This window comes from Diabrotica undecimpunctata, chromosome 8, assembly GCF_040954645.1.
Source record: "Diabrotica undecimpunctata isolate CICGRU chromosome 8, icDiaUnde3, whole genome shotgun sequence".
NCBI classification, from domain to species: Eukaryota; Metazoa; Arthropoda; class Insecta; order Coleoptera; family Chrysomelidae; genus Diabrotica; species Diabrotica undecimpunctata.
Window position 1 is genome coordinate 54,898,987 of NC_092810.1, and position 288,358 is coordinate 55,187,344.

Sequence of the window (288,358 nt, forward strand, 5' to 3'; positions counted from 1 at the left end):
AGGTAGATACTTATTCGAATTCGTATTTAACAACCTATTTAAACTGACTTAGGTTTATGTATAAAGAAATCCATTAAGAAACCAATTTATTCACATATATATTTATGGGATATTAATGTCATCAATTATTGTTGTAAAATTAAATTTACAATATAATGAACTCCTTTATTTTTATTCAATTAGTGTAATTTAATCCTTATACAGCATACCCGTATCCTATTTTTTCTTAAACAACTGCAGACGATTCTATCTGAAATTGGTGCAAATAATTGATTATTATATATCTACCTTAACATTAAAATAATAACAGTGCTTTCATCGATTTCACAATAAATTATGGTTTTCGACAATGGTAATTTTCGTAGAAACTCAACCGTTCACTTACTAACCTTGGCAACGTCGCTTTAGATACTTAAAAGTAGTTTCTCCTGTCTTCGTAGAAACGTCAGGTGCGATTTTGTTATGATTTCATTTGTTTGAAATATTTTTAGTAAATATTGAAATTAAGTGAAGTATGTGACTGTGTATTTACGAAATCAATTGTTGTTACACAATATATGAAGAATAATCCTAGTTTGTGAGTGAAATATCGTTCAGTTTGGTTAATCTGCAATTTTTTACCTGTTTATTTCACAAGGTAAGTTGTTATTTGTATGTTCATAAACATATCTATGGGTATTTACCTAATTTATTCATTTAATAATATTTGAACCTGCCTTCTCTAACAATTTGCAAGTCTAAATTTGTGTATTTTGCTGTATCTAAGGAGAATTCTATTCTATGTGCTGATACAGATACTGCTTTGCAGAATTCTATGTTCTGGTTAATGGTTTTGAAAGGCTTTCACAACGTTTTTATTAATTGATCACAATTAATTTACGATAATGTAAATACGAAAAAGTAAAAGTGAATCATTCGTGCCTCAACGTTGTTAATCTTAAAGTATTAAAAATACAGAAGGAATCCTTACGAAACTTGGATTATACTTAAAATAGGCAGGTAACATACTTTAGTATCAGTTTTATTTTTTCTTAAGTAAATAGACGATAAATATAGTCTACAAGGTTTTATAATTAATTTATTATGTTTTATTATAAACCAAAAATAAAAGATTTTGAATATATAATTGTTAAATTATGAATTTGGGAAGGAAACCACTGAAGAATAAATACTATTTTTTTTAAATTTTCACGGAACAAACACGGCAGATTTTCGGTGTCAATACGTATTTTCCAAAATTATGTTTTTAATTTTCTGTACTATTTTTTGATGTTAATGATACAGAACTTTAGGAGGAAAAATAATTCTAATAAGTTCTTTTCTAAAAATTGTATCTGTTTTCATTTGTTTGTTAACTTTCCATTTCGAGTTAGTTTAATACTTTTTTTAGCATATCTAATCTTGGTGTGTAATGTATGTAAGGATGTAATTCCATATTTATACATGGTATCTAGTTTTAATCAACTTTTTTTAATAACAATTTGCGATATTTTCAAAAATAGGTACTTATTCTTCAGCCAAATTTAAATATTTTTTGAAATACATACTAAGTATATGGCTATCTGTGGCTGTATTTTAGGTTTTAGGCTATGTAGAACTTTATCTGAAGAGTGATTTTTTCCCTATTAGTAATTGATAACAAAAAGTTTTCCATATTTTCCATTTTTTTTTCTTTTAAGATAAAGAGAATAAATTTTTGTTAAAATAATTTTATCAACTGTCTCTTTTATTTTATAACAGAACTGAACAGGTAGTTTATATTGAATGTAAAATTTTTGGAATCCATTTTCATTGTATTTATTATTTCTGGGTAATTTGTTTTGGTACCTGTCTAGTACCTATTGTGCTATGCACATAACCGTTCCAAGAAGTCAAGTTGGAGAGAGGGAGAGTTAAGTTTCTAAATTTGCAATAATTTTGTTTGTAAAGTTTGAATTGATAGATTTTGAAATATGAAACAGATAAGAAAAATTCACAATTATAGTGCCTAGACTTATGCCTGATTTTGCCATAAGCCATAAACCAAGCAATAAACACAGCAGGAGTTTAAGAAAGGCTTTAGCTTTGAACTTTTAAAAAGGGTTCTGCTCTTATAGCCCAAGGCACCCACAAATTTTATATGAGATATCCCGATTTACATAGAAAATCAGAGCTATAGAATCATTACCAATTTTTATAAAAAAGTTATAGTCCAGGACATGATGGTAAAGATAGTAGAAAACCTCTGAATTTTTTTATATGATTTGCTTGAAATTTTGACAGTGAGTAGTCAAAAATAGCTCATTAATACTCTCTATAGCAATATGTACTTTTTCTCTGGGGGTGGTAACCACCTGAACCCGGGAGTGGAAAAAGTTTATATAAAAAAAAACTACGATAGTCGCTAGAATGTTTAGAGCTTTTCGAAAAGTCAATATTTTGAAGTTATTCGTGACTGAAAGTTCACAAATTACACATCAAAAAAAGCATGTTTTTAAACGGTTTTTCGCGAATAAATCCAAAAATTTAGGTTTTATCGGGAAAACTGTTTGAATATATAATGAAGCTTCTAAAACAAATAGAGATTCGATTTTTATTATTACCGTAAATTTAATATTAACAAAGTTATGGCTGTTCAAAAGTAGAATTTTATTAATTGAATACAAAAATCCAAACATATTATGATGTTGAATAAAACCGGAAAACGTTAAAATTTTCATGGAAAACTTATAGTAACTTTTTTAAAGATCTTAAAAAAACTTTTAATGTAATAGTAACAGTGATTTGCATGAAAATTATGGTAAGTTATAACTAAAATAAAGTCCGCTTATATTTTTTGTGATGCAGAAACTCCCACCAAAACCACCCTGGTTGAAACTATTTATTGTTCATTTACAATTTACTTCATTTGTATACAGACATTACATTGTGGAAATTTAACTGGTTTAGGAAGTTTAGTTTTGAACAAATCCGAGTTTAAAAAAACTATTTTCGGGATTTCTCAAAAATCCCCCGTTTTTAATAGAAAACAAAAAAAAACAGCGTTTTTATTATTTTTTTATTTCTATAGACCTAAAATTAAAGGTCGTGGCATATTATCGTGCACGTTGCGTTTCCAGCACATAGCGTTTAGTTTCCGAAAAATATAATTTAAATGGTTTTAAATATGAACAACGCACACTGTCCGGAACATAGCGTTTTAGACACTTAACGTTTCCGTTCAGTATATTCGAAAACAATATTTTACTGATGCCGACGGCTACGTAACGAGTCGTAACCGGTTTGTAAGGATAATGTTAATTAGATGTCCGTCGTTTTCCCCTTGTTGTTTATTTAGGTCTTTGTTTGATTTTGATACAGAGTATTTAAAAAAATAATTTTCGAGGCTATTTTGTCATTTATGCTTGTGTTTTTATTGCTTTGTGACAATTAATCACGGAAGTGATAAACAATATTGAGTAATTTCTGGAATATCCTCAGATCCCTGGTTTTAAACCTTTTATCTACCGTCTTCATTTACGTTGTTGTTAATTTGGTTTGTGTAGAAGTGTAGAATTTTTCGACTATTTCAAGTATTTTCTGTCTGTCTGTTGTTACTTCACCCTCTTTATTCCTAAGCTGGAAAATTTCTTTTCTACTTGTCGCCATTTTTCGTCTCATTACCTTCATGCTCCTGTTTTGCCCTATTGTCACCGACATCGTTTAGTATTATGCTGTGATCAAGAGTGTTGTTAATGCAGTCTCCAAATGCTGTTTCGTCTTGTGGGCGTGTCCAGTGAGAGTATTTCTTTTTTATTATATGACTTCTATCTAAGTGAGTAGATATCTTAATTGTAGCTCTAACCACCCTATGGTCAGAGTTTGTCGAGAATCTATTAAGCACGGTCACATCTTTGACTGGGTATAGAACGTTGATAATTTAAAATATTCTTCAACTCAAGTTGTTGGATGATTATCTTTACAAGTATGTCTCTTATTAATTATTCAAATACTTTACATAATTTAGAAGCAGCAACAAAGAGTTTTTCAAATTAAAATCTTCTAGAATAGAGAATATCTTTGGTTTAATAGTACTAACGAAATCATAAGAAACGCTTTGAAGAAATATGAATAATATAAGCTTGACGTTTAATATATTTTTACAAACCAAGAAGGAAATTAAGAAACTACTTTTTCTATCGCTGAAGATAACGCACTAGCTGTTCTCGAGCTTTCGTGACCAGATTGAGAAAGAGTTAGTTATAAAAGTGCTCAATGCTCATATAAAATACAATTAGAAAAGTTATCCCAATACTGTCGAAAACCAGTATCTGGATACTATTTAAAATATTTTAAAGTTCGTTACTTATAGAACAAATATTATTCGATTGGCATCTTCACAATAATCGTCAGAAAGATCAAAATATTTTTAAATTTAAAATAAAATTGGAAGATCAAAATATTTTTTAAATTTAAAATAAAATTGTCCAATTTAATATTGTTTACGTATTTATTGATAAAATCAATGTTTGATAATATTTAGTAGGGTGTTCGGACCCCTGGACACCTCCCTGGCTACGTTACTGGTTGCTGCTTTAAAGAATGCTTTGGCCAAATACTAGAGCTTATTCCAAAAGATTTCCTAATTGTTTTGGACAATGCCCCGTACGCGTAAACTATTCAAAATCTGAAAATTTGCCTGCAATTGTTGGAAAAAAGTACAAAGAATTCAGGGACAGTTAAGGAAATACTCTGAAGACAAAATGGCGAAATGTGAAAAAGACGAATAGTGAAAAAAGGTAATTCTGAAATTACGGGTAATTGAGAATTTTTGATGAATGAGAATGAATTTTACAAACGTTGGTTTGGAAAACACGTGACTGGAGAAAAAAACCGAAATATTCTATTACTTTGACTTTCTCCGTACTCCTGTCCCTATTGAGCTTGTAGGGACTAAGTGAAAGTGCTTGTCATGGCAAGAAAAAATTCTACCTATAAAATGGGAGATATCCAAATTATTTTGAACAGGTATTTAAAGAAATCAATGAAGAAAAAAGTAGAAATGTATAAAGTGTTATTAAGCAAAAGATGCGAGAATTTGACAGTTTTACAACAAAAACCTTCCAACCAATTAATATTAACTAGGGGAAGACTGCAGTTCATCAGAACTTTTTACAGTCTGAGGAACACGAATAAAGAAACCTTGGGTCACAATGCAAATGTTTATAGAAAATGCGTTTTGCGTACTTATTGGAGTTTATAACACTCTTTTATCATTTCTCTCCCTCTCTTTCTATATACTTATAGAAGATAGAAAATTAAGTCTACGGCATCATCCTCGTCACCGAAATTACATGAATCATCGGAAGAGTTTGGTTCTATAGTCTCGATAAGGTTATCCAAAACACAAATTTTCTCTTTTTTATTATTGACACGATTTACAGCATCTCTACAGCTTTCGACAGTTATTATCTTATACTTTCTTTGGCTTACAGTTTCCTGTAAAACGAGATATATAAGGTGATCGATTCTGTAGCAACGAAGCCACAGTATTTTAATACTGCGATTCAGACATTTTTCACTGAGATTTGTGCAAATATGTTATTTCGATTTTTAGAATTGAACTAGAACTGAATTAAACAAATGATTAGAATGCTGTGATTAGATTTACATTTTATTTGATTAGAAAGAGAGATTTCTTACGATTATAGAGATTTAAAAGATTAAAAAGAATTAAACACAAGTATATAAATAAAATATAAGATTAATTTTTCAAATCTCTAATACCTACAATTATTTATTACACTGTCTTATTATGTACAGAGGGTTTATCTGTAATTTGTAGTATTAGAAAGACAACATCTGTGTAATACATTCCCCATCAAAATCCTTGTGGTTCCTACAAGAAAGAGATGATACTGTTTATCTAAGACTAAATACTATCCGTCTCTGGTACTTGGTGGTAAGGCCGTTGTATCAAATTCTGCCATGGTATTACACTCCACCATGAAACCCTGAATGTTCCTTCCACCTGCCTTCCACCTATGGAACACATGCAGAGAAACACAACCCGTGATAGTCCACAAGACCGCCGCAAATACAGTCCTGTAGGCGCATGCTACTCGCACCAGACAACGCAGACGCATTTTTTAGGCAAATGGATAGAACATAAAATTAAATGAGAATTATGTGATTTCCCGAAGTTTTTCATCCGATACACAAAGGCACGTTTCACTTCTTTATTGCTGTGTAATTATTCGGCTGGCAATGTTGCCAAACCTTATTTAAGCGTTCTTTCTAAAAATATTAAAGCACCATAATAATTATTAATTATTATGTATTTATACAATACTTATTGTATTCTACGTATTTAAAGTGGTAATTTAATTATTAAATTAGCGTTTTGGATTTTTTGTATTATGTGTAAAAGACAAGTTACATTTTTCTACTGTTATTTATATATTTTTTAATTTATATGCCCTTGGGGCAGGTTTTAACGCCCAAACCCCTCTCCTCCTGGGTGGGTCACTGATCGAACTAGCCTTGTCTAGCAAGGACATCGTAGCAGCAGTTAAAGCCGTCTTCTTGTTCAACTATCTTAGTGCAAACTCTGGGTGCTAGCAGAGTCTATTACCCTACCTGATTCAGAAGATAATACAGTAGACTCCCTCTATAACGAGAACTGAAATGACAGACTAATTACCTCGTTATAAGCGGATCTCGTTATATCCAACAACAATAATACTGTGCATACATATGAATATGTAGTTTTCTAAAACATTAACTTTCTATAGTGAAGCCATTCGGAGCAATATAAGATGCTAATAAATATTGTTTGAATGGCGTTTTTAAAACAAAGTTGTTTACTTTTATTGTCAATGAAATGCATTAAAACAAAAAAGAGTTGTTTACTTTTACTGTCAATGATATACGTTAAAACAAAAAATCTGTATTCTGTAAATATGTATAAAGCGTATAAAGTTATTTTGTCATTTTTGACTGCTTTAAATTGTCCAGTATTCTATCTATCATATTTTCTAAAGATGTGAAACAGTTTTATGCTTCTTCATTTGCGTTTTGTCCTTGGATAAAGTTTCTGACAACCTTTAAAACACGTGTGAATGGTCAACCCAATACAATGACACTTGTGAATCATAAATTTTACATTTCCGACTAACAATCATAAATTGTAAGAAGTTTATTGCGGGCGGCCATCAGTTAAAAAGGGTATTTATTTATAGCTACGACCGGGCCAAAACGTCAAAAACACGTTTTGCAATCTTATCTTCTCTCGTTATAAGCAAATTTACCTCGCTATAAAGGGTTATAGTTCAATAGAAATTTCACGGGACATCTAATGTACCTCGTTATAAGCGAAACCTCGTAATAACCGTGTTCGTTATAAAGGGAGTATACTGTAGTAATACGCAGAATAAATAACGATCCAGTTATAGTTAAGTTACACTAAATATAAAAAAGAGAAAACTTGAATATTTAGGCCACCTGATAAGAGGACAAAAGTACACATTCCTACAAAATATAATGCAAGGAAAAATCCAAGGACGCAGAAACCCAGGCCGTAGAAGAATGTCCTGGATGAGAAATTTAAGAGAGTGGTTTGGCTGTACCACTAACGAATTATTCAAAACAGCAGTAAATAAAATTAGAATCGCCCTAATGATATCCAATCTCCGATAGGAGAGGCACTCAAAGAAGAGGAAGATTCAGAAGATAGTGGTAGTCCTGCTAAAAAAGCTATATCCGATGCTTCCTGAGCACAGACTAAGATCGCAAATCTAGTTATATTGGTTAGAGGTAGGTATTATTGCTGATAGCATGCAAGCTGCCTCAAACCTAGGAACTACCGGCTGTTCCACCTGTTGGTGTTTTGCGGTGGTGATGTTAGAGGTGTATTAGTTTTTACGGCATGAAAGATAGAACACACAGTTGAAATATGTAAATTTAAAGCTGCAGCTACACGTTAAAACAAGAATATATATTTTAAGTATCTACACAAACATATAAAAAATACATTATGTACTTCCCTAACATTACTCAACGATAGAATTGGGCCGTTATTATCTCGTTCTTGTTCCAAATAATGAATTAAAGAAGCTACCATCTCTTTACAACGACTTTTTATCTTCTTATGTAACATTTTAGAATTCAGTCGCACTAATTTTGTTTTAAAAAGAACAGAATTTAATTAATAGTAAATAATAAAAACAAATCTGAAGTTTCAACATCGCAACTGTCAAATAAGTGTTACCAATTTATGCCAAAATGCTTTATAAAAACGCTTTTTAATCTACTTAAACAAATTAAATGAAACAACTTATGGTGTATTTCTTTAAATTTACAATAATAGAAATCTTCAAATATTATTTCTACGCGTATATAATAAAGTATGTCTTATAGTGGCTGTAATTCCAGTGTAGTTTGCTAAAAGATTCTCAAAAGAACAGACCTATAACTTAAATATTTTGTGTTGGTATCATGTTACGTCACTTACTATGACGCGGATTACGTGCATCGGGATTTACACTATACTAATTGTAGGTGGCCCTTACTCTACTATAAGACGTTTAAATCTAATCTACGCAAATTAGGATGTAGTTTTCTGTTACTTTTGTTTGGCAGGTGTTAGTTGTAATTATTCATAGATTTATTTTGTTTCTTCGTTTGTTGTCAGTCATGCAGCGAGTTATAATTATCCTTTGGGTTGCATGCATATAGCTCGTTCTTATGTTTTTCCATTTATTATAATTGCAACCAATGTATGTATAGTCTTAAATACAGTCGCCTGAACATGAAGTTTTTTGCTGTTAAATTGCGTTGGAAGCATTAGTAAACAAAAAAATTCTTAAATAAAACATGAGTTAACTATACTTATTTATACATTTTAAAAAAAGTAGATATTGCTAACGTCTTGCCTAATTTACAACTTTTATCACGACATCCATTAAATTGTTTTTCAAGGAATATGGAAAAACTTTTCCATGAATTGTAGATACGAAATAATCTTACCTAATCGCTTTTTTCATCAATATGTTAATTAAAATGGTAAAATTAATCATTAGCAAGTTACATTTTGCGTCTAATATTCGATTTGAAATAAGTTTAGGATTTAAGAATTTGTTTGTACAACTATCATTTAGTTTGTTTTACTACACCGGATATTTTTTTTTGTGATCTTGTAACGATTATTTTGCCTACCACATAGGGTATTACTATGTGGTAGGCAAAAGTAGGGTTGAAAATTATGGACAGAAATTACGGGGCTAGAGATAGGGCAAGCAAAATAAACAGAAACTTTGGCGAACGGCTACTTAGGGTTTATTTGAGAGCTGGGTCGTGGATAAGTGAATGACAGTGAGGTTGGATTGGGGTAACTACAAAAACTAAACAAAAGGGGTACTTACATGAATCTCCTGGACAAACAAAACACAAGAGGGTTCTCAAGCTATTTAAAATAAGGACGCCACTTTGAAGAATCTTCCTGCTGGATGAAATAAAAGGCTCTTCCTTCCTAAAAACACAAACAGGGTTTAGAAACTTTTTTTAAAGAAATAAACAAATTGGTTTAGGGAAAAATTAAATATTTATTGTTGTCTCACCACAAACAGTTACAAAGATAAATAATGACAATAAAATACAAAATATCAAAAACAAACTTACTATGTTCTATCAGTTTACAAACTCTTGAAGTTGGAGAAGCTACAAGAACTTATAATTATTACTGGGCGATAACTTGTAGCAGAAATAAATTATTACAAATAAAAAAATATCTTTTTAAGCGAAACTATGCATAGAGGTTAATCTTTTTCTAAAAAAAAACAAAGCAAAACAAGGTCTGTTATGATTAGGTATTTACTAAATGTCAAAAAAATAAAGCTAGCTGTCAGATGTCAATATTAAATTTTAAAACTGAGAACAATTAATATGACAGCTAAGCCACACCCTAACATCTACAATTTTATTTGCAATTTCTTAAACTGTTATGAAAGCAATTATTATTAGAAAATGTTTATTTTTACTTTAAAAATCAACACAAGAGTTACCTGGATTTCACTAAAATTTCTGGGGTTAGGAACTGCACTTACACTTTCTCCACACGAACAAATTCATCTTCAAACTACAAAAAATGAGGTTGGAAGTTGGGTACTGGACGCAAACTTTGAAACTCTGCTTCTTTAAAAACTGGAACACATATGGGTACCTTTCAGATTTGCTGGAAACGCCGCAAATCTCTTAGGTGAGAGACGACATAAAACAAAAACAGTGATTACTCGTTTTTGTCAGCTTTTTAACGCCGACGCTCGGAGCATCTTGACTGTTCAAAGATTCTTCCAAACCTTATTTTAACTTCACATAAAACTTAACACTGCTACTACAGTACATATTTTCCCATGATAGAAGACAAAAAAACACAAAACATTACAAATTTGAAGAAAAATTTGGAGCAACACTGAAACCAACTACCCCTCACAGCGGCCTCAGCGAGAGTCCTGCATTTATCTTCCCCGCTAAACCTTCTCAGCGATCTAAGTGGATGTTTATTTTAGGCGCAATATTAATCTGAAACGATAAAAGAAAATACCAAAGAAATACGTGTCTGTGATATATAAACAAACTTTAAAATATGTTTATTATCAACTCTTTGACGTAAAAAGTGTTGAAAATACTTTTTCGGTGTTTTAACATATACAGGGTGATTTCGATACATTCGACAGATTATAAAAATGCTACAGTCTTACATTATTAAGTACATTTTGACAGATATAATCATTTTTCGGTAGTTATATGTACAGGTATAAAGGCTGTGACATTCAGAGAATACAGTGTATCATGTAAAGACCCATTCTTCCAACGCAAAATCTTGAAGTAAATTTCAACAATGTTCATATTTTGTTGAAAACTGGAGACTACAAATAAATGAGACAAGGTGAGCTCAAGTTTGTCTTCCAGTATAATCAAAATGGGCATTACCTGCCACAGTAAAAAGGAATACAATTAGACCAGTGACCACTATTTAACAACTGCTTTTGATAAATTTGGTAATAACATTATGTAATAAATAAAATACGCAAAAGATTAAACGTCATTTTTTACTTATAAACAATTTAAGATCGCTAATTGATTTTAAATTTTGAAAATCAAATCTATAGGGGAAGGCGGGGAGGAACGGAATACTTAGCCATTTTTTTAGAATACTGAAATAAATAAAGGACATAAAAATTAAAAAAATCAGTGTAGAACTATTATATTTGTCCCGTTCCGGCCCGTTAGTGGGGCGGGACGGGATAGGGCTATTACTATAATATCCAATCTTTACATATTTTACAAATCAGAACGGCTTCATCGTCCTCACTATCTATTTCAGTGCAAGAATTATCGGCCCACTTTGATCCATCCTTCGTTTGATTTGGAATAGAGATGATCAAAATATAACACTCAGCTTCATATTCACTAGAATCGTTCTACATCTTTGTGTTAACTAGATTCGGCTGTCGTTGACTTTTTTTTACCAGCTTTTACAGTTATATACTATATATTATATATATATATATATATATATATATATATATATATATATATATATATATATATATATTATAAAGTATAACATAAACTGTAATCTCACGACTAGTAAGTAAGACAATTAATAATAATTATAACTAGATAATTTGTATATCGATTTATTCACAGATGTCTTGAAAAAGAATTAAAATAAATTCGAAAGCTTGACAGAAAGTCAAAGAGTTTTTCTTTGTCTTGTGGGCCAAATAGACTGACTGCATCCTCAAGAATCACCACTTGATTGATATTTAAATCAACAGTCAATAATACCACCATCTTATATATATATATATATATATATATATATATATATATATATATATATATATATATATATATATATATATATATATGCTATTCTCTACTATGTACAGCGTATAAAGTCCTCACGTATATTATAAACCAGCGACTCCAACCACTAGCAGAAAATATTATTGGAGAATATCAGACGGGCTTCAGACGGGGAAGATCGACAATGGATCAAATATTTACAGTCAAGCAGGTCTTGAGCAAATCGTGGGAACACGACATTGTTGTTCACAACGTGTTTGTAGACTTCAAACAGGCATACGATTCAGTCAAAAGGGACAGACTATACTATATATTGGCAGAATTAGCAATACCACATAAGCTGATTAGACTCATTAAAGCCACAATGGATGAAACTCAGGCATGTGTACGAATACAAAACAACCGGACAGACTTTTTCAAAATCTCGCAGGGACTAAAGCAGGGAGATGGGCTGGCACCAACATTGTTTAACCTGGCACTGGAGTATGCGGTTAGGCAAATGCAAACTGGACGAGAAAACCTACTGACCAATAAAACGGTTCAACTGGCTGCCTACGCCGATGATATTAATATTATGAGTAGAACATCAACAGGAGCACAGGAAGCATACGCAGAGTTAAAAACACAAACGAAAAGGCTAGGTCTGGAAATTAACACAGAAAAAACAAAAATAATGGTACAGACGAGAAGAAATATAATCCCACAAAACATTATGCATGAAGATGACATTGAAACGGTTGGAAAGTTTACATACCTGGGAGTAGAAATATATGCCGATGGAGCAGAGGATGGAGAAATACGAAAAAGGATAACGCAGGCAAACAAAGCTTATTTTGCCATCTCCCATATATTTCGGTCTAAAAGTGTCCACCGAAATACAAAGATGAGAATCTATAAAACTTTAATTCGGCCAATAGCATGTTATGGCAGCGAAGCATGGGTCCTGAAAGAAACATCCAAAAACAAACTCGACACATTGGAAAGAAAAGTACTGAGGAGAATACTAGGACCTGTGAGGGAAAACGGAATCTTCAGAATTCGATATAACAACGAGCTCTATCAACTGTATAAGGAAACACCCCTGTCAGACTTCATTAGAATACAAAGATTGCAATGGGCCGGACATGTGATACGAATGGGAGAGGATAGGCTACCAAAACGAGCACTGAACGCCAGAATGCAGGGAAAGAGACCAGTTGGAAAGCCAAGAAAGCGCTGGGAAGACACAGTAAGCAGCGACGCACAAGCACTTTTAGGAGTCCGTGTATGGAGAAGAGCAGCCACAGACAGACAAGGGTGGAGGCAAAAAATAAAGGAGGCCAAGGCTCATTTTGGGCTGTAGTGCCGTAGAAGAAGAAGATGCTGGTTGAAGTAGCTTAGATTTTTATTTGAGTTTTATCCAGTTGACAAAGTTGTCAAAAGTCACAGGCTGGGCTTGGACATTAACTTTTCCAAAACCAAAATTCTAACAAAAATACATTCCAAAATATTCCACAAAAACCCCCATGAACAAGTTACACCTAACATACAAATAAATGGTATCACCCTTTAGAGTTCCCATAGCTTCATATACCTGGGCAGAGAACTAAATAGTCAACTAGACCACTCAAAATAAATTAGAAGACGCATTGAAATAGCAAGACCTGGACATTAAAACAGTATGACGTCAACAAATTAAATTCATGTGAAATGTGGATGTACCGCCGAATGCTAAGAATAAGCTGGACCAGCAGAACTACGAATGAAGAAGTACTGAGAGCAATGAACACACGCCCTCATCTGGCCAATACTATCAAAATTAGAAAGACGTCATATCTAGGACACATAATGCGCCATAAGGAATTTGAGCAGCTCCAGGTAATATTAGAAGGCAAGATTGAAGGTATCCGACACCCTGTTAGGGTAAAAGGAAGGGGAGACAGAAAGAAAAGATTGAAGGTAAAAGGGGCATAGGGCGAAAGAAAAAATTTTGGCTACGAAACATCAAAGATTGGACCCACACAAAAGGAAATGAATTAATTCATCAAGACCAGAATAGAGAGAAATTTGCCATATTGATAGCCAACCTCAACAGAGAAGGCACTTAGAAGGAGGAAAAAGAACGTCCAGGAAAAATTTTAGAACCAAAAATCGTCGTTATACCTATCACTGAATATCTCAGAAAGTAATAGAAAGGTGTACGATAAAAATGTATACAAGTAAATCTTTAGATATTTTGAAACTTTGATACGTAAAATTTGAAGATATACTTGGATTAAGACGTATCTCAATACACGTCATAAATTTGATGACGTCACGATCAATATGGTGCCAAAAGAAAACGACACTTTTCTCGTCTAAATTTAGTTACTTTAAATTCCTAAAGTTCTGCAAGAAAGCGATGTTGCTAAATATAAGATATTTTTATATACACTTAGCAAAACAATTATCAGCACTGCCGTTTTCCTTCTTTCCGAGTGTGCGACGAAGAATACTATTAGGTACCTAATTTTAAAAATATCTCATAAACCTTATCTATCTCATAAATCTCATACCTTTGTAAATAGGTTATTTCATTCAGCTATTTACAAATAGCTTTTTATATTTTTTAAAATTTAATTTCATTATATTGTAATTTAATAATATATTTAATTAAATTAAATTCTATAAATACATAAAACCAAATACACGGCTGTTTGGAATATATAGTGTTTACTTAAATATTTTGTGTTTTATTATTCTTATTATTTTTAACATGATCACCTTATTTTAATTACCTAGCCGTTTCATTGTATGTTAATATTTTTAAATTTCTCGCATTAAAATTGGCATCCCTACATATTTTATAAAAGCTGCAATCTAAGAACCACACGTGTGACGAAAAAATCATTAATTTTAACCCCGAATCGAATATTTGGCCTTGTCAATAAACTCGCAAATGTTTTTGATTTTTTCTTTTTCGATAAGGTTGCGAACCGAGATTTCGACTGTTTACCACACATTTTCTTCACTTGGAACCTTTACCTCTTGCGTAGGGGTGGCGAAAAGAAGCGTCCCTCCATAAATAGAACGGTAGTCCGGACGTTCATTTTCTACTGCTTTAATTTATTAACCAGCTTATTCTATATTTCTTACGGGAACAATTGAAACAAATATGCTAAAACATTTAAACAGCCTAAACAGCAACATTTAATCAGTTAATAGTAAATTTAATCGAATATTTTGAAATTAAGACTCATTTTTCAACAGTGTGATTACATTACCTGTATTTCTATGAAAGATTATAATTTTAAGATAATCCCAAAATCGTTTGCTATTATCCAAATCCAAAATATATTCAAACGTTGACGGATGTCTTTATGTATCAATATGTCGTTAGTACCATGATCCAATAAAATTTAGATTTTTAATAATTTCTTAAACAATTTATACCAATTTGAAAAATTTATATATATTATGTTATACAAGTCAGCAATTTAAATAACAAATAATTCGTGGCCAAGTTTTGAAAATTCAAAATTTTAAAAAATGTTCCAGTCAGAGCTGCATTCCATAATTATTTTGCAAAAACAGAAAAAAAGATATACGCATATTTCTTTACATTATTGTTTTAGAGATGACTTTAAATTTTTTATACCAATTTTTACAAGTTTTTTCCGATTTCCCATATACTCCAGTCGTCAGAGACGAAAATGCCTCTGAACCTCTAAAAATCATACGAACAAGCTGAATTTGGCTGAGAAAGCCAATTTTAGGATTCCAAAAAAGATGCAAACAAGTTTACCACTTTTACCCTTGGGCTTTCTCCTAAAACCCCCCTCATAGAGGGGAAAACGGAAAAGAATCGATTTACCAAGAGCCTGTACGTCATAAAAAAAAGATTTCAAATAAAAAATGTGACTAAGATAATTTTGAACAAAAATGTTCATTAGCATTTTTGTGTAGAATAAACCGTTCTCTCCGAAACAACTCTTGAAGCGATCAGCAATTTTTAAACTCAGTTACGCGCCCGAAATTATTGTTCAATAAAATTTGTATCAGCTCGACGGTAAAATTCGATATCTTTTGATCCGAGTATCCTATCGACAAAAATCAAGATGCGTTTTAAAGGTAAAGAGTGCAGATTTTGTAAGCAATTTTTGTATTTTGCGCAAATAAACTGAGTTTTTATAAAGGCTGTAAATAAATATACGTGGCGCGATTTTTGCCAATTTTTGTGATTCTCATGAGATCATTAGAATTTATCCCTTTTATTAATCAGCCACTGTGGAGTTTCGATAACTAGAGCCTAATTTTTAAAACTCATAACATGAAATTTTAGTTTTGAGTTTTGGCAACAAATGTGAGGCCTTAGAAATATGCATAAAAAACGCTGAATTTAAACTTTCACATTACAAACGATCTAAAACATTTAAAACTGTTCTTTTTCAAATATGCTAGTATGTTTTTTAAAACTACCCATCTTCTGCTACGAACTACACTCAAAACCATCTTTATGGAGATATTTCCCGTGATGTGCGATTGTTTGTAATGTAAAAGTTTAAATTCTGCGTTTTTTAGTCATATTTTACATGCCTCATATTTGCTGCCACAACTCAAAATTTACATTTTATGTTAGGTTTTGAAGACTGGTTTCTTAAAACCGAAATTTTACTATGAGCGGTCAATTAAAGTGATAAATTTTATTGATCTCACGAGAATTGTAAACAAAGGCAAAAATCGCGCAAAGTTTATTTGTTGACCAGATTTATAGAAACTGTGTCCATTTGCGGCAAAATACAAAAATTGCACAAGAAAGATGCACTCTTTACCTTTAAAACGCCTCTTGATTTTTATCGATAGGACACTCTGATCAAAAGATATCGAGTTTTTATCTTCGACGATTAATTTCGTGCGCGCTTCTGACATTCAAACCGCCGGTCGTTTCAAGCGTTATTTCTAAGAGAACTGTCATCCTGGTGCCTTAGTCGTGGACTAATACGCATCCTGATGCGCATCGCCCCGCCTTTGAACATCTTTATATTTTTCTATTGGCCGATAGATCTGAAAATGCCATATAAATAATATGCTATTAAATATGCGACATTTTTCAGCTCTCGGATCAGTGTAGTCTCGGCTCCCAAATAGGGTCTCTGCACCCTGGGAGTCCGATGTCGGGGCGCTGTTCCAGTTCTACGAACATTTTAGACTCTGTGGACACCTCCTAAACTGAGTTTCATTTATTTCCTGTGTAAGAAATACCTAAGATGGAAGATACGCAGAGGGTACTTCGAATAGACTGGAAGGCCCTCTGTAAGGCACCGTGGGAGTGTATAAGTGGCCATATTTTGACAAACCCTTACATCCCATATGATGATAGAACCGTTCATTCTACAGAAAAAGTGCTTATTAACATTTGTGTTCAAAATCATCTCAGCTACATTTTTTATTTGAAACATTTTTTTCTACGGCGTACAGGTTCTTGGTAAATCGATTTTTTTGAGTTTTTACCCCTATACGAGAGGGTTTTTAGGGGAAAGCCCGGGGGTAAAAGTGGTAAACTTTTTTGCAACTTTTTTGGGGTCCCAAAATTGATATTCTCGGCAAAATTCAGATTATTCGTATGATTTTTAGGGGTCAAATCTCTGAAGACTGGACTATATTTTTTTTACTGGAATTTTTTTCATGACTTTTTAAGTACTTCAACAGGGTGGATTTTTTACTAATTGCACAAGAAACTTTTGATTGAAATTTTAATTGCAAACAATATTACTTCTACTCATTTTTGTCGCAGATATGATACTCTCCGATATATTCCAGATAAAACGTTGAAAAATAAGGGCCTAGATTCTGAAATGTTAGATTTTTCGTTCTAAAACTGTTTGCTGAATTTTTCACAACTTTTTTTATATCGAGCATACTCATATTCTAGTTATAGACCACCTTCGGGAGGTTGTCTGTAACTATATTTCTACTAAATTTAAAATTAAATTTCTACAAAAATCTAAGGTCCAACTAACTTCAAATAACGTTAAGCAGATCCCGACTGGTTATTTGGAATTTTTTCTTGGCTCTACTATATAATGAGAATTGATGAGATTTCAAATAATGAAAAAAAAATCTCTATGTGCGTTGTGGTAGAACGCGCCTTTAAATTTTTGATATATCACAAGATTATTATAGATTCCATGAACTCAACTTCAAACATTATTACTTTTACGATCACATACCACTTTTTGCATTTTTATGATTGATTTTTTCCAAGTATTTTTTAGTTTCTTCTTTCGATTTCACTCTAACAATGGGACAATAAAGCACGCCATGCAGTCTGCCGAAGATTTAAACCTCAAATATGCGTAATACTGCGAACGCAGTCGATTAGTGAGATTACTGAGATCAGTCCCGTAACGTAAACCACCGCAATGGATGCAATAAGTTGCGATTTGTCGTGAGTCACGTTCACGCCCGAAAAGGTTATTCACGCTCACGACGGGTCATGTCGTGAGCGTGAGTTCTACTAAACACTATTTCCTAGTTAAAAACCTGCGAAGTAATTCAACACCTGTCAACTTTCGAATCGAAAACGGTGAAAACAGAAGAATCTATGTAGAAGTCACCTTATTTAATGTAACTGGTTAAAATGTTATACCATGGTTTAGAAGTACCATTTAATTAAATAAATTTTTCCAATTACTTGCTGGATAACGATCATACGTATTTGTTCTACTTTTAAATGTTTATAACGATTTCTAAATACATTTATGATAGCAATTTTAATTGACTTTAATTTTATGTCAATTAATTTAAAACTGGGTATACTAATTATCCAAGGTATTTTTAAAACATAAGTTCCTGGTAATTATGAAGGTGATTCTACTAAAAATAATATTGTTACGGTATTTACGTTTAGACACGGATTATATACGAGTACTCTAAATGATTTCATTCAACATTTTTACTCAAATTCTAGTCGTAATTTGTTACTATATAATCATTTCACTTTTTGTTTTAATATTCTATCTTCTATCAGACTCCGTGAAGGGTATTATAACTTCTTATTTGGATTGGCCTTGTTGAATTGTCATAACATCTGTAATTTTATTGGTATGATTTTTCCTTAATTGTTCTACACTCTTTAGTATTCTGTATTTATCTCTTTTTTTTCTCTAATCCCTATTTCTCTTTATAGTTTATTTTTATGAACGAGAGAGTAATTAGCATAATTTTAACTGGTAGCTCCGACCACTCCATGGGCGTGCTCAAGATTAATTGAAAAATTACTTTGAATAATTGTAAAAAATAAATGAATTATTTCAGTGTTATAAAGTGTTATGTGTATGTAAACAAAAGTGACCTCTTTTATCACACACTATATTAGAACTGACTGGCCTACATTAAAAAGGGTTTTAAAAAATTCACATTTTTTTTAATTTTTAAAAATTACAAAAGAGAAAAAGAGTTTTTAAAACCGTCTAAGGTATGTTAAATAGATGAATAAAAATATTAATATAAAACTTACAGCTACTTGTTACAAATCCAAATCAGATTCAGAAGATGAACTTTCAGAACCAAGATTTATAATAACTGGCTCGATCATTTTATCAGTAATATTCTCCAGCTTCCACATTTTTTCCTCTTCTTTAATAGTGTGATTTACTGCCTTTTCCCAGTTTTCAGGTTTTACATTATTTACGGCCTCCAAAAACAACTGTTTAACATCATGAATTTTAAAAGTGGTATTTTTTCTTGAAACTTCACTCTTTATTTGTGCCCATACCAGTTCAATCGGGTTTAATTCACAATGATATGGTGGGGATCTAAGTACTGTCATTCCACGATTTTTGGCAATTTCATCAATTTCGTATTTTTTAAATTTTTCTTTATGAAGGGCACACAACGAATAAAGTTCCTTTCTTATAGATCCGGGATGGTACGTAATATTTTTTGAACTCAGCCAATTCTGCAAGTCTTTTTTTAACCACTTGGTTGTGGGCAGTCCTTCTATAAGTCTGGAGTGATAACTTGCATTATCCATTACTATTACACAGTTCTTAGGAAGAAGATCTATCATTTGTTCGAACCATTCTTGAAAGACATCAGCGTTCATGTCTTCATGGTAGTCACCGGTACGAGTTGATTCAAAAGTTAATAAACCACCTTCAACCAAACCGTCTGAACTGCCAATGTGTACTATTATCAGCCTGCGTCCCTTTCCTGATGGTGGGTTTAAACCAGTAGATAAGTTATTTACAAAAGCGTGCCTTTGACTTGTAACAGTTTCATCCTGCCAAAATTTATTTGGTGTATGACCCTCGTTGATCCATGTTTCATCAAGATAAAATATTTTTCTTTTTTGGTTTCTCATTTCCTTTATGGTTCTTAGAAAATGTCTTCTCCATATGACAATATCGCTTCTTTCTAATAAAATAGACTTTCTGGGATTCTTTTTCCAGCGGAAGCCTATTTCTTTTAAAAGTTTCCATAACGTACTTCGACTCATTTCTGGGTAATCCTTATCATCTCGAACTGAGACAAGAACTTTATCCAATGTTGGAAATTCTTGTCTAAAGAAGAATTCATGCACTTTCCGTCGAAGTCCTTCTTTAAAATGATATTCTATTTGAAATTTTGGTTTCCCTGGAGCATTACGTGGCATTTGAAAACTACCACATTTCTCTTCTTTAATAACTCTGTAAATCGTAGATTTCCCAACACCAAGTGTACTGCTAACTAACTCAACGGTCTCATCAACACTTTCACATAAACGTTTGTCTGTAAATGATTTAAAACAATTAAATATTAATGTTTTTTCATTAACTGTTAGAGGACCAATTTTTCGGCGTTTACACGGCACTTCCAAATTTTCCATAACACTAGTATACACAATAAACTGCACCTTGCAACTGAAGTACCTACTTTTAGTGAACTGTTAAGAATTTTGAATACGCCACTTGGACCTTCCTATAAACAAAATGGAAAAACCCACTATCACATTTTCTGTGGAATAAGTTTAGAAGGTAATTATCTAGTCAATTACTGTCGTAGATTCCTGGAATTAAAGAATTAAATGTTTGATTGTTGAAACCCTAACTTCGTGGAATGCACTCATTTCAGATAAAATAAAACGTTTTATTTTATCTAAAGAATTAAACTTTATTTTGCAAATAGGCAAAGAATTAAACTTTATTTTTCAAATAGATAAAATAAAACGTTTTATTTTATCTAAAGAATTAAACTTTATTTTGCAAATAGGTAGGTACTTATTAAACTTTTATTGGTTATATATAACCAATAAAATAAACATCTTACATTTCTTGCAAATTCATTAGTACCTGTTAACCTCCATCACTCCGACACTGGCAACCTTATTTAGGGATTACTAACCCTCACAACTATTGTATTCTATTCTGCTCCAACCTTTATACCTGGTGGTCATACTCAATTTAAAATTGTTTTCCTATATACTTCTGTAAACTTGTTGACAAATATCTGTTTTTCATTGAGTCACCCGTATCAACAGTTTAGGGATTTGCATACATAATTTATTGTTTTATTACTCCCTCATACATAAAAATACACTATAGTCGGTTTCTCCGAGACAAGGTAAATTCAAGCATGTTTGTAGTTTTCCGTCCTTCTCGTCTTTGCTGTTCAAACGTCGATACGTTCAAAGATCTGATTTTCAAAGAGTGTTTCTTGTTCCTCACTTCCTATAGAATACTTAGTAACTAACATGCACTTGTACATGTCTGTGTCCATCCATTATCTCAAAAGTTCTAGAATTCTCTCCCTGTATCCTAACAATGGCTTGTAAGTTAGACATTGTCATTCTCGTTAATCGGATAAGTTTTTTGGTATACCAAACTCACACATTGATTGGTATTATAGTACTGTTCTTTTGACACTGTCGTACGATACTAAGTCGACGAATAGGTGATGGGTTTCAATAATAAATTCTAATGTTTCCTCGAGGAGTTGTCTTATTGAATCAATCTGGTCAATTGTTGATTGTAGCATGCCCTAGAGAATATTGGCTATTTTGAAATCAGTTTTAAACAGAGTTATACCTCTGTAGTTGTTACACAAGCAGCTGGTCTCCTTGTTTATATAATGGGCATATCACGCCTTGAAACCATTCACAGGGCATGGTCCTATTTTGTCAGACAAGAAATAAAAGTGTATGCAGTGTCTGTAGCAGGACGCCGTCACCATTATTGTAGAACTCCCTGATAGGCAACATCCCTGTTTAAGATTCTGTGTTACTCGAAATGGTTCTGAAAAGGAATTTTTCGTCTTAACAACACTCAGTGTATTATTATAGACGATGTGTAATGCTCTGTTATACGTTTTTTAGGTCCATTCTTGTCAAACTTTAAATAGACATTTTAAAGGTACTGTGTCGTAGGCCTGTATCATAGGCCTTTTATGGATCTATGAAGACAAGAAGGGTAGCAATATTTCTAGCAACGCGTTTGTCTTTAAATTGTAGAGTAAAAATATTGTCCCTACAGGACCGTTCTACCCGGAAGCTGCAGTGTTCTTCTACTTCTGGGTCATCATCATCCAGCCTTCATTTATCACGTCCACTGCTGGACATAGGCCTCCCTTAAACTGCTCCATTCCTTGCCATTTTGTGCGCTTTGTTGCCAGTGTTTCGTGATACACCTGATGTCGTCAGCCCAACGTGTAGGTGGTCTTCCTCTACTACGTTTGTCTGCTCTTGGTCTCCAATGTGTAATTTTGCTCGTCCATTGTGAGTCATGCATTCTCGCTACATGGCCTGCAAAATTACACTTCCGAGTACTCCGGATCTATTCATTTCCTAACGATATATTCGGTCATACAACATTTCTACCGAGCTAGTGAGGCTAATACCTCTATAATTATCGCATACTTTTCTGTCTCCCTTTTTGTAGATGGATCTTATATTTTGGTTTTCAATTACTTATTAACCCTTTATCGGCACATGTAACCATACGATAATATTATATTTACCGTATGGTACAAAGCTTTGCAGTCTATTTTGTACAACAACCAAGTATTCGTCACACATAGATTAATAGAAATTATGATATCAAAGTACAACTTTGAGATGGAATTAAATATTATTAAGCAAATAGCAGTAAACAATGGGTACAACGAACAAACAATTTTAAATTTTAAAAGAAAAACTACATAAGAAAGCCCCGAAATTAGTATTTCCACCACCAGAGAAAAAACCCAGTACCTTCAGCTCCATTACATATACAGGCAAGATATCAATAAAAATAGTCAAAAACATAAAAAATAAATTAATTACTATTTAAATGGGAATAAGCCACAATTAAAGGTTAAAACACGTTTATTGACGTTTCAATTTCCACTTCGGAAATCGTTCTCAAAATACAAACATTAGTAAATTAAAAATAAAGGAATAACACCAGCTATTAGAACAAACAACAACTTGGGCAAATATATTAAAAAAACAAGACCCAAAATAAAAAGCACTTACACAGTGGTGTATACAAACCTAAATGTGGCGACTGCCCAAAAACTTACATCGGTCAAACTGGTAGAACTTTTAACAAACGTATAGCAGAACATAAAAGGGCTTTCAATAATAGAAAAACAGATTCTAAATACGCACTTCACCTTCTAGATCATAATCATTCTTTTAATGATGAATTTCAAATTCCTTACATCCAAAATAAAGACATTAAGCTGTCTTTATGAGAATCTATGGAAATTAACAAATTAAAAAATACAGACATAATTCTGATTGAACAACTTGAGACAAACAGTTCTCTCTTCCTTAACCTATTCAGTTAAAGAGTATAAAGTGTAAACACATACCAAAAATAGATCACTTGAGGAAGGCACTCTGCTGAAACAGCTGTTGTGATAGATATTCTAATAAATTTTGTGGAAGTTTTGAAAAAGTTTTCAGTATTTTATTGTTAAATAAAATTAATTTCCATCAAAAGTAATGGTCGAATCCATCACTTATTAATAAACAGGATCTCTAGGACTTATAATTTCGTCGTATTCTTATACTTATGTTTACTAGAAATAATACTGAATTGTTTTGTATAACGTCAACGTTTACCGTCAAGTTTATGAATATTTAATGGTAATGATACCGGTAATACTTGAAGCAGCAGCGCAAAATTACATCTATAGTAATAAGCGTGGATGACCTATATATCAAAACTAAAACATTTATGCATTAATTGATAAGGACTTCCGTTTTACGGAACATATAAACTTTCTCTCTTTTATTGCCTTGACCCTTATAGTACGTACCAGCTTGTGCATTTTCATATTCCAATAAATAATTAAAATCCTCAGTGTTTGCTACAGAGTGACAATTTTTTAAAGAGAAACATTAGTTCCCGCATAATTAAAATAACTATTAGATTATCGGGACCCATATATACAGAGGGATTACCTAAAGTTGAACTGATATGGAATGTTTTTTGATTCAAATCCGGAACCGGAGCCCCCAATAAATCTAATAAAAATTTAATAATATTGTCCATTTTACATCGCCAAAACACTTTAAAAGTATTGCAAAATAGTCTCTTATTTCTTGGGTGTTACTTGTTTAATTGTTTTTGGAATTATTATTCACTTTTATTTTCTCTGTTGCTTCTATTCGTCATTTACTTCTATTATAATTTGGGTTTTTTCTCTCAATGCACTCTACATTCTTAGGAACGAATTTTTTTCCCTTAACTTTTTTGTATTGGTTTCTTGGGATTCCAGTGGTTTTGAATTATATTCTCATATATTGGATTGTTTTTAAGTTAAGCTAAGCATTAACCCTTTCATTACTGTGGGGACATATATGTCCCAGCGGATTTCAAAAAATCTGCTGACATCTGTTCGTCCCCAAAGCATATGTTATTTGAACGCATCCGTATTTTTAGATATTCCTTACTCATTACCTTCTTAACATGCCATACACCAAAGTGCGTAGGCGACTATCTCATTACTAGAATTCTGTTCTTGGCGGCGTGACACAGCTCGCCTGTATCGTGTATTCCTGTCCATTCTTTAATATTTCTTAACCAGGATAATTGTTTGCGGCCGGCTCCTCTCCTACCTTCGATCTTCCCTTGTAGGATTAACTGTGGTATTTCATATTTTGCTCCTCTCAATATGTGCCCAAGGTAACCAATCTTGCGTTTTTTAATTAATTTAAAGAGTTCTCTTTCCACGCCGGCTCTCTTAACGACGTCATCGTTTCGAACTCTATCCACCCAAGGTATGCGCATCATTCTTCTTAATGACCACATTTCAAATGCTTTAAGTTTGTTGATAGATGTTTTTTTCAAAGTCCACGTTTCCATGCCATAAAGCAAGATGGACCATATGTAGCACTTGACCATTCTGTAGCGTATTTCGAAATTTAGGTTTTGATTACATAGGAGCGGTCTGAATTTCACAAAAGCTTGTCTTGCCATTTGTATTCGGGTTTTTATCTCTTGTTGTGGATCCGATTGGTCATTGATTGTGGTGCCAAGGTATTTAAAAGTTTTCACGCGTTTTATGCCATCGTCACCTATGCATATTATCGGGTTTTCTGGAGGGTTTCTGCTAATGACCATATATTTCGTTTTCAAAATGTTGAAACTCATTAAATGTTGATTCTCAAATGTTGATACTCATTACCTAGTAGTATGCAACCTACATATCACGTCTGTAACCTATAAATTGATGTTAACTAAACACGTGCATCAACAACTCGTAAATAATACAATTTTATTAAAGAAAAAGTGGCTGCTCTGTTTTTTTAACCGACTCGATCTAATTTAGTTGCTGATATTGTTTATTTTTGAAATTGTTTTTATCGATTTTACCATAATTTTTAAACGGGACTCTAGTGTCCCAGTAGTAGTTTATACCGGTTCGTATTTATCCCATTCGTATTGTTTGGTTGCATACTTACTATGGCACGTAGACGTTTACTAACACAAAAACAGCTTCAAGAAGAAATTGAAAATCTCTCAAATATTTCTGAAAATGAATCGGAGGAAGAACCTTATGCTGCCTCTTGTAAAAATTCTGCCTCAGATTCTGATAAAGTACCTGAGAATACTGCTGACCATGTGGATGTAAACATCACTGCTTCCGACAAAAGAAATAGTACGTCATTTTTTTGTATATTTCAAACCACTTTACTTCAATATTTTTAAATAAAACATTTTGTATTTTAGTGATCAAAATAAGATTACAAAGCAAACAACAATAAACATATGACTAATAGCAATAAAAGTTTAACAGTTTACAGTTGCGTATTTTTTGTTGTTACATTCCTTATTTCTATTGTTCAACTTTACATCAAACGTATTAAATTTAGCTATACTTAAACTTTACCTAATACTATTTGAAAGAAATGTGATTTTTACACAGTCATCTATAGTCATAAAATTTTTGCGTTTTATTTAAAATTATTGGCTTACTGTGATATGGAAATAAAAAAAAAACAGTTATAAACACACTGTATTTAAATCTTAAGTTGTTTGGCAGGTTTCAGGTATTTTATGTATATTCCAACTAAAATAGATAACATTCTTCTTCTCATGGCGCCGTCTTCTTTCGAAGGTTGGCGATCCAAATGGCAATTGTAGTTTTGGAAACTGCTTCGAGAAAGATTGATAACATGTAGCATTCGAAATATAACATAAAACTTCGATATCGTAGAAGTTATATTCTATTAAGTCTTTTTTGTGTCATTTTACACAAAAAAGGTCTCTTGTCATTTTTCTCTAAAATTGGCAGTTTTCTGGCTAAAAGCGATTTAAAATCTGAAATATGCGAAAGTAAGCATTTTCGAGGTTTGAAAACTAATACGAACCCAACAATTAAAGGTTAAAGTACGTTTATTGACGTTTCAATTTGCACTTCGGAAATCATTCTCAAAATACAAACATTAGTAAATTAAACAAATTTTGCTTTTTTGTTACTTAGTGAAAAATCCTTCTAATAATTTAATTTTATCTGACTCATTTATATTAACAATTCAGACATACATTATACATTTTAAAGAAGACGACTTTAAAATGATGTTGCCAATATTGTTGAGTTGCGCTCCTGGGACGACTTTACTTATAAGATAGTTCATTCGATTACATGAAATCAACTTTAACTTGAGAATATCCATCAGAAAAGATCATAGCATGTAATTCGTCTTTATAAAGGCAAATACATGCCATGATGTCAGTAAAATTCTCCTGTTAGTGATTCCATAGTAAATTATGAGGGAAAAACCAGGAAAAAAAACCTCATAATACTATCCAGACATGCTAAATATTTGGTCGTGCATTTAGTTTACCTTCAATAAACACCAAATCCTGATTTTATATGTTTGTTATTTAAAAAACATAAATGATGTATGCTCTATATGTTACCGACTTACTAATACTGGTATTTTCCTTGTAATAACTTCCTCTTTCAATATGGGTAACCAGATCCTACTACATTCTGCCGAGGAATTTGCGACACAATTGGTCTTATTTAGCATAATTAGAGCCGCTTCTTTGATTTTTCCCTTTTTACCATACGTTTCTTTTACCATTTGTAGTACCATGAATTTTCCTTGTAGTGAACTATCAAAATTTTTATTAAATATTTTAAAACCAATTGCAAATAAAAATGACACATTTATAAAAAATACACAACATTTTTTAAATAAATTATCAAATATTGAATTTAATTCAAATAATACTTTGGTAAGTTTTGACATAAATAGTTTATTTACGAATGTGCCATTAGATAAGACTTTAAATATAGTCAAGACAAAATTAGACAATGATGATACATTGGCAACTAGAACAAGACTAAACATATGAGCTATAATGGAGTTATTAACATTATGTACTGATAATACATATTTTCAACTAAATAATGAATTCTATAAACAAAATTTTGGTCTAGCAATGGGCTCTAGTTTACCTCCACTATTAGCCGATATATTTATGGAATATTTTGAAACAAATATTATTTCTAAACAAAATTTAAAACCCACAGTATGGTGGAGATATGTAGATGATGTATTCTCAATATGGCCTCATGGATCAGAGTTGTGTCCAACACATTCCTAAATGATATAAACGATAAAGAAGAGACAATAACATTTACCATGGAAAAGGAATATAATAACACACTACCTTTCCTGGATGTTTTAATCTCTAAGAACGATACTATGTATGAGACTCAGGTGTATAGAAAACCAACACACACCAACAGATATTTAAATTTCAAATCAAATCACAATATTAATATTAAAAAGGTAATCAATAAATCCTTATACAATAGAGCCAAAATTACTTGTTCTAACGAACATTCGTTTTTGGAGGAAAAACATTTGTTAACATCTGTTTTATAAAAAAAGGATTATCCTTTATCGTTTATAAATAAGGAGTTTTCAACAATCGATCGAATAGAACAGAACAACTTAGAACGATATCCTACAGCATACACAAGGAATAATTCGAGGAAAATAACAATACCATACATAAAAGGATTATCAGAAAAACTTAAAAGGATAGGAAATAAATTCAACATTTCAACAACATTCAAAACAACAAACACGTTGAGATCTATTTTGTCCAAAACCAAACCTAACAATGAACAAGAAATGACAAAGAATTGCATTTATAAAATACCTTGTGAATACGATCAGTTTTATTTAGGTGAAACATCAAGGCCATTAAATGTTAGAATAAGTGAACATCAATCTTATATTAAAAATAGAGAATTTGATAGATCTCAAATATGTAAACACGCATGGGATAATGAACATAGGATTCAATGGAATGATTCAAATATAGTCCTAAAAGAAACGTATAGTAAAAAGAGAAAAATCAAAGAAGCGGCTCTAATTATGCTAAATGTGACCAATTGTGTCGCAAATTCCTCGGCAGAATGTAGGTTGTGGTTACCCATATTAAAAGAGGAAGTTATTAAAAGGAAAATATTAGTATTAGTAATAGTAAGTCAGTAACATATAGAACATACATCATTTATGTTTTTTAAATAACAAACATATAAAATCAGAGTTTGGTGGAATATTGAAGGTAAACTAACTGCACGACCAAATACTTACCATGTCGGGATAGTATTATGAGGTTTTTTTTCGTGGTTTTTGCCCTCATAATTTACTATGGAATCACTAACAGGAGAATTTCATTGTCATTTTGGCATGTATTTGCCTTTTTAAAGACGAATTACATGCTATGATCTTTTCTGTTGGATATTCTCAAGTTAAAGTTGATTTCTAATGAACTATCTTATAAGTAAAGTCGTCCCAGGAGCGCAACTCAACAATATTGGCAATATCATATTAAAGTCGTCTATTTTAAAATGTATAATGTATGTCTAAATTGTCAATATAAATGAGTCAGATAAAATTAAATTATTAGAAGGATTTTTCACTAAGTAACAAAAAAAACAAAATTTGTTAAATTTAGTAATGTTTGTATTTTGAGAACGATTTCCGAAGTGGAAATTGAAACGTTAATTTTGTATCTACAATATTTACAACATTGGAAATTTGGGAATCACTAATAATATGAGCATTACATTGATTCCCTAAAAGGAGATAAAGTTTAAAAAAAAATCCTCTGTGGAAACAGAGACAGGGAATACGAAGAATTTGTTGTTATATTTATTTAGTTCCTTAGAACGAAGCCATATGTTAAAACATTTTACTATATTTTAGATTTAAAAGTAATAATAAAACAACAATTTTGTTGCCCACGAATATATTTCAGATTACACGGAAATTATGTGACGCAATCACTTCAGAGCTATTACTTCACGGTGAATCCACAGTTGTTGCATTTTATAGCGAATTGCATAATACGGTCACGTCTTAGCAACTTTGAAATTTCAAAATTGTGTATGTACAATAAAACCTTGCAGTAAAACATGAAACAGATAAATAAATACTGGATGTAAGGGGGAACTACCCATATATTTTTTAATAAGCACCTTTCTTTTATACATTACGCACATTATCCGTTAGCAGTTATACATAATATGCATACCTGCTAATTAAATCTCATAATCGTGAATAACAAAGTTATTTTAAACTATGTAAATTTGTTTTAAGATTATTACTCAAAAAAATTTTCAATTAAATTTGATGATATATAATAAAAGAAGTATCTTGGCAACGTTTAACGAACCACATGGCAACTAATGTATAGGGAGCACAGAGAAAAGTATGAAAAATGTTACGAAATAAAAAGAAAGCGAGTTTATACAGACAAATTCAATTTGGTGAACGACTTATTTTAGAGAGATTACTTTAGATATATATACAGTAGACTCCCTCTATAACGAGAACTGAAATGGCAGACTAATTACCTCGTTATAAGCGGATCTCGTTATATCCAACAACAATAATATTGTGCATACATATGAATATGTAGTTTTCTAAAACATTAACTTTCTATAGTGAAGCCATTCGGAGCAATATAAGATGCTAATAAATATTGTTTGAATGGCGTTTTTAAAACAAAGTTGTTTACTTTTATTGTCAATGAAATGCATTAAAACAAAAAAGAGTTGTTTACTTTTACTGTCAATGATATAATGTTAAAACAAAAAATCTGTATTCTGTAAATATGTATAAAGCGTATAAAGTTATTTTGTCATTTTTGACTGCTTTAAATTGTCCAGTATTCTATCTATCATATTTTCTAAAGATGTGAAACAGTTTTATGCTTCTTCATTTGCGTTTTGTCCTTGGATAAAGTTTCTGACAACCTTTAAAACACTTTCCACATCTTGTCTATTAGGACCCATATTATTAGGTGTGAATGGTCAACCCAATACAATGACACTTGTGAATCATAAATTTTACATTTCCGACTAAGAATCATAAATTGTAAGAAGTTTATTGCGGGCGGTCCGCAGTTAAAAAGGGTATTTATTTATAGCTACGGCCGGGCCAAAACGTAAAAAACACGTTTTGCAATCTTATTTTCTCTCGTCATAAGCAAATTTACCTCGCTATAAAGGGTTATAGTTCAATAGAAATTTCACGGGACATCTAATGTACCTCGTTATAAGCGAAACCTCGTAATAACCGTGTTCGTTATAAAGGGAGTATACTGTATATATATATATATATATATATATATATATATATATATATATATATATATATATATATATATATATATATACACTCCGCGTCATAGAAAACGGGCCACCCCAAGTATTTAAAATATTTTCGAAATTATTATTTATTGCTACAAAATTAAGCATTTATTTTTTTGTATATTGAATTAATATTATTTTATTTTTAATGTGTCTTGGGTTATTTAAGTTAAATGGGTTGTTGCGAAAGCAAACCGACCATGTAACTGGATTAAGGATATTCATAGAATCTATAAAACAAAACAATTTTGAAAAAAAGTTGTTTACCACTTGATCAATTTTCGAGAAAGCGATTGTTTTGAGAAATGTATGATATTGTAAAGGGTTCTAATGAGTTTTAAACTCATCTCAGATTACAGTAGCCGACTTAGTGTGAAGTAGTCTTGAGTTAAAACGTGAAGAATTTTCAAAAATCGGTTGAAATTGTAACGTTACTGGGAAGTGGATTAAGTCAAAGACAAGTTGCAAGACAATTGAATGTTAGTCGTTCGACTGCACAAAGGACCCAGCAACGATTTATTGTGACAGGATCTCACCAACGACGATCTGGTACAGGTCCAAAAAGGAAAACAACCGCTAGGGAAGATCGCGTCGTCATACTTGCTGCATTACGGAATCAGACCCAAACGCTAGAATACTTCAAGGCCATTTACAGAAAGCTCAAGGACCAGCAATCAGACTTTCTACTATTCGGCGAAGATAAGGGAGCAAGGTTTGACAGCTTGCAGTCCAGCAACAGGGCCTTTACTTTCCCCAGCTCACAAAAGACAAAGACTCGATTTTACCTGTGAGCACATCAATAGGACAGCAGACAATTGGAAAAAAGTATTGTTTACGGATGAGTGTAGAATGTCTATTTATGGTAAAGATGGACGCAGGAAGGTGTACAGACGGGCTGGAGAACGTTTTGCTGGTTGCACTTGGCACCACGGGTTGCTTTTGGTGGTAGTTCAGTAATGTTTTGGGCAGGGATTTCTTTTGATGTGCATACGAATTTCGTCGTGATCGACAGAGGTGCATTAACAGCAGTAAGGTACATAACGGAAATCTTACAACATCACGTGATGCCCTATGCTGGATTTATTAGCAACGAATTCCTGCTAATGCAGAATAATGCGAGACCATACACGGCAAGGATAGTAACGGAGTACCTTGACGAGGCTGGTATTCCAAAAATAGACTGGCCTGCTCAAAGCCCCGATTTCAATCCTATTGAGCATATATGGAGCCTGCTAAAAAGTTGCGTTAGGCGTCGCATACCTGCTCCAACAACACCTGTAGAGCTTCAGATGGCACTCATTGATGAATGGGCCACTTTTCCCCAAAGAGATATCCAAAACGTTATAAATTCCATGCCAAATTGAATGAGGAGTGTCATCCAGAATAGAGGTGGCGATACCCATTACTGAAAATGGATACTGCTTTTCTTTTAAATATATAGTTCATTTTTGTTTTAAAAACTGTAAGTTGATTTTTTCAATAAATTCCTATTTTTCTTAAATTTTTTATTTTCTATGGATGTTTTACGATAATGATGAAATTTTATATTAAACGAGTTATTGATTCAATATACAAAAAAATAAATGCTTAATTTTGTAGCAATAAATAATAATTTCGAAAATATTTTAAATATTTGGAGTGGCCCGTTTTCTATGACGCAGAGGGTATATATATATATATATATATATATATATATATATATATATATATATATATATATATATATATATATATATATACATATATATATATATATATACATATATATATATATATATATATATATACATATATATATATATATATATATATATATATATATATATATATATATATATATATATATATATATATATATAGGGTGTTTCAAAAAAAGGTAACCACGTCTCTAGGGTAGGTAAAAAACTGAAAAATAATTGGGGTTTGCTTAGTAAAAAATTTCTGTAACGCCATACGTTTTCAAGATACACTGCGTTGAAGAAAAAAAATTTTACGCATTTTTTACGATTTTGCCGAAACTACTGGCAACATTGTAATGAAATTTTATACGAATATGTTTTGGAAGCTGATACATCCCATGAATTTGGTAGATCATCCCGGTAGATCATCTAGCAAGAGCTCTGGGACTTGTCTGTAATGATAAGGCTGTAATTGCTGTTCTTTCAGTATCCGCCAAGTACTTGAAGAAGAAGTATTTGTTTGTCTTGCTATATTCCTTACGCTAACTGTTGGATCTTGATCAAGTAAATTTAAAATATTATTTTCTTTATTAATTGTTCTTGTTGTTCTTGGTCTATCAGAATTTATTTTATTTGGTCTCACATTCCCAGTTTCTCGACAACGTCATTCAACGGCTCTAAATGTTTTTTTACTTGGTAAGTTTCTTCTAGGAAACTTTTCTGCATAACGTGGCACAGCTGCACTAGAACATCCTAAACATTCGCCTAATGTTAATAACATGTCAGTGTATTCAACATTTGAGTACATTTTGATTTGATTTTACAAATAACAAGGTTTCAAAACTCTAATTATTGTTGATTTATCGTCATAACAATCAATAAATGTCACATTTCCATGGCACACTTGGAGAAAATAGAGGTATACCTATTAGAACTTTATCATTACTACCAGCATCAATTATTACTTCATAATTTTCAAATCAAAATATTCCGAAAACGGTACACAGTATCGAGTTTTACCAAGAGTACCTTTTTCGTGTAAAATTGAATGATGTTTAAGTTGATTGTTGATTAATAATTATACTCTTAAAAAAGTTATATTGACTAATACTTAGTACGAAGATGAAATATCTAAGAAGAACGATAGAGGCAAGGAGAAACGGACTCAAAAATAAAGAAATAAGAAACAGACTCAAAATTAAATCGTTACTTGACACAGTAAAGGAGAAAAAATTAGCATGGTTCGGTCATGTAACACAAATAGACAATAGCAGACAAGTGAAAAGAGTGTGGGAAGCTAAACTAATAGCGAAAACCGAAGAGGCAGACCAATAAAAGAGTGAAACAGCGGCATAGCACACATATTATAAAATAAGGGAAAGTACGAAATCTTGGCAAGAAGCAACAAAATTTATTGGCGAAAAACATGGAGACAATTCATCAAAAGCTAGAATCACCTCCCTCGACACCTAAAGGTAGAAGAGAAACAATTATGTGTGTATGTATTTTTAAAAGGGTTGTGTTTTAAAGAGCTTGAACTAGTCACTACTCACGAGTGTATGCAAACTTTGAACAGCAATAACTTAATCAATTTTTGTCTTACAGAAAAACCAGAATGTTTAGAAAAGCAAATCCTATATTTTCTACAGTTCAAGCCTCGTCGTAGCACTAATAGGTATTTATTTATTTTGAAGTTATTGTGAAAAATAGGTATTTTTTTATTTTTCAAAAATTTTTCTTTTACTTTAAAACCAATTTTTTTTTTAAATAAGCACTTTGAACCAGTTAAACTTACATATTATCATATAAACAATACATAAGTAAAGTAAATTGTAAAGCGGTAACGATTAATTTTATTTAGGGTGCTAATTAGGAGATAATTTTCACGATGTTTTTACCAAAAAAAGGTACCAACTTTATTTTGAGCGTAGGTCGCTTAGTTTTGATGCTAGAAACTAAAAACAACAAACAAAAATAAAGCTTCTTTTAAACGCTTCACGTTAAAATATTCGATTTGGGATTTAACAAATAAGAACCTACTTTTCATGAGTTACAACTCTGCTTCTACTGGGTCTACAGACTTCATAAGTACACCATTTTTTTGTTGTTTTTTGTAAGCTACATTTTTTCGATAAATACTCATTTTTTGAGTTATTTGTGAAAAACTGTCAAACAACGTAGTTTTTATTTTGAAAAATGAATATTTTCATTAAATCAAAAAGTATTGACCTAGTGAAACAACTCTATACAATAAAAGTTGCTTAGAATTAGTCCAACCAGTTCGGGTTTACAAATGACTTTGGTACTGGAGAGGCTTTGTTCTCAGTACAAGTCTTATTCCAGAGATGCAGAGACGTCAACTGCGACGTATACGCATATCTGGTCGATTACGAGAAAGCGTTTGATCGAGTACAGCACGCCAACATGATGCAAACAATAAAAGAAGTAGGATTTAACAACCAAAATCTGAAAATAATTAGAAATATTTACTGGAATCAGACAGCAAATCTCAGAGTTGAAGGTGAACACACTGACTGTGTGAAAATCATGCATGGAGTAAGGCAAGGCTGTATTTTGTCTCCTCTAATCTTCAATCTACACTCTGAAATAATATTTATCAAAGCTTTGCATGAAACTGAAAAAGGTATTCTACTAAATGGTTACCGGCTAAATAACATCAGATATGCAGATGACACCATAGTATTTGCGGACAACTTAGAAGATCTACAAGTTCTTATGAACAAAATCACGTATTACAGTCAACAATATGGACTCAATATAAACGTTAAGAAGACAAAGCTTATGATAATTAGCAAGAAAAGGATAACAGAAGATCAACTCTACGTCAACCAATCCCCTGTAGAAAGAGTGACGCATTACAACTACCTCGGCACCATAATAAATGAAGAATGGACCAACAACCAGGAGATTTCAGGAGAAAAGCTAGATCCACCTTCAATCGGATGGGGGCCTTCTTCAAGAGTCACAACCTCTCTCTTGATACAAAAGTAAGAATGCTGCGATGCTACGTCTTCTCTGTCCTTTTTTATGGTGTTGAATCGTGTACCTTGAACCAAGATATGTGCAGAAAACTGGAAGCATTTGAGATGTGGCTATATCGGAGAATGCTTAAGATCTCGTGGACTGACCGAGTCACAAATGAGGAGGTCCTCAGAAGAATGAATAAGAACCGAGAGGTACTGACCACCATCAAATCTCGAAAGTTACAGTTCTTCGGACATATTATGCGAAATGAATCCAGATATGCTCTCCTTCAAGCCATCCTGTAAGGAAAAATATTAGGAAAACGAGGTCCAGGAAGAAGAAGAACATCTTGGTTAAAGAAGCTCAAAATCTGGTTCAATACAACATCTGTACAGCTTTTCCGCGCTGTTGCAGATAAGATAAAGATTGCCATGATGATCGCCAACATTCTTAACGGATAGGCACATCAAGAAGAAGAAGAATTAGTCGATTTATCCATTTTCGGACTTATTTTGAACGTATGTTTTTTCACCTCCGAGAAGGGGTGGCTTTCATCCCCCAAGTAAAAGCGACCCTGGGATCAAGTCCAAAAGCAAAGTAGAGAGTAAGAGGAACCTAAATAAAAATTTTCAAGCAAATCCGTCGTGGCTAGGAAAATTACACTAAAAAACGGTCATTTACTGGAGTATAAACCGAAGAGAACGACATGTTTAAGTATGCAATATTGACATTTTTCTATTTCTCTATAGTAAAGTGAACTCATGTTCTACGCCACTGGCGTACAATTCTGGCATTTATTTATTTTTCATGCATTTCTAAATCGGATATTCAGGGTTAAATAAACCATTTACGATCATTCACTCCCCATCTTTGATTTGCCGATAAGGCTTAAGAAAAATTTCTAGATATAAACATAATAAGCATACTATGACATTGAAATTATTCTTTAAATTGTAAAAATATACATAATTCTAAAGAATATGATTCATCAATTAAGTTTTTTAAATCAGATGTCCCGTTATATGAAAAATGATTCAGTCGAGGTCAGAATTTTAATGTGGAATACATAGTAGTAAAACTGTACCATATTTTGTACCTCTTATAGAACTATTTTCAATGCATGTTTGCATATTTTAAATACCAATTGAGTTTAGATATTTTATGAATGCGTAGGATGACTGTTACTACAACTAATAATTTGAACATGAATTTGTTCATCAAAAATCAATATTGTGTCTTTTACAAGGCTTAATAATTTAATTGAATTGAATACTTTTAATTATTGCCACCTTTTTGTTCTTCTGGTTATATTCATGTATTATTTCATGACAAATCAAATTAGACGAGGTCTGTTCATATATCTGTATCAAGCAAGATACCATTTACAAGAAACCTAACTGTTGTAATTTGGTTATGAATTAAAAACACAGCTTCCTATGAAATTTTCCATTTATTAGACACTCGGAAAGCAAGTCATTACTTGGCAAGTGCTAAAAATCAACGGAAACTCTTCTTTTGCTTACAAATATGCTCTTTTTTGTCTCTTTTGTCCCATGTGTGCCTTGATCTTCCTTTTTTTTCTTCTATCCTCGATTGCCATACCTGTTTTACTTGCCTGGAGTCATTTATTCTCTATAGATATCTCCACGAATTTAGTTATCTTTTTTTTTCTTAATTTAAGAGTTGACTCTAGTTCTAGCTCGTCTCTTATCACTGTATTTCTTATTTTATATATTCGTGTGACACCTTTAAATCTCCGGAGATAGTTCATGTCTAAATGCCTGAATTTTATTTTTTTGTTTTTTTGGAAAGGTCCACGATTCACATCCAAACATCCATATTCTATTATTTATTTCTAGTTTTTGTTTACAATCATTTTCTACCAAATCTACTAGGTATTTAGAATTATTTACTTGTTCTATATTTGTATATTTATCTCTTGCATTTCTTCACTTACTATCATTAGTTTTGTTTTATTTTTGTATAGATACATTCCATAATATTATCTTAATGTCGAATTCCAGATCTTCTGTCATTCTGCAAATGCTTCTTCTGAGATTTCTGTTGTTTGAAAATGTCTGTGTCCGATGAATTGTTTTTTCACTTGTTTTAATCAATGCTTTATTATTTCATCCATAAAAAATATTATAAATAACGCAGAGCCACCTTTCCTTAATCCGTTTTGAGTTGTGAATGATCGTGATATACATAGTCTAACAAGGTATCTAAAATACTCATCTCAGCATGGTGATCTTGTAATAGGTGTGAAATTACATAAACAAGGCATCATTTCATAAAACAGATAGATCCCTTGTTTATGGAATTTCACACCTCGGACCAATATCACCCCGCTGAGCTGAATATTCATGACTCTCTTAGATAGTTTGTTAGACTATACTCTATTCTTGTTTATAACATAATTTCTGTTATTTTTGTATATATCCTTATTTTATTCTACCTTCTGTTTCGTCTGTGGATTATAACCCAGATATTTTTTTCTTGATAACTTGTAGAAAGCTTTCTCTAGATCTAATAATACCAAAGGTACATTAGTGATTGAACAAATAAATTGGGTGGTGGTGCCACAAAATCAGGTGTAACGGAAGTTTGTAACCGTTATCACGACACTGTAACGACAAAATCAGTAAAACAAACAGAGTTAGTCAATACCACGAACGCAGAATATCCCGCGTACCTTTAAAAGATCGTTGCAGATCCGCAAAAGACAATGCTATTGTCAAGTCAACTGGCTTACAACTATCGGACCGTACTATTAGAAAAAAGTTGTTGAAAATAGACTGCGAGCGAGAACCCTTAGAAAGAAGCTATTTCTGGACAAAAAACAGAAAACAGAAAACAAAAAACACATTAATGGGGCGTTGGCACACCGATAGCGGTCATAAGAACAGTGGAGTAAGGTAATTTGGCATGATGAAACCAGAATCTCGATCTTTGGGAGTGATGGAGTGAAGTTTGTTTGTCGCAGATCGGGGAAGGCCTTTTGCCCCAGTGTACTGCGGTCACTGTGAAGCACCCTAGGAGTGTCATGGTATGAGCTTGTATGACCACTAATGGCGATGGACGTTTGGCATTAATTGAGAGCAATATTAATGCAAAAAATATTAGGAAGAAATACTGCTACCGACATACTGCTAAGACTTCCATGGAATGGTTGAGAAACCACGATGTTACTGTCCTGCCTTAGCCTGGAAACGATATAAATCTTATTCATCTACTTTATTTATATAAGCAATTTTGATAGTTCATTGACTGCTTGTTGCTTCTATGGAAGATTGTCACTACATCTCTTGCGCGGTCGGTCGATACTTCTTCTATCACTTAATGATTTGTCTCTTGCTATTTTAACGACTCTTGTTGCAGCTATTCTACTGATGTAATTATTTCATTCAACTACTACTACTACTAAGGATTTCCACAGTTTTCAATGTCTTCCTTCACTCAACCGTTTTCTCCAATTTTCCCTGTCATTCCAGTCTCCATCTCGCAGGGTTCTTTTCTCCATAGCCTCGTCGATTTCATCTCTGAATGACCTTCGGGGTCTTCCTCTCTTTCTTCTTCCAATCGGGCTCCATTCTGTGATTTTGTTTATCCAGCGTCCTCTGTCCGCTCTTCTGACGTGGCCGTACCAGGATAGTCTCTTCTCCTCTATATAGTCGATTATGTCTGATTGCACTCCCATTCTCCGCTTAATCTCTGCGTTTTTAATTCTGTCTCTTTTTGTAAGTCTACAGCTTCTCCTCAGGAACTCCATTTCTACTGCTCTTATTCTACCTCTATTTCTCTTGTTTATTGTCCAGTTTTCGGACCCATATGTCAGGATACTTCTTGTCAGGGTATTATATATTCTCTTTTTTGTCTTTATCGTAATGTTCTTATCCCACAACACTGAGTTTAGTTGTCTTATACAGTTTCTTGTTTGTCTCAGTCTGTTGTTTATATCTTCTTCTGTTGTTCCCTGGTTCGATATTATGGTTCCTAAATACTTGAATTTATCTGTTCCATTTATTTGTCTTCCCTCGTCTATCTCTAGGTTTCTCATATCCTTGTTTTCTGTTGTTAGGTATTCGGTTTTCTCTAAGTTTATTTCCATTCCGTTGTTTTTATATTCTTCTTCTAGTTTTCTGAGCATAAAGCTGAGATCTTCTTCATCTTGTGCGATGACTACTTGATCGTCGGCAAAACTTAAGGTGTATAGGTATTCGTCTCTTACTGGTATGCCCATTCCTTCGCACTTTCTCCTCCATGGTTTGAGTGTCTTTTCCAAGAATATTTTAAACAGAGTAGGGGACGTAGCACAGCCTTGTAGTAGTCCTTTTGTCGTCTTAAATGGATTGCAGGCTTTATTTCCACATTTAATAGCTACTTTGTTTTCTTTGTATAGTGCTTTAACTGCTTTTATTAGTGTTTGTCCGATTCCGAGATCATTCATTGCTTCCCATAATTTGACTCTAGGTATTGAGTCATATGCTTTCTTTAGATCAACAAAGGCCAGATGGACCGGTCTACCTTTTGCCATTTTCTTCTCTCTCAGTTGTTCTAATGTGTACGTATGATCTAGGCATAGATTTTTGTATGATCTAGGCCTATTTCATTCTTTGGATCAAAATCCAACAGAAAATTTGTGGTCAAGGCTTAAAGTGTTGATATCACGCCGAAACCCAAGTAACAAAAGAGAACTGATAGAAGCCATTATTCAAATGTTAGGTTTGGAGTTATTACACCAGAAGATTTGGCTCGTCTAATCAACTTTATGCCTCGCAGAATTGAGTCTGTGATAAAAAACAAAGGTTTTCTTACAAATTATAATTTTAGTTTAAATTTTCTAATTTATACGCATTTAACGTTTATTGTGATGTTATGTCTCCAGCATTCTACTATATTGAATGGAAGCATGGACTCTCACTGAAACAATGTATAAAATAATTTAGGTTTTCGAGATGTGACCTTTCATCAATTATGGCAGAGGAGGATATTGTGGTTGGCTAGAGTGGCAAATGAAGCAGTTTTACAGCGTCCAAACAAAGAAATAGAAGTTTTGAAATCCATAAAAATGAGAAAATTGGAGGACTTTGCTCACGTGAGACATCCTAAATATCAATTATTATATGTAATTATTCAGGGAAAAATAGAAGAGAAACGTGGTCCTGGACGACGAGAGTAGTTCTTTTTTTTTCATGTTTTAAGAGGTAGTGGGAAACCTTTATAAGATGCCATGTTCTGTCACTGGTTATGTAGGATTCTCTTTCCGCCGCTGAGATGGCAATCGAGCTCGCCATATTTCCTTTCAACCACAATCCCCGCCGGTCGAGAGCCTACCCACCAAAACCCTTCATACTCTTAACCACAATGTGCTCAGCGACTTTGGTGGTAACATATCTTCAGCGCTGTACCCACTTCACGTCTCATCTGTTCTTCTTTACTCCGCTAACTCTGAGCGCTTACCGGAGTAGACCCGACAACTCCCACACAGGACGACTCAATGCCACACCTTTATCCTATACTTATCTAGGCTTAGTCGCCACCCAGTGGCTACACCTGAACAGCTTAGGCTGTTTTAGGTGTATCCAAGGCACTGTTCAATCCTCTTGGACTTAAACGTCTTTCTCACAAAAGCGTGGTTTCTAGCCCACGTACTTTTATCCGCACTCATCCTGTCAATCATATCTCTCACAGACTCAAAACGAACCCCATTTCTTCTCTGTAAGTCTTTCCTTTTCATGCAACAATCTTGCAACCCATACTGCCTGGGGGATAAATCTCCTAACCTCTCAATCGTCTCGTCAAATCTCTCACGCAATATTCTCTCTTAAATTTAATACCCTTCTCTCCTCCCCTTTAGGCAAGAGTACCCATGTCTTTCAAGTATCGGGAAAGGTCTGACCGGTGAGACCAGCGTGTATATGACACAGAAGCCACGCCTGCTTTAGTAGGATCAACGAAGAACATCCTGGCTTAAGAACCTTCGCTAGTGGTATGGTTCGTAAAAATCATTAGAATCGTTGCTAATGTTCTTGGAAAACAAGGCACTTAAAGAAGAAGAACCTGGAGAAGTCCAAGATATATATTTATAGAAATGATGCTACTGGTTGCTTCTTATACACCATGAAAATCTACGTTATTGCTTCTTATACGCCTGCTCATAAAAGGCCCCGTACACCTTTATTAAAATCTTTTCCTCCTACGTTAAATATACGTTGTTGATCTTCCGTGTTTAGCAGGCCACTTTTAAATATTTTATTTAGTGCAAAGAAACATATATGCCCAACTGACTTTATTTGGAACTGGAACATTGTTCGTACTCAGTACCGTCCAGTGTCATTTCTGCATGGCTTTTATACTTATCTTATTATTACTTTATTTGGTAAATCGAATTCCCTTAACGCCTCCATAAGCCTCCATTTCTTGAGTGTGCCATATGCCATTCTGAAGGCTATATATATAGTACAATTTAATATCAGATAATGTTAGGGACGCCCAAATTAAAACCATTTTAAACATTTAAACAACATTTTAAGCTATGTGTCACACACACATACACATTTAAGATGTTTGTCCCACTAAACGCTTGTCACTCGCTAGGCAAACCACCAAGGGGGTTTTAAAAAACTAAAAGTGAAATAAAGTGTAAAATACTATATTTTTAATTGTTTTTATTTGTATTTGATTAATACTAGCAAATAGTAATCATCATTGATCATTGCTATGATGGTCGCCAATATTCTGAATATACATGCTCCCTACGAAGAGGAATAGCAGCAGCAAAAACGGGATGTGGCACACCGGAAGTGATGCTTTTTAGTTGAATTTAATTTATTTTTTATTTAATTTTATTTCAATAAGAAACACGCATGGGACTGCGTTTACTACTCCCAGTACTGTGTGGTCGTGCGATCTTTCGTTACAGTAGTTTAATTGTATTTCAGTCGTTTTTATTTTATAATAGGTACCTCTATGCGATTTACCGCACCGTCCGTAGCCCGCGATAAGAAAGCTATGCTTCCCATAAGTTCGAGGTAATAGAAAATAATAAAAAAGAGTGCAAAGAGCTGATACTAAAGCACGGGAGGTGAAGACATTAAAATTAATTTTATCAGCAAATATGGATCATTTATGGACCAAGTAGACATAATTATTCTAAATATAAGAACAAAACACTGTTTTTTAATTTTCACAAAATACCGTCAATTTGAGATGTCTTGTTTCTTGTTATACAACAGCTTGTTCAAAAGAGAAATTTTAAACCGTCCGTCCATACCAAACGAAAATATAACCCACTCAAAATAACGTTTAAATTTGTTCTTAAAGAAAACTCTATATACTAATTACAAAACATGTAAATATTACCCTTAACCTCAATAAATATTAAACAATGATTCATTATTAAGACGTTCTCTGGTCTCGACAACAGATTCTCTTAAAAACGATTTTGTAATATTGTAATGACTTAGCACGTTAATTTTTTTGTCCATATTCGGAATACCTCCTTAACGAATCATCACACCTACATTAAAAATTTATTGTGTTTCAGAGAGTATGATGTCACCCACAACAAAAGAATCAACAGTGCTAGTGAATGGTACGTCTAGCGGGACACCCAGTTTCGTTTTGACACCGGAGCACGTATCGCAGAATTCCGAGCCCAACAAGAGTCAATGTTCCTCGTTATCGGACGTCGAAAATTTGGAATGGTCTGCTGAAACGCTGGAAGTTGATCCCGAATCTAATGGCAACGGAAATAATGTGTATGTGCTTTTTAGTTTTATTAGTGTTTTAGTTTATTATATAGTGTCTATCAAAGGATATGTTTTATGACATTTGGTACACCTAGTATCACTTGTTGGTCAACTGTAAGATGCCGTTACAAGGGTAATATAAAAAGTTGATTTTTTAATCATTATATATATCTACATACATTTGGCTGTTACAAAATTGGTTATAATAAAAAAATATATGTTGAATTAAATATGTTTGGGCGAATAATATTTCTTAAGTTCTTCAAGCAATTTTTTTTCTGTTAGTTTAATCTTCGTTTATATTTTATATTCTTCTTTGTACGATTTGTTTACATTACGAATTTCTTATCGATAAAACTGATTTAGGATTGGTTTCTTTCTGCCAAAGTATTAACATTTTTTTAAAACGACCAAATGTGGTTTGGTTTAAATTTGACATCTAAAAATCATACGAACAAGCTGAATTTTGCATAGAACGTCAATTTTGGAACAATATGCAAAAAATATTCCCACTTTTACCCTCCGGCTTTCCCCTAAAGCCACCCTCGTATCGATATACCGGAAAACCGAAAAAATCGATTTACCAATAATCGGTGCGACGTAGAAAATAATATTTCAAACAAAAAATGTAGCTGAGTTAATTTTGAATGCAACTGTTGAAGAAACAACACTTGAAGCGACCGGCAATTTTGAATGTCAGTTACGCGCGCGAAATAAAGTTTTAAATAAAATTTGTATCAACTTGACGGTAAAAATTCGATGTCTTTTGATCAAAGTGTCCTATGGACAAAAATCAAAATGCGCGATAAAGGTGAAGAGTGCGACGCCATGTTGTCATATCCACTGGTAACTCTAAGATCTTAAAATATATTACCAAATAATGTAAACCAAATTTTAACAGATAAATTTTAACGGGTTTTTACCCTAAAATTTTTTTGGAAGCTTTAAAAGATCAAAAAGAAATTATCATAGGAGGAGAAATAATTAACAATATACGGTACGCCGACGATACTGTGATTCTAGCTGAAAACATCGACGATCTGCAGGAGCTAATCAATAGAGTTGACATGGAATGCACAAATTGGGGACTGTCGATAAATATCGATACAACTAAATACATGGTGACCAGTAAAGTGGATATCGGCGCAACCCAACTGATATTAAACCAACAACCGCTGCAGAGAGTTCAGAGATTCAAATACCTTGGATGTTGGATTACTCAAAATCTAGATCCATCCTTCGAAATTCGATGTAGAATTGAACAGGCAAGAAACTCATTTCAAAAATTCAAGCCTCTATTATCCAATAACTCATTAAATTTGGAAATCCGTGAAAAGTTTACAAGATGTTACGTGTAGTCTGTACTTTTGTATGGATGTGAAACTTGGACTTTAAACGCCGATATCATGAATAAAATCGAGGCGTTTGAGATGTGGTTGTATCGAAGGATACTAAAAATTCCATGGACTAGCAGAACTAGAAACGAAGAAGTTCTTCGAAGAACGGGACATTACGAACTCTATTAAATATTATTAAGAGGCGTAAACTAGAATATCTTGGACATATAATCAGAGGACCAAGATATGAGTTCCTCCGGCCAATTCTCAACGGTAAAATCGAAGGAAAGAAATGGATAGGACGGAAGAAACTCTCTTGGTTGAGGAATTTGCGGCAGTGGACAGGTCTGACAGCGGACCAATTGCTACACGTAGCGCAAGACCTAGATCAGTATAAAAATATTATAAGCATGGTAGTCGCCGACGTTCCGTAGGGATATGGCACTCTAAGAAGAAGACCCTAATATTTAGTGGCTCAAAACATGTACACCTAGACACTGATGATGGAACATGGTTTCCGAAAACGTTTTGTCTACATAACATAGCCCGTTTGGGTTTTATTACCTTTATTTATATACCTTTTATAAAGGATTTTTACTTAAACTTTTTAGGAAGGATTTTAAAATAATGGAAATTTTAAATAATGGAAATGTTTAAGTAAAAAGGATTTTTACTTAAACATTTCCATTATTTAATTTTTTACATTTCAATTGGTTTTACTGTTGCTTATAGTTTTCGATTGACTTATTATTCCTTAACTAAAAATTTTAATTATTTATTTAATTAAACATACTAGCCCAGGGAAATAAGCTTTTTTTCGTGACACTCGTCCGGCCAGGAAACCGACAGTTGTTTTAAGTATGGACCTCTATAACAAGAACCTATATGTTTACTGCAGTGGATTTTTTGGACCTAATTAATTATTAACAAATTAATGTCAAAAAACGGTAAATTTTCGCTTTTTTCGTCTATCAGCAAAAAGTAAACCGTTTGAAACAAATTTGAGAAGAGAAGAAACTTATAAGTCATATAAAAACCTTCAAAATGGCATTTTCTAAACTCTCCAATCCTTATAAATGTTAATAATTTTTTTTTAAATAAACTTGCCTTTATATTTCATACAATGTTGGGTCTTGTATTGTTGAGTCTAAATATTGCATTCTTTTTCGAATTTTTCACGTTAAAACCTTATAAGTATGTTCTTTCAGATGACCGTAATTAGGGTTTTAAATTGTTATAAACAAAGCTGCTATCAATTTATTAAAAAAAGGCACTAACTTCGTCCCAAAGTGTCCTAGGTCAACTTTTTTCCTTATAAATTTGTAAAAAAATCAGGCCGCCGAAATACGAAAAAATCAGTTTTTTGCAGCCAATGGGTAAAAAGTTATTCTAATTGTTTATAAACAAAAAATTGACATGTTTTTTCTAAATTATTTTCCAATATTTAAAATTGTTTTTCCTCATTTTTTTAAAATAATAATAGAATAAATCTTCTTTTAGAATCTATCCGTATATTTAATATGCCTATTTAATTTTCTGACTTATATTGTTGCAAAAAAAAATTCATTTGGGGTAAACAAATTAAATAACTTTTAAACTCTTTGAACGATCAACCTGAAGTTTTGATATTGTTTTAAGCACCGCAAGACCCAATATTGTGTGTAATATAAAGGTTATAAGTTTATTTTGAAAAAAGGTATTAGCATTTATAAAAAAATGAAATTTTTGACTTATTTTGCAACTTTCGAAGCAACAAATAAGGATAGGAACGTTTAGAAAACGCCATTTTGAAGGTTTTTATATGACTTATAAGTTTTTTCTCTTCTCTTCAAACTTATAATATGAAATTTCGATTTTGGCGAAATATGCCAAAAAACGCAGAATTTAAACTTTCACATTAACAATCGCCCGCCACAGAAAATGCCTCTACGAAGAAGGTATTAGGTGAAATTTGGAGCTAAAGTTGTGTAGTTTCGAAAAACGTACTCGTGTAATCGAAAAGAAGCAGATTTAAACGTTTTAGATAGTTTGAATGTGAAAGTTTAAATTCAATAATGACCGGTTAATGGAAAAGTGATAAATTTTATTGATCTCATACCTCATGAAAAATGTTAAAAACTGGCAAAACTCACACAAAGTTTATTTATTGAACAAATTTATAGAAATGAGTCTATTTGCGGCAAAATACAAAAATTGTTTACAAAAGCTGCACTTTTTACCTTTAAAACACATTTCGATTTTTGTTGATATTCACTTCTATCACAGGATATCGAATTTTTACCATCGAGTTGATACAAATATTTAAAATGGATTTTGCGCGCGTAACTGTCATTCAAAATCGCCGATCGCTTCAACCGCTGTTTCTGAGAGGACGGTTCATTCTAAACAAAAAGTGCTAGTTAACATTTTTGTTCAAAATGATCTCGCCTACATTTTTTATTTAAAACATTTTTTCTGCAGCGTGAAGATTGTTGGTAAATCGATTTTTTCCGTTTTCTCTCACCAACGACGGCGGCTTATAGGGGAAAGTCAGGGGTAAAGTGGTAAACTTTTTTACAAATTTTTTGGGGTCCCTAAATTGACATCGGTTCGTATGATTTATAGAGGTTCAGTGGCATTTACGTCTCTGTTGGCACTTGTATGATTAGTACGAAAAATATATGCGGTGCTTATGTCAGGTTCTCGGTTTGTTAAACCATGAATATATTATGCTGTCATGTCCATTTCTCACAAGTATTTTCTCCTGAGCCGTTAGTTGAAATATCTGTCATAGTGCGTTCTGCGTTGCTTCTCAGTATGTGGAAACTATACCGTGTGAGTGTTATTTTAATTTTTTAACATGTTTTTTTTATATTATATATAAAATGTTTAGGTTCTTTTCGCTCCTTTTGTTGTCCATTTTTTTTGCAACATTTTTCTGTTCTCTTCTGTTTCATGTTATCTTTACTTCATTTCATATTAACTTCTTTTCTTTTAGTTCCTTCCTATTTTTGTTTTCCATAGGTGTGTTGGTTTATGTTTTCTTAAGTTATGTTTTCTTATTTTTCATGAATGCTTATAATGCAGGATTCCTATGTCTAGTAATAGTTGATGTTGGTTTTCATAATGTAGTACATTGTAATTTTTGTTGCCATTGTCATTTACATTTCCGAATCGTAATTTCTCTTTTTTCTTCATGAGTTGACCTCCATTCGTCCAGAATATTTGGCTTATAAAGGGTACACATTGGGTTATAAAGACTTGTAATCTCAGAAACAGTTTCTTGGGATATTTCCATGTTTCCACTCCTTACAGTAAATTTTTGGTTTGGAAAAACGAAAAAGTTTTAGAAAACCAGATCTTTCACAGTGAGTTAAAACAATTTTGTGAAAGGCCTATTCTCTTTTACCGTTCTTCTCGGTTCGGCACAGTCGATTAACCGCGCATTAGCTCAGTACGTTTACGGCAGTAGAATATTGCGGAATCAATGACGTCCTTAAAAATGGATTCTTTACCAGATTCTGAAGAAGATGTCATGCTGGCTTGGTATGTAATAAAATAGAAAAAAGAAAACCAAGGTTCTGAGTTCATGAAATAAATGTAAAAAGGGAAACATATGGAGAATTTTACCATTTGTTTTCAGATTTACGCACAGTTTCAATTAACAATTTAGATATTAGGCACACCACTAAAAAAAACTAAAACTCAATTCCACACTCAAATTCTCGATGCAGACTGTCAGCTATCGGTAATTTTTGCCTCTTTCAGTATGAATGTAACTTGATTTGCACTTCGAATGTGCCGCTGGTAAATAGTCAAACTCCGTGTGAAAAAAGACTATTTGAATTAACACAATATATGAATATATGACCGCTAATAAGTATTGTTCCGCTCGCTATCCGCCGGCCTCGAATTCTCCTATCTTGTGTTGTCGCCTGGAGATTCTTTGAGTGACTTCACTTATCTTCACATTCACATATGGCATAATATAGCTGCATACGCTGCTACGTTGCTGCATCGGAAAAAATTATGAAATCGACTTAGAACATATGATGGCGTAAACACAGTATATCGTGCCATTACCGGCCTAAGCCAACCGATCATATCTTAGCCGAATCGAAGCAGTGCGCGGATGCCTATTTCAATGCTTGTAGAGCAATACCATCAGCACAGTCGTGTGCTTTACACGCCCTGTTTGGCCTGAATCATACATATCTGGTTGGTGCTAGATTCAAAGTTCAGATTCAGATTTACAAAGCAAACAGACAATGAATAAACCGACATGGGGAATCTCAAATTGCATTCCACATCATATCGATTCATCTAAGTAAGAACCTTTCATGACTTGGCTCCAATACTCAAAATACGAGAAAATAAAGATATATAAAAGACAGTTAAGATTTGATTTTACGTATAGTGCTTCTGTATAATTCTCTTATATGTATTTCGTCCTTTCGGGACTTATCAGAGCGCCTCAGTAGGAAGCCCCAAACGTGAAATTAATTATTTTCAGTCAAAGAAAGGAATAATGAAATAACTTACTTAAGACGTATACGTATTCTCACCTAAATATATGCCTTCTATTATTTACAAATAGGAAGTTATTTCATTATTACTTCCTGTTACTTCTGAAGCGCTCTGATGAGTCCTGAAAGGACGAAATACTTATAAGCGAATTGTAGAAAGAAGCACTTATACGTGAAATCAAATCATAACGGTAGTTTCTATGTGATTTTATTAATTTATGTTATATTTATATTAAACATTATGTTTATATTTTCGATCTATGTCATCCGCTTTGTCGTTTTTTAGATAGTTTATTCCATATAATTTCAGCTTTCGTAATGTACGAAAAAAAAATCTTTAAACACTGTATAAATCTATCTACAAATCTTCTTTGCGTATATGTATTTCTCTCTCATTTCCTTTTATTTTCCACCTTTGTTTATTCCAGCATCCCTCAAGCCTTTTTGTTATTGTCTACAGTATCTTTGTACTCTATGCTCTAGCTCCATCTTCTGCTAGCTGTATTCATTTCTTTATTTGTATCTATGTACTCTTTTGTGTTTGTTTTCTTTCTATTTGAATCATTGTTTCTTAATATGTGTTCTTTAACTCTTGAGTAATCGGGTACAGGCAAATTAAATGAATAGTCGGGTGGGGTCTGTAAGGCCCAGTTTTAATTTTACAAAATAAATTAAAAAAGATTAAAATAAAACTATTTGATATAATGTACAATCTTTTTTTATTTCATTTTTATTACATCTTAACCATTTTAAACCCAATGATAAAATAAACAGCATCTTTAAGAAAATGCAAGAAAAAGTTAACAAAATCCTAATCCTAATTTCAATCTTCATTGCAGTCTTTGCAAATCGGTTTAACATGCTCTAAGCATAGCCATTTTTGGCATTTGACGCAAAAATATCGTGTTTTACGATTTGGACAATAGGCGCAACGACCTGGTGTATTTGGACGCGGATCTGGATCTGCATGTACTCCGCGTAATTTGTGGGCAATATTTCTGATATCCTTTTGTAAATGAGGGTCTCTTGCTCTGGTTAGCATTTTCTCTCTTGTCAAGGCTAAGCCAATTGATTTCAGAAACAATGTTCGTTCCGAAATTGGGTCGTTTTCATTTGCATTACATTTATATATGACGTGAGAGTTTATGCCTGCAATGTTGAGTAAATTATAAAAAATGACCATTGGCCATCTTCGGGTGTTTCTGCCTACGTTATAAGCCGCACATTTCTGATCGACTGAGTCAACGCCCGATTTTGTAATGTTATAAAAAGTGATAATATTGGGCTTACAGGCATCTTCAGAATCTTCATCAATCGAGTCATCATAGTGAAAATATGATAACAGCGTCACGACTTTTTTTTTTGGGGATATACGACACCAAAGTAAAGAATTTGGAAAATTTAAACATAGACGAGTACTGTGGTCTGCTGGAATCAAGAAGTTCCTCTAGAATCTCCCTTTTATTTTTTCGAATTGTTCCAAAAATTGTAATTTTGAGCTGATCCAGCATGCGTTTTACAATTTCGTAACTTGTAAACCAATTATCCGTAGTTACATTTCTAGACGATCCAAACACAGGCTCACATATTCTTTCCACTAAATTGCTGGTTTTAGTACTAACGCGATATGGCCCTGGAAGCTGAGCTTCAACGTATACTTCCATATTTACCGTGTAAAAACATTTGGCGTCCACTAAGGAAAATACTTTTATGCCATGTTTAGCTGGCCTATTCGAGATGTACATGCGGAATCCACAACGTTGACGGCAGTAGCGCACCTAGAATTTGCCTCTGGGGGGGTTTTGGTTGTTCACCGAATTTTTTTTATGATTCTACCTCCATTTTGAGTCCTTAAAATATATGAATAACAGTGTCGGAATGGGGCCCTGGGGGGGTGGGTTTAACCCCCAAACCCCCTCTTGGTGCCCCACTGGCTTGACGGAATGCAAAAAGCATCTCGTCTAATGTCAAGTAAGATCCAGGAACGTAATAAGTTTGCATGTCTGATTAAATTAGTCAAAAACGTTTCTTATTGGTGCAAGTTTGTCTATGGTTCTTGTTTCCTCTCTAGTACTTACGTCATCAAAACGCAAGCAACATAGCAAGAATAGGCGGCTTGCTTTGAAAACCCGAGGTAGGTATAATAGACCAATTAACACCTTTATTTCCACAGTATCTGTAGGTCTCTCTTCATTCGGATCTGCCTAATTGTTTCTTAGATTAGAAATAAATATGTTTGCGTTCTGTACAATGGTTTCGAGAATATTATCATCAATAAACCATTTCCAACACTCTAACGGATTAACTGCTTGACGAGTATTTCCTTTTGAACCTGGTAAGTATAAAATTAAATTAGAACTTCTTGTCCGAACTTTTTTTGGAGGCGCATGTTGAGCCGCCGGTTTTCCGTATTTGTTTCAAAATATTTTGAAGTTGCAGGTTCACCCCCAAATCCTTTCTCCCATTCTGTTTCCAATTCTTCTTCTGTGTATGTGTTGTGGTTACTTTCTTCACACTTGTCTGATTCTGGCTCGCTTCCCAAATCAAAATTTTCTTCTTCTACTTCATCATTAAGCTGTTGTAATCTTTGAATTTCTTTCAGATAAGGATCCATCACTGAAATTTGAAATACAAGAGAAAAAAAATTAAAGGCTGGAACATTACTATATTTATATATCTTCTTCTTCTTCTTCTTCTATATATAATCATAGAAATTAAAATACTTATTCTATGTAGTTTATACTTCACAAAAAAATATGAAAATAAATTTACTTGCCGAACTCACAAAAGTTACTCTAATAGTCGGGTAGAGTCTGATAGACCAAAAGTGCAAATCACTAGCGCACTATTATACACTAATGCAAACCCCGTTGTTTACTGTTGTTCGACATGTGAACGGAAAGGTACTGACGAACGCAGCGCACTCCGACATAAAATAAGCAGTGAGGCATTAGAAATAATTTGTCGTTGGTCTCACAGGCTCCACCCGACTACTCAAGGGTTAATTTTGTGACTAAATATTATCTCCAAGTAAAACCACAAATTGTAAAATACAATATTTATTTACTAAAATCTAGAACGCGTTTCGATATCACTGTCATCATCAGCTTTATAAGACACGAGAAGCTAAATCTGAAATGCGCAATATTATTGCTACTTATTTCTTTATAATAAACCAGTCAGTAAATTGGTGCTTGGGTATATAATCTCCTTATTTTGATATTTAATCTATGGTTCCCATCTTTCACTTCTATGCCCCAGTTTCCTACTACGACATATTTTGTATCAGTTCATAAATCTAAAATAATTAGTTATAAATTTAGATATAGTATTTTTCAAGTTGCGGTAATTTATTTATAAAATGAATATTCATTGTATGCGCCGAGTACATCAAACCTTTATATTTACTTATTATATTAATCAGTAATGTATTTAAAAACAAAAGATTTATTATAATGCATCAATGCTTCCTGCAAAAACCATACTTTAAATCCAACGAGATAAAATTTAACCTTGGAAACATGCTAACAAGTATTTTAATGTCTAAACCACTAGTCCATCACATTGAAAATATCATTATTTATTTAACCGATGAGGAAGTAGTATCTGTTTGTGGGAATTGTTACTATAATATGTGCATTTATATTGTTTTCCCTTTGGTGTAATTGAGAATTTCAGTTTAAAGCATAAACTACGTGTTAACAATACCGAACAGGAATAAACACACCAAAATGTTATTTTTTCTTAAACAAAACATTGAAAAACACTTTTTGTATTTATAAAATTAACATTTACAAGCATTTTATTGAAATTTTTAGAAACAAATGTTACAATGGGATTGCAGTTTTGTTAAACTACATGTGACTTAAGTACGGTATCACATTGACAATAAAATATTTATTTAAATAACTAACCACTGGAATACAAGAACGTTTTCGACATCGTAGTCCGTTTTAAACATTTTTTTCTCTTGTCACGTGTTTGTTATATAATATGTTCATAATAACTACACAATATTTTATATAACAGATTCTCACTAGTAAATATAGAATCCGTTTATGATGTGGTCTAAGACGATCTATAAGTATGTAAGACATACTTAGAGATACTATTTATTTATCTCTCCCTCTCTCTTTCTCTCTCTCTCTGCCTCCCTGTATGTTCACATTGTGGGTCTTCACTGCCTATAAGTACGACTTGCCTCCACCCACTTCGGTCAACCATATCGTGTCGTCATTTGTGTATTCCCATTGCATGCAAATCTTTTAGAATGTTATCCCTCCATCCGAGTCTAGGTCTGCTTATCGGATTTTCTCCCATATCTGTTTAATGAACTGTTCTTAATTGACTATATCCACATGCCCTGCCCACCTCAATCTCTGGGCTTTTATCTTGCTGGTGGAGTTTGTTTGGTTATATAAGGCTTTCTTCATTTATTCTAATTCGGTTGGGCCCGGATATTCTATCAACTATGGGGCCATATAAATGTTACTAGTATTTTACATTCAAAATTGTTATGGTCCAGGTTTCGTATTTTACGACTCGTCTAATCACTGTTCTTTATATTTGGATCCGATAATCTTGACAGTATGTCTTGTAATGCGTAGAAGTCTCCGTTACCTTTCTGTATTCGTGCCCGTATTTCGCTGTCCATGTCGTAGTAGTGAGTTATAGTGGCCTACATACTGTGGTTGTTTGACACTTTCGAAATTGTATGTGTCCACTTATAATTTGCCCTATTCTATCTCTACCTGTTATGCGGTTGATGTAAATATATTTGGTTTTTTCTGCATTGATGTCACAAAGACGCTACACTGGAGACGCGCTCTGGCCGAAACCCATAACAGGGAAGGAGAAGAGTCGTACTACTCAACGCTCTGTGGAAAATCTGGGTGGACACATTCACGTACACTCATATACACATACAAAACTTACATCAGGAACATGATTGCATACAGGGCTAACATATATGCCCTGTTCAATCACGACCTAACACAACAATTGCTAGGACTGGAGAGGAAAACACCAAAAGAAAACTACCCTTCCTTCCCACCAAACTGCTGGCGTTAGCTAGCAACGAATTCCCTGATGAATACATGGACATCCTGGTGGCAACTCTACTTTACTATCGCAACTAGGGGTTAATCGGTTTTCTGTGGTTTCCCGATCCCATTGCACAATTATAGCTGTCCTTTGGGAGGATACAGCCACAGCTGCTCTCAACGCGACATCAATTCATATCTTTCATAACCATTAACAAAAAATATTTCTGAAAAGAATCGTTTTAGCACCAACCCTTTCACCTCTGACTACCATGGAAAGAAACCAACAAAGTAGCTAGGTCCTTTTTTGTTTGCTCTTCTGTTTATGACACTTCTATTTTTATAAACATTTCTTGTGTTTTGGAGGTGTCTCTTGCTACCTTGCCGATGTCGTCAGCATACGTCAAAATCATTTGGGGTCCCTGGTCAGAAAACTTTATCTTTATTTATTAAAGAATTTAGGTCTGACCTAATAGCCGAGATTTTGTTGTGATTTTAAGAAATTTTCGAACTGACTACATACATTTTTGTGTTATAAAATGTAAATATTACTAAGGTCTATAGAAATAATTTTAAAATTCCTGGATTGGGCTGTATACTATAATTCACAAAAGTTTTATTTCATCCTCTATAGAAGTTATATAATTAAAAAGACCTTTCGGGTACATCACAGCACGTTTTCGGACGTACTAGTCCATCATCAGTCCATTTACCAGATGTACATGTGAGTCAAGCCACTTAAAATGGTACAAAATTTGCTTTTTATTACATCTTTGTTAAAAAGTTGGTGTGATGTAAAAGTTTTTACCAGATACCCTGCATGGCAACGTAAGACTCCCAATGGGGTTGCTGACCTGAGACAATGTCTCTGTATGGGCTCTAAATGTAACATTTTCGAGAAAGTTGCTATGTAAACAAATTCAAGTAATTGTAACATTTATTGTAGCTATGTGTTGTAGCTATATGTGTAGTCACATTTATTGTAGCTATGAACAAATTCTTTATTAAGTGATAGATTCGAGAGTTACTTGATGGAAGCTCATTTTATCTGACAACTGAAAACTTTTGTTTTTAAAATTTCCACAAAATTTATTATAATTTATTATCGTTACAACTGTTTTTACCGTATGTTTTGATTATATGAGTAATACCAATCACACGGCTTCTTCCTCTTATGATGTTACATAACAGGACTATTACATATGTTTTTCAACTTTCACGCCTTCAGCCAACTGAAGATATGTAATAACTAAGAAGAATACTCGATATTGAATCAATGTATATTATGCAAATGAAATCGTAGGCTTCCACGGCCAGAGTCAGAATTATAGTTTATTCGTCTTCCGGGTTTGGACCGTGTCATTTGTGAGTGACCCAAAAGTGGGTTCATCTCGACGTTTCGCTACAATTGTATGTAGCTTCTTCAGGAGAACAAAAAAGAAAAAGAAAAACAAGAGACAGGAAGATGGGTAGTTAGCAACGGTAACTCAGCGAATACTAACTACCAAGATGGGCATTTGGTCACAGTAACTCAACTACTCAACGCAGCCAGAGGTGAAAACCAAATGCCAGGACAGGGATTCACGTCCAACAGCTCAGAACACTAACGCGTCGAGAGGCAGGGAGTGAATCCGACGATTACTCCGCTACCGCTCTATTTATAGTCGCGGTGACCTGTCGTGTCGGGACGTATCGGCACACTCCATGGCGCGAACGTCAAGAAGCGCGCGCTGGCCAATCATGTGGCTGCATCGTGGTAGCGGGACCGGACGGCGGCTCTAGACTGAGATTCCAGATGGGAGACAAGTAGTATCCTTCCTCTCGATTGATATTATGTGGATTTTTTCGGATCTCTAGAGATTCGCGGATTTTCCTGGAATAAAAGAAGGGGCTCTTAGAAATAATATGGGTTTTTTCGAATAATATGGAATGACCGGTTTCTTGGCAGTGTTCTGCAACTGCAGAATGGGAGAAAAGACCTGATCGAATGCATCTTTGATGCTCTTGAATACGAGTTTTGACGGAACGACCAGTTTCGCCAATATACACTTGTCCACAGGAACAAGGAATAGAATAGACACCACAGGAAGATAGGGGCGGTAATGGGTCCTTAGGAGAGGGTAGATATTGTGAGATTTTCTTGGGTGGTCGAAAAGTAGTCCTGATACCTTCTTTGCGAAGAAGGTATTCAAGAGCATCAAGTATTCAAGAGCATCAAAGATGCATTCGATCAGGTCTTTTCTCCCATTCTGCAGTTGCAGAACACTGCCAAGAAACCGGTCATTCCATATTATTCGAAAAAACCCATATTATTTCTAAGAGCCCCTTCTTTTATTCCAGGAAAATCCGCGAATCTCTAGAGATCCGAAAAAATCCACATAATATCAATCGAGAGGAAGGATACTACTTGTCTCCCATCTGGAATCTCAGTCTAGAGCCGCCGTCCGGTCCCGCTACCACGATGCAGCCACATGATTGGCCAGCGCGCGCTTCTTGACGTTCGCGCCATGGAGTGTGCCGATACGTCCCGACACGACAGGTCACCGCGACTATAAATAGAGCGGTAGCGGAGTAATCGTCGGATTCACTCCCTGCCTCTCGACGCGTTAGTGTTCTGAGCTGTTGGACGTGAATCCCTGTCCTGGCATTTGGTTTTCACCTCTGGCTGCGTTGAGTAGTTGAGTTACTGTGACCAAATGCCCATCTTGGTAGTTAGTATTCGCCTCTGGTTGCGTTGAGTAACTGAGTTACCGTTGCTAACTACCCATCTTCCTGTCTCTTGTTTTTCTTTTTCTTCTTTTTTGTTCTCCTGAAGAAGCTACATACAATTGTAGCGAAACGTCGAGATGAACCCACTTTTGGGTCACTCACAAATGACACGGTCCAAACCCGGAAGACGAATAAACTATAATTCTGACTCTGGCCGTGGAAGCCTACGATTTCATTTGACCAACCTCTACGGGGAGGTTATATTCCGCAAAACCTCAGAGTTCTCCAATCTTCGCTCTAAAGTTTCATCTCTACTTTCTTCGCTCACCTTCCTCTCTAGATGTCGTGATAATAACTTGGTTCCCAATTTTCTTGTTCTAAAACATCACATTTCCTCTTCATCTTCTTCCCGAATTCTACATCGAGCCAGCCTATCTCTACTTCGTGAACGGATTCAACATATTCGAAAAACCCTTAATTTTCAATCCCAAAAACTTTTTAAGCTGCATCTTGAACTCTCCAGTATTCTTAGTGTCGACGATTGGTCACTTTTAGACCGCATTTCCTATCATCAAGCCGATAAAATCCTTCTTCTAAGCAACGAAACTCACAAAAAGAAATTCCAATCCCTTGTATCTAAGAAAAAATCACATTCCATCACTTCTACTTCTCATTCACCTCTTACTAACACCGTCGTTAATCTTTCTTCTCACCAATTAACAAGTGCAGAAAGCAGTCTTCTATCTAAAGGTCTTAATTTTGCTATCACTCCTTCCAGAATTCCTACCGAAGAAATAGTTTCAAATGTGGAAGCGGCACTTCGCACAATTCCCAAAATTCCAGCCGACCGTATCCGCTTTGACGTCGCTAAATGTCTTGATAAAGCCAAAATCCCTACTTCCAATATATCTCGTGAGGAATTCATAGCTCTCAAAAATCTCCGTTCTCTTTCTGAGATAATAATCCTTCCTGCAGACAAAGGTAATGCCACAGTCATCCTGGATACTCCTTCCTACATAGAGAAAGTAAACGACTTACTTAGGGATACATCCTGTTATAATACAATTTCTCGAGACCCCACTCCTAGAGTCGAACGCGAAATTTCCCATGCCATCAAACAATCCGATCTTTCCGATGATGTTAAGAAGTCCATAGTTCCGAAAAACTCCATCTGCCCCAGAATTTACGGTCTTCCCAAAATCCATAAAGACAACGTACCTCTTCGTCCCATTGTGACTACGATTAACTCTCCTACCTACAAACTCGCAAAGTACTTGTCGAATCAGTTTAAGACCTATACTGGTCGTACCTCTTCTTATGTCCGAAATTCCACACATTTCATCACCTTAATCTCCTCCCTCACGGTCGATCCCCAAGACATTCTCGTCAGTTTCGATGTATCATCCCTATTTACCAATATCCCCATACATGACTCTCTAGTTGTTCTGCGAGATCACTTGACCAATGATAACAAGTCTTTGGTTTTGGCAGATCTTGCGGAAAAATGCCTCCTTTCAACATATTTTTCTTTTAGAGGCAATTTCTACAAACAAATATCTGGAACACCAATGGGTTCTCCCCTTTCCCCTGTCATTGCTGACATGTTCATGGAAGCCTTTGAGTCTTTAGCCCTAGAATCTTACCCCTTAAAACCAAAAGTCTGGTTCCGCTACGTTGATGATACATTTATCATCTGGCCCCATGGTCAACATACCCTTTCTCCCTTCCTAGATCATCTTAACTCACAACACCCGAGTATAAAATTCACAATGGAAGTAGAAAATAATCGGTCCCTTCCCTTTCTCGATGTGTTAGTCACCTCCAAACCCCAATGGCCGATTGGGTCACTCTGTTTATAGAAAAAAGACTCACACGAATCGTTACCTACATGCTTCATCACACCACCATCCTGCCCAAAAGAATTCTGTGATCAACTCTCTCATCCATCGGGCCATTTCGATTTCTGAACCTGACAACCTTAGAGAAGAACTTGGCCATCTGCAAAAAACCCTTGTCGCCAACGGTTACTCCAAGTCCACAATTCAAAATATTACACACCGACATCTACATCCCCCTTTACACCCTAGGACGACAAATTCAGAATCTTCGGGTAATACTCCTGTGGCTTTTCTTCCGTATATTCGAAGTGTCACTGATAGGATTGGCAAAATTCTTCGCAAAGAAGGTATCAGGACTACTTTTCGACCACCCAAGAAAATCTCACAATATCTACCCTCTCCTAAGGACCCATTACCGCCCCTATCTTCCTGTGGTGTCTATTCTATTCCTTGTTCCTGTGGACAAGTGTATATTGGCGAAACTGGTCGTTCCGTCAAAACTCGTATTCAAGAGCATCAAAGATGCATTCGATCAGGTCTTTTCTCCCATTCTGCAGTTGCAGAACACTGCCAAGAAACCGGTCATTCCATATTATTCGAAAAAACCCATATTATTTCTAAGAGCCCCTTCTTTTATTCCAGGAAAATCCGCGAATCTCTAGAGATTCGAAAAAATCCACATAATATCAATCGAGAGGAAGGATACTACTTGTCTCCCATCTGGAATCTCAGTCTAGAGCCGCCGTCCGGTCCCGCTACCACGATGCAGCCACATGATTGGCCAGCGCGCGCCTCTTGACGTTCGCGCCATGGAGTGTGCCGATACGTCCCGACACGACAGGTCACCGCGACTATAAATAGAGCGGTAGCGGAGTAATCGTCGGATTCACTCCCTGCCTCTCGACGCGTTAGTGTTCTGAGCTGTTGGACGTGAATCCCTGTCCTGGCATTTGGTTTTCACCTCTGGCTGCGTTGAGTAGTTGAGTTACTGTGACCAAATGCCCATCTTGGTAGTTAGTATTCACCTCTGGTTGCGTTGAGTAACTGAGTTACCGTTGCTAACTACCCATCTTCCTGTCTCTTGTTTTTCTTTTTCTTTTTTGTTCTCCTGAAGAAGCTACATACAATTGTAGCGAAACGTCGAGATGAACCCACTTTTGGGTCACTCACAAATGACACGGTCCAAACCCGGAAGACGAATAAACTATATTATGCAAGTTTGTGCATTAATTCATAAATGTAAACTTTCTCAGATATTTACAAATATTGCTTTAACCCCGACGGAAAATGTATACAAGTATCATACCAGCCAAAATTTACATTTCGTACAGAAAAAATGCGAAATGAGCATATGCTCCAATACCTGATCTTTTATAATAAACTACCCACTAATATCAAGGAAAGTCAACGAGGAAGATCTAAATTCGAATAAAACAATTTAGGCGAGGAAACGAAGCACTAAACCTAACAACTTTATGCAGCAAGATGAATCGCTGTGAAACTTTTTGCATTCGATTCGGGAAAGTGTGAGGAAAATTTGTGAAGAAAATTCATGGTGGTAAAATGAAAATTACATTTTTTGCATGAGAAAAATACCTTTCCAAAGTGCATAGAAAATGAAAAATTTGCAACTAATACAATATCGATAGGAATGTAATTTTGATACTCGAGGGTTTGCAAGGTCGCTGAACACGAATATGATAACGACGATCGACTATTGTCATCAAGCTACCTGGTGCCCAGGGTGGACCTCATCTCCTGGGTTTTTATGTAATTTATACCCGAGCCACCTGGTGTCCAGGGTGAATCTCATCTTCTAAAGTTTTATGTTTATTTTTATTAGTAAATTAGTCAAAAGTCATTACTCAGGGGTTTTTGAGGTCGATAAACACGAATATGAAGACAGCAATTATCCTTAAGCTACCTGTAGCCCAGTGTGAACTTGGAGTTTTATGTTATTTTTATTCGAAATAAGTCAAAAGTCATTACACAAGTGTTTTTGGAGTTGCTGCACATGATTATTACGACGGCAATGATCGCCAAGGTATCTGATACCCAGGAGGACCTCGTCTCCTGAAGTTTTTTTCTAATTTGTTATTTGAGAACTAGAACTAGAATAGGAGGAAACTGAGCTACCAACGTTACCAATTTTGGAAGAAATGAATAAAGCAATTCAGTCTCTAACCAGAAACAAGTCTCCCGGACCAGATAACCCATCTGCAGAAATATTTAAATGTGGCGATAAAATCTTTGTAACCCTCTTTCACAAACTATTAATAACAGGCATGGCAAGAACGTAAGAATGGCAAGATGTGTTCCAATCTTCACCAGAAGATTGGAATACTGGAATTATATGCCCTATACACAAAAAAGGAAACGTGCTTGACTGTTCTAACTTTCGAGCGATTTTCCTTCTTATTACAGCATAAAATTTTTTGTCCCTGATACTTAACGAACGATTATCACAGTATACTGACAATATAATAGGATCATACCGAAGAGGCTTTTTGAAAAACAGATCTACCATTGATCACATATCACATCAGACAAATATTAGAAAAAACGACGGAGTACGACATATAATGCCATTACGTAGATTTTAAGGCAGCGTACCATACTGTTGATGACTCCAATTATATTCGGCTATGCTCGAATTTGGAATACCAAAAGGATTGGTAGAATTAATTTAAATGACAATGGAAAAGTTATATGTAAAGGGCGAGTACAAGGGGATCTTTTAGAACCATTTACAACTAACAGACAACTGCGCCAGGGAGATGTGCTATCATGCACGCTGTACAAGACAGTTTGGGAATAAACTTAACGGGTACGATATATACCCGTAGTATAGAAATAATGGCATATGCTAATGATATCGTGATCATTGGAAGACCCTGAAATAAAGCAGTTGAAGCTTTCACACCCCATTAAAAACTCGCAGAAAACATCGGACTTCTGATTAACTTCGACAAAAATAATTATATGCCGGCTATATCAAGAATGCAACAAAAACTTAAGAGGTGCAACACGAAACTATAGAAACAGTGGAATAGTTCTGCCAATTGGGGTCACTGGTTGACTGCGAAAACAACACATCCAAATAAATAAGAAAATTAATATGCGTGGCTAACCGCTGTTATTTTGGCCTAGGTCCGCAACTAAGAATGGAAAATATGTCAATACAAACACAGTGCAAACTTTATAAAACAATAATACCTCCAGTGCTCACCTACGGCAATGGAAACATGGGCAATGACGACCCGAGATGAAGAGCTACTACGAATCTTTGAAAGGAAAGTATTGAAGACCATATATGGCGGAGTTAACGACTTTTTGGCGAAACAGATATCGTAAAAACCATCAAAATGCTAAGTAGGCCGGTTGGAAGAATAAAGATGTAAACTCAGGTATCGGGCCGATTTAAGGGAGATTGGAGTAAGGGGATGGAGAAGACAGACATTCGACTGGGAAAAATGTTTTAAGGCAGGCCAGGGCTCACGAAGGACTGTAGCGCTAACTGATGATGATTTAAGATTTTTATGAAAGTGTAGTATCAAACAAGAGTTAAAATATGATTTCTTGAATATAGATACAAAAATTTTTTACTAAGTAAAAAAAGATGATTAACAAATAATCGTATAATTCAAATGTATTTAAAAAAATTTATGGGAAAATCCCAGTAGTTGGCTGTATACCATCGTTTAAAAAAACATACAGAAGTTAAAACAATTCACCATTGTATTTAGGTATATAAAAAATAAACATATAGTTAAAACTTTTACAAGTGTCGTCAAAATTTCTACAGTAGCAGCATAATGTTTTCGATCTAATCAGATCATCTTCAGTGCCTTATGTACTTGAAGCTAACAATGAAATTTGTGGCTATGACATCCATATATGGGTTTACATCTTTCCAAACTTAAATTATATGTTGACTCTAGGTCGATGACAATGGATAAATTTAATACTTGAAGAGCTACATGTCTCTCTGCTCGGTTTTTAACACGTGGTTCTTGTCAGTTAAGACGACACAGACCACAGTTGGTCTCAAGTATTAAATTTATCCATTGACATCGACCTAGAGTCAACATATAATTTAATAAAAGTATAAGTTTTAACTATATGTTTATTTTTTATATACCTAAAACAATGGTGAAGTGTTTTAACATCTGTATGTTATTTCAAATGTATTTCTTCCTCATCTTCTTCTGTACCAGATAATTAATTTTCTTCATAGTTCTCTATATTCGTGCAATTTTTACCTAGCACAATTTTACGTGCCAAATTGTAAACCAACATTCCTTCTACATCATCATTTCTATATAAAAAAACAGTAATTTTCATAATAATTTGAAAAAGAGCGAGGAGAAAAATGCACTTTAACTATGTAACTTGAAGGTTGTAACCTCGGAAACCTTTTCTGGATGGTGCTAGAAAGTTCATTAATAGAGACACTGCGAACGGCAGCTAGATGGTTGATAGAGAGCGAGTCGGGGGTTCGAAACTAGCTTTTGGAACCGGGAATGGATCCAACAGAAGAAATAATGAAGATAAGACAAGATAAGATGGATTAGAAAAGACAGAGAAATAGATAACAAGAGGGATAGGTAAAACGACCAAAGATAAGAGAAGATAAGGAAAAGGGCGCCACTTAACTTTTTGGGGTTTGGGGTAAGGAGAAAATTAAGAAACCTTAAAAACGAAAAGAGATAAGGAGAGATAATTAGGTTCTGGGGCCAAATAGAAGAAAAGATATTAACAGTTAATTCTTAAATAAAGGTGGTCAGCCCACTACATAAACAAATAAAAAATAATATGTTCGGTGGAATTCGTCCACCTACTTACCTACAAATATATACAGCCTGATCTCTCTCCTGATCGAAGATATCGTGATAGTTAAATATTTTTACTAGCAAGTATTCAGAGATACTCTATTATCAGGAAACTTATTAGGAGTAGATAAATAAAATGCAGTAGCTAAACAAAACAAAATATATTCAATAACTGAATCACCATTAATTTATAGCAAGTACAAAATAATACTAAATTAAAAAGGAAAAAGACAGTTAAGATTTGATTTCACTTACAGGGCGCTTGCGCATCCGCTTATACGTATTTCGGCCCAATAGGCCTCATCAGAACGGCTTTCGCAATCGCTCTGAACGTGAAATAAATCTTTTCTGTCTTATGAAGCAACTCTAACATGGCTAACTCAATTCTTCTAAGAATTGCAAGGCAAAACAGACGTTGATAAAGATTTTATGAGAGACATGGGGAATCTAAAAATTGCATTCCACAACATAATATCTCCTCAACTAAGCAAAATTCTTAGCAAATTGGTTTCTAGTACTCGTACAGAGTATATCGAAATAAAAAGGAATAAAAAGGAATTCTAAAATTAGTCTACGATTTTAATACTAAATTTATTTACAATAAAGTTGCAGAATTACAGAGATAAAATTATAAAAATCGTTTTTACCAAAAAATAAAATAAGGACCAACCCGCACTTAGTTTACAATTTACAAGTAATCTGCATGTTTCGGTACTACTTTTAAGAAATAAAAAAGCTGAAAGATATCGAAGAATTAGGTCTATAAAGATACAAATTCTAAAGTACCGTTACCTTCTCTTAAAAGACTATATTGGCACCTATCATTCGTTTCGCCGAGGTGCAAAAGGGAGATTTTTGGATACGCCCATTAGCGTAGCTGCGGTAGTTGCAAAAGGTTTTTAAAATTAATCTTAAAGTAATATATAATAATTAGTTACTAATCTAATTATAAAAAAAATATTACAAGGTGATCTGTGTACTGAGATGTGAGAGAAATGGAGCTGCTACAGGGGAAATTATAATATATATCACCTTGCACTTCACCAGTGCTACCAACTGCTTAAAAGCGCCAAATTTAAAAAATAATGTTTTGGATAATTTTTTGAAGTTTTATATAAAGTTGCATGAAGTATTCTGCGGTCATTTATCAACGAAATATTCGTATTCAGCGGCCTCGAAAACCCCTTATAATGATTGTCGACTGATGTAGAATGAAATTAACATGAAACTCCAGGAAGCTAGGTCATCCTGGGCACCAGAAACCTTGACCAGAAACCATCGCCGTCATAATATTCATGTTCAAAAACCCCAAACTCCCCCTAGTAATGACTTTTGACTGATTTTGAATGAAAATAACATAAAACTTTAAAGACGAGGTCAACCCTCCACCAGGTAGCTGGAGAACCATCGCCGTCATAGTGTTAGTACTCAGTGACCTCAAAAACCACCCGAGTACTGACTTTCGACTGATTAAGAATAATAATATCATAAAACTCCACGAGCGAGGTCCACCCTGGGCACTAGGTAGCTCGAGGACTATAGTCCTTATCATATTTGTGTTCAGTGACTTCGAAAACCCCCGAGTAATGACTGTCGATTAATTTATAATTAAATTAAGATACTACAGAAGACGAGGTCCATCCTGAAGCACCAGGTAGCTCGAGGACCATCGTCGTTATCATATTCATATTGAGCCACCTCGAATTTTTTCATTTTTTATGTACTTTGGAAATGCATTTTCCTTATGCGCAAAATGCAATTTCCATTTTACCACCATCAATTTTGTTCACAAACTTTCCCGACACTTACCTAATCGAATGCAAAAAGTTTCACAGCGATTCATCTTGCTGCGCAAAATTGGTATTAATTACCACTACAATTAATTTAAAACCAATCAGATTTTAATCGTTTTAAATATCTTCCTGTGGTTTGTTATTTTGAAATAATAGAAAAAACCTGTCTGTAACCACCAACATAGATAACGTAATCAAATGCGATAGCTGAAACCATTGATTGAATGCAATACTTATAAAACCAACATAGCTACAGGTCTTGGTTTATTAATGCATACTTAAATTAAACTTAAATATTCTTAATTTAATAAAGTAGAATATAAAAAATATAAATTGTTTTCGCTAGTTGTATGTCCTGTCCTCTTGTCCTCTTAGAATATTGTCGACTAATTGCTTGTTCTGTTGCTGTTCGGGATAGTGATATCTGGTGAAATTCTATATCAATGACGTAAATTTTTTATCCGAGATGTTTTTTGCCAACTCGACTATATTTGCCTTCGATTATTAGCTGCAGTAGTTCATATTTTTATTGTATTGCTTACATTGAAATTTTCGAAAAATAAAATAAATTTTATTATTTTACTTAAAAGTTTGAAAAAAGTGTAGAAGCAATTTATATTTAAGTACTTATTATAATCGTCCACGCTGTATAAAAAATATTTTTATTCGAATATGCCTGACGTCAAAATTGCAGGATTCTCTATAGAAACCTTATAAGTTCTACTTGAGCTCAGTGTCAACGGAAACAGTGTGTCTGCACTGGTTTTCAATTCGCGTTCGCTGTAGTATCGTGTCAATTAAATGTTGAATAATAATAGTTACCTAATAATCTATGTGAATAAATTGACTTTCATAACCGAAATTCAGTGAAACCATGTTGTTTTAGTAGTGAGTCAGAAGTACTTGTTGTCGTTTTGTAATTGTATTCCCAAGTAAGTCGTTTCTAATGCAACAAAAAGTGGGTGTAATTAAAGAATTAGGAATGGTCGTCAAAATTACCGTGTTAAAGAAGACATTTTTTCGGTAAATAAGTGACCACATTACATAAAAATATTGTATCAGGTAGGAATTCGACCATAAATATGATGTAATTTTTTTTATACATATTTATATATGTATTTAATTCAGCATGCAACCGTTAATGACCCATATTAACTTTTTCTTTCATATGTTTATGCTTCTGGTTTTTTATTAGAAAAGTTAACCAAAGATTTATGTTTTTCTATTTATCTAAATAATTATTCAACATCAGCCACCCATAGTTATTAATAATCAGCACACACACAAATATTACAATTGCCATAAAAACATCAAGGTATATTAATACTTTTTAAATGATGTCAATAGTCATTATAATTTTGAGATCACTTGTGTCCATAAGCTATTCTGTCTGTGTTTAATTTTGGACACTCAAGCAGAATCAAAATGTGAGCGCACTACTCATCCATCGACCGTTTCCATTAATTCTTTGCCTTCCTCTCATAGCACTACAACCGAAGGTGAGTCCCGACTGACTGCATAACTTGCTTCCATCTCACACGGTTGTCAGTGTTGGGTAGGTGGGTAAGCCCCATTGTTCTTAAAACTAACCATATGTTATCTCTCCACCGCATTTATGGGCGTCCTAAGGGCTCGTTCCTATCGGGACCTCCTCCCAGATTAATTTGGCAAGGCGATTATTCATTCGCAGATCCACTTAAGATATTACATATAAGTACTCGAGTATGGGCCGAATCAAGTTCTCACCAAACCACTAACAATGGAAAATCCGCCAACATGCTTGGCTATTCAGCTATTCTTGCTTATTTAAAAATCTGTGAGCAATATCTATCCAAACAGACTAATAAACTGTTACTTTAATAATGTTTCATAATTTTTGTATTGCATTCTAATTCAATTTGACTTATTATATTTTCCTACGTCGATTTTTTTATTTCTCGTCTCCTATGTTTGAATATGTTCAATTAAAACTCTGTTACTTATTTTAGAATTGAATTATTTGCACATACATCATATATAACTACATGCCATCGAACTATTGGCTTACAAGTTCTTGTTTAGTTTTTTCAGTCATTTCGGTCTTTCATTTGTTCTTTCTAGTCTGCTATTTCTTCGATGTTCAATGGACTGCGTTTACCATCTCTATCTTGGTTTCCTATTTTCTTTTTATTCCCTGATTCTTCCAAAGTGGAAATCGAAACGTGAAATAAACTGATTTTAAACTATAATTATGACTTACTCCTAATAAAAATAGTAAATTGCATTAAAATATTATTTTCAGTTTACTATATTTTTGGAAAGATGTCATTTGTGATGGTAGAATTATTGTAATTCATGACCAAATAAACGGCCCAGCAGTTATTTTGAGTAATATTTCGATAGAGGTCTAAAAGTATTTGTTGTTGGTCTTTTTTTGGATGCGTTGTGATATTTGTTTCGCAACGTTTAATAAATCTTTTGAATACAAGCATTTGTAAAACTCTCGGTCTCTACTATTTCCAGCTGTTTATCCAATTGACGATTGTTCTTTTTTATTCGTACATTCATATCTACCATACGTAATACATAGGGCGCACTTGCAGCCTCCATAAAAAAATTATCTCTTTATAATTTCTGGTTTCCCAATACCTTAAGACCCAATACCAATTAGCTTTGTCTTCTATTATAGTTGTTTGAACATGTCTTACTGAATATAGCTGTTATGTTCGTTCCTTTGTGTTCATCACGTGTTCTCCATTTTAACACCTTTGTTACCCATTATATATATATATATATATATATATATATATATATATATATATATATATATATATATATATATATATATATATATATATATATATATATATATATATATATATAGATTTTCTTGGGCTTAGGTTCATAAAAAAGATTGTCATGACACTAAGACATTTTTATTTACGTTTTTCCACGTTTCGGCAGGACATCCATGCCTTTTTCGAGAAATAATATTGACTAAAAAACATCGTATCAAAGACATATTATAAGGTTTAAAAGAGAAACTTTTGACTTACTAAGCATTTAAAAGTTCGTTGTAACAAGTACATTAAACGTCACAATTAAAATAATAATAAAAGCATAGGACAGACCCACTAAGTCACTACATGTAAAATGTATTTTAAAATTTAATATATTGTTTATTGATGTTGGTTTATCATTTAAACAATCAGTTATTTTAACATCATAGGCGTTCTGAGATTATCTTTTTGTGTGTTTTTAAATTAAATTAAAATATATCTTGTTTAAATTTTTGACATCTTTTTTATCATTTATTGCATTATTATTCTTTTTGATTTGTATAGACTCTAGGAGCTCCCTCTTCTTCCTGTTATGTTCACTTTTCAAAATCAAATTTACACTGTCACTTTTTTTTAATAATGTCTTTCGCTAAAGCTATTGGAATATTGGTGTATAAAGATACCACATTCTTCAAATATTTTAAAAAGTTTTCAAAAATACTGAATGCATGAGACAATAGGTCGAAGAGGCATACCCTCTTTATGTGTTTTGGGCAGACCGTATATTTTTGGAGTTACAGCATTATGTATCTTGAGGGAATTAGCAGTGTTTGGTGAGATATAGCACATTTTTTCCCATCTACCGACTAATTCGTTTTTTCTTTTTTGGAAAATATTCGTAGGGTCATTTTTCATTTCACGGTATGTTGTATTGTCATTCAATAAAGAATCCATTTTACTGTCATAGTCATCGGACTCCATAATAACAGTCTTGTTAGTTTTGTCAGGTTTCAGAACAACTAAATTGGGGTTCTCATTTAAAAAAGCTTTTGTCTTTTTAATTTTCTTTTGTAGTGTTTTGTTTTAAAAAGGGTATTTGTTTTTGTTTTTAAAATTGGTCAAAATGTTACAACATTTAGTTCTAATATCATCCTGTACATTGGTACTTAAGTTAGAAATTGAACTCTCAATTGAACAAAAATAATTTCTGATGTTGGAATGTTCACAAAATGTGAAGAAAAGAAGAAAGCCTTTTTACAATACAGAACCACAATAAACACTACAGGCATACAACCACTATAAACGAATCAGAAATGAAACGAATACTTTAGTTAGACAAATAAAAAGGGAACACTGGGAGAGCTTCTCAAAACAGATGGAACACGACTTCTACAGAACACAGAAAGAAATATGGAGAATGATTAGAGGACAAAGAAAAGAGATGAACGAACTCATAAAAACGAAACATTCAGAAGGAAACATGGGTAGACTACTTTCGATCCCTATTTGCTAAAGATGACGATAATGAACCACCAACATTAAGGAAATTAAAAAATAGAAAATCACCAGGAGAGGACAGAATACCGAACGAATTCCTAAAGTACGGAGTATCAGATCTGACCAAACAATTATTTATTAAAACTAATCCAAAAAATAATAAAACAAAACAGAATTCCTCAAAAAAGGGGATCAAGCATCCTAATACCTCTCTTCAAAAAGGGAGACAAATCGGACCCGGAAAATTACAGAGGAATTAATTTATTAAACACAACACTCAAATTAACAACCAAAGTGATAACAAATAAACTGAATGAAATTATAACACTAGCAGACGAACAACAAGGTTTTGGGTCGGGAAGATCATGCAGCGACGGTATCTTTATAATGAGGCAAGTGCAAGAGAAATCATTAGAATACAACAAACCGGCATATCTATATTTCGTGGACCTTAAAAGGGCATTTAACCGGGTCAAATTAAAAGACGTTATCCACTTACTGTACGCAAGAGAAATACCTCTAGGAATAATCAAAACGATCGAAAATATCTACCAAAACAACACAATAAAAGTAAGTGTAGAAGAAGAACTAACCGATCGTATTGAAGCTGGCAATGGGATACGACAGGGAGATTCCCTGAGTACTCTATTGTTCAACCTGATTATGGAGGAAATAAAAAAAGTAAGAACTAAAAAAGGGTACCAAATGTTAGAAAAACAACTTAAAATAATCTGCCATGCAGACGACACAATACTACTCTGTCAAAGTGAAGACGATTTACATCGTATGCTGCACCAATTTAATATAACCGCCACAAAATTGAACATGTTAATTTCCCCAAAAAAGACAAAATGCATGGTTACAACAGCAAATTTACTAAGATGTAAATTATAGCTGGAAGGTCAGATAATAGAACAAGTGATGGAGTTTAAATATCTAGGCATCACATTATCTAGCTACGAAAAGCTCGAAACGGAAGTGGAAGATCAAGTGAATAGAGCAAACATAGCCGCAGGCTGCCTGAATGAAACAATATGGAGAAATAAAAATATCGAGAAAGAAACGAAAGGCAGAATTTACAAAACAGAAATCAGACCAATAATGACATACGCGGCAGAAACAAGACCTGCCACAGAGAGGACAAAAAGGATGTTAGAAACAGCAGAGATGAAAACACTTATGGGACAGAGCTAGAAGTATAGATATACGACGTAGATGCAAGGTGGAGAACATCAAGAACTGGGTAAGAAATAGAAGACTAGAATAGAACGATCATATAAGCCGAATGACAACAAATAGAGTAGTAAAGACGGCAAGAGACGGTTACCAAATAGGAAGACGATCAGTAGGAAGACCACGAAAACGATGGAACGACAACTTACTGAAGGTACATTGAGAAACAGACAGTCATATCTATATAAAAAGAAGAAGAAGAAGAAGAACTTAACTCCAGCCTGATTCAACCACTTTGCTTGCGGCGGCTAAGCGCTGAGGAACGTGATTAAGGTTTAGATAGTTGTGAGACAGGTTAGTTTTACCCTACTGTTGACTCGTCGTTGCAATAGTAATCTTGCTCAGCCCGAGAGGAATCGCAGATTCTGACATTTGATGCTCTAACTCGAGCGGGTAATGTGTTACGAAGCTACTATCCGTGGAATTATCCCTGAACGCCTCTAAGGCCGTATATTTTCTAGTCGAAGTATAAGTGGCAACTATTGTTCTCTTGTAGTTCCGAGAGTTAAAAGGTTTTAATCAATGTGACTTTACTAAGCAATCGTAGATCGCTCAGCCCTTATTTCCGCTGATATTATCTTGATTCCGTTGATCGTTTGTAGACGACTTACGTACCTGGTATAGCAGTTTTCACGTTGCGATCTATTGAGACTCGGCCTTCGACTTGGGGATTTGTCTTTTCGTTTAGACTAGGCTCCTGGTATATATTAAAAAATATTGGATCCACTTTGTCTCGATTCCCTTCATGGTAAAAGAACTATGTCATTGTTTGATTGATATTAATTTTATATAAAATTTGCTCCAGATGCACCACATCTAACACTGATATTCTGTGAAATCTTGCTACTCTATAAACCTATCTCATATACATAGAATATATTGTTATATCAATCTCGTGCTTCTGTATAATGTAGTATTATTCAGCAGAATATGTCTAATCACATAATCAAGTCATTAATTACTTAATAATAAAATTTCTGTAACAAATTGAATCTTCTTAATAGGTTCTAACGAACCGCCCCAATTATCCGAAATTAGTCATTTAATAAATCTATTAAAGAAACAGATAGTCCACGTACAATAAAATTAGACAATAGAATATTTTTTTCTAGAAAAAAGTTTTTATCAAGAACGTGTATTTATGTAAAAATATGCCGTACAATGGGTATTTTTGCAAAACAATGTTTTTATTTCAGTAATAAAATATTCATAATTCATAAGTAAATTGAATATTATTATTCGGCGATAAAAATAATGAAATCTTATATACTAAAACGCTAAGCCCTTTTCTTGTCCACCACTTTACTCAAAAACCATATTAGATAATTAAAATATTTTTTCGGAATATTATTAGTATTACGTATGAGATTGTCAAGATATACTTTTGGTACAAAAATTCACTTCCGGTTTTGAGATGACCGGAAGTTAAAATTTACTTTAAGTTTTAGACCCCACAATGTATATATGGATCGAAAGGTCTCGTCGAGACACATCTAAATATGTACTTCCGGTTGCGATCCGACACCGGAAGTGACCCGAAACGCGCATAAAACGTCAAGATAGAGCAAATCTGACAACGGATTCGTGATCAGCATGCAAAATTAACTGCTAAATGATATCCATGTCGACATTTGATGAACTAAAAATTGCATTCCGGTTTTGAGGTCGACTTCCATAATCACTTTTTTTTTACTTGCATTATTATTGATGAATGTTATGTATATTCTTGCTTATATTGTTTGTATTGATCTCTTAATTTTTCTCGCAAAATAAAAATTTCATTTAAAAAACTCGATGTCGAGTTGGTCCGCTAGTTTTAATTAAAACAACATAACTAGTAATACTCATTTGGTTTGACCACTTAAAATTTTCTTCGAGTTTATTTTATGTCCTGATCTTTGGCTGAAAGAATTGGTTTGCATTCTTGTATGCCACCATTTCTCTTGTTCAATCTTGTGTAAATAGTTTCTTCGCCAAACATTATTTCCTGTTTGTCTATCTATTCTACGACAATACACAGTCGTAGTCCTGGAGAAGTTTAGGGATATCAATGGCTTATAGATTACATGATCATCAATCAGCCCTGATTCGTATATTGTTGAACATATACCTCTAGATATTTCCATCTATTTCCAATTGATCGGAATTATTTTTGTTGTCGTCAGTCCGTCGTGTTGGGAGTCTTTCCCGTCTTCGCTTGTCTGCCCATCGTTTACACACAAGACATTTTTTTGACCGCCTGTCATCTTTCATTCTGGCAACATCTCCATATTTGCCTTGTAACATGTTTGATAATGTCTTCCTCTTTAATTCGTTTACAACCTCCTCGTTTCTTAGTATATTTCTCAAGCTTACATCAAGCATTGATATCTCTATTTTACGTTGTGGCCTTCTCAATTTTTCGGCCAATGTTCTTGTGAGATTTATGGATTCTGCTCCAAATGAGAAGACTGCTAGAACACACTAGTTGAAAGCTTTTCTTTTTAAATAGAATAGGACATTTTTTTAAACACGTCCCTCATTTTTCCAAATGCATCCCAACCTAAACTTACTCATCCGAGTAGCTGACATCTCTGGTTGTCTCAAGTTAATCTTATTTTGTGACCTAAATACTTTCTTTCCGCAACTTCTATGGGCGATTTCTCGATTTCTATTATATTTAATTTTTTTGCAAGCAGCAGCTCATTACAAATGTAAATATTCAGTACTCTGCAAACAGCAGGTAAAGTGGTCAAACTTAAATCACTTAAAATACTACTCCTCTTAAAATGTAGTTTTAAATATTATTTTTCAAAGAGTCCACTCTGTTCACATATAAATAACAAGACAAACCCATGGACTATATACCTAACAGGTATGAAAAATATGAGTCAGTGTTGGAGAATCAAAAAGGGACAGATTTCTTTTTTAAATAAAATTAATGTTAATGTCTTTGTTTCATACTGCTGTCCAATAGTTATCACTGTAGTGTTCGCTTCCTTTATCAGAAATGGTTATCTCTTAATACAATCTACATACAAAAGTGTAATAATAAAAAACAATGTTTATTCTTTGATTCCCATTGTAAATATACAAAAAACAATGGAATATACCCCATCCCAAAAACATCGAAGATTTTAAACACTTCACTGGCACTGGGTACATGATATGTTGAAAACAAAAATAATAACAAATTTTTCTTGCATTTATCTCCATAGAAAATGTTCAGCTAAAATTAAATTTGCTGTGGCAGAACATAAAAAGGATAAAAAACTTACAGCGAATTATGCTTTCACCACAACTATAAGTTCCAACCATACTTCAAATATTTATTATTTATTTATTTTTTATTTCTTCTTTATGTCTACTGCATACTTTTATTTAAAAATTTCACTACATAGACATTTTGGTTTTCAGGATATATCGCCGGAGTAAAACGCAAAACGCCTCTCTGGGCTGGCCTCCCCCTCACTTAAAAGTTACTTAAAATATTTTTCCTCCGCGTTACTAACTTTCTGCCTTGCGATCTTTGCGGGGGACCTCAGACTCGGAGTTATTTATTTAGCGTGTAAAAAGATCTGCGGCATTCTCTGGCCTATATTGATTGAAAACTTGATTATTGTGTAAAAATTACTATGGGCGAAATAGAGAAAAACGAATTGAAAAACGATAGCAATTGCTATTGCTTTAATCCGAGGAAATTTGGCTGTGTAAATAAACATTTAGATTATGCTTTCTCGTTCGAAATTCTAAACACAATTATTTAAGTGTTTATATTAGGAACTTTATAAGATTTTTTATAATATACATATGGGATTAAAAAAATTCTGCGAGCTTATAGTGTCAGGTCTAGCGTAATCCACAGTAGAAATATCATTTTGAGACGCGCAAGTAAAGAGGGAGATCACTCTATGACTATAAGCAATAACTACTGTAACTGTTCCCACTAGCCAATACATACCAGGCAATCAGACTCAAAATGAAGTTTCCCAAACTTTACCGTGTGGTAGTGTCAATTTTCTTAGTGTAGCCATTTGTGTTCTGTATCCAATTGGTTTATTATGCATTCCAGCAACGTATACTTCGTTTTCCAGGTTTTGTGAGCTATTTATTTCTTTAATATGTCTAGTATTTATAATAAAGTTTTTCTGTTTTAACAAATACACTCATGGACAAAAATATCGAATATTTTGGAATTTTCAAATTTTTGTTTTTTCAAAATAAATTCTGGTCAATCAAGTCATTTATTGTAAAATAGAGTTTATTTTAACAATGTTTACTTAACAATTTTAAGTTTTTATGCGGAGAAAATTGTGAAAACAATAAATGTTTAATATTAGGTAAATAAGGTTATTTTACTCTAAACTTAAATGATAATTTAAATTTCTTAAACAAGCCGTTTTAACTGAAAGAAGTGCATGATCAGTAACGAGTATTCACCCCTCTAGCTCTTATTACTGCTTACATCTTTCTCAGCATGCTTGCAAGTAAATTTTGGACATATCCTTGTGAAATTGCATTCCATTCATCCTGTGCAGCAAGCCTAAGCTGCTCTATCGTATTTGGAACGGGATTTTTTTTGTCGTATGCTGCGTTTTAGGTGATCCCACATGTGCTCTATTGGATTTAAATCCGGGCTAAACGGTGGCCAATCCAATCATCGAATTTGGACCTCATCAAGATAATTACTCACTATGGCAGCGACATGTGGTCGAGCATTATCGTGCATTAACGTGTATCTTTTATATCCAATGTAACCAACATATGACAAAACATGATCTTGCAGGATGTTTTAAACGTAAGAATCACCAGTCATCGGTCCAATCACTTCCACAAGTGCGGTACGTACCTCCCAACTAATACCTTCCCAAAGAATTATGACATCAACTCCAAAACTAACGGTCTTAGCGAGACTGCAGCTGGCGAATCGTTCTCCAACTCTTCTGTAGACGTAGTTTTGACCATTTGGCTTCCATAATAGGATTCTGGTCTCATCAGTAAAAAGAACGTTTTTCCAGTTGTCGATATTCTATTAAATATGTGTTCTTGCAAATTCCAAACGACGAGCTTTATGATTTTAGAGAAGACGTGGAACTTTGGCGGGGCGTCTGGGCTTTAAGTTTGCTTCTTTTGATTTTCGTCTAACTGTTTATGAACTCACATTAACTTGTCTAATATTTAATAGCTCATTTCTGAGATGCATCGATGTCAATGAACGATTTCGTGTAGAATCAAGAACCAAAAAACGGTCATCAATTGCGGTTGTGCACCTTGGGCGTCCTTCACCAGGCCTTCGTATAAAATTTCCTGTTTCGCGGTACCTTTTTAGAGTATTCGAAACTATAGATTCAGTTCTGCTGAGACGTCGTGCGATACCTTTCTGTGCATATCCTTTCTTGTACAAAATTACAATATTATGTGCTACTTGGACTTCATCGCAGTGTCAAATTGGTGGGATACTTGTTTTAAACTTAGTTAAATCAAAACAATATTTAATTAAACTAAATAAATTAAACTAAAAATAGCCGAATTAGTATGATTTTTCCTTTACATGAAGAAGGATTTTTATGATAAAATGTACGAATGACACTAACCACTGAATAAACGTCAAAATAAACATTAAAATAGTTCAAACCAATTAAGTACATCAGCCTACTATATGAGTATTATCAGTAATCTAAAATTATTTTGAAATAATAGTGACTACAAAAAAATTGGAAAATTCCAAAATATTCGATATTTCTATCCATGAGTGTATTAAGAGCAATGTTGAAAAAATCGTAAATGAATTATTCAAATAACTTGGGAGATTCACTGGTTTTAAATTTAATTTTAATGTGGTATAGACAGGAAGTACGGAGTGCGTAAATACACCATAAAACTTGTATAATACGTAAACAATTACTATTATTTTACAGTAACAAGAAAATTATCTTCTTAGACAAGATACCGTGCAAATTCTGTACGGTTTGTTTATAAATGCGATTATATTTAAAATAAAGTATCCAAGACTGTTTTTTTTTTGTAGTTAGGTAGATAATCGATTTTCCAATCAGATCACCAATATCATAAACCAGGGAAATAATGTTTAGGTTGGAGACTTCCACTCCCACGATAAGGCTTAGGTACGTCCGCTACTATAGACTTAACCAGATCTAATTCTTCAGCGATTTTTCGTATTTTTTTACCCTGAAAATATTTTTTAATTACCAATTGACCAAATATAGTAGATATGTGTCGCACTTCCTCTAGCCATTTTTGAATAAATATTTTATCAAAGGTTTTCGTTAGAGTTTTTTTTTACAACTAGCTGTTAAGAAACTTACTACTTATGATAAGTTAATGTCAAAATTATTTATTCTATAAACGGTAACTAGATAATTCCGAACATTTCTGAATATTTCCGAACATTTAGTTTTCACGATATTATGCAATATTTTCATTTATTTTATCGCCAACGCTGCCATTCAAAGTTTATAGAAACCAAGCCATTTTATTACGAATGATGAGTTTAATAATGTATTGTTGATCTCGTTCTTTAATTCAATAAGTAAGGTTGTGAAGATGAACGTTTTCAATAAATTTTTGTTTGTCCAACATTTAGTTGTTAGGGCTCGTAAAATCATGAAGTATATTTATTCGTTTTCTATATTTGACCATTTACATTTGATAAATGCTAGAAATTTATAACATAAACAGTTACTTATATATTTAATGATTATTTGCAAATCATGTTTTTATTTTTATTCTCGTTGTAAAAAACAAACGAGATATGAATAAATAATGATGCACATATCATTTCCGTTACGAGAAGGTATTTTTCAAAATTATTAAACGTAAATATATAAAAATAGTCTCCCGTGGGTGGCAACAATTATATATTTTTAACATCATCCAAAAATGTGTGGCATTTTATAAGAGAAAATATACAACGTAGTGATAGATAAGAAAAATTAGCGATGTAAAAGCCTTTTTCGTGACACTCTTTGATATAGGTATTTTAAAACTACTTTTGATAAATTTGGTGATAATAGTAGGTATGTAATAAACAAAATACGCAAAAGATTAAGCCATTTTTTACTTATAAACAATATATATATATATATATATATATATATATATATATATATATATATATATATATATATATATATATATATATATATATATATAAACAATGTAAGATCGCTATTTCATTTTAAATACTAAAGATAGAGACCGGTAAATGATAAGGAAAAGTGAAACAATTTTATTTTTTTACAAACATTTTTGAAATTTTTTAAATTTTGTGTGCGATTGGGGACAATATCACAAACTAATCTAATGTAACGATTAAAAAGTTTATGTTAAATATTGTAAAATAGGTTTGCAAAAGTACCGCGATTTTAAGCTTATAAACATTTAATATAACTCAGACGCGTCAACATCTGGGAAGTTAATTTTTTTTTTTCTATTAAAAATCTTGGTACTTTTGCACGAGTTTAAAAAAATACCTTGTCCTACGACACTTAAAACCCAACTTGGTCCTTTTAAAAATAATTCGCCGGTGCTTTGTTTATAAACAGTAAGAAATTTCAAAAAATCCATATGAAAGGTTAAAAGTACAAGTTCTGTCAAACGCATTTCAAAACTATTCCTTTAAAAATGAGCGGTCCATGATGTGCCAAAGATGAAGGGTTTAAAACCAAAGCTATTTTACTATTTCAAAAACTGAATTCATAACTTCAAATGTATCAAAGTCTCAATATCTCCTGTTCTATTCAACGAAAATTGAAGTTTTTTTAATTGGAGTATCTCGTTGTATAGATTATAAAAATGCATTTTTAGTTAATTTGTAACTTGTTTATTTAATCCGGTAATTTGTTTAAACAATTTAAAATAAATATTTCCTTTGCGAAACTTCACTTTTCTCTTAAATAAATTTTACAAAAAAATTAATTTTGATTTGAAAATCAAATCTATACGAGTTAATTTTTCTTAAATTATGCTTATTATTTTTACAATTCAGGGTCGGGAAGATCATGCACCGACGCTATATTTATAATGAGGCAAGAGCAAGAGAAATCATTATCACGGATCGCGCAGGGGTGTGAAAAGATAAAAACAAAAGAAACGCATTGTAACGACAGATCGCGCAACCAAACACTACGTGGAGTAGCAAACGCAGTCCCATGCGTGTTTCTTAATAAAATAAACTAAAACTGAATTAAATTAAAATAATCGAATTGAATTAAATTAAAGTAAAAACCATTGCCCTATGCTTAGACGATAAGAAAGCTATGTTTTCTCTCCTCTGTCACTCCTGGAGTGCCACATCCCTTTTTTATTTATAGAAATTCAAGGTACTATTTTGAAGTTCTTCAGTGACAGTTTTTTTCTCTGGAAGCCGTATTTTCTACAACTGTCGTACTGCAGCTAATTTGCGTACTGTACACAAATGCCTTTGGCTATTATACAATTTATACCTGCTATCTCTTTCTCCGCCAACACCCGATAAACCTTTTATGTGTCCCTGGTGTACCCAGAGCTCTTATATCAAGGCCACACCGAACCTTCCCATATCATCAGTAAGTCCTGCGGAAGCTGTCTACTTGTTGCCTTAACATTTTTATTTGTGGGTTCAGAGAACTCACTCGTTTCTGTTTGTTATTTTATGCCATCTCTTTTGTCTCATGTTCATTTTATTCTCGCAAAATGCTGTCAGGCATGGTAGTGCGTTCATATCTTGGCAATGCAATAATCTTCTACCAGCTTAAGCTAAACTTTTCCCCCTGTACTAAGTATACCATAGCTTGGTGTTATAGTTCAGTATTGAGGAGCGCATTAGTTGTAGAACCAATCTCATCTTATACTGAGTCAGTTATCGTGTGGATGTCTGTTGATTGACTGTTTGAGCATGGTGTAGATGTACATACATGTGGGTATGTGTATTTTCTGTTTGGATGTGTATGTGCTCGTTTGTTTATGCATGAGTGTGTGTCATGTTCAGTAAAGAAATCTGCAGTTAATGACATAACTACAGCCCCTATTTTATATTCTCAGTTGATTCACGGGTGTTTATTTGGTTATACTTTATTTACGCCTAACCTATGATTCTATATACCCGTAGGACGTTCCATATTAAATATTGTGACCCGCCGTGTTGGAGATGAGAACCTACCCACCCAGTTTGACCTGTGTGGTGTACTTTTGAGCTCAGATTCACAATCTTAGACGGGCACTACTTGAGTGCCTTTCAATATTTCAAAAAAGTGCAATCTGATAAATTGACACTCCCAGAATTATTTCTGACATTTTTTAACATTCTGCTATGTAAATTAATATCGTTTGAGGTCATTTCAAATACTTAATTTTTTTTCAATATTTAGTGGCCACAGTATAAAGGATCAAAATGTATGTTTTTTTCTTTGGTCCATTATATAGACCACACATTATGGTGAGATGAGTTATTTTTATCTATTGATCACTGTTGAAATCCATCGACCAGGTTACAAACATTGTTTGTTAACATTCCAATACCGTCTGAATCGAAGAACACTTTTTTGTTAAGGAGTAGCCTTCTGAGCATCTATATTCCTTGATAAAACGAAGAACTGCATTTTCTATTTGTTGATATTAAGAAAATCATACGACTGCGTGCCTCTGAATAAGATGTGGAAATACTAGAAACATCTAATATTACCATTGAATTAATAAACGCCTTAGAACGCTGAGCGTTAACTCGGAGGCTGAGATAAAGAACACTGGGATTGCCGCTCAAAAAAATTACTAAACATTGCAGACGTCCATTAATTGTATAGTAAGCAAGCAAAACTCCTGTAATTTGATTGACCAATGTAACAAATGGTGACAAGTGACAAAACACTGAAGATAAAGCTTGTGGATTTTCTAAATGGCTATGACCGTGAAAATATAGATTTAGATAATCCACTACATGTACAACAAAGCTCTCTGACCCAACAGTAAGAACAGAACGACAGATAGAATTCAATTCAAAATTGGATAGCATTCACAAAATAAAAAATAAAAAAAGTAGTGAAGATTCGTCCATAGTTCAAAAAGTCCGTTGTGGAGGTTAGTGAAAGTAAGTTAAAACGAGATAATACCGCACATAAAGGCTGAATAATCATTTACGAATTAAAACTAACGTTCTTAGACTATAGAAAAGTAAAAATCTCACCAGGTACAAAGAGGTACAAAAAGAAGTCAGGTCTAAGAACAGATAATCGAAGGAAGAATGGTTAACGGGGCAATGCAGAGTATGTAGACAGTGCACAACTTGTTAAATATGTATAAGCAAATAAGGCAGACACGTTAAATATAAAAAGAGCAGGAATAACATTCTTATGAATTAATAACAGCAAATTCTTAATAGCACAGAAGAACAATAAATAAAGGAAAACATTGAAAATCTTTTGAGATAACAAGGGTACCTCACACAAGCAACTTGTAGGAACCTAAGGAAAACTTGTAGCCGTGCCGTAGCAAGTATTAAAAATGCAACAGGGCCAGAACCAGATGAGCTAGAGTTAAAGGTTTTGAAACGATTGAAGAAGACGCACCTACCTTATTCCTATTAAGCTTAAGAAGGCTGATACCAAGTATTGCAAAGAGTACAAGACAATAATTAGTCCTCCCAGAATCCAGAGCAACTACTCCCGAATATATACCAAGTGAAAAGAAAATATTGTCAAATATCAGTTTGTGCTTAAAAGTGATTGCGGTACAAAGGAAGCGTTATTTATCTTACAGGTTCTTATACAGAGATGTAGGGACAAATGTAAATATATATGTCTGCTTTGTAGATTACGAGAAAGCATTTGATACTGTTCTATATGAAAAGTTAATTGTTATTTTGATTAATACATGTTATCTGCTAAAAGACAGATCATCAACAACTTTAAAATATGCTAATGGCACAGTTGTGTTAGTAACGGATCAATATGAATTACAGACATTTTCATTATGAGTTTTGTGAGAAAAACAAAAATCTAGCCAACAACTTAATTCTCATCGGGATATATGTAGAAACATTGGAGAGAGTACAATAATTATACAAATATTTAGGTTGTTGGGTGAATGAAAAGTGGGACTTATTTTAGGAAATCAAAATCAGAATAGAGCATGCAAAAACAAGATCCGAGGACTTCTTCTTCTTTTGGTGCCTATTCGTTTCGAATATTGGCGATCATTCTGGCTATAATTATTTTATTAACTGATGCTTTTAATAGATTAGTTGTTGTTGTGGAGAACCATTTCCTCAGGTTTTTTTAACCATGATATTCTTCTTCTCCCAATTCCTCGCTTTCCGAATACTTTGCCTGGAAGGATTATTTTCAGTAATTTGTATTTAGTGTCGTTTCTAATTATGTTTCCGAGATATTCTAACTTTCTCCTTTTAATCGTATACATCACTTCTCTTTCCTTCCCCATTCTTCGTAGTACAAAGTACAGTATCGTTTGTTATCTTCCATATCATCCATTATCCATTTTTCCGTTCCATTATCGTCCGTCCATGATATCCTTAGGATTCTTCTACAGGGTGTTTCAAAAAAAGGTAACCCCGTCTCTAGGGTAGGTAAAAAACTGAAAAATAATTGGGGTTTGCTTAGTAAAAAATTTTTGTAACGCCATTTGTTTTCAAGATACAGGGCGTTGAAGAAAAAAAATTTTACGCATTTTTTGCGATTTTGCCGAAACTACTGGCAACATTGTAATGAAATTTTATACGAATATGTTTTGGAAGCTGATACATCCCATGAATTTGTTTTTATATCTGATTTTCATAGAGGGCGCTAGTTACACGGATCGTACTAAGTATTAGGTAATATAACTTTTTTAAGAGTATAATTATTAATCAAAATTTCAAGTAAACTTAAACATCATTCAACTTTACATGAAAAAGGTACTCTTGGTAAAACTCGATACTGTGTACCGTTTTCGGAATATTTTGATTTGAAAATTATGAAGTAATAATTGATGTTGGTAGTAATGATACGGTTCTAATAGGTATACCTCTAGAGGTTACCTACCCTAGAGACGGGGTTACCTTTTTTTGAAACACCCTGTACATAGCCATATCTCGAAGGCTTTACGTTTTTTCTCCATCGCTTCAGTGAGTGTCCAGGATTCAACTCCGTAGTATAATATCGAGAAGATATAACATCGTAGGAGCCTTACTTTATCTCCAGATTAAGGTTGTAGCTTTTAAAGAGTTTGTCCATGTTGTTGAATGCACTCCTAGCCTTCTTATCCGAGGACTGGGTCCGAGAAAGTCATGAGCGATATTGGGAGAGGATGCCAAAACTAGGAACAAACTGAGAACAGTAACAGGAATGTTGGCCGAGCATGCACCAGTAATTTTTGAATAAAATAGGTATTTAAAATGGAGACCTTAACTGCAGACTCTGCGATAAGGGACCATAAACTGTAAAACATGTATTATACGATTGTGAGGCGCTGGATTACAAAAGACAAAAACTAAATAGGCAGCCAACAGGAGACCCTGGTATATTTAGGACACATCAAGCAAAAGACCTATAAGAACTTCGACCGGGTACAAAAATTCTAGACTGGGTGTAGGAAACAACTATGAGCAGCAAACACAATAAGCATAACGGAGATCTCTTGGATCAGACGGGCCAAGGAAAAATAAGCCAAAATATCATTTAAGCATATGTAAAATGCATTAACTACCAGAGTGTTAAGAATACCCATAAGAATACGTTTATTACGCTGTTATGTTTTCAGCATTATATTCTGTAATGGAAGCATGTACTCTGACTGAAATAACTTCATAAGGTACGTTTTTTTATAGTCTTCGCCTACTTCATTATATAAGTTGTACCACCAACTTTTATCAAAATCACAAGATTTGTCGTTCCATCATTTGTCTCGAGTGATTCGTACTCATATATCTCTTTTAAGAGAAAAAATAATAAAGTATAAAATTTCAACCCCAATTAATTTGATCAAGAAATTTATTTCAAATGTTGATATTCTTGTCTTTGTATTCGCCATACGTTCAACGGGAACGTTCACAAACATTTATATATTTAGCTTCTTACGGCATAGTAAGTTACCGCAAACAAAGTGTATTTCAACTTAACAACATGTTTAAAGTTGTATGTTATGAAAGGACTCGTTATGTTTCGAAAGTATAATGATCGTTTCGTTTTTCTGTTTCAGGGGAAATGAATTAAGGACTGTTAATGGTATTAATCGAAATACATGGTTGCGTACAAGTTTAAGAAGGTCTTCTCCAAGGTAAGTAATTATAAGGAAACATTGAATTGCTGCTAAAAAAGTCAAATAAGAATGCGACAAAAAGTTCGTTTCTTCAAGGGAATTATATACTTTTATATGATTAGATATATTTGGTAAACATTAAATATAATGATTCTTGACAAGATTGCAAGTAAGACATCTGATACTAGTATTAGTTTTTAACAACTGTGTGTTCTACAAATTACTCGTGGCGGTATTTTAACAATGTTACTATAATTTTAGAAAATACTGTTAGACCAGGGGCCTGATTCTAATTGAGATTTCGACTTAAAACATGACGAAATTAATATGGCGACGTCGAAATGCGACTTTGCCAGCCTTGTGGATTTCAGCTGAACTAACCAAACGACGTCACTAATTTTCGATTTATCGAAATTAATTTCAACTTCAAGAAAGTGGTTGAAATTTCATTTCGAGTCGAAATTAATCTGACATGACTGGCTGGACTGGGAGAAGTGAACTTAGGTTCAGTTTAGGTAGGCGGTGTTGTGTTTTGATTCTTGCAAGGAAAACTGAGGCAAAAAGTATTATGTATTAAAAGTATTAAAATATGGCTGCATTTTACGGACATTTGCTGGTTTTGGAGGAATTAGAGAGGATAGATATCCGACGTTCACAACGAAGGATAAGAAGAATGTTACGGGATACCCAAAATCCTTTTTCGCCAAGTGATGCTCAGTTTAGGCAGTAATTCCGTCTTAATAAACAAGCTGCAAATTATTTGATAAGGGTATTAGAAACATATTTGGAGGAGGGTGTTTATGCCTCTAGGATGTCCAAAATGGTTAGGGTAAGTATTACTAAGCTGCAGTAAATTTAAAAATATATTAGAATATAACCACTAAGTCAAATCTTAGTGGTTATATTAACCTTAGTGGTTATAACTTAAGGATCTACCACATCGCCTTTTTTCTTTCCTTGCCATCTTTTCTTTCAATTTAAAATATAATTGAGAATGGCCACTATTTATGATTTAACAACTCAAACAAGAAAAAAAAAAGACGTTCACGGTAACGTTAACAAAACAAACATTCAACAAGCGTAGTGCAGCCAGAAAACTACGAACACAAGTTCTCTGGTGCAGCGTGCAGCCAATAAACAAGAGGGCCAACCCAAATTTTCAGCAGTGTCAAAATGATAAAGTAAATATCCCCAGTTTTAACTACAATCGAAATGAATGAAAATCGCTAGCGATTGCGACTGTCATGGCGTAGTCGCTTTTAAATTTCGACATCAAAATGAAATAGAATCAGGGCCCAGGCGGTCTCAGTTCTAAAACATTCTCATGTAATAGGTAAATCGTATATGATCTTTTTCCTTTAAAGGCTTCAAAATATTATCAGAAATTATAATTTTACTACGGAGACACTTCAAAAGGTGGGCTAAATTTTTTATTAAACAGTTTGTGAACAAAAAATTGAAAACTTCATTTTTCTCCATTTCGTTGCTATATGTCGACAGCTATGCATTTTAGAAAAATTTTGTCAAAAAAGTTTTGCAATTAAATTTCTTACAAGACAAAATTGATTGCAAATTGAAAACATAATTGCTATTGCACAATTCTCAAAAACCATTAAAAAAAGGGTCAAAAATCAATGTTTTCACAAAATAATTTTAATTTTGTAGTTTTCCTTTATAGTTCCTTCTTTCTTCCATCTGTAGTAGTATTTCTTCTGTCATCCATTGTTTTTTAGCCTTTGACCTATGTTGTGTCAAACTTTCTTGAGCTGTTTTCATTAGTATGTTTTTTATATTATTCCACTTTTTATTTATATCCATAATTTTTTTGTTGTCAGTTAGTGTTTTTTGCATATTAACATTCACATTATTTTTCAATTCCTTTTTATTTCAGCGTTTTTTAGCATTCTTATATTAATTTTTGATTCTTATCTTCTGAGTTTAATTCTTTTTAATTCTATTTTCACAACAGCAACTAACGGATTGTGGTCGAGTTAACATCTGCACCAGGATAAGTTATAACTCAGGTTATAGAGTTTTTATATCTGCTGTTTAAAGTATAAAATCTATCTGATTTCTGACAAAGTTTTTCTGGTTTTCTGTATGTGAAGGAAACGCAGGTAGAGGAACTAGACCTCGCACGTAGACAGGTGGCCGCCGAGGAGTTCTCCTCTCCCTCTCTTACATCTCCAATAGTAGGTACGTGCCTCAATCCTACGCCCTTAATGGGGAAAGGACGTATAAGGGTCGCAGCTCGTTCAACCTCACTTTGGTTCTGTGACGGCGTATAAAAGGGGCAAAGTCCACAGAGTAAGAGAGTAACTCATAGATTCTCCGAAAATACAGAGGAAACGGCCAAACATATTGTCTGTAATTCATCTAACAGATCTTTTTAGAACTATACCAGGCAAGAAATATCTCCCCTAAACGGGTAAGAGGCTTTCTTAGAAGCCTAGATTTATTAGACTAAACATGGACGTACGATATACAGAAAATACCTGACAGGTCGCAGTGTCAGGAAACTGATCAACTTCACCCATAGTATTGGCATTCTAGAGATTAACCAGATTAGGACTATGTTTAATAGATATCGGACTATTGACTGTCAATGCTATGTCGAACTGCAGTGCTAACTTGCAGAATATACAAATCTACTTATTTTTTTTAACTAAGCAACTAAACGAATTCAATTTTTTTATTTTTTTGGATTTTGAGAACGATTTACGGACTGGAAGTGATACATGTCATTTTGTGTGTGAACCTGCGGTTAATAACAATTTTAGGATAGTTTATCTGTCATTTTTAATTTAATATTTCCTCTCAGCTTAATTGATATCACTGAATGGTAATTAAATGTATTCATTCAAAAGCATAATATAGAATAACAAAAAAGTGAATGTATACAAGTTTTAGAAAGTTTTGGATCATCTATGTTTTTTATTTATGAGTAGTAAAACATATTTAATCTTATTTTACTATAAAAGTATATTTAATAAGATTTTTAATTTGGTTTACCATGCTTCCAGCCATACAGTAGTCGTCCGCGTTTAATTTGTATTAATCTAATTTTTTATTTAAAGAAAATATAATTTGATTACTTTTTTTTAATACACTAGGCCCTAGGGTGACGAATCTCTAAAAATTAAAATTTATCTATGTAGCTTGACATTTTATTGTGAGTGTTCTTAATTGGATGTTTGCTGGTACGATGACCAATAAATTAATTTAATAATATAAGAGAGAGCAAACGACATGAGCGCACTGCCACATTTGCTAGTGCGCTTCTATAAGAAAAAGTGTAATATTAAAAAATTGGGCACGACACCATCTTTGTGATTTATTTGTTCTTCTCTTATATTGTATTCATTCTAATCATTTTGGGGGTCATAACATGTTATGTTTTTTAATTTCCATATAGAGATATGAGCCCTTTCGTCATTTCAGTCATTTCTATTTTAATTATCAAGTTAGCTAATTTCTTCATCTTTCATCAAGTTCTCGCAAGATTTCTTATATCTCGCAACTATAAAGTTTGCTTTCTCCCTTAGCCTTAGCATATTTAAATTGTTCTCTATTTTAGTTTTAAGTTATTTCTTCTTGATATTTTCTTCCAAAGCCTTGATATCATATCTTTTTATTTTTTCTTCGATCGTATTAGTTTCACCCTAACGTTAAAGTTTCCTGTTAGAGTATTGTGAGCTGAGTAATATTTAAATCAAGGCCTTGTCTCAACAGGTACTTAAAAAACTGGTTATTTGCTTTGTGACTGAAAAATCCCATCCATCATTCAGCCTCAAAAGTCCACTGCTGAATATAGGCCTCTTCCTCGTGTTTCCAACCCCGTTTATCTTGCGGCACTCTCATTAAGTTTTTATGTTGTCTTCTTAAATCGTCATCCCATCGTGTAGGTGGTCGACCGACGCTTCTTTTGTCGTCCCTTGGTCTCCATTCCAATAACCTTTTTTTGTCCATCTCCCATTCGTGATTCTATGTGTCCTGCCCATCTCCATTTTAGTCTGACTCTTAGTTTGGTAGCCGAGGCTTTTGTTAAATTAAGGGTTTCTGCTCCGTAAGCCAATACTGGGACGACGCATTGATCATATACTTTTCTCTTCAGGTATGTAAGCAGCTCAATTTTAAAAGTTTCTCTCAGTTTTCCATATGCTGCGCACCCAAGACCGATTCTTCTCTTCAGTTCATAGGTCTGATTATTCCTACCAATCATAATTGCATGTCCTAGGTATTTATATTTATCTACGAGTTCTACTTCTTGCCCAACAAAACTGATGTTCTGGTTGGGTACCAAATTTGTCATTATTTTTGTTTTCGAAATGTATATACAGTATACTCCCTCTATAACGAACACGGTTATTACGAGGTTTCGCTTATAACGAGGTACATTAGATGTCCCGTGAAATTTCTGTGGAACTATAACCCTCTATAGCGAGGTAAATTTGCTTATAACGAGAGAAAATAAGATTGAAAAACGTGTTTTTTTACGTTTTGGCCCGACCGTAGCTATAAATATATACCCTTTTTAAGTGCCGTCCGCAATAAACTTCTTACAATTTATGATTCTTAGTCGGAAATATACAATTTATGATTCACAAGTGTCATTGTAGGGGGTTGACCATTCACACCTTATAATATAGGTCCTAATAGACAAGATGTGGAAAGTGTTTTAAAGGTTGTCAGAAACGTTATCCAAAGAAAAAACGCAAATGAAGAAGCATAAAACTGTTTCACATCTTTGGAAAATATGATAGATAGAATACTGGACAATTTCAAGCAGTTAAAAATGACAGACTTCTTCCAATTGCAGATGCAGTAGTTTATGTTATTCTTGAAAATACGCTTTATACAGATTTACAGAATACAGATTTTTTGTTTTAATGTATATAATTGACAATAAAAGTAAGCAACTCTTATTTATTTTAATGTATTTCATTGACAATAAAAGTAAACAACTTTTTTTCAAAAGCGCCATTCAAACAATATTTATTAGCATCTTATATTGCTCCGAATGGCTTCACTATAGAAAGTTAATGTTTTAGAAAACTACATATTCATATGTATGCACAGTATTATTGTTGTTGGATATAACGAGATCCGCTTATAACGAGGTAATTAGTCTGCCATTTCAGTTCTCGTTATAGAGGGAGTCTACTGTATTTAAACCTACATTTTCTGTAGCCATAACGAGTTCCTGTACCATCTCCCCTGACTTAATTATTATGACTATATCATTGGCGAAACGTAAGTTGCTTAGATATTTTCTACCTATTTTTATTCCCTTTGTCAGCCAATCCAAATTCTTAAAAGCATGGTCCACCACAGAGTTAAAAAGTGTAAGTGACATAGAGTCTACTTGTCCAACCTCCGTCAACTGTGTTAAAGGCTTTTTGAAAATCGTCATTTCCTCTGAAAATAGTGACCGTGCATTATATGTGGCGATGTAGAGGTTTATCTTTTCGACTCACTTTGAGTAGGGTTGGTTTACAGTGGTCGGGTTTTTGGCATTTAAACACCGTGCTTGCGTTGCATGTTGGTAAGTATTCATATTTATTCGCAAATCGCAAAGGAGTATCTACCCGCTACCCAACTGAAAAATACTTTTCAGTATTTCCTCTTTGTTATCGGCACAAGAACATAGCCTATGGTCTGAAACAGGATTCTTTTCCATAATTTCTTGGTTTTTGTGAATGAGGCTACGCTGTTCTTGTAAACACTTTAACCTTAACAGTCAGTTCTACTACAGTTCCACTCGGTCGTGCTCTCCTAACAGATTCAGCGACCTCGACGAGCATGAAGAGCACCGCTCCTATGACAAACGGTGGAGAGGTCATCAGAATGCTTTTGAGGTAATTGTTTGGTAATGAAATCCGGGAATCATCTTTGAGCAGTCCTTGGCTTGCCCGTCGTTCTTGTTGTTACCCGTTGTTGCCTTACAACAACTCAAGGTCTCACTGCTTCTTGAAGGATTATTAAGATTCTCATATCCGCTCTTTGCCCTCTTATGAGTCTGCACATGTGTTTCTATAATCTGTAAAAATCAGGCTCTATTTTTTCGCGAATTTTTCTTGTTTTTGTGCTTGTATCTTTCAATAATGGATATATGTTATTGCGGATCTTCTTATACTTTTCTTAAGTACCGATGTTCTTTTCGATTTATATTATATTTTTTTCTGGGCAGCATTCTTCTCTTCTGGGTATTTTAATTATATGATTTGATTGTAAAATATATTATTGTTTAATATTGCTTTTTTAACTCTGTATATATGGATAGAATACGGATAGCTCACCAATTGTCTCAAGCTTGTCATTTATTTATAAAAATAATATCACCTTATATATTTTTTACTAAAAATTTTACTAACCAGTTTATTTCTCTTTTAGTAATCCAGATAATCTCGCCAATAGGAGATGTGGTTCTTTTCGACAGTAAGTGTAACACAAAATTATACTAATGATAGAACAGACTCATACTGTAGAGATATATTAATTATGTATTTAATAGCATACTTAAACCTTCTCCTTAAAAACGTCATTTTTTACAAGGAAAAAACTATTAGCATATGTTTATCAGCCAATTATGAATTTAAAATAAAATAATTAAACTAATTAAAAGTTAATAAAGACGTTGGTACTTATTTAGTGTTAATTATTCTGTATGTATATAATACAGTACAAAAAAACACATTCTCTTGTGTTCAGGGATTCGATGTTAGAAGTGGCTATCCTTAATATATTCTTTTTTTTTTCACTGGTGCGTTGTGCGGTTACTTACATTGGTCATCTTCAATAGATCTTTCTGTTTATCGGAGGCCCATTCTTGATTCTATGAGCACTGCTGTATTTATAGTCTGTAGATAGGGTGCTAACCTGGTCCTTTATTCGGACTTGGAACTGGTAGTTACAGCTGATGATCTACTCAATCCGCCCATAACTGCTGCAGGTGGGGTTTTGGGAGTTGAATTAATAATGCAGATGATAGTTGACTTAAAAAGGTGCCCTTTTTTATTGATTATGTTACATCTCTGTCTTCTATATTTTCTTAAGATTTTTCATTGAGTAGATGATTGTTTGTTATTGGCGTAAATTTCTGTTATTTAACTGTTTACTTAATCTAAATGTTAACACGTGTTCACTAGTAATATCCTTCCTTTTATTTCCTTTGTTTTGAGGTTATCATTGGTCATAAGAAAACCTAGATATATGACTTTGTTTTAAGTCGTAGTTCATCACGCTAACGTTTTGGTAAATGTTTGTATCTTAAGCTCTGTTATTTGGTAAGGATTTGTAGCATTTTATTTTCCTGGAAATAATAAAAATCGCAAATATTTCATATCTTTTTGCGTTTCAAAATGTTAGCCTAAACAATCCTCAAGAGTCTCTTTTTAAATGTTGGGGACTGCTTTCAAGGAGATTTATGCTGTCGTGCTCTTCAATTCGTTTTTTCTCTGTTCCGCTTATAGAAATTTTAAAATATCCGCAGAGTTCTGAATAAGTATAGGCAAATGATTGGTTGTTCTTTCTACTACGCAGAGAATAAACGATCCACTTGGGAGATTTCCATTCGATTTTCGTTGAGAATGAAATTGTTACATCGCGTCACTTTTGATCTGAAGCCCGAACCGAGAGAAAGGTTCGTAGATCGCGGCAATATGTACTTGGCCTGTACAAGATCCGAACAATATTAATAGAGTTCCTATAATACCAGTCATTTAAGTACACAGTTTAATAGGCTTATTTAAAGAGATGTAATTAGAAGCTAAACAGAAATCAAATTAAGCGGTTAAAGAAGTCGTCAGTTTTTAACTTTTATTTATAACCTGACTAAGCAGATTGAAACACCTAAGCAGGTTTTATTTTCAAACTTGGAAACATAGCTTTTATATCGCGGACTACGGACTTAGCGGTTGATCGCACAGAGATGTGAAAAAACCAAACCTACAGTAAAGACTGTAAGGACTGTAATGACACATCGCGCGACCACACACTTCGCGTGACCACACACTATGATGGAGTAGTAAACGCAGTCCCATGCGTGTTTATTAATAAAAGAAAATAAAAATAAAATAAAATAAATAATTTAACTAATTAAATGAAAAACCATCGCTCCGTGCTTAGACGATAATAAAGCTGTGCTCGTTTTTTTTCATTTTTTTCATCTGTATTTAGTGCAGTTCAGTGCTTCATTTTTTGTATTGGGTATGTCCCTAATTGTTTTTTACTGTTTCTGAATAACCTTCGTTTTTTATGTACAACATAAAACTTGAAACTTTTTTAAAAGATTATCGTTATTATAAATATTTTTACTAGTTTTATGAGGTCATTGAGGAAAATTAATTTTTAACATTAGATAAAGATGTAATCAGGTATTAATTTGGAATGGACATTTATTTGTAAGATATAAGCGATTATGTCCAGTTAAATTTATGTTACATCCATTTCAGTCTACTTCCATTTCTCAACGACGCTCAGTGACGTCCAACTATGGGCCATGATCTTCTTTAGTTACACTAATTTAGCGCTGATCAACCTGCGGCCCAATATTTTTCTCTTTGTCAAAGTTGGGCTGTTTATCGTCAATAATTTTGACATCCAATTTGTCGAGCTCGGCTAGCTCAGTCGGTGGAGCATGAGACTCTTAATCTAAGGATGGTGGGTTCGAGCCCCACGTTGTGCGCCAATAAGTGTAACATAATTTGGAGTGTAAGAGATATTGGGGATTAAAAGAGAAATGAAGAAATTCAGGTTTAAGTATGTTCACTATGCAAATCGGCACTCAGCTGTTTTGAAGGACACAACGGCGAGCTTTGGGACGTGGGTCTATAAATCTACCATGGGGATATGTATTTAGATCAAAAATAATTGAGAATTGAAAAGTTCAAACTGAAATGGAAGTATACAGAATTTGGTACTAAAAGAAAGGGAAAATATAGTTAATATATACAATTGTATAAATACAATTAATGTTATCATTAATTTCTCTCAATGACCTAGTAAAATTCGTAAAAATATTTGTAGTAAGGATAATATTATAAAAAACTATTAAAAAAATATATAATTAAAATTTACCTTGCTCATTATCATATCACGATATGCAGTGATGATAATTTACACTTCTTATAATTTGCATACAAGTTATATGTATATATTACAAAATATTCAGGATTGTGTTTTAATCTGCTTGGGCAGGTTATAAATAAAAATAAAACTTCTTCTCTTCTGCTCTTAACGCTATTAAAGATGAATCCATTCCGCACTACTATGTGTATTATGAGTATTATGGTATGGATAGTATCAAGTTTTTTCTCTTGGTTTATAACGGAATTGTTAACGGGCAGATTGTGATTTTAGCATTGGATATGATAAAATGTATGACATTTTCCAAGAATAATCAGATATGATCACTTGTCCGATAGAGACTCTTGAGTAACAGTTGATTTCATGTAATGAAAAAAGCCTTCTCAAAAAAAGCCTCAGATAGTACCTTAAAAATACTGATTCACATCAGTAATTTCACATCAGTAATCAGTGATTTGTGAAAACACAATTCTAAATTTATAAGAAAATGATCAATGCAGATATAGCAAATGCGATTAAATTATGAGAATTAATTTCTTTTGTTAATGTAACAACACAGAACATTCCATTCGTTATGAATAGAGCAACTTCTCCCACTTACAAACTTCAATGGCAAATTGAGAGTTTATAATATTGGTTTTATTATCTAAGATGTATTTATCAAAAATTGAAATGTTACAGGGAAACTATGTCAGATAAATGGTTTAATTATAAAAAAAATTGTAAGGTATATGACTACCTTGGCAATCAAATACCTTATAAAAGGTAATCAAGAACCATTCTAGTACATTATTTACTTAAAAAATTGTTATTCTATTCGTCTTTATATTGTCGATAATATTAACTGTAACCTTCTTTGTTTCAGCAATGGACGTCGACAACAACTAGGTTCAAACGCATTAGCCAGGTAAAATAAAATAGATGATATCTACAATAGACTATAAATATATCAGAAGTCCCTAATACTAACATTTTATTTGCATTTTATTGCTTTTTTATGAATATTTCAAATATTTTTCGTTCCTTAACCATTCTCGGTACGCGGCCAGACTAACTGTTTTGCTTTAATATCTTATCTTGCTGTATGTTTTATATCCACTTGATTTGCTGTCCATATTCTAGCTGCAATGCCTGTTTTTTTCCTTCGATGCACATGTATTTAGTTTTTACCATATTTATTTGTAAACCCTATTTTTTATACTTTTTCTATGACGTTTTGTTGATTCATTAATCAACTGATTATCCAAGAAAAAATAGACAGCAGAATCGGGCCAGGTAGGAGAAGGCACTCGTGGCTCCAAATTCTGCGGACATGGCACTATACAGAAGTGCCGTATATCAGAATTGCAAATTTCGCAGCGGACAAGGCTCCTAAAGAACAAGATGAATTTTTCTTTCATATACTCGAGATACTTTTGTAAAAATGAGGAACGTACTTTGCAGCCACACGTCACATGACATATTGCTATATTTTTCAAGTGCTAATGTATGGAGTGGAAGCGTGGACCCTAAGTGAGGCGATGCTTAAACGCTTGGAAGCCTTTGAGTTGTGATTATATATAGGACTACTATGAATAAGCTGGGTCGACAGAGTTAAAAATGAGAGGTCCTTAGACGCCTGAACCAAACTACATAACTAGTCAATAAACTAATTCTCATAAGCGACCTGGACGTTGTCATATTTCTGATTTTGTCACAAACTATCTGCTAATTATCCTATTTCTGTGGTGTAAGAAGTGTTATTATTTCCTTTTTATTGTTACATCGTAGTGCTTTGCTCAGTTTCTAGCATTCTCTGCTACTTACATTCTCTAATGCATGAATTTATTCAATAGTTTCTCCCCCATGTTTCTTTTTTTGCATACTTTTTTCCATACTCTAACGCTTCTCTGTATGCTATTTTATCTTTATTGTTTTGAGAACTTAGGAATTGTTGGTATTTTTCTATATTCTTTAATATCCTTTTCTATTTCTTCGTTCCTATCCTCCTTTTTTGACGTGTCTCAAAATGTTCTAAATGGATGCATAATTTGATCCATTTCTTTCCAGTCATCATCATTTTATCCAGGATCCGCATTTCTTTGAATCTTTGGGTATAATGGTCGCTTTCACACGTGCATCCTGTTGCAACTGATTTCAAAAAATGGTTCAGGCACCATGAACATTTTCACTTCTCTCCTCCTAGCAGATTTATTGCCTCTATAAGATGTTAGGGCAATATGTCTCCGATATACCCAGTTTAGCCGAAGTAACACGGGAAGGCAGGTAAGAGCTGTACAACCAGCTCCAGCAGACAAATGAGCTGCCAATAAGGTTAATGGAAATGTGGAATCAGATTGACCAGAATTAATGTTAAGTAATGCCAACTAGGTGTCAGAACAATTATAAGGATGGTGTCCGAAGTAGCCTTGGGGCTAAATCTAGCGAATAAGGTAGGGATTCAAACTGTAAGTCATGAATTTTGGACATTGCAATAACAGATCTGTGAGCTGGTGCATTGCTTTGATGAAACAACACTTTCTTCTTAGCCATATGCTACAGTTTTTGCTTGATTTCTTGGCTCTAATGTTAGTGTAAGTTTGCATAATACTCACCGTTGATAGTTTTTCCTTTTTCAATATAGTCAATGAAAGTTATTCGACGTGCATCTGAAAAAAGCGTTGCCATAATCTTGTATGCAGATGAAACGGTCTTGGCCATCTATGTCGTTTCTAGCCTTCTTTTTGTTCTCTTTGTGTTAGTCGTTTTTCTGCGGCGTATGTCATTATTCTTCTGATGACTGTGTTGTACATTCAGCTTTACATCTCTTTACCTCTCTCTGCTTAATGTTTATTTTTTTTGCAATTACTTCTGGTGTTGGTGGTTTATTATCGTCACCTGTATCAAATAGGGAACGAACATAGTAGGCCCATGGTTCCATTTTAATTCATACGTTCTAAATAGCACAAATCCGCATTTGTACATTGTTACTAAACGCTTACACCTGTGTCTTGTCTAACAGCTTTTTTCGTAAGCCTGGTTTATTTTCATTTTTCTAGTCAATTGTATCGCAGTTCCAGTTTCAATTCGTCAGGAAGAAGTAGCACTTGCGACACCACTGATGATATGTACTCAGATGCCTCATTGGAAGAAGATGTGTTGGACCTGCATCAAAAGGTAAGCTAATTGTTTTTAATTATATATTTTTTCTCAACAATCATTTTTAATACTAGTACCACCCATAAGTAAAATTACTCAGCAATTTTATTACTATTTATTTATACTTTAAACATTCATTCTTAATTTGTAGTTCTGGGTCAATGAAACTATTCGTAATGTTTTATGGAATATCAAAACGATTTCGTAGTATTTCATTTTGAAGTTAGTTCCCCAGTTCTAACGTACACCCCCAGTTCTATTGTACACCCCACATGTAGGTACATCCCGAGAGGTGAACTTTTTAAGTTTATTCTGTATCTTATAATGATAATTCCATAGGAAATTTGAGATTTCTGCTAATTGTCTAATATAAGTTTTAAAATAAATTTATTAGAATTCTTGTCTTCTTCTTTCTCTCCTTCTTAATATTTTCACAAAAAAAGTTTTGTAGTTTATAATAGTCCCAATTTCTGGTGAGTCACACGTCTTGTTATAATCTTTAAAACTTAAAGGTGGTCCCAGGTCCCATATTATATTCTGTTGTCATCCCAACGATGTTCCTGATGATTTCAATATTATCTATAATACTGTAATTTTTCCGAAAACTTGCTTATTCTGGTGATTGGTACATATCGAATTTATTTGTTAATTTGTTGTTTCTGATCTTAGTTCAAGTTTTATAATATATTTTAACTGTTTTAGTAGTTTATAATCACCAAGTTTCAGTAGCTTAAAAGAAAATTGTCTACACCAGATGATTTATTTTTTTAAGATCTTGCATTGCTGTATTTTAATTCATTGATTTCGATATTTACTCTTATCTGATCTCACATTCTGGTTTTTTTTAGTAATCTCTGGTGTGGGTGGTCTTCTTTTTGTGGATTTGTATATCTCCTAGTATTTGCCATTGGTTCCGTAGTTAGTTTTTCTTTAAGGTATATAATTGATGCGTAGGATTTTATAGGTCGTAAAATTGAAAAGGTATTTTGCTCAGGATTTTTGGTTAAATTTCCCTGTTATTTTAATTTCCAGAATCTACTTAAAGTGTAATATCTCACTAATGTGATTATTTGATTGGGAATTTTTTGTTTTTGTTAATTAAGTGTTGATATAATTTTTATAATTTACGATTTAACTAATTCTTACCCAATAACTAGAAGTTATATAGAAGAAAGATATGCTTGAGAAATTGATACATAATATGTATCATAACGATGTATTGTGTACGTACGAATTCTACATAACTTTAAAAAATAATTTTAGTGTATTATGTGTTGCCTATAATATCTGCGGCGTTGAGTGAAAAGAACCTAATTCCAAGATGTGAACCACAGTATAGACAACGTGAACTTTTCATCAGAGCAAAAACGATCTTCCCACATTTTAATCTCTTTTGTCGATTACAATTATAAATAAATATCTGATTAGTTCTATTGTATGGATCTTTATGTACATACTGATATATTTTTAAATAGTTAACTAAACGGTTGTGTTAGTAACCAAAGCGTCGTGGAATTAAGCAGTTTTAACCTAGCATGTCCTACTTAGTCGATTTGAGCCCAAAACTTTTTTGGTATTTCAACCACTAAGTTAACTTATATGATTTGGATACAACGCTTTATTGGAAATCTTTCTATGAAAACCACTTTACATAGGTTTAATTAGCTATTTTGGGTTCTAGACTTTTATAAAAAAATACACGTTTAAAATTTTGAACTTTTTTTAATATGCATAGAGTAAAACATACAACAGGATTTTGTTTGAAATAGAATAAAAAACTTGTTTTTTTTTGATACATGTTAAAAATACAAAAACCATTAAAAAATAGCAATGGTTTTTTAATCTTTAAACAAAAAAAAAGGAAAATTACGAGTATGCAGTACATACTCGTAATTGAGAGATTGTACATAAATAAATCAGGTTTCTGTGTAAAATAAAATAAAAAAAATACATGGATAATAAATAACTAACTGACCTATTCATAATCGTCTTCTAAACCAGGATCAATATCCCTACATCACTCGTAATTAAATTTTCATAGAATTGTCTGCACACTGGTGGAGTTAGAACTAAGAGATCTAATAGATCCTCTTTTTCTTTCGCCATTGGAGTGGGTTGATCATACATTTTTGTCAACTGAGTGATTGTCATAATGTCCGGGGAATTATATTTCTCAAAAAATTGCTTGTTTAAAAGGTTGTTCTTCCTTAAAATTGTTTTTAAAATACATAATGCCACTTTATGCCACTCAATCATTTTAGAGTCGTTTAACCTTTTGGTTGTTATATACTGCCTTTTTATAGTCCACAAGGAATCTACGTTCCTGTATTTGGCTGTATACCATATATTAAAAAATTAATTAAAATCCTTTGTAAAAGGTATATATTTAAAAACCCAAACGGCTGTGTTAGACAAAACGTTTTCGGAATACATCATTCCATCATCGGTGTCCTAGAAAATATGTAACCACTTAATTAAAAAGAACATGAAGTTTAAATTTTTACCAAGGTTAAAGAAAAGTGTGGTTAATACTTACTAGGAGTACATGGATGTGGCCACTAAATATATGGGTAAAAACCCGTTAACAAATAATTAGTTACATTTGTTCGACATTATATCTTATAAATACTTAGGATGTTAAAGTTACCGTTGGATTAGGTAACATGGCGACATATGACTCCACGTTGAAGTTGCAAGTCCTGAGACGGTGTGTCTACGAGGACTTTATGGAAGCAACTGATTGAAATGACAATGTTGACAAGTTAGGACGGAAGTCGTAACAGAGCAGTCAATATAACTGTATGTGTCTACTTAAGACAAAAGCCAACGTTATTTAAAATTGTTAGAGTAAAAAATTTTAAATTAATATAACAGTATCAACCATCAATGTTGTTATTTTCAAATTATGTATATGAGATGAAATGTGGAGAAAAGATTGTGTGGTTATAGTTAGGCAACCAACTATACATGTGTGTGGTAGTGTAGTGAAATAGAGATTTTAATATAAGGCCCTTTATGTTTTTTCAACATTTGGTACCTGGAAAATAGAAACTAGACACATGTAGAAGGTTGAGTTATTGAAATTTTGTTGATATTGGTGGAATAAGAATGAATGTATTTAAAATATGAAAGTGTACTTGCGTGAATGGAATAAAACTTTTGTAGTGTAATGGTCATGTGAAATTTAACTTATAACTCGATTATAGAAGGCCCTGTATGTCAAAAAACAACATTTGGTACCTGGTAAATGTAAAACTTATATATATTCCGAACAGTATTCCGAAAACGTTTTGTCTAACACAGCCCGTTTGGGTTTTTAAATATATACCTTTTACAAAGGATTTTAATTAATTTTTTAAGCCTTTTAAGCCTTTTTATAGGTTTTTTTGTTGGTGTCGCTTTGTATTTATTAGTTTGTACTTTTCTTTTTTTGTACTTTATGAGAAAACCGACGAAAGGCAAGATCAGCCCCTGTTTAAAATCACAAACCAGGAATCAGAATTCATGCCAGAAATTAATACCCTGGCGATGACGGATTAGTGATCGAAGCGATTAAACTAGGTGGAAAAAATTTCCAGGCTTTGTGGCCAAGCTTTTCACCGAATGCATCTACCAAGGAAAAACTCCTTCTCAATGGAACAATGTGGTCATTATTTTATTACACAAGCAAGGAGACATAACAGATCTAAAAAACTACCGTGTCCTATCAGTTTGCTTTCACACATATGTAAACTTTTAACAAAAATTATCAAAAAAAGACTGGACGCTAAGTTAGACTTCTATCAGCCTATAGAACAAGCTGGATTTAGATCGGGATACAGCACTAATGACCGCTTACGAGTGATAAAGAATCTGGCAGAAAAGTCTGCAGAATACAACATCATTGGCACTGATATTTGTGGGCTACGACAAGAAAGCATTCAATACCATAAGCCATAGGAGATACCGTCCCTTCAAAGCTATTCATGACGCTTTTAGAACATACTTGTAAGAAGGCACATCTGAACGAGCATGGTACCAACATAAATGGAGAGAAGCTCAGTCATTTGAGATTTGCAGATGACATCGTTCTTATAGCCGATCTTATGGATGATGCAATAATAATGTTTGAAAAATTATATCACTCTTCCTTGGAGGTCGGACTAAATAATTAATATGAATAAGACGCAAAAAATGACTAACCTGGTGCTGAATCGAGATTTTGCTGTAGATGGATGGGATATTGTGCAGGCTGCATCGTATCAGTACTTAGGACATTAAATTCGGTTGGGCAGAGATAACCAGACATGTGAGCTCCCATGTCGCATAGGATTAGCCTGGGCAGCGTTTAGTAAATTAAACTATGTATTTAAATCGGACCTATTCTGGTATAGTTTTTAGAGATATTTATATATAAGCATAATGCGATTTCATTCTCACCTCTGCGAGCAATACCTTCGTGCCACATTATGTTTGTAGACCAGCCATTCGAAATATTTTGTACTGTCAGATTAAAGGTCCACAGTAGAATACAACATTGGCAGGTACTGTTGCAGGTCAAAAGTTAAAACTTTATTTAATCGGTTAGGCGGCTGATGTATCAGCCGCCTTTTTCTCATATGCCATGTCAGACATAGTTTGGTGTTCAATTAGTTGATTCTCTGTGACTGGTTCAGAAGACCTGATCTTCATTTTTAAAATATCTCATTTCTGCCATGTCTGTTTGCCGTTGCATAAATCGTAAATTCATTGAATCGAACATCTGTTAAAAGTGAAAAGTAAAAGCGTAAAAGTAAAAATTTTAGGCCAGTTTTTCTCCTTTTCCAATGTAAAGCGAATGCATTATCTAAATATTCAAGAGACGTTGGAGATAATGCTTGTCGTTGGTTTTTCCGATGTAATGGCTTTCATCCTTTGGAAAGGAGTCGATGTATGCCCTCACATTGTGTAGTTTACTTTCTGGTGTCTTAATTACTGAACCATCATTAACTATTCCTGGAGTACTTTCAACTTTCTTCGATATTATTGTTTTAAAAAAACCCTCCTTTTCATCGAAAATGTTTAGAAAACAACCTTTGCGTAGAGTACACCTTCTCTCTTTAATATTTACAGCAAAGTATCAACATTAGATCTGCTTTTTTTCTACTAATATTAGGTGTTTTGTTAAAACTTACGTTGGAACCTATGTACGCGACTCTTTTATTGTAGGTACCCTGACTCCAGTACTTTTCAAAAAAGATAGCCTACCTTTTTAAGGCTTACAAAATTTTTACATGGATACCTAGTTTGTCAACGGTGTGTTTGCCCTTGTTTCTTTCTTTACTAATTGCTCTATTATACTTTCTTGGAACAAAAGCTGTTGTTGTTTTTGTAGGTTATAATGACACATGAAAACACAACCTTCTTCTGCATATTCCCCCTCACCCACACAGTCTAAATATCAAACTACAATCATGTGCCATTCAATTAATTTGTAAGTTAATTAATTTCTAAAATATTTTTACTATCTGTAAATCGCCTTCAATACGGTTGTGGTCAAAATAGATCAATTACACTTGGGTTATTTAGACCACTGAAAGAAATTGCAGATTCATGTGATGAAGCTGACAAAACACTTAAGACGACTTAAGGAGTAGTATAGAACATAAAAATAGTGTAGATCTGTGGTCAATTGAACCCAAACCAAACTGTTTTACCTCGCAGTTACGAAATGTAACTGAAGTTGATATCAGTCCTATTTTTTTCACAATTAGACTTATATGTTTAATATCGATCGAAAGAGAAAAATATAGAACTAAACGATTCATTCATTTCAATTCATCATTTCATTATATATTCAATATGCGTTGCTGTGAGATAAGTTCCATATATTTTTATTGTATAGCTGGCAAAGTTGTTGATAACCAATTGTTTGATAGCATAAAAGTCCAAAGTATTTAGGGTAAATTATGGGTCTTAAGTGTATGCCTGTTATTTTTAAGTTATCTGTCATCGTCATTATCTTTGACTTTATCAGTAAACCTAACCTAATTACTTTTCTCGACATATTTCTAGGTTGCTTCACACTAATATTAATCCCGTCATCATAGACGTATAATATAAGATAGACTTATCGTTGCAATACCAGCCCGTTCTCCCAGTGCGACAGAGACAACTGACGCAAAGCAGTCCCTGCATGTCTTTCTAATTTGCTCGGTTCTAGGTTTATCAACCACGTGACCTAAATGGCCAATGAGAAACTCACGTGGTCGATAAACCCGGCCCATTAGACAGAAATTCAGGGACTGCTTTGCGTCAGTTTTCTCTTTCGCACTGGGGGAACGCGACTGTATTGCAGCAGTGAGTCTAGCCCGTCATAGATGTCTTGTCTAACCGTATGTCACTATCTCCAACTCTCCTACTTCTCCTACTCCCATCATCAATATTCTGAGTTTACAACCCTTGGTGAGTCTTAGCTTTTTCAAGAATTTTCCTCCAATCTTCCCTATCTATCACCTTCCCCCATCAAGCAGGTATGTACTCCCTTAATAACTTGATGTTTAGCGATTTTTTATGGTGAGGATGATATCATATATGTATGTTTTATACTCAAGTTGTTATGTCATCAGAACTCTTAAAAGAGCCATGTTCTTCACGACGTTACAACAAGATCACATTTGTCATATTCAGGTGGATATGTTACTCCTTAATGTATGAAGTATACTTAAATTTTGCTTGATTTCTAGTTTCTTTTATATGGTCGTATGTTTCTTCGGTATTATTATATCTGAATTATATTGGTCTTTGTCGTGACGCTGCTTGTAGGATTATATTATTCATTATTCGTGGAGTAGTTTTACGCTTTGTTGTTTTTTCTTTTTTACTATTTTACTTGTAGCATTAAGATTTCTTTTTTCTTCTTGATGTTCCATCCAACTCTTCTTGATTCACTCTATCATACAAAGCTCTCAAAATTTTTATATGTTCACTGAAAACTTTTTTCTCATTCAATGCCAATCGCAGAATACTTTTAAGGTACTTTTTTCATGTGCCTTTTCAATATAAATAAGTGCCATATGACTATATGTTTCTTTATATCCATTTTTATCCATTAGAAAAAAAATACCTGCCTTTAATAAAAAACATCTTTTGATCTTACAAAAATCCAAACTTATTCTCGTAAATTTGGTACTAAACATGGTTCTTCATGTATCCTGCTTTCAATTACTTCCTCTCGTATTGTCATGATTAACATTAATCATCTCTTAAAATTATATGAGTTATTAAAAAATAAGTAGTGCAATCTTGATATACAACAATTGAGCGAGAAGTAAATGATAAAAAGTGCATAAAACCATTTCGATGTGATGTGTGTTGCATCTATCTGGCGTAGCGTTCCACAATAAAATTTAAAACTTCAATGGTCGTGTTTGGTTTCCATAGAAACTGCATTGAAAACAATACTTTTATTAATAGGATTTCAATAAAGAATTTCACTGTGTGAAAGTGTTAAATGATTACGCAGGTATTTTTACTTATTACCTTACTTGGGGGACATTGGAAATCTTTAAGAATTTAAATAATTAGATATTGACATTTTGTACTTTACTGCAAACTTGTAGAAAGTAAATTAGTAAATTATGGGATTTGTCGGCATACAAATACAGAAAATGTTACATTACGTTTTTTTTGTTTTTAATTTAATATGTTAAAAAATATATCTATTAATATACTTTAGATCTTTGTTATTACTAAATGTAATCTACGGAAAAAAAGTTCATATATTGTTCGAAGTAAATGTTTATGTTAATGCACGAAAGAAACAATATTTTATTTTAAATATCGTCAGTAAATGTTGATATTATATACAGTGCTCACAGTTTAAATGATGCAGTCGCTACTCAATAAAAGTACCTTGTATCAGTGGCTCAATATTAATTAGAAAAAGTTACATACTCAAATTAAATTACTGTAAGTCTTCTAAAACAACATAAGCAATTTTTTGGGCTTCAAATATACCATACTTAAATAACAATAAATATTTAATTATTTTATGTATGATTTTGAAGTCACAGCTGAAATGATGCAGACAAGATGAAGCATTACACAACTTATCAATTTAAAATTTGCGAAGTAGGCGTTGCATTAAATTCATATTATTGCAGTTCATTTTATGTTTAATTTGACATTTCAAAGTATTTAATCGGCGAATAACAAAATTATTTAAGAATGGGTCGCTGAACTTCGATTATTGTAAGAAATTTAATTATTACTCACCGTATAAATGGATATAGCCAAAGTAGCCCAGTCTGGTTATGCAAAAATCACCGATTTCGCGGCAAAATGTTTCGCAGATATCTGAAGCTTTTAAGACATAGGTGGGGGTTACTAGATGACGAATAGATGAAAAGGTACTCGTATTTTTACCTTGTATTTATTTTAAATGATAATTTATGGTCACAATTTGATTTTTTTTCCTATAAGTTTTTTCCCTTATATTTTCAATATATATTTATATCATTTTTTTATATCAAGAATATCTTTATTTCCCGTTTTTTTCAATTAAAATTGATAAATAATTTACGGAGATATTTGCAAAAAAGCAGTTTTTTTGCACTAATTTATAAGTTTTATTAATTTTTTTGTTAACAAAATAAAATTTTATTAATACATTTGAACATCGAGGAATTACCGTCTTTTAAATTTGTTCGAAATTTCCCTCCGATCGGTCAAATAGTTTAAAAGTTATTTAATTTATTTATCCCTGAGGCTAATTATTTAAACTATTGAGCTTGCCCTATGAATGATGCTAGACACATTTAGCAAATTTTATAGGATTCTTTAAGACTCAAACTATCTCAGAAGTTAAATGCATATTGCGTTTTCATCGAAATAATTTACAAAATAAACGTTTGAAAAAGGGGTATGTTTTTCACTTATAAACAATTGTAATAACTTATATATTTTTTAAGCTACAGACTTGTACGTACAACCATTGGATAGCTGGTAAAAATACTCACATTTAAAAAACCTTTCTATGACCAAGAGGAACGAAGTTAGCGACTATTTTTAAAAAAATCATATCTCCATTATTTATAAACATCAAGAAGTAAAATTTGCACAAATTTTGAATGAAAATCTAAACTTCATATTAAAACTTAAATTCATCTATTCATCTATTAAATTCATACAATTTTTCGAAATTTACAGCCTTTCGAAACGAAGGTACTTTCGAAAGATCGACATAGGAAAGTGGAGGGAAACTGTTTCAGCACCACGCTCCAAAATTTCGTCAGTCTCAGTGTAGTGGCTTTAGAAAGCAATATACTTATACTTCCTTGAGTAAAATATTTTGTGTATTTTGAACAAAAAAGTTTTAACTAAACGTATTTAATACCTTTTTGATTGAAAATTGTAGGTAATATTTAAAACTATTGAATGAATAATTAATTATAATAAATAATTATAAAAGAACGATACACTTTCTTTAAATTATTTAAGATACTTACAATTCAACAGAAATATCGGTAAATCATCTTTTAAACTAGAAACCCTGCCACCAACTGAAGGTGCAGCCAAACAGCATGTTTTTCGGGTTTACTATCAATTACAAATGTGGTTAAGTAATAAGTTAGATGCTTGTGCCTATGGTTGGAGACAAAGTACCACTGGTTTTGAACCAATTTATACTCTAGATAATTTACTTCCCGAAGAGACATTAGAGCACATTACATGCAAATGCACCACAGGTTGCAAAACTACTAGATGTTGGAGCAGAATACGTGGTTTGAATTGTACGAACTTGTGCATAAATTGTACTGAGGAAGAAGTAGAGGAGAAAATTTGCTGCAACCTCGGTACAATTACGTTTGACGACGAGAGTGATTCTGAAGATGTATATTTAGAGACTGATTTAATAAGTGAAGACAAACAACCTGCAACAAAAAGGTTCAGAGCTGACAGTGAAGTCGAATGAATGAACCAAATTTTAACTTTTAAACCAATGTATGTAAAGAAAATAAAAAAAGTAAAGTTCAATAAACATTGCAAAATTTAATAAGACAAATGATGAAAAAATTGACTTATTTTATCAAAGCAGTAACGCAGATTAGATTAATATTGTATATCATATTTGTACGAAAAATAGAATAAAAATCAATATTGTTAATTATAAAAATACAATTATAATTAATATAAGGAATATAATAATATAATGTGTAAAAAATTACCTGAAATTTAATTTATAAAATATATGAGTATTATTACATCATTGATATAAAATATATGTTGATATTCCGAGATTTAGGGGGGGTAGAGTGAAAATTATGTCATCATTATTAATACTGCGACAGACTATTTCAGCCAAATTTAAAAGTTTTTACGGTGAATTTCAAATGGACTCAATTATTCCGAAATTTCCGGCCAGTGAAAACTATGTAGTTATTCATATTTCGACGAGCTACCCCAGAATAAAAAAAAGAAGCTTCCAGCTGCAATGGAAGCCGAGATAATGTAAATTTTTCTTATGTGTTTCAATTTGAAGTTTCGATGTCGAAAAAAAAAAACGGAACTGAAACAGTTATCCTCTCCACTTTCCTATGTCGATCTTTCGAAAGTACCTTCGTTTCGAAGGGCTGTAAGTTTCCAAAAATTGGATGAATTTTATAGCTATAAGTTTCAATATAAAGTTTAGATTTTCATTCAAAATTTGTGCAAATTTTACTTCTTAATGTTTATAAACAATGGAGATATGATTTTAAAAAAATAGTCCTTAACTTCGTTTCTATTGGTCATAGAAGGTTTTGTTTTAATGTGAGTTTTTTTACCAGCTATCCAATGGTTGTACGTACAAGTCTGAAGCTTGAAAAATATAAAAGTTATTACAATTGTTTATAAGTAAAAAAACATACCCCTTTTTCAAACGTTTATTTTGTAAATAATTTCGATGAAAACGCAATATGCACTTAACTTCTTAGATAGTTTAAGTCTTAAAGAATCGTATGAAATTTGCTAAATGTGTCTAGCTTCATTCATAGGGCAAGCTCAATAGTTTAAGTAATTAGCCTCAAGGATAAATAAATTAAATAACTTTTAAACTATTTGACCGATCGGGTGGAAATTTCGCAAAAATTTAAAAGACGGTAATTCCTCGATGTTCAAATGTATTATTTTGTTAATAAAAAAATTAATAAAATTTATAAATTAGTGCAAAAAAAACTCCTTTTTTGCAAATATCTCCGTAAATTATTTATCAATTTTAATTGAAAAAACTAAAATAAAAATATTCTTGATATAAAAAAATGATATAAATATTGTTTATTTAAAATATAAGATGAAACCAAAATAGACTTAATTAAGTCCGATGAAAAAGTATCGGTGTGGAGAAAGCCGAATGAAGAACTAAAATTAAAAAATTTGAACGCTACGGCAAAGCACGGTTCTTTATTAATTTTCTAGTTTTAAAGTTTGCATTATTTTAGCTGTGACATCAAAATTATACATAAAGTAATTAAATATTTATTGTTGTTTAAGTACGGTATATTTGAAACTCAAAAAATAGAACTTATGCTATTTTAGAAGACTTATAGGGGAGAGTTGGACAAAACGGGATAGCTAACCTTATTTGACTCATAACTATTTGACTATGCTATTGATATCTACTTCTTCTTAACTGTAACTTCTTCATTGATCACTTCCTATGTTTAAGTAAAGTTATGCCTAAATAGTTTGACGATAACATTGAAAAAGACAATTTTTTTAAAAATGGCATCCCGTTTTGTCCACCTGGTCGGGTAAAACGGGATGGTTTTTGAATGTGCATAAAGACGATATTGAAGTTAAATATACTGACTTGAAAAATAAAACATTATTCATATAACATTAATATTATATAAATGTATAGTTTAAACACGACAAAAATCGCATGAGTATGGCTCACCATCATTATCTACCCCGGCACAAGCTTCGTGAGCCTAAAGTCGATATTGCTCACACATTACCCAACTATCATCTGATTTTGGTTTGGAATACAGTTCCGAGCAATAAATGCAAACTTCGTCTTTGTCTTCATCATCTGAACTGCTATCCCTTTTGTTTCTTTCTCTTTTTCCTTTTCTTGGTTTTGGAACATATTTCTTATTTTTTCCTTTGCATTTCCAATTTTATTTTTCTTTCAAATTTAGTTTTGGTTTCTTGATGGGATTTTTATGTATAGACCTTTCCAGTTCTTTTTTATAAGGTGTTGAGGTTAACACAGCTGTTTTTCCTCTCCTTTTATCATTAGGGTTAATTTTTCTTTCTGCGTGAGGAAAGGCAACTAGTTCTTTGGGATTGACTTGGAATTTATTGACATACGAGCAAGAGTGTATCGCATTAGCATAGAACTTATTGCAAGAAAGAGGAGGAGGAGTAATATGACAATTTTCCTTATTTTCAAGCACCTTAGGAGATGTTTGTGGTGTAAAAGTATCTGAAAGCAATGTATTTGGAGAATTCTCATTTTCTGCATCATCATCAACTTGGTTTTGTGATAATGGTGGTGTACGAGGTGGAGAGCGCCGATTATTTTCTAAGACGGGACCAATCATCGGATCGTTCATCGGTGTTTCTGTAGTTTCAGCTGGTTTAAACATCCAGTCTTCAAAAATTTCCGGATTAAGAGGTTTAATGCCAGTCTTTCTAAACTCATTCACAGCGGTTTGGACGCTAGCAGCTTTCATATATGCGCTTCAGAAAAGTTTTCCTATTTGGGAGACTGTGATTGGTCGACCTGGATGTTGCTGCATCCATTTTTGAAATTCTTACGTATAATTAGTGCTGAGTGGTGACATCAAACTGATGTCTAGAGGCTGCAATCGATGCGTGGTATGCGGAGGGAAGCACAGCATGACAAGACCAATATCTCTAGCTTTCTTTATGACGCCAATATTTTTTGTGTGGGTAGTATTTCCGTCCAAAAGTAAAAGAACAGAATGTTCTTTGGAGGGTTTTGAAAATTCAATAAAATGACTAAACCAATTAAAAAAAATGTCTTTTTGCTTCCATCCTGACGAATGATAGAAAACTTTACTACCAGGTGGAGCATTATCTAGCAGCTCAGGTTTTGCTCTGGACGTGGGAAAAATGAAGGTAGGCGGCATAAATACACGAGAAGCACTCATGCAAATTTCTACAATAACAATAACACCACGTTCAGCCGAAGATATACACCCAACTTGCCTTTTCCCACGCAATGATAAACATTTCGATATTTTCTTTGGCACAGTCATTATACCCGTTTCGCCAACGTTGTAAATCCGTTCGGGTGGTATTTTATATTTTTCAAGCACGCCAGCAAGCAAGGAAAAATAATTTTTTACGGCAGGCCTATTAAAACATATGGCTCTAGCTAGGGATGTTGGCTCAGAGGTACGAAGTTTAAACGGTTGGATGTCTTTTTAGAAAGCTTTACCGGCCATTTTTTGTCTCTATTAAATGGATTATCTAATCCAATTTTAGCAGGTTTACATATTTGAGATCTATCAAATTCTCTATTTTTAATATAAGATTGATGTTCACTTATTCCAACATTTAATGGTCTTGATATTTCACCTAAATAAAAATGATCGCGTTTACAAGATATTTTATAAATACAATTATTTGTCCTTTCTTGTTCATTGTTAGGTTTAGTTTTAGATAAAATAGATCTCAATGTGTTTGTTGTTTTGAATGTTGTTGAAATGTTGAATTTATTTCCTATCCTTTTAAGTTTTTCTGATAATCCTTTTATGTATGGTATTGTTATTTTCCTAGTATTATTCCTTTTGGATACTATAGGATCTCGTTCTAAGTTGTTGTGTTCCTTTAGGTCGATTGTGGAAAATTCCTTAGTTATAAACGATAAAGGATAATCACTTTTTATTAAAATAGATGTTAACAAATATTTCTCCTCTAAGAACGAATTTTCGTTAGAATAAGTAATTTTGGCTCTATCGTATAAGGATTTAATGATTCCCTTTTTAATATTGATATTAAGTTTTCTATACACCTGAGTCTCATATCCAGTATCGTTCTTTGAGGTTAAAACATCCAGGAAAGGTAGAATGTTATTATATTCCTTTTCCATGGTAAGTGTTATTGTCTCTTCTTTATCGTTTATATGATTCAGGAATGGGTCCAGCAACTCTGATTCATGAGGTCATATCGAGAATACATCATCTACATATCTCCACCATACTGTTGGTTTTAAATTTTGTTTAGAAATTTTTTTTTTTTTCAAAATCTTCCATAAATATATTGGCTAATAATGGAGATAAATCAGAGCCCATTGTTTGACCAAAATTTTGTTTCTAGAATTCATTATTTAGTTGAAAATAAATATTATCAGTACGTAATGTCAATAACTCTATTATAGTTGATACGTTTAGTTTTGTTCTAGTTGCCAATGTATCATCATTTTCTAATTTTGTTTTGATTATATTAGTCATCTAATGGCACATTTGTAAAAAAAGTTATAATGAGTAATTTAAAAAATAGCCGCAAAAATCGTTAAAAGTAGAAAACAAGAGCCGTAGGTATATTGCTTACAATTAGTCCTAAAACCTGTTACTGTAGACCACTTTAAAAGTAATTGATTTTTCTTTCCATTAAATATACCACCGCATATACCTAAAACTGCGTAGAAAAAAGTTATAGAACAATGTTTGCAAAAAATCGGGAAATGGCCAAAAAATGGTGTTAGTGGCGAATTTTGAAAAATGGTATCTGGGATACTGTAAATCCCAAATACCAAACGTTATTTTGAAGACGAAGGACAAAAGTTTTTTTTTCTATAAACTTATGTCTATATCTATACACCCGTGAAAAAAAGTTATATATATTTTTGTCAAAAAAAATATTTTTGACTTTAAAAGGTGACATTTTGATAGAAAATTTAATTTTTATTAACTTTTCTGTAGATTTATGTCTACCAAAACTGCATATATTTCACCCAGTTGCACCCTAGTCCTAGTGCATAGGTACAAAGTCACTCCTTACTCAAAAACGTACCCCTTTAAATGGTAGCACTCCGTGGTTTTTTTTTTTCATATTTGGGGGTCCATTGACCATATAAAACAATAAAACCCTTTTAACGTTGTATTTCCTTTTAGCCCTATTTTTTGAACATAATAGCCTATTAAATACATACATACATACATAGTACCATTTTTCTCAATAAAAATGTAAATAATTCGAATTTTTTTTACTTTAGATCTGTATAACCTCATGTAATCTCATGATATTCAAAAATGGTTGAGTATACAGTTTGTTCCATTAAGAAAAACACAACTTTGGTTCATGCTGTCGTTCTGACTTACCGTGTATAATCGAAAATAATTTTAAATCATAGACGTCTTTGATATACATCAGTTTTGTTATAAACATTTTTTACATACCTACTCCATAGTTTAGCCGTAACAAAAGAAAACCAAAGGTTTGGCGCACCCTGTATACATTTATACTGGTATTTTTGTTACTGCCTCGTATCTACAAAACTAACAGCATTTTCTAATTCTATTTTATACGTATCTATAAATAAATCTGTAGATTTTCTCAGATTATTTTTCCATTTAATAGCTGTTGTCGATCAGATTGGTAAACTATGTTCATTTTTATTAGAGGTGTTAAAACATTTAGTAACCAGATTGTTTGTAATCACTATATCTTTTATTATAATACAATATTTTGTTAAGCTTCAATAATGGTGTAATCTTTAACAAGGCAAGTAGCGTCGAGTTAATATGTTTAACACGTAGCGTGCCATGGTGGATATAACGTAAAAAAAATATCCCCAGTGGCCGTGGTGGACATGCGTGATGCACCAGCTTAGAATTTATGTTTAGCCACGGTGGGTAACGGAAATGCACCAAACCACTGAATAATGCCTATGAAGAGGTTTATAAAGCATATACAAAAAGGTAGTAAAGTTGGTTTCTATGTTGCACACATGACAAGTCCCTACAAATGGTCAAACTTTTTTTCAGCATAACAAATAGGTATTCATATTTTTTATTTAGAAAGAAAAAATTATATGGCAATAAGAGCTAATGTTCTAAAACTAGTTTTTAGAAACAAAATTATGTTTTAGAAAAAAACAGTCAAAGCAAAAATATGTTTCGCAGGACTGGCGACTGATATTTAGTTTTTTTTTGTTTTATTCTTCGCTGACTTCCTATTCATAAATGCAACATTTTATTTGTAACAATTTGCACAAATTAGCCATTTCTCCACGTCACTCAAAGAATGATTTTTAGTTGAAACTTCTTGTGGGTCAGTTCCTTCTTGTTTTGTCAAAGCTAAAAAGTCATAACATATAGAGAGTAAAAAATTGGTAGTGAAATATGTCTTTTTACCTTTTATGATGTTTTCCCTGAATTTCGTTATTGTCATTTTGTCTTTCGTTATTTCTTGATGTAATACGAAAGCATTCACAAGAGCAGCATCAACAATAAGTTCCACAGCCAACTTTCTATACCATTTCATGCTTTTTCGAAGAGAGGAATTACACGACTTTTTTGATTTGAAAAATAAAAGTAGTTGTATAGGTACTTCTAATACCAAAACTAATGTTACATAGTTCAAACAATTCGAGTAATACAAACCTGAAAGATCGATATAACTTTAATGTTTGTTGTATTCTATTACTGTTTTGGGTTTTTGGACTGCTCCTCTTCGTCTTTCAATTGTAATCATATCCGGAATGTACTTAGTATTCATAATTAGGACATCTCTCTTATCCTTTCACTTCTCCACAAATATTCCTGTATTGCTCTCTTGCATTATTAGTTGGCCTTTCTGTATTTTGGTTGTTATATCAGGATTATTTTTTCTGTTTTTGCGTAATGTACCCAAGAGAAATGTTTGTTTCTCTAGAAGAGTTCTAAAATTGTTCGTCCAGGATTCAGTAAATCTGCACGTAGTGTTAGAACTGTTTGTGAAGGTACTGTAAGATCATGACCCCTATCTTCTTTGCCACTATATATTTTAGTGTTATATAGGTAGTCACCATCAAGGCTTATTTTGAACAATTTGATGCCAAATTTGTGACGCTTGTTTTTTATGTATTGTTTGAATTTCAAGCGCCCCTTGAATGGCACCAAAGTTTCGTCTATGCAGATAAATTCTCCAGGGACAACTTGAGCTTGAAACGATTGGTTGAGTTTAATATTGCTCACTGATTTTGAAAAGTTTATCATTTTGGTCTGCAGCTTCATTATTTGCGAAATGCCACATTTTCAATAGTATTTGGAACCGATTACGTGACATAACCGAAGATACAGCATTTGTATAGAGAAAATTTCTTGACCAATACAATGAAATCGCAGGTAAATGCATAATACCCATCCACATAATGGTTCCTATAAATTTTTCCATGTCTTCATTCGTTTGTATCGACCCACCGATGAATTCTAGCTTTTATTTTCTGTGCTTTTTCTTGTTGCTGTAAAGTATAACGATTGGTTTCATTTACAAAAAAATTAACTAGCTCATCCGAAATGAAAAGTTTATAGAAATAATACGGCGACTTATCATAGTTGTCATACAATGACATTGCAAAACCAGAATTAGCAGTAAACGTAAAATTTCGTAAATGCTCACTAGTCACATGACCCAATCTAAAATTGCTGGTTTCATCACATACATTTTCAGTAATCATTGAATGTTTTCTAGTGTTATCGAAACTATCAGAAGCAGATGCATATTTGGTAATCACATACTCGCTAGTTTCATTCAATGTATTACGTGGACGAGAAACTGACGGTGCAGTAGAAGTGGTCGATACTTTAGAAGTAGAAGGTGTATTATTACTGGCCTCGTTTATTTTAATTTCAACGTCCGGATCTTCCAAGGATAATTCATCTTCGCTACTGGGTTTATAATCGGAACAACTCGCCGAAAAATCTGATTCTTCTGAAAGAAACTCATTCCACATATCATGAAGACGCTTCTGTCCTTTTTCATAAGACATCGTCAATACTTTCATACTTCACAACTAAAAGTTAACTGAAAACTAATGAAACGCATTCCCAAGGCCAAACAGCTCTTCGTCACGTGATAGCGGTGTTGTCACACACTCGAATAGTCTGAAATCATTGGTGAATACCGCTTGTCCACCATGGCCCACAATAAATATTTATTAGTTTTGGCCATGGTGGATACCCGTTATCCACCAACAAAAAAAATTAATATTATCAAGGAGACATATTTTTTCCAACAAAGGTTGCTTATACATGTTCGTAGACATTATAAAAAACAATATTTACGTAAAAAAATGTTGGCCCTGGGGACTGATTTTTTTTTATACATGGTGGCATACATGCATGTATTAAAGTGCATGAAGCCTATCTACCTTCCACTCCATTTTGAACTCCAAACTGGTGGTTGTTGATATATTAATCTATTTTTTTTACATACAGTTAATATAATAATTTGTAGAAATAATTTGTATTTAAATGATAAAAAGATTGTTGATGTGAGCACATATTCATGAATGTTAGGGAAAAAGGTCTTATACTCACAATTCGTATTAAATTGTTGTAGGTATTTATTGAGAGAAAGATTGGGCGACCGGTTTTGCACAGGTTATTCAGCATCATCAGGTCCTCAAGAAACTAAAGGCTGAAATAGATGATATATATAAGCTAATACGTATACAACCAAAAAATTAATTTAAATTGGTACTAAGAATATATAGGACTTAGTTAATAGTCAGTTATATAAAAATATAAAAGTTGGTCAGCAATTTACAATATTAATTGACACAAAATTAGTATAACAGTCTAAGAATAGTATAAAACTCATACAACAGCAGTTAGCTATATAACATGAAGTGTGTGAAGAACTAGCTTCAGTCTGATGTTAACATGTTGCATAATTGATATATATATATATATATATATATATATATATATATATATATATATATATATATATATATATATTCTGCAATATATACACCAGTTAACATCAGACTGAAGCTAGAATTGATATTGTATATTGCTGACCACCTTTTACATTTTTATATAACTGACTATTAACTAAGTCCTATATATTTTTAGTACCACTTTAAATCTTTTTTTGGTTGTATACATATCGGCTTACGTATATCATCTACTTCAGCCATTAGTATCTTGTGTCCAAAAGAAACCGGTCGCCCAATCTTTCAATAAAAATCTCCAACAGCTTAACACGAATTGTGGGTATAAGACTTTTTTCCCTAACATTCATAGTTTGTATTTATTCTTGTATGATCTACGTTGTTCTTAATATCTATGGATGGTGGGAATAAACACATAAGTCAAAAAATGGCAATTTTTATGCCATATCCTTTGAATCATGCCTAGCTGTGGTAGGCATGGTTCAAAGTTGTGTAAAATGCTGGTGATGTAACATTGATTTTTCGTAAAGCTGCTGCATTGCTTTAATTAATGCAGCCTCTGTTTGCGTCCATTGTCGGATATAGTCCTCCTCAAGATTTTTCCAATTATTTCTGTACTGTTGTAACCCAATTCGTCGAGATTCTCTTGTCATCTGATCGAGTGGGCGATTTGCAAGGCCTGCGTTTATCACTTCCATTTAAGAATCTTCGTGGTCCATCATCCGTTTCGCAATCGTGCTACATGTCCCGCCCATCTCCATTTAAGTGTTGCAATGCGTTCGAGAACATCATTCACGTATGACCTACGTATCTTCTCGTTTCTCGCCCTATCTATCAGCGTTATGCCAAGCATTTAAAGGCCATTTTCCTTTTGGTTAATTTATAACTGTCTGGTTTTTTAGTAAGGGTAAGAATTTCGGCTTCATTTGTTAGGACTGGCAAGACACACTAGTTGTTGAACGCCCATGTTTCGATACTGATGGGCACATCCTGTTTGAAGACGATCTTAATTTCCTATCATTATTTTTGTTTTTCCGGTGTTGACCTGGAGTCCGCATTCTTTGCTTATCCGACATAGACGTTCAGTGATGGTAATCATTTCGACTTCATTCGCTTGTAGTATACGTGTGTCATCTTCGTATCACAGGTTCCTGATTTTTCTAGCTCCTATAGTGATTCCACCATCCCATTCATCTAGTACTTTCCTCATTATATATTCAGAATATATGTTGTATAATAATGGTGATAGTATGCAGCCTTGTCTAAATCCTTTCTTTATTTTGAACGCATTTGAAGATATTCCGTGTACTTTAACTGTGGCTGAGTTTTTATTATACAGATTTCTTATTAGATTGACTAGATGGTTAGGTTAAGTTAGGTTCACTAGGTGGTTAGGTACTGCTATATTTCCCATTATACTCCAGAGGAAATCCCATTTTACTGAATCGAAAGCCTTTGTGTAATCTAAGAAACAGCAGCATTGGTATATTGTGTTCTCTAGCTTTTTCTCTTATCCGTTTGGTATTCAATATTTGCGTGTACTGCTCACGCGTTTCTTTTCCTGGAAAATGAAAAATTAATATTTAAACCAAATTTGCATAAGTATTTTATCTTGAGATTTTTAATCGACAAAAACTTCATAGTACACTCTAAGACAACAATTAGTTTGAAGCATATATATATTCTCTCTTTCTAAAACTGCCTGTATATTGATCTTATAGAATAATATACATAGATATATAGTTTATTTATTGTGTTGAATACCTATATACAGAATGCATAATTTACAACGATAACTCCTGATAGCATTTTATCTAATCCTAACCTTCCCATGACGTAGCCGCGCGTCTGATATACACACAAGCGAATGCGTCTCGAATTTTAAGTACTACAGCACAGCATTAGTTAGTGTGGAAAATGATCGGGTATGTGAAAGTGGTCTCTAGAAATAAAAAAACAGCGACTGGTTAGTTACATGACGGGTTTCAATTCAAGTGCTGTGTGTTTATTGACTTCTTTCTTTAAATACATACAACAACAACGGTGATAATTCCTGTAATTATTGTTCAAGTGTATTTATAATTGTGACCGATCAAAAGTGTAAAAATAAAACTTCGGTAGTGGATTGCGTCTAATAGAAGCATCGTTTTTCGGTAATAATTTCTATATTTTTCGCATTTTAAATGCGAATTTATTTAAAAATAAATGAAACAAGGACGCATTTGAGTGGTGCTGATTATGTCTGTCGTAAAATATAAAATAGGAAATATTTAATTACTAAATAGCAACAACAGTGGAATATAAATAAACTAGTCCTGATAACTTAAATAACTAGATATATATCTTGACATATAATTATGAATATAATAAAGATAGTATAGATATTGTTTGTGTATTTACAAATAATGTAATTCGCATTAAATGTACGAGTACAAATTCTTAAAATCATTAGTAGGCCAGTAAATGAACGTGAAATACAGTGATACCGTGTAATTTTCCGTGTCGCCACCGAATTGCATGAAAATTTTGATTTAGGTTCTACTTACCCTCCACTTCACTTTTGGACTTGTGCCGTTAGTTGCTTTTTATTTTTTAGGGCTGAAAACTACCCCTATTAGAAAATAATCGTATAATTGTTAATTAAAGCGAGTAAAAAATGTCATTGAACACTTTGTCTCGACTCATTTGCATGGAAATTTGGATTTAGGTTATAATTACCCTTCACTTCAAAATTGGACTTGTGCCGTTGGTTGCTTTTTATTTTTAGGGGTGAAAACGACCTCTATTAGAAAAAAATCATATAACTGTAAATTCAAGCAATTTGGAATAATTTAATTATACAGTGACATTAAATTTAGATTTCTTGTTTTAATTTTTTACCACATAATTTCTACCCTTATAAAAAACAACCCTTGCGAAGAAATTCGAATAGTTGTAGTATTTTTTTTATTAAAACTATAAACATAATATGTTTTTGAATCAAAATGTTATGAATTTATTTTATTTCAACTTCAAAAAAACTCTTAGTTGGTAAGAATGGGTAAAAGTATGAATGTGCCTTAATAGCACTTTATGTGTGTGTATCTTACAATACTTCAGTATACGCGTTCTGATATCTCCTAAAATATATGATTGGTTTTTTACTCATAACTCAGTTAGCTTTTAAGCTATGAATATATATTTTTTTAAACCCTTATTTTTGAAAGCGTTGTAGTTGATAGGGATTGGACGAGTCACTAATCACGAGTATAAACAAACTTTGAACAGCCATATCTTACCAATGTTTGTCCTAAAAAAATCAAAATATTCAAATAAGCAAAGCCTATATTTTATTTACTTTTTACTCTTCAGTCTTTTTCGTATCACTAATACTATTTAAGTTATTTTGGAAAATAGGCATTTTCCCAAAAATTCAAAAAATTTCTTTTACTTTAAATAAAACCAAACTTTTTCAAAAATAAGCCCCCTTCAAACTTACAGATCATATGAACAATACATAAATAAAGTAAACTAAAGCAGTGATGATTAATTTTATTTAGGGTGCTAATCAGGGGATGATATTTACGATGTTTTCACCATAAAAAGGGACCAACTTTATTTTAAGCGTAACTCACTTAGTTTTAATGTTAGAAACTTAAAAAAACAAAATAAATCTTTTTTAAACAATTTCAAAAAGTTTTGATGAATTTTCCCAAAAAAGTGCTTAATTTTTTGGTTATTTCTCGTTGAAATATTCGATTTGGAATTTGACAAAGTCTACAGACCTTATAAGTACACCATTTTTTTTGTTTTTTTTTTTGTAAGCTACATTTTTGCTAAGAATATTTTTTTCGATAAATACTTACTATTTGAGTTATTTGTGAAAACCAGTCTGAAAACGTGGTTTTTATTTTGAAAAATGAACATCTTCACTCTCAAAAAAATTACAAAAAGTATTGACTTAGTGAAAACACTATTGAATAAAAGTTGCTTAGAATTAATCAATTTATCCATTTCCGGACTTACTTTGAACGTATGTTTTTCACCCCCATGAAGGAGTGGCTTTCACCCCCAAGTAAAAGCAACCCTGGGCTTAAGTCCAAAAGTGAAGTAGATGGTAAGAGGAACCTAAATCCAAATTTTCAAGCTAATCCAAAAATTACACTTTAAAACGGTTATTTACTTACTGGAGTACTATACAAAACTGCCCCTAAGCAAATTTTATTAAATCATCATCATCATAAGTGGCTCATCTATCCGTTGTGGATCTTGACCTGCTCACAAAAAAGTCGCCACTCCTGTCGATTCTTGGTAACTTCCCTCCATCTTCTGACGCTTAGAATCTGTAGGTCTTCTTCCACATCATCAATCCGTCTCCTTCGTGGTCGTCCTTCGCTTCCTGTGCCCTCTGGTTTTGAACATGTTAATCTCTTCGTGTATTCGTGATCTGACATCCTAGCAATGTGTCCAGCCCAGCTGTCACTGCACTTTAACGAATTTCACAATATCTGGATCGGTGTATAACTGATATAGTTCAAAGTTGTATCTTCGACGCCATAGCCCATTTTCATTTACGGCTCCAAAAATCTTTCTAAGAATGTTTCTCTCAAAAATACCAAGTAGTCTTTCATCATTTTGAGATAAGGCTTACGTTTCATCCCCATATATCAAAACCGGTCATATTAATGTCTGGTATATATTGAGTTTTACTGCACGTTTTATATTTTTATTTTTTAAATATTTCTGGAGATCGTGAACAGTTCTGTTTGCTATTACTATGCGTCTTTTTATTTCGTGGCTTGTCGTGTTTGTTGCATTTACTAGCGATCCAAGATATGTGAATTCTTTGACTTACTCAAAGATATGGTTGTTAATTTGAATTCTCTGTTGGATATTTCGGGGGTTTTTAGAAACCAACATATATTTGGTTTTTTCCTCGTTTACCACTAATTCTAAGTCCTAATTCAGTTGCCGCGTCAGCAAGCCTTTTAAAACACTGCACCATGTCTCTCATACTTCTGCCCACTATAACTATATCGTCAGCGAATGCGAGAATTTGCGTCGATCTATTAAAAAACTGTCTGATTGCCTTTTCCAAGGCAACATTAAAAAAGAGGAGACACGCCAGCGCGTCCCCCTGTCTTAGACCATTATTAATGTCAAAGAACGTAGAGTTTTCTCCTTCAATTCTAACGCATGAGCTTACGTTTTGCATTGTTAGTTGGGTCAACATAACTAACTTAGGTGGGATCCCAAAGTCTATCATTGCATTATATAATGCAGTTCTTTTCACACTGTCATAGGCTGTTTTGAAGTCGACGAAGAGATGGTGTGTATCTATGTTATATTCAAGTGACTTTTCTAGAATCTGCCTATTTGCTTGAATTTGATGTGTATTTGATTTTCCAGCAGTAAATCCGCATTGATATTGACCAACAATATCGTTTGTAAAATGTTTAAGTCTTTCAAACAATACATTGTCGAAAATATAATGCCTCTATAGTTCTTACACTCCAGTTGATCACCCTTTTTATGCAACGGACATATTATTCCCTTTAGCCACTCTTCTGGTACCAATTCATTCTGCCATATAAGTACTATTAGTTTATGGATTGCTGCAAAAAGTTGATCACCACCTTTTTTATACATTTCGGAACAGATTTCATCGATTTAGGATGGCATTTGACACTTCTTCTCTTGTTGGGTCTTCACTGTGTAGTTGACGCCGTAGATTTTGTTAATTTATTTTATTAAATAATGTTAAGAATGTTTGTTAATAAAATGAAGGGCAATAATAAATCAAATATTATATGTTAAAAAAATCCACACATTTTCCTCTTGTTTTTTGAGCTTTTGACAATTTTATGCAAGCCTTCGACAGGGGACAATTGTAGCCATCCAGAGGAATGTTTTTATGGACAAAAACAATTCTTTTTCTTAAATATAATTTGGCAGTATTTTTAAGACTCCAATTTTATTACACTAAAGTCAGTCATAATAAAATATAAAAGAAACATTACTATTGCTAATTATCACAACCGATATTTTAGGTTGACATGATACTTACTTTGAAAAATTGGTACTTTTCAAATAACTAAAGTAATTAATATTAGTTATACGATTCATGACAAAAAAATCAGTGTTAACATTGTACTTCAGGAAAAAGCTTTAAATTAACTTATTTCTCAAAAACCGGTACATGTGTAAATAATAAAATAATCTTCCAATACTAACTTCCTATACTAACTAACTAACTTTTGCAATATTTGGTAACAACTGACAGAAATCTGTTGTGGAGCTAAGTGGGCAACCGCTATTTTGTTTAGTGCTACTGCTGCGTCTGCTAGTGAACCCCGCGTCTCAGTCGTTGGTGAAAACAGTCCCCTGGTAAGCTTTTTTCCACTATTTTCGGAGTTGTAATAACGAAAATTTGTTTAAAATAATTGATTATCTAGTTTGTAGCGGCAGTTGTGATATGTTTTATTTTATTAAGTATTAATGTAAAAATAAGTCCAGTCCCCTATGCTTTAAAACGGCAAAGGACTGTTGGCCAGAGGCTGTTATTTTTACATGGATACTTAATAAAACAAAATTATTTAAACATATTAGATTAAAGAAACAGCTGTGGCTACATACTAGATAATTAATTATTTTTAAACAAATTGTCGTTATTAAAACTTTTGAAATAGTAAAAAAAACTTACCAGGGGACTGTTTTCACTAACGGCTGAGACGCAGGGTTCACCAGCAGACGCAGTAGTAGCACTAAACAAAATAGCGGATAGTTAATTGCTTAGTTCTATAATAGAACAAACTTCACACCTATAGCGTTTCGTTTCACGATCTAAATGTCCAGCACCTAAACAAAATTTGCCACATCGCGTATACCATGCACTGAAATTAGTGTTACCCTCCTATTAACTTATTTATTTTTAGCACGTAAGCAAAACTCTTGGACAGGTCGATTTTTAAAATAATCGTATATTATAGCATCAATGTTTCGAACTTTACGCGATCCCTCTTCAGATGACAGTCATAACTTTGATTCTTTTAAGAGGGAAAGAACATCATGTGAGATCTCATCTAAAAGCTTTTGAAATACTGATTTCAAAAGTGTATAATACTTTGGTCCGAAAATTTACAGAATCTAAATTTTGTGAGAAAGAGTTTCAATGTACCTACGTACCTCCAGATCGGGTCAAAAAATTTACCTAATGATCTTGTTTCGTTGCATAGCAACTAAATTGTTTTTGAACAGCTATCATAAATAAGTAGTATTAATAACTTAAGTTTTGTTGCTATTTAAAAGAAATTTGTTTGTTGTGAATTTTAAAAATCGTACAACCTCGTAATTTACAAGAAAAATGCAAAATGATCACAGTTTATGGTGTAGCTCGACGAAATTACCGTGAGTCGGTAAGTATTTTTAATGGACGCTATCCTGACCGTCCAATAGACAGGCACTATTTTAAGCCAGTTATAAGCAAATTTTTTGAGGCTAGTAGTATTCAAAATAAGAAACGGACAGGAAGAAAACTTCTATCCGAAGATAAACAGATTTCTGTGTTAAGTGAGTTTGTGGTTAATCTGTCTACTTCTACTAAAACTGTTGCTCACGTTTGTGAACTGGATGGAAAAACAATTTTAAAGATTCTGAAGAGAAATAAATTTCATCCTTAATAAAATAAAAATCGTCCAAGAATTAACAGAGGATGGAATATTGCAAAACCATGACAAATAATATTGCACAGAATCCTAATTATTATAACACATTTGTTTTAGTGACGAAGCAACATTTATTTTGAATGGTCACGTTCATCGTCAAAATGTTAGATACTGGTCTGATGAAAATCCCAGATTATTTCGAGAAGGTCACACGCAATTTCCACAAGAACTAAATGTTTGGGCAGGCACATTAGGTAACTATATTGTAGGCCCAATATTTATTAATGGTAATTCAAATGGTGAAATTTACCTAAATATGTTGGAGACCGAGATAACGCTGGCAATATAATTACAAATCATCCGCAAGAGTTCTTTCAAAACGTCATCTTTCAGCAAGACGGAGCTACGCCTCACTATGCCGGCAGGGTGCGAAATTATTATTTTTCCGGCAAGATGGATTGGCCGACGGGGACATATAGAGTGGCCACCAAGATCTCCTGACTTAACTCTATTAGATTTTTTTCTATAGGATTCCTTCAAATCCAAAGTATATCAGACACAACCAGATACAATTGATCAAAGTATGTTGCAAAAAGTTGGAGAAGAAACAAGAAATAGATTGTGTTACTGCCAAGAGGTAAATGGGAAACATTTTGAACACCTTTTAAATTAAAATAATTTTTAGTTTCTAATTACTGCGCAATTTACCATCTAAAAAAGATTAACTCAAACGAACAAAAATTTATTAAATTATTGCAAGGTACATATTAAAATTCTTTCTCGCATTATTTAAATTCTGTAAATTTTCGAACCAAATTACTGTACATTTTTGTAATCGGTATTCAAAAAGCTTTTAAATGAGGTGTCGTATGATGTACTTTCCCATTAAAAAAAATCAAAGTTATGACTGTCACCTGAAGAGAAATCACGTAAAGTTCGAAACATTGATTCATTGAAAAACATAGCTAACGAATTTAACTCGTAAGACGCTCACTGTATACAAGAAGCCCAAAATATATTTTGACATAATACACTGCGCTCCAAAATTAACGCATAATTTTAAAAACCCTGGTAAATCAAATAATTTTAATGTTTCGATTTTTGTACTAATATATTATTGTTACCCCCGTAATATTGTAAAATTTATCAAAAGAACGGTAAAAAACGCTGATATTTTTACAATTTTTTGCAACAAAATTAAAAACATGCTAATTGTGCTTCATTTTATTTCGAATTTAGTTGGGTTGGATTACGTTGTGCTGAACGTTTAAAGGGGTTTTTCAAGTTTATTAAGTGTTTTTTCTTTGAAATGAACCACCAGCAGCAAGAAAATCGAAATTTGTCAGAAAGTGACTGTTTTAGAATCGTTACTCTTCGCGAAGAAGGATACAATCAAATAGAACTCGCTGAACGTTTTAACGTCACCCAGTCAACCATTTCAAGAGTATTAACACGTTTTTCTGTTACTGGAAGTAACTCGAGAAGACCCGGTCAAGGCCGTAGAAGGGTTACAACTCCTAATCAAGACCGGTTTTTGACACTTCGTACACTGAGACAAAGGTTTGTTATCAGTACTTCTATACAAAATTAATTTTTGGATTGTTATAACTTTAGAATCAGCCAAAATATGATTAGAAGAGGACTTACCGAATACGACCCACACCCTGGAAGGGCACCGATTGGCCCATTATTGACCAGAGACCATAGAAAGCAAATATTGCATTTTGCTCGTGAACATGTTGATTGGAATAATGGCGATTGGGGAAGAATATTGTTCACCGATGAATCCAGGCACTGTCTTTTTTCTGATGACAGGAGAAACCGAGTGTATAGAAGGCCCGGGGAACGCTACGCACAGTGTAACACCGTAGGGACTGTACAGTATTGCAGCGGCTCGGTAATGGTGTGGGGTGGGATTAATTTAGAGGCTCGTACGGACTTAGTTAGAATAGATCGCGGTCGTCTTACATCACAGAGGTATATAACAGACATTTTAGAAGAGCATGTCGTACCATTTGCACCATTTATTGGGGATCATTCCATGCTTATGCAAGATAATGCCAGGCCACACACGGCAAGAATTGTGTAGCAGTATCGTCAGGAGGTTGGAATTTCTGCCATGAATTGGCCTGCGAGAAGTCCTGACCTCAACCCAATAGAATATGTTTGGGACATCATAGGCAGACGACTACGACAACTACCTGATGCACCAAACACATTAGATGAACTGTTTTTGCGGTTGGTTGAAATTCGGGATCAAATTGATCAAGAAGAAATCAGAACGATTATTCTCAGAATAAGAGATCGTTGGCAAGCAGTAATAAATGCCAGAGGAGGCAATACTCGATACTAGTACACGGTACTAGTATTTTCTTCAACTTTAAAAATTTCAATTTCGTGAATAATTTATAATGTTAGTTTGTTTAGATCAGTTGTTTGTTTAGATGTTTAGATTTATGATGTTATATTGTTAATTTCAATATATTTTATGTAAAAAAAGAAAAGTTTTTTATTTAAGATGTTCTAAAACAACCATAAAGCAGAAAAGAACAAACAAAAATTTTTTCATTACAACTCAAAATAAGAATTTTAAAATTATGCGTTAATTTTGGAACGCAGTGTAATTTGCGTGAAGATTTGAATTATGTAAATAATAATTAGGTTGTTTGCCAAAAGCAATTCAATTACTTGAAACAAAAGGAGTAAGTTCAAGGCTTCAACCAAACATTATTACAGAAAAACTGAACAGTATTCTAAAAAAATAAAGGCTACCTATCTTCGATAATGAAAAGTTTCGTTTTAAATAGTGAACAGTGTACAAAAAAAATATTGCAATATGCGCTAATTGTATTTTGTGATGTTAATAGAATATTTTCTGAATTTAAATGTATGCTTTCGGATAATAGGAGGAAATTTGAATTTAAACGTTTAATTCATCACACGGTGATTAAATGCAAGCAAAACCTATTAACCACTTTTTAGACTAGTTTCATTTTTGGAACAATTTTTCTTATCTTGATTTTAAAATATATTCTTTTTTATTATGCTACTAATATATTTCTAAAACAATGTGCATTTTTATATTTTTAATAGTAATATAGTAGATCTGTTATAATGTGTACATATGTGCATCATTTCAGGCTTTTTAGTGCCCATATTTTACCAATCTTAAATGCATAATTATCCGAAACCTTTTCTAATAATCTGAGCTCGCTCCTTTGCAAAATATAAATTTTTATGGTAGATATTTTTACTCTAATGTTGTACCCCATGCAGAATTTCCGTTAAATATTTTAAACACTTGAGATTAGGCGACAGTCTTGTTCATTTACACCGAAAAATAATAAAAAATATCATATCTTGCTCCATATGGTACCAACATGATCTCGTAAACATTTTGATTACATAAGGTCATCAGAGGCCAAAGCAGTGTTATACAGGATGTTTATCACAAGGAAACTGCCTCTTCTTAATATTATTAATAGCTTACATTCCTACAGTACGTGTCATTTAAAATCTCTTTTGACGACGAATGAAAAGATAGTCCTATCAATCTGCGCAACAATATTATTTTGGTTCGATTTACATGAAAATAATTGAATATTAGATGCATGGAAAAACTATTGCTGTTTTCTATTTGATCATTTGGCGATATGTTAGTTACCCATTTTAGTTATATTTTCTATCATTCTTCATACCTATTACGTTGATTCGGACCATATTCCTTTTATGGGTTTACAGATTTATCTATTCTCACGCACATCTACGCTGGGATCGCATCTCGCATATTGGTATTTTTTTTAATATTGCTCTTAATTTTTCCAAGCAGTTCATCAAATTTATCAGGAAGCATTCCTAAATGGTTTCTGTAACCTTCAACATCTTTAAGTCTCATCTCTCTAAGTAACCAAGCACTTGCTCCAAGATTTTCTCGTTTACTAATCCAATTTCTCACCCACTTTTTTCGCTTTTTTGAGTTCGGCTTTGGGTTCATTATTAAATTTCTAACAATATTCGTGGTCATCAGCAGTATTTGCTTGTTTAATTCATTCCGAATACCTTCCAGGGATCTCCTTTTTTTGTTGGAAACTCAAAAACTTTTAATTACAAAACAAGTACTTTAGTTTCAGATGGAAATCACTCGATTGTTTACTAGCACTGGCATGTGTATAAATCTACCCTGCTCTTTCGCCTTGCCAATATAGGCAAGCGAGCTACTGGCATGCCAATTACTAGCAAATGTGTTTTGTGCTTGCCAGTTACTGGCCTATGCCAGCAACTGGCATGCCAGCTACCTTCACAATTTACATTAGACTGTATCTGTATTTTTATTTCCACTGTCTCGAATCATATTTTTTATATCTACAGTTACATCTGCAATACCTGTCATCATTGATGTTTTGAATGTTTTAAATATTCTAGTTTAATTCAGATGTGATAGTCGCTTATTTATGTATCGACAAGTCAGTTTTGCTCTTCATTCGACTTATTCTTGTACACTTGTTTATGGTTCAGTAAGTGAACTCAGAAGCCATCTCAGAATTAGTGTTGGCCGAAGTCAATAAGGGACTAATAATAAACGGTGAGCTACGTAATAACATAAAATAGGCTGACGATACCGTCCTCCTGGCGGGAACATTAGAAGAACTGCAAAATCTTGCAATTAAATATACACTGCAACGATTATGGATAAAAATAAATTTGAAGAAAATCAAGTTCATAGTGTTTACAAACATCAGCTAGAAGCGAAAGAGAGATGATAGAAGCATTTAATGCTATAGAAAGAGCGCCACAAAACAGTGTTTTGTGCCGCTACAATCTGACAATAGGAGACTATAACATCGAAAGCGTGAAAAATTTTACATACCTAGGTTCACTAGTTACCGCAGATAACAATGTAAGTGAAGAAGTTAAGAGAAGAATACATATCGCTAATAAAACATATAATGGACTAATTAAACATCTAAGATCTAACAACATCACAAGAAAAATCAAATGCAAAATATACAAGACCCTGATAAAACCGGTCCTTGTATATGGATCAGAGACATGGACACTGTCGAAAAGCGATGAAAACCTATTAGGCACATTTGAACGAAAAATCCTTAGACACATATATAAGCAAAATGATGGCGCAGAAGATATAACTTTGAACTATACACAGCATAAAATGAACCCGAGATCATAACATCCATAAAGATCGGACGTCTGCGGTGGATGGGCCATGTTGAACGAATGTTGGAGACTGAAACACCAAAACATATTATGAGGCAAACACCAGTAGGAAGAAGGTCAAAGGGAAGACCCAAACTTAGATACATGGAACAAGATCTGAAAACACTTAAGATTACCAACTGGAAAAACAAAGCAAGGAACAAAACAGAATGGCGGAAAATCCTAGAACAAGCCAGGACCCAGAAAGGGTTGTCGAGCTACTGATGATGATGATGAGTGTTTACAAAAGCACACCACGTCAAAGTTAAGCTAGTACTAGAAAATACAGAAATTGAGCAAATATCTTCGTACAAATACCTTGGAGCATGGATCACAGAAGATACTGATTAGACAAAAGAAATAAGATGCTGCACTGAAATTGCACTGTCAACTTTTAATAGAATGTGAAAACTTTTCTGTAATCCCAATATCAATATAACGCTTCGGATAAGAATGCTTCGATGTTATATTTTCTGCACCCTTTTGTATAAGGGTGAGGCCTGGACACTAAAACAGTCCAACATTAAAAACCTGGAAGCATTCGGAATGTGGTGTTACCGACGTATATCAAAATATCATGAGTGGATTGCAAAATAAACGCACAAGTCCTCGAACCACTAGGAAAACAATGCGAAGTTTTAAATTCCATAAAAGTCAGGAATTTGTAGTACTTGGGGCACATCATCAGAAGTGAAAAATACGAACTATTAATGCAGTTCAATTGAACTATTCAGGCGCGTAACCGACAAAATTATAATTGCCAGAATGATTTCCAATCTCCGGTAGGAGCGGAACGTGAAAAAGAAGAAGTTAACCGTCATGTATTCAAATGTCATCCCTTATTCTGTTTAGTTGGTTCATCCCACTCTATTTTGTTTTAATTTTTTTTTAAGATTTTTGGTAGATATATTTTATTATGTTAGTGTAGCGACGGTTAACACGGTCGGCATTCTGTCAATGCTTTTAACATTTCCTGATGCCTTATGGTATCGAATACTTTCTTGTAGTCCACAAATATCAGTGTCAATGGTTTGTTGCATTCTGTAGACTTCTCTATCAGGTTCTTTATCACTAGTAAGTTGTCGTTAGTGCCGTATCCCGATCTAAATTCAGCTAGTTCTCTAGGCTGATAGAAGTCTAACTTAGCTAGAAGTCTAAATGTGTAAAAGCAAACTGATAGGATGGCAGTTTTTTAGATCTGTTATGTCTCCGTGCTTGTGTAATAAAGTAATGACTGTATTGTTCCACTGAGAAGGAGTTTTTCCTTGGTAGATGCATTCTTGCAGGTGGATATCTTTATTTAATTTCTTCATTGTTGTGAAGTCTTATTTTTTCGTCAGCTGTCTTCTTTTACCTATTAGCTCTTTGGCATTTAAGCTTAGTTTTTCTTTATGGGTTAGAACGGTCGGGCAGCACTCCCTTTCCGTTTCTTTCAGAGCCTTCGTTATGCCATCATTTGTTTGATCTACATCTTCTATTTTATCTTGCAAGTCTTGTATATGTCTGGTTAGTGTATCTTCATACAGGTCGTTGTTTTCTGGGGGGAATCCATTTCTTTTTTCTTGTGTTTAGGATCATCTTTGTTCTTTCCAATTTGACATTTAATAGTATCTTATATAACTCGGATTAATCTGTGGTCGCTTCCTATTGAAAATTTGTTAAGTACTTCGATGTCTTTGATTCTTTTTTTTTTGTTTGTTATGATATAATCTATTTCGTTTTTGACACTACCATCTGGACCGATCCACATCCATTTACACTGAGGATTTTTATCGAAAAAAAGAGTTCATCATGGATAAATTTTTCTGGTGCATGAAGTTTAGCAATCTTTGACCTCGTTCATTTCTTTCGCCATAGCCATACTTACTCATTGCTACTTCTGCATCACCTTGTTTAACCCGCATTTTCGCATTAAAGTCGCCCATAAGTATTGTGTAATATGCTGGTGTGGCATGTAACGCTGTTTCTAGGTCCTCATTCTTCAATTTCTTCATCCGAGTGGGTAGTCGTTGGAGCATATGTCTGGAGTACCTTAAGGTTATATCTTGCATTAAGTTTGAAGATGAGATATACAATCCTCGGGCTTATGCTGATACTTTCAACTATAAGAGTTCTAACATTTTATGAAGTAATATGCATTTGTCGCTCTTTGTAGTAGCCTGATTTTTTCCGGGGATTCTTAGCACCCTCTGCTCCAAACAAACCTGTTCCAACCGCTACCTTGGTTGGGGGTGTTGGAGCCCCCGGAGACTGAGGGCCGTTCAGTAGTTCCGTCTTTCATGGAAAATAACTTTTGGAGTTTTAAGCCATTCAAACTCCACGCTTGGCTAGTGCGTATTGGCGAGTTGGTTTGGAAGTGAAGGGAGAAAAGGGTGGAGATGGGAATGTTTTGCTGGGGAACTCCATGAGCTTGCGTGGTCAGGTGTTACCATATTAACGAAGAATAATTTATTAAAAGTGTCCGTATAAAGTTGCATTTCCGCTCAATGAAATTTGAAAAAAAAAGATGTGGACTGAAATTGTGAAAATTGAAAAATTGGACTATTGGGCTATCAAGTACTTATATTTTAATTAATAGGTAAACAGATTCACGAAGATATGCTTAATACACTTAGTGATTAAAGTCCTTCGTATACGACTGGGAAAAATTGGATTGCATGCTTCAAAAGACAGAAAAGAAGAAAGAAGAAAGTGAAGAAGGAAAAGAGAAGAAAGAAAAAGAGAAAATTATCCATTACAACTGAATAACGATCGGGAAGGTCAGTTTTTGTGCCCCCAAATATCGATTCAGGGTATGACATAATTTTATCAGACCGTCAATTGGGCTAAAAACAATATCTGCATCGCTGAATATTTCACATGGTCGCGTCTATGATATAATTCTTGTCAATGCCAACATTTAAGAAAAATTAAGTTCCGGAAAATGGATCCTTAAATGTCTAAATGTTGACCAGAAGCTTGCAAGGTAAAAGCATTGCGTTCTGTCTTTCATCATCGAATTGAAAAAGATGCAAAAGTCTTGTCACTATGGATTAAACTACTACATTTCTACTACCGAAAACAATGTAGCAATCGGAATGGAAACATTCGGGTTCTCTATGGCATAAGAAATTTCGTGTCCAAAAATTCGTGTTCTCGATAAGAGTACCACAAAAAAAATTACTGAGAGAAGACGCGAAAAGTGGTCCAAAGGTATTTTGTTTTTACCCTATAATGCCCTTGCACACAAATCACATATTGCCATGCAAACAATTCGTGATTTAGGGTTCAAATTATTGAAAGACCTCCGTTTTTCCTCAGATTTGACTCCATCCGACTATTATGTCAACTTCAACTAAAAAATAGTGTTCAATTCGTAAGTTTTCTTCCAGCGAAGAGGTGATAAAAACTGTAGAGTCCTAATTTGCAGAACAAGATTTAAAAGTAGGCGTGGTAGGTTCGTTGTAACAAATATATTAAATTATGGGGGGAGTATGTTGAATAGTAAGATACTTTGAAATTAAATTTTGGTTTGATTCACAGTAGGCTCAGTATTTTTAAATTCATCGGCGAAGATGTGTTCTATGACCTTGGTCTATTGCAGAATGCGTATTTCTGAACCCAAATGAATAGGTTTTAGATTTTTTCTTTCTATTTTCGATTTAAAAATAATTTTTTAAACAATTTGGACAATCAGATGTTACAGTAATAGAATTATTACGTTTATATAATTTGATTAGTGCATTTCTACTTTTATAAAGTTATAAAAAAAATGTATTAGCAAAAAATTGGCTGGAAAATGTCCTTGTCCCGTGTCATCTAGGCCACACAAGTTTGCATAAACATCTAATATAAATTTATGAAATTTCTTATCAGTTTAACCTTGTAGGAGTAGTAGTTTGTTTAAAAATGAATTTTAATCTTTTTTGTTTTTTGCATGTTTAATAATGTTCATACTACATTACCAATGAAAGTATGGAAAATATACTATATTTAAAAATATCTATATTTAGATTTCGGTACAATTTCGATTGAAGACCGATGTCAAAAGCAATTGACATATAAAAAAGTCAATAAAAAAGTATTCATTTAGCTATTTTTTTAAGATTTATAGAATAAAAAGAAACACACTATTAGTAAAAGAGGTGTTTGATTGAAATCTATTGCAAACTTTTTAAAAAATATTCTTCTTCTTCTTCTTCTTCCTCTTTATAAGCAATTCTGCTTGTTCATTGGCGGATTAATACCTCTATGAAAAGTTGTCACTCAATCTATTGCGCGGTATCTCTTTAGCATCGGTTCTCACTTTGTCTATCCACCTCTTCCTTGGTCTTCCTACTGGCCGACGTACCACCATAGTTCCTTCCACTAAGCATTCTACTACGTGTTCTGTTATTAATCATTCTTATAAGATGACCTGCTCAGCGCAATCTTTGTATTTTTACATAATTTGCTATAGTATAGAGGGTTCTTTGTAATATTGATATAACTCGTAGTTGAACCTTATTCTCCACATACCATTATCGCAGGTGGATCCCAATATTCTTCTCAATATCTTTCTTTTAAACATTTTTGACTGTACTTACCTATGGATGTCTTTGGATCCAAACACCTGAGACAGAGGGAAGTTTGCTTTGTTAGCAAGCATTATCCTTTTCCGTATTTCCTCCTCCTCGCTGCCGTTCCTAGTTATCTGTACGTGAGCTGCTTTACGACTTCAATATTTGCGTCTTATATTGTCAAATTTTGCAATTTTCGTTGTTTCCTTGCTTGTATTAGAGCTTTAGTTTTATCTACGTTGGCGACTAGCCCTATTTCTGTCCCAATTTGTTCAAGCGCAACATAAAGTTCTGTGATGTCTCTTACGGTTCGGCCTGTCAAGTTTAGATTGTCTGCGTACTTCACAAACTGTTTAAATTTATTAAACAACTAACTGACCTACCAAACTTCGTATCGCCTTAAAATTAAATAATGTATCAAAGTTCAATAAGCTAATCTTTGGAAACTGTTAAGTAACAGAAATCTTTGGATAAATGAATCCTGTCGAGGTGTCAATAGCGACTTTACCATTTCCAATATCTAACAACTGCTTCGAAAATTAAAGCGTCTTTATATGCCGTCACAAATTGGATGATGTTAGGCATGCGTTTAGTTCATCCGCAGCAGTTAATTGGGGAATAATTATTAAATAAGGAACAGTCTGAAAATAGAATTATGGCTCAACCAAAAATATTTTTGATTGTCACGAATATCTTTCAAAATTTTGTCCGTCTAATGACCTCCTGTGGGCCAGTGTATCCCAAACGATTAATTTGCATACCTATAAAATCTTCGCCATTGCTGTATTTTTGGCGATGTTCCAATCATTAATCTTTATGTTTAATGGTAATTTCAAGGCAAAATTTGCAATTCGTTCGCCTTCCAATAAAGTTGCAGATATTCCAGATGAAGCCAACGCTAGGGCTACTGCGATCTGATCCTTGCCAATAACAATAAAATTAGTACTAACACTAGGAATTCTAAGATTTGCTACTTTGCGAAACTAAATTCAAATCTTTACCACTGTATCTTCTTCAACTTGCAAAGCAGACAGATTGATGAATTAATCGACAAGAGAATCTCTAATTTGCATTCCTCATGCCGTTCATCACGGTAAAAATTCTTAGTGAATTTAGTTTCTGGTACTCGAAACCGAGTAAAGAACTAAAACAGAAAGACAGTATTAGATTTAATTTCGATGTAGGGCGTCTGCAAGCCGCAGATAACAATGATTAACAATGGTTATAAATATTATGAACATTATATTTTTGGTTAGTTGGTTATTAACAAGTGAAAAATGTTATCGGACAAAAATGTTGGGGCATTAAACGGGTTGGACAGGCATATGTTAATTTCAAATTATCATCAACAATTTGAATTTCTCAGGATTATTAATATAAAGATTTAAAAAGTGATAGAATGTTTTACGATCGTAACCACAAAGATTCTAACAGCACAAACCGTGGGAATGAGAAGACGGGGTAGACCAAAGCTGAGCTGGATGGACGGGGTCACACAAGATGCCGAGAAGATCGGAGTCGGCAACTGGAAAATGCAAGCAAGGGACAGAACAGAATGACGTAGAAAGCTTGAGAAGGTCGAGGACTCTAAGGGCTGTAGCACCAAGATGATGATGATGTTTGACGGGCAAAATACAAGTGACACTTAAAAGTCCAACGCTACCAAATAGTAGGTTTACCTAGGAAATAATCACAAATTAATAATTGACTGAGGAAATACATTTGTAGGTCGATTATATTGTTGTTCGTTACCAAAGGAGTGTCAAAAAATTAGTAATTCAAAGAGCTGCGTTTAAAAACGCCATTAAACATTATTTTCTACGCATCTGTAATAGCGTGTGCTTTCTATACTCATTAATAAAAATATTAAATGCATATATTTAATAGTTCATTACCTCTATTTTTTTACCATCTAAGATTTCTATTGCTGAGTATTTAAATAATTATTTAACATACCTTGACAATAGGTTCTAAAGAATTTAATATTTTTACATCAGTTAATATGTTAACATTCGAAAGCTACTAATAAAACAGTTTTTATACTTACAAATGAAAATTTAAAATGTACGTTTCCTTTTATAAATTTAATTTTTTTATTGTTTAACTGCTTATGGATTTGCACAAGAAATTTTGTGAATTATTTGATTTGCAATAAAATATTAGGAAATTAAAAAACAATTGAAAATAATAGTTAAAACCGTGTTCCGAGTTATTTAGCGATACCACACTAACTCTCTGTCGCTTGGGTTGTGTCTTGTGTTTTTTTTTTCGGTTGGTTTGTGTCTGTGAGTCTTGTTTTAGGTCGTCTTCAGAGGGTGATCAGGGTTGAAAGGGTTTGATGCTAAAAATCTTCTTTTAAGAAGTTCTTTTTTTAATTATGAATGTGGCTGAATTTATATGCGTTATTCGCATATTATTTATATACTCCATTCGGTTAGCTCGGGCATATTTTGACAGATTCATTGTCGGTAACCTACAACACAACAATTCCTACTTCTCAGTATTAATAGCTTAAGTATACTACAATTACAGACTTCTTTCTGTAAAAAAAGAAGATTTATTCTAAATAGTGGAAGTGTATACCAAACCCATCAAATTTTGGGTAGTATATATTTAAAAAATATATTTTAGTTGTTATAATTTAACATAACTAACTAACTAACATAACTATTTATTATATGGTGCAGATAAATAAATATTGATTGTCGGTAATTCGCAAAGTTTGATTTTATTTAGTTTGTTTACTATTAATATTGGCTATGAGTACGTGTGCTTGGTTGTATAGTAATTTCCAGCCACTTTTAGTCTGTCAAAAAGTAACTAACTTCGCAAAAAAATAATTACTAAATTCACTAGACAGTTCGGGCTGGGAATAGCGAACCGAGTATATAAGTTATTCGCGTTGAGTTCAACTGTGGCTGTATCCTCCCTATGAACAGGTATAATTGTGCAATGGGATCGGAGAACCACAGAAAGACCTGATATGTATTTTGTATGTGTTTATTAGTGTGCGTGAATGTGTCCGTCCAAATTTTCCACATAGAGCATTAAGCAGTCCAAGTAGTGTTTTAAACAACGTATCTAGGTACTCGATGTGATCTCGGAGTTGGAGTCGTTTTACCCAAAGTCTCAGACAAATTCTTTCTTCGACATTGTGTATAACATGGCCGCTAATGTTGGGGTGTCTGAAAAGTATAAGTTGTGTTTTGTTTGGTATTGGTGTTACTCTCCATCTCCCGCACCACCTATCGACATGGTTTCGGTGATTTTGAGCACACCTTGTGAAGACATCTGCATCTCGGGATGTTATTAGGAGAGCGGTCTCATCTGCGTAAAGTAGTGTCAGCGTGTTAGTATTTTTGAGGTTTTAGGGAAAAAATATAGACATCTATGTTTTCTGGTGCATAATACATGGCCGTCAATAAATTGAATTACAAAAATTTGTTTCTAGAAGATAGAGGTATTTTCAAATATATGTCCGGTTTGATATCTGTTTCTATGATCCTTATCTTACTGGAATTATATCTACCTGTAGTCGGCATTACTGCTATTCCTGAGTAATATTTCGGATCGGATTTTGTATCTATCTTATGCATTGAAGACATTTAGGATTGTCTTCATTCTTCTCGAATCAGTTGTAGCTTCAAGCTCCTTGCAAATAATTTACGCTATATTTTAAGTAACTTCTGCGTTCTTGTCAAACAAATTACCTATTGGCATAGCTCATCGTAATTCGCACAATGCAAAGTTCTCAGATTTTGAAGCCAGGAATTTGAAGAAAACGAAAAAGTGGACCTAGTAACCAGGGAGGGGGAAAACATTCAATAGACCCACAACCTTCCGTTGGAATAACAAGAAGCACAGCCAAAAAACTATATAGAACTAGGTGGAATGGATGAAACTTAACCACTCAACTGGTGCGATCAAGTGGGTCTTAAGCATTCGAAGGCTTTTATACATCAACTTTCATCAATCTACAATCAACCAAAGATCTACTAAATAGCAATAGGAATGATCTGCGATTTATCGTAAGTCTCCCAACAAGACACTGTCAAGGGGCACATGAATAAAATCGGACTGACAGAAAGTGCGGATTGTAGATTTTGTTAGGCTGAAGACGAGACAGCGGGACATTTGAGTATTTTCGACTCGAGCCCTACGACTGTCACCAAATACCATAATAGACTGTTAAAAAGTTTAGGCTGAAAGGGCAATTTTAAGCTGGATGTGAGCCACAATAAACCTCTTACGTCGAGTAGAAAAACCGCCCACTCATATTAAAGTTAACCAAACCTAATATGTCCCCCGATCTTAAAAGAATACATAGAGATGTCTATGATCGCATCAATATTTATGTCAAGTTTTACTATTAGTGTACTTTATTACAATCAGTGTTTATTGAAATGATCTTAGGATAAAATAATAACCACAAGAAACTGGTAATTTCTCACAATACTTTTTGCACCAATTTTTTTGTTGTATATTTGTTAGTAGTTTATTTTGTTTTGATACTTTAGCTTTAGGTAGTTTACACAAAGTAAATAATATCCAAAAATTTATTTTTAACTAAAAAAATTAATTTTAGATGACGATCAGATTTTTTTTGTAACTAATTTTTCAATAATTGGAAAAAAATGTATTTTGAAATATATTTACTTTTTTTATATCCATATACATCAAAAATAAAGTAATATTTTAATTTTAAATAAGCGTAGGTTTATTTTTCGGAAAAGATTTTAACTCATTGAAAGCTCTACTAACAGTGACTCACTGACAGATTACTCGCACTCGGCAGTGCTCCAATGCAACCTTGTTTCAATTATTTATCATTTTAACTTAGTAATGCGGTTAATTTACTATCAAGGGAGCGTCCAGCGATGAATGGAACCATTATCAGTCGAAAATTAGCGTGATACGGTACACATCTATTTTTCCCGCGTGACAAATGAAATTTTCGAGGTTTTTCTCTAAAATGACGGACACTGACAACGAGGAAAAAGAAAATGGACTCGAGACCGAGGACGATTTGGATTTCGACATGTGGTACGGGCAGTTTGAGTTTGTTGGACCGAATGTGAAAGACTTTAAATCCAACGATTTCAAAAGTAACGGAGTTATGGGAATGCATCATCATAATTCGGATAGTGACTCTGATGACTCGGTAGGTATCTTTTTTAGTTTGTGTTGTCTTGTTGGTTGATACAATTGCTTACAAAATTGTTAAGCGGAAGTTTTGAATATTACACATAGTCTTAGAAATTTAGTCGCATTGAACCGCTCAGATTCAGGTGACAATGTAAAAAAGTATGGACAACCCCAAATAATTTAGTGGTATTCATCTTTTATAAAAAACTGAAACAGGTAAATTTACTTTTTTAATATTCCTTGTTTTGATAGAATTTATTTATTTTTTTATTGACATTTTTGTTAAATGTAAATATATGGCATGTGATACGTTATTTGAAAGCTCATGTGCTACTTAGTGTGCTCCGTTATAAATCACATCGTACCGTTTCAAAATAGTGACTGCCGAAATGTGAAAATTATGTCAAATGAGCCCCCAGTAAAAGAAAATCCCTTTTCTATTTTTAGAAGCATAGTAAATGAATGACACGAGAGCTTTCGAAGGATGTATCATATAACATATATTTTCATTTTACCAAAAATTACGATGAAGTCATACTGTTCAGTCAATAAAAATAATAAATTCAAAAACAAAAACTCAGAAAGTGCAATAGTGGAAAAATAAATTGAACTGTTTTTTCTAGTGAGCGTTTTCTATAAAAGCTGAAGATTACCTTTGTGCGGTACTTACATTGAATTACATTAATTGAAATAATATATAATTATATATATAGTAGTAGTTTTTGATTATCTCTGCGCTCCTGTCGTTTAAGCTGTCTATTGTTACATCTAGATACTTAACTCTCTCAACTTTTTGGAATATTCATTATTCAATCATTATATTATTATGTTAGAATTTTTCCTTAAGATTAACATGTTATACTTCGTCTTTTCTTCATTTACTTTTAGACCTGTAAGTGTCGCTTCTTTTATCAGAGTCATCAGTGACTATTATAAGCTTTTTTGTATCTTGTAGCTATTACCATATCGTCAGCGTATTCTATAATTTGTGCAGAACTTTGTATAATCATCTTGTTGATTCCAGTTTTTTTAATTGCACCGTCCACTGCTATATTAAAAAGTGTTGTAGACAGGCTATCACCTGGTTGAACTCCTACTTCTATATTGATAGTTTCTGTATTTTCTCGTCTGTTAGACGAGCACGTTCGTAGCACTTTTCAATCAATTGTGTTAGCGGGTAAATGGGTCTACAGTCGATTTTCCTTTTCTAAAGCCTTGTTGGTATTATCCTAGTATATTTGTGGTGCATTTATCTATTCTGTTTTTTAAGAGCCATATAATTAGAGTCAGCTAGCTATATTCATCTATAATTAGAGTCAGCTAGCTATATTCATCAGAGAAATATTAGCTATAATTGGGATATCTATTTTTAAGAATTTGTTGATTTGTACAAACATGACGTGTCATATGGAGGTATAAAACGAATTTTAGTATACAGGAATTTTACGTACACTAATTGTTATTGTTTGTTCGATTATGGAATTAACCTATGAGCAAATTTGTATTGAATCATTAAAGAAATTTAGGATCATTGACAAATTTTCTAATTAGAAATTATTTTATATTTAGATTATTCATTATAAGAAATTTATTTAACAATAAAACACTGAAAACTTTTCTTTTCAACACTTCCACATTTATTTTAAATTATCATCACTACAGCTGTTTCGGCCAGAGTGCCCTTCTCAAGTGATCTATTTTTGGTATTCTACACTTTATAGTCGTTAACTGAATAAGTTGAGAAGGGAAGAACTGTTTGTCTCAAGTTGGTCATTCAGAATTATGACTGTGTTTTTTAATTTGTTAATTTTCATAGATTCTAATAAACATAGCTTAAGGCCTTTATTTTGATTGTGAAGAATTTGAAATTCGTCATTAAAAGAATGATTGTGGTCTAGAAGGTAAAGTGCGTACGAAGAGTATGTTTTTCTATTATTAAAAGCCCTTTTATGTTCTGCTATACGTTTGATAAAAGTTATACCAGTTTGACCGGTGTAAGTTTTTGGGCAGTTGTCACATTGTTTGTATACACCGCTGTGTAATTGCTTTTTCTTTTCGCTCTTGTTGTTCTTAATATATTTGCCTAAGTTGTTTGTTCTAAACGCTGGTGTTATTCCTTTCTTTTTGGTAAATCCTGGAAAGCCCTGAAATACTAATTTCAGGGCTTTCTTATGTAGTTTTTGATTTAAAATTTTATTTATTATGTGTTCGTTGTACCCATTGTTTACTGCTATTTGCTTAATGATATATTCAGTTCTATCTCAAAGTAATTTTTTAACATGGGAATTTCTATTAATCTATGTAACATGCTAAGGTAGGCAGCCAATTTTTGTTATGTCAACAGCAGCAGCCAATATCAGTATGAGTAGGTTTATGAAATAAGGAGAACCCATGTTTGTTTTTAAATCTGATAATTTTCAAATCTAGAAATTTTATGGATTGATTTTGTTCTGTTTCTATTGTGAATTCAATATGACTATGGAGTGAATTAATATACGATAAGAATTGGTCAAGTTGTCTGTTAGTTTCTGTAAAACATACCTGTACATCGTCTACGTATCTTCACCAATATGAATACTGTTTGAATATGGGGTATTTTGAAATCTTTCTTTCTAGGTGGTCCATAAAAATATCTGATAGCAATGGGCTTAGAGGATTGCCCATTATAAGTCCTGCACTGTTATTTATATATATATATATATATTTGATTATTAAATTCAAAGTAGTCCTGGCTTATGCAAATTTCAAGAAGATTTAAAATTTCAGATGTAGTGATTGGATTTGTAATATTATGGTCTAAAAGGTCTTTTACTAGAACAAAAGTTTCTGTAGGAGGGATACTAGGAAATCCCTCCTTAGTCCATCTCTTTCCTAGTATCTCACCTACAGAAGCTTTTGTTTTAGTAAAAGACCTTTCAGACCATAAAATTACAAATCTTATCATTACGTCTGAAATTTTACACACAATAAAAATTGGCTGCCTACCATAGCATGTTACATAGATTAATAGAATTCCTAAAGAGAGTACCTTCTGCTCGATTACATATAAAGGCAAGATGTCAACAAAAATAGCCAAACACATAAAAAAGAAAGGAATAACACCAACTTTTCAAACAAACAACAACTTAGGCAAATATATTAAGAATAACAAGAGCCAAAAGAAAAAGCAATTACACAGCGGTGTATACAAACTTAAATGTGGCGACGGCCCAAAAACTTACATCGGTCAAACTAGTAGAACTTATCAAACGTATAGCAGAACATAAAAGAATAATAGGAAAACAGACTCTACGTACGCCCTTCACCTTCTAGCTAGACCATAATCATTCTTTTAATGACGAATTTCAAATTCTTTACATTCAAAATAAAGGCATCAGGCTATCTCTATTGGAATCTATGGAAATCAACAAATTAAAAAATACAGACATAATTCTGAATGACCAACTTGAGACAAACAGTTCTCCCCTCCTCAACTTATTCAGTTAAAGACTATAAAGTGTAAACACATACCAAAAATAGATCACTTGAGAAAGGCACTCTGGCCGAAACAGCTGTAGTGATAATAATTTAAAATAAATTTTGTGGAAGTGTTTAAAAGAAAAGTTTTCAGTGTTTTATTGTTAAATAAAACGAATTTCCATCAAGTAATGGTCGAATCCTCCATCCCTTAAGAAATTTATTCTTTGGATTTGTAATTTAAGATTTCACCATGTTAATAGTTAAACAGATTGAGTCAGATCTTTTTTTATCGCGGAGAGAAAAGTCTTTATACAACGGCCTATACACGTCCCGAAATACCACCCAACTGTCGTGACCGACAACGTTGGGCCCGACGGCTGGTGTGTGTGTGTAGGATTTGTTGACCGACAAAAATAGTTGTACCCGACTTCTATCCAATTTGGTTATAGAAAACATCGACATTTTTTGTGTATTTGTAAGATAAAAGATATGAATAAGTAGAATGTATTATGACGAAAATATTTCGGTACGTAATTGTTGTATAACAATAAAATACAGATCGTTTAAATATGTAATGTAATATTATATAAAAACGTGTGGTTTAATTATGTTTCTTTTAAATAAAAATTCTTTTGGTAAAATATAATTTGACTAGACCACAAAATAGAGATAATTTCATTTTTAACATACCGCAAAAGACGAGATTAAGGTTACAGATCAAAAGGTTCGTGTTCTGTCTCGGAGCTGCTATTTTCCAGAGAATCTACGCTATCATTTATGTCAATTCATCTACAATTAAATCTAGACCTAGTCCTTTTTCTATAAAATAACGCTTAAAAGGAGGCGTGTTCGCAATACTATTTCCACTCATCTTGGGAAAATTTTCAGAAAAATTTGTCTTCACAGAATTTTTTGTGGTTTCGGTTTTTCCGTGACAAAAATTTATTATTATACGACGAAGTAAACCTCTGTTAAAATCGTCCAAGTTGGATTTTGCGGCAGATTGCATTCTTCTGTTTTTAATCGTCGGAAATGATGTAGAAACACCTTCTTCTATAATTGTCATTCCACGATAGATTTCTTTTAAACTTACTCCCGTTGCTAAGGCAGGCTCCTGTAATTTTTCATTTATCCAGACTTTGCCTTATAATATTGATTAACAATCCATGTTAATAATTTAAAAATTCAAATCAATCACAATAACAATTTTTTCCAACACAGACAAAAGAAAGAACAATATTTTTTGTCTCAATGTGTACAAGTGCCTTACTTTCAGCGATCTTCTTCTTCTTATTGCGCCTTCTCCTTTCGAAGGTTGGCGATCCAAAGGGCAATTGTAGCTTTGAAAACTGCTGCACGAAAGCACGAAATTCTGCCATGAATTCTGGCGTTTTCCAACTGATCTTTTGCCCTGCACTTTACCTTCCAATATGATCTGGAGTAATTCATATCTTTCACCTCTCAACACATGACCCAAGTATTGTATTTTCCTCTCTTTGATTTTGCTGAGTAATTCTTTTTGTTTACTCATGCGCCGAAGTACCTCACCAATGGTAACTTTTTTTACCCATGGAATTCTCAGCATCCGTCTTTATATATACGTTTGAAAGGCATGTATTCTTTTTTCTGTTTCAGAGTTCATTGTCCAACTTTCACAGCCATACAGCAAAACAGAGAAAACTTAACATCTGATCATTGGAATTCTGAGCTCTAGACTAAGGTCTGATCTTGTAAAAAATGTTTTCATGTTAATGATTGTTTTTTTTTTCTATTCTTGATAGAATTTCTTTTTTTTTGGGTTACAGTGGCTGTTGATATTTGCTCAAAAATATTTTATGTATGTTACCTGTATTAATTGTCCTTTGGCATACAAGTGTACGTTTGTTGGTATCTTTGAAAATACTAGAATTTTAGTTTTGGAAACATTTAGATGTAAACCGAACATTTCGCTATGACGAACTCCTCATTTATTATATTTTGTAGTTCTTGTGTTGCTTGCTATTTTGACGGTATCATCAGCGTGCCTAATGTTGTCTATGCTGGTTCCGTTAATCTTGATTCCACCTTGAACCTCGTCTAATCAGTCAGTCTAATGAGTCAGCGATCAGAAAGTAATATTGATGGATATTCTTGCTGTCCACTGCGCATCGGAGGTGGAGCCTAAATATCAAAAAGACCTAGTTTTAAGCTGTATTAAGCCATTATTGCCACATTGCAATTAAAATTACATTTTTAACTAACCAAAGTTTGACTTTTCGATTTCCACTCCGTAAATCTTTCTCAAAAAAGATTATTTTTAAATATTCTGGGAAATATAATGCTATAACCAACCGAGTAGTTGATAGGTTATGCCATTCAAAATTGACATAGTTGGTCTTGATCTTGTAGACAACCGCATGCTTATGGTTAAACGCATGCTATTGTCTACAAGGTCGAGGACAAGTATGTCAATTTTAAAAGACATAACCTATCAACAATCCGTTAGTTGTATTATTATATTTAAATTTTTCTATTTTTCTTCTATATTTATCATAGAAATAAAATAATTGTTTTTCAAAATCTCCATGAAGAACTTCTGCAAACGTTTGAACCAATTGTGTAAGCAGTTATAACATTTCAATAGAGCTAATTAGAAAAAGTCATTTTATACCGTCAACCTCTTCTAAACCTTCTTCATAAACGGATATAAGAAGAAATCATTGGTGTTAAATTAACATGGTCATGTCAGACATAGAGATTATCTACCGTCATACGTGGGACGAAGGATAGAGCTGTTAGAAGTTGATCGAAGGAGAGGTAGAGGACAAGAGTGAAAGGTTTAGTTGAAGAAAATTCGATGGATAGAAATGAGTGGCGACGAAGGGTAAAAAACAGCGAGCACTGAAAAGGGAAAAGCTGAGAAAGAAGAAGATTGGACTCTGATTGGAGTCATGGAGACCTATTGGGAGCTATGGCAGAAACACAGTTGGGGACTGGGATCGACCCTCGGCTTGTTTCGTATATATTTTTATTTGAAGACTCAGAATAGTTATCCATTTTGTAGTCCTCCTCTGGACTTTTTATTTTTGTGTCCTCTTACAGCATCAAGACATAATCCTCGTGAATTCACCAGTTCTCGAGAGTATCGCTAATTCAGTAATTTTCCCTCGTACCATGGACTCCCTGGATGCAATGATCTTACACCTCGGAATTGGGGAGCGCTGTAATAGTAGCACAAATCTCATGGTGTGATGGGCGAGTTGCGTTACGGCTGTCTGGTGATTTACCGATTGCATGATATATGTTGCATGCGTCCATGTATATTTTGCGTTTTACGTACGTGTACACGTATGTGTGTGTTCAATCAACAATTTATAGTTAATGGTATAACTACAGAGCCCCTATTTTATGTTCTCCATGTCGTAATATGCGTGTCTGTCATGCACGGACGTTTTGAGTTTTTTTAAAATTTACTTGTTTAAGCTCGAATTTTCCTGATAGAAAATGATCCGTCTTTGCTGGTAGATTTTCTTCAATTATCTCAGCACTTCTGATCAATAATTTCAGAATTTATTTTTTTACATTACTTTAATGATATGTTGATGATAAATCCGGTCCCAAAAAACAAATGACCACATACTTCAAAGTGGTTCATTTTAGAGCAACTTTTCTTATAAATTTCGTCTTTAACGACCCATACAATCGACTGCTCTTTCGTTTCAATCTCCTTTAGATTTATTTTGAAGCGAGGCGATGAATTTTTTTCGACATTTCTTTACGCCAATCAAAAAAATGACAAGTCATTTTTAGGTCAATATCTAATTATAATGTATCAAATCGGAAGAAATATTTTTGATATTTAAATATCCGCAATATTTGAATATCAGTTCACTTACGCATTTTTGTTTCATAGTACGTCTCAATTTTCCAGAAATTCTACAGAAAAAGGTTCTACACAATCTGCTATATCTCAAAACCTATGTAGGAACGATGAACTTTGCCTGGAGGTCTGTGGTGATTATGATCAGCCGTCTAGTTGTAGAATCCGTATGTTTGATTAAGTTATTCTTTTGGGCATTTCTAAACAAAAGTGAGCAGTTTTTGCAATATTTTAATATCTTGTGTTTCCATTCATGTAACCATCTGGGTTAACATCAAAATTAGATAACTATCGCGCAAAGGGGCAAACTGGATTCAAAGAGGGATTTAACAGATCATCTTTTAACTAAGAAATTATTAATTATGTTTCGCTGATAACCAAATACTGATTGCTCAGGATTATGACGACTTGAGTTACATGACTCGGAAGCTAATAGAAGAATATAACAAATGGGGTCTCGAAGCCAACATTAAGAAAACTAAAACCATGTGTATTGGAGGGACAAAGCAGTCCATTATATTAGACGATGGGGTAGAAATTAGATACTGTGATGAATACAAGTACCTGGGTATGAAGATAACTCAAGATGGAACACTCGATGCTGCTATAAACGACAGAAACATACAGGGTAGAAAAGCCATATCCATGATGAATGGCATTCTGTGGGACCAAACAATATCTAAAGCGAACAAACAACTCATATACAACACCATACTTAAAAGTGTAATCACATATGGCAGTGAAGTTTGTCTAATGAAACAAAGAACAGAGAAACTGTTACTAGCAACAGAAATGGACTTCTGGAGAAGAGCAGCAGGCAAATCAAGAAGAGATCGGATACCAAATGAGAGAATACGAGAAATGATGGGAGTCAAGCGTACAATAGTTGATGACATAAAAACAAAACAGTTAATATGGTACGGCCATGTACAGAGAATGCCAGATGACAGGATTCCGAAACAGATTTTGACGTAGACACCACAAGGAAGAAGAAAAAGAGGAAGGTCGAGAAGAAGCTGGAGAGAGGGAATTGAAAAAGAACTAGAGGAAAGATAAATCCCTCCAGGCCTATGGTTAAATAGAGAAGAATGGCGGTTAGGAGTCGGAAGGCGTCGGAGAACGCTGTAAACCTATAGTAGTAGTAGTAAATGTAGCACAACTTTTTATCTGGCATTCGCGGACTTTACAAAAGCGTTCGATATTTTAGAACATTACACACTAATAAATACTTAGGAAACGGAAGAATCATGGAAAGAGAAATGCTGAGTATCCTAGTGTCATAGAAAAAAAAAATTAACTGGATTCGTAAGCAAATGAAAATAAAATATGTATCAATTCAAGTAGCAAAACTTTAAAACCACAGATAAATGCTAAGAGCAGATTGCTAATTTACTTTTAAATTTTTGTTTAACATTGTATTAGAATTCAAATAGTAACGGATTTGACATATAACTGATCCGACTAAGCCTTTTCTACGGTTTCTTCCTTAAATAACATTACATATCAAATTTTATTCCCTACTCAAGCTTGAGTTGTTTTTTTTTTTTTTTAATTTAAAATTAAGTCATTGATATTTCTACTGACTAAACTTACAATTCTATGTAAACAGATAAAAAATTTGTAAATATGTATTGGAAAGTACGATAACACGATAATTTTACTACGGATCTACTTCCTGTGTAAATGTCTTCATACCCACACAAAAATATTTTTTGAGTCATAAAATCTGTATTTCCCTTTTTTACTTCCTTATCATTATAAATGTTATTCTATGTATGTATGACTAAAATAAACTGGTATAAACAAATACATTTATACCTGAGTCTTATAATAAATAGATTTGTAAGTTTATCGAGTATTATACATTGATAAAATAAATTTTTGACTATTTGTGGTATATGAATTGTCTAAAGGGCCTTAACCATTATGAATACAATTAATAAAATACCTATGGTCTTCTTATAATTTGATATTGTATTCAGGAAAACTTTGTTGTTCCGTACTCATTTTAATAACAATCCAAGCGTAATCATGCTATCTTTCCTGATTGGTTTTTAGTGACCTATATATTTTTTTAGAGAGTTCGTTGTCTTATTTGTAATATTTGCATACTGCTCACACGTGACAGTTAAAATATATGATGTACACCTCAAGATTTCATTTTAATTTTTCTAACCAAATATTTCTTTAGTTTCAGGTATTACAACAACAGGTAGGATATCTTCAAGACACAGCCAACCAAAACGATGAGAGGTATACAAGAGCCAAAGCAGACAATGCAGCTCTCCAAGCCAGGGTTATTATGTTAGAAGAACAACTTAGGGAAACTGAAATGAGAAGCGAAGAGAAATTACAGGTAAGATCAGCTCCTTTCCGTTTCTCTTATTTAATGTTTGTCGTTTTGTTTTGTTTCCTGGAATTGTAGTCGTTGTTATTCGATATTCTGTCAATTTTCCACTGCTCACATCACCTTTAGAACGCATGAAGCTGGACTGGTATATTTCTTTTTAAATAACCCCATATGGAGAACATATACAATTCATATGGGGTTATTTAAAAAGCAAGATTTTTAATACCATTCTAGCATAATTCGAAGCACTAAGACAACGAATAGTGCATGAATGTAGTCTAGTAGCCCCTAAAATGCTCCAAAATGTTCTTCGTACTTTCGAACAGCGACTATATAATTGTATGGACAAAAATAAACTGTTATGAATTATGAATTTATTAATTTAAAATTTAGTTCATTTTATTAACGTTACATTTAATAAAGTTTCCTATTAATGTTGCAAATTTCGTTTTAATGTAGTTTTTTGACCTGACCCGAAATTGACACTAGCCAAAACTGTAGGCGTTACGTTTAGTTTTTAAGAGATGTAACACTTTCAATAAACTGATACTTTTTCACGAGAATAGAGTTAATATGGAAAAAATTATGGATGTCTGAATTCTGAAGCAAAATACATATCTAACAATGTGCCACACATGGTATGTTCCCCATTTAATATTAAGGTTTGGGATACTGTAGGCGAGGGGCTTGGCAATTGACATTTATCTGTATCGTTAAAAGATGACCCCTTTAGAAGAAAAATCGACGACTTGTTTTAGCATTTTCACAAAACCCAATGGATTTTGCCAAATATCAGGTACTTTGTGTGGCGAACCCAATCTTGTATACCCAATAAGCTAAAATGACGGTATTAATCAATAGCGATAAAAAAACTAATCCAATTGAAATAAATCTTGGCGTAAGCAGGACGATACAGTATCCCCAAAACTATTTACAGCACCACTGGAGACTGTTTTCAAGTGGTTGGAATAGACAAGACGAGGAATTTCTTGAATCATATTAGATTCGTCTATGATTTAGTTATAGTAACGCTCAACTGGAACGATTGGCAGAGGATGATGGAGAATTACATATAAAATCCCAATAAAAAGGACCAAAAATCAACCTTAACAAAACGAAACTTATGTCAAATAAACATAGCAAACCGGTAATAACAATGCAGGGAACCGCGTGGATCATGTAGATGAGTACGTCTATCTGGGTCAAAATGTAAAATTTAATTAAGAAAACCAGAAAACGGAAATGCGTAGAAAAGTAAGAATGGGATGGACTGTCTTTGAAAAGCGGTCTCATGTACTGAAAAATAAAAAATACCTCAGAAACTTCGAACCATAGCATTTAATTCTTGTATTCTCCCTGTCCTAATATGGAACTCAGACATCCACATTCACTTCAATATTCAATATCAACTTGAATATGGCACAACTAAATTTACAGTATCTTATATACCTGTCAGCGATCAGATATCCCCTAGGGACAACATACAATTTTTTACTTTTTTACGCGCATCTGAATATCGAAATAAAATTAGTAGAGAATAGATTATTCTAAATATTTTTAAAATATAGACTATTCCTTAATGAAAAAGGAAGGAAATATGATAATAAATCATTTTAAAGATGTCCTCTTCTTCTTCTTCTTTTTCTTCTTCTTCTTTTTATATAGACATGACTCTGTCTGTTTTTCAATGTGCCTCCAGTAAATTGTCGTTCCATCGTTTTCGTGGTCTTCCTATTGGGGAACCGTTTCTTGCCGTCTTTACTACTCTATTTGTTATCATTCGGCTTATATGATCGTTCCATTCTACTCTTCTATTTCTTACCCAGTTCTTGATTTTCTCCACCTTGCATCTACGTCGTATATCTGTACTTCTAGCTATGTCCCATAGTGTCTTACCATCAATTTTTCTAAGTGTTTTCATCTCTGCTGTTTCTAACATCCTTTTTGTCCTCTCTGTGTCAGGTCTTGTTTCTGCCGCGTATGTCATTACTGGTCTGATGACTGTTATAAATTCTGCCTTTTATTTCTTTCCCGTTATTTTTATTTCTCCATATTGTTTCATTCTGGCAACCTGCTATTCACTTGAGCGTCCACTTCAGTTTCGAGCTTTCCGTATCTAGATTATGTGATGCCTAGATATTTAAACTCCATCACTTGTTTTATTATCTGACCTTCCAGCTCCAATTTACATTTTAGTAAATTTGCTGTTGTAACTATGCATTTTGTCTTTTTTGGGGAAATTAACATGTTAAATTTTTTCTGGCGGTTATATTAAATTGGTGCAGCATACGATGTAAATCATCTTCACTTTGACAGAGTAGTATTGCGTCGTCTGCATAGCAGATTAATAAAAGTTGTTTTTCTAACATTTGGTATCCTTTTTTAGTTCTTACTTTTTTTATTATTTCATCCATAATCAGGTTGAACAATAGAGGACTCAGGGAATCTCCCTCTCGTAAAACATTGCCAGCTTCAATACGATCGGTTAGTTCTTCTTCTACACTTACTTTTATTGTGTTGTTTTGGTAGATATTTTCGATCGTTTTGATTATTCCTAGAGGTATCTCTCTTGCTTAGGTACATTAAGTGGATAACGTCTTTTAATTTGACCCGGTCAAATGCCTTCTTAAGGTTCACGAAACATAGATATGCCGGTTTGTTGTATTCTAATGATTTCTCTTGCACTTGCCTCATTATAAATATACCGTCGGTGCGTGATCTTCCCGACCTAAAACCTTGTTGTTCTTCTGCTAGTGTTATAATGTCATTCAGTTTATTTGTTATCACTTTGGTTGTTAATTTTAGTTTTGTGTTTAATAAATTAATTCCTCCTTATTAGGTATTTAGAGGTATTAGGATGCTAGATCCCCATTCTTAAGAAATTCTGTTTTGTTCTATTATTTTTTGGATTAGTTTTAATAGTTGTTTGGTCCTATATAGTCCTCCGTACTTTAGGAGTTCGTTCGGTATTCTGTCTTCTCCTGGTAATTTTTTAATTTTTTAATTTCCGTAATGCTTCCTTTACTTCTTCCTCCTCACTGTTTATTTCTTCGTTTGTCGTCACCTCTGGTGTTAGTGGTTCATTATCGTCACCTTATTTATTATAAAGATGTACCAATGGAAATTCTAAAATGGCTTCATATAATTATTTTAAAATGTATTCACCGAGCCCAATTAAGATGGAATCCAAAATAAAAAACCAAAAACAATAAAAATTAAAAAAAAAACCCATAAATAAACGCCAACTGAACTAAACTTCTTGAAAAAAAAAACTAAACTATATCTCCCTATTTCACATCATTTCGGACCTTCCGGTGTCTTCTCACGTGGAAGATTCGACCAGAAGTGAATCAATTCACATCGCTTTGATGCAGCTTTTAGAATCTTACCGGTTGGGGTCGCTGTTTAATACCAAATTACCAACTTAGAAGTTAAAAGTAACAACTATGGAGATATTTAATGAATTTTATTGATTTAAAGATCTAAAGATCTTCAAATCAATAATAAATAATTAGGAATTAGTTAAGCGACGAACTCGTTACACGAGTCAGAATTGACACGTACACGATAATAATAAACACTTTTGACGTGAATAAATAGAAATCTCGTAGTAAAAACAATTGAAAGGGCGCAGAATGCTTGTAACACTGAAGTAAGAGTAAGATGATAACTTCAATGTTGAGATTTTCTAATAAATCTAGAAAATTTCAATTTAAAAGACATTTCTTGTTAAAAACTATCTTTGGGGTTTTCTGCTAAACCGTGTTCATTGTTTGACAAAATAAAAAAAAAATCAGGGCAATTTCGTCAGAAATCATAAAGGTGACCGTTTTTTGTACACTCAACATTATCTTAGTGACGTTTTAGTTTGCTACGGATGTTTTAAAATCTTCAACCTAAAGATATATACAGAAATATTTACTTTTTCGGTTAATCTAACGTTAAGCGGATGTGTTTCTGTTTATGTTGATTTTAAATCAGATTAGATAATAATTTATTATTTGAGTTAATCGAACTGACCAACACTTTAATCATGTGTTATTTTTGTGAAAGTATCAAGACACTAGTAATAGATTCTATATACACACCCAATGTACCTAATTATATTTTTCTATGCAATTATTACACTTCTCATTTTTTTCTATTATTTTCAGGATGAACGTAGGGGGTTTAAGGACCAAAAAGCTAGATTAGAAAGAGAAAAACAACTATTGTTGGATAATGTGAATCTAAGACTGCAGGCATCAGAAACAGAATGTGCAAATTTAAAGAAAGAGATTAACAGACAGAAAGACGAAATTGATAAATATAAGAATGAAAGACAGAATCTAATGGATCAGGTTTCCGATCTCACAAGTGAAGTGACTAGTGTTAAGGAAGAAATGAAAATGATGAAAAACCAAGAAATTAGGTAAGGACATAAAAACATATAATTCTTTTTTATATATACAGTCCTCTAGTTAGTTTTCTTTTTTTTTTTCACTAGATTTTTGTACGTCTTATTAACTTATTCGTTTATTTAGACTTAGAATCATGTAAGGAAATCAGTAATCATTGCTTCTTATCTTGATAAACTCCTTGTAAATTTTAACTAATAAAGCAGATTTTAAAAAGGTCCATTTTAGTGACATTGGTTAAATAAATAGTATCAATTAAACAGTGGATAGTAAAGCACGAAAAGATAATTGAAGTTCTCCATAAGATCGGAGTCGACTACAGAGACATTCGAACAATAGCGAGTCTCTATTGGGGTCAAACAGCTAAAGTGAAAGTAGGATCTACATTGACCAATAAAATTGAGATCAAGAAAGGGGTACGACAGGGCTGTATCTTGTCTCCTATTCTCTTTAATATATACTCAGAAGAAGTATTTAAGACAGCGCTGGAGGAAAGCACAGAAGGCATAAAGATAAATGGAGAAATAATTAATAACATAAGGTATGCTGATGCCACTGTGATTCTAGCAAGTAGCATGAAAGAACTGAGTTGCCTAATGAGAAAGATACAAAAAACAAGTGCACAATACGGACTTAGACCAAATATCACAAAAACCAAATGGATGTTAGTAAGCAAAACCCAACAACCACCACAGCAACTGATATTAGACAATGAAAGAATTGAACACGTGGATTCGTACATCTACTTTGGAACAACAGTTAACTCAAATTGGGATTAAGCGAAGGAAATACGTATAAGAGTAGAAAAGGTAAGAGCATCGTTCACTAGCATGAAGCAAATTTTCACCTCTAAAAGCCTCACCCTACCTCTCAAAATTCGACTTCTGAAATGTTATGTATTCCCGGTTTTGTTATATGGAATGGAGGCGTGAACAATGACCTCATCATTGATGAAAAAAGTAGAGGAATTCGAAATGTGGGCTTACCGACGTATATTACGTATATCCTGGACTGAGCACGTGACCAACGAAGAGGTACTACGCCGGATAGGTAAAGAGAGAGAGAGAGGTAGGAATAAGTATAAAGAAAAGAAAGTTGGAATACTTGGGTCACGTTATGAGACATAATAAATATAGAGTACTACAGCTGTCGTTCAAGGGAAAATAGACAGCAGAAGGGGTCCAGGGAGGAGAAGACACTCGTGGCTCCAAAACTTGCGGCAATGGTTCGGATTGTCATCTGCTGAACTATTCAGATCTGCCGTAAACAAAGTCAGAATAGCCATGTTGATTGCCAACGTTCGGAACGGACAAGGCACATGAAGAAGAAGATAGTAAATCTGTCTGATTAACAGGTAAAACTATCGCTTCATTTTCGCGTTTCAAAGGGGGGGTGGAGTCCGGTAACTCGATGCGAAAATGAAAATCGAAAAATGTTGCTGCAAGTACAGTCCCCTCCTCATTCCTTGAGCTTTTATAAGGGCGTGGTGACACTATAAATATTGTTAGCTTGCTGTCTGCATTGGCTGCAATCTTGTGCCAGATGGACGGCTTCATGTAGGGATTTTCCCCTTAGTCTTCATTTGGTTTACCATCTTGGAGATCTTCTTCTTGGTCTTCGACTTTATACCTTTCTTTCCTCTAGAAATAGTTTCCTAGTCCCCGTTCTTCTGGCTATGTGTAGCCGAAGTAATTTAGGTTTGCTTGTTTCTCTCTTTTTTAATAGCCTCTCTTTTATATTAAGCTCTTCCAGAATTGACAGGTTGGTTCTGTGTTCTGTCCAGTACATGCCTAGCTTCTGTAGACCCACATTTCGTAAGCTTCTATCGATTTTTTTGAGAGTCCATGTTTCAGCTGCGTATGTGATTGGAAAAATAAAGGAATTGACCAAACTGAGCTTAGTAGTCCTTGTTATTGTTCGGCCTTTTCATATTTTAATCCATTTAGCTATTGCGGTTCGGATCATTGCTAGTCTACGCTTGATTTCGCTACGCTATTTCACTATTTCGAAATTCGCCACGTGGCATATTATTATTTGCCCTGTCTACGATCATTATTTTTGTTTTTTCGTTGTTAATATCCGAAAAGTCCGAATTATTTGCTTATCTGGCTTATCTCAGACTTCGTTTGCTGCTAGCATAGTGTTTCATCTGCGTATGGCAGGTTACTGATTTTTCTGCCTCCTAGTGATTCCTCCATCCAATTCGTCTAGTAGTTTTCTCATTATATATTCAGAATATATTTTGTAGAATATTGGTTAGTATAATAATGGTGATAATATGCAGTCCTGTCTAGTTCCTTTGTTTGTTTTGAACGCATTCGAATATATTCAGTATATTGTAACTTCGGCTGAGTTTTTATCATACAGATTTCTTATTAAGTTAACTATAGGTGCATAGGCACTCCCATATTTACCATTATAATCAGAGTTTCCGCTGATATGCCATCTATCACTGGTGTTTTTCTTTTTTGTTTCTTAGTTGGTTGAAAGCCTTCTCTACTTCTTACAAATAAAAGCCTGATATCGAGCACAGTTCTTTTATTAAATATTGACCAAGTACTGTTGCTCTCATTATGATAAAAAAGATTCTAACAGCGCAACCCGTGGGAATGAGAAGACGGGGTAGACCAAAGCTGAGGTGGACGGACGGGGTAACACAAGATGCCGAGAAGATCGGAGTCGGCAACTGGAAAATGCAAGCGAGGGACAGAATAGAATGGCGTAGAAAGCTTAAGAAGGTCGAGGCCCTCTAAGGGCTGTAGCACCAAGATGACTGTTGCTCTCATAGAATTTTAGGGCCATCTGAAATAAACCAAGAAACGTTTTTTCAAGTGAAATAAAAGTAGCAACCTTTTTCTATGACATATAATTTTCATTAAGTTTCTGTCTTTCAAGCCTATACCTAACATTCGCCTTTCCTCCGCTCTCTGACTATTCCCTAATTAATCCTTGTTTAACCTTGTCATTGTCAATCTTTGGCATCCGTATGTCATCACTGGTAGGACGCATTGGTCAAACAGTTTTGTTTTAAAGTATTGCGGATATTTATTTTATGATTCGTTAATATGAAAGGTATCTTTACAAATGCTGTTCAAGTAATATTTTATTTAGCAGCGAGTGGAGTGTATTGACAACGGCCTTTCCTCCATTCTTTAACATTTTTTCTTCTGTAGTGACTCCATCTTTTCGTGGCGGTTTGTTGTTTTCATTTGCTTAAGCGCTTTTCTTATTTCTGCTTTACTAATTTCGGGCTGCAGCTCGGAATTTACATCCTTAATTTTAGAGTTTATATATATATATATATATATATATATATATATATATATATATATATATATATATATATATATATATAAGCGGGGATCCTACAGCTTCTGCCGCTTCCCGCATTTCGATCGCCATCTTTTTCTATCTCTCCAGGTGTCTTCATCAATGGCTCTGTCTTTCATGGTTTCCATAACACCTTGTATCCAAGACTTGGCTGGTCTTCCTCGTTTCCTTTTATTACTTGGATTGTATTCCATAGCTCTTTTTGGCCATCTGTTGTCGTCCATCCTCTGTACGTGTCCATACCATATTAACTGTCTAGTTTCTATTCTTTCAGAAGTTGTATGTACTCTATCTGTTTTTCTTCTAATTTCAGAATTAGGTATACGTTCTACTCTTGATATACGGCAAGCTCTCCTTAGGTAGTCCATTTCAACCGTGTCAACTTTTTTCTTTCCTTTTACTGTCATTTGCAATTTTTTTTTTTTTTAGAGTTTAATAACCTATTTAGTTCTGCAGGTAGTTTTTCTGTACTATTGTAAAGTCGCTGATAATATTCTTGTGACACCGTAAGGATCTCACTCCTACTACTTGTCATTTTTCCATTATTCTTCTTTATATTATTTATTTGTTTTGACTAATATAAGTTTCAGCCATTTTAAGTTTCTATTTCTTTCTATTATTGTTTCGATTTGGTCCTTCTGCTTCTTTATTTTTTGCTTTTTTAATAATTTTTTGGTTTTGAGCTTAAACATGGATGTACAGTAATGAGACGTGATTTCACTACCGGTGATTCAGCCACGGTGATTTATAAATCACCGATTACTATAAACTATAAACTTTTAGCGTTCCTTACTAACTTCGATAACCGTGCTCGGTGACCAGATATATCAGATATTAATTCACGGTTACCGTCTCACAAAACTTGTTTATATAATAAATATTATGATATTCTCGGTGAAACTGATTTGGGGAACGGTGACTAACATCTGGAGAATTAACAATGGTGAATATTAGGAACTGAAATACAAGATATTTTATGTTATTATCTACTGATATTTTTGTCTTTTTAAAATAATAATTTTTTTCTTTCATAAAAATATTCTTAAAAGATTATAAAAAAAATTAAGTGAAATTCTAGAGTTATTTTTAGTTTTTAAAGAGTAAGCGTTGTCAAGACAGTATTATATTGCTTTAAATTGATTACGTTATTGTTAGTATTATAAATTTATTATTATAAGTCAAGCCATCTAGTTGCGTTAGTTAAACATATCACGGTCACCGTTATTTAAAAATCACGGTCACTGATCACGGCGTGATTTAACAATCACCACCACAGTATGTAATGGTAAACATTTTATCGTTGGCATTAATCCATGGCATTAATCCACGATTTTTTTTTACCTGTTTTTTATGGTGACTCTCATCATACATACTAGGTGAAAAAATACTAGCAAGCTTTTTTTTAAAACTTAGTGAACTACTTCTAGTGTTATACATATCCTGATATTAATGTTTTAGGTTAAAACGTGAATATGAAGCTCAAGTACAACTCTCAGAAGACTTGTCGAAAGAAATAGAAAGATTAAGACTGGAAGCTAGAACCCCGGCTCTTCCTACCACTTCTCCCGAAACGTTGAGGTTAGAAGAGTTGCATGAAGAAATGTCGAATTTACGGTCAGAAAATTCAGAGTTAAGAGAAGTTAACGAGGAACTCCAAGCCAGTTTATTGCATGCAGGTTTAGAAACCGGTAGGATTCTTTCGATAGGTGAAAATAGTTTGGCAGCTGAATTAGATGTTATGTCGCAAGACGAGGTGAGTTTATTATTAAGGACGTAGCAAATAAGGTAATTTTAATTTTCATTATCGTCCATTCTTAATTCGATTTTCTTCAGTATCCTAGTAAAATTGGTTACAAAAGCTGATATACATAAAGCGAAACTTCTTTGTCATGAAAATAAACGTTTATGATTTACTGATAATATAAGAGTTTTGACAAGGTGTGAAGACGAGATCAAGTTATTAATGAAAATCATGATAAAACAAATTAAAAAGAGAAGAGGCTGAGAGATTTAACCACCGAAAAAGTCTTCCCAAGTTATTTCCACCATTTATTAACGATGGTTGCATCCACAGTCCTCTCCCTTAACAACGGTTACCAATTTATCACGAAAAAGGTATCAAGCATGGATACAGCTTATTATTATTTATAATATACAGTGTGTAAAAGCCAAATGGAATAAATTCATTATTTAGGTTACTGTACATATTTATAAAAAATCCCGAAACCAGTCAAATTTAAATTATAACTTGACATTCTTTAACGTGAAAATGCAACCCCTACCTTCAACCCCCTTAGAATGACAGGTACAACCCCCAATTTTTAAAATAGGAAGTATAGGCTTGTGATATATCGTTTGAAAGGTCTTTTCATTCTCCATTCAAAAATGTTATCGCTTTCAAGTTTATTAAGATTACTTAAAATAAAATAAATTAAAATCATGTGGTTATCCAAATTCGCTTAAATATACTCAAAACTTATTTCCCGTTTAGGTCTTGATAATGAGAAAGTGAACAAAAACCATAACAATGTGGTTTTTAGATGGTAACCATTAAAAAACTTTAAAGAATATCCATGACAACGTTATTTTAACACGCATTAGTAAATTGTTTTATTTAAGTTGTCAGTATTTTAATTTAAGTAAAAAGTTCGTTCAATTCAATTCTGAAAAATGGTTAGATTAACGGAAATGCATAAAATAACAGTTTTACAAATGATTGGTTACGGAGATAACACCCGAACACAACAGGAAGTAACTCGCCTATTTCATGAGAAATTTCCTAATTTACTGCCTATATCCCAAGGAACAATAAGTAAAATAGAGAAGCAGTTTCGCGAGTTTGGTCATGTAAGGCAGATAAAAAAAGCAGCTGCCAATGCACTGAGTGATGAACTCAAATTAGATGTGTTGCTTGAGTTTCAGGAAAATCCACATACATCGAGTAGACAGGCATCCACTACATTCAATGCTAGCCATACATCGATAGTAAACATATTAAAAGATAATAAATTGCATCCCTATAAGATGATACCTACTCAGGAGCTCATGGAAGACGATTTTGATAGGAGAACTTTTTTTTGTGAGCAAATGATGGACATGTTGGATAACAATATTATCCAATTAGAAGACGTTATGTTTTCTAAAGAGTGTACTTTTTCACTTAACGGTCATGCTAATCGGCAAAATTGCCGCTACTGGGCCACGGAAAATCCTCACTGGATGAGAGAAGAACACACTCAGTACCCTCAAAAGGTTAATGTTTGGGCAGGAATTGTAGGAAACAATATCATTGCTCCCTTTTTCATTGAGGGCAACTTGAATGGCAACAATTATTTGGCACTACTTCAAAATGATGTCATTCCAACGTTGACAAATTTATATCCTGATCCAGGAAACCCTCAAGTTCCAGCGAATACGATATGGTTTCAGCAGGATGGAGCACCACCACATTACCAACTTAATGTTCGGCAGTACCTCGATACAATATTTCCCAATCGGTGGATAGGGAGGCGAGGATCGATTGAATGGCCAGCGCGATCACCTGATCTTACATTATTAGATTTCTTTTTATGGGGATATGTGAAGAGCCATGTGTACAAAACTAAACCTTCTGATTTAAATGACTTAAAAGAACGAATAACGCTTGCGATTAGGTCGATCACGCCTGTTATGTTAAATAATGTTAGAAGACAGTTTTATTTGAGATTAGGATGTTGCCAAGACGTTCGCGGTAAATATTTTGAACATCTACTTCATTAACATTTATAGTTCTTTTTCGTGTTCTACATTTTATTACGTTTTGCATTACATTTTAGTTTTTGATTGTATTGTAGCGAATTTCGGTAACCACATGATTTTAATTTATTTTATCTTAATAATTCTTAATAAACTTGAAAGCGACAACATTTTTGAATATAGAATGAAAAGACCTTTCAAACGATATATCACAAGCCTATACTTCCTATTTTAAAAATTTTGGGTTGTACCTGTCATTCTAAGGGGGTTGAAGGTAGAGGTTGCATTTTCACGTTAAAGAATGTCAAGTTATAATTTAAATTTGACGTGTTTCGGAATTTTTTATAAATATGTACAGTAACCTAAATAATAAATTTATTCCATTTGGCTTTTACACACTGTATAATAATAATGGACAGAATATTAAATACCACATGAGTAAACGAATAAAAAATTTATAAATAATCATAGGATATACAAAAAGGGATGTGTCACTCCAGGAGTGACCTAGAAGGGAAGTATAGCTTTCTTATCGTCTACGCACAGAGCGATGGTTTTTAATTTAATACACATGATTTGATCCGATTCCAGTCGATTTGATTCGATTTACTATGATCTACCAGTTCCCATCTAGAGCCCATTCAGAGACATCGTCTCAGAGTCACCCCCAAATTGGGAGTCTTACGTTGCCACGCAGGGTATCTGTTAAAAACTTTAACATCATACCAACTTGTTAACAAAGATGTAATAAATAACAAATTTTGTACCATTTTAAGGGTTTTTACCCACGTATTTAGTAACTTGACTCATGTCACCTGGTAAATGCACTGATGATGGACTTGTTAGTCCGAAAACGTTCTGTGGTGTAGCCCGAGAGGGTCTTTTTAGTTATATATTAACAATATTTGCGGCCACTTTTTGACTGGCAACCTGCTATCAATGTATTCTCCTATTCTTAAATGTGTGAACAACTGTTAGTTTGATTAACTACGTTATGAACTTAGTGATCTTGCGGATTTTAGACTAACAGAGTTCTATTAAATAACTTTAACGTCGAACTCTCGAAGAATGTTCTTATTAAGACAAAATTGAAGCCGGCTAGAGGGCGCTATTTTTCGACGATAAAAATTAAGGAGGCAAGAATTTTTGAAAATTAAACTGGACTGAATATAAGAAAATGTTGGAAGATCTTGCTTATGTTAGTTTTATGTATGATTTTTATCATGGCATAATGAAGTTTGGAACTTGCTTTATTAAATTGAACTTGTAAGCAAGCAAAAATTGAACTTTCATTTCATTTTTCATTCAACTTTCGTTTTATCCCAAAACAATTACAAAAAGATTCCTATCGCGTGGGTTTAATACTATACTTAGCTCTAGATGGGTTGAATGCCTTTTTGGAACTTTTTTTCTCTATTTTCTCCTTACATCAACAAGCAATGACTATTACTACATCCATCCATCTATTCTTTCTCTTTTCATACTCATGATTGACACCTGAATTCAAAACTCAGCAATGACAAAAACTTTGTCATTGGACAGACATACCACGGCAGCACTATTTCAAGCTTCTAAGATTTCATCAAACAACTTTTTTATTTTACAACACAGTTTAGTAAGAAGATGAAAAAAGAATTGTTGATTGTTGAATTTGCATATTTATTATTTGTGTTATATATTACAATCATGTAAACAAAACAATTTACATTTTTGATACTAAGTTCAAGAATAATGACTGACTGAATGTTTATGTCTTTTTGAATTATCTCTATTTACTTTTTTAATCCTCTGTTTTCCCATTACATAATCTTACCCTAAGGTATTCGTGGCTAACAATCTTAATGAGCTCGGTACTGTGACAACTGAAGTCTACTACTTCAGTACATAAAGAGAAAACATTGCCTGATGAAAGGCTATTTACTAAATATAGAACCATGCCATTGACTATCTTAGCATTCACATACGAAACATTTTTGAAGTCACCAGTTACCAAGAACAAGACTTTTTCTATGTTTTCTATAACTTGAAAAGTGTTATTTAATAGGGATCACTAACCCACCATTATTTTTTAAATTTACTAACGTTCTAAATTATCCAACAGAATGATAAGAGTGATCGGATTGTAGTTTAAATAAACATTGAATACAATATAAACACTTCAGTTTGGGAACAATTTCCCCAAATAAATATAAAAAAAGGATATAACCCTCATTTTAGATTTATATCTTCTACCACCACAATGTTTAACTCTTCCGGAAGCAGATCTATGTCAGTTTCTATGTCATTATCTTCAAAGAATATTCTTTTCCTTCTTCACTTCCTTCCATAATATTGAAGGCAGTAGGTAGAATTTAAATTAATAGACTTTGATACTTACTTAAATGACTTGGGACTCCAAAAGAATGTATGTATGTTCACATGTAGAAATAAGGAAAACATTTCAAAAAACTGCAAAAGATAATAATTCTAAAAGGTCCTCAAGCTATTTTTATTTTTTAAAAGTTAATGAAAAAAATACCCGTATGCAAAAACATGTATCTCAGCACATTTGGATTAAAATCATCTGAAGTTGCCACTTGGCTGTCTTAGTATCGTGATAACAACATGCCTACCAATAAAAAACCATCATTATATCAAAGCAAAAATATTCCAACGAGCTTGGAGGAAAGACACGAAACTCTAAATAAGTATTTACTCTACCATCTTATTACTGTCGAAAATACACCAAGAAGTTCTATATTGACGCTAACGTTGCTTTTCTTCAAAAAGACATAAGGTCATGGAGGCAGTTATACGATATGTATAACTAAGTTGAAATGTATGAAAGTAGGATAAGTTCACTTTCAAGAAACACTTTCGATATTTTTAGACCTAAAAAACATTGACATCTGTCAATCTAAAAAGGGTAAATGTGATACTTGTACTTTCTGGCAATATCAAAAATACATTGAGCTTAAAGAAGCATCATGTTTACAAAACGACAAAGACAAAACGGATGCAATTGATGGAAAGTGTCACACATTGTGTTGTGCTTTAATGGCAGTACAACTACTTCCTCTTTTAACTAATGCATCGGCCTACTACAAATTAAAATTATCAATTTATAACTTTACGATTTATAACATGGCTTCTCGACGCTTTTACTGCTAGAAAATCCCCAATGCTGTACAGGGTAAAGCAGTGTGGTTACAGCTTTTTTAAACACTATTCAAAAGAAGAAACAATGATCTATTCCTCGATTAGACCTGGGAAACGGCCTGGCGAGCCCACAGTGGTGAATCTGAGGCGTCTTGTATACGAAACAAACGACAAAATATTGTTCAGCTTGGATTACAGATCTCCACTTAAAGAACTTCGAAACGGGTCTAAAAGAAAAAATGCAAATAATTCTATAAAATTTCTTCTATTATAATAAACTCACTACCAAATAAGACAAGTACGATATTATGCCGAGCGACACACATAAAGCATAAGAGAGATGAAACGAAAAAAGAAGAAGGAAAATTAATATCAGAAAACACTTAATGATTTTAATATTTTATTTAAATATTTTCATTTCATCGTTTAGTGTTTTAACAAAAATAAAAAAGAAGAGAATCCTACTTAATGTTTTTGTTATTTTATTTTAACTGTTTGCGTTACCTCTCTACTGTTTTAAATAAAACTAAAAAAAAGGAAAACGAATACCCACTTAATGATCCATTATGTTATTTTAATTAATAGGTAGCACTAAAGTACCTAACCAATTTTGCGTTTTTGTTGCGTTTTTTCCAAAGGCAATGAGGAGAGGGTTTGGAGAGGCACTATAAAACCATAACAATTGAATTTTTTATTAAATTTCACTGTAAACTAAAAATAAAATTATTTTCTGTTTTTAATAACAATATTAAAAAAATTATATCGCATTATAATGCACGGCCAACACTTGATGTTTCATAATCTAGTTCAACTGCAAATGGAAACCCCGAATATCTCAATCGCTCAACTCTAGCTATCTCCAACTTTTGAACAACAGTACTGAATATCTCATTCAATGTTTTAATGGTATATTTATTTTGTTTGTTAATCATTTCATAACTTAAGAGTAATATTGTTAATAAATAAAATCTAAAAACTGAAATTGAAAAGTTTTTGGGGTTAGAGCGCCACAGTTAAAATTATCTCCTCAAAAGTTGCGAAAAATGAAATATTCACTGTTAGAACTTAGGCACCGAAATATTATTTACCTTTTTTGCCATCTTATTTATTTCACCTAGCCGGCAACACGCGCTCTAAACTTTAAAAAGGCAGCTTCACTTATTTTCGCCGAGTTCTATATCTCTATTTATTATTACTACATCATTAGATCAAAGTAGGCAACTCGTTATACTTAAATATGATACAGATTTGAAATTCTGTGTATAAATTTGTTAAAATTTGAGTTTTACACCACGAAATTCTTTTACATAGATTATACATAATAAGGGTCATTGGTGAGATAAATTCTAATAGCTATCAAATTTAAACAAACAAATAACCGACGAAGGTGATCAAATTGGGTATTCAGTTCAAACAACACACAACAATCATGTATGTAATCAGAATTTTTAATCATTTGATGTTTCTTTAGGTTCAAAAAGCATTGAAAGAGCAACAAGAAGTAAACCGGCAACTAAGAACTTACATCGAAGGAATACTCTTGAACATTGTCGAGAATCATCCTCAGCTTCTTGAAGTCAAGCATAGGCCTGTATAGATATAAAAAATGTGATTGATAGTTAAGATTATAAACTTTTATCGTGATATTAAATGTTGGACAGTAAATGTTGATGCACTTGTTATACATTCAACGTATATGTTTCCAAAAATGATTTTTAGGCGCAGATCGTGTGTTTTGGTTCTTATAAAGTTTTATTTGTTTTTATTTTATCATTCATACGACTTTATTAACTTTATGATACCTGGTCTGTTCGGGTAGAATTTTGTAATCGATTTTAAACTTCTCGATAGTCTAGAGACTTGAACTTTTAAATACAGTTAAGGACTGTTAAGTCTTTCTTTATTTTCAAGCAAAAAATAATTTTGTTATTATTTTTTTTAAGGAGGAATTTTTAAATAATTCGAAGTCTCCGAAAGTTCTATAAAATACTTTGAAATATTATCCAAAACACAGGATCTGTGCTAACTTATCTGCGAATATAATGTAGAAATAGTGATTATTGTATATATTAATATTGTAAAAAGTTTTATATATACATTGTTGGTATTGCTGTATTTAATAATACTGATGTTGTTATTTGAAACGATTTTAAATACAAATTTCATTAAAATATTTTGAAATATTTATTTTATATATTGTTGAAAATTTGTTATATTCGAAAGTTAAAGTAATTTGCTCATTTTTAAAAATTTTTCGTTGGCTAACCACATAACTAATGTATATTATCATTAATGAGGGCGGTGAAATGTACTGTAAGTCACATAATTGTTGTGACAAGACAATCTGCTGATTAAAATTTACAAGGAACCTGGGTACATGGGTAGTGCTATCTTGTGTGATGTCGAAACTAGCTTGTTGGTATATTTGGACCAGCGTGAAAGTGTTTTATTTCGGTTTCACCTATATTCTAATATATAGAGACTATTGAATTAAGTTAGCTGATTGATTCGACGGATCTAAATATATTCGTCCTGAGTGAACACAAATGTTCAATTTATACCTATTTCTGAGTTAGGGTCTTCCACGTATGTTTTTCTAACGTTTGATTATGTAAACTGTGTTTTATAGTAAGTGGGTTAACAAACAATTTACACAAGCAATTATTTCTACAAGAGAATTATGTGAGATTCCTTGTTCCCGATAAGGGAGAGGCGCGTGCATACTTCCCACTTGAAATCCATTAGAATATAGCGGCTGCCTCAAGTAGAAATGCTGTAAGCGACAATTCGAAAAATATTCACCAGATCAGAAAACGTAAAGGACTAAACTTTTCAAATTTCCATTTTGTTTGAAATAAACGTTTGAAATAAAATAAATTCTCTGGTTTTTTAGTTTATATAGTACGTTAAGTTTTGGATTAGATACTGCAAACTACATAAAGCGCTAAAATCGGCAACATTACCTAGTACGAAATAATTGTAATTATCCGAATCCCTCCGACACCTTAGCCTTAAACTCCTAGACAGAAAACGAGAAAACAAAACCATTTGAGTGACATAACAACGCAAGGGATATGCATCTACGTCCGTCGATTTTTCTTTTGCTTACGTATACCCGGTTCATTTCTTATAATATAAACTCGATAAAATACACTGACCATTATAAGGCAGTGCATTTGTATTGGTTTTTAATAATGTGAACAATTTTTTGTGGTTGAATTAAAAATTAGAAATAATTCTTTATACCCTACAAAAATTATTCAAATATATGACATTCTACGGCTGAACAGTATCCCAATCTGTCATAAAAAATTCTGCGGACAGCTGTAAGAGTTTCTGCTGTAATAGAATTGGAGACTTCTCTTATTCGGCTTCTTAATTCATCCAAATTTTGGTCTCTAGCCTCAGGATGATCGTAGATGATGCTTCTTAAATTTCCCCAAAAAAAGAAGTCCATGAGTGTAAGATCTGGAAATCGCGCAGGCCACTTAATATCGCCTGTTCCACTGATAACTCGATTCGGGAAAGTATTGATTAATAACTCAATAATTATTCGAGCGTTGTGAACTGAACAGCCGTCTTGATGGAATCAAACATTCTCCAGATTTACATCAGGAAGATTGAGAATAGCGGGAAAAACATGATTCTGTAACAAATCGAGGTATACTCTACTATACAAGTTGTCCTCGATAAAAAATGGACCTATTATGTGGTCTTCTAAAATGCCAGTCCAGACGTTAACTTTTTGAGGACTTTGAGTTCGGTAAACAACACTTCTGTGGTGATTGATAGGGATTGACAAGGATTGTGTCTCCCTACTAACGAAACAGAAGATACGTCAGTAAATAAAATATTTTTATGAAAATTGAGTTATTCATTAGCCTTCGTTATTAAAGTTTCACAAAACTCCATTATTCGAAAGTAGTTGTCTGAATAAAGCTGCTGTGTTTTCGAATATTTTAAATTCTTGTAACCGTGCTTTTTTCATACTTTCGTTACAGTAACATTGCTAACATCTAACTCTCTAGCAACGCTTCTACTTAAACGCGTTGAATCTGCGTCGATTCTTCACAAATTTGTGTATTCCGGTATTCTCTTTCTTCTACTTTTTCTGGTGACACTTCTTGAGCATGACATTTTCTGCAATTTTTGAGGGAATAACAACTCTCAAAATGTTTAACAATATTATGAACTGACTGTACGTAAGGAATTGGTCTCTCCTTAAAAAACACAGAAAATAAATCTACACACTATTGTCCAGAATTATCACCATAAAACCATTTTATTATTTGAACCTTTTCTGCGGGCGTATAGACAGATATGTTGTTTACAAAAATAAATTTGAAATCTACGCTCTTATTGCTTTAAACAACCACTGTATAATGACAAATTATTGGCGACGGGGCAACGTGTATATCTAATTTAAAATTTAACGTACTGTATCTGCATTTTATTTTCTGACTAGGTGTTGAACACATACCGTGTGTTTATTTGGGAAATGTATGAATATAAAATAAAATCCCAATTTTTAAACACATTATATACTACAAATTATACTTTATTCACGTTCATTTAACAAATAAATTGTAAAAAAAAGTAAATAAAACATTGGAGCATATTAATGGTCATTGTGTAAGACATGCAATTGCTTCAATTACTGCTTCTTCATTTTTTTCTCTAAAACAGAGATTAAGCCAAAACGATCTTCTGTTGTCAGTCATTAAAGTATTAAGTTCTTTTATTATTTCATTTTTTTTTTACTTTTACTAATACCTGTAGGTAGGTCTTCTGCGAAAAATGTAACGCCGTGAACCTTGCTTGCAGGAGTTCAAGGTCCTGATAGTGTTCATCTTTGAAGTTGATTTTTAATTTAAATTTTCTAGAATCTCGTGAAAAATTAGCTTCTACTATGGGATTTATTGAAAATGTTGCCAAAGGATCATTTTCATCTCCCTTTCGAGGTTGCCGTTTTTTTTTTTCATTGAAATTTGTAATTGTCTTAAAACAGACAATCAATCTTGGAAGTCAAATACATCTCGTGTTTTTTTCATCAATTATTTTTGTTTACAAACAATTATTTTCTAACCAGAGAATTATTTAAAATTCCTTGTTCTCGATAAGGGAGAGGAACGTGCACAATATGATCATTTATTGATAAACGAATCACTGGTACAACTGAATGTTTTTAGTAAAAATAGTTGGCACACTGGCAGAAATTCGGTGTTGTCGCCAACCTCCGAGGACGGGGCACACGAAGAAGAAGAAATTTATAAACGACAAGTCTTAACTTCGCTTAACACAATTAAGTTACAAACAACTAAAAAATGTTTTGATGTTATCAACGGTCTTGACGAATTTAAATACTGTGATTCCACAGTAAATCACCGTAAATCTTTAAACTTACTAAAAACACTGTATATCCAGTATATCTATGTATAATATAATGTTTATACTTGTGATATGAACATAATGTAATTTACATTGGTAAATTTAAGATGGAATTTGATATAATGTGTTTCATGACATTCTTAAATTGTTGTTCTACTCATTTTTATTTGTTTTTCCTTGATAAATGGTAGGTAGTACTATACATCCAAAAATGCTATAAAAGTCGTTTTAAAAAGTTAGTTATACAGTGTTTCTACTAGGGACAACTGCTAAGATCTTGTGCGAAATGGTGAAAACTCCATTTTCTGTATTTCTATATATCTTATCTTTAATAATACCTTGTAAAATCCAGTAACTTCATTATTTTAAATTAACCAAGTTTAACAATCCCGAACAGTTATATATTTTTTTCTCTTTTATGATATAGATTATTTATAAACGGGTACTGCGTTTTATATTTAAATCTGGAAATTTTTTTATCCGTTTGAAGTCCATGTTATGACGTCACTCCTATATAGTGCCACAGTACGAAAAATTAAAAACTTGTGACAACAATAATACAACAAACCATGCATTAGGTGTCTATAACCTAATACTTCGAAAATTAAGTATTCTATAAAATCATATTTTGTAGAATACGATTAGAATGGACATGATATTAATTGTAAATAGAATGAAAAGTGAATACTCATATAAAAATGAAATAAGTATATCAATATTTATAGTGATAAATATAAATCATTTTTTGAGTTAATTGAAATTAATTGAGTATAAATTTATTTTACCCTTTTATCAGATTCCAATGCAGGAAGATTTTGGATTATAACTTTAATGAATCTCGTTTTAACTTTATTTATTTTAATTACAAGATTGTACATTTTTCGCTCTTTTAGGATATACTTTAGGATACTTTAATATGTTCAGTTTATTGAAATAAAGAACATTATTTGACCTTAAGTATTAGTTTGACATACTTAATTTGGAAATCCATGATAGCGCAGTTTTTATAGCAGAAGATTACAAAGGTAATATACAGAACTGTTGGCAGTGGACAGTGGCGGAGAAGATGGGTTTACCTTACTCTAGAAAAGTAAAAAAAAAATTCAATTAGCACATACATTTATTCCATCATCATCATTATCCAGCCTTCATTTATCACGTCCACTGCTGGACATAAGCCTCCCTTAAACTCCTCCATTCGTCACGATTTTGTGCTCTTTGTTGCCAATTTTTGGTGATACATACGCCTGATGTCAGCCCAACGTGTAGGTGGTCTTCGTCTACTACGTTTGTCTGCTCTTGGCCTCCAATTTGTAATTTTGCTCGTCCATCGTGAGTCGTGCATTCTCGCTACATGGCCTGCCCAGTTCTATTTCAGTTCCGCTATGTGTTCCACAACATCAGCAACACTCGTCCTTGTTCGCAGATCTTCGTTTCTTATTCGGTCCCGCAACGTCCCTAGCAGGATAGACCGTTCCATTCATCTCTGTGTCACTCTCAATTTCGAAGCCGTAATCTTGGTTAGAATCATAGTTTCTGCCCCATAGGTCATGACCGGTAATACGCATTGGTCAAATACTTTTCTTTTGAGGCTTATTGGTATATTGGTCCTAAGTGTCTTGCAGTTTTCCAAAGGCTGCCCACGGTAAAGTAATTCGTCTTTGGACTTCGCAGGTTTGGTTATCTCTGCTGATTCTCATTTCATCACCCAAATACGTATATTTCTCCACCAGTTCTACCACTTTGTCTTGAATAGTTAAATGGTTATTGGGGACCATATTTGCCAAAACTTAGTTTTGGTCAAGTTCATTCTGAGGCCCACCTTCGAACATGCAAAATCTATGCATGCAACATACCTAAATAAATATGTCGCTCTTCGGATTAGATAGAATCATCATCACTGCATTCGTTATTTTGCTAAGGAATTATAATTGACTCTATCGTTTCTTCTATTTTCATATCGAGTTTAAAAGATTTTTTTTTCCAAATTATTGAATGTCTAACAGCTTTTTGCCAATTGTCAGATGAAATTTTTGATACTGATTTATACATTTGGGCTTATCATTAGTTCTATGGAGTTAAATTCGCGATGATAAAGTGGTAATCGCAACACCATAACTCCACGTTCTTTTGCTAGTTCATACACAGGATACTTTTGGTGAAATAAAATTTCTCTCTCCAATGGCACTACAGCCCAAATCAAGCCTTCTTCAAACTATGCCTTCAACATTGCCGCTCTTCACCAAGTTCTCATGTCTAGCAAATTTTGCGCGTCTGCTGTAACTTCATGTTACAGCGGGCCCACCTTTTCCGTGGCCTTCCTTTTGATCTTGCACCCTGCATTTTACTATCTAACGCTCTTTTCGGAAGTCTATCTGCCTCTATTCTTACTACATAACCAGCCCATCGAAGTCTTTCTGCGATCGGTACCTCTTTGAACAGTTGCTAGAGTTCATGGTTATATTTGGATCTCCATACTCCGTTTTCGTTAATAGGTCCAAATATCCTTCTTATGATTTTTCTTTCGAAGACTTCCAGCATTTTTTTGTATTTTCTGTCGTCACCAATATCTTGCATCCATAAGATACTATTGGTCTAATAATAGTTTTGTAGACCCAGATTTTTTTTTATTTCGAATAATTATTTCAATTCCGGTCTCTTTTGTCCTGTTTTTAACTGTGAATATATTTCTGATGCATCTTTCGTTCTGCGAGACATACTGCTGATGTTATCAGCACAGTCGGCAATCTGTATTAATTTATTTTTTTAGGAGATTAGCTCTTCCTATATTCAACTGACTAATCACATATTCGAGAGACTGGTTGAACACTGTCGGTGCCAACCCGTCTCCTTGTATTAATCCTTTGACTATTTAAAATTTTCAGTGAGCTTATTTTGTATTCTGAAAATTGCCATTCTCGAGTGGATTGTTGCATTTACCAATCGGCTGTATTCTTGAGGAGTGTTAAAGCTGTGCAATATTTGATATAACTTCTATTAATTAAGGTCATAGGCCTGTTTAAAATATATGAATATGTTGTGGGTGTTAATATCGTATTCCCACGATTTGTTTAGAATTTGTTTCACTGTCAATAGCTGGTCAATTATAGATCTTCATTGTCCAAAACCGGTTTGGTATTCTCGAAATATAATTTACATAATAGTAAAAGCTTTTTTAAACTATTCCTTTTGCCTTTTTTCTTTGCTTATTAACCAATCTAAGAGCTTTCTCTTTTTCCAGTTCCTGTTAGGTAATGGTTCCTTTAATTTTGAATGTTAACTGGCATTTCCCATAACTACGACAGAATTGACCGATATGAAATGTATAATTTGACCAAATTATAAATAATCTTCGAAAATATCAATTGAAATTTCAAATAAATTTGGAAATTTTTCGCCACTGGTTTATGACATTCCGTTGGGGATTATCAGGTGTGTGATAAAAACTGTGCTTCAAACGGAGTATACTCGTAGTAGTTTGACTTTAAACTAATATTAAACTCTACGTGTACAAAATTGTGACTTTAAAATATGACGTATTTGAACTTTCTAATTAACTTTTGATTTTGTATTTTCAAAAAATGGATTATCTATTCCCTAAGTTCCCTATTGCTAAACATATTTCTATTGCCGTCCATGAGACAAACTCATGGTCACTTTTCCTTTAATATAATGGAATATAGAGATTACATGTCTAACCTTATCTAAGGAACAATATAACTTAAAAGTACATTTTTATCGAGGTGGTATAAACCATGGTCTGAAATTATTTATTCTTAACGCTTCGTCTCCAATTGGGACATATGTCGATTGGTCCATATCGGTACTGAAATTTTCATTTTGCGTGTTGAGTGCCACATCCCGTTTAATTGAAGATTATGTCCTTTACGATTAAAATTAATCAGATCTCTGAATAAAATTAAATGGTTCTTTGTGTGATGCTGTGTTCCGCAACATCTGATTTTTCGCTGTGAGCCAGCCATTTTTCCTCTTGTGTACATTATTTACACTATTTTGGTGTCCCAATATACACTAAACCATAACTACAAAGAATGCTGCAAATTCCTGAAATGTGTAACGGTTGTCGTAGATCTTTGACCGATTTTATTTATTTTGCCATATTTAATCTCATCGTTGGTCGATATTGCGGTTTCACTTTTTTAGGCGTATGATCGCTTGATATTTCTTGGATCATAATTGTTCTATTCCAACATTTTTGGGATGTTTCAATTCTTCACCCTCATATTCAAGTTCACATATTCGGGTAGCACGATCCGTAAGATTTTTATAAGCTTACACTGCTTGATAATGTGACTTAAATTTGTTTCTGCTTTCACCGCCTTAATTATGAATTTAACAAAAAACTTATTTTATTTGTACAAGTATAAATTGAGTGATTAGGCATATTTGACTTCTATATAAATAATTTCTTTAACACAGATATTAAAAACAATTTCGATGTTGAGATGGGGCGATACGGCTCTGGAGCCTATACCATACATACTCGATGGGATTAAGGTATGGCAACTATACTGGCCATCACAAAAGGGTAATACTCTCAATACCAAACAAATTCTTACTGTAACCGTAGTATGTGGCCTTGTATCCAACATGTTAAATCAGGAACTACCGCAGAAAAAAAAAGGAAGAACACTTTGATGGTGAGAAATTATGCCAGCCTACATTATAATTTGTGGACCACTTTATGGATGAAAATCCTGTGCATATCCGAGTTTCTCTTATCGGCCAGGTTCACTTCAGACTCTCACTTTCTTTGAATCACGATAGGGACAAAACCACGAGTTCTACAACGTAACATGGGAACCTTCAAGGAACATCAATAATATGTATGACCAAACTGTGCAAAACCTTCTGCACAGTGTGGTCACATTAATACTTCAGCTTGCGAAAACTATCCTCAATCATATTCACAGCACGTACTACTTGAAGTAGTATCTTTAAAATATTTTAAGTACTTTGTATTTACTATAACTGACGAAACTAACGACTTGCAGTTTCAATCTCTTTTACTTTAATAAAACAGTGCAATTGACTGATCAATTTCCATGGCATATGTTGATCTATAGAAACTGTTGAGCAAGTTTATGAATGATATATATATTTACAAAAAAAGTGATTTTTTGAACAAAAAAAAACTAATAATAGTAGTGTTCCTTAGGCATTTTTGATGTGTTTATTTTATGTATAGGGTTGTTTATTTCGTTATTGTTAATACATCCTCAAAATAATATTTCCTCTACATGATTTAAAACAAAATGCCAAATTGTTTTAAGATTATGCGAAAAAAGCAAAATGACTGTTTAAATTATGCCTAATCAATCAATTAATGTAGTGTAACGATTATCTGTCTTATTGCTTAATTAATATAAGCAATGAACTTGTCCTGTTAGATGTTATTTGTTATTAAAGGAGACTGGAAGATTAAAATGTTGTCCAATGATAATTTTTAATAACAGTGCCTAAAAAAGTGATAGGTAATGTATGTTTCATATATTGAAATTACGGTGTAACGGATATACTTAAAATGTTCTTACAAACAGAGTACCAATGTTTTTTAATTAAAGCTTTATTTGGTTTGGCTGTTTCTAAAACCGTCCTTGGAATGTTCCAAAATTGTATAGTTTTTAATAACTTTATTAAATGTTTATTACCATAATCCTACCATAATGAATTAGAAATGGTGCAAGTAAATCATAATGTAGTCCATTATGGTACGATGGAACAATACATAATTTCGCACACCTCACCATAATTGACGTTTGCTCTAGAACAAGTGTTCGAAAGTAATTGTTTTTAAATTAACTACTACGGGAAAATGTGTATGTTCTGTAAATCAGGACGAACTTAACTAGGCAAACTCAAGATGGTTATGGAATCGTTTTATTTAAAACTAAACCCAAATAAATAATACGAAATTTTTGATACAGCCTATATAAATAGCAATAATAAAACTTATATTTTAATGATATGTGTCATAACTGTGTATTTAGTAAAAAGCAAATCTAGTATTTTTGTTAATAAATACTGTTTTAGTAATTTCCATTTTTGAAGTTACCAAATATATTTTACAGCGACCTTTTATATTTAAAACAATTATTCTTGGTACTGTTTGATCATAAGGTTTTATTGTTATATAGGTAACTTAATCTTAAAATATTTAACAGATTCTCACAATAATTTTACATTTTCTTTGTACAAATCGATCACGTATTTTAAGGTATTATTTTATCATCCTAATTCATTGACTTTGCACTAGTTATACTACGTATAAGGCTAGCAATGTAAATATAATCGTCATTCAAGATCGTAGTATCTGTCAAATGAAATACCTCAGTTAGAGACCAATATAGACTTACAGTCCAATTTTGCTAGTGAGCGGTTTCTGAGATAATTAAAAAACTAATTTTTCCAACAACATAAAGATATAATAAAATGTAGACTGAGTACTTTTATACAGTGGCGTTCCCTCAGTGCGATAGAGAAAAATGACGCAAAGCAGTTCCTGCATCTCTAATGGGACGGGTTTATCGACCACGTGACCTTCTTATTGTTCAACCTGACTGGAACATAAACATTTAGACAGAAAGGAGAATGATAATCTGGTTTTAAATCTGTAAAAAGTGTGACAATAACTTTATCCACGTGACTGTCTTTTGAGATCTCTTGTAGGGTAAATATTTGACTATATTTGTACATTTCTCGTATTTTTTTGTATGTTTTTAAATCTTGTTTCATATATATTCTGAATAATATACCTTTGGTGTCAAACATTTTTACTTACAGATATTATATTATAAAATGAGTCATGAATTCCACATAAAATACTTAATCGATTTGTAAAAGATAATTATTAATAAACATTTTGAAGTCTTCTATTCTGAATATTTTCCTATTTATAAGTTGAAATGGAATTCTTTTTAACATAAATAAATAAATGTATATTTTTATATTACTGTTTTATTGCGTGGGCTTTACATTGAAATGAATGCCCTAAAACTAAACCTATTTAAGCAAATATTTATTCGTTTTAACTTTTTCAGGTAATTTTAAGGAATCAGTTATATAAAACATTTGTTGTGTTCACTAGTTGGGTTCAAACATATATCTATGTTTAAAAAACAATTATCTGGGACTTATCAATTACTATTTTTAACTATTTCGACCACTTTTTTTAATTATTATGTGGTTTTAATTTTTATTTGTTTTCTTACACATTTCACTTTCATATCGTTTTGTTCCAAAAGTGGCAAACTTTAATTTTATAAAATAACTATTACCTTTATTGTATGTTAGATTGGAAGAAGATTAATATAGTAAAAGCAAAATTTATTATAATTTAGAAAATAAAATTTTCTGATGTCTTTTTATAACATTTAATAAATACAAAAAATTTAAAAAATAATAAAAAATAATTTGCATCGGCCGGGAATCGAACCCGGGCCGCCCGCGTGGCAGGCGAGCATTCTACCACTGAACCACCGATGCGGTTGATACATAATATTGGAAAGAGGGTTATGAAGATAAACATCAGAATGTATTTTGATTTTTTTTTTGTTTCATCACAGAATATACTACCCAACAAGAAGCGAAAGCTTTGTCGGTACCTTTGATGTTCATAGGACAGAATTTTCGGAGGGAGAATGACAGTTAAACTACTTAGTGCACTAAGAAAAGCAATGAGGAAGTCGTTCAAAACAGTAATAAAGTTAGGGTTACACTGAGAAACAACGTGATTATTAAAATTAATGTTTAAATAGATCTGTTTTGTATGAATTGTATTTTTTTCTGTAAAATTTATTATAACCCATATATATCAATTCTGTACTGATAAGTAATAAGGTCTTAAGTCAAAATATTTTTCGTTAATTTGTTTTTTGCTAATATAAAAAAGGTTGCTTCAATAATATTTGGATGGAGATAGAGTTTTATTTTACATTTTCCAATATTTAGCCAATGTTTGGAAAAAATTTGCGCCGATAGATCATTTTGCACTTGTATTCGTATGTTAATGGTCAATCGAATTGTTTCGACCTTTCGCCATAAAAATGATTGTTTTAAATATGGATTAATCTCATCCGCACATGTAAACAGAGGAAACACCGCTAATGTCTGTCGGAAGTCATCAGACAGTAGCAAGACAGCACCACCGAATAGTTTGTCGTTGTCATATAAATCTTGCTTACTTCTATGTAATGCATCGAGTGGATGTTTGTGAATTATAGTACATTCTTCCCAGATAATAACTGAACTCGTTTGTATCACTGCAATTATTTCACTTCTTTTTTTTAATGTTACACATTTCATTTGGTTTGCTATGAATGTCTAATGGCCGCTTAAGTACTGAATGTGTTGTTCGACCACCATCTAACAATTTTCTGATTCACCAGCAATAAGTAATTTTAAAGGTTCTGGTGGAGTGGTAAAAGATGGTGACACAACTTTTCCTGATGCGTAACAGATGAAAAGTGCTTCATTATGAAACTTCAATGCTTGACAAAACTGGCATACTGTGTCCATTGCACCAATAGCAATTTTAAAATGCGCAGAATATGTCTGGGACATATTCAAATGCTGCTCACGTACAGCTCTCGTTCTTAAATATATTCTGTCGTATACGTTGGTCACGATGTGCATGAGATTCTTGTGCACGATTCTCTTGTGACCTAATTATCTAATCTTCATTTATTTGAGTAGTTGGTTCGCCTGATCTATCAGCCCTTGCAATTCGTTTACGTCTTGTGGCTTGGCTACATCCATTGTTGAGGTTTGATTTTCTTCGAGGCATTTTATTAAAAATGATAATTGATATGCTTTAAAACAGTTTAAATAAATAATTGAATACAATAAAGATTAATATAGAAATGAACTAAGTAAAACCCACCTGTTTTTTATTTTATTCAAATATTTTATAGAATTTTATGACAATAAACGTAACCTAAAAATAACGACTGAAAATAATTTGAAGTAACAGTTTAACACATGGTATAATGATAACAAAATCAAAATAGTATGTATACTCGGTTCACTAATCCCAGTCTAACTCTTGTAAATTTAGCAATTATTTTTTTGTAAAGTTTGTTACATTTTGACAGACTGGAAGTGTCTGTAAACTAACAATTATTCACTACTAACACATGCAAAATAAAACTGCGTGAAACAATAAATCAACGGTTTAATAATTACTGTTATAATGGTAATAAGCCACAATTAAAGTTTAAAATAAGTTTATTTCAAAGCTTTTTTATAACACTTCATATACAACTAATAAAAGTTTATGCGTGGGAAAAATGAAAAAATGTATAGTTTATCCGTATACTATTTGTATGGGAAAATAAAACTGCTTTTACTATTTTCCTTACAATTTCATCGTAATATTTTCTCGAGTTTAAGCGAAACAAAACAAGTAAACAGACGTGAAGTTTGTTGTTAAACGTCACTTTATGTTAAAATGAACTAACACTGTAACAGTAGATCTTATAAAACCTTTTTCATGCGAGTATAATGTAACTGTTTGCATGGAAAAATAAAGCCGTTAATTCTACTATTTTCCTTGCGATTTTATCATATTTTCTCACCTATTAGACCTTCCTAGCGTTTCAAATAAATATTTCAAAACCATAATTAGCCAAATCCATTCAGTCGTTCTCATTTATTATAAAAACAAGTTGTAAAAACATAAAATGACGTTTGTTAAACGTCATTTTATGATATTTTATAGCTAAATGGATCAAATGAACTAAAACTGAAGAGGTGAAGTCGTATAAAACATTTTGAATCATCGAGTTATGTTTTGAATTTACAATTAAAAAAAATAAGGGCCATTCATCGAGATAAAAAATATCCTATCTCCAAAGTTGGACCAATAAACACACTTTTACAAAATTTTTATTGCAATCGGTTCAGTGGTTTTTGGATATTAGCTTGGACAAACACCGTGACACGAGATTTTTAAATATAAAGAATATATATATATATATATATATATATATATATATATATATATATATATATATAAATATATATATATATATATATATATATATATATATATATATATATATATATATATATATATATATGTATTTTACAAACTTTTACAAATATTGAATAATATTTACAGTTGTAACGAATTAATAAAAGTACCTGAAAAATGCAAATGCGACGTTTTATTTGGTAAAGTTATATAAGTATAGTTTGTTTCACGAAAAATGGTTGAGTGTTTAATGGTTACCTGAGTTGATCCTATTGTGTATACAAGAGTCTCTCAATAAACTACCGAAGTACACAGGGTCGCACTTCAGAAAGTTTGTTATTTAATATATTTCATTGGTAGCTGTGTAATACACGATTATAAAAATTTATTAAATTATTTCATATGGTATTTTCAGGTTGTTCAAGTGAATATAGTTGATAATTGAACAATTTTTAACATGAAGAAAGTAATTTAAAAATGTACAGTAATAATAGTTCTATTTACAGTATATACATACAAACGAATACATAATGTACTATAATTGAAAAAAAAATATAGAAAAATATATATAAGTTAATATTTACAAAAAAAAAATACCCAAAATAACCAAAATATATTTATGAATTCCTAAATACCTAATTCTGTTTCGCTGTCGCTATCCTCTTCAAGATTAATAACAATTAATTATGTGATTCAAAGTAACATATGAATTTTCTACGTTCATTACATGGCATAAGTCGGAAAACATTTTGTGACCTAACATTTGACTTTAGTTGGTGCCACATATGCTCTATGGGATTAAATAAACAATAGTAGGGCGGAAGCCGTAACACTGTATGTCCCATGCCCCGGCCAATGCGTCACAAACATATACTTTTTTAATAGAAAATGATTTTAACACTTCTAACAGTTCATTTTTTAAATAACTTTCTTCAAAATATATATCGTTTTCTAACAGGTAGTTTTGAATTTCGATTTTCGTGTTATTTGCACTTGGAGACTTATGTAATTGACAACTGTGGTAACTTGCATTGTCCATTACTATCACACTATTTTGAGGAAGGTTAGGTATAAGACAATTCTTAAACCATTGCTCAAAAAGCTCTGCCGTTTTATCCTTATGGTAGTCCACGCAGGAGTCTTTAATGTTCTTTGCAGAAAGCCATAAGACATTTGGGACCCAACCATTTTCTGATCCTGTATGTAAAATTGTTATTCTTTTCCCTTTGTTTGATGGAGCTTTTGTTTGACACCTGTTGGAAGAATCGGACCATCCTTTGGATGGTGTTTCATGAGTGTCAAACCATGTCTCGTCCAGATAAATTACTGGTCGATCTTCTGTACGGTACTTTCTTATGGAAGTTATATATTCAGTACGCCACTTCGATGGGACTCCATAAGCACTTGCCTTTTGTCAATTGTACGATATCTGAAGCCCACTTTAGACAAAATCCTCCAAAGACTAATGCGGCTACAGTTTATTTGTGTATCATCATTAGTAAGCCGTTGTTTTAAAGCATCTAATGTAGGTATCCGTTGCTCTTCGTACATTGTGTAAATTTTTCTTATTAAGTCCTTATCACTTTCGTCAATACATTTGGTAGAACCGGCATCCTTACGCTTCCTTCTTGACTTAATGGGATTTGATGTAATTCTTTTCCCTGTGCCTAGAGGTATTTTTGTTAAATCAGATATTTCACTGGCAGCAGTAAGTCCTCTTGTAAGTAAAGAACTATATATTGTTTTTACGATTTCTCTAGCGTCAGCAGATAAATGCTTTTTCTTTGCTGGAACACTGGAAGAAGCACCATCAATGTTTTTCCACGGACGCCACATAATGCTGTTTTATAGGTATAAATAGGTATAACACTGGTAACACTTGTAACACTTTCAACTAAATGAAACAAAATGTATATTTAAAAATTTCTCATCGGTTTTATATACTTTTACAAATTATACAAAATAGAGGGAACCTGTATAATTATTCCAGGAAATACTTAACGATCAACAAATTTATTGTGGTCATTAAAAGATCAATCATTGATAGTGAAACTCACTGTTAAAATGTTTACAACTTTATGAAATAAAATGTATTCTAATCGTTTTTATAATTTTATATGATTTTTTAATCGTTTTTATATTACCAGGAATTTATTATACAAACAAGATAACGACACTCCACAGTAGCTTCAATTTTACCTGAATACTTACCTGCTCAACTAATGTTGAGTAAGCTGGGGTACTTGCGGTCGGGTTTTATCGCAATCATTAAGCACTCAACCATTTTTCGTGAACTAAACTATATATAAAATTTTTTTAGAGATGTTTACCAAAGATCTCTTTGTTGGGTTTTGTTATGAAACAAAAATAGCAATAATTAAGTTCAATTATAATTTTAAGTTTTATAATACATATGCAATATTTATAAAACATTTTCATGTAATTCAATAATTTTTTTTATACTTCAACAATTCTCAGAGGTAACAATTATTAGTACATTGTTTTATTATAAAATTTTTATAAATTTTGTAAGCTTCTCCCTCTGATCAATTTTTAATAATATACGGCCGTCCCTTTTGTGTGATTAGATTCTGTGATTGGTGGTGTTGCAAAAGCAAAAAGTTGTATATGTACAATAGATATAATTGTACTTAATTGGACAGGATGGTTACCTTTTGGATAAACTTGATTTTATCATTAAGTAGGATATTTTAAGCATACATATATAGGTGCATAATTAGTATGCTTATGTTTGGCTGTTTGTCATTCAACGTTATTGAGCAATTTATCTAATAAAGAGTTTAACGCTTTTACGCTTTAACGGGTTTTATCTTCCTTTATATATTTTTTATTATATAACCTACACCATATCTATGTAGGGGAGACCGGAGGAATTCTGCGCACCTAAGGGAAAATACTTTTCCCTTAGGTGCGCAGGGAAATAGTTTCCCTGGGAATAAAAAGTTTCCTACGTGCACAAACATTTCCTTAATTTAACTACAGAAACTTGTATCTATTGGAAACGTTATTCCCATAAAAAAGGTTTAAAGTTTTACGGATTTTGAAGAAAAAAAATTACTTTGAAAAAAAAAAGAGATTGAAGTTGAGTTTTTAGAGTCGTGGAAGTGAAAATTTCTTAATTTTGTTTTGCGCGTGATTTGGAACTTTTCTTTTGCAATTTTGGCATTTTGGAATCTAAAACAATACAAACACTATATCAACAAAAATTCTCACACGGGGTAATACCGCGCAGCATGAAATTACCCCGACCCAGCTGCGCGTTATTCCCCCAAGGTGAGTAACCTAACTTAACTTATCACTGTTCGGTTATGACTAAATCAATGCATTGGTTTTATGCGTGAAATTATCTATACATATAAAATTAATAACAAAAGTACTTACCACTTAAAGAATTACAAACATGTATTCGACTAGCAAATATGAGACTGCGCGCTCTGTTGAATATTCAAATACTTCTGCTGTGTTGCAAAGATACTGATGCGCAGAATTCCCCCGTGCGCGGAATTCCTCGGTCTCCCCTACGTCTCGGCTTTTGAAAAATATTGTATCTTTAATTTATATGACTTTTGTTTCTAGTTGTTTTTTTGCAATACTAGTATGTCAAATTTTTATTCTTGAATTTCTCCTATCTGTAGTTTCTTTGTCAGTTATGCTCCTCTTGATTATAATTTTATATTTCTTCTCAATTGTATATTTATTTTCAGTTTTTTTAACCTACTTTTACTACTCTTCTTCCTTGTCTTTCTTGTTTAGCCTTTCTTTCTTCTTAGCATAGTATATGTATATCTTTACTATTCAGTTTTCGTTTATTTCTTGATCCCAATAGATCATTTTGGAACATCGCTCTTAGAGTGGATGAAATTTTGTTGTTTATATTACATATATGTGACATACTCCTACCTGTAAAACATGAAAATAAAAACAAACAAAAAATCAACCAATAAAAATCCCGTAAAAAATTCTTCAAGTAAATCGAAAGACAGTTACTAACCTGCTTATTAAATGTTTTACAATTTTGAGATGAAAATTGTGCACTAGAATAGAGCTAAGAAAAAATACATATAATTTGTTGTGAAAATTAATAATTGTATCTAGTAAATGATTTAAATTGTGTGTTTGTGTGAGTGGAAGATTTTACATTAATGTTTAAACTGTCTAAACAAGAAATAAAAATAAAAACATTGAACTTTGAAAAGTGTAGTCATCCTGAACAAATTTCTCATTAAACGTATGTACAAATGAGAAAACAGACTGATTCTTTTTTAAATTGTTAATTTGTTTTCTTCTCACTTTTATTCTTTTGCTTCTATTTCTTCTAAAAAAAGTATTAAAGTAATTAGATTTAAAAAACATTCAGTTTTTTAATTAACTATATAATGAATATGTACTATAAAGCCGTTTTTGCAGAGCAGTAGAAGTGATTTGTTGAATATGCAATTCTTGTGTGATTATAACTTTATAAACAGTTTTTAAATGTTAGAACAACTATTGTATATATTGTAAATCATTATAAAACGAATATAACATGTTAATAACGAAACAATACCTACTAGAAAGGGCATGTTAGATTTTATAATATTTTTTGTAAAAATTGTTTACTATTATTGGATATTAGGAAAATAAATAGAAAATATTTAAAGGTTTTTTATTCAACGTTATATGGCTAAACTAGTATATGGCTAGATGGGTCGTTGACGACTGAACATCATCTGACTGATTTCGATGGAAGACAAGATCCAGTTTACGAAATTGTTACGACCCGAATCTCATACTATCTGAAATGAGATCTGAAGACTGAGTTTGTCCTTTCTTCTTCTTTAAAAGAATAGTAATTTAAAAAAATATGTTTGTGTGCGTTCCATTTGTGTATCTAAAAACTTGTATTTTAATTACTCGTTTTAATTTCATCAATACATATTGATCATCATCAATGCTATTATAGCTCATTATGACATATACAATCCTGCATTCTAGACTGTCTCTAGCAACTCTTCTCCACCCCTTAATCCCGATAGATTTTATGTTATCTAGGTATCTAAGTTTTTGATCTTCTGGTTCGTCGTCCCAACGATTTTTTTCGATCAAAAACTTTTCTGACTGCTGCATTGTAACGTACCAGCGACCTATTTTAAGCATCAATTATAACAAATTAAGGGTAATGAAGAAATTCCTAACGAATTGAATGGTTGTCACAACTGTTGAATGTTCTTTATTGATAGGTAATATCGGTTCGGATTAAAAAAGTTAAAAAAATAAACCAGTTACATAAATGAGAATTACCTCTGGAAGCTCAAGGAAGGATTTGACCAATCTGCATGCCTGTAAAAGGCATATAAATGTATAAATGATGACTAAGTAATTCAAATATAACGGAATTAGGATTAGGATCAAATATAACGGACTAAAGCAGATCAGGATAAAGACACCTAAACCAATGATTTGGGTGCCAGGAAAGTGTATATACTCTTCACCAAGTTGTTACTTATATTATTGTACACTAATAAATAAGGGGCATAAAAGGAGCTTGACGTACATCCCGTGGAAACGAGTATTATACAGTATGTTAAGTTTTAAATTGGATATACACACTATAAATGGCAACACTGCGCGCCCTTTCCTTGAACTTCCGTTGATCCGTCGCCAATAATGTGTCATTATACAGTGGTTGTTTAAAGCAATAACAGCATCATCATCATCCGGCCTTCATTTATCACGTCCACTGCTGGATATAGGCCTCCCTTAAACTCCGCCATTCTTTACGATTTTTAGTTAAAGCAATAACAGCGTAGATTTTTAATTTATTTTTGTAAACATGTCTGTTTATACGCCCGCAAAAAAGGTTCAAATAATAAAATGGTTTTATGGTGGTAATTCTGAACAATAGTGTTTAGATTTATTTTCTGTACAGTCAATTCATAATATTGTTAAACATTTTGAGAGTTGTTATTGCCTCAAAAATTGCAGAAAATGTTACGTTCAAGAAGTGTCAGCAGAAGGAGTTGAGGAAAGGGAATACCAAGATACACAAGTTTGTGCAACAATCGTTTAAGTAGAATCGTTGCTAGAGAATTAGATTTTAGCAATGTTACTGTAACGAAAGTATGGAAAAAACACGGCTACAAAACATTTTAAATATTCGAAAACGCAGCAGCTTTATCCAGACGACCCCTTTCGAAGAATGAAATTTTGTGAAACTCTAATAACGAAGGCTAATGATGAACCAAATTTTATTCAAAAACATTTTATTCACTAATGAATCTTCTGTTTCGTTAGTAGGGAGACACAATCCTTCCATTACAAGGTAATGGACGCGAGAAAACCAGCACAGAAGTGTTGTTTATTAAACTCAACTTTCTCAAAAAGTTAACGTCTGGACTGGCATTTTAGGAGAGCACATATTAGGTCCATTTTTTATTGAGAGCAACTTGAATAGTGAGGCATACCTCAATTTGTTACAGAATCATGTTCTTCCCGCTATTCTCAATCTTCCTGATGTACAACTTCCTGAACGGCTGTTCAGTTCACAACGCTCGAATAATTAGAGAGTACTTAAACAATACTTTCCCGAGTCGAGTTATTAGTGGAACAGGCTATATTAAGTGGCCTGCGCTATCTTGAGATCTTACACGAATGGATTTCTTTTTTGGAGGCATTTAAAATCATCTACGATCATCCTGAGGCTAAAGCCCAAAATTTGGATGAACGTAAAACCGAATAAGAAAAGTGTCTAATTATGTTATAGCAGAAACTCTTACATCTGTCAGCAGAAGTTTTTATGACAGATTGGGATACTGTTCAGCCGTAGAAGGTCAAATCTTTGAATCATTTCTGTAGGGCATAAAGAATTATTTCTTATTTTATTAGGAATTATTTTTTATTTTCAATAAGAGTATATTTTTTGTTTTATCTTTTTTAAAGAAATGCGTTTTTATTTTGAATTCAACTACAAAAAATTGTTCACATTATTAAAAACCGATACAAATGCACAGCCTTATATAGGTCAGTGTATTTTTATCGAGTTTATGTTAAAAGAAATGAACCGGGTATGTGTAATGAAAACAAAAGAGATGCATACACATGCGTTATGTATTACTGAATGCTTTTCTCGTTTTATGTCTAGATGTCGCACTGTTAGAGGGGATCGAAGAATTACAATTACCTTGTACGAGGCAATGTTGCCGATTTTATCGCTTTATGTAGTGTGCAATATTTAATCCAAAACTTAACGTACTGTATTACAATGTAAATATTGTATATGTAATATATACAATATGTAATATTTATACATATCTTGTAGAGAAAGAAATTGATCTAGGATTAGATTGGTATGGAACGGAGAATAATAGGATGTCAAAAATTTGTTAGATATCCAAGATATACAATAAGCCAATTACAACGGGTGTAGAAAAACGAGAGTAAGGGGTGAATGGGATACAAAGTTAGGAGTTGTCTAGTTAGTAAGATTGCTAAAATGGTTTGATGACACATTGAGGTTGTTAAGGGACATTAGAACCTATCCCAGAGGTCTGTAGAACGAGATGTGTTTAGAATTTGTCTAAGACCACATATACCCATCCTATGGCTCTACAGCCCAATTCTAGCTTTGGCCTTCATCGACAAATCTCTCCATTCATTACGGTCTCCAACCATTCTCCTTCACGATCGATTGCTAAGGAGATTTCTTACGTCCAGCCTTCATTTATCACGTCCACTGCTGGACATAGGCCTTCCTTAAACTCCTCGATTCTTTACGATTTTGTGTTCTTTGTTGCCAATTTTTGGTGATAAGTCTGATGTCGTCAGCCCAACGTGTAGGTGGTCGTCCATCGTGAGTAGTGCATTCTCGCTACATGGCCTGTTCAGTTCCATTTTAGTTCCGTTATGCATTCAAAAACATCAGCAATACTTGTCCTTCTTCGCAGATCTTCGTTTCTTATTCGGTCCCGCAACGTTACTTCCAGCATGGACCGTTCCATTCGTCTCTGTGCCACTGTTAATTTTGAAACCATAGTCTTGGTTATAGTCATAGTTTCCGCCCCACAAGTTATGACCGGTAATACGCATTGCATACGAACATGCAAAGTCCAATTCATTTAACATATCTGTGGCTTTTCATAAGTTATCTGTGATAAGAACAATGTCATCTGCGAAACGGAGGTGGTTAAGCTTTTCGCCGTCTAGTGTTACTCCTCTGTGGTCCAATTGACCATCTTAAAGGCATACTCTTCTTCTTCAAGTGCCGTCTCCATCAATGGAGGTTAGCGGTTATGGTGGCAAACGTTTGTCTATCTTCAGCTGTTCTTAAGAGTTCCTCAAATCCAAGTCCTGTCCAGTTTCTGATATTACGTAACCAGGACAATTTTTTTCTTCCAATTCCTCGCTTTCCTTCTATTTTGCCTTTTATTATCAACTGAGGGATGTAGTATTTCTCGTTGCGCAACAAATGCCCTAAATAACTGGTTTTTCTTCTTTTGACTGTTCTCAATAGTTCTTTTTCTAAATTGAGTCTCGCTAGTACTTCTTCATTTGTTTTTCGTGCTGTCCAAGGAATTTTTAAAATTCTACGGTACACCCACATTTCAAATGCCTCGATTCTATTCAGGCTCTTTATTTTTAAAGTCCATGTTTCGACTCCGTAGAGAAGAACAGACCAGATAAAACATTTTACAAGTTTTAATCTCAATTTAATATTTATATGTGTATCGCAGAATAGAACGCGCATCTTAAAGAAACTATCCCTAGCTTGAGCAATTCTCGCTTTAATTTCTTGCTCTGGGTCCAGCTTGCAATTAATCCAACAGCCAAGGTATTTGTATTGGTTTACCTGTTCTAAAATATTCCCATTTATTTTTATAGGTAAGGGGATATTCTGTTTTCTTTGGATCACCATTACTTTTGTTTTTTTTTCGTTGATCTTCATTCCAAACTCTCGACAAGCATCCTTAAGGTGGTCTATAACCCTCTGTAAGTTTGTGTCTGTATCAGCCAGTAGGACAGTGTCATCTGCATATCTTATGCTAGATATTGGTTCTCCATTAATTTTTATTCCTGTGGAAAGGTTTTCCAAGGCTTGCTTGAATAGTAGTTCCGAGTAAAGATTGAACAGCATAGGGGATAGTATGCATCCTTGCCTTACTCCTTTATTTATACTAATATTTCTAGATGTATGATCGTCGATCCTAATCTTGGCACTCTGCCTCCAATATAAGTTCTTAATTAATCGGAGATCTTTGCTATCCAAGTTGATGCTCTGCAAGGAATTTAACATTTTATTATGGTTTACGCGATCAAATGCCTTTTCAAAGTCTACAAAACATAGAAAGACATCCTTTTGTTGGTCGTAACACTTCTGCAGCAGTACTTGTAATGAAAACAAGGCCTCTCTGGTCCCCATTCCGGCTCTGAATCCAAATTGATCGTATCCAACTTCTTTTTCACACCTTTTGTATACCCTATTGTGAAGTATTTTTAATAGAATTTTAAGCATTTGGCTCATAAGACTTATTAATCTAAAATCTGCGCATCGCCTGGAGTTAGCTTGTTTTGGAATGGGAATAAAAATAGATTCTAACCATTCCTCTGGTATTTCCCCAGTATCGTAGATTGTATTAAACAAAATTACTAACAAATCAATGTTATTACTTTCGATCAATTTAAGTATTTCAGGATAAACTTCATCAGGTCCAGGGCTTTTATTGGTCTTTAATTGTTTAATGGCATATTCCACTTCGACTTTTAGAATTGGTGGGCTTTCAGTGACATTATTTATTGTAATGTCTATTCTTTCATCTCGGAACAGCTGTTGTATAAATTTTTCCCATTCTTCTATTTTATCTTTGGTGTTATGAATTAACTCTCCGTTGTTATTTACCAGTGGGCAATGTTGTTTTTTGTGGATGAATGAAAATTCTTTCACCTTCTTGTACATATTAAAGTAATCATGTCTATGTTCTAATTCTTCTATTTATTTACATTTTTCTTCGAGCCATTTCTCTTTTGATTCTTTTATTTTCCTTCTTATTTCTGTGTTTAATCGTTTGTAATCGCTTGTGTTCTTATTTTTGTATTTCCTCCTTTCGTCTATCATCTTTAGAATAGCTGGTGTCATCCAGTCTTTTTTTGCCATTAATCGTGTATTTGGAATTTCTTCCCTTGCAGAATTGACGAGGATGGATTTTATTTGTTGCCAAGTTGTATTTATATTTTGGATATTTATTTGGGTTCGGTCTATTTCTGAGAGTTTTTCATTTAGTTTTACAGTGGTTTTATCTTTAATCTGTACATCTTTTAGTAGTTCCATATTAGGTTTGTTCTTCGGCTTTGCATTTTTTATTACTTTAATTCTTGTGCGAATATTTGCTACTACAGGGTTGTGGTCGGAATTTGCATCAGCACTAGGATATGTTTTTGTACTTGTAATGGAGTTACGAAATCGTTGGTTGATTAAAACATAATCTATTTGATTTCTTATTATTCTTTCTTTTGTGTGTAGCGGGGAAGTCCAGGTGTATAACCTGCGTTGAGGTAACTTAAACCAAGTGTTTGTTGCTATCATATTGTGTTGCTGGCAAAACTCTAATAGTCTCTCTCCTCTTTCATTTCGTTCTCCTAGTCCGTATTCTCCTACGATATTTTGGAATTTCCCTCTTCCTATTTTAGCATTAAAATCTCCTAGGACGATGTTAATATCTTCTTTCTTTGTCAATTTCATGAGCTTTTGTAGATCTTCATACCATTCTTCTAGTATGTCATCTGACTTATCTGCGGTTGGTGCATAGACCTGAATAATATTCACATTAAAAGGAGAACTCCTTATTTGCAACAGCATTGCTCTGTCAGAGAGTGGTATAAAGTTTGAAACTGCGTTACTCAATTCATCGTTTATTATTACACCTACTCCATTGAAATGTTTTGGATCATTGTTGCCTGAATAATAGAGTGTTTTGTTCATAATTTTTGTTGTTCCTGAGTTAGGCCATCTAACTTCACTCAGACCTAAAATATCTATATTCAATCTGTTCATTTCTTGGCACACGTTTGCTAGCTTTCCAGCCTCATAAAGGCTTCTGATGTTCCAGGTCGCTACTTTGACGTCATTGTTTGTTTTAGTTTTGTATTTGTTTTTGTTCCTCCCGGGGATTCTTAGCACCCCCTGAACATTTAAGTTCTGCCGGGCACTGGGGGCCATCGATTTAGTTCCATTTACCATCATAACTTTCTTGGGAAAATTAATGAGGTGGTTTCCCATTGCCTTCCTCATGTTTTCTGTCGGCATACTCTAATGGTTTTATAAATAATTTCGGTGACAATGTATCTCCTTGCCTTATCCCACGTTTTATTTTTATTGGTCGGGTTTTATCGTGTATATTAACAGTTATAGTGGCATTTTTGTAAATATTGTAAATAAGTTCACTATGTAAGACTGCTGTCAAGCTGACGTATAAAGGAGTTGATCTGGAAAGACAGGACGTAACAAAATACTTGGGGGTGTACATAGATAAGAAAATGACGTGGAAACCTCAAATCGACGACTTTGCAGAGAAAGCCACAAAGAGATATCGACTGCTCAAACGTCTCACAGCAACAAAGTGGGGCGCCACGCAAGATGTCCTGGTACCAACATACAAAACCTATGTCCGGCCGATATTAGAATATGGGAGTGAAGCTACAATAACTGCGAGTACAAACACCACCTCCAAGCTTGAAGTCGCCCAGAACACTGCCCTTCGCGCCATCACCGGTGCTCCAAAATCAACGCCGATTACATCAATGGAAGCCCAGACCGGTATTGAACCAATACAATGCCGCAGAGAGCAACACGCGTTAACCTTCTGGGAAAGGCAAAGACGAATACTTCCACAAAAATGGGATGAATATAGACAAGCAGCCTCACGTCTTAAAACACAAACCACTCCGCTTACAGTAGCAAATCAAATCATGGAAAAATACCACATTGTCCTGTCGGAAGCCGCCCCCTTCCCAGCGCAAACCACACTGGCCCGCTGTCTACCAAACACAGAATTACTGCTTGAAAACCATAACGACCCGAAGCACTTATCGTCAGACATTGCCCTAAGGAAAGCCGCCCTCGAGACGTACACACCAAGTACCCAGCACATGAGTGGCTCCACATCTACTGCGATGGATCCTTGATGCCGGACTCGGGAAGAACAGGAGCAGGATATGTCTCAACGTTCTTCAAAGGCTCTATAGCTGTGGGTGCCCCTCTCACCAACTACGACGGCGAAATTGTTGCTATACACGAAGCTGCAAAAAATCTTGAGAATTTCCAACACCCCCAAAAAGTTGCCTTCTTCATCGACTACCAAGCCGCAATCCTCGCCCTGTCGACAAATCGATACACCGACTGTGCCAAAACAATATCTTGCCGCGTCCAACTATCGAACTTGATGGAAAAAGGGTGGCTGATTACTCTACAATGGATCCCTAGTCATGTCGGTGTTGAAGGAAATGAAGCAACGGATGAACTTGCAAAAGAAGGCACTACTCTTCCACAGCCCCCTAGCTTCCAATCGTACACATCAGCAAAGTCCACCATTAGAAGAGGAATCAAAGCGAAGATAAAAGAGCAGCAAATACAAGCCGGTGCTGGAAAATCTTGGGCCCACCTAATAGAGACACCAATCCCTCGCAACTTGCCGAGACCCATTAGTGTAGCCGTGTTCAGAACAACTACGGGGCATGACTACCTGGCCTCCCATCTACATCGCATCGGCGTCCGCGAAAATGACAACTGTCCACTATGTGATCAGCCCCAGATGGATGCTGCTCACCTTCCAGAGTGCCCAGCCCTGAAAACAGACCCATCCGAGGAGGATGAAGATCGCCTACGAGAAACGGCTCGTCTATACTGGTCAGCGCGCCACCAAATGGCTAACATGCCAAGGGTGGGCGTTGGCTAGTAAGTAAGTAAGTAAGTAAGTAAGTTCACTATACTTATGGTCAATCCCGCTGTCATTCATTACTTCTATAAGGCTGTCTATTTCGTTCGTGTCGAACGCTTTGTGAAAATATATGAAAGTGAGGACAAGAGGTTTGTTGTATTCTATAGTTTTTTCAATGAGTGTCTTTACTGTAAGAAGGTCATCATTGCTACCATAATTTGAACGGAATCCTGCCTGCTCTCTCGGTTGGTAGAAATCTAATTTTTTTCTCCAATCTTGATGTCACTAACCTAGTGAAGAGCTTGTATATGTGGTTCAACAGGCTAATAGGTCTATAATTTTCTAGGTCCGTTCTATCATTTTTTTAGCAAAAGGATGGTTATAGCATTGTTCCATTCTTTGGACACCTCTCTTTGCTATAAAGATTAAACAGTCTCATTAATGTATTTAATAGCATATCTCCTCCATTTACGATAACTTCTATTACAATTCCATCATCTCCTAGGGCTTTGTTATTGTTCATTTTTCTTAATGCTTGTCGAATCTCATCTACCTTTATATTTGGCATTAGTTCGGAACATTGATTCATGATCTTCTTTGAAATGGCTGTTTGTACCTGCTTGATCTTCTCGTCTACTTCCACTACTCGTCTATTCCTCGTAAAACTCTTCGACGACCTGTATTAACTCGTCTTTACGTGATATTATTTCATTTTGCTTGTTTCTTAATTTATGAATTTCGCATTTCCCATTCGTTAGCTTTCTACGTAGAACTTTTAAGCTGTTATTTTCCTCTATAGTGCGTTTAATATTATTGATTTCAAATTTCCTTAAATCTCTCCTGATTGCCTTCGAAACAGTTTAATTCATTTCTCTTGCAGTGTGGCTGTCTGCATTCTTATCGCTTCTCATTTGTCTTCTTTGATCCAGTAGCGTTTCAGTATATGGACTTATTTTACTATCTGATTTTCTTTTAGGCACTTTCTCGTAAAGCGTTTATGATGCAATTATTCAAGTCGTTAAGATCGTTCTCGGAGGTTTCATGCAGTAGTAGCTTATTATTGATATGTGCCTGATATTGGTTGATATCTAATGGGAGTGTTCAGATACTATGAGATTTATTTTTAATTATTATGTTTCTTTCTCTTTTTATGTTGATTTGGACTTTCTCTCGTATCATTCTGTAGTCACTGCTTGTGCGGAACTTCTTGAGTACTATTAAATCTTTAATTATTTGTTTTTTTTTGTCACTTATGATGTAGTCGATTTCGTTCCTTGTTCTACCGTTTGGACTTTCCCAGGTCCATCTTCTGTGCATCTTTCTGTGAAAGAAGCTGTTCATGTTGTCAATTATTCTGGAGTAGGAATCCCAGTAGCATTTCTCCTCGGTCATTTCTTCCTGGGGAACCGAATTTTCCTAAGGATTTTTCTAGCTCTGCTTCTTTTACGCCTATGTTTGCGTTGAAATCGCCACATAAAGTTGTGAATTGAGTACGAGAATCATTAAGCGCAGTAGATCGTCATAAAACATTTCGATTTATTCGTCTGTATGGTCTGTTGTTGGAGCGTACTCTTGGATAATTTTGAGTTGATATCTACTGTTCAGCTTCAGAATAAGATATGCCTGATATATTATGTAATGCATAAAATGTCACAAATAAAATAGCACTGAGTATGATAAGTAGTACAGTATACTACAGTAGTAGTACAGTAAGTAGACAGTATAATAAAAGATTGAAAAAAAAACATTGTTCATTGGATACAACGAGAACACAAATTCAATATAGGAAGACTATTGGTAACGGTGGTTGGATGTTATCAAAGCAAAAGTAGGTAAGGTAGTGTAGATATTTTATAAGATAGAAACAGGCTGATAAAAAAAGAGGCATGAGCACGTGAAAATCCATAGCAAAGGTGAAGATAAGATATGCTTCTGAAAAACAAAGACGGAAGATACGATGAAAAACGTAAATTAAAATATTTACCATGACCATTGCCAATAGAGAATGATTGGTTGCATAAAGCTTGCACCAATGGCGTCGACTTCCTGAAAACGTGTGCTTCTATTGGCTGTCAATTGTCAAAAGTCAATTTGTGAAATACTATTAAACTGGAGTGGGGGTCCAAGCGCTTGTATTGAGGTGTTGTGGATAATTTTTTATTTTTTTCCCAAAATTTTGTTTTATTCCTATTCAATGTTTTACTTATAAAATAAAAAAATGTTGGTTCTTTTTGAAACTCCTGCTGGATACGCTATATTCAAGGTAATTTAAAGTTTAACATAAAATTTTCTTTTTACTGTCCTAACCTTACTTTTTCCATGCTTTCAGCTTTTAGATGAGAAGAAACTTAAGGAAACTGATAATTTATACCATGCCTTTGAAACACCTGAAAATGCTGGAAGAGTGTAAGTGTGCTTAATATGAATGATATTTATATCTGACTTCTAACATCAAACAAGACTCAATTTGAAAATCTTGCTATGACCTTATTCACTGTCCTGAATAATTATTTATTCATTATTTATTTATTTAGTTAAAATATTAATATTAAATTCATAACAGCCAGTTTTAAAAATCAGTATTTTACAAGTAAATTGCCTTACTGAAATGTAGCTGTGTATGTATCTTATAAATGTTCAAAAGGGCAAACTAAACCAGTTCATTGAAATACCGTTTTTCTTTGTAATATATCTTTTATCTGTGCTTATATTTATATAATACTTGTAAGCTTGTGTAAGAATACTTGCATTTGATCTACTTAGTAGATCGCTGCAGACCTAAGTACAATCTTGTAGATAATATCTTACACAATTATAAAACAATATTGTAAATATGACACCATAAAATTAACATTAATCTATTTATGTCTCTTGACTCTTATCTCTTTGAATCATCAGTATACAAAGTGTCTATGATTTACATTAAAGGGTGTACAACTACAGTCCATCTAATTTACAAACTCTTGCATGTCATTATTTACGCCAGAGATCGAGGTTGACATAGTTGCCAAAGTATAAAAAATTCCTGAATCCATTTTAAATCAAATAGGTCACATAATTATTGCAAAAGTGTACAACAACAGTATACAACAAAATAAATTAATATTTAATGTAAATAAATAAAAACAAAACGAGTTAAAAAATAATCTTGTTAAAAACAATTTGAGCTGCTTGTTTAAAAAACAACATAGTTTAATTAATAGTAAATAATAAAAACAAAACTAAAGTGTCAACACCGCAACTGTCAAATAAGTGTTACCAATTTATGCCAAAATTTCACCTTCATTCGATTACAGTTACAGTGTGTTCCGAACAAATGTTCTTTATAAAAACGCCTTATAATGGATTTATACAAATTAAATGAAACATATTATTGTGAATTTCTTTAAGTTAACATTAATAGAAATCTTTAAATATTATTTCTATACGTATATAATAAAATATGTCTAGTGGCTGTAATGCCAGTGTACTCTGCAAAGTGATTCTAAAAAAGAACACACCTACCGCCTAAATATTTCGTGTACTGCTGATGACGTGTAAAGGTTTGTAAGTTAGATGGACTGTATTTAAGATTCCAATAGGTACTTAAATAAAAAATTAATCAACTTCAATGCAATCCAATGTGGTGCATTTCAGGATACACAATTTATAAACCAATAAAAGTATAGCCTATTTGTATATTTTTTTACATGCAAATGTGCCAATATAACTTTCGATTTCTGTCATTTTTATGTATTTGATTTATAGTAGAATTAATTTTGTGTTGTACTAAAATGTGATGTTGACAGTGGAATAAAAAAAATTAAATAATCCACTACATACTAATTCACTTTACATACTTTTAGACAAGGCTACATACTATAAAATGAGGCTGTGTTTACCAAATGTTATTCAAGAGATTGAAAATTTACTATATTTTGTGAAACTTTCTTTAATGACTATATGGTTTTATTTGAATCTATTTATACAAGCAATTAAACAATAGAGAATATAAAATAATGGACAAAGTAGAGAAGATTCCTAATGAAGTTAGCTAAAAGGAAACTTCAGTAAAACACAAATTTGGGTTTGCGCTGTTGCCATATCCTTATCATATACATGTTTTATGTCTCAAATATACACAGAGAAAGGTTTGAAACAGTACATTTTTATTTTATTATTTTATGGAATCTAGTCTTTTTTAATTTATATAAAACATGCACGAATGAATATTTGTTTCTTTCAATATTAGTTGCAGATAGTTATTAGAAAAAAAATTGCAATTGCCCTTTGATAGATTAGAGGATAAATTTGACAATAGTGTCAGAACCTTTAAAACACTAGTTGTCAGATTGCAGTAGATGTTCAACAGATATCAATTTTATGACCATCAGATCTACATTTATGAAAATAGTTACATTTTTTCAAATTTATATTGCAGAGATTAAACTATCATTATTGACAATCCATAAAATGTGAATTTGTAAATGTTTATTTATTTTCATGGCAGCTGCCATTCAGATGGTTGAAACATTACACTGAATAATTCTGTAAAGGATTGTGGCTTGTTTTCATATACATAATAACAAAGTAAAAATATATATTAAAATCTTTACAGCAGAATTTAACTCATTATTCACTTCCTCACTTTAGTATTTATAGTGAAATAAAATATATATTATTTTTCTCATTATTTTATCGGTTTATGTTTTCCATATTTAATTAAATTAATATTATATCACATGCTTTTTCATGATTTATTTATAAGGACATGGCAACACTGCCGAATACAAAATTTCCTTCATTTGTAGCTACCTTCATTCGGAACATACTCTAGACTTTGTCCGAATAATTATATTCCCAGTGATAAACAGTCAGCTTGAGAAATTTAATTTAACTTATGTCAGATTCTCCTTTTTTTCATATTGAACCGTGAGACAAAGATTTGAGAACAGAAAACTGTTGATCATTTTCAATATTTCCTTTTTTTATTTAACATTAATATTTTTCTTGTATCAATATTTAAGTTCTGAAAATCAAATATGATTTATTTTCAGTGTGAAACTTAAACATTTTGAAAAATTTGGTGATACTACTGAGGCTTTAGCTGCAACCACAGCTGCTGTAGAAGGTAAAATTTCCAAGAGCCTAAAGAAGGTTTTAAAAAAGTATGTTGATAAGGATCTTCAAGAGCAACTATTAGTGGCTGATGCTAAGTTGGGATCTGCAATTAAGGATAAATTCAGTTTACAATGTCTTTCAAACAGTGCAGTCCAAGAATTAATGAGATGTATCCGTTCACAGTTAGACAGTTTGCTGTCAGGTTTGCCAAAAAAGGAAATGACTGCTATGGCATTGGGTTTAGCACATTCACTATCTAGGTATAAGTTGAAATTTTCTCCAGATAAAGTAGATACCATGATTGTACAAGCAGTGTCTTTATTAGATGACTTAGACAAAGAATTGAACAATTATATTATGAGGTGTAGGGAGTGGTATGGTTGGCATTTTCCAGAACTTGGCAAAATAATAACTGATAACGTAGCTTTTGCAAAAACTGTTAAAATTATTGGTACTAGAGAAAATACAGCAACATCAGATTTGTCAGATATTTTACCTGAAGAAGTAGAAGAAAAAGTAAAAGAAGCAGCAGAAATTTCGATGGGTACAGAAATTGCAGAGGAAGATATATTTAATATTCAAACTTTATGTGACCAGGTTCTAGAATTATCAAATTATAGGGCCCAGCTCTATGATTATTTGAAAGCTAGAATGATGGCAATTGCACCTAATCTTACTGTTCTAGTAGGAGAATTAGTTGGAGCTCGACTTATATCCCATGCTGGCTCTCTTATTAATTTAGCTAAACATCCTGCTTCCACTGTACAGATTCTTGGAGCTGAGAAAGCACTATTTAGAGCACTAAAAACTAAGAAAGATACTCCTAAATATGGTCTCATATACCATACACAGCTGGTGGGACAGTCTAGTACTAAGAACAAGGGTAAGATGTCCAGAATGCTGGCTGCTAAGGCATCATTGGCTACTCGTGTAGATGCTCTTGGTGAAGATGGAACGTTTACTTTGGGTAAGTCATTGTTTTACATATATTAAGGGCTGATTGTTCGAACGCTAATCAAAACTTGATTGTAATCAAATATTTAATTACAATCAAATAGTCATAGTCATCTTTATTGATCCTTTAAGACATTCAAAATAAATGTATAGGATACGTCACTACAGAATCTGGTATAAAAAAACATTAATGTGTATGATACAATATTCACAGTGTAAAAAAAAAATTTTGACAAACCATAAAATATATAAAATAACATTTTTACAAGTAAAATATGAAGCTATTGCAGTTTGTCCTCAAGATATTCATTTATAGAATAATATGCTATTAGTAAGCATATTAAAGTAAATCTTTAACATTTTTTTTAAATTTAGAGATAAGTGGTATTTCTTTCACAGTTTTTGGCAAATGATTGTATAAGGTCAGTCCCATATATCTGAAGCAATTTTGAAATTTGGATGTTCTGTGTTTAGGAACTCGTAAAGATTCAGCACTTCTTGTATTGTAGTAGTGATTGACATAAAGTAAACATTTATAGATATATAGGCAGTAGAAAGTTAAAATTTGATGTTTAATAAACACTGGTTTACAAGACTGTTGATAATCTAAATTAAAAATTTTACGGATAATTTTTTTTTGGTTAATGAACACTTTGTTACTATCTACTGAGTTCCCCCACAAAATTACATTGTAGCACATGTGGCTGTAAGCAAGGCTATAATAAACGTTCATTAATGCCGAGATGGGTAGTGTGTTTTTAATTCTAGATATAGCATAAAAAGCTTTATTCAATTTCATGTTCACTGAATTCACTTGCTCTGACCATTTGAGATTACAATCAATGAATACACCCAAAAACTTTGTAGAGTGAGTGAATATGTCACAGTGATGTCAAAATTATTAAAAATTGCTTATTATTATTGATTTGTAAATAAAAACATGAAATTAACATCAGAAAGAGTTTAATTATGGTTTATTTTAAATTAAAACTCAAAATAATAAAATTGAATAAAATAAATCAGTCAACATAACCTCAAAATGTGATGTATTTGATTTTAATTAAATATTTGATTAAAATCAAGTTTTGATTAGTGTTCGAACAATTGGCCCTAAGTGGTTGGATGTGTAATCTTCAAATTTTACGAATTAGAGATAAGTTGACAAAATTATCATAAATTCATCAAACAATGTGCGGATTTATCCACAAATATCCTCAAATGCCAAAATGTTTTGCATTTTCTTTGGCATCTAGTTCATCACAATTTCAAGCGTTCTTGAAATTTTAAACAGTAACTACATGTGGTGGGTTCTTGACATTTGAATGGATTTTTCCTACCTTTGCTCAATGTTTATTGTATTGTTCTGAAGCTATTTTCTTGTGGCATGTTAGAGTAATTACTATTTAAATGGGAATAAGCCACAATTAAACGTTAAAGTATGTTTATTGTATTAGTTTATTGTATTCTTGTAATCACTCTAGCTTGGCTAGAGTCATTTTGCTTTTGACTAACATAAATTTGACAGAATATATGCTTGTGAAAATAGAAATTTATGTTATGATGTCTGGTACGGATCTGCAATAGACAATGCCGTAACTAAGAATTCAACCTTGAAATCTATAATTTTGGAATTTGCACTGAGGTTGACAATAGACCTTTTTAATTTGACTGAAAATGAGACAACCAAATTTCCTTAGAGATGTAGGGATAATAAACAAAATGGAAAATTGCAACATTGTTTAGCAGAAACCTGCACAGAGACTTTATTAAGACATCTATCAAGAAATGGTAACACATGATTCAAATGCCATATATACAAATTATATGCTCCCAAAGAAGCTAAGGCTGTTTTCACTTGAATATCCTTTTTGTGTGGGGGATCATCCCATTCTGGGTTTAGTTTTACAGTTTCTGGTGTGACTTCGCTGTTTCCACTGCTTTTCTCCATTATTCTCTCTCTTTGATTGTCCTTTCTATATTTCTAATTTCCATACTCCTTAAGTCTTCTTCCACTTGTCTCCATCTCAGTTTAGGTTTTCCTCTGGTTCTTTTACCTGGTGGTATCCATTCCGTTATAACTCCTAACAGATTGCTCTTCTCTTTTCTCATTATGTGTCCATTCAAATGCTGTACACCATGAACCACCATGCTGTACACCATTAAACTGCACTAAAGCTAACTTCAGGAACACCTGCAGAAAGAAAAAGCAGTTCAGCCAAGAACTGGGTGTTTGCATGGAGTTGGGACTGACTTAGGAGTATTAAAATCAGTAGATACAGCAGGTCTCTAGAAATCAAACTGAATGGTGACAAATCTTGAAGCAGGTTAGGATCTATAGAGGATTGTGGAACCAAAGATGATGATGATGATAAATATGACAGATAGTCATTTATGATAAATATGACAGAACAAATTAAAAACATTGCAAGGATTGAAAACAAGTTATCTGCTGAACAGAAAAAATGCAGTAGGGGTAAATAAATTTTGAAGATAAAAGAAAATGGATTTCTGTCAAAACATAATTAACCCCTTAATGTACACATTAATTTTGAAGTTTAGGTCAAAAAATGTCAAAAATTTTTTAAGTGAAAATCATATGTGTATAATTAAATTTATATATAAATGAAAATATATAACATATACATATATATTTTCACTGACGTAGCACCTCTACCTTGTAACGATTATTTTGCCTACTACATAGGGTATTATTATGGGAGGTTGAAAATTGGGGACAGAAATTATTGGGGTAGAGATAGGGCAAGCAAAATAAACAAAACTGTTGCGAACGGCACTCAGGGTTTATTTGGAGAGCAACTGGGTCATGGATAAGTGAATGGCAAGGGGGTTGGATTGGGGCAACTACAAAGATGAAACAAAAGGGTACTTACATGAATCTCCTGGAACAAACAAAACACAAGAAGGTCCTCTAGCTACTTAAAATAAGGACGCCGCTTTGAGGAAACTTCCTGCTGGATGAAATATAAGGCTGTTCCTTCCTAAAAAACACAAAAGGGGTTATAAACTTTTTAATAAAAGAAATAAACAAAATGGTTTAGGGAAAATTATACATTTATTACTGTCTCACCACAAACAGTTACAAATATAGATAATAACAATAAAATACAAAATATCAAAAACAGACTTACTATGTCCTATCCGTTTACAAACTCTAGGTTGGAGATACTATAAAACTTACAATTGTTAATGGGCGACAATTTGTAGCAGAAATAAATTATTATAAATAAAGAAATATCTTTTTAAATGAAACTATGCATAGAGGCTAACCTTTAAAAAAAAGTCTCAAATATGATTAGATATTTACCAGATGTCAAATATAGTGCTGGCTGTCATATGTCAATACTAAATCTTAAAACTGAGGACAAATAAAATGACAGCTAAGCCACACCCTAAGATTTACAATTTTGATTATTACAATTACGAAAGCAATTATTATTAGCAAATGTTTATCTTTAAAAATCAACACAAAAGAGTTACCTGGATTTCACTAAAATTTCTTTACTTTAAATTTCTGAGGTTAGGAACTGGCTTTACACTCTCTGCCACATGAACAAATTCATCTCCAACCTGTGAAAAGGTATTCTGAAACAGCTTATTGGGACAAAGCAAATTTAGTTTGAAATTGGGACACTGAACACAAAATTTGAAGCTCCGCTTCTTAAAAAAACTGTCAATCTGCACAATCATTACATATGTAATGCTATAGGTAAGAGAGAGCAGAAAGAGAAAAAGAATTAGGTATACAGGTATATGGTGCATCGTTTGCTGTATATAAACATTTGACCTGTAATAGGAGTATAGTAAGTAAATGAAGGATTGAATCAATATTTTAATGAAAATACATATTTTATTTTAATGTATGTATAAAAGGAGTTGAATGCAAAAAAAATTTTTTACGCATACTCTGCAGTAAAATTCATTGTTAATTTTGTTATTAATGTAAAAATACAATACAATACACTGCCACATAATTCAATATTATAATACAATACAAATTAAAATGCAATATTCATAAGTATTTAAAAATGACAATATACATAACTTACGCATATGTTTAATTTACCATGATAATAATATTAATAAAAAATAATAATATTAATAAATATTAAATATGTTTACAAAAGGAACATTTTTATTCTCGAGAGAGAAAATATTTCTTCTGTCTCTCTCTTACCTATATCTTACATATGTAATGATTTTGCCGATTCACTCAATATATACGAATACACACAAATTTCCAACGTCGAACGCGCGTATAGTTCATTGATTGTAACATTGATTACTCGTTCAAAATTGACACATTACATTGAGTAAAAATCACTTTTTTTTCAACAAATTTGCCGGTTTTTTTTCGACTCAACTAAACACGCCTGCTTTCAATAGCCCATCTTCCAAACCTCACTTAAACTGTAACTACACATTTAACTTAAAACTGCTACACATGAAAAAAACACAAAACATTTCAAATTGAACATAAAATTTGGACCAACACTGAAGCCAACTGCCCCTAACAGCGAGCTCAGCGAGAGTCATGTAATTATCGTTAAAATTCATTCGCCCAACTTGCTATAAACAAAACACTTAAACGGGAACGCAAAATATCCTAAACCGGCTTTCGATCAAAGAATACTGAGGAAATACCCATCTGTGATATATAAACAACTGCTCACTATCACTGCTCAGCGCATTTTCATGGAAATCAAACGCCGTGCTGACTAGTATTTTTTAAAAAATATTTATGAATAAATACAGTAAATATTAAATAAAGGGTATTTTAAATAAATTTGTAATATTTTATGCGAAAAGAAGAAAAGACTCGGATCCGAGTCGTGAGCATATTGCTTATATTTTCTTTATTTGTGCTAAGCGACTCGGATGTGAGTCGTTGATATAATTATTCAAAAAAATTAATTTACAATAATTTTTTATTAAATCAAATGAGAAATGTAACAAATCGAGAACTAAGGAAAAAAAACAAATTTTCATTTCCTAGCAAATTGTTTATGAACACTTAAGATGAAAACTTCCAAATAAAATTCAATGGTACTTTTTCGTGATGCTCATATTGTAATGGATTTTATACACTTAAATTAAATTAAAAAAGAACATAAAAAAAATCGAAAAATAATAAAAAATTCCCAAATTTAAATTTATCTCGAAAACAAAATACGATCTGGAACGATAGTACAGGCAATTTTGTAAATATTGTATGGAGTTTCAACAAGCGAAATGAAAATTCTAGAATAATATTCAACAACATTGTAACCAGGTACAATATCTGACTGTTATGCAAATTAGTAATTGGAAAGTCAATATCGGCAAAACAAACTTATTCAAAGTATAAGGTACCTATCTATTGTAGTCTTTTATTGAGGGATTTCAATTTATTACCCATAACACTTGTGAAAGTTTTCTAGATATTTATATTTTCATACTAGAAATCAGGTAACAATTAAAAGGTCTTTAGAAAATGAAAATTTTATCTAAACTAATATACTGAAAGCAATCTATCTGTTGTTTAAATGGTATTTGCGAAAACAATCTATGCATAGGCCAGGTTTTTCGTCACAATCTGCACACTCGTAAATTGTGTTTTTTCACTTTTATCGATGGAAGATATTCTACCTTATTTCATTTTTGTTTCTCCCTTTTTAGATTTACTATTTACGTTCTTTACTTTTATTTGTTTTATAGAGTAATTCGCAAATGACTTCTAAGCGAAAATCTGAGAGGGGGAGTTTTGTTCCAGAATATCTGTTATATAGAAAAAAGGCGTCAAGCAACATTAACTGGAAAAAATGGAGCCCAAGTTGTTTGTACCACTGTAACGTTTTTCTGGAACATGGGTAGTACAACATTTGATCTTGTTTATTTATACCTGCCATGTACTGGTTGTATTTCAATATTGGTAATAGTCTGACAACATTCCATCCTCTCCTGGTTGTATGTTTAGTCAAAGTATTGGGAAATTCAGAAGATATATATAACCACATCTTTTGTCATGCCATTTACCAATCATTACTCCATTACAATATTGTACTGTGGTTTCTTCTTTGAATAGTTTAGCATTGGTTACTTCTGAGGGGTTTCTAATTCGACCTACAATGTACAAGTGCAATAAGTGTGCCGTGTCAATAAATGTTTGGCCAATAAATAACTATTATAAAAGTTATCCATGTAGATGGCATGTCCCGAGTACAGAAATCTTTTCGCTACTTCCAATAATACCTTGGTGGAATGTCATTTTCCTCCTATCGCCGGGTCCGAGGCGCCTATGTAGAGTACGATGTTTTGGATAATACCAAAAAGGTTCTGTTATAATATACAGTTTGATGCCGAATTTATTCTTTTTCTGCTTAATATACTACTTGAAACTAAGTCTGCCCTTCCATAGTGCCATGGATTCGTCTAAAGATAAGTCCCTAGCTGGATAATATAGAGCAGCCATTATATTATTAAAAAAATTATTGACTGGTTTAATTTTATACAGCCGATCTGCAGGCACATCATTTAGTGTTATCGGATTGTGAGCGAAGTGTAAGCATCTCAAGATTAGCAGAAAACGATCTCTGCTCATGTTTTGAAAACATATTTCAGGTTAAATATTGGATCTGTTTTCCAGTAATCTTCCAATTTTGACATGCGTATGTTACCAGTATGGAAAATTAATCCAATAAACACCAAAAATTCTGGTATGGAAAGTGGTTTAGATCTAGAAATCCGGCTATGTTCCAGAGCACCAACTTAGGATCTCTGCATTTCCGAAACCCCATCTGTCCAAACTGCAGCAGTGTGTTCTTCTCCTATTCAGCCATACTTTGATATCCTACATTTCAGTATATATTTCATTATCTGTACAACAATAAAATAATTTACTATTTTATTTTTCAATAAAGCCACAATTTAGGTTTGAAATTAAATTCTGACGGATATTCTTCAGTTGATTTCGTGTAATCGCTCACTCATAGCTTATCAGAATAGTCATTTTCAGAAGGCTCAGACTCTTTGTCGCTAATCTCTATGTCGTGATCACTAAATGATTAATTTAGAATTTTAAATAATTCGTCTTGTGTGAATTTTGCATTTTGTAATTTAGGTTTTTTAATTACCGAAGGGCCCGGTTGTTGTTCATTCATATTCGCATACTTTATACTACGATTCAAAAACGAAAAGCTCTTTTCAATTATAAAAGGGTATACAAACACGCTCGTCCGAATACAACGTTCTTATTCAAGCGCTAAAAGAATATTGACGCGTTTTAATTTGGGACTCCCGATGACTCGGATCCGAGTCACGAGCATACAGAGATAAACACAGCTGACTCGGATCCGAGTCATGAGCAGTGAACGAGTTAAAATGGTTTATTATCGACCTCGGCGACGCAAAAAGAATTGAAATACTTTTTCGGTGTTTTAACTTGTACTAAAGGAAATAGAAATACACTGAAATTACTCTTCGGTGTTTTAATACATATACGAGGGGATTTCAATATATACCAAGAAATTTACAAATGCTACAACTTGTGGAGAGTTGAATTATTAAATCGTATTTTCTTTTATATAATAATAAATGCATCCCATGTTGATATATCCAATAAATGAAAAAATATTTTTTTTTATTATTTTCCCCCTTTTTTGTGGTTGGTTAATCATGAAAGTGTTTATCTAGCTTATCAACACGACCCATTGTATCATAGTCAATGACAACTTTGGGTTTAGAAGTAGTATTTGCTTCTCTGTCCCTTTTTTTGTTGCCTCCATTTGTGGATTATGAACTGTAAATAGAAGACAAATGTCTTTCTTATCAAAAAGGTATTCAAAGGTAGTCAATTAAAAAAGGTATTCAGGTACTGCTATTTGGGTATTTATTTGTTTCTATCCAAATACCTGATTCGCAGGGGCTTGAAAAAAATTAAAGATTAAAATTTAATGGTCATCAGTCTCCCAGATGAGCCTGTACAAAATTACCAGTAAGGCACTCTCGTGTTAAAGATGGGCACATACATTAGGGGTTAATGTTTCTTTAAGGTCCCACCAATTCCCTGTTTATACATAGATTGATTAAAAAATATCTGAAAATAAAGAAGCTTGTATGTTTAGTAAGAGTTATTCATTACAATATCTTTTATACAGTTATTAACACATATTTCTATTTCATACTTTTTTGATAAAGACTAAGTACATTTAAGCTGTAGTATCTTTTTCTAATAACATTTTTTTAAGAATATCATTAACAAAAAAATATTAGTTTGTCTCTATTCTGTAAATTTGCTATGTTATTGTTCAAAATTTTCCTATTGTTGCCATAATTATGTGCATATAATTTTGTAGGAGCTGAACATAAGGCTAAACTGGAATCCAGGCTAAGGATCCTTGAAGAAGGAAACATTAGAAGAATAAGTGGTACAGGCAAGGCTAAAGCCAAGTTTGAGAAGTACCACGGTGTCAGTGAAATAAAACAATATCCAGATGCAGCAGACTCTACATTACCAACTGCTGGTAAAAGGAAGAGGTCAGAATCGGAAGGATTTGGTCTCGATGAAGGATCTTCTCCAGGTCCATCAAAGAAAGCAAAGAAAATTAAACATGAAGTAGAAGCAGAGGCTGAGGGTATGTTTTAAAATATAATATATTTGTAAAAGAAAAAAATTCTTGTTATATTTAGTGATTATTTTTGTGTAGTTTTTACAACTCATCAACATTGTAGTATTATTAAAGAAGCATCTGTACATAAATTAACCACTTGGTATATAGTAGTGCGATACTTGGTAGGATGGGATCCAGTATCAAAGAGGATATTGAGAGTGTGAAAGGGTAAAGGGAGTTTAAATTTTAAATAAATCTTGGGAATATATTGACTGTAATAATATATTCATTAAGTACACAAAAGCTGTCGATATTTTCCATTTCATTTATAGCTGTAGGTCTATTTAGAGGAATTTAACAATTGTACTGTTAATTTATATCATAATCTATACTGTTACGAATGTTTGTAACCATTTTGACTCATTTTGATGTTTTAAATGAATATTCTAACAATTTAGTGTGTTTATGATATAAAGTCTCCTATATTCTTTTGTTTTGATCTAATTATTTTATTAACAATTATTTTAAAAAGTAAATGAATTCTAAACAATTAAATTAGCTAATGTACCTAGTATTTTTGATTATGTCTGTGGTTGACAAATTTTAAATTAGTAAGTTTTGGCAAAGCTGCTTGAATCAGATATTTGAATGTTACTTACAAATAATCAAATTTTAAAATTATAATTCTAATTTGGGATATATATTTTAAATGACCCTTTTATGTTTGTCTTCCCTGTCTTAGCTTTTTCTCATTTATTTCCAATCTATATTCGCTGATCTTCCTCTACAATCTATTAATAATGCCTCTTAATCCTGCTGGTTAGCTTGTTTTAAATACAGTAAAGCGCCGATTATCCGAACGTCAGTCAACTGAATGATTGCTTATCCAAACTCCTGACAAAAGATGAGCATAAGTAACTTTATGTCCCAGCTTGATTGTTCTGATGGATTCACAAGTCATAAAATGATGAATCTTGCCTCAAACACAGATTTATATCATGCTGTGTATATAAGTAGTTTACTCAAAAAAGATCCAGGAAAAACCTATTTCTGATCTGATTCTATTTGAAAAAGCAGTTCAATTCAACGAAAACCCCAGAGAGTTGTCAAATTTTCAAGCAAGCACAGACTAGTTAAACCGATTTAAGTTGAGACATGACATTCATAAGCTTCAAATAAAAGGATAAAAACTGTGCTAATTCATCAGTAGCAGATTAATTCTAAATTAAAAAGGGAGTTACTGAAGGAAGATAATTATTATGCCCTCCAAAACGTTTACAATGCAGACGGAACTGGGCTCAATTGTAAAGCTTTGCCATAAAAACTCTTGTGTCATGTTGCACCTGGATCTAAAATAAGCAAGCAAGATGTCACTGCCTTAGCTTGTGCTAATGCGTCATTTTGATAAAAGCAAGACACCACATTGTTTTAAACATATTAATATAATGTCTGCCCTGCCTATCATTTACCCTTCGCAAAAGAGTATTTGGTTGGTTAGCGCAATTTTCAGAAATGGTTTATAGAAACTCTTATATCCCATCAATTAAATAATTGCTTCTTGAAAACGCCCCTAACTCATTAATGTTAAAATGAAAAAGACCTATCCTTAAAAAATCTATGTGACCTAACCGCTCGTAAACTGAAGATTTTTTTAAACGTTAGTAATTAACACTTAAAAATCTTCAATTTTCATCAATTCACTAATGTCCCCGATTAGTTTGGATAATCGATGCTCTACTGTACATCTGTATATGTTAGACATAGATTTTTGTGGTAGCATGTAGAGCTTTCAGAGTGAATGTTATTCTCTCCAAGAATTTTTCCAGAATTAGATTAAAAAATACAGTAGATGACCAAGACCTCTGTCAACATATACTGTCGATTAAAAATGTTAAAGTTCTGCTGTTGGTCTCACTTCATGTAGTAACATGTTTAACGATAAATTCATATGAGGTAGTCAAAATCTTATTGTAAAAAAATTGGTCTTTTTTTTTGGCCAAACCTTGATGTTCATGTAAATTATTTTCTTTGATTTTAATTCTATTTCTAATTTATAAAAGCTCTTTATATACTGTATCTTACAACATTATCAATATGTGGTTCGTATATTCTGTTGCATCTCATTTTTTATGTATTGAGTATTCTTTTCACTGGGTTGAACATTCTACATACATTTTTCCTGGGTGCCTTATTTTTCAAATCTTTGATTATGTCTTTAACATCCTGTTTAGTATGTATTTTTCATTATCATTCTGCTCGTTTTTTTTCAATGGTTGTATTCATAAGTATTCATGTTTTTCTTATTTATTCCACCCAATAACTATCCCTCTCCATCTAGGTGCATCTTTGTACTGGGTTTCGCTCTCTTTTTATTTTGTGGTATAAATTCCTTACTTGTTTGTTGACAAAATCTTCAATATAATTTAAATTATGTTAAAAAAAAAAGACTTTTAATTTTCCTTAATTTCTTTGTTTCTGTTTTTTCCTCCTTTTATTAAATTTAATTTGATCCGAGTAACAAAAAATTGCTGTGCCTAGTGGCCAACATTTGGATTTCAAATGGTCGCATGGCATCACAGATGACGTAATTGAGTAAATTTACTTAAAATGAGTAAGACAATGAGTTTATTGAAAATTCCACAAAGAAAATAATTGATTTAATTACTCAGAGAGGAAAGGTAAACATTAGTTTGTTTTTGATCTCACGAAAACTTTGGTAGTTTTGACCTACTACTTATTGCAATTACTCCCACGATTTTGTTTTCACACACTGAATACAGCCAGTAAAACAGAATTACGTTATCGTCTCCTCGCTACTGTTCCTTTCACTCGTAAATATAATGTCACTCAGTGACATGATAGAACCGAGTAAAACTGGTGGAAATTCTCGGGTTACACCATCAGACAAAGAGAGAAATATAAAATCAGATTATTAGAAAGTGGAGGTTATGGACAAATTTGCAAAAGAGGGACCACAATGGATGTCCCAAGGCTAATAGTAATAGATAGACAGATGACAGTGAAGCAAATTCAGCAGAGAGAGGAAATCCATGGAATTTATTTGTGCTGGTCATCATTTGAAACATAATATAATTTCATTTCTTATGTTTAATTGCTGTATACATGTTAAAATATTGCCAAATCTGTATATAAATAAATATTAAAATTTATTTTATTATTGATCATGTTCTTGATCATTTACTATTTTTAAAATATCTAATTGATTTATTTCATTTTCAGAAACGGAAGAAACTCCCAAAAAGAAGAAAAAGAAGGCAAAACAGGAAAAAATGGATGAAAGTGTTAAAGAGGAAGTTGAAGAAGAGGTAGCGGATGAATCAATGAGTAAGAAGAAGAAGAAGAAAAAAATCAAACAAGAAGTAGAACAACAGGAAGAAGCATCAGTTGAAACTGAGGCGCCAACTTCAGAGAAAAAGAAAAAGAAGAAGAAAAAGAAGCAGTCAGAAAGTGAAGAACAATAAATTTACAAATTATTTTATCTTTGTAAATATGGTATAAAAGTCAAAACTGTCTAGCATTCAAGTTTTTTTAATAATAATACAATTACAAACTTAGCCTTTATAATGTTATTTACAACATCTTTAATGAGTAAACAACTGTTCCACAAGCCAGTCTTCTGTTATTGAACAGTAAGATAAATCTGTAGAATATTTCAGTGTTTAAAAAAATGTAGAAAGCGTTTTGTTTTTTACATAAATCAGTTCATGATAACGGTATAACGTAAGACTATTTTTTAAATTCATAAAATAAAAAGGCTTACATCATTTTTAATGCTAACTTCAGATTTTCTGTGGATTTTAGTTATGAGTTGTACATTGATATACTGTTTTCTGGGATTTATAGGCCGTGATCTGAAAATATTTTCTCCTAATCTTTAGTTTGCCATTGTGGCTGATATCAAAGGCAATGCTCCAGCTGTCAAAATTGTTTTCCAGGAGGAGGCTAATCACAAAATATATCATCATGAAGTAACGGGTGCCTATATGCCTTGGATGATTGTTCATTTTGAACAAAATAATTGTCAAATTTTATAAATTGGGACTGGGCTAATGCATCTGTGTGAGAACATGAATACTTCATGATTCACTCTGTTTAAAATAAACCTCTGAATAAACCACAATTGATTGTAATGAAAATTACATTTGCTTTAACATTTTATTATTTATATTTAATTTGATTTCCAATCCGAAAATCGTTTTCAAAAAAATTATGAATGATAACTTGCAAATGCTTATAATTGGCGGTGGATGGTGATACCAATTTGACAGTTAATTTACTTGTCCTCTCCCTTATAGACATTAGCCATGTTTTGAGGTGAAATTCTGAGATGCTGTACTATCAGATTGATATCAAATTGGGATCTTTCTGTGTAGTAGTACTTTAAATAGTAATTTAATAAAATGTGCCTATTTTACACATAGATGAATAGATGAATGAAGACTCTTCATCTTGGCAGCGTTCGCTACCATTTAAGTTTTTTGATAAAATAATAATGCAACGTGTATTCATATTTCCAGTACACATGTCTATTTTGTGCTTAGATCTGTTGCAAGTACTTACCTTGATTTTAACTTTGTTTTTGATCAGGATCTACAAGATGTATTGATGTTAGACCACGTTATGAGAATATTCTTCGGAAATCATAAAAATGTGCCAGCTATTCAACATAGGCTTCAGACTTAGACATTTTTTATTTTTCCATTTCCAGTTCTGTAATCATTCTATCACTAGACTTCGATGAATTTTTAATTGATGAAATATTTTGATTTTTAATTCTTTCTAGTTTTTTTATTCGGTATATACTTTAAACTCTCTAACAATTTTGAGGGTGTTTTGCAAATAAATAATTTTAATCTTCTTAAAAGTTCAATATTTTTCTAAATATGTAATAGTTTACATATAATTAATGATAAAACGCTATATATTTCTTTTAGAATATTTTTGTTATAATTGTTTTTAATAAATAGGATTTAGACTTGTTCCATTTTACTTATTCCTCCCATACATTTACAGTATCCTCAATTTTGGTGAGTTTCTTCGCACATATATTAATAAAAAGACTTTTTTGGCGGAACTGGCGAAGTAAATAGTTAACATGAAGCAGTGGTGTATGCAATTATGTCTGAACAACAGATAACACTTAGCTGTTATATGTCAATGTTGTAACTGTCTGACAACAGATTTTCAGACAGTTACAACATTGACCGAATATCACCCATTATCAGCAATACGGGATAGTTTGAACTATGTATCACCAATCATTATATAAAAACTCTTGTACCGGAAGTAGTAATTTGTAAGTAAAATGTAAGTAGTATTTTGTTTATTTCTAATTTATTACAATTCAACAGATTATCTTTTTACCAATTTGTGGGTTGTTTTGTTTTGTGGGTGTATAACTTTTTTGATCTATATCTTTATAAGACAGCACCCTAATATGGGCTTTTTATAATTTCAGCATTTAATTTACTTTGTACCACTGACCTGATGATGCTTTGCAAATTTTAGAAAGCGATCGTTTTGGGTAGTAAAATTAAACTGATTGTAAGTCTAATTTATTTCTTTTAACTCTGATTCTCATTTTCGTATTATTAAAAGTCCGATATAGCTCTACAAGTGTCACTTACATAGAATTCTCCTAAAATCTTTCTCTTCATACGCGTCAGTATGAACGGCGCAAGATTATCCCGTCGAATAACCTCGAAACCTCGGCTGTGGATGGTGGAGGTTATATTACGCACACAGTTGCCAGATGTTATATAATTTATGAAGATAAAAAGAAATTAACAATAAAACAAAACTTTTGTTTTCAACATTTCCACAAAATTTATTTTAATTATTATCACTACAGCTGTTTCGGCGAGAGTGCCTTTTTTAAGTGATCTAGTTTTGGTATGTGTTTACACATTATATTCTTTAACTGAATAAGTTGAGGAGGGGAAAACTGCTTGTCACAAGTTGGTCATTCAGAATTATGTTTGTTAATTTCCATAGATTCTAATAAATATAGCTTAAGGCCTTTATTTTGAATGTGAAATTTGTCATTAAAATAATGATTATGGCCTAAAAGGTGAAGTGCGTACGTAGAGTATGTTTTTCTATTATTAAAACCCTTTTATGTTATGCTATACGTTTGATAAAAGTTCTACCAGTTTGAACGGTGTAAGTTTTTGGGTAGCCGCCACATTTAAGTTTGTATACACCGCTGTGTAATTGCTTTTTCTTTTGGCTCTTATTCTTAATATACCTATTTGCCTAAGTTGTTTGTTCTAAAAGCTGGTGTTATTCCTTTCTTCTTTATGTGTTTGGCTATTTTTGGTGATACCTGTATATGTAATCGAGCAGAAGGTACTGGGTTTGTTCTCTGGTGTTGTGTGTTCGTTGTACCCATTGTTTATTGCTATTTGCTTAATGATATTCAGTTCTATTTCGAAGTTATTTTTTGACATGGGAATTTCTATTAATCTATGTAATATGCTATGGTAAACAGCCAATTTATTTTGTGTAGGATGGGATGATGAATTGTGTATAGCTGTGTCAGTATGGGTAGGTTTATGAAATACGGAAAAATGATAAGTCTGATAATGTTTAAATCTAGAAAATTTATGGATTGATTCTGTTCTGTTTCTATTGTGAATTCAATATGACTATAGAGTGAAATAATATACGATAAGAATTGGCCAAGTTGTCTGTTAGTTCCTGTAAAACATACCAGTACATCGTCTACGTATCTCCACCAATACAACAACTGTTTGAATATGAGATGTTTTGAAATCTTTGTTTCTAGATGGTCCATAAAAATATCTGATAGCAATGGGCTTAAAGGATTACCTAAAGTTCTGCACTGTTATTTGTATATTTGATTATTAATAAATTCCAGAAAACTACAGCGGTATAAACTTGTTAAATACTACACTAAAACTTAGATCTAAAATTTTACAAAAGTGCTAATAAATCAGAGGATAAGTTTAGCAGATGAACAACAGGGTTTTCGTAGTGGAAGATTGTGTACATATGCAATATTCGTTATAAAGTAAATTACTGAGAAATCACTAGAGTATAATAGACCAGCATTTCTGTATCTGATCGACCTAAAGAAAGCATTTGACAGAGTAAGACTCAAAGATGTAATCCATCTTTTGTATAATAGAGAAACTCCCCTAAATATTATAAAAACCATCGAAAACATCTACCAAAACAACAAAATGGAAGTCAGAATAGATAGACAACTTACAGAACCTAAAAAACTAGACAGCGGAATAAGGCAAGAGGATTCATTGAGCCCCATGCTATCCAATTTGACCATGGATGAAATCATCAAAAGCATTAACAAAGGAGGAGGATACATAATGGGAAACAAAGAAATCAAAATACTCTAGTTACGCAGACGATTAGTTAGACGAAAAGACTGGTCCAGAGATTTAACATAAGCAAAAGAATTTAATATGACAATCTCATCTCAGAAAACTAAAACAATGGTAGTCAGCAAAGAACCAACCAGATGTAAAATAGAAATTGATTGCATCAGTATTGAACAAGTAATGGAAATAAAATACCTTGGAATTAAACTGCCTAGCTATGGAGACATGGACAAAGAAGTGAGAGATCAAGTGCAAAAAGCAAATAGACTGGCAGGATGCCTTAATAACACTATATAGCGAAACAGACACAGTAACACTAAGATGAAATCAATAATTTATAAAGCCAGTGTAAGACCAATAATGACATGCCTTCAGAAACAAGACTCGACACAGCCATAACTCAAAGGCTACTGGAAACGGCAGAGATGAGAGTACTGAGAAGAATTACAAGAAATGCGCTGAGAGATCAAATAGAAGTGAAGAAAATGTAACGCCTTCTTCTTGATGTGCCTATCCGTTACGAATGTTGGCGATCATCATGGCAATCTTTATCTTATCTGCAGCAGCGCGGAAAAGCTGCACAGATGTGGTATTGAACCAGATTCTGAGGTTCTTTAACCAAGATGTTCTTCTTCCTGGACCTCGTTTTCCCAATATTTTTCCTTGCAGGATGGATTGAAGGATGAAATGTAACGTACAGTGTATAAATCAATGGACACAAAATAGAAAAAAGAATGGAATAACCACATAAGAAGAATGGAGGAGACCCGTGTCGTCAAAACAGTAAGAGATAAGTCACCAATCGACAGATGTATCGGACGACCGCGCAAAAGATGAAGTGACATAGAGGTATTAATCCGCCGATGAACAAGCAGAATTGCTTATAAAGAGGAAGAAGAAGATTATTAAATTCAAAGTAGTCCTGGCTTATGCAAATTTCAAGAAGATGTAAAATTTCAGACGTAATGACTGGATTTGTAATATTAAAGTCTAAAAGGTCTTTTACTAGAACAAAAGTTTCTGTATGAGGAATACTAGGAAAAAGGTTTTTGACGTCAAATGAAATTAATTTTGAGTTGTTAGGTAGTTGAAAATGTTTTATTTTATTAACTAATTCTCTTGTATATTTTACGGTAAATTGAGGTGAAAATTTAGTGTGTTCTAAAATAATTTTTAACAGTTTTTTTGATAGTTTATATGACGGAGGTGTATAAAAACAAACTACAGGTCTTATTGGGTGATCAGGTTTATGTAGTTTAATAAAAGAGGATAATTTAGGAGGCTGTGGATTTCGCGAGGTATTAAACGCCTCCAAAATGCCTAGAATGCATTTGAATGACGCGTAAAAATAAGATCAATTGCCAAACTCGAAGAACAGCAAAAACTTCTTTCTATAATTTCCATTTTGTAAAATGGATTTATTTTATTTTAATCCACCTATTCTGGGTCCGCCACTGGTAATTGACGTCACTTTGGCGTAAACTGTACGTTAAAACGAGGTAAAAATTCAAAAAATCGGCTTATAGATATGTAAGGGCGTAAACTATTCAATGACCGCAGCTGTACAATCACAAATCACCTACCTTATTAGTGGCATGTGTGTACAATAAAGAAAAGGAAGTCATATTTACGATCAAAAAACGAAAACTGCAATACTTGGGACACATTACAAGAGGCGAAAGATATGAACTGCTTCGAATAATTATGCAAGGGAAAATAGCAGGAAAAAGGTCCATAGGAAGAAGACGAAACTCCTGGCTAAAGAATCTACGGGAATGGTATAGCTGTAGCAGCAACGAATTGTTTCGGTCAGCAGTTTCGAAAATACGTATAGCCCTGATGATCGCCAACCTTCGGAACGAAGATGGCACTTGAAGAAGAAGAAGTGTACAATCAGCATAAATGTCCTAAGCCTAACTCGCACTCTAGACGGTGACGTCATCAGCTGCAACTCATAAATAAGAACGAACCTACGCTTAAATATTAATAAAAGAAATCAAAACTGTATAAAATATAATTCTCTTCATTTTTGCTTATGTATATTCATGACGCTTCCTCCTCTTCCTCTATTTTTCTCCTTAACTCGGAAAATACATTCGCAACAATTTCAATCTGTATCTTTTCGTCCGGCACCGTTACTCCCTGCTGCAGTCTATATTGCAAGGTAAAGTCAAAGGTAAGCGGGGACCCGGTAGAAGGAGAATATCATGGCTGCGGAATTTAAGAACACCTCAACGGAGCTGTTTCGAGCCGCAGCGAGCAAGGTCATGATTGCCAATATGATTTCCAACATCCGAAACGGATAGGAACCAGAAGAAGAAGAATCTTTTCGTCTAAAAATTGAAAATGGCGGAGATATTGAACAAAAACGGTTCTTATTTAAACTCAAGAATTCAGTCACGATTTTAAATTTACACTACTATTGACCCCCCCCCCCTAAAGGTTAGAATGATATTTGGGCAGCTCGCCATGCAAGGTCAAATTCTATCCCGACTGGACTACAGTGGCATAAAAGTAAATACTATACACAATATACCTAAATATTTAGTAGGTGAGACTCTGCCACAAGAATAATTTTGAAGTTATGCGAAGCATGATTTGCATCCATGCTCTCTACTTACTAAATACTATACAAAATATACCTAAATATTTGGTAGGTGAGACTCTGCCACAAGAATAATTTTGAAGTTATGCGAAGCATGATTTGCATCCATACTCACTACGTACTACTTACTTGTTTCAAAACTTTCAGTTACTTGCATTATAACACTCTACTATTATCCAAAACGATCGAAGGTAAAAAGTATTAATAAAAACACCATTTAGTAAAACAAAATAAAAAGTATGCTTGTTTATTTTTAACTACTTCTACATAAAGCATATATGTATATAACTAAATAAAATAAAAATATGTACATCTGTTTCAATTTAGCCTGGAAAACAGAAATAAATTAATCCAGTATCATAATTCTCTTTGCCCACGAAAAAGAGAATTTTTATTAATAATTAATCTTACACCAAAGTGACAGGCATTAGTATGACTATCAATTAAGCTTGAATATAAAGGAAATGGTATTTCGTATTATATGCACTACTCGAATAACCTAAAATAACATCTTTGTGAGACTAATCTCTAAAAACATATTCTCTACTTATATGTAAAATAAACATAATCGTCACTCAAGATATATCTCAACTGAAAGCACCCAAGCAGATCAACTAAGGGAATCCTTCAATTTAAGCAGTAAGCGGTTCCCGAAATAATAATTTAGTCTTAAATAGGTAAAACAAACATAAAAGGGAATGTTTTCTAAAGTAGAAACCGAAAAGTCAAAATAAACGTATTTTAATCTGAAAAATAGTAAATAATATTAAAACGTCGAAATGACGTCAATCAACGAACGAAATGATGAAATCAGACATTACTAAAAACATTTAATAATCTGCAGTGCGTTCTCACAGCAAGATAGAGTTGAACTAGTTTTTGCGCAATAGTAAAATAGTTGTAGTATTTATTGTTTTTCTGCTAACAGTCGTTTGTAAGACTTTATATCGAGATACTAAAAATGTTAAGTTAAATAATGTTGTAAACTTCTTTTTCTTAAACACAACTAATAATTAACATCTTATCTTACCTATTATCTAAAATCAGTCGGTTTTACAGAGAAAGTAAAAATAAAAAAAGTTCATAGTCAAGGGAGTCTTATCTGTAACGTTTATTTATATATAAAACGGAAAAAAGATTTGAAATATTACACAACTCTTTATCTCTAATAGAGCAAGTAGCTCAAGAATCTGGTGTCTCAGAAAGTAAAGAGGATAGTTAAGGAAGACGAAAACAAACCATCAACTTAAAAATTTAGTTCAAATAAAAAAAGCATTTGCAAGCACAGCCCCAAGTCATCGGTTGATTCATTTGAGGAACAACTTATCAAAAATTTAACATGCCACAAGAAAACAGCTTCAGAACAATAGTAAGTGTGATTGTTTCTTTTTGCTTTAAAGTCAAGTCTTCGTTAAAAAAGACGTAGTTTCAATTTTTTCTCTCAAAATTAATCTTGCAGCCATAAAACATGATATTATTAAAGGACTTGGAAGTAAATATTGTCACAGTAATATCCTTTTTTATGGCAACTAAGATTTAAGTTGAACTATTAGGTTCTATTAGGAACTATTGAATTTTTATCCCGTTTTTATTATTTTTTACGTGCAATGGTTTCTTATTAAAATTATGTAAAAAATAATAATTTTCATAGTTTTCTGTTGATACAGGGCTTCTTTGGTAGCTTAGTTAGTTTTAAAATTTAAGTTATAACTTCGTTATTATTAAATATATTTTAAATAATTTTTGTCATAGCTATTTGAAGCCATACTCTAAATCCAGTGGCGTAAAATTTTTTTTAATAAAAAAATCGATAATAAAAATAATCCATTTTCGTTTAAAAAAAGTATCGTAGTATGCCCTGTAAATTTAAATAAATATTTAAAATTATGTCCCAACGTAGACCTTTACTTACATCATATTTTAAAAAAAGTTTGTTAAAATCGGTTACCAACTTTTATAGAAGTGTTTCCAATCTAAATGGATTACATTGTATATCCTGACTTTAACTGACGATTATGTTTATTTTATCTATAACTATAGTAAAATAAAAAAAAATGAAAGTCACATTTATCCACACCACATCAAAAATCCCAAAACACAACACCAAAAGTGCCTAAGCCATAAATACAAAGATATAAAAAATTGCATTGGCGGTTTGAATCGAATTGCCAAAAGAAAGTAACATAAATATTATTACAAATGAATTTCAATGAATATCTTAAATAATCCCAGGTATGTAGAGTAAATAAAAACAGGATTTTTTTTTGGAAAAATGCAAGAATGAAGAAAAATGTAATTGAAAAAGTAAATATTAAATGGCTAACGTTTGCCATGAATTATTCTTATATAAATTTTATGAAGACAAATTCTAAGTAGGTAGGTTTGATGGGATTCGACTTCTGTTTTATTTTGTTTTCCAGTACCACTTAAACAATACCTAACATATAGGTAACACTAAACCAGGTACAAATAATCGCGATTTTGTACAAAAACAGTCCATCTCTAAATACAAGATTTACAAGATTTACACGAAGGAAGAATGTTCATTAATTATTGCTCCTACATTTTGTTTGTATCATTCAATACAGTTGAACACATCAATGCATTCGACACATCAATAAAGTTGGACTGTTTTTGTTACACTACTAATAAAAATCGTATAAGCTAATACGCAAGACACTTTATGAGTCATTTATGATGATACTTCGGGATCATGTGATTTTCGTAATTCCTTGATAAAATCGGTGAGATTGCAATTTGCTGGTGACCAGTTTTTATGAATATTGTACACCTCAACTGATTTTCGGACACCATCATCAACTATAACACCTAAAAGAAAACTCAATAGTCAAATCAAAGTTATGATAGCTTTGAAAAATGCTTATTTGTCAAGAATACAATTAGTAAGGTCGATAAAAAATAGTTCCAGTGATTTTGAGGTTCTAAATTTGACGGTTCTTACGATATTCATATTGGATTTTCCCCATGTCGTTACTAGATGAACACATATCTTCTTCATTCTTATTTTATTCTGGGTTCATTCTTATTGCATTATCTAATTATTATAAATTAAACGGTTTCGATCAAGCTTCTTTGATACTAGATGGTTTTGCCAAATAATCAGCAATAAACAGTAAAACCTGTCAATAACGGCCACTAAAAATGGAAGAACTGTTGGCGGTTATATGAAGGTGGCCGCCATTGTCAGGTTTTGCAGTCCTCAAATACATAAAAAATATTTGGAACTTTGTTTATTTTATTAATTAAAGCAAATATACTTAATTAAAGCTTTATTTGCTTTTGTATCACCGAATGAATAGACCTTTATTCTGGGTGTGACCTGGTATAAAAAATTATGGGAAATTGAATTTAATTGATTATTGCGTACATGTATACCCCGATAATAGTATACTTATTCTTTTGGCCGCAGCAGTTGTTCGAAAAAAACACTAAATCCATAGAATCGTCACCCGTATAACTAATCACACAAAGTATATCTGTACCGTTGAGGTAAACAGTCGTAACTCCAATGTTTGCCGAAATGGAGTTAATACTACGCTCCTGTCAGATTTTCATAGCATCTGGTGACAAAAAATCGTACATCCAGCATTCTTAGTTGCCTAGATAAGACGTTTAGAAACAACAGCAACATCATTAGTCAGTCGAGGTAAACAATAGTGTAGGTCTATTCGGTTCTTTTATTATTTGAAAAGTGCACTTTCATAATTTTTACCAACAGTTGTCAATTACTTCCAAAGCAGCAAGCAGGTGACAGTGACAACTAAGGTAAACATATTTAGGTTTTATATATTTTTTACGTAACGAGTTCTTTTTTGTTCCAAACACTGTGATTTGGTTTGTGCTTCTTTAAATACAGAATATAATATTTTTGTAATCACGATATTTATTTTGCATATTACCTGTTTAAAGATATAGAGGTAAAGAGTCGTAACTCCCAATATCATACACCAGGTAAATAATTTCTTAAGAATACTAATATCCAGTAATAGATTTTCATTTACGTAGTATAATATATCAATAATGTTAAATTCAACGTAATGGAAGTACAAAAATTTTTATAGCTTATTGACTAGTCTGTATGTTTTGCGTTTACCTCAACTGCACAAATATGTGTCAATGTTTACGGTACAGTAAGAATTCCCAATACGTTTTGATCGAAATTTAGTGGTAAACTCGTTTTCATCGTTCTTGGCGTGTGCCTGAAATAAGCTACTACGGAATTTTTAATATTCGTCTCTCTCTGATACACAAATGCGTAATTCAATTGTGCGAGTCACGTTCGTCATGGTAAAGTGTGATGAGAAGGGAATGAAGAGACCACTCACGTCTCCCAGTATTGTAGTATTGTAGCAATAACACCGATGCGTTTGGCCGATACGGTGTCGGTGATAAGTTCGGCCTCTTTACGAATACAGATAGCTGGCAGTGACGTGTTTTTTTTAACATGTTACCCTGATCTGTGCAGGTTTGAAGTAGCTGATGAAATAGTTTTTATAAGTAAACAGTTTTTAATTAATTTTTTAATTTTTAATTTAATTTTTTTTAAATTCCAGTTTATTATAAATTAACTCTCTCTCTTCCGATACCCATTGCAATAATGACTTGTGGCATTGTTCTTGAATGAGCTGGCTAATAGGTTTATAATTGTAGCAATTACCATTGATATTTTATGTTGTTTTAGTCGATTTTAGTTTGTTGGAATTTGTTCCGAACAGTTTTACTTATTATTTTTTGTTGTGAATAACTAATTGTTCTATTTAATAAAAAAAATGCCGGGAAAAACGATAACAGGAGAAATGCGACAATGTGTAGTTCATTGATTGGAGTATTTTAAAAAAGAAAAAGAAAACAACGGACCTTTGCTTTCGTTATCATCGGTACATGAACGAGTAGCGGACGCTTTGAAAATCAGTCTTCGCACAGTGACAAGAATAAAGAGTGAATACAAGACAGGGGCAGCTCTTACTACACCAGGAGAGTCACGTAATGTACAAAAAAAAAGACTAATGATGTCAGCGATACTATAAAAGGAGAGATTAGAAATGTACTGTATGGCATGAAAGCAAAAGGAGAGCACGTTACAATTAAAGTTCTAAATACACAATTAAAAAACGCATCTCTATGACGGTTCTGGTACAAGTTTGTGGCGTCTTATGAAAAATTGTGGGTTTTCATACAAACTAGAAAATAGTAGACGAGTGCTGTGTGAGAAACCATGTATTGTCTCCAAACGACTGTATTTTTTGAGGCATTATATGAGAAATTTTTTAAGTCCAAGCCCACTTCAGTTCGTTTTTTTAGATGAAACATGGTTATTCCTAAAAGGGGCATATAAACGTACTTGGCAAGATGACTGTGTGAAAAGCATCAGAAAATTACACGAAAATACAGGTAAACGCTTTGTTGTTTTACATGCCGGAAGTAGGCAAGGATTTGTTAAAGATGCTGGATTACTGTTTTCTATGAAATCGAAGAGTGCAGACTATCATGATTCTATGGATAAAGAGTCTTTTAAAAAGTGGGTCTGCGAAAAGCTGATACCAATGTTGGAGGAACCATCTCTAATTATTATGGATAATGCCTCATACCATAGCTCTTTAATAGAAAAGTTACCGAATGCCAGTTGGAAAAAATCGGACTTACAAGAATGGTTACGAGCGAAAAAAATAATTTTTGACGACGATTCGGGCAAGACAGAGCTATTGAGTCTTTGTCGCCAGAATAAACCACAAAATACCAGGTACGTTATAGACGAGCTACTCCAAGAACATGGGCATCAGGTTTTGAGATTGCCTCCGTATCACTGTCAATATGAGTTGGTCTGGGGCATTTCTAAACAATACTATGATCGTCATATTGGAGAACATGGACGTGGAGATGAAACAGTGAAAAAAGTTTGGGGCGATGCATTAGCTGAGGCAACACCTGCAGTGTGGGCGAGTTGTGTTAACCATACTGAAAAATTAATTCAGGACGACTGGGCAAAAATGGTCACATATGATGAAAATGAAAGTAGGATTATCATCGATTTGGCGGAAGATTCCAATGATGAAGACAGTTCCAGTGAAGACGCTGACTGATTAGCTAATTAATCAAGGTCAGTATGTTGTAACAGTTCAGAATTCGCTACAGTGCTTAAAACTTAAAAAATCTGTATCATTTTTTAATTAAAGTGGGTTAAATAATTAACACTTTTTTGGGTATATTTCAAAATCCTTTTAAAATGTACTTTTCGTTATATCCTGTCCTATTGTACTGCAAGCTAGAAAAATACTTCTTCGCAATTTATACGTATATTCCGTTATTAGAAATTTAATGAAAAATAATTTATAATTTTCTTTTATAACTATTATTTCGTTTGACATACTACATTTTGCTCCGCCACTGGAGGAGGTAAACGAATCGAGCTTAGACAAGGAAAGACAGATGAAACAACTTATTGCAACTGTTTTTACACGCACACGCCAAGAACGATGAAAACGATTATAATAACATCGACTTAATTGTTGAAAATCATACCTGCATACTGAGAAAACTGTGCAGTTTCTACCAAAAGTTGTTTTGTTAAAGTTTTAAAGTTAAGTTAAAGTGTTTTGATCTAAGAAATCTGTGAAAATTTGTGCAGTTTTGCTGTTACCTTTTTCGTTTTTTTTTGCTCAAAAGCAATTACCATTAAAAATCAATTAACGATAAGCTCCGTCTGATTTGGAATATTTACCAGTGGCGTGCCTACTTTTTTAATTCTTAAATTTTTAATTTGACGATTATAATGGAGTGTGTTGTTTGTAAAATAATAAATAACAGACCACATACCTATAACATGTAATACCTGCCAGAAGGCTACGCACAGGGATTGTTCGAATCTTACTAATGAACTAAAAGTTGTTCTACATCTATCTATATATGTAATCAATTATTTTTCAATAAATTTCAACACACAGCTACCGATCTCATCTGCGCCTCGGTTGCATTTACCCTACTACTACTACTTGTTGGTTTATAACGTTATTCGCAGTTTTCCGACTTCCAATCGCCACTTAGTCCGGTTGTTCCATAGGTCTTCTTCTATGGCCCTCTCCCTGTTCTTTATTTATTCCTTCGCTCCAACTTTTTCTCGGTCTACCTCGTTTTCTCTTTCCTTCTAGTTGCCATTTTAATATTTCTTTTGGTATTCGTTGTTCATTCATTCTTTGTATGTGTCCGAACCAGATAAGTTGTTATGTAGGTCATCTGTCATTGTTCGTTTGATTCCCATTATTTCTCTAATCGTTGGCGTTCGTTGGTAATCCTTTCTCTTCTAGATCTTCCTGCGGCTCTTCTCCAAAAATCCATTTCCGTCGCTTTCAGCGTTGCCAGTGTTCTTTCTTTCAGTGGCCATACCTCACAGCTGTATAAAGTGATACTTTTTACTATAGTCTCATGTATCCTCTTTTTATTTTCTTTGCTGATGGATCGGCTCCATAAAATGCTGTTTAACATTGTGATGGTTTTTCTCTCTGACGTATTTCTCTTTCTTATGACTTTGTTTAATGTTCCATCTTGTGAAATAGTGATACCTAGATATTTGTAGTCACATCAGTGCTTTATCGTGATGTTATCGTCTAATATGAGATCTTTTTGTTCTACTCCAATGCACAGGTATTCGGTTTTCTTTTTATTTACTTCTAGACCCCATATATCATACTCTTCAATTAATATTCGTGCCATATAGTTTAAATCGTCATAATCTTAAGCCATTATTACTTGATCGTCTGCAAAGTTGAGCGTATATACCATAGTGTTGGTGAGCGGTATCCCTATTGTCCTGCATTTTTGTTTCCATCGTTTTAAAGCACTTTCGAGGTAAATTTTAAATAAGTGGGGGACAGACAACATCCTTGCTTTAATCCCTTTGATGTTATAAATTCTGTTGTTATTTGTGTCCCTGCTTTTATTTTTGTAATTGCTTGGTTGTATAGCACTTTGACAGCTTTTATTAATGCTATATTAATATTCGTACTTTCCATTGATTGCCACAGCTTCTTCAGTGGAACGATGTCGTAGGCTTTCTATTATCTGGGTTAAGGAGAAAATGTGGTCAATAGTGGATCGACCCGTACGAAATCCTGCTTGTTCTTCTGCATCATAATCTAAGTATTCTCTCTCGATTTGGTCCTTTAAAATCTTTCAAAAGACATTCGTACAATTTGTTTGTTCCGTACTTAAACAATTCTCCGGGTATATCCCCTGGTCCGGGTGCTTTGTGCCTCTTTAGCTGTTTACATACATTTTTAATTTCCTCTGTTGTTAATCTTATTGGCGAGCCGACTATTGAAATTCTATCTTGGTTTTGATTTCTATGTTCTTGAAGTTCGACTCTATTCTCTACCAAAAATTCTTTGAAATACTCTTCCCAGTCTTCAGGTTTTATGCTCTGTATTCTCTTTATTCTTTTCTTTTCTCAATTTTTTTATCTGTTTCCAGCTTTCTGTGCTTCTGGTTCCTCCTAGATAAGTATTTATTCGTTGGCAGGTTCTTTCCCAACACTCGTTCTTCTTCTTAGAGATTTTCCTTCGTACTTCTGCTTGTTTTTCTTTATATTTTATTTTGTCTTGTAATGATTTGGAGCTTAAATATTGTTGGTATAGTTGTCTTTTACATTATATTTCTTCCTCTATTTCGTTATCCCACCAGTATGGTTTGTTTACCTTGGGTTTTATGTAGTATTCCATTACTTCAAATGCTGCTTCGTGTAAACAGTTTTTTATATGTTCATGTAACTGGTCGATATTCTTAGGGGCGAGAATTTGTAGCTTCTCATCCAATCTATTTTTGAATAAGTCTTGTGTACTTTCTTCATCTAGGCTTCTGATGTTGTATCTACGTTCCTGTATCTTTTCTGTCTTAATCTTAATATTATTTCCCGCGATTGACTTATTTTCGATATTTCTTCGTGAAGCTGTTCAAAAAATGCGTCTTTTAAGTTGGCTAGTGCGTCGTTATTTATTGCGTAAACGCCCATAATTGTTAGTTTATATCCGTGAAGACACATATTTATTTTAATTAATCTTTCATTTCTGACTTCCCAGGTTGTTATGAATTTTCTTAGTCTTCTGTGAATCATTAAAGAAATTCCCTGTTAAGCTCTACATTCTTTTGGTACTCCACTATAGAAATGGTCATATTTTCCTAGATTTTCAGAGCCGGTCCCTTCTTTTTTGTTTCGGTAATGACTGCTATGTCTATTTTTACTTCTGTTAATTCATGTAAGACTTCATTGAGTTTTTTTGATTTACCTTGAACGTTCCATATACCAAAAAATCGTGTCCTTTTTCGAAGCTTATGTCGTATTTGTTGTGCCGTCCTATTCCGATGCGTGCGATTGGGTTTTTTAACATCTTTGTTTTTTACTGGGAAGTACTGGGGAGTTAGCACAATGCCTTAACCCCCAACCTGGAGGACCAGGGGTTTGGGTTCAGTCTCCCTCTCCCTCTCCTAGTTCACCCTCGTGCCAAAAGTAGCACTCTGTAACAGTGTGATTTACAAGTGGTTCAATAGTACTATCACTACTTGTTATTGGTTGCTTTCTCTGGCACCCAATTTTTTTGTCTTCTGCTTTTTTCGATTTACTTGTCATGAAATTCATATTATTTAGTTTAACTACGCTATTAAAAAACAGAAACATCGCCTCGAGGTAACTGCAACGCAGGCTGCAAGTCATGCACGACCACAATAATCAAGTTTTTGTTTATCTTAAGAGCTTCTTTGTATTTATAAGTTTTTCTTTGTCTTCTAAATTAGAAATTTTATCAGCTACGCAAAGCTCACATATGTCCTTTTTCGGCACGAAAAACCCAAGTTAAAGTATTAATTTAATTATACTACATAATGGAAATTATGTAATGTATTCACGGCACCATTAAATATCCATATACATTACATAATTTCGATTATCTCGTTTGCACTGACCGACATAATCCCTATGCAAATCAGAAATGGTCTTTACTCCGTCAATATATTCGCGAGAAGTTTGTGCCCTCAAATAACGACTTTCTATTTTAGGTATTGATTTTATATGATCCCTAATGATGTTTTTAATAGTTTCGCCAACTGTAAAGTGTTTGTTATGCTTCCCTCTTTGGTATTCTTTCAAAAACCTTCTCTCTGATTTGTTGCAGTTCTGATCGTTCTGTCGTTAATATCCAAGATATTTTTAAACATAGTTTTGCAAACCATTTTCAATAGGTGTCTGAATATTCCGTGGAAGGGCTAAATAACAACTTATCGTAAAATATATATGAACTCTTTTTAAAACGGACTGAGTGATAACATAATGAACTTTTTATGCGACACTAGACTATTGCACCGTGTTGTAACTTTGTAATATCATATAGTTCCACCGTTAATAACCTTCGTGATTGACGCGGTTAATAAAAAAAATCATGTTTGGCAATAGTCTTAGAAATTTCGTAAAAATATTTAAAAAAAAACATACTTATTGATTTAAGTTTATGGTATTGAGCAACTGCATGTATTAAAAGTCTTTCGAAACTCGTAGGAGGAACTTTCACGTATCTATCATCAGGTCTTGTTTTAAAAAATTTTAACAGATCTTCTTCACACATTTGGACGATTTCCAAAGACAAGTTTTTTCTTATTTTAAAGGTACGTCTAATTCTGGACGAAATTTTACCAGGACTGTCCGTTTTAAAATTCTCTACAACCTAAAAAGAAAAGGAAATATTAAATTTTGTTACAATTTGTCTAGAAAAATTATATATATATATATATATATATATATATATATATATATATATATATATATATATATATATATATATTGTTATGTTTCTTCTTTCCCAACCAAAGAAAAATAAATAAAAAAATCCATCGAAATAAAATTTCAAGATATCAATATAAACAAATTGTATATAGTAATTTAAGATAAGATTTAGTGTAGATAAGAATAGAAATTTATTTGGCAAACGACCTTTTTCCGTTTCAAACAAAATTATCAAAAAAACCTTTGTTTAGAATTAGAAGACATTTTACCTGTAAGTTAATTTTTTCATTGTTTGTATAGTCGAGTATTAAATGACCATATTCTAATCTTTTGAAATATGTATAAATGATGTATTGAAAAACCAATTTTAAAGTAAGCTATTTAGTTTTTCTCTGAAACCGAAATTAGGCTTTTCCAAAATCATGGTAAACACAATTTGAGCTTTTGATTGGACGGTCTTTTTTAAATGGGAATTTGTGAGTCGATCATGAGAGAGGAGAAGTTAGTCATATTTTGGTCATCGAAAGGAAACAGTCGTTTGTCTCAAGATAGGGTGTGGTTCGTGAGTTTGGATACCGGCGTAACGAAAAGAAGTGAATAGTTTGAAGAAGGAGATAACAAGTAGATTAAAAGAGGTCCTTGTATCTACCGTGGGCATTTTATAAAGTATATGTGAAAGTATTCTTACGGCATCAAGTTGACAAAAGGAGGTCCTGGTGTCATAAATAAGTAGCGGAGTTTGGAGAAGTGAATCAGGTGTTTTTTGTGTAGTCTGCAGGAGGTTTGCAGAGACGTTAAGAAGGAGCCGAGGTGCCAAAGAGGGGAGATCACATCTTTGAGGAGACTGGACTTTTCTGGGTATGTTCCAACATACAACTCAAGAAGAAAATAAACTGTAAGTGTTTGTACAATTGAATTTTATATCTGTGAAGGATCGTTTCGACATCATGGTCATTAGCATTCAAATTTAAGAACTGAGGTTTTGTTAGGCTAATCAAAAGTTTAAAGTTTTGTGGTTTCTTTTTCCAAGTAAAGAAAATTTTAAGTAAAATTGGTTTTTCACGTAATATAAATGTATGTAGCTTTATAATCTTATTATCATAATAATTTGATTTATTTTCTTGTATGCTGATTGATAAGATAACGACAGACTTTAATAATTGTTTTATTCGTTCATATTAAATAAAGAAACGTAAATCTTTGTAATATAATATATTTGTATTCTTATCCTTTTCTTCTCTCCCGATAAAAGACAACTAGAAAATCTTTTGAATCCATCGAACACAGGTAATATAAGGATTATTTTACTTTTGATAACAGATAAGTTAGAATTCTTTTTTATTGGCTCAATAAACTAAGTTTGAACTCAAAATAAACAATCATAACAATATATATACTCTTGTATAGTAGTAATGAATATTAATCTCAAATGCTACTTTGCTTATAAAACGTGATAATTAATTTTTTGTGATAAAGAGAAATTTATTGTTTTATGGAGCTCTTTAAAAAATTATCAAAACAAAAAATTATAAAAAAAATTCGTGGGGAGGGAATAATAGAGTAATTTGTAAAAAGTCTAAGATATTTAGTAGATACAATTTAGGTACAGTCCTAAAACTATTCACACTAAAATATCATGCTTACTGTCTCATTGGGATATTTTTCAGTTAAAGCTTGAAGGATTTCAAATTGTTCACTTTCAGATTTCTCTATAAATTGCTGCCAATATTCAAAAGCCTCTTTATCACCTAAAAGACGTGCAAAAGGACCTTTGTATTTTTCCATAATCACAACCATATTTTCATTTTCTTCATCTTCCTCACTTAATGTTTGCAAGATACATCCTAAAACAGTTAAAATAAATATTTATCTTTATAATTAAATACCATTATACTATTCTGGTATCTTCTTAACTTCTTTCTTCCAGAGTTCTTTTTTAAATTTACCAATTCTTCAACCTGAGATGGTTTAATTACTTTAGGTTTCACTATTCTAATCCTGTGTTGCAGTGGCTCTTCAATAACAGATTCTGTATCACTGGCTGATACACTTCCCAAACTGAAAGTAATATATGTTAATATACGAGGTCTACCCGATAAGTATCCAACCTTTATTCATAACTATGCAATGCTTTCTTCAGTATCCACATCGTGGCATACTTCAAAGAACATTCGACTTAACAACACGCACTCATTTTTGGAAGTATGAAATAGTCGCAGGCTACTATGTCAGGACTATACTGAGATTTGCAGAATTCTATAACCTTGGGAGTTTTCAAAAACTTGCACAAGGTTCAACGAACATGTTGGCAGATTATCGTGATAAGAAACCAACCGCTTCTCGGCCAAAAACGCAGCTGTTTTCTTCTCATTACATCACATAGAACTTTTTAGAACTTGAATAAAATAAATAATTTGTTGATTATCGTGACATCGTAGAGCGTTTTCCTGGCGGAAGCTTTCATTGTTCCGTAAACCACCGATTCATGTATCTTTTAAACATACAGTTCGCATAAACACAGTCATTGTCGTACTTGTAAGCTGAGAGAATCAATATTTTATTTGTTTTGCTATGTTCATCTGCAAAGGGCTTTTGCATTATTTGAATTGCTATTGTTGTTTCTATAGTTCTCCTTGTTAAATGCGATAACTTACGAGATCTAGAAGAGTTAGTGATTACATTCATACTTCACAGAGAGCGCTTGGATGTTTTGACGCAAAGCTATGGATGAAGGTATGATACTTTTGGCGCAGACCTCCTATTTACGAATAGAAAAAAGCATTCAATAAATTGTGAGTTCTTTATAATACATAAAAGTGGTAATCCAATTCTTTCCTTTAACTATCACCCCACAATTGAAGGAAGGTATATTAAAATTAATAGAAAAATATCAACTAGTCACATTATAATAAAAACTAAATGGGTGTCAAGTGAAATTCAAAATACAATTAAAAATAATCAACAAGTAGAAAAATAATTGTTAATGCATCACAACTTTTATTTTAAAGGATATGATACAAATGAGTGTCGAAATACGAACTTGTGCTCTGACTTAGAAAGCCACTGAGCTTCCTAAGTCAACCTAAGTCAAGCTTTCAACCAGCCACTCTGTAGTTCATTATATATCATTTTTCTATTTTTGAAATTGCTTTAACCCTTTTGATACTGCAAAGACTTGTACACATGTACAGTAAATTAATACTAATCATTACAAGCAGTCTGTTATAAGAACTATTTAGAGAATATTCAAGCAAATCTTTCAAATAATCCCCGCTCTTTTTGGAGGTAGTTTAACGCTACATGTGGGTATTTAATGTCTAATAAAGGTGAGGATGTAATAGCTCAGAATGGTGATGAAATAGTCAATCTATTTGCCAGTTATTTTTCAGGTACATATAATGATAGAGAGTATAATTTACCTAATTTTGAATTGGATTATAGTGTGGATTTTCACATTCTGAAATTTAGTCTGACTGACGTTTTCGAGGGGATTATGAGTTTAAAAACTACATATTCTTCAGGGCCTGATGGTATACCTGCAGCACTTATTAAAAACTGTATTTTTGCCTTTGTAAAACGTTACAACAAATTTTCAATTTATCATTGTCATCATCTATATTTCCACAATATTTCTTACACCTATCTATAAATCTGGCAATCGGGAGTGTGCTAACAATTATAGAGGTATAACTATTCAATCAGCAATCCCGAAACTTCTTGATAAATTGGTATCAATAAATCTCACCTGGGCTTGCAGAAACATAATTATTGATGAACAACATGGATTTTCTAATGGGAAGTCATCAGTAACAAACCTTGTCAATTACCAACAATACTTGTTGGGTGCATTTGAGAATAAAATTCAGGACGACAGCATTCACACTGATTTCTCAAAGGCCTTTGACCAGGTTAATCATAACCTTTTGGTCCACAAACTTCTCGCATTTGGCTTTGGTGACTCCATTGTTAATTCGATTAAAAGTTTTCTGATGGGACATACACAGCAAGTTCGTATTAACAATTATATTTCAAAATAATTCCATTGTTGTTCTGGTGTCCCACAATGGTCTCATTGTGGTCCTTTGTTTTTAACTTGTTCATTAACCCTTTCAGCGCGGCCGTCTCCTCACGTTTATCGTACTCCAGTACGACCGTTTTTGTGGCAATCGTGCCCGTATTACCGATGATTTCGCTGGAGTGCGAACACTTGTTATATTGTATTACACGCATTTTTAAATTTAATATTGTTATTGTAATAAATTATAATTTATTGCATCATTTATTTATTGGAAAGGTTATTTTTAGCAATAATTAATAAAAAAATCTGTACTTAAAACATTTATTTTTTAAAATAAACAAGTATTTATCGTATCAAATATTAAAATTGTTGCAAAAATACATCTAGATAATGATTTTAAATAAATAACTTACTTCCAGTATACTTTTTTACTGTGATAGTCGCCCAAACAAGGTACAACGCGAAACATCACATTTATCACAACAGTATCTGGTTTGCCGTCGGATTTTGTTTTTAGTACAAACTACACAATTTCTTAACGGATTTTTTAAGTTTTCTATACTTGGAATAAATGAAGGACTGTGGTAACTTGAACGATTAAGTCTTGACGGATTTTCCATAATGCGTCCAGATAAAGAACAGCCACTAGTACCGGAACTTCCCCTGTATTTTTCTAAAATCTCAAAAATTAGTTTGATTTGGAAAACTGGAAATGGATTTTGGAAAGAAACTTTCAAAAATTTCTAATGGTGTGGATTCCGCATTCAAGTAATCCACTTTACATCCTGAAGTAGAGCTATCGAAAACAAATTTATTAGGTGATAAATTATTGGTAGTCCATTTAAATTTGTGAGCAATATTTATATTAATTTCGTCATCTTCACTATCTTCAGAATTATCATTATTATTAGCTTGCACCTCAATATTGTCCTCGTCAAACACATATTCCACTTCATCATCATCACTTTCTAGAATTAACTGTAATAATTCTGCTTCACTCAAACCCTTTTTCGCACGAAACATACTTCACTACAAATTAGCACAAAACCTCTTTCAAAAGTCAGATCAAAACTAATGGCACAGTCAACGGGTCAACACCGTTTGTTGAAATTCCTTACTCCAGCATAAAAATAAACCACGCCTATTTTTCACTTTCATTGGTTCAACAATGATTTGTCATTTGTGCACTTCCTTTAGTCACTTACGCCTACAGCATAGGACTTCTAAACAAGTAGTTAGCACTCAATAACTAATTACTTTACATAAAACTTGTAAACAAGTGGTTCATAATGAGAGCGCGTCACTCAATTACTTGTTAACAAGTGGTTCGTATTGATGGCACGGATTTTATAATACTCATATACAAGTTATACAAGTACACCGCACTGAAAGGGTTAATGATATTGGTAAGGCTATCAAAACTCACACTTTCTGCTATTTGCTGATGATCTTAAGTTACTTCGTTGTATACCTGCATGATAAATTGGATAGAGATCTCTTGCAAGATGATGTAAATAATATAATATATAACATATTATGTTTATGGTCAAAACAAAACGGTTTAAACTTAAATCCAACTAAATGTTCTTGTATTTCATTTGGTAGTATAAATAATCTAATAGCTAATAGATATGTTTTTAATGATGTACTCTTGGATTCAGTTACTGAGATTAGAGATTTAGGTGTATTATTGGATTGTGCATTGACATTTAGAAGCCATTTTCTTAAAATTAAGGAAACAGGATTTATTTATTGTAACAGTCATGATCTCTCACCTATTGTATTCAAATTATTGTATTGCTCTTTGGTACTCTCAGGTCTTTTTTGGTCCCCATTTCATCAAGTCTACATTGATGGATTGGAGAGCGTTCAGCGGAAGTTTCTAAGACCTTTAGCTTTTAAAGCATGTATTAATATAAGAAATACTGAAAATTATTTCATAGATTATTCTGCAATAATGTCTCAATTTAACATTGCTACACTGAAGATCTGCAGGTTGAGAACTGATATGTTATTTTTGTTTAAAATCCTTAACAACATTATTACCTAATTGTCCCCTGTTATTGGCCAATGTGAACTTAAACACAATACATAGAACTCGACACACTGCACTCTTTTATATTCCTTTTCATAGGACTGATTATACTCGTCATTTTCCTTTGTGGAGAATGATCAGCTCTTGCAATAACCTCCTATTGGATCCATTCTGTCCAAACATTAATGTTTTCAAAAGGTAACTTAAGAGTCTAATTATTAATTTAATATGTGATATTTTTTAACTTTTGTGATTTGATATACTGTGTTAATGTACAAATGTTTACTGTTTAATTGTTTCTTTGTTATTGTTTTGATGTTTATTGTACATGATCTTTAATTTTTGCTATTTGTTGTATTTTATTGTAAATGGTTCTACCATTGAAATAAATAAATAAATAAAATGTTTATAAATGTATTTAAAATTCTTTGGGTTGTGACAAGCTCATACAAGTTTGTCTTCTAGGCCAAGTAATGTGTGTTTTATAACCTGCTTTAGTTTATCTTATGTTTTTATGTAGTTGAATATTCATAGATAGATTATATACTTATTATCAAACTTATTGCTGAATTTAGAAAGAATAAGAAATAGTGGCATAAATTCTTTATAAACTGATGATCAAAACTTTTATAATGTGTACATTCAGTGAAGTTAATTACAAAAAAATTCCATACATCACATTTTCAGTCAAATAAGCAGATGGTTTAAATAGCAGAAGACTGGAATATAATGATTCTAAATAAAACAAAGAGTGTGTTGGATGTGCTTCTATAAGAACTGATAAAAGGACAAAATTTATTTATTAAAAATGTAATATTCCATTTTACATTATCTATTTTACTCCTTATTAAGAGGTGTTTAGTATCATCCTGTAATAAAATACATGACACCTGTATTTAAATTAAATACATGCTATACAGCATTCCACGTTAAGAAAATAACATTGCGGAGATAGGGCCATGTATTTCTTATGGACGATAGAAGCGCAGCGATGCCACGATGAACACAAGCACGATTCAGGGTTGTATAATTTGTATTTTCGTTTTAACAGACATGAATTAAATTAATGTTTTTTAACGTAATTGACCAAAAGTGCCCATTCAAAACAAGAGATGAAAAGTACGGAAAATGATTTTAATTAAATAAATAGTACCTATTTACAAAAGATAATTTTATTTTATCTTATTTTAATTATAGTAACGACAGTTTATTTGTTTTTCGGTAAGAATATCATAGGTATACCATAAATCATAGAAATCAGTAGAAAATATTGCTTAGTTAAATCATGCACTTTGCCGGCTATTAAAGATTTAAAAGAAAATAAACCGACCGCTTGGAATGCACATATCTAATTACTAATTGCAACTTAAAATAATACGGTGTGCGTATGTCAGCGATTTTATGTCGTTCTCTGAGATTACATAATGATAATAAGGCTTTGTGCTTCTTCAGTTGTTATTCTGACTTTACAGTTAAATGTTAATTGAAAATGGAAATTCGAAAAATATATCGTCAATCTAGTAAACCGCATGCCTGAGAGTTTTGGCAACACTGATCTCCATAAGCCTAGTGTTATTTTCTTAACTTGGAACGCTCTATAGAAACTTTTATTTAAAGATTTCCTATTTTGATGTAATCTGTCAAATTATGTGTAGAAGGGAGACAGAGATCAAACTTCACTTATATTTATATAGATATTTGATCAAATTTATTGTATGTTATGTTTTATTTAATGAATTTTGTTTTTAGTATTATTATTATTCTTAATTAGTAAATCTACATGATTATTGTTTTACATTATACCGATAACATTCATAAGTAACAACTCTATTTCTTCATCATTTCACCAGCTAAACTAATATATTATATACTAATTTATACAGTATAAGTTATACATATTACTTAAATATGAATAGATTAGATTTATACATTGGATTGAATAATTCTGTTTATAATACTGCAATAAATTTATCCTCATTATTGGGATCCATATCTCAGTTCTGATTGTTGAATTTAAATAAAAAAATACTTAGTTGACACATTTTGTAATTGATATAATATGTAATAGAACAACATGATAAAATCATCCATTTTCAATAAGTAATGAGCAATTGAGGTCTTTAGAAAGTCAGCTAATATGGTATCCAACCTCTTATAGGGGAAAGAATCTGAAGAACAATGGGTAATTAGAGTTTAAATGGGCAATATACTTTTGTAATGGGTCTAAACACCACTAAAAACAAATTATTTCTGGTATATAAGGAACTGTGACCTCCATATACTACTGGTACTGGTATATGAATGGAATGGTAAGAACATATGTTTATTACGACCAGACTTACTGTAGAGATTCTGTATCTGAAGCTGCAGCAGAATTAGGACTAGGATATTTATAGTTCTGTTTTTCCTTGATCACTGTCATGTTTCTTTTTCTTCGTCTAATTCGTTAAAATAGTATAGAAATAAATAATACAATAGTTAAATTAACAAAGTGTAAACTTTACAATTAATTTTGCATCTTATCTTAGTCTGACGTATAAAAATAGGTAAGAATACTCCATATTTAAAAAATAATTTTGTTTATGATGTAATTGTGTCATGTGTCATGAATTGTGTCTAATAAAATGACGTATACGTCATTGGTATAATACGTTGCCTTACTTTGTGAATTACCAGCTACATGCTCATAATACAGACACAGAATAAATAAAAATTTATTTATTCTGTGATACAGATGTGAATCAAATTTACCCGAAAATCGATAGATCTGAAAGTTAATTTAACAATGTTAAATATGAATAAATAATTAAATCTAGTATCATTATTATAGTTTAATAAAATTATATTAAGGATAGTATAAAGTACAAATTAAAAGAGCATAAAAACTCCTTCCTTTTTTTTGCTTGTCTCCGCTTTTACAATTTGAAAGATGGGAAAGAAAGCTTTTTTTAATAATAATGATTCTAACGTTCTGTGATTATTATCCAATCATAGAACAGTAAAGAGAGACACTTCTGAAGGTTTTGGAAAAGCAACTAGATATTGACAAGATCCATCAAATGTCAAATGAAAATTTTCTTTGTAAAATAGTACTAAAATTCATTCACAAAAATATTATTATTAATTGTTGTAAGGGTAAAAGCAGCTGTTCCTAATGATTTTACAGATTATGTTGAATAATATGCAATAACCAAGTTTGCAAAGTGCTGAAAATATATAAGTATTGGCAGTGACGTATTTATTCTAGAAGGGTAAGGTTAGTTAGCTGTATATTATTTTAATTTTCAAGATGAAAATGAAAGCTTTACTGTACTTGTTTTACGTAACGATTTTCACGCTATAATTGTTTGCACAATTTCGTGTAGTATTATAATTGTTAACTGTGGCCTTACGTTTTAACCTTGATATTTATTTTTTCAGATCTCACAGTTTACATTTTTAGAGCAGATTTGATATTAACCAAGGTAAGCAACCTTTAGCCTTTACAAACATTAATTGAACCCTTATTCGGCATATAAATGTTAGGATCAAAGCCAATTTATATTATATGACATCTAAAAGTAAGGTGATCAGTAAACAATAACATTCATTTATCACTTAATATACTAAATTTATACATACTGAGGATGTTAATTATTGTAATATGCTGATATTTCCATTTTCTGTTTAATGATGGTGTTTAGTCATATTAAATTTGGGTGAGTTAACATTAAGCATTCAATTGGCATTTAGTGGTTCTAGCTAAAAAAAAATTGTGTATTTATTGTAAGACAGATACATCAGATAAATGGCTTAGGGAGGAACTATAGGATAAGTTTAAATTTCTATCAGGCTACTCATATATCCAAATCACTTACATGCTTATTAGTTAATTTTTTATCTCCTGGTCTTTCCATGTTTATTTTAAGTCTTGATACTTTACCTCCGATATTTTCTGTCCTGATTTTTTAGTAACTCGTGAAGTTTAATTCTGTATTCATTAAAATATATTGTTTGGTTATTGGTGCATGCTTGTCCCCAATTTGTTACTTGAAAGTTTTTGAAATAAGTTGAAAACAAATATTAATTATCTATTTTAATATTCATTAAAATCCACATGGATACTGATTTAAACAATGGATATAAAAGTGACAGCCTACCCTCCTTGATAATGGCTATAAAGTTACATTCTGACAAATAAATAATAATAATGCCTTTTAGTAAAACAATTCCTTTTAATGTCAACATTTCTCCATGTTAAAAAATTAAATAAAATAAAAAACAAGAATACTCTTAAATAATAATAAATAAAATAAATACAGTTAAAAATAATGTTAAAAATAAAAAATCTTTTCTTTATTTATTTAATTATTTTATTACAATTTAATTTACAATCTGCTTCATTTGAAACTTTAAATCTGTCTGTAAAGCTGTTCTCTGACAGCACTCCTTTTATACACTTTACATTAGTTTACACAGTTAATGTATTAAGTCTGTTATCCATAGTTTATTCAGTCATCTCATAACTTCATTTGCAGCGTTTAAAAGTCTTGCTTCTTCATTTTGGTGATCTCTCACTTCTTCAAGGTAATTTACTGATATTCTTCGGATTTCTTCCTCCACCAAAGGTATAGCTGAGTTGTTGTGTAGGGTTTTATTGCTTACAAACCAGGGACTGAACATTCTTAATAATGTTGATTAAACTCTTTGTATTATTTTGTTTGTTTTTTTTTTTGCCAAAATCAGTTTTAATATACATTTGTACAGGAGCAGCTTACTTTCTATTGTCAGTTTTGATTTTCTACCTATAAGCCAGTTCATTTGTCTTATTTTAATGTTGATCTGGATCTTCTTGGCTTAGATTTAAGGTTTCTATATTAATCTCTTTACCAATAGTTAATTTATTGTCATTGGTGGACACTCATCTCTTCGCTGTAGCTGGTTAAGGTGATGCATATTTCTTATAACACTATCCTATTTTTTGATTGTTTAAATGCCTTATAAGTTCCCTATATGATTAAATAGTTTTGGTGTTTATTTTGATTGTGTTGTTTGGTAGAGCTTTCTTCTTCTTTAATGGCAGCTGTTAGATTTTAAGTCATTTTATAAATATCTGTGTGAGTGTTATTGGTATATCATCAGTATAAGTTAATTTTTCTAAAGATTCATATCTGTTGTTGGTACTCACTTGTGTTCTTGTATTTTCAATTTTTGTATTTGCTTTCCTTTTTTTTAATTTTTTTTTTTGACTTTACCAATAGTGAACCTTTTCTGAGGTTTTTTCATCCTCGTCGCTAGAATCATGCATTTCAATTTCTTCATCACTGACTGCTGAATAAGTATATAGGGCAACATTTGTTATATTTGATTGGCCCACTAAGGGTGCAGGAAAGTTTGAGTTATACTGGTGGGCATTGTTTGGGGATGGGACAACTTGTATATATATTGGTTTGATGCATGTTGTTCATTACTCCAAATCCTAAAATTGGGATGATATTGTAGGAGGTTGTTGTATCTGTGCATAAATTGAGGTATATTGTACAACTGCACATTTGTGGACCAACATTTTGATCTTCATCATCATCACGTAGCGCTACAACCCTGGGCGGGTCTTGGCTGACTACAACTTTTTTCCAATTTGTTCGGTCTTCCATCAACCTAGGGTCAAATGGAATGTTCATTTTCCGGAGATCTGCTTGGATGTTATTTCTCCATCGCATTCTGGGACGTCCGAGTGGTCTTTTGCCTGTGGGAATCTCTTCCCATACCAGTTTTACCAGTCTATCGTTATACAGTCTGTGCATGTGGCCTGCCCATCTTAGTCGCTGTGATCTAATTTCTTGGACAATATCGGCCTCATTGTAGAGTGCTTTTAATTCGATATTGGTTCTGATCTTATACTGGTTTGTGGTGATGTCATGGCGAGGTCCGAAAATTTTTCTAAGTATTTTTCGTTCGAAGCGTCTGAGCTTTTCTTCGTTTGCTTTGGTCATGGTCCACGTTTCGCATCCGAATGTTATTACAGGTCTGACGATGGATTTATAGATTTTGATCTTTGAACTTCTTGTAAGATTTTTTGATTTTATGAGCTTATCCAGTGCGAATAGACAGCGGTTTGCAGATTGGATTCTGTCTTTTATTTCTTCAGTAACATCGTTTTCAGCTGTGATTACGGCCCCCAGATACTTAAAATGTTGTAGTCTTTCAAAATTGAAGGTGTTGATCGTCACATTTTGTCCTATTCTGTCTCTTCGTGTCGTTCTATTTATACACATATTGATTCTATACACATTTTGATCTTGCTTTTGTATATTGTGGAAATCCATTTTTTTTTGTTATAGGACTCTGCTAGATTATTGTTGTGTGTTACACCAGAACTTCTTTTATTTCACTTAATAATGAATCACTTTAGTCACATTTTTATTTTACTTGTAACAATATCCTGTTTCTGTGGACACTGAAAAAAGAAGAAAAACAGTTTATACTATAAATTTGAATAAGTAAAGTAGAATGGATAAATAAACACATATTTGTCATTTACTGTAACATCTAATGTATATGAAAGTAGTAGTCAGAATTCTTAATAATCTTACAATCTATAATACTATTGTGTATAAGTAAAATAAATATTTTGGCCGAATTAAGACTTTCTTTTGCATTCTTAAGCACAAAACTTCCATTTCATTTTGTGTTAACTCGGACTCGTTTATGATAAATTATTAGCTATCTCTTAACATACTTTGCACAAAATGTAAAAATCTCATGTTTTTGAATGCCTTTGACGTGATTCTTTTAAATGTTAACAGTAGTATTGGATATCAAATCTATTTATTTATTAATTAAATGAATTAATAATTACTAACCTAAAAATTGAATGTGGACTAAACAATATATTTTTTTATTTAATTAAAATGCATAAATTATTATTTTCTATACTTTTCAGCCACAAGATGGCGGTTAAGCAGAAAGTGGTAGAGTGTGCCACGCCTACAAAGGAGGCAAGATTACAAATAATACTTCGGGCACTACAAGGACTTTCTGCAAATGATGGACTACAAGATAAGTTTTGTGCACAAGTAGTAAGGAGCTTAGGAACTGTTCCCATACCATCAGATCCAGCTAGTTATATGAAATTTGTTGAAGATATCAAAAAAGTACAAAACATCCTGTCAAAAGAATGTTCAGATACAAAACATGTATTCATTGCTTTAAAAGCACTTCTTGATGAAATTTCGAATCCAGATCCACAAAAGCAATTATCTCCTGCTATGTCTATAGTACTTCAACTAATAGATGAGGCAACTATACCTAATGCTGTAAAATACATATTAAACTGTGGCTATCCAGAACAACATCTTGAAAAAGCTTTCTATACCTTGTCCATCTGGTTGACACAATGTTTTTGGGTAGAAAATTTAGGCCCTCTTGTTCTTGCTTTCATGAAGGGATTAGAAGCAGAACACCATTATGAAATTCTAATTGAAATTACTTTGGTGACAATTGAACCTCTTTTTAAATTAGTCATGTTTCCCAAGATCAGAAAGTGTGTAGGGCCAGTTGTTCTTTACATGTTATCTAGAAACCAGCACAACAATCCACAAATATTTCATAAGATTATACCATTGGCTAAAACTGTTTGTGACAAGTTAGACAAAGAAAGAAGTGATTCCAGTTTAAGGTTTCTTCAAGACATTGTTCAGTTATTCATAGCGTTAATGGACGCATTTCCAGGATATCCAGATCTGTACCAACCTTTAAATGAAGTCATACAGCCATTCTGTATATCTACAGACTACAAACCACCTGTACACTATAAATCTTGGACTGCTGGTGTAGTGTCACCCATGGTAGATAAATTTGTAGTGGAAAAAGTAGGATTAAATAATCTAGGAAACACATGCTACATGAACAGTGTACTACAGGCTTTGTTTATAACGAAAACTTTTAGGAATGAAGTGCTACTTAACAATAAAGCTATTTCACAGTTATTCTCAAAGTTACAAACATTGTTTGTGCTCTTGCAGTTTTCAAAAAGAAATTCCCTCTCTCCAAATGATATTTTACACTTGTCACGACCGCCAGGATTTTTACTAGGACATCAGCACGATAGCTCAGAATTTTTAGGATATTTATTGGATACACTTCATGAGCAAGAAAAGAACTTTACAAATTCTGTTGAACACAATTCTGTAGGTACGTATATTCAATATTTTAATTTGGGCTAGTACAAAGATGTCTATTTTTTAACCATATTATTAACATCTATATTATTTATACAGATAAAATTGGCCAAAATTGGCAAAAGGGAAAATTATATTAAAAGCAACAAAATGCAATGATAATAAATTGCAAAAATTGTGTTGAAAAAATCACAATTCATTGAACTGTATGAAATGATGATAGGTATTAATAAATTGACAATTATTTTGTGAGAAATAATATCATCAGGTAGCGCTACAGCCCTTCGTGAGCCCTGGCCTGCCTCAAAACATTTTTCCATCCTTCCCTGTCGAGTATCTCTCTTCTCCATCTGCTTACTCCAATCTCCCTTAAATCATCCAGATACCTGAGTTTACGTCGCCATCTTCTTCTTCTGACTGGCGATTGGCTAACGACCCTATCCTGGAAAAAAGGCATTGTTACGAGCTGAAAAAAAAACAAACTGGACGGAGCTTATGTGAGAAACAATAAAAGATGTGTAAAGTAAGGGTAGATTGTCTGTGTCGCTCTGAAACTGTGAGCCTGAGTTTTCTTCTACTTAACACAACAGCCTGTATGGGGAATTTGTCACAAGGATCTAGGGATCCCACCTTAAATTTTTACCTTTACCATGCGAGATGCGCTATGCACCATTACGCAGATGATTTTAAGATTTTGACATTTTTGTTTCTCCTAACTTAACCTGTATCTTTCATTGATTAAAAAAGGAGATCAATACTCATCATATTAAAACCAATAAAAATAACCTTGGTCCATCCTTGGTCGTTTTCTTAGGTTGTTCAAAATTTCTATAAATATTTTGAGAACGATTTCAAAACGTCAAACTTTGGTTAGTTAAAAAATGTGATTTTCATTACAACCAATAAATTGTGGCTTAATCCCATATAAACATAATATTTAAATTAAAAAAGAAGTTTAAAACAGTTTCATTGTAAAATATTTTGCTATTTAGTAGTGGGAATAAAATTTAAAGAAACATAAAAAAAACCAGTAGAAGTATTCAGTGGTTGTCAAAGAAAACAAGAAATATGCTTTTTGAAAGAGGAAAGAAAGAATTTTGATAATTCAGATAATTATGAATGATATGAAGGATAAAATTTTCTTTTAAATTAAGAATTAGTTGTAAGTTTTTTATTTATGAGATTTGCTAGTCACCATTTTAATCATAATTTCGATAAAACTACATAAATGAAAGATTATAATTGGTTAATTAAATATCTAGCTTAAATCTAGTTGTCAAATAAATTGTCAATTTATTATTTCTTGAAATCACAAGCCAAAATTTTAAAATCATAATATGCGTAATGGAGCATCGCGCAGCTCGCATGGTAAAGGTAAAAATTTAAGGTGGGATCCCTAGATCCAAGTGAATTTGTCATCCCTGGCATGTTATGTTCCAATGACTAATAGGGATGCCATAGTATGTTGTTTGGATGATTAACCCTGATTCATACTCTTTCAAGTGTTAGTGCTAGAGTGCAGTATTGATCATAGTTACATAACTCTTTGGAATCTATATAATAGCACAACTAGTATAATGAAACATAACCACTGGTATGAACAAATGGGTCTCAAACATTTGAAGGGTTTTATATATGAACTTTCGCAGAAGAGATCCAAAGATCTACTAGAAATGAATGGAAATGACCAGCAAATCATTATAGGTTTTCTAATGGGACACTGTCACCTCAAGAGGCACATGAACAAAATGGGACTGACAGAAAGTGCAAATTGCAGATTCTGCAGGCTGATGGTGAGACAGCAGAATACATTCTGTACAACTGCCCAGGGTTGGATAGGATAAGGTTCTATATATTTGAGCATTATCAATTTAAGCACTATGACTTCGTAGAAGTGTCACCTAAGGCCATAATAGACATTGTTAAAAAGGCTGGGATGAAGGGACAACTTTAACCTTAGGATGAGCCATGATAGATCTCCTAGGTTGAATGGAAGGGTGGCTAAACACTCACTCACATTGAACCTAATTTGCTAACCTAATTTCAAGTTGGCCTGAACGGCCGGCTCTCGGCTCCCTCCAACTTTTATCAATCATAACTCCAGAACTAACCAATTAATCAACTTTTTTTTTAAAGAAGCTTCTTTTACATTATTTTTAATATGTACTTAAAACAAATGGTTAACAATTTAAAAAGTTGTTAACAATCTAATTGTTTATTATCTAATAAAATCCAATAATTATTAACAAATGTCCCTAGGTACTCCTAATTAATGAATTTTAATTTTTCAAAATGAATTTGAAAGTTTGAATGCCCTTCTTTATGTTATAAAATTTCAGATATGTAAGATATTAGTTTTTTACTTGCATAATTTTGAAAATTATTAACTCGTTTCAAAAAAAAAATAGATTGTAAAATTATTTACAGAAACTATTTGATCAATTTTATTTAACTTTTGTGTAATGATTTAACATGAAAATTTTTTTGTTAAGAACTAATTTTTTTGGTAGTTTTTCATTAATAATAACATAATAACTTGAAAATTGTTTTAAAATCAGTAGTTGCCTAGATATATGCCTTTATGTCTTAAATCTGTCAATTTATTAGTTGACTATTTTGTACTAAATAAATAAATACTTAAGTTTTGTATTTAATAATTTTTAGATGAAGGTGCCACTGCTGTACTACCAACAGTTGTTCAGCAATCTTTCGGTGGTAGAACAATGACAGTATCAAGATGTGGAGAGTGTACCACAACTAGTGAAAGAGTCGACGATTTCAGAGAACTGCAGCTTTCTTTTCCGAATCATTCTGATAACCAATCAGTACAGACTTTGTTGGATTATTATCTGCAACCAGAAAAATTGAGCGGCGATAATCAGTACCACTGTGATATATGTAGTAGACTGACGGATGGTGAAAAAATTACAAGAATTGTTGAAGCACCCCCGAGATTAATATTTACACTTAAGCACTTCAGGTAAGTGATACTTTTGTTCTTTTTACATGATGAGACTTATAACCAATCGCCTTACAACTATTAATTCATACTAATAGTACATGCGAGTTTCATTTGAACTCAGCTTTTATATATCCACGTTTTAGCTTCAGAATAAGTGATTGTGGCTTTGTATTTGATCACCCTTTATATTAATTGGTAAGGTGCACACTAGTATGTGGCACCTGTCTTAAGTACGATGGTTTCAACAAATTTTTATATAAGACACCTCACTCAAGCAGATAGGAAGAATCTGTTGAAGGCGGCATGTGCATACAGAATGGTCTATCCCGAGTTAGTAAAGGAAAGATAAAGAGTATACGAGAACACACCTCACTCAATCAGATAGGAAGAATCTGTTGAAGGTGGCATGTGCATACAGAATAGTATATCCCGAGTTAGTAAAGGAAAGATAAAGTGTATACGAGTGCAGAAATGGAGACATACCGAGGGGACAATTAAAAATATTGTACATTTTATTGTGACAAGAGACAATCTGCGGCATCACCTTAAGTGCTGTTAAAAATGAAATTCAAAAGTGATTGAAAAAAAAAAATTGGTAACAAACATAGAGCATTACACGAGCAAGCCCATAAAAAGAAAATCATTAGCAACATAAGACTTTCCTTTAGTTTGCAATCTACCATATAGGAAATGGAATGAACCTTCCATTTTCCATTTGTACAGGAAAGAAGGTATACACCGGCAAAACAAGCATTGAACCAGAAGAAATCTTTAAGTTTCCCATAAGAAAGTTGCTGATTTTTTAACAGTGTAAATCTTTTTGGCTGAGTTTAATGAAAGGACAGTGTTTGGACCAGAGACAAGAAGTGCCTTATCTGATTTAGAAAGAAGCTTAGTATTGTCTAAAAGCTGTTTTATGTATGATACTGCAGCTTTGCAATTATTTTATGGAGAGAATTTCGTCCTTGTGTTTTTTGGAGCAACATATATTTTCATTGTTTTTTCACGTCTACTTCCATTTCTTTGCTTTTCTCCACATATTTTTCTCTGGATCTTTTCCTTTATACCTACTCTAATCACATTGTGATTAGCGCGGTTGCCTTTCACATGGTGAACTGGATGTGACTGAAATAAATACGTCCTCGTATAATGAGATGGAGCACCATCTAACAAAAACAATACTTTTTCTAAATTTCAATAAAACATTTCCAAGTAAATTTCAGACAGACTGTTCTTTCTGTAAAAAATATAAATAATTTTCTCCCCTTAAATTATTGGTAAGAAACACTTTCCTTATTGGTAATTCCAGTCCAAATCATTACTTTAAAGGCAATCTGATATTGACATATCAGACAATATTGATATTGACTGATACAGACATTTTACAGTACCTAGACATGACATCAAAGTCAATTCGTCAAATTCAGTGCCAAGTTGGGCAAGGAGGAGCTTCTGAAAGCAGTGATTGGCACTTACAGCTTACATGATATGACTATGATATGGTCCAAGTTACATAAAGTAACTTGGACCTCCAATGACGGGAACACACTCATCCAACGCAACAGATATATCTATTAAACATACAAAACAAATTCCAGGTTAAAAACATGTACTAGAAGAAGATTCATCAAATTCAGAGCTGATCATCGACCAGAAATGGCAAAGTATAAGAAACATTATAGAAATGGTTGTAGCATAAACCATATGAAAAGAGAAGAGGAAAACCAGTGGTTTGACCAGGAGTATAAACAAAGCTTACAATAGAAAACCAATAAAAGATTGGAGTTACTAACAAGATCTGCAGAAGAAAACAGGGAAAACTATAATAGAATTAGACTACAAACGACAAAACTCTTGAGAAGAAAGAGAACAAAACAATATTTAGAAACACTAATACAACAACTTGAGTAGAAACACATAACAGTTCAGTCTCTGCAATTTTACAGGGAGCCAGAAGCAGTGAAGGGCAACAGGTCCAATAGCCCACGATTTATAAAAGTGCAGTAAGATGCAATGGAGAGAATGCATCAACCAACTGTTAAATACTGAGAAGCCAACAATGACATGTGAACAAAGACAGAATAGTCAGTGGAAGCTGAGCGAGCAATGTTAACGCTGGACAAAGTAAAGACAGAAATATCATCTAAGCTCCTGGTTCAGATGGATTCATGTGGAATTACTTCGAAAAGGGGCAGAAAAACTTCATTTGGAAATATATCGTCTCACAAGAAAAGTCTGTCAAAGAGAGAAAATGCCAAAACAGTGGCACGAAAGCCGTATAATATCATTTAATACCATATTTACGGATATAGAGAAATGTCTTTAGTTAATACAACATATTAAGTAATGTCTATAATATTATTGAGAAGATTAATTCCCTATGCAGAAGGTATAATAGGCGATTACCAGTGTGGCTTTAGAGTCACACTGGTAATCGCACACATATTTTTGGCAAAGTATAACCGCGAAATCCATCAAATCTTTGTAGATTTTAAGCAAGTGTATGATTCTGCAAGCAGAGACGTACAGTCCCTAGAAAGCTGGTACAATTAGCACAGCGTATGTGGAGAATTCATCCGGATCAGAATTGGCAACACATCAGAAGAATTTCTTATCGACACTGGTCAAGGCCTCTTTGTTGTTCAACTTCACGTAGAAAAAATTTGCAGTAGAAACGCACATCCAGAGCTGACGATGTGGACACAATCCACCAGAGCTGCAAAAGAAAGTCTATATTTTAAAACGGCTTCAAGGAAATTGGTCTTCAAGTCAACGAGAATAATACCAAGAACACGGTGGTTATGAAGAACGCAAGACCAAAAGTTGTTAGAAATTCAAATACATTATAGCGACGATAACCTTCGAAAACTGCTATGAAAAAGACATGTAAGCTACGGTTATTTCAGAAAACGGCATATTATTCCCCAGAGACGCGCTTAAATCAAGAATGCTTTCAAAAGCAGTAAAAATAAGAGTATATAAAACCATAATTCGCCCCACAAATAACGTATGTAGTTTTGCCATGACCTTTTCTTTTGTTTTGTTTCTTACCTAGTCTTCTTTTGTTTCCTATAGATACTCCCAGAATTGCTTCTTCCATTGCTCTTTATGTAACTTCAAGTTTTCCTGTAATTTCCTTCGTTAGTACTCAAGAAAATTACCCAATAGAGACCAATAACAGACAAACCAAGGAGAAGAACCCAAATGAAATAGGGGAGGACCCTTTGAAGATTGGAGTTAGAGGATGGAAGGTCATATTCAACAATATGAAAGAATCGTTTAAGATTGTAGAAGAAGCTACGTCACATAACTAATTGTAGAATCAAAAAAGTGTATGCGGACTTATGAACCGCGACAAATGAAACTGAAGAGACCGAAGTGAGCCCCAATCACTCCACTAATATGAAGATATAAATAATATATCGGATATAAATACCAATGGTGTAATATTTATTTTAATTTAATAATAATAAAGTGTTCATTGATAATGAAAATCCAACGCTGAAACGTTAAAGTGTTTTATTAATCCCAGATCCCAATTTAATCAAAATGTAAATTACATGCCAAAGAGTTTCTAGTGGAGTGTGATTTTTAAATACCTAATTTAAAATCTTTGACATTTTGCCATACAGTGTGATCAGTATTTTCAAATACAAAAATTTCTCAATTGTTTTAAATGGAAACCCTGTATATTAAAACCTTTCTTTTATAGTAAAGTTATACATATTTAGCATGCTGCGTTTTGTAGATATTAAAAATAAATAGAATTTATGTTTTTGTGAAAACAGAAAATAAACTCACCCTCGCCAAAATCACCCTGGATGAAACTATTCGTTATTCATTTACAATTTACTTCATTTATATACGAACGTCTGGAAGTTTAACTAATTCAGAAGGTTTAGTTTTGAAAAAATCCGAATTTGAAGTAAAGATACTATTTTCGGAATTTCTCAAAAAATCCCCTTTTTTTCAAAATAACTCAACAACTAAACAAGATACAGAAAAAATGGTTTAACAAAAAAAAACAGCTTTTTTCACTGAAGATTTCGATTTTTCTTTTATTTCTATAAACTAAAAATTGAACGAGATATAATTGTTTAAAGGTTGTATTCGCATGCCTTTAGCACCATATTCAAGCCCTTTCAGCGCAACCCTTTTTAAAACGAAGGGCTTGAAAAAATTTAATATAAACCACTTTGTGGCTTTTAAAATAAACTACAAACTGGTGTGTATTAATTTTTTTTAAGCCCATTGTTTTAAAAATGGTTGCGCTGAAAGAGCTTGAAGATGGTGCTAACGCATTCGAATACAACCTTTAAACAATATCTCGTTTAGTGTTTAGTCTATAGAAATAGAAAAAATAAAAATCTTCGGTAAAAAACAGCTGTTTTTTGTATTCTAGCATTTTTTCTGTATCTTTTTTAGTTGTAATTACTATTTAAATGGGAATAAGCCACAATTAAAGGTTAAAGTACGTTTATTGACGTTTTAATTTCCACTTCGGAAATCGTTCTCAAAATACAAACATTAGTAAATTAAACAAATTTTGTTTTTATGTTACTTGGTAACAAAATTCTTCTAATAATTTAATTTTATCTGACTCATTTATATTGACAATTCAGACATACATTATACATTTTAAAGTATACGACTTTAAAATGATATTGCCAATATTGTTGAGTTGCGTTCCTGGGACAACTTTACTTGTAAGATAGTTCATTCGATTACATGAAATCAACTTTAACTTGAGAATATCCGTCAGAAAAAATCATAGCATGTAATTCGTCTTTAAAAAGACAAACACTAGCCATGATGACAGTAAAATTCTCGTGTTAGTGATTCCATAGTAAATTATGAGGGAAAAAACCAGGAAAAAAACCTCATAATACTATCCCGACATGGTAAGTCTTTGGTCGTACATTTAGTTTACCTTCAATAAACACCAAATTCTGATTTAATATGTTTGTTATTTAAAAAACATAAATGATGTATCCTCTATATGTTACTGACTTACTAAAACTGGTATTTTCGTTTTAATAACTTCCTCTTTTAATATGGGTAACCAGATCCTACTACATTCTGCCGAGGAATTTGCGACACAATTGGTCTCATTTAGCATAATTAGAGCCGCTTCTTTGATTTTTCTCTTTTTACCATCCGTTTCTTTTAGGACTATATTCGAATCATTCCATTGAACCCTATCTTCATTATCCCATGCGTGTTTACACATTTGAGATCTATCAAATTCTCTATTTTTAATATAATATTGATGTTCACTTATTCTAACATTTAATGGCCTTGATGTTTCACCTAAATAAAACTGATCGCATTCACAAGGTATTTTATAAATACAATTCTTTGTCCTTGCTTGTTCATTGTTAGGTTTGGTTTTAGACAAAATGGATCTTAATGTGTTTGTTCCTTGTGTAAAAAGTTCCGGACTTGTGTTGTCATGGATACCTGGAAATTTCTCAATTAATGAGACAAAACGAATATTAAATTCTGGACTGTCTTCCATATTTAAATTTTTTAACAAACACACATGCAAAATGCAAGTAGCACGTGGCAAAAAGTAGAACAACGACGTGGCGTAGCAAGCTGCATGACGTCACTGTCACTGTCATTTTGTTGTGCGCTGAATCATTCGTTTTTGCATTGGTTACATTTTAAGTAACATGCTACACGCGCGCTACTTGCCACTTGCCATGCCAGTTTGGTGGGCGCTCTCCCTTAAGTCTACATCAGATCGAAACAGATGACCGACGCGTTTCCTTTGTTTGCCATTTCGGTGTCTCTTTAAAGAATCTCTAGCACTCTTCGCTTTCTTTTGACGAAATTCTTTTTCAGTTTCGAGTTGTTTACTTGATTCACTATTGGCTGCCTTTATTTTGACTTCAAATAAATCACACTTCCTACAAGAGTCAGCAGTTGGTGGATGAAAGTGTAAATTATATTCCTTGTTGAAAGTTTCTCAGAAAATAAAATAGGATAGGGGATAGAAGAGAACAAATATATTTCACAATAATTAAAAGTCATAATGACAATTTACAAAAAAATCCAAAAATATCAATCAAGAATGATAGAAAAACATCTGTCAGCAGCACAGTGGACTAACCGCGCGTACCTCCACTTTGCCTCTCTAAGATCCTATCAAAAATAGAGTTCCAAAACTACTTTAGTTCAGCCATCTAGTAACAAATAGAAAAATGTGGATTGGTCTACTATGCAGCTGATAGGTTTCAACTAGACAGTTAATATTCTACAATAAAATAAATTTTGAATTTTTGTGGGTTGGTCCGTTATTGCACTCATAGCCTCAATTGTAAATGCACAACGAATAGTTTCAACCAGGGTGGTTTTGGCGGTGGCCATCTTTTGCAATAAAACCGTTCTGTTGCATTCACTTTATGAATCACGCCAAAAGATCGATAATTCAAATTTTATTTATATGACAGGATTAGACAACCATTTAGAAATAATATTACATAGCTGTAAATAAGATATTCCAATATTGTAATTCGTTATGCTTATTCAAATAACTCCGACGTTGGTGGCTGCAATTTTAGGATCTTTTTGTAGGATGTCTTCTGTGCTGATATCTCTGATTATACACTTTTGAAACTAGTAAACAGTTTCTAAAGCATTTACTACTATGGTAAATACTATTTTGTAACATGAGTTATTAAATTTAACTAATTTGTACTAGCACTCGTTTTTATTTTAATCTTTGATATTTTAATGTATGTTATAAAAAATTTAATTGTCTTTTGTTACAAAAAAATCCCTGAAAACAAAATCTATACTTCTTCTTTAAATATCTACAAAACGAAGCATGCTAGATATGTATAGCTATACCAAAAGAAAGGTTGTAATACTTTATACAAAATACAATACTAATATACAGAGTGTTTTATAAAAAATTATAAAATTTTGTATTTGAATAGTGTACACTGTATTAGATGTCTAAAGATATTAAATTATGTAAAAATGACACAACCCTAGAAAAACTTAGACATGCCATTTCCATTTTTATTACCTTGGAAACCTAATCCACAGTCCGTTAAAAATTATCATTTTTCTCAATAAAATATTAATATTTTGATAATTATTAACTTAAGACCTATAAAACTTCATACAAACTCTCCATATTTAAAAAAAAATATTAAAAAATAGTGTTCCATTAAAAAAAAAACACTTTTGTTCATTCCTTTGTTTCGAGTGACCCTGTATAATCGAAAATAATTTTGGTTTATAGACGTATTTGATATACATACAGTTTTGTTATAAACATTTTTTATATACTCCACAGTTTAGCCGTAACAAAGGAAAATCAGAGGTTTGTCTCTCTCTCTCTCTATATATATGTATATATATATATATATATATATATATATATATATATATATATATATATATATATATATGTTTATATTTATCGTTTTGTATATAATTCCTGGGTTTGTCTGTGTGTTATAAATAAAACACTTAATTATTGATTAAACGATTCGGCTATTTGCCATATTTAACCTTACTTAGTACACAATTATATTTTACGTCTGCACCATTTACTGGTTTTACATGGAATGCAAAATGGTATCTGACCCCAAAATACATATGGCAAATACTTCAAAAATATGAGTCGTTTAGGGTCGTATCTTAAATATCTGCCAATTGTACATTTAAAAAACAACTCAATTTCTTAAGTTATGATATAATTGGAAATATCTTTGATATCAGTCTTGTAATTGGTAGAATTTTGGTCTTTTTTTATGTAAATCATATATTTAATCTCATTTTTTTCTGCACCATGGCTCTAATACATCTCCATAACGCTGTCGATTTTGGCTTTAAAGTCATCCACTATTTATTTATGCTATTATTTATTGCTTTCTTTTTAGTCTACTTAAGGTTTTATTAAAATCGCAGTAAACTCCTATTACTATATTTATACAGTGCTAGCCAAAAGTCCCCTATCGTATCATTTGAACAGTTATACTTATTATAGTGAAATTTGGAGAGAGGATAAACGGACGTAGACTTTTCAACTAGTCATAACAGGTGACGTAATAGTCATAGATGACGTTACAGAGCCACTGTGACCAATAATTTGAAATGGCACCTTATGACAAGTGATATCTCGTTTGAAAGGTATTGAAAATACATATTCAATCATACTAATTTTGTTTGGGTTTAAGCTGATTTTGATGAATAAGGGAAATAAATGCTAAAATTGTAGTTTCGCATTTAATTAATAAAGATTTAAGAACCAGTTCTCATATTAAGTGTTTAAAATGTGCTTCATCTAGTTACTGACAGTAATGCATCCTCATCCTATTGCTAGAGTATGACATTTGACAAAATGTGTCGAGGAAAATTGCCCTAGATTCTTCAACAATTCATTGTTTCAAAATGTCAATACTGTCGCGTGCTGTAGCGTAAACCGTAGATTTCAAGTATCCCCACAGAAAAAAAATTAATGGTGTGAGGTTCGGTGACCGAGCTGGCCATTCCATCGAACCTCGTCGTCCAATCCATCTACCAGGATATTCCTTATCTAGATAACGTCTTACTGCATCATAACAGTGAAACGTTATTTCCAAGTTGCCGAATTCATCTGGATTATCTTCCAGAATTTCAAGAATTAATGGCTCAATTGGCTCACTTCACCGGTTAAATTAGCATTGAGGAAAACAGGCCCAACTATGTGGTTTCCCAAAATACCTGTCCAACTTACTAAACATACTTATTCTGGAAAGTATGTTTTTCACGAAAGACGTGAAGATTTGTGTTATTCCCATACGTTACTGTGCGTTAACATTTCCATTGAGGGAGAAAGTACTTTCGTACTTTTCGACAGATTACTGAAACAAATTGTTTTTATATAATCTGGCTGTTGGTTTTTTTGATTGGACATATTTTGACAGAATTCTAGTCTTCGGTCGGGGTCATAATCTGAAAGTTAATGCACTGGTGATGTAAATTTTTTTGTCATCACGAATTATTGGTCGACCAGATCGTTTGGCATCTTGAACACTACTTGTTTCTTTAAACTTTCGAAGAAACTCCCTCAAATAAATCCTCGATATAGGGCTATCGGAGTACCTCTCATTAAAAATACGTTCCGCTGCATGGAAATTGTTTTTACATTCACCAATTATTAAGACAGCTGCTACTTTGTCGGATACAGTACGTTCTATTACGGATACTATTCTGCATATGTAAATATTTTAACGATTCAAGTTATAAACACTTATGCAAAAACTTGCAAAGTAAAACCAACTAGAGAATAAAAAAACGTCAACTTTTTTGACAAATAACCGGAGGATTACGTAAGAATCTTTATTAATTATTAAATGCGTAACCATAATTTTAGCATTTAATTAATTTATTTATCAATATCAATTTAAATCCAAAAAAATTAGTATGGTTGAATAGGTATGATAAATACCTTTCAAACGAGATATCACTATTTTAAAATTATCGGTCACAGTGGCTCTGTAACGTCATCTATCACTATTACGTTACTTGCTATGACTAGTATAAGTATAACCCTTCAAAAGATATGAGGTAGAGGGGATTTTTGGTTAACACTGTCATCATTATCACTGGCTCGACAACCCTTATTGGGTCTTGGCCTGTTCCAGGATTCTTCTTCATTCTGATCTGTTTCGTGCTTTTTTTCTCCAGTTTTTTATTTTTAAGGTTGTTATATCATTGTCTATTTGTTCTAAGTATCTCAGTTTCGGTCTTCTTCTTGTTCTTTTTCCTACTGGCATCTGTTTGAATATTTTGTTTGGTATTTCGCCTTCTTCTATTCTTTCTACATGTCCTATCCAACGCAGCCTTTCTATTTTAATGAATGTTATAATATCCGGATCCTGGTATATTTTGTATAGTTGAGAGTTGTATCTTTTTCGCCATATTCCGATTTCTTTTGTGCCCTTATATATGTGTCGCAAGATTTTTCTTTCGAAGGTGGCTAACAACCTTTCCTCTCTTTTTGGTGAGTGTCCAGGTTTCTGAGCCATATGTGAGTACCGGTCTTATTAGGGTTTTATATATTTGGCATTTTGTTTTTCTTGCGACGTTATCTGATCTTAGTTGCCTAATTAAGCCGCGGTAACATTTATTTGCAATAAATATTCTCCTCTTCACTTCCTCCGTAACGTTATTATCAGACGTGACTAGGGATCCCAAGTATAGAAAGTTTTTTACCCCCTCTCTGTTGTATTCTCCTATTGTTATATTTTGTGGCTGCGTTATTTCTGCGTTTTTACTTACCTGCATATATTTTGTTTTGGTCTGATTGATGTTAAGACCACTATTTTGTGCAGCTCGTTCTATTTGGTTGTATGACTCTATCATTTCTCTTCTTGATCTTGCTATTATGTCAACATCATCTGAAAATGCTAGTATTTGCACGCTTTTATTAATGATTGTTCCTCGTGTATTAATTGTTGTGTCCCTCAGTATTTTCTCGAGTACGATGTTGAACAAGATGCATGATAGAGCGTCTCCCTGGCATAGTCCCTTTTTTACATCTATTGTTTCCGTATTTCCATATTTTGTATCCGGATTCTACTTTCTACTTTTAGAGATTTACTGTATGTTTAATTTATTACTAAGTTTTTTATTATTTAAACTTCCCTTCCACCCTAGATATCGTGGTACAATTACCAATTTTTTTTTTGTCACAACCTTTACACATATTTCAGTGAAATCATAAGATAAACAATAGATATCGGGACAAATAAAAGTGAATAAAAGTATGTTTATTTCTTTCAGTATTGTTAAAGTGCTAATTTCTAACACACTATTATCTTTCAGATATGATCCTACATCACACCAGCGTACAAAACTGCTTCAAACTGTCGTATTAGATGACTACCTAACGATTGACACATATCGTTATGAATTATATGCAGCAGTAGTACATTGTGGCTCCAGTGTAGATTCGGGACACTATTACACTCTAGCCAAAGATAAGGCTCAGTGGTACAAGTTTAACGATAGTTTCGTAAGTAGAGCGACGACGGATGATTTAAAAAGGCTTAAACCGCCGGAAACAGCATATATCCTTTTCTATAGTCGGGAGGACATCAAAGAACCAGAAAATCTGCCCCCAACAATACTTCCTAGTAGCCTACAAATAGTCCTAACTAAAGACCAGTCTGAGTTCGAAGCGGAAAAGAATCAACAAACTGGAAAATCATTTAATTTTCGACATAATAGAAACGATGAACCGCCCCCTCCGAATTGCGGTGGTGGTGGATTCAGTACTTCGGGTAACATGTTGGTGTGCTAGCTATTTAAATGAAGTTGTTGTAAATAAAGGGATGCTTATTAATAGGTATTGTGTTAATACAATTATTAATTATAAACAGATCTAGCTTATTATATATACATATATCTATATTTATTGAATGAATTTTAGTTTTCTTGAGTTTGCTACTTGTTTTTTGTTATCAACACGTACTTGTACCATAAATACAAATAAAATTGTAATTTTAATGTTCTTTAAAATATTCAGTGTATTTTTGTTAATATTAATTCAACACTTTGTTTTTATTAACTTTATTATGTGTAAATATATATATCACAAGAAATATATAGAAATTTGGTTAGTTTACTACTTAAATAGCACTTTCACTTTTAACAGGTTACATAAAAAGATTATCTGTGATTTTTGCTGTATTATTCAGATACTTCAAACTATAATAAAAGTTTTGTAACATCTGTCGAAATGAAAGAAACACATTTGTAATTTTCTTTCAGTTCCTTTACATCCTTAATTTTTTCCAAACGTCCCTGAAAATGAGCAGAAACTTTAGTTTTAATATGGTTGGGCGTGCATTTTTGATATAATACAATTGATGAGCAGACTTTATATATGCATTTTGTCCATTTTTTCAAATTTTCATCTAAAGATGGCATCGCAAACTATATGTATAGAGCAGCCATACTCACTATGCGGCCCGTGGGCCCTCGGAGCTATTTTTCGCGGCCCTCAGACTACCACAAGCATTGTACCGCATTTCGCATTAGTCATCTTTACCCCCACCACAGTGGCACTGGCCGGGCAGTAAAGATGTTTCAAAACCTTGTGGACCATGTAAATACGCATGCCCGAAAAAATAAATGGACCCTAAAAACATTTACCATTTTAATTTCATAGGAAATTAGGCGACAGGGTAGGATTTGCACGTGCTAATGATGTCGAGTATTTATAATACACATTATATAATATTATGTTTCTCTAATCTTAAACCTCTTCTTCTTAAACCCAAAAGAAGGATTGTGTTCTTAAAGAAGACTTTTTGGACATGATTCCTATGACTGGACAAACTGGAGGTGTTTATTATTTGAACACAATAGTAAATTTTTTGAACGAGCATAGCATTGATTTGAAAAAGGTTTTTTCTGTGTGTACTGATGGTTTCCATCAATGGTGGGGCCAAATATAGGGTTTGTTCAGCTGTTGAAAAAACACTTGGGAAATAATAATTTATTGAGTTTCCATTGTATCATTCATTAAGAAAGCTCAGCTGCTTAATTTGGTGAAAATTTCAGCTGTGTTATGAAAACACTTGTAAAGATTGTAAATGTCATAAGATCAAATGAACTAAACCACAGAGAGTTTCAAGAATTTTTGAAAGAACTTATGTCGAAATATAGAGACATTTTTTACCACACAGAAGTGAGATGGCTGAGTAAGGGTAAAGTTTTGGAACGTTTCTTCAGCGTTAGACATGAGATTACTCTGTTTTTGGCTACAAAGAATAAAGAGTTTCCTGATATTCATAATTTTAGTTGGTGGCTTAAAGTAGCGTTTCTCACTGATCAATGAGCGTTGTGAATGAAACATTGACCAAATTGCAAGGAGACTACAATAACATTGTAACGAAAATGATGAGTATTGTGTTTTCACTGGAGCAGAAGCTGAATACGTATATTGAAGAATTGTCAAATGAAGATTATTCCAGCTTTCCTTCCGTTAAAGCACTGTTTGATGAAAGTCAAGAGATTTCTGATCTACCGAAGCTGTTAGCAGACCTAAAGGATGAAATGTCTGTGAGGTTTAGTGACTTCAGGAAGTTCCAAGAACCATTTCGCTTGGTGGAAAATCCATGGGCAATAACAACAGCAAATGTAGCGCTCATCTTTCTATTTTTGAATACGAAGCTAGGGATTTGAAAAATGAGTTAATTGATCTTCAGAATGATACAGAGCTTTTCTTCAAAAGTACTTTTGAAGAAAAAAAAAAGGAAAAAGCTCACTATAAGTTTTGGGAAGCAGTTGAAAATGACAAATTTCCTAACTTAATTGACTACGCTCAGAAAATTTTGTGTATTTTTGCATCTACATATGTCTGTGAATCTACATTCAGTAAGCTGAAGTTTATAAAAAACAAGTACAGATCTAGGCTAACTAGTGAGAACGTTGAAAACATTTTGAGAATTTCAGTTTCTTCCCAACCTGATAACATAGATGCTATTCTAGAGAGCTGTGAAAGATTATTTCATACCACCACTTGTACTTGCGGCCCTGAAGAAAATATTATTCAAACTATTAGGCTCTCAAAGAAATCCTAGTGAGGATCCCTGGTATAGAGCTACCATTTTATGTTAGGAGAGACGTTCTAAATGCATTTTGTTGTCTGCAAATTAAATTAAAAAATACCTTGGACTTTCTATGTGCTGTATGTCCATTGACGGTAGGCGAACTAACCGAAGTTTGTCCGTGCGCCGTGGACTAATTGTTATTTTTTTGTCGTTGTCGGTCTTTGCATAATTGGTATCTGAACTGTTAAATTTGTTTTATGTGCGTTTGTTTTTCCGATCTTCAACGAAATTATATAAAATAATGGATGTAGTTGTGACTGGAGATCATGTAGTTGGTTATACTGATCGTGGTAGCAGAAAAAGAAAAAGACATCTCACTTCTCAAAGGCGAAAAAACAATATTAGGTAAGCTTTAATGACTTATAGGTTATGTTTGTATTATGGTATTGTTAACCAATAGCTTAAGTTGTCATGTTGTCGTTAATATTTTAATAATATTCTCTTTTCAAGACATTCAAATCATTATCCTAATTTGAAACATTTTGTTGATTTTTCCTGTACTCACCCTAATCGAACGGATTTTTGTTGTAATGAAGTATCCGAAGACGATATCAGGACAAGGATGGTTGTTTAGATATTTTACAACACAGTGAAAAACAACATGAAGGCTATATTCTTTATTTTAGGTTTGGAAGAATGAGAAAACAAAATTTACATTTGCCAGAAATTATTCTTATCCATATTTAGTGTCAGTCAGAGACGCGTAAATACTATTTCTCGAAAAATGCAATCTGGCAGTGGTATTGTTGAGAATCGTGGAGGGGATAAACGGTCCTTTAGGAATGTTAATAAATTTGAAGCTGTGAAAAAAATTATAGCCAGTTTGAAAGCACATGAAAGTCATTACGGGCGTGCTAAATCTCGGCGCATTTATCTATCATCTGAAAATAATATTACTATTTTATGGAATCAGTACAGAGTACTGTTGAGAATTTGAAAGTAAATTACAAGTATTTTAGTAGGATCTTTAATAGTTATTTAAATATTGCATTTGGAAGCCCTGCTACTGACGTATGTGACTTTTGTGTTAGGACCCAAACTTCTATTAGCCTTTGCAAAGACAAAACTGAAATTTTCAAACAAAGAACTTCTCTACTTGTACATAAAATACGGGTCAAACAATGTTTTAAACGAATGAATGAAAAACCGGAACACACTGTTTCCTACTATTTTGACCTTCAGCAGGTTCAAGTCTTACCGAAAGTGTCTATTAAAGATGCATTTTACGCCCAGCAGTTGTCTTTTTATTGTTTTTGTGTAACCGACGTGGATATTAAACAGCCAGTTTTCTACACCTTGACGGAATAGCAAGCAAAAAGGGAATCTGTAGTAACAAGTTCTGCTCTACGTAATTTTCTTATTAAATCTGAATTTGAATCAGATATAAAACCGTTAAGACTATTCGCTGATGCTTGTGTGGGGCAGAATAAAAATGCACACATGATGCATATGCTCATGTTATGGCTGTACAGAGATGCCCACAAAATATTAAATCTATGGTACTTATTTTTCCGGTACTCGGACATTTATATTTGCCAGCGGACCATGTTTTCGGACAAATACAAAAAGTGACATGATCCTACAGTACAATAAAAACACCTATACAATATGGCATTTACTCCAAGAAGGGAGAAGTTAAACAACTTGATAGAAACTGGATTATTTACTATATAAAAACTGCGTTAACCAAACGAATTATTATTAAGAGATCACAAAACAACAACGATATTTTTCTTAAAACCGAGCTGTTTTACAGAAATGATGATCCATCCAAACAATTCCAAACGTTATTAAAACGTGGAAAGAAGCTTTTGACTTTACACTTACTTGCTGTAGAACTTCAAAACGAAATTAAACCAAAAAAATCTTAGATATAAATCCCAGAATCTTTTTTGTCCCTTGTGCGGTATCATCATCATCCAGCCTCAAGAGTCCACTGCTGAACATAGGCCTCTTCCTCATGTTTCCAACCCCGTCTATCTTGCGCCGCTCTCATCCAGTTTTTATTGAGTTTTCTTAAATCGTCAGTCCATCTTGTAGGTGGTCGACCGACGCTTCTCTTGTCTTCCCTTGGCCTCCATTCCAATAACCTCTTTGTCCATCGCCCATCTGTCATTCTGGCTATGTGTCCTGCCCATCTCCATTTTAGTCTGGCTATCTTCTCGATGATGTCAGTCACTCCGGTTCTTCTCCTGATGTCTTCGTTGGTTATTCTGTCTCGCAGAGTTATTCCTTGTGCGGTATACAGCCTTAATTTAGTCGTAAATTGTAGCATTTACAAATTCTTTGGTATATAAATTCCGTGATATATATATATATATATATATATATATATATATATATATATATATATATATATATATATATATATATATATATTGAAATCCCCTCGTATATGTATTAAATTGAAATCCCGTCATATATGTATTAAAATAACGAAGAATGATTTCAGTGTATTTTTCTTTACTTTCATACAAGTTAAAATACGCAAAAAGTATTTTCAATTCCTCTTAGCATCGCCAAGTAATATAAGCACATTTTTAGAGTTTGTTTATGTTTTAAAGATGTGCAAGTCCTCGGCATTCTTTGCGTTTCATATTCTGCGTTTTGAATAAATATTTCCGTTAAGTGTTTTGTTATTTTAAGTTATGCGAATGAATTTTAAAAGATAATTGTTCATTCTCACTTGGGTCGCTGTAAGAGACAGTCGGCTTAGGTGTGGATCCAAATTTTACATCAAATTTGAAATGTTCCTTGTTGTTCGTCTCTTTTCATGAAAACGGGTGTGGCAGTCCAGTGGGAGTGCCGGTAGAAGTTATACTTCTATACACGCGTTCGTCTTTACAAATTTATATGGGAGTCAATCTGCACAATCATTACATATGTAATGCTATAGGTAAGAGAGAGCAGAAAGAGATAAAGATTTAGGTCTACAGGTATATGGTGCATCGTTTGCTGTATATAAACATTTGACCTTTAATGGGAGTATAGTAAGTAAATGAAGGATTGAATCAATATTTTAATGAAACTATATATTTTTATTTTCATATATGTATAAAAGAAGTTGAATGCAAAAAAATTTTTTTACACATACTCTGCAGTAAAATTCATTGTTAATTTTGTTATTAATATAAAAATACAATACAATGCACTGCCACATAATTCAATATTATAATACAATACAAATTAAAATGCAATATTCATAAGTATTTAAAAATGACAATATACATAACTTACGCATGTTTAATTTACCATGATAATAATATTAATAAATATTAAATATGTTTACAAAAGGAACATTTTTATTCTCGAGAGAGAAAGAGAGAGAAAATATATCTCCTGTCTCTCTCTTACCTATATCTTACATATGTAATGATTTTGTCGATTCACTCAATATATACGAATACACACAAATTTCCAACGTCCAAGGCCCGTATAGAAGTATAACTTCAAAAAACGTTTGTGGAAGATAAAAATAAAAAAACAACAACTCGGATTATGTTGTAAATTTTCATTTTATTTTAAAATTTAGCATTTTCGCGTATATTACATATATTTAATAAGACTAACGTGGGGTTTTTAAAGGACTAAAATAAAAGGAAATAAATAAAAGGAAATTCATATTGGGATTAGAACTCACATACACCAGCGTATGAACCAAACACGTAAACTATTTGCCAATTAGACATGACACAAACGTATTTCAAAATTGACAGTTCTCGGTCATACAGTGATTTATTGAGATTATTATTTTGAAATATAAAAGACTAAAATAATTATGAACATTTAATAAATAATACAAAACATATCACATAACTAATAATATTAATAAATATTATATTATATATATATATATATATATATATATATATATATATATATATATATATATATATATATATATATATATTATAAGAAATACTGGATATTATTGACTGTCGATATAAACAAACAACACAGTTTATTAGGGCTGCAGTCAGTAGGTTTGGCCGGGATGTTATAGAAACACTCTTTTGACTTTTGGTCGAGCTTTCGGAATTCTTTTATTCCTTCTTCAAGACACTGTAATTAGAAGAAAGTTTAAATATTTACAACATATCTCAAATTGTCATTACAACTTACTAGTCCTTGAGATTATTTTTGCAAAGCTACGACACTCAACATTAAAAACACATATAAAATATAACATTTAAAATAATGGACAATATACATTTTAAAATTTAGTTGGAAAGTTAAAATTTTGTTAGTAACATCTTTTCATGGTGTGTTTATATATATATATATATATATATATATATATATATATATATAATATATATATATATATATATATTTATATATAATATTAAATATATATTGCAATGTCTTTTATTTATTTATAATTAGTTATAATGTCTTTACTAATTTATTATATTGTTCCTACTTTAATTTATTAAAAAGCACGATAATTTATATAAGTTTATTCTTCTTCTTAAGGTGCCATGCATTTCTGCGTAGGCGTCCACCGTACATCGTCTTGTCAGGTGAGATGTTAAATAATTCTGTTTTTAGCAGCATTGCGAAGCATTTCATAGCTGTGGATTCCTGTCCATTGTCGAATATTGCGCAGCCATGACATTTTTTTACGTCCGAGACCTCTCCTAACCTCTATTTTCGCCTTCGAGTATCAGTTGCTGAAAAGTGTATCGTTCTCCTCGTATAATGTGCCCCAAGTATGTTTATAAGTTTATTAATCACTAAAAATACATAATTTATTTAAAGGCGAACGTAACAATTAAATCGCGACCGCGAATCTTCAAAACTAACTGCCCCTTCAATGAAAAATCCATTATTATATATGAAAACACAACTGGCCTAGAATTCAGGAGAATCCCTCTAATTTAGACTAGAAGGTCAATCCGGGTCATCGTTTCGACCTTTTCTTTCAGGTAAATTTTCTGCCAGCAGCTAGAATTATCTGGTACAATCTACAACATAACAGAATTAGTCATAATATATTTACGGTTATTTTAAGCCATGATATTTATCGTAACAATATACAAAAAAAGGAACATTTTTATTCTCGAGAGAGGAAGAGAGAGAAAATATATCTTCTGTCTCTCTCTTACTCATTATCTTACAGATGTAATGATTTCACCGATTCACTTCTGTACAAATTTCCAACTTGGAGCGCGCGTATAGAAGTATAACTTCAAAAACTCCAAAGCACCTCGAAATTATAAGTGGAACTATCAGGGGCGAATTGGGTCAACGATCCTGAGCTAACATGGTTACAACAGCTAACTCTGGTGAGCAAAACTGATCAAGCTAACCTTGGTGAAACTGAGGATGATGACGTTATCGAAGGAGCTGATTGCAATGATGATGACCATGGGGATCTGTATGAAATGTAAAATGCCATTATTGTTCAATTCATTTTTAAACATTATTTTGTATTTAAAAATAAATTACTATTTTTATGAAGCTACTTGAGTATTTTTACATCGTTACTACCAAAAGTCAGTCATACTACTTTGTGTGGACAATCAAAATGCGTTTTGTCCCAGGATGACAATCTAAATCCAGTTTGTCCAACAGTTTTTTCAAGTTTTTTGGGATGTTATCAATACTAGATTTTTAGCACATAGGTATAATATTTGAATGATTTTTCATCCACATTTTAGGTATATCACTTTTTTGTTTAATATCTTGCCAAACGCAAAGCAGTTTTTCTCTATTTGCCAGAATTTAAAAAAATGAACAAAATGCATTTAGAAAATCTGCGCCTCAAATGTTTGTACTTCTGCTAACTGTGTATGCCTCTCAAGGTTTTTGAGCCAGATTGCCAGACTGATTTGCCAGAATTCACAAGATTTCTAATTTGTCCCTTTTCTACCCGAAGATATTTTATATTCAAATTTTATTATTGTACATGCTCAGGACAGTCCTCAAAAATACAGAAGGTATGAGTTCACATATACTTTATTTTGTTAATTATACATTTATAAACAGTGGCGTCAGGTGATATTTTTTATGAGGGCACTGACACGAACTAAAGTTTTTTTGATGGACAACATGGCAAGCTTTCTTCCGACATTGTATTCCTTAGAAACGTCTTAATCAGGGCGGTTTTTATAATTTTCAGGGCGCTCAGGTGTTTTGAAAGACACAAAGGTGAGCTTTGGGACGTGGGTCCATAGATTTGGTATAGTGATATATTTAAAAAATTGGAAATTGAAATGCACTAATGAAAATAAGAGAATTTGGTACTAAAAGAAAGGGAAAAATAAAGGGCGCCACCTACTCCTTTGTTGAGGTACGAGGAAAACTCGACACTTGACCTATGAGAATATTGGCTTAAGAAAGATAAAAAATACAGGCTAAACCTCTCTACAAAACCAAAATGCCTACATAGTCAAAAAAGAAAGCAAACATACTTACCTTGTATTATCGCTCTACATTTTGGTCTGATTTATCTTTTTATTAGTTACCGTAAATGGGGTGAAATTGATCCAAAGGGGCGAAATTGATAATTGCGAATGATTCTGAATATTTTAATTTTCCCTTAAATCTCAGAAGCTTAACAAACGGTTGACAACGTCGCTTTAGTTAGTAAACACTAGCGTGAAACCTATGATTGTTTAGTTGAAGTAATTATTTTTTTATAGAAAAAAGCTTGTTTTAATTATGGCTATATTTTACTAAACTAGGTTGTTTTATCGAATAGCGAATAGAAGCTATTCGAAAGGCTCAAGTAAAATGCTGCCCTAAAAGACGCCAAGACGAAAAAATAACCATTGAAACAAAGCAATTAATGGTTGTTCGTCATTTGCATCTTTGGAAGACTCAACAGCAGTACTTGCTTTTTTTTTTGTGTTATTTTGCGGCTTTGACTCATGTTTAAAACATTATAAAAGTGATGGTAAATATATAGTGATGAGTATGAATTCTGGTAGCTGTTGTAAATTTTGTCATTTTTGATATTTAACTTTTAATTTTGATTATTTTCCAAGATTTCCATTTTTCAGATTCACAAAATGGAAAATCTTTTTCTAAAGTATTTTTAGACGAAAATTTGTATGTTTGATTTGATACCCCATTAACAAGACATTAACTGTATTAGATAGTAGGCTTTGTTCGTAGTTTGTAGTGGTATTGGAAGTGTCTTCTGAAGATCGACGAGTACAGCTATTGTGTTTTTTTCCAGTTTTGCTCCTTTCCACAATTTTATATTTACTGCTTGTAGACTTTTTGCTTGCCGTTGATGAAGTTCTAGTTCTGTCTCGTACTTCTTTTTTCATCTCATTCGATCGCATTTACTACAAGTGCCTGAATGAGAATGGTGGAATTTTAAATTGAATTTAGAATTGAAAATATGGCGATAATATGATTCCTTAACTGGGGGTTCGTCGTTATCAGTGCAACTAATCTTTATAGAGGTAATATATTTTACGAATGGTTAAATCGGATGAAAGGTATTTCGTATTTGGATTTTGATAACTCATTATGACTCCTATAACGCGGAAATAATCTGATATGTTCTATCACTCTTTTTCTTGAGTCCTCTGATACTTTGTTGGTGAAGATTTTTTCCTCTTTTTATCAGGTTCCACAAAATTGTCTTTGTCAACTTTTTTACGCAAAACCTTAAAGCGACTATCGCTAATAGGTTTTTAGGAAAAACTCTGCATACACGGCGGCCAAGAAGTTCAATTTCTGTACTGTAGTTCTTTTTGCTATTAGCCTGTTTTTTTTAGTTTGAGTTTTTCTGACGTGTGAAGCTAAAAAAGCTGTTTGCGGATCATAAGTTGGTTAACTGAATCCTCCTCCCCTATCCTTTCTCCTTCATAAGGATGTAGTGTCGTCAAGTAATTTGTTTGACTATTTCCGTCTAATTATCACTCTCCTGTGCGTGTTGTTTTGCTTCGGAGAATGAGTAACAAGTCATCTCTTTATTTGGTCCGACCATCGTACTGGAGATTTTCCTCTGGATTTTTTACCCGCTACGTTACCTTCAACTATCATTCGCTCTATGCCTTCTCTTCTTGTAGTTATATGTCCAAAATATCGTAGTATATTTTGGTTGATAGTTGTGATGAGTCTAGTTTTTATGTTAAGTTCTGCTAGAATTGAGTTATTTGTGCGATGGGCGGTCCATGGTATGCGCAACATTCTACGGTAGACCCACATTTCAAATGCCGTTATACGCTTTGAATCGGCTTTTTTTATTGTCCAAGTTTCTGGAGCATAGGTGGCTATAGGAAATATCAATGCCCGGACAATGCGTAATTTTGTGTTTTTTGTGATGTCAGTGTTCTTCCAAATTTTTGAGTTTGGCTGTTGCCGATCTGGCCATTGTGATACGTCGACAGTCTTCGTATCCTCCACTACGGAGCCTAAGTAATTAAATTGCCTGACTACTTCGTAACCTGCCATGTTTCTTATCTCTTCTTGGTAGTTTCTGATTCTATCGATGATCATCACTTTGGTTTTCTGAATATTTATTTTCAAACAAAACAAACAATCAGGGTCATCAGCATAACGTAGGTTTTTGATTTTTGTTTCCCCTATCGTTGCTCCACTTTGCCATTCCTCAAAAACTTAACTCATAATATGTTCACTACTATATATATATATATATATATATATATATACATATATATATATATATATATATATATATATATATATATATATATATATATATACATATATATATTTTTTTTTTTATTTTTTTATTTTTTACTACTACTCAGAAGATTACTGCTACTCAGAAGAATAAGTCTGGGTTGGGCTGCATTCGGAAAAATGAGAGACGTATTTAAAACAAATATACCGATCCATTTAAAAAGAAAAGCTTTTAACCAGTGCGTTCTACCAGTCCTCACATACGGAGCAGAAACCTTAACTCTCACAAAAACATCAGCCGAAAAATTGAAACAATGGACACAACGAAAGATGGAGAGATCAATGCTTGGAATAAGCTTAAGAAATAGAATAAGAAACGAGGAAGTTCGTAGACGAACCGGAGTGGAAGACATTATCGAACATATTACAAGGCAAAAATGGAGATGGGCAGGATATGTTGCAAGAATGAAAGACGACAGTTGGACAAAAAAATTGCTTGAGTGGAGACCACGGGCTGACAAGCGAAGCCGAGGAAGACCCCCAACGCGATGGACCGACGACCTCAAAAGAATCGTGACCAATTGGATAGCAGAGGCGCAGAACAGAAGCAGATGGAAAAGTCTAGAGGAGGCCTATGTTCAACAATGGACTCGAGGCTGATTGATGATGATGATATATTTTTATTTATATATAGTTATTTATTAGTTATTTATATATTTATATATTTATATATTTTTATATATATATATATATATATATATATATATATCTACGGCATAAAGTGGACTCCGCCCATGTTAAAATTCAGGTTCAATTGAGCTCCGTGGTCAAGTGGATACCGATATACGGAGCTCACTTGACCATTCCATAATATTGGTTCTGTCGATTCATCAACATGTAGAGTTTAATAATTTATAAAAATTTTTTGGAGCCCGTAAATACCCCTGTATCATAAATGTATATCGTTTAGTTCACGTGTATATATTATAGGGGTCGTACAGATCTTCTTCAATGTATATTTGAACCATACGTTTATCGGTTTAAGTAAGCTCTGAGAGTTTGGCAACTGTGGGATTATACCATATATTTTCAACATATACCCTGAACGGTTCATATGGGCTCCTTATTTTTATCTACTGTTCGTAGACAGTGTAATCTAATACGCATTACACTGAGTAACAGAGGATATCTTATTACCTGGTATAACTACGTACTAAAAGGTAACTGGTTCTTTAAAAACAGGTAGGTATATAGATACAAAAGGATTTGGGCTTATTATTTAATGGAATATTCGCTTGCATAGGAAATTTTATTTTTTCTGCATTTTTAAAAATGTTTTATTAGTTCAATGCTGAACTCGATGTTTTTTTTAATTACAGAAATTTCGTAATATATTTTGTTTACGTGAGTATGTCTTTGTACGTTTTATGTAAGCATCCGATTAATAAAAACTAATTTTATTTCATCCAATCTTCTGCGATATCTTGTATAAAGCTTTTTTATTATTTTAGTTCTGGTCTTATTTGTGTACTACATATGATATCTCGATGAACGGTTATCTCAAAATAAATATGGTTAAGAGCTACAATAGATATTTTTGTGTTAAAATTGGTAGTAGTGTGCACAAAAACAAAGAATGGTTAATTTGTCTAAACAAGGTATATTCGGCGGCAGATGCATATAGTGCAAGCGTCTATGTTTTAAGGGCGGAAGGATGTGCACCTCATTTTTAGCTGACAAGCTTGCGAACAATATTATTTCTGGTCCTCAATTTACCTTTTAGTTTTAAACAATAATCTGTGACTGACCCCGTGCGATACAAACTATTTTCAAGGAATTTATAGGGAGTCTACGTTCAACAATCATGACATTATTGGATGTTCAGTTTTGTAAAAGCGTCTATGTTAGGGAAATTGAAGGAGTACACACGAGCTTTTCATGGGTTTTGGCTGAAAATTGATTCATAGTTTATTTGTATTGTGCAATAATAGGTGTATCGTCTATATAATAGAAGTCCTAGTATCGACCGGTATGGATCGTTCGTTTGTGTAAATGTTATACAGTGTAGGTGCCTTTATGCTACCCCAAGCGAGACCGTTCTTCATCTGCTATTCTTACCATTGAGTGATATAAAAAATATTCTCTTGTGTAGGCATTAGCAGACAATATAAGTGAGTTTGTTATCCAAGGGGATATCATATAGTTTTTGAAAAAAATATTTTGTAAGTTAAGGTGTCGTAAGCGGCATTTAGATTGAAAAATACCACCACTGATACCCGATATTTTTCGTACCCATCTTTGATTTAGTATTTGTGATGTACATTACTTTGAATAGCTGACAAAATAAAAATATCGGCTGATAGTTTTTGTGGTCGTTGGAGTTTTTGGCAGGTTTAAGCAAGGTAACAACTTTGGCTTGTCTCTAGACTTTGGGTATCTCCTAATTTGAATACAGTTGTTCATCATCTGGATCAGCCATTGTACTGTTTTTGGTCCAGATTTCGTAATAAGCTTTGTGCTCAGATCCTCAATGTCGGTATTTGTATTATTTTTCATTAAATATGTAGATGGTGGATTCAAGCTCAAAATCGTTAAAAGGTTCTCTTAGCTGACTGGTTTTGTTCTTTTTTACTTTGAGTTATTCTTTGCTTTTTTTCCGATAGAAATAGTATGTCTATATCTATAATGTGGTTTTCAGCGATCAGCTATATACCAAGTACCCTAGGTTAGGCCCTATATGTGTTTCCTGTACTAGAAATTAGTCAGATTCGTGTTTAGCTCATATGTCTGATAAGTTTAAATAAAGTAAAGTTTCTTGATTTTTAGATATATCCTTAAGAGTTATAGACATATGTTATTAGAATAGTTGGTCCTAAAAAGGACCAATTTGACAAAATCATATTAAAGGGGTGACTGAAGAATTAGTTGATTAATTAATTAATCATTACCCGGGGTATGCCTGATTGCGGTGGTCTTATTAGTACTTCAATCTTCCTAAAGGCTCGTTTTTTAAACCCCGTAAGTAATGCGTAATCTTTTACTTTTTATTAAAAATTTAAATTTTACATGCCGTGTATTACTTTTTGAAGATATGTCGAATCAGATTTGTATAGTAATAATTTTAGGTTCTAAAGAACCTCTTTGTGGAAAATAAATAAGTTTGTGATATCTATGACAACTCATATATAGATAATAAAAAAATAAACAGGTAAAATAAGTGTAAACAATCTTAACTACATACATCGGCGCCACTGTTCAGGTGATGGGTTTATCACAGATATCAAAGGTTACATTTTAATTCAATGTTCTATTTACGTATCTTCAATATTAAAAAAGTAGAAAAAGACATGTTTATGCTTTTATTTTTTTAAATCTATTCTATTTTCTTTCTAGAGTTCCGTCTTTTTTGAACGACCTGTGTTCTTTTTTCAATTGGGTACTTGTCCAAAGCTATAACAAATACTCTGTCCTCTGCTATTCTACATTAATATGACTGATTTATTTTATCTTTCTTGCAACTATTTTATTGGTTATCCTGTGTATCTTCTTCTTCTTCTACTTTTTCTTTTTATATAGACATAACTGTCTGTTTTTCAATGTGCCTCCAGTAAGTTGCCTTTCCATCGTTTTGGTGGTCGTCCTACTGATCGTCTTCCTATGGGTTAACCGTCTCTTGTCGTCTTTATTGTTTTATTTGTTCTCATTCGGCTTATATGATCGTTTCATTCTACTCTTCTATTTCTTATCCAGTTTTTGATGTTCTTCACCTTGCATCTACGTCGTATATCTGTACTTCTAGCTCTGTCCCATAGTGTCTTACCATTAATTTTTCTAAGTGTTTTCATCTCTGCTGTTTCATATCCTTTTTGTCCTCTCTGTGTCAGATCTTGTTTCTTCCGCGTATGTCATTATTGGTCTGATGACTGTTTTGTAAATTCTGCATTTCGTTTCTTTTCCGATATTTTTATTTCTTCATAATGTTTCATTTATGCAGCCTGTGGCTCTGTTTGCTCTATTCACTGGGTCTTCCACTTTAGTTTCGAGCTTTCCGTAGCTAGATAATGTGATGCCTAGATATTTAAGCTCTAACACTTGTTCTATTATATGACCTTCCAGCTCCAATTAACATCTTAGTAAATTTGCTGTTGTAACCATGCATTTTGTCCCTTTTGGGCAAATTAACATGTTAAATTTTCTGGCGGTTATATGAAATTGGTGCAGCATACGTTGTAAATCATTTTCACTTTAAAAGAGTAGTATTGCGTCGTCTGCACAGCAGATTATTTTAATTTGTTTTTCTTCCATTTGGTATCCTTTTTTAGTTCTTATTTTTTATTATTTGATCCATAATCAGGTTGAATAATAGAGGACTCAGGTAATATTCCTGTCTTATTCCATTGTCACCTTCAATAGGGTCGGTTAGTTCTTCTTCTACTTTTACTTTTATTGTGTTGTTTTGGTATATATTTTCGATCATTTTGATTTTTCCTAGAGGTATCTCTCTTGCGTACAATAAGGGGATAACGTTTTTTTAATTTGTGTATCTTCTGTATATCATTATTTCTTTTGTGTATTAAAAATTAAATTTTGGTTATTATTTCTTAAGATTCTCTTAACGTGTTTATTAATTGTCTTGTTTTATGTGTATCAAGATATGTGTGTCATGATAGATTGTAATGCATATTTCATTTAATGTAATTAAAGTGCTCTTTGCGTTTGCCAATTACTTTCTCACTTCCTTAGCGATAGGTCTTTTTTTCCTTATCAATAACCTTATCCTCGTTCGATACAGCTATTTTAACCCTCTATAGCCCCGTGTGTACTCAAAGTAACAATGGAGTTTTTGATGCAGAAAACTTTTTTAAAACAATAATTTCCGACTCTAGTATGCCCTCTGTTAATTTCAGGCAATATTTGGTTATACAGTTTAATACACTCTATGAACCTATGACGAAACCTATATGGAAATGTTTAACGGTATGTCAAATGGACATGACTGCCTTATTAGTTTGTATTTTCGATCGTGATTTATTGTTATAAATTGTGTACAATTTATATAAAAATACATACAGAGGCATTATATCAGCATTTAGATATTGATTACCGTTGACATTTGTTTATTTTATTGTGTTGTTTCAGTACTGTGATAAAAAACAGGTATGTTGCTTTGAATCCACACTTTACCATATTATTTTAAATTATTTCTTTAAGATGGATACAAAAACGTTTTACGGGAAAAGCAGTAAATATCCGAGGAATCCAAAGACTCTGACTTTGATAGTGATAATAAGAAAGTAATAATAAATTTTCCAGGTACCCAGATATTAATCGATCCAGAATCAAATAAAATGGAAAATGAAGACGATTTGTACGAAGCAAATTTAGACCAGGATACCAATTTAGATTTAGACTAAGATGACGATGAGGGCGATACCGATAAAACTGAAAAACACACTGAACAAAATGTGCTCAAAAGGTCAAAAATGATCGTAAAAAACATTCAGTGGAAGAGTGGTTCTCGAACAGTATTTCCAATTCCAGAATGGAAAGGTAATTTACCAACATGCAAATTATTAGAACCGGAATCCCCTCTACATTATTTTAAAAAGATGATATCTACCAATATGCTGGAAAACATAGTAGAACAAAGTAATTTGTATGCACTGCAAAAGAATATAAATAAACCATTGAATATGACACTAGCAGAATTAATCCAATTTATTGGATCTGTTCTACTGATGTCAATATATGGCTTGCCAAGGACAAGATTATTTTGGCAGAAGGAAACACGTATTGCTCAAATAGTCGATACTATATCTAGGAATCGCTGGGAAGAAATAAAAACAAATGCATTTCAATAATAACGAAAATATGGTCAACAATAATGATAAGTTATACAAAATTAGACCATTCATCAACGGTCTATTTTAAAATTTTCAAAGTATTCCAATGAGTGAAAAATTGTGTATTGATGAACAAATGATACCATTCAAAGAGGCACATTCTTTAAAACAATATATGAAGAACAAACCCAAAAAATGGGGATACAAGGCATTTGTTTTGTGTGATAGCAATGGTATTGTTTATAACTGGGAATTATATACAGAAACTGTTAAACATCCTTTTCATTTACCTAATGTAGACACCAGCAGTAATGTAGTAATAAGGTTGTGTGAAATAGTGAAACCAAACAAATACTATAAAGTATATTTTGACAACTGGTTCAATGGCATTCAGTTGCAGATTGAAATGGAAAAACGTGGACTGCAATGTTTGGGAACTGTTCTTCCAAACAGATTGCCTTATTGCCATTTTTCTGATGACAAGAATATGAAGAAACAGGGTAGAGGTACTGTAGAAGAAAAGCACGCTACATTAGATGGCATAAGACAAACAGCGTTAAAGTGGTACGATAATAAACCGGTTCATTTGCTTAGTACATTTGTTGGTTCTAAGCCTACTTCGTTAGTCAAGAGGTGGGATAAGAAACAAAAATCAAGAATTATTGTATGCTGTCCAAATTCAGTACAATTTTATAATATATTTATTGGAGGTGTCGATCTTATGGATTCACTAATTGCTCTTTACCGAACAGACATAACAAAGGTATTACAGTTTAAGTCCCACTTATGTAGCGTACTGTTAGCAAGCAATGATCAGATCAAAAACAAAGGACGTCCCAGGCTCAGTGAAATTGAGAAAGAAATTGTAAAAAAACAGAGGAGAGGATCTACTGCTATTGTACTACCAAAGGAATTTAGGCTTGACCAAACCTTCCACTGGCCAGTAATTTCTGAAAAAAAGGAAAGATGCAAAAAACCAGGATGCTGTAATACTTCTAATGTAATGTGCGATAAATGTAAAGTTGCTTTATGTCTTACAACTACAAATATTTGTTTTTTTGAATGACATAATAAATAACTATATAACTTAATTCGTTAGTTTTTGCTAAACACTCCCAAAACTCTCCTCAAACGAAATTTAAAAAATCTAAAAAATTACTAGTTGTAAATGGATGGATATTTTAGCACATATACAAATTAAAACATTTCCCCTTAAGTTTACAAAAAAAGCCGGGCAATAGAGGGCTGAGATATTTATATTTCACTATATGCTCTATCATTTGGTTTTCATTTCAAATTAGCACCTATGACGAAATTTATAATATCTAAGATCTAGTGCTTTCATATGAAACTGGAATAAAACACTTGGTAGATAATATTTATTTGTTTTGAGTACACTTTTTTTAGAACCTAGTATATAAAAGAATAAATATTTGTCTGTTCAGTGTTTTCCAAGTCTGTAAAACATAAACAGGCTTAAATATTAGATTATACATTTATTAAGAATGTTCAATTTCTAAATTGAAGATTTTATATTTAAAAATATGAATAGGTTTTTACATTTTATTTGACGTTTTAATCTTTTAATCGGAGTTCATTTTTCGAAAAACTATAAAATTGTAAGAACAAATTGCTATGTAAAAGTACAAGGCACTATTCTCATGCTGTGAGCTTTGCTGCTCTGTTACTTTTATAACGCTTAAACTATTTTTAATTTATTGTCAATGTTTTTGAAGCGGTTTTCCTTAAATGGCCATTTTTAAGTTTAGTACGTTTGATTAAATGAAATTTACATTAATTTTATTTCCATTTTCCATTTTATTAGTACTGATGGTATATGACTAGCATCTGTTGGTTCTATATATCAATTTGAACGTGAAAGTAAGAGCACTCTCTTGTTAGTAATTTCAGTGTAAATTGTGACGAAACCAGAAATAACCCATAATATTCTCCCCGTGTGATCTTAGTATTTCCGTTGATTGAATAGTATAGGGTATCCAATATTTTAATCAACGGTATGTCAGAGTTTTATTAATTTTTATATATATTTGCAAAATAAGGAAGAAAGTTCAGTACAGGCAGTTAAACAGCTGATCTGTCAATTTAGAAGTAAGAACAAGTACCAACTTGCTGAAAAGCATACCATACACAAAAGGGGTAATTAAATGTACTGCACAAACTATAGCGATATAAGCTATATATAAGCTATATATCTATTAATTATTAGGATATACAGTATTTTTTCTGATACACCTGGAACGATTGAGTGAATAGGTGAACTATCAAATAGGAGACTATTAGTGTGGAATTAGAAAAACTAATAAATCGTTGATCAATTATTCACTATTAGGCAGTTAATGAGAAATGTTGGGAATACAAAAAAAAACATTAAACTAGTAATTTATAGATTTTAAACAAGCACTGATATAACCATAAGAATAAAACTATGAAATACCATGGCAGAACTAGGCTTACCTAATAAACTGATTAATTTAACAAGGAGTAATATACAAGTAAATACTTCAAGGCAAACTGTCGACTTATTTTCAAATGTACTGCAAAGTTATTTAAAAAATGTGACCGAATTAGCGTAACACCTGTTTTGAAAACTAAATATTATGAGACGAATTGGGGATATTATATTACACAAACTAAACCGCTTGCCTACAAAAAATATCATAAAAATACGATACGGTGAGAAAGACTAATGCCTTTACAGCTAATTGCTACATAAGTATCAATGTAACTATAGCTCACAAAATGGGTTCAATTACATTGCAATTTTTAAATTTTTCGTGATAAAATGAAGTGATTGATTGTTGTTTTGAAAAGGTAAGTTGTTTTTTTATTTTTGTATGCCTATCATCTGAAGTAACTTCTAAAGTAATGTGCGATAAATGTAAAGTTGCTTTATGTCTTACAACTACAAATATTTGTTTTTTTGAATGACATAATAAATAACTATATAACTTAATTCGTTAGTTTTTGCTAAACACTCTCAAAACTCTCCCCAAACGAAATTTAAAAAATCTAAAAAAATTACTAGTTGTTGTAAATGGATATTTGAGCACATATACAAATTAAAACATTTTATAAACAAACAAGTTTACAAAAAATTTGGGCAATAGAGGGCTAAGATATTTATATTTCACTATATGCTCTATCATTTGGTTTTCATTTATAATTTGCACCTATGACGAAATTTATAATATCTAAGATCTGGTGCTTTCATATGAAACTGGAATAAAACACTTGTTAGATAATATTTATTCGTTTTGAGTACACTTTTTTTAGAACCTAGCATATAAAAAAATAAATATTTGTCTGTCAACAAATTTCTTTATAAAAGTATGAGGCACTATTCTCATGCTGTGAGCATTGCTGCTCTGTTACTTTTATAACGCTTAAGCTATTTTTAATTTATTGTCAATATTTTTGAGGTGTGTTATCTTAAATGATCATTTTTAAGGTTAGTACGTTTGATTAAATGAAATTGACATTAATTTGATAGTTTCCATTTTATTAGTGCTGATGGTATATGACTAGCATCTGTTGGTACTATATATCAATTTCAACATGTGGAAGTGAGAGCACTCTCTTGTTAGTAATTTCAGCGTAAATTTTGACGAAACCAGAAATAACCCATATTATTCTCCCCGTGTGATCTTAGTATTTCCGTTGATTAAATAGTATAGGGTATCCAATATCAATATCCAATGTTGATTTTTAAATGCACACTTTAGATACTCTGTTTTTGTTTGCCTTATTTTTAGACCTTTTTGCTCAAGCGCCCATCTCCATTGTCTCAATCATTAATTCAATTATCTCTCCTTATCTCTTACTAACACCACATCGTTAGCATACATAAGGCACCAAGGGATATCTCCTTGACATGTTTTCGTTAATTTTTCCAACACTAATTAGAAGAGATAAGGGATTAGCACTGACCCCTGATGCAATACTATTCTCAAATGAAATTTATCAGTCTTACCCTCACTTGTTTTAACATTAGTTTTCTATTACTTGCCTTATGATAAAAATTGCATCCGTTGTTGATATGCCTTGCATGAATTTAAACTGATTTCCTAATATTTCTGTTTCTTCCTCTATCCTACTATCAATTATTCTCTCCCACAGTTCATGGTGTGACAGAGTAGTTTTAGGGCTCTATAGTTTGTACAGAGTTTAACATCTACTTTGTTTTTGTATACAGACCTAAAATGCTACTTCTCCATTCATCCGGTATTCGCCTTACTTTCACAATTCTATTAAATAGTCCTGTTAGCCAACTTGTTCCTGATTTTCCTAATGCTGATCATATATATCCAGGGATGCCATCAGGACCTATGCCTTTTCTTTTTTCATCTTATGTAGCTCTTGAATTACTTCCGCGGTCGTCATTTTCGGCACCATTGCTATTACTGTCTCTGTTGCCTCTATAGATGCTTTCTCAAACTCTTAGTTTAATTGGTCGTTAAAGAACTCCTTATAGCTATTTTTTAGATCCTTTCCTTGCATAAATAGTTTAATGTATTTATCTCGTATACATTTAATCTGATTAGATTAAAATCTTTGGTTTTCTTTGCTCCACTTTTAGCAATTTTGTATGTTTTTTTCTTAGTACTCAGTTCATTGTACAGCTTTTCATGCGCTGCTACCTTAGATTGTGCTACCGCTACTTTTGCTTCCTCTTTATCTATTTGATACTTTTGATAATCTTATTCTGATATTTTTTCTTGTCCCTCCTTATATAATCTTCTCTTGTCTTTTATATGGTCTTAAACATCGTCTGACTATCTATATTTACCAATTTTTAAGTCAATTTCCTGAGATTTTTTCAAGTATTTTAGTTACACCCTCTTTAATAATTTTTAACACATTTCTCCAAATTTCACATTATGACCTTTTTCCATATTCCAACACATTCTTTTTTATTTCTGTTCTAAATTGAACTACTTTGTCGCTTGTTAACGTCAATTAATTGTTTTTGTGACTCTCCTCGATATTTTGGTTTTATTTCATATTTTACTTGTATATCTAGTACCAGCACTTTATGCTGTTGGCTTACAGTTTCACTAATTATAACTTTAGAGTCTTTACATAAGGGATTGGCTTACGATCCATATTTGGAATTGATTTTGTCTGCTTTTAAATTGGATAAGTTGGCTTTCTCTTTTCTAAAAGCATGTACTAACAGTGGACTAGGTATGGCCACTGTTAGTACATGCTACTGCTAATTCCAGCATATTATCTGCCATATTATTTGCTGTTATAGCATTCTAATATTTCATCTATAGATTAAATCCGTATAAGAAATAGATATTTTTCACTTTCTCGGAGTAATAATATTCTAACATACAAAATCCTATTAAATTGCCAAAACCTTCCTTGCATATTTTATTCACTTATAAGAAACAGCAGCAATATTAGTACCATAATAAGGGTATAGTCCTGGACTGGCTAATCGTTGGATAATAGGAAGCATGAGTGTAGCAGTTTTAATGTTTTTGGGACTGCTACCTGGTATGGGGGAGCAGAGATATCAGTACCAAGTTATTGCATATATGAATTATTGCTTGAACTTTATAACAGCACTATATAAACAGCACTATATTCTATAACACAAGAAACACTGTTATAAAACAGTCGAATTATATACAGATTCTCAATTCAAATATTCAAAAAATTAAAGAACAGCTTACTAAAATAGAAATCGCCTATTTAAAATGCAATCCATTAATGGCCCAATGTATCAAGCACTTCTAGCATATGGTAATGATATTGATCTCATAAGAAACTCTCTCCCGTCTGCGACATCTTCAACAAGTCAACAAAATGTTTTACTTAAAACCAACAAAATGAAAAACAAATACAAGCGAATTAACAGAAGAGAGCAATTCAATCTAGATCGTGAATAAAACAAGTGATCTTTTTATCTAAGGGGACGTCATAGAATTTTTGGAGAAATGTTCTCTAATTTAATATGTCGTAAGCCGCATTTCGATTGACAAATACTACCCCTAATACCTGATATCTTTTGTACCCGTTGTTGATTTTTGCAACAACGGGTACGTTATTACATACTTTATAAGTATTACGAATAAAAATAAATAAGCAAGAAGAATGTAAGTGTACTATATTTAAACCAAGTGACAGAAAAAAGAATATTATACATACATGTACTTCTAAATTAAAAATTATATGCCTGACAACGCAAGATACAAAAAACAATGATTTAACATTGAAAACAATGATAGATTGCACAAGCGACAAAGTATTTAAAACGATAAGGCCGAACATATTATATGTAATTGTAATAGATATGTTGGCTAAAATTAAGTTACCATAAGACACCGAAATATTATATCTATGTGTTTATGTGTATCTAAAGTATAGTAGTATATTGAACTCCCTACATTAAAAAATCGAAATATTTAAATTAGACAGTAAAAAATTATAATTTTAAGATTGATTTATAAATTATTATAATTTAAATTTTACTGCTTGATGAAACAAATATTGTAAGTCATACACTATAGCAATCGAAACATCGGAACGTACATTTATAATATAATAAATATTTCAGTGCCAATGTATTAAAAAAATACTAGTACATAAAAATGGACACTTGCCTATTCAAAGTTTATAATAGACACTAATTTCAGTTTATCTATAATTAAAGCAAGTAATATAAATTATAATTATTAAAATATTTAACTACATTAACCAAGTACGTATTTGTGAAATTTCTCGATGACTAAATTGATTGATATTTAAATAAATTTGAAGTTCCAAAACGTACCTGCTGTAAAATTTAAAAATCTACGACTAATCAAATTATTGGCAACATCGGAGGAGTTTAGTTGGGTACGCAAAGAAATGTATACGGATCCCAAAAGTGTTTTAACCTATTACAGAGTCCACTTAATCCGACGTGTTGGTCGGAGTCCACATAAAGCGCTACCCAGATAATAATATACACGGTGTATATTCGCCTGGAGTTAGTATAATACCGTTTCAGTACGGAGCTCTCATTAACCGCTAGATCTATATATATATATATATATATATATATATATATATATATATATATATATATATATATATATATAGGGTGTAGGGTTGTGTTATAGGGCTAGTACCTTTTATCGGGACGACCACATCAAGCGTCAAGTTTAAAACTGACCATGAGCATAGGTCATGGGGACTGGTATGGTTATGGATCAGACATCAGAGAGCGCAGTGGGAACCACATACACGGTCTCTGCACAGCGGTGAAGTAGGCAAGAGGAAACCACTTCACTACATTCCTAAGACAATTTTCTACAATATGGAGTGTTACAAAATTAGAATAGGTCAGTCAGGCGAACCGATTGACAATCGGCGTCTTTCCACGTCCGGAGTGGGAGATGTGAAATAGGCTACCGGGCTCAATGCGACAGGGAACCAGGTCGCAGGTGCACAAAGGACTACTGGAACACTAAATAAAATCTCTTTTCGGAAAACCAACAGGATTGGAACTTGGAATATACGAGGTTTGATCCAACATCCTGGAAAGTTACATATAATAGAGAGAGAAATGGCTGATTATCGAATTTCTATGCTTGGCATCAGTGAAACTCACTGGAAGGGTAAGGGGCATTTCCGAAGCGCCTCTGGCAATACCATTTATTTCTCAGGCCACCAAACAGAGAGCATCAATGGGGTTGCAATTATAATACCACCCACATTCCAGAACTACGTAAATGGATATGATGCAGTTAATGACAGAATTATACATCTGAGACTAAAGTGCTCAACATCCATCCTCCACATCATACAAATATATGCCCCGACATCCACGGCAGAACAAGCAACACTAGAAGACTTTTATATGGCTCTCGAAGGTGTACTTGATAAAATACCAAACAAAGACATAGTGGTGATACTAGGCGACTTTAATGCCAAACTTGGAAGAACGAATCTAGATGACCACATGAAGATGATTGTAGGGCCATATGGTCTAGGAGATAGGAATGAGCGAGGAGACCGACTATTAGAATTCTGCAACCAAAGGAAATTTTCTATAATGAACACGCATTTCAAGCATCATCCGCGTAGACTCTATACCTGGAAATCACCTGGAGATAGAACAAGAAATCAAATAGACTTTATTCTGATCAGTTCGAGATGGAAGTCTTCAATTACTAACGCAAAAACATTTCCAGGAGCAGAATGCGGAAGCGATCACCAGCTCTTGATGGCTGATTACAGAATACGTTTCAAGAACATAGGTTCTTCTCCCCGTTCTTTTAGGCTAACGGACCCCGAATTAGCTACCTTTAAAGAGAGAATCGAACCAGCACTAACCAGAATAGAGAACAATCAGGCAGAACAAAGTGTGGATGAAGCCTGGACAGATATTAAAGAAACCATCGTAGCAACAGTGAACCAATGTCGCCAACCATCTATAAATAATAGCATTAAACCGTGGATCAGCAGAAACACGTGGAAAGTGATTGAACAAAGAAAGCAACTTAAAGTTGGCCCCTGTGATCAACAGACATATAAAGCTCTCTCCAGAGATATTCAACGAAGATGCCGAAAAGACAAACAAGAATACATCTCTGAAATCTGTCAAGAAATAGAAAATCACGGATATCGAAATGAAACCAAAGACCTCTTCCGAAAAGTAAAAATTCTTGCGAGAGAATTTAAACCCAAGAACTATGCAATAGAGGACAAACATGGTATTATCATAAGTGATATCGACAGAGTGTTGGAAACATGGAAAAACTATTGTTCAGAGCTCTACAGGGAAGAACACGTAAATCTAGGCCACACTTCAGCCCTCGAAAACATCGCATACAACCCTGAACCTGAAATTCTGCTGTCCGAGATTGAAGAAGCTGTAACTCACCTCAAGAAGAATAAATCCCCTGGCTGCGATGATATCACGGGAGAGCTCCTTCAGAACATGGGAGACAAAGGATGTTACATAATGTGGAAACTTTGTAATAAAATTTGGAGATGCGGAAAGTGGCCCAGAGAATGGCGCACATCATTGTGCATACCAATCCATAAAAAAGGAACAACTACAAAGTGTAGTAATTATCGTACCATCTCACTGATTTCCCATCCAAGCAAAATATTACTAAGAATCATTAAACGCCGTATGCAACAATACTTAGACAAACAAATTCCCCAAGAACAAGCAGGCTTTGTCAAAGGGAAGGGTACGAGAGAGCAAATCCTTAATATGCGGCAGCTCATAGAAAAGGCCCGCGAATTTAAAATTCCAATAATAATCTGTTTTCTAGACTACCAAAAGGCATTTGATTGTGTGAAGTGGGAAGTTCTCTGGACAGTTCTTCATGAGATGGGAGTTCCAGATCATTTAGCAATATTAATTAAAAACTTATACGAAGATAACTCAGTTAAAATAAGAATTGAAAACCAGCAATCTGATACCTTCAAAACCAGCAGAGGTGTACGACAAGGGTGCATACTATCTCCAGACCTGTTCAATTTATATGGAGAATACATAATGAGGAACGCACTCGATGGATGGAGAGGCGGCATCTCCATTGCAGGAAAAAAGATCTCAAACTTAAGATTCGCAGACGATACAACACTGATAGCAACATCTGAAGAGGAGATGTCGAGACTGATAAAGAGAGTAGAAACCGAAAGCAACAAGTGTGGGCTCAAGATTAATAATCAGAAAACAAAAATCATGATTGTGGACCACGCGAATATCCTCCAAACAACAGGCGCCCTAAATCAATTCGAGAAAGTAGACGAGTTCACGTATCTAGGATCTTCCTTAAGCAATGCAGCCTCCTCCCATACGGAAATTCGCAGAAGAATAGGGATGGCCAAGAACGCGATGAGTCGACTGTCAAAAATATGGAAGGACCGCTCTTTATCCAAAAAACTCAAAATGAGACAGGTACGGACACTCATTTTTTCAATCTTCAGTTACGGTGCCGAAACATGGACAATAAAATCAGAGGATAGGAAAAGGATTGACGCATTCGAAATGTGGTGCTGGAGACGAATGCTACGCGTCTCGTGGACGGAGCACAGATCCAATCAGCCGATTCTCGAAGAGCTAAACATTCAGACCAGACTCTCCTCTCAGTGTCTTGCAAATGTTTTAAAGTTTTTTGGCCACATTGCGAGAAGAGACAATGACAACTTAGAAAGACTAATTGTGTGCGGAAACGTAGAAGGACGTAGAGGCAGAGGACGCTCACCTATCCGATGGTCAGATCAAGTACAGAAAGCCACTGGAGAGACGTTTTCCGAGTCCATGAGAGCAGCCCAAAATCGCAAGAGATGGAGAGAATTGACAGCCCACATTGTAGGAAATCACGATCCTCAGCAATGAGGAAACGACAAGATATATATATATATATATATATATATATATATATATTGAATAGAGTAGGGGATATTATGCATCCCTGTCGAACTCCAGATTTTAATTTGAAGTTTTTCGAAACCACATTATTACATTAGCAGTATTATTTACATATAGTTTTTGTAATAAATAGATTACATGTTCTGGAGAACCCATTTCTCTAAGAGTATGCCATATTTTATCTCATTTTACGGTATCGAAGGCCTTGGAATAGTCAACAAAGCATAAATATGTTTCTATGTTAAACTTTTGAGATTTTTTAGGTAATTTGACGAATATTAAGAATATGTTCTCGTGTTCCTCTACCTGCGACGAATCCGCATTGTTCTTGGGGAATTTGTGGTAAGAGAATTTATTTTAGTCTTTCATTGATGATGGTTAGAAGTACTTTGCTCGCGTGTGATATCAATGCTACTGTACGGTAATTACTGCAATCTGTCGGTGAAACTTTTTTATATATGGGAATAAACGTGAGTTTGCCCCAGTAATTTGGCCACTTTCCGGTATTCCAGATCTCATTGCAAATTGTTAGCATTACTTCCGTTCCTAATTCTACCATTTCTTTGAGTGTTTCAGCTCTTATTCCTTCTGCTTTTCTGAATTTTAGCTTTTTAATTGCCGCCTCAATTTCTAATTTCAATATTTGAGGTTTTTTTTCATAACTTCTTTTCTCTGTATTATTGTCTGGGTAGCTGTTATAGAATAGTATTTCGCAATATTGTTTCCACTGAATAATTTAGAGAAAAGTCATTGTTTTTCATCGTAGTTAAATATTTCACATTGGTACCTACACCCATGCACATACTCCTGGACACATTTCTTCCTCTTAATTTTTCCTCTGCTTTCATATTCCTCTTCTATAATGAAAAAAAAAAAAAATGGATAGTCCGGTGCAACAGGTAAACGGCATTTGGAAAATCAGAAGAGACTACGCGATTAATGAGTAGAATGAAGGGCACGATATTGTAAGATTAGTACCTAAATAAAAAGTCAGATGTCAGGACTGGGATATGTTCAGAGACATAGGAAGATGTTACAACGGAAGCCGACAGGAAGACGAAGGAAATGCAGACCCAGAACGAGATGATAGGATCACGTGGAAGACGACCTGAAAACTATGAACATAAGCCAGTGAAAGAAAACGGCACAAGAGAATTCTGAATAGCCAGACAGGTAAAGACCTATCCAGCTTTATGATGCCAACAGAAGAAGACTATACGCGCCTTTTAATTCTTCGTTAAACTGTGCCTTTCTTATGTCAACCTTATCTTAAGTGGATGTATCATCATCATCATCAATGGCGCTACAACTCTTCGTGAGTCTTTGCCGCGTTTACTATTGCCTTCCATGTTTGTCGATCCTGTGCCAGTAATTCCCATTGTCGCACTCCCATTTTCTCTAGATCTTCTTTGACTGCATCTTTCCACCTTTTTCTAGGCCGCCCTACAGACCTTCTTCCCTCTGGCCTTTCCCAGAACACATTGTTAATAAGGCGATTGTCTTTATATACTTTATATATATACTTTATATATATATATATATATATATACATATATATAGGCCAATAGACTCAGATGGGCAGGGCATGTGATACGCAGTAACGACAATCGCCTTATTAACAATGTGTTCTGAGAAAGGCCAGAGGGAAGAAGGTCTGTAGGGCGACATGTATGTACATCAGTGAATGTGCATTGATAATTGTATTATTTCCGTAACTTCCTCGTAGCTCTTATTTTACATAGTCTAGTCCAGCGAATATTGGCCAAAAGTTTATTAAATTTGGTTCCTTAATGAGGTTATAAAAAATAAAAAACACACGTCATATAAATGTTTTATATAAATAATTATATATTTTACAAAAAGTAAAACATTAAACACCCTTATTTAACATTATTGTTATCACATCAATTAAAATTAACTTTTCTTACATTTTTTTTGCGTTACCGACTAGTTACTAAGTTTTTTTTTATAGAAGTTAAAATAATATTGTGCTTAAATTATTTCGAACAATTACTACAAAAATGCACAAGGCAATAAATCTGTATTTTATGACAGAAGTTGATATTTCTAAATTTTGGAATACCTAATGTGTTTTTTACTAGATATATCATTTAGTGTCATTCTTTAAAGTTAACAAAATTCTATGTCGATTGGTGAAAAAAAAATCGTTAAAATAAATTTGTTTTTTGATACTTTTTAACTTTATTTAAAGTTACCGTTACGAAAACATACGCTAATATTATAGATATCAACTTTTGCTATAAAACTACATAAATTAGGGATAGTATAATGAAAATATTGGTCATACATTAGACCACGTTGTTTTTAGTTTAAAAGATATAACCAATCATCTTCTCAAAAAAATTATTTTTATCTAGAAATCATGGTATAAGCCTGAAAAATGATTTTGCAAAATTCTATAAAAATTTTACAAAGTTATTTATATTTATTAAGTTCTTATTGATTTAAAGATATTTTTTTCGTATTTTCTTAAATACTATCTCTCGATCATATCGTTCTTTTTCAGGAATACTGAAGCCTTTCGACATAATAAATGCTTCAAGAAATTGTTTTTAATTGCTATCATTTTATATTATTTTTAGGCGATACAAATATGTTAGTTGTACATAAAAGAAAATCTTAAATAAACTCTAACATTAGAGATATACTAAATAACTATAGTTAGGTACTCTTAATTTTCTTTTATCATAATATTCATCACTGGATGTGTTCCGTTGCATGTTTTGGCGGTGGAAAGAAAAGAGCTTTATGAGAGAAGAGGTCCAAACCTTACCGTGGCCGAGAGAAGACAGGAAAGGGAAAGGTCAGTTGAAAGATGGCAAGAAGAATGGAACAACATGGAAGATGTGGCACAGTGGACGAAAATGCTGATCCCGAACATAAGAGATTGGGTGGACTGTGGCCACAGGCGACTGGATTATTTCCTGACGCAGGTGCTCACAGGACACGGGTGTTTTAGGGCCTACCTCTATAGGATCGGAAAGGCTGATACAGATGAATGCCTATACTGTGGATACTCGGACACTGTGACACATACGATGTTAGATTGCAGCAGATGGATAGTGGAAAGGAACAGAATGGAGAGAGAGACAGGTGTGAATTTTGTTACAGTGAGAGAAATGATTGAGAGAATGATTTAAAATAAATTAGTTTGGACTAACATATACAGCTATATCCGTGCAGTGATCAAGAAAAAGTAAGAGGAAGAAAGACTACTGGACCAACGCTAAAGGTAAGAGTGAATGATGCTGAAAGGTGAAGCTGGAAAAGTGGGTCACACTGTATGAGTTAGAATGCGTGAGTCAGACTGTGGGGAAGGAGGAAATACCCATCTGGGAATGATGCCGAACTAGGAGCGATAAGTGTCTTCTACGCGCTACCTGGAACGAGACAGGGAACCTCCTTGCTGATGAATAGAGTGTGGATGCGTATGAATGGAGAATGAATGAATAAAGGTAGTGATTCGGAAGTGATGCCGCCCTTACAGCGGCCATTCCGCTTCCGGATCGCTGGATGACAAAGGAGGGTCTGGTTTAGCACGTAGGCGTTCGGCGTAGACTCGGCGACGAGAGGGCATTTTAAAGTACCTCGGGAATTGTCGCCGGGAGTACGAAGAACGAATCCTGCACTAAAGTTAGTCAGGCGGCGTCCTGGACTGAGATGTCTTTTGAAGATTCCAGACCGCGATTCCAGAAAAAAAAAATGTAGACCATCGGACCACTTTATTCTTCGTTTTCTAATACTGCGGCTTTCGACTGAAAATTTTTGTCCCTTCTGCCAACTTTTCTAACTTGCTTTATGAATATATTTTTTATTGGTTAACTATTTAACTCAGTGTATACCAGCCAGATATATCAAAAAATAAAATTCATATTTATCAACCAAATAAGCGAGTTCAAAATTAATAGATACATAAATATATGATAACACCAAACATATAAACATTGAAAACGAGGCGTAGACAGGCGATATACTATAACCTATCACCAAAGCTATTCATGACTGCTCTGGAATATGTTTTCGACTGAGATATCATACTACAAGAACCGCAATAGACGGTGAAAAATTTAATTACCGTATTTTTGCAGATAATATACTCCTACCGCCAAAAAACACAGTGAAGGGAAACAATTACGGAAAAGCAATGTCCAGGAGTGTATTGGATGGTGTTGATGACGATGATGCTAATAATGATGATAATATAATTAACAAAATAACAATAAATATATGGCTTTTTTAATTACCACTTTATCCATACGATAATTTTTGCAATAAATAATTAGTGTGATGCAACAATAAGATTCAGTATTTAAATCCTAGATTAAAAACAAAATCATGGTTATTAGTATCAAAACAAAAAGTAGCTTAGATATTTATATCATTTATATTTATATATAAATGATATATTATCTCTCATTTATATTTATATCAAAATTAAAGGAAAGACGTAAACAATTTTTGAGTCACTAGTTAAAAAATCGTTTTACATAATTAAACCATATATTATCATTATAACAAAGGAATCAAAGTAAATGATGGAAATACATATTTAGAGAAGATATTAGATACATGTTAGATAAAAGGAAAGATGTATGTCTAGAAAACGGTTACTGAAACTTTTACAAAAGTATTTGTAGTGGCAGTTATTGTATATAGGTTAAAAAAATTGGGAATATCCTTTTTACTTACTATTTTAAATTATATATAATATAATTTCAAATACGACAATAACTGACATACAATAAAGACACATAAAACGGAAGAATACTGGTGAACTAAAAAAAACAATTCTAAAATCTTGTAGATGTAACAAATCTTATAGATATAGGACACTGCTTTAATATTAAAGCCGATCTTCAGCAATGGGGAAATGCAGCACAAGAAAAAGAAAGTGTGATCAATATATTAAGATCATCCACCAAGCAGTTCTGATCTCACACTTATTTTCACTTTTTGAATGATTTTTGACCCTGAAAGAAGCCATTATTTATCTAAAGTTTCAATTTTACGTTTAACATTAGTATAATATTACATATTTTCTTACATCATAACAGGAATAAATAAGATCTATGACAGTAGAGAACTCGCATTTTTTTTTTCGAATGTATAACTAAAAATAATATCTTTTCTAAGACAGCTTATTTTTTATATCTTATTAAGAATCTTGTATTCATTCAAATTTTATCGAAATGTTATGTCGTCACTGCCCTATACGAGTAGCGTCACGTGTATGAAAAAATTCGAAACTCGACAACAAAAAATAAACAGTATTTTATATATTGGTTAAAAAAATGTATTAATCTCGTACTATAATAATTTTGCAAAGTGATTCGTAAATTAATTAAATATATAAAGTGATGGTTATGGTAGATCGGGGCAGAGCTCATTTGTGAGCCCTTCAGACACAAACCTCCTAAGACGGGTCCATTGTATCACTCCTATCATACGGATTAGGCCCACAAGGCCTAATCTTCAGCGTTTCTGGGGCCCCGGTTACTCAGGGCTCCGATATCTGCTATAATCATCAGGTGCTTTAAATCGGAGCTCTTCCTGCCATTTCTAACGTCTAATCCTTTAGTGGCCTCTAGAAAGTCACAAGTCTCTTTAAGCGAAACTCATTCATTTGGTTCGGTTGCATATTGGTCGGACCCAGGATCTACCACCTCTGGTAGGCCAGTGCCGGGCACTTCCAGAGGACATGTGGGAAAGTTCCCTCCTCCTCATTACACAGACGAAACCGTGGACCATCCACCAATCCAAGCAGATGAAGGTGCCGCCTGAGTCTACAGTCACCAGTAAGCATCTTCTACGGTCTAGAAAGAGAAGTTGGACTGTAAGACTTTTGGATAGCCCCACTATGTGGAGCCTAGCCTATACCTCCACAAATGGATCAGGAGTCCTGTAACCTTCGCAAAAGAAGCTCTTTGAGACTGCCTCGACCAGTACTGAAGGGCACCATAGTCACAGATATGGGTCCTATAGGCAGAGGGGTGCCTTGCTAGGGCGTCAGCCCGTTTATTCCCTTCCACGCCTGTGTGTCCCGGTACCCATTCTAAGTTAACCCTATTGGCTAGCGCAACATCAGCAAGCGCTCTCTTTCACTCAAGAACCAGCTTAGAGCTGACTTTGGGCGCTTCCAAAACCCTTAGCGCTGCTTGACTGTCAGAGCAGATAGAGACGGTTCTGCGTGAGCACACCCTATCTATTATCTCCTGCGATATCAGGATTGCAAATATCATGGTCTGAAATACTGATGCATGGGAGCCGAGAGCCTGGCCACATTCAAATTTTATTCCGCTACCGTATACTCCAGCACCTGCCGGATCAGTGCAGGCTCTCGTTCTGCACTGATGCAGAAATTGAACCAAGAAGAAGGATCAGAACTCAAATTGTGGCCATGCTGCCCTGTACCATAGAGAGCATAGGGCAACAATCGAGGGCCTGACTCCAAATGTCACAATGGCCAATCCGCCCATTCATTTCCAACAAGTATCCAGAGCAGTTAAGATGATAGGCTGCCATCATGACTTCGTGTTATACAATAATATGTAGAGGGGGTAAATTCAGCAGAGCCTTAAGAGCCGCTGAGGGAGTAGTCCTCATAGCTCCTGAGATACCAATATATGCCAACTGTTTGCATTTGGAGGTGAGTCAACCGGGCCTTAGCTGAAGCTAGTCTAGCCTGGGGTCACCACACAATGGTTTTCATTTAGCATACGCTAGTATAGGCTTTATCATGGATTGGTACATCCAATATAGAATTTTTTGACTGCAGATCAGATTTGATTCTAAAAGCTCTTCTGTACACCCAAAGCTGCAGAGGCCTTATTCACTTTGGCGTCGATATATTCCTTCCATGAAAGTTTAGAATCCAGGATCACTCGTAAGTACTTCACTTACTTGGAAATCGATAAAGCATTACCATAGAAAGTA

General features: G+C 32.9%; 6 protein-coding genes and 2 non-coding genes across 14 annotated transcripts in view; 5 read left to right on the forward strand and 3 right to left on the reverse strand.

Moving 5' to 3' along the window:
- Positions 1-426: 426 nt before the first annotated feature.
- On the forward strand, positions 427-174,371 carry nuf (rab11 family-interacting protein nuf). Of its 6 annotated transcripts, none has more exons than XM_072540292.1 (10): positions 427-637; positions 43,153-43,366; positions 84,070-84,147; positions 90,523-90,567; positions 94,082-94,123; positions 96,255-96,372; positions 147,257-147,421; positions 151,570-151,826; positions 156,601-156,895; positions 163,487-174,371. In XM_072540292.1, exons 2-10 carry the CDS (start codon positions 43,158-43,160, stop codon positions 163,610-163,612), a joined length of 1,335 nt encoding a protein of 444 aa, XP_072396393.1. In that variant the 5' UTR covers positions 427-637; positions 43,153-43,157; the 3' UTR covers positions 163,613-174,371. The 6 variants fall into 6 exon arrangements, with proteins under 6 accessions (XP_072396393.1, XP_072396394.1, XP_072396395.1 ...); XM_072540293.1 differs by having other exon boundaries at positions 96,270-96,372; XM_072540294.1 differs by lacking the exon at positions 90,523-90,567.
- Positions 92,743-92,815, forward strand: TRNAK-CUU (transfer RNA lysine (anticodon CUU)). Its single transcript has one exon. It is a non-coding gene; the product is annotated as a tRNA-Lys (tRNA).
- Positions 174,372-174,838: 467 nt separating the features above from the next.
- Positions 174,839-174,909, reverse strand: TRNAG-GCC (transfer RNA glycine (anticodon GCC)). Its single transcript has one exon. It is a non-coding gene; the product is annotated as a tRNA-Gly (tRNA).
- A 14,014-nt stretch (positions 174,910-188,923) lies between these two features.
- On the forward strand, positions 188,924-189,571 carry LOC140448835 (uncharacterized). Its single transcript, XM_072541955.1, has one exon. It carries the CDS (start codon positions 188,924-188,926, stop codon positions 189,569-189,571), a length of 648 nt encoding a protein of 215 aa, XP_072398056.1.
- Positions 189,572-192,410: 2,839 nt separating this feature from the next.
- On the forward strand, positions 192,411-209,983 carry nop5 (nop5 ribonucleoprotein). The gene is made up of 5 exons (XM_072540299.1): positions 192,411-192,586; positions 192,653-192,729; positions 195,360-196,390; positions 204,729-205,007; positions 208,224-209,983. The coding sequence occupies exons 1-5, from the start codon at positions 192,542-192,544 to the stop codon at positions 208,463-208,465; spliced, it is 1,674 nt and encodes a 557-aa protein (XP_072396400.1). The 5' UTR covers positions 192,411-192,541; the 3' UTR covers positions 208,466-209,983.
- A 5,218-nt stretch (positions 209,984-215,201) lies between these two features.
- LOC140447574 (R3H domain-containing protein 4-like) lies at positions 215,202-234,413 on the reverse strand. Its single transcript, XM_072540300.1, has 5 exons — positions 234,149-234,413; positions 227,648-227,811; positions 227,398-227,597; positions 225,466-225,694; positions 215,202-217,799 (listed from the first exon to the last, which is right to left on the reverse strand). Exons 1-5 carry the CDS (start codon positions 234,226-234,228, stop codon positions 217,663-217,665), a joined length of 810 nt encoding a protein of 269 aa, XP_072396401.1. The 5' UTR covers positions 234,229-234,413; the 3' UTR covers positions 215,202-217,662.
- A 427-nt stretch (positions 234,414-234,840) lies between these two features.
- Positions 234,841-254,650, forward strand: DUBAI (Deubiquitinating apoptotic inhibitor). Of its 2 annotated transcripts, none has more exons than XM_072540302.1 (5): positions 234,841-235,062; positions 235,227-235,270; positions 238,729-239,978; positions 242,630-242,945; positions 253,755-254,650. In XM_072540302.1, the coding sequence occupies exons 3-5, from the start codon at positions 238,736-238,738 to the stop codon at positions 254,230-254,232; spliced, it is 2,037 nt and encodes a 678-aa protein (XP_072396403.1). In that variant the 5' UTR covers positions 234,841-235,062; positions 235,227-235,270; positions 238,729-238,735; the 3' UTR covers positions 254,233-254,650. The 2 variants fall into 2 exon arrangements, with proteins under 2 accessions (XP_072396403.1, XP_072396402.1); XM_072540301.1 differs by having other exon boundaries at positions 234,841-235,057; positions 253,755-254,649.
- Positions 254,651-283,223: 28,573 nt separating this feature from the next.
- Positions 283,224-288,358, reverse strand: part of LOC140447576 (lipopolysaccharide-induced tumor necrosis factor-alpha factor homolog) — a 126,974-nt gene continuing 121,839 nt past the window's right edge. The window contains exon 3 of the mRNA XM_072540303.1: positions 283,224-288,358. This exon is cut by the window's right edge and continues 1,888 nt beyond it. The gene's annotated coding sequence lies outside the window, so the exon portion shown is untranslated.

What these genes read in the sequence shown, in the direction of transcription:
- nuf (XM_072540292.1), top strand. Translation starts at nt 43,158, where the DNA reads ATGATGTCACCCACAACAAAAGAATCAACAGTGCTAGTGAATGGTACG. An exon ending in AGATGTGGTTCTTTTCGACA is followed by an intron (nt 90,568 to 94,081) that starts GTAAGTGTAACA and finishes TCTTTGTTTCAG; the next exon opens with CAATGGACGTCGACAACAAC. An exon ending in ATGTTATGTCGCAAGACGAG is followed by an intron (nt 156,896 to 163,486) that starts GTGAGTTTATTA and finishes ATGTTTCTTTAG; the next exon opens with GTTCAAAAAGCATTGAAAGA.
- LOC140448835 (XM_072541955.1), top strand. Translation starts at nt 188,924, where the DNA reads ATGACGTGGAAACCTCAAATCGACGACTTTGCAGAGAAAGCCACAAAG.
- nop5 (XM_072540299.1), top strand. Translation starts at nt 192,542, where the DNA reads ATGTTGGTTCTTTTTGAAACTCCTGCTGGATACGCTATATTCAAG. An exon ending in CTGGATACGCTATATTCAAG is followed by an intron (nt 192,587 to 192,652) that starts GTAATTTAAAGT and finishes CCATGCTTTCAG; the next exon opens with CTTTTAGATGAGAAGAAACT. An exon ending in AGATGGAACGTTTACTTTGG is followed by an intron (nt 196,391 to 204,728) that starts GTAAGTCATTGT and finishes ATAATTTTGTAG; the next exon opens with GAGCTGAACATAAGGCTAAA.
- LOC140447574 (XM_072540300.1), bottom strand. Translation starts at nt 234,228, where the DNA reads ATGACAGTGATCAAGGAAAAACAGAACTATAAATATCCTAGTCCTAAT. An exon ending in TCAGATACAGAATCTCTACA is followed by an intron (nt 227,812 to 234,148) that starts GTAAGTCTGGTC and finishes TATTACTTTCAG; the next exon opens with TTTGGGAAGTGTATCAGCCA. An exon ending in CCATAAACTTAAATCAATAA is followed by an intron (nt 217,800 to 225,465) that starts GTATGTTTTTTT and finishes GTTTTCTTTTAG; the next exon opens with GTGTTATAGTTGATGATGGT.
- DUBAI (XM_072540302.1), top strand. Translation starts at nt 238,736, where the DNA reads ATGGCGGTTAAGCAGAAAGTGGTAGAGTGTGCCACGCCTACAAAGGAG. An exon ending in TGTTGAACACAATTCTGTAG is followed by an intron (nt 239,979 to 242,629) that starts GTACGTATATTC and finishes AATAATTTTTAG; the next exon opens with ATGAAGGTGCCACTGCTGTA. An exon ending in TTTACACTTAAGCACTTCAG is followed by an intron (nt 242,946 to 253,754) that starts GTAAGTGATACT and finishes ATTATCTTTCAG; the next exon opens with ATATGATCCTACATCACACC.